This window comes from Schistocerca gregaria, chromosome 2 (assembly GCF_023897955.1).
Source record: "Schistocerca gregaria isolate iqSchGreg1 chromosome 2, iqSchGreg1.2, whole genome shotgun sequence".
NCBI classification, from domain to species: Eukaryota; Metazoa; Arthropoda; class Insecta; order Orthoptera; family Acrididae; genus Schistocerca; species Schistocerca gregaria.
This window is the reverse complement of record NC_064921.1, coordinates 432,988,310-433,265,259: the sequence shown is the minus strand read 5'-3', so window position 1 is coordinate 433,265,259 and position 276,950 is coordinate 432,988,310. Positions and strand designations below refer to the sequence as shown.

Here is a 276,950-nt window from a genome sequence, read left to right as displayed (position 1 = left end):
GCCGGAGCTTTCAGTCTAGATTCGAAGGAATACAGGAAATGAATTTATATTCTGACTTAAGTACAAGACAAGCATATTATAAAGAATTTATTACTGAAGACAAAGAGGAAAAAAGGAAACTGATAGCCATGAAAGTCAGGGAGTCAGAACATTTGACTGAAGCACAACAAAACGAATTGACTCAGCTACTTACAGATTATGAGACTGTGGTTTCGGAAAAACCCGGTGTTATCGAGGGCTACGCCTATAACATCGAAGTGATACCTCACGATACTTTCTGTCACGCAAACTACACCATCCCGTGGTCAAAGAAGGAGGCAGTTACGAATGAAATAAGAAAAATGCTCGATTGGGGGATAATTGAACCATCTCTATCTCCGTACAACAGTCCGCTCGTTGCAGTAGCGAAAGCGGACGGCAGTATACGTCTCGTGCTTGATGCGCGCGATATTAACAAAATAATTGTACCCGTCAGAACGCGACCAGAAAACCTGGATGAACAGATACAGAAGTTTTATGGAGTTAAATATCTGACCTCTGTCGATATGCGTTCGTCGTATTGGCAAATCCCACTAACTGAATCATCAAGAAAGTACACTGCCTTTGTGTGTGCCGGCAGAAGTTACCAATTTAAAGTTTTACCATTTGGATTAAATGTTAGTGCAGGTGTCTTCATTGCAGCGCTCGATACAGTATTAGGACCAGATTTGTTGGACCGAGTAACGTTGTACGTCGATCACTTATTAATAGCTACTCCCGATGGGGAAAGCCACATGGACACGCTGAGATGCGTACTAAAAAGATTTTCTGAGGCAAGCGTAACAGCAAACCTCGCAAAATCCAAATTTGGCAGGGAGAAAATAAAATTTCTTGGTCAGGTAATATCACCTACAGGTATTTTGCCCGATCAGAAGAAAATGGCAATTGAGAACTTCCCTCTCCCTAGAACCAAGAAACAGTTAAAGGCATTTCTGGGTCTAGTGTCATTTTTCAGACGATTCATACCTGACCAGCTTTTAAATCATAATACCATGTTAAACTTGTTGAGAAGGAATACACCCTGGATATGGAATGAACTGTGCCAACAGTCATTTGAGCAAATACGACAAGCCTTTCTAAATGCTAACCTACTGTCACGTCCTGACATGTCAAAAGAATTTTGCCTTGCTACAGACACTTCCACTGTCGGACTAGGCGCTTGTTTATTCCAAATCGATGAGGAAGGTGGAAACAAGAACGTAAGATTAATCGGTTTCGCAAGCCGAGTGTTGTCAAGTTGTGGACGATCATATACAGAACTCGAAACGATAGCAGTAGTATGGGCCATGAAGAAGTTCAGATATTATGTGTACGGAAAAAATGTAAAAATTTTCTGTGATCATCAGGCCTTAAGTTTTTTGCTGACATGCAAGTTAATGCACGACAGGTTGACTAGGTGGGTGCTAGCTCTGCAGGAATACCAATTTCAAATAATGCATATAAAAGGTTGTGACAACGTAGTACCTGATGCTTTGGCCGGCCGCGGTGGTCTCGCGGTTCTAGGCGCGCAGTCCGGAACCGTGCGACTGCTACGGTCGCAGGTTCGAATCCTGCCTCGGGCATGGATGTGTGTGATGTCCTTAGGTTAGTTAGGTTTAAGTAGTTCTAAGTTCTAGGGGACTAATGACCACAGCAGTTGAGTCCCATAGTGCTCAGAGCCATTTTTGAACCTGATGCTTTGTCACGGTTGCCGCAAGGTCTGCGTGTGTTAACAACAATACTAGAAAAGGCAACAGAGTAAAAAAAAAAGTTATGAAAGACCCTACTTGTCGAAAAAACTTCCTGCAGGCGTGCAAGCAACTGCCTAGTTTACAGGACGAAGATCCCGCCTTGGGAAAACTCAAACAAGAACTCCTAGCTTCGGGTGGAAATCAGATAGGTAGCCATTATTCTGTGCAAAATAGGGTATTATATTACCGGAAGGATGTAACAAGGACTTGTGGTGTATCTGTGTACCGGAAATATGTATCAGTGATTTAATCTGGCACGTGCACCTTTCGTGGGGACACGTGGGCATTGAAAAATGTAGAGCACTTCTCGCAAGACAATGTCATTTTAAGAATATGAAAAGAATAATTCAGAATGTTGTAAGGACATATGTAGTTTGTCAAAGGACGAAACCTACAAATCTGCCCACTGTAAGTGAATTGCACCCTGTTGTTCCTAACAAACCATTACGACTAGTTTCTGTTGACATTCTAGGGCCACTACCCACTGGTAGAGGTGGTGTGAAATATATATTTGCTGTATATGATGCCTTTTCCAAATTTCTAAAATTGTATCCTGTAAAAGCTTCAATGGCCACACCCCTCATTCAGAAATTACGGACAGATTATTTTGTTAATGCTGGCAAACCACAGATCATATTATCCGATAATGCCAACTATTTTACTGGTTTCAAATGGAAAACGTTTCTACAAGAGTAAGGTATTAAACACTTTTTTGTAGCTCGATTTCACCCGGAGAGCAGTCTTGTAGAGCGTACCTTTAAAGAGTTGAACAGGTTCATGAGAACTTCCATTCCGAATCGCCACACCAAGTGGGCAGAATACGTTTCCACTTTTGAGGAACTCCACAATAGATTGCCATATTCAGCCACCGGTTAAACTCCACTAGACGTCATGTTTGTTAAGAATGAAACCGACAGCTGGCTGTCACCATTACCAACTGAACCACGACAAGTTGTACCTCCCGAACAAATTATAGCTGAGACTTTAAATAGCATAACGAGGTGCGCGGAGCGCCGAAAGGAGAGGCATGACAAGAAAATAAAGAAGGTAACAATGTATCAACCAGGTGACTTGGTGCTAATAAGGACTCATCCCAAGTCATCTCTGTTAGCGAAAAAGAATTAGAAATGGCAACCGGTGTATGCCGGGCCCTAAAAAATCATAGACATACCACATGGATGTAGCTATTTGTTGGGTGACGTAGAATCGGAAGAGGTTAAAGGACTCTATCCATACAAAGACTTAAACAAGTTCGCTCAGTAGAGCAACGTTTACATCTGTGTGTAGTAGGTTTAGAGTGTATTTTTGTCTGTGTGTGTTCAGATTTTAGTGTAACATTTAAAGACAATGAGGCACACAAGATTAGTGTGATTCAGTTTTGTAGATGTTAAGGAATAACAGCATTTTTAAGTAATTGCATTTAGAAGGAAAAAATGAACTTAGGTTTAAGAATAATTTACAAATTTCATTTTAAAAAAATGCTTTAAAATATTTTTTAAAAACAATTCAACAGCATGTAATGATGAAGGAATTTTTCATTAGTGTGTCATGAATACTTTTGAACTGTAGTAGTAATGAAACTTAAGAAAATTCAATATTATAGTGTACATGTTGTTCCATGTATTTATGTCTATACCGATCTTGAAATATGCTCAATCGTAATTTACTAAACAACATGAGTTCAGGGTGTACAACACCCAAGGTACCTCATGTGTTGTGGACAAGGTACAAAGCAAATCAGTAAACTCGACTACCGCTAAGCACTGTTAAAATATATTGCCATCTGCAAAGGCAAAGATTTGCACGAATTTATCGTGTAAACAAAAGTCACAAATCTAACATTAATCTAGAAACTTGCACGCTAGGCCTAGATTATAAAATGTGTACAATAATGCGAGAGGCAAAGTTTTGTACAGTCGAGAATGGCTCTGGAGGGCAAGCACGCAATGAGTTGGCAGACATGACGTGGGGACTTAACTCAGATGAGACGGAAATACAATTATATATTCAAAAAATCTGTAGAAAGTACGACTCTAAGTGGAAAATGAAAAGAGATAATTAGTGCGAGAGACTGGTAAAATCCAGCACGAGCCAAAATCCAGTTCAGACTGAATGAAATACATTACTGTTTGAGAACTAATCGAAGCAGTTACTTCAAGCAGTGTGAAAAAATGTGAAGGTGGAACTGCGATACGGACAGTGAAGTGCTAGTGTTGAACGTTCAACAGCGGTGAAGAAGCCAACCGCCAATACTAAGCACGAGAAACTGTGAATTTACTTATAAATGTGAACTGTTAACGTGAAGTGAACCCACAGTCAACATTTTTGGGACAGACTGTAATTTCAGTGAGTACAACAATGAGAGATTGGAATGCGAAGCGTGGACTGTTGCAAAACAGCGGCCGCACAAGCTGCGAATGTTTGTGCTAAGCTCGTATTGGGACACGAACCAGTGCCTTCGAGTGTGAGGAAAACATAAATAATTTTCAAACTTAAAGACAGATTAAAACTGTGTGCCCGACCGACACTCGAACACGGGACCTTTGCTTTCGCCGTCAAGTGCTCTACCATCTGAGCTACCGAAGCACGACTCACGCACGGTACTCACAGCTTTACCTTTGCCAGTATCTCGTCTCCTACCTTCCAAGCTTTACGGAAGCTCTCCTGCGAACCTTGCAGAACCAGCACTCCTGAAAGAAAGGATACTACGGAGACATGGCTTAGCCACAGCCTGGGGGAGGTTTCCAGAATGAGAGTTTTCACTCTGCAGCGGATGGTGCGCTGATATGAAACTTCCTAGAAGATTAAAACTGAGTGCCCGACGAAGTCTCGAACTCGGGACCTTTGCCTTTATCAGGCAAGTGCTCTACCAACTGTGCTACCGAAGCACGACACCCGCCCGGTACTCACAGCTTTACCTTTGCCAGTATCTCGTCTCCTACCTTCCAAACTTTGAAGAAACTCTCTTGCGAATCTTGCAGAATCAGCACTCCTGAAAGAAAGGATACTGGGGAGACATGGCTTAGCCACAGTCTGGGTGAGATTTCCTGAATGAGAGTTTTCACTCTGCAGTGGAGTGTGCGCTGATAGGAAACTTCCTGGCAGATTAAAACTGTGTGCCCGAATGAGACTTGAACTCGGGACCATTGCCTTTCGCTGGCAAGTGCTCTGCCATCTGAGCTACCAAAGCACAACTCACACCCGGTATTCACAGTTTTACTTCTGAGAGTATCTCGTCTCCTACCTTCCAAACTTTACAGAAACTCTCCTGCGAACCTTGCAGAACCAGCACTCCTGAAAGATAGGATACTGCGGAGACATTGCTCAGCCACAGCCTGTGGGAGGTTTCCAGAATGAGAGTTTTCACTCTGCAGCGGATGGTGCGCTGATATGAAACATCCTGGCAGATTAAAACTGTGTGCCCGAACGAGACTCGAATTCGGTACCTTCTGCCGTTCACGTGCCAAGTGTTCTGCGATCTGAGCTACCGAAGGACAATTCACACCCGGTATTCACAGCTTTACTTCTGCCAGTATCTCCTCTCCTACCTTCCAAACTTTACAGGAGCTGTCCTGCGAATCTTGTAGAAGCAACACTCCTGAAAGAAAGGATACTGCGGAGACATGGCTTAGCCACACTCTTGGGGGAGGTTTCCAAAATGAGAGTTTTCACTCTACAGTGGTGTGCGCTGATACGAAACTTCCTGGCAGATTAAAACTGTGTGCCAGACGAGACTCGAAGTCAGTACCTATTGCCTTTCAAGTGCAAGTGCTCTGCTATCTGAGCTACCGAAGCACAACTCACGACCGGTACTCACAGCTTTACTTCTGCCAGTACCTCCTCTCCTACCTTCCAAACTTTACAGAAGCTCTCCTGCGAATCTTGCAGAACCAACAATCCTGAAACAAAGGATACTGCGGAGACATGGCTTAGCCACAGTCTGGGGGAGGTTTCCAGAATGAGAGTTTTCACTCTGCAGCGGAGTGTACGCTGATATGAAACTTCCTGGAAGACTAAAATTGTGTGCCCGACCGAGACTCAAAGTCGGTACCGTTTGCCTTTCACGTGCAAGTGCTCTGCCATCAGAGCTACCGAAGCACAACTCACACCCGGTATTCACAGCTTTACTTCTGCAAGTATCTCGTCTCCTACCTTCCAAAATTTACAGAAACTCTCCTGCGAACTTTGCAGAACCAGCACTCCTGAAAGAAAGGATACTGCGGAGACATGGCTTAGCCACAGCCAGGGAGAGGTTAAAAGAATGAGAGTTTTCACTCTCTACCGGAGTGTGCACTGATATGAAATTTCCTGCAGATTAATACTGTGTGCCCGACCGAAACTTGAACTCGGGACTATTGCCTTTCAAGGGTAAGTGCTCTGCCATCTGAGCTACCGAAGCACAACTCACGCCCGGTACTCACAGCCTTACTTCTGCCAGTACCTCCTCTCCTACCTTCCAAACGTTACAGAAACTCTCCTGCGAACTATGCAGAACCAACACTCCTGAAGGAAAGGATACTGAGGAGACATGTCTTAGCCACAACCAGTGCGAGGTTTCCAGAATGAGAGTTTTCACTCTGCAGCGGAGTGTGCGCTGATATGAAACTTCCTGGAAGATTATAACTGTTTGCCCGACCGAGACTTGAACTCATGACTTTGCCTTTCGATAATTAGTGCTCTGACATGTGAGCTACCGAAGCACAACTCACACCCGGTAGTCACAGCTTTACTTCTGCCAGTATCTCGTCTCCTGCCTTCCAAACTTTACAGATACTCTCCTTCGAACGTTGCAGAACCAGCACTCCTGAAAGAAAGGATACTGCGGAGACATGGTTTAGCCACAGCCTGTGGGAGGATTCCAGAATGAGAGTTTCCACTTGAACTGGGGACCCTTGCCTTTCGCTGGCAAGTCCTCTGCCATCTGAGCTACCGAAGCACAACTCACGCCCGGTACTCACAGCCTTACTTCTGCCAGTATCTCGTCGCCCACCTTCCAAACTTCACAGAAACTCTCCTGCGAAGTCTTGAAAGAAAGGATACTGCGGAGACATGTCTTAGCCACAGCCAGTGGGAGGTTTCCACAATGGGTGTTTCCACTCTGTAGCAGAGTGTGCGCTGATATGAAACTTCCTGGAAGATTATAAAAGAGTGAACGACCGAGTCTTGAACTCGGGACCTCTGCCTTCCGCTGTCCAGTGCTCTGAAATCGGAGCTACCGAAGCACGACTTACACCCGGTATTCACATCTTCAATTCTGCCAGTATCTCGTCTCCTACATTCCAGACTTTGCAGGAGCTCTCCTGCAAACCTTCCAGAACCAGCAATCCTGAAAGAAAGGATATTGCGGTGACATGGCTTAGCCACAACCAGTGGGAGGTTTCCAGAATGTGAGTTTTCACTCTGCTCCGGAGTGTGCGCTGATATGAAACTTCCTGCAGATTAAAACTGTGTGCCCGACCGCGACTCGAAGTTGGGACTTTTGCCTTACGCGGGCAAGTGCACTGATATGAGACAGATTAAAACTGAGCTACCGAAGCACGACTCACGCCCAGTACTCACAGCTTTACTTCTGCCAGTACCTCCTCTCCTACCTTCCAAATTTTACAGAAGCTCTCCTCCGAATCTTGCAGAACCAACACTCCTGAAAGAAAGGATACTGCAGAGACATGGCTTAGCCACAGTCTGGGGGAGGTTTCCAGAATGAGAGTTTTCACTCTGCAGCGGAGTGTACGCTGATATGAAAATTCCTGGAAAATTATAACAGTGTGCCCGACCGAGAATTGAACTCGGGACATTTGCCTTTCGCTGGCAATTGCTCTGCCATTAAAGTTACAGAAGCACAACTGACATCCGGTATTCACAGCTTTACTTCTGCCAGTATCTCCTCTAATACCTTCCAATCTTTACAGGAGCTCTCCTGCGAACCTTGTTGAACCAACACTCCTGAAAGAAAGGATACTGCGGAGATACGTCATAGCCACAGCCTGTGGGAGGTTTCCAGAATGAGAGTTTTCACTCTGCAGCGCAGTGTGCGCTGATATGAAACTTCCTGGAAGATTAAAACTGTGTACCCGACCTAGACTCGAAGTTGGTACCTTTTGCCTTTCACATGCAAGTGCTCTGCCATCTGAGATATCGAAGCACAACTCACACCCAGTATTCACAGCTTTACATCTGCCAGTATCTCGTCTCCTTCCTTCCAAACTTTACAGAAGGTCTCCTGCGAATCTTGCAGAACCAACACTCCTGAAAGAAAGGATGCTGCAGAGACATGACTTAACCACAGTCTGGGGGAGGGTTCCAGAATGAGAGTTTACACTCTGCAGCGAAGTTTGCGCTGATATGAAACTTCCTTGAAGTTTATGACAGTGTGCCCGACCGAGACTTGAACTTGGTACGTTTGCCTTTCGCTGGCAAGTGCTATTTCATCTGAGCTACCGAAGAACAACTCACTCCCGGTATTCACAGCTTTACTTCTGCCAGTATCTTGTCTCCTACCTTCCAAACTTTACAGAATCTCTCCTGCGAATCTTGCAGAACCAAACATCCTGAAAGAAAGGATATTGCAGAGACATGGCTTAGCCACAGTCGGGGGGAGGTTTCCAGAATGAGAGATTTCACTCTGCAGCGGAGTGTGCGCTGATATGAAAATTGCTGGAAGATTATAACAGTGTGCCCGACCGAGAGTTGAACTCGGTACCATTGCCTTTCGCTGGCAAGTGCTCTGCCATCTGAATTACCGAAGCACAGCTCACAACCGGTATTCACAGCTATACTTCTGCTACTATCACCTCTCCTACCTTCCAAACTTTACAGTAGCTCTCCTGCGAATCTTGCAGAACCAGCTCTCCTAAAAGAAAGGATACTGCGGAGACATGGGTTAGCCACAGTCTGGGGGAGGTTTCCAGAATGAGAGTTTTCACTCTGCAGCGGAGTGTACGCTGATATGAAAATTCCTGGAAAATTATAACAGTGTGCCCGACCGAGACTCGAACTCGGGACCTTTGCCTTTCGTTGGCAAGTGCTCTGACATCTGAGCTACAGAAGCACAACCCACACCCGGTATTCACAGCTTTACTTCTGTAAGTATTTCGTCTCCTACCTTCTAAACTTTGCACGAGCTCTCCTGCGAATCTTGCAGTACCAGCACTCCTGAAAGAGAGGATATTGATTAGACATGGCTTAGCCACAGACTGGGGGAGGTTTCCAGAATGAGAGTTTACACACTGCAGCGCAGTGTGCGCTGATATATAACTTCCTGGAAGATTATAACAGTGTGCCCGACCGAGAATTGAACTCAGGACATTTGCCTTTCGCTGGCAATTGCTCTGCCATTAAAGTTACCGAAGCACAACTGACATCCGGTATTCACAGCTTTACTTCTGCCAGTATCTCCTCTAATACCTTCCAATCTTTACAGGAGCTCTCCTGCGAACCTTGTTGAACCAACACTCCTGAAAGAAAGGATACTGCGGAGATACGTCATAGCCACAGCCTGTGGGAGGTTTCCAGAATGAGAGTTTTCACTCTGCAGCGCAGTGTGCGCTGATATGAAACTTCCTGGAAGATTAAAACTGTGTACCCGACCTAGACTCGAAGTTGGTACCTTTTGCCTTTCACATGCAAGTGCTCTGCCATCTGAGATATCGAAGCACAACTCACACCCAGTATTCACAGCTTTACATCTGCCAGTATCTCGTCTCCTTCCTTCCAAACTTTACAGAAGGTCTCCTGCGAATCTTGCAGAACCAACACTCCTGAAAGAAAGGATGCTGCAGAGACATGACTTAACCACAGTCTGGGGGAGGATTCCAGAATGAGAGTTTACACTCTGCAGCGAAGTTTGCGCTGATATGAAACTTCCTTGAAGTTTATGACAGTGTGCCCGACCGAGACTTGAACTTGGTACGTTTGCCTTTCGCTGGCAAGTGCTATTTCATCTGAGCTACCGAAGAACAACTCACTCCCGGTATTCACAGCTTTACTTCTGCCAGTGTCTTGTCTCCTACCTTCCAAACTTTACAGAATCTCTCCTGCGAATCTTGCAGAACCAAACATCCTGAAAGAAAGGATATTGCAGAGACATGGCTTAGCCACATTCGGGGGGAGGTTTCCAGAATGAGAGTTTCACTCTGCAGCGGAGTGTACGCTGATATGAAAATTCCTGGAAAATTATAACAGTGTGCCCGACCGAGACTCGAACTCGGGACCTTTGCCTTTCGTTGGCAAGTGCTCTGACATCTGAGCTACAGAAGCACAACCCACACCCGGTATTCACAGCTTTACTTCTGTAAGTACTTCGTCTCCTACCTTCTAAACTTTGCACGAGCTCTCCTGCGTATCTTGCAGTACCAGCACTCCTGAAAGAGAGGATATTGATTAGACATGGGTTAGCCACAGTCTGGGGGAGGTTTCCAGAATGAGAGTTTACACACTGCAGCGCAGTGTGCGCTGATATATAACTTCCTGGAAGATTATATCAGTGTGCCCGACCGAGAATTGAACTCGGGACCTTTGCCTTTCGCTGGCAATTGCTCTGCCATTAAAGTTACCGAAGCACAACTGACATCCGGTATTCACAGCTTTACTTCTGCCAGTATCTCCTCTAATACCTTCCAATCTTTACAGGAGCTCTCCTGCGAACCTTGTTGAACCAACACTCCTGAAAGAAAGGATACTGCGGAGATACGTCTTAGCCACAGCCTGTGGGAGGTTTCCAGAATGAGAGTTTTCACTCTGCAGCGCAGTGTGCGCTGATATGAAACTTCCTGGAAGATTAAAACTGTGTACCCGACCTAGACTCGAAGTTGGTACCTTTTGCCTTTCACATGCAAGTGCTCAGCCATCTGAGATATCGAAGCACAACTCACACCCGTTATTCACAGCTTTACTTCTGCCAGTATCTCGTCTCCTTCCTTCCAAACTTTACAGAAGGTCTCCTGCGAATCTTGCAGAACCAACACTCCTGAAAGAAAGGATGCTGCAGAGACATGGCTTAACCACAGTCTGGGGGAGGGTTCCAGAATGAGAGTTTACACTCTGCAGCGAAGTTTGCGCTGATATGAAACTTCCTTGAAGTTTATGACAGTGTGCCCGACCGAGACTTGAACTTGGTACGTTTGCCTTTCGCTGGCAAGTGCTATTTCATCTGAGCTACCGAAGAACAACTCACTCCCGGTATTCACAGCTTTACTTCTGCCAGTATCTTGTCTCCTACCATCAAAACATTACAGGAGCTGTCCTGCGAATCTTGCAGAAGTATCACTCGTCCATGAAAGGATACGGCGGAGACATGGCGTATCCACAGTCTGGTGGAGGTTTCCAGAATGAGAGTTTCGCTATGCAGCGGAGTGTGCGCTGATATGAAATTTCCTGGAAGATTATAACAGTGTGCCCGACCGAGACTAGAACTCGGGACTTTTGCAGTTCGCCGTCAAGTGCTCTGCCATCTGAGCTACCGAAGCACAACTCACGCCCGGTACTCACAGCTTTACTTCTGCCAGTATCTCGTCTCCTACATTCCACACTTTGCAGGAGCTCTCCTGCAAACCTTCCAGAACCAGCAATCCTGAAAGAAAGGATATTGCGGTGACATGGCTTAGCCACAACCAGTGGGAGGTTTCCAGAATGTGAGTTTTCACTCTGCTCCGGAGTGTGCGCTGATATGAAACTTCCTGCAGATTAAAACTGTGTGCTCGACAGCGACTCAAAGTTGGGACTTTTGCCTTACGCGGGCAAGTGCACTGATATGAGACAGATTAAAACTGAGCTACCGAAGCACGACTCACGCCCAGTACTCACAGCTTTACTTCTGCCAGTACCTCCTCTCCTACCTTCCAAATTTTACAGAAGCTCTCCTCCGAATCTTGCAGAACCAACACTCCTGAAAGAAAGGATACTGCAGAGACATAGCTTAGCCACAGTCTGGGGGAGGTTTCCAGAATGAGAGCTTTCACTCTGCAGCGGAGTGTACGCTGATATGAAAATTCCTGGAAAATTATAACAGTGTACCCGACCGAGAGTCGAACTCGGGACCTTTGCCTTTCGTTGGCAAGTGCTCTGACATCTGAGCTACAGAAGCACAACCCACACCCGGTATTCACAGCTTTACTTCTGTAAGTACTTCGTCTCCTACCTTCTAAACTTTGCAGGAGCTCTCCTGCGAAATCTTGCAGTACCAGCACTCCTGAAAGAAAGGATATTGTGTAGACATGGCTTAGCCACAGCCTGGGGGAGGTTTCCAGAATGAGAGTTTACACACTGCAGCGCAGTGTGAGCTGATATATAACTTCCTGGAAGATTATAACAGTGTGACCGACCGAGAATTGAACTCGGGACCTTTGCCTTTCGCTGGCAATTGCTCTGCCATTAAAGTTACCGAAGCACAACTGACATCCGGTATTCACAGCTTTACTTCTGCCAGTATCTCCTCTAATACCTTCCAATCTTTACAGGAGCTCTCCTGCGAACCTTGTTTAACCAACACTCCTGAAAGAAAGGATACTGCGGAGATACGTCTTAGCCACAGCCTGTGGGAGGTTTCCAGAATGAGAGTTTTCACTCTGCAGCGAAGTTTGCGCTGATATGAAACTTCCTTGATGTTTATGACAGTGTGCCCGACCGAGACTTGAACTTGGTACGTTTGCCTTTCGCTGGCAAGTGCTATTTCATCTGAGCTACCGAAGAACAACTCACTCCCGGTATTCACAGCTTTACTTCTGCCAGTATCTTGTCTCCTACTTTCCAAACTTTACAGAATCTCTCCTGCGAGTCTTGCAGAACCAAACATCCTGAAAGAAAGGATATTGCAGAGACATGGCTTAGCCACAGTTGGGGGGAGGTTTCCAGAATGAGAGATTTCACTCTGCAGCGGAGTGTGCGCTGATATGAAAATTGCTGGAAGATTATAACAGTGTGCCCGACCGAGAGTTGAACTCGGTACCATTGCCTTTCGCTGGCAAGTGCTCTGCCATCTGAATTACCGAAGCACAGCTCACAACCGGTATTCACAGCTATACTTCTGCTACTATCACCTCTCCTACCTTCCAAACTTTACGGTAGCTCTCCTGCGAATCTTGCAGAACCAGCTCTCCTGAAAGAAAGGATACTGCGGAGATACGTCTTAGCCACAGCCTGTGGGAGGTTTCCAGAATGAGAGTTTTCACTCTGCAGCGAAGTTTGCGCTGATATGAAACTTCCTTGAAGTTTATGACAGTGTGCCCGACCGAGACTTGAACTTGGTACGTTTGCCTTTCGCTGGCAAGTGCTATTTCATCTGAGCTACCGAAGAACAACTCACTCCCGGTATTCACAGCTTTACTTCTGCCAGTATCTTGTCTCCTACCTTCCAAACTTTACAGAATCTCTCCTGCGAATCTTGCAGAACCAAACATCCTGAAAGAAAGGATATTGCAGAGACATGGCTTAGCCACAGTCGGGGGGAGGTTTCCAGAATGAGAGATTTCACTCTGCAGCGGAGTGTGCGCTGATATGAAAATTGCTGGAAGATTATAACAGTGTGCCCGACCGAGAGTTGAACTCGGTACCATTGCCTTTCGCTGGCAAGTGCTCTGCCATCTGAATTACCGAAGCACAGCTCACAACCGGTATTCACAGCTATACTTCTGCTACTATCACCTCTCCTACCTTCCAAACTTTACAGTAGCTCTCCTGCGAATCTTGCAGAACCAGCTCTCCTAAAAGAAAGGATACTGCGGAGACATGGGTTAGCCACAGCCTGTGGGAGGTTTCTAGGATGAAAGTTTTCACTCTGCAGCGGAGTGTGCGCTGATATGAAACTTCCTGGAAGATTAGAACTGTATGCCTGACCGAGACTCGAACTTGGGACCTTTGCCTTTCGCTGGCAAGTTCTCTTCCATCGGAGCTACCGAATTACAACACACACTCGGTATTCACAGCTTTTCTTCTGCCAGTATCTCGTCTCCTACCATCAAAACATTACAGGAGCTGTCCTGCGAATCTTGCAGAAGCATCACTCGTCCATGAAAGGATACGGCGGAGACATGGCGTATCCACAGTCTGGTGGAGGTTTCCAGAATGAGAGTTTCGCTATGCAGCGGAGTGTGCGCTGATATGAAATTTCCTGGAAGATTATAACAGTGTGCCCGACCGAGACTAGAACTCGGGACTTTTGCAGTTCGCCGTCAAGTGCTCTGCCATCTGAGCTACCGAAGCACAACTCACGCCCGGTACTCACACCTTTACTTCTGCCAGTATCTCGTCTCCCACATTCCACACTTTGCAGGAGCTCTCCTGCGAATCTTGCGTACCAGCACTCCAGAAAGAAAGGAAATTGCGGAGACATCGCTTAGCTACAGCCTGGGGGAGATTTCCAAAACGAGAGTTTTCACTCTGCAGCGGAGTGTGCGCTGATATGAAACTTCCTAGCAGATTAAAACTGTGTGCCCGACCGAGACTCGAAGTCCGTACCTTATGCCTTTCACGTGGAAGTGCTCTACCATCTGATCTACGGAAACGCGACTAAGGTCCGGCTCTCGCAGTTTTACTTCTGCCAGTATCTCGTCTCCCACCTTCCAAACTTTACAGAAGGTCTCCTGCGAATCTTCCAGAACCATCAATCCTGAAGGAAAGGATTCTGCGGAGACATGGCTTAGCCACAGTCTAGGGGGAGGTTTCCAGAATGAGAATTTTCATTTTGCAACGGGGTGTGCGCTGATATGAAATTACCTGGAAGATTATAACTGTGTGCCCGACCGAGACTCTAACTCGGGACCTTTGTTTCTCGCTGGCAAGTGCTCTGACATCTGAGCTACAGAAGCACAACTTACACCCGGTATTCACAGCTTTTCTTCTGCCAGTATCTCGTCCACTGCCCACAAAACTTTACAGGAGCTCTCCTGCGAAACTTGCAGAAACAACACTCCTGAAATAAAGAATACTGCGGAGACATGGCTTATCCACTGTCTGGGGGAGGTTTCCAGAATGAGAGTTTTCACTGTGCAGCGGAGTGTGCGCTGATATGGAACTTCCTGGCAGATTAAAACTGTGTATCTGGCCGAGACTCGAACTCGGAACTTTTGCCTCTCGCGGGCAAGTGGAATGTCGGAGACGAGATACTGGCAGAAGTAAAGCTGTTAGTGTCGGGGGTGAGTCGTGCTTCGGTAGGTCTGATGGTAGAGCCTTTCCCGCGAAAGGCATAGGTCCCGAGTTCTAGTCTCGGTCGGGCACACAGTTTTAATCTGCCGGGAAGTTTCATATCAGCGCACACTCCCCTGCAGAGTGTAATCTCTCATTCTATAAATAATTTTGTCAAAACGAAAACTGACGTGTAATGGAAACAGTATCGCATGAATACTGCATTCACGGAAGAAGATCCATGTCATATATTCTACAGTGCTAGCTTGACATTCGGAAAGTGGCGAAAACTTAACAACAACTGTAAGGTGTCAGGCAAATCCAACACCTTACATGAAAACCCTGACGTGATAAGCAAATCCAGTAGTATGTCACATAGCTCCGAATAAATTGTGACATTAAATTAACCAAAGTAATACTAGTAACGAGTGAGCAAATGGAATACCACAGACTAACACAAGAATGCCTAAATGCATGTCGTACCTTTCCACCGTGAGGCAGACGCAGTTCCGAGGGGAGAAACGAGGACAGAAGCCGAGAGCAGAACCGTGGGGAGGGGCTGGGCACCCACGCCACGAGCCTACCTGTACAACTATACAACCCGCACGTTTTAGCGTCAGGCTTTTTCGCGTCTCAGGTATGTCAAGGACAACCCCCAGCCCATGTTAAAAGCTAGAGCCCTCCAGAAGAGCAGTATAGATCTCACGATAACGCTAAAAGGACCACACTAGCTGCAGGTTTTAGCGTGAGACTTTTTAGCGTCTCTGTGACGTAGCAAACTTTAAAAACATTGCCCCACCACGAAAAGTATAACGTTTCCCATTGGATAGACAGAATTTTTGTAGGCGGAGCGTAAGGTTAACATTGAGACCCTGATTGGTCAGATGAAAACACAGCCAGATAGCTTTTTTAAACTAACTTCGGTAAATTGTAGTAAGGAGAAGTTCGAGAGTTGGTTCCGAGACGGCGAGCTGGATGGCTGCTGCGCCGGCCGCTGCCGCCCTGACGCTGCCTAAACACCGACAAGGTAATGAACGCACGCGATGCCGCATATTTGAGCGCATAAAGCTTCACTCAGAACTGCAGAAGTCTCATCTGTTACACCCCTTTTTTGCGTAATACTAATGGTGATCGTTAATTAAAACTCATGGTGTTCACATTTGCCACTTGAAGAACAGATCTGAAATGCGATGATTTTTCTTTTATATAGTTATTGAGAAGCCACATCAGCCACTGTAATTTACGACAAGTTAGATAAGTTATTAAAGATAATTGAGAGTCACTGTAGACCATTTTGATAGTTTTCTCTTTTGTGAAACTTAAGTTAAACCTAGATTATAGATGTGATATGGCATAGGTCATCCTTCGATCGCTTGTAGAACTTGGAAACCCATTTAGGGAATATTCGTTCACATTTTTGTTGAACGCAGTTGGTTTTTTACCATCCTGTATTAAAACATTTCCTTTTATCAATAGTGCAATTTATAAACGATGTTTTGTGATTAGAATAAATTTCCAATGGTAAACTTAACTGCTTTTTCGACGTTATTTTACCAGCTAACTAAAAATAGGAAAGCCTTGAACCCTTTCCACTATATTTAGTTAGAATTAAGATTCTTTTACAGGGAGTGCAGTGGAGCTGACGCTGAGATCATTTAGTATTTGGTTATATCATCGCTAGTCTCACTGAACTCTTCTGAATTCTACATGTCATGTGTGGTCTGGCGTCTCCTTACCAGCAACAGGTCCCAGGTTCAAACTAGTTCCCTAAAAAACACGCTCAGAGCGTCGTTGCGCGAAAGTGGTTGGGAGACACGATATAGTACAATCAGACACCACCATGAATGTTTAGACAACTGCCGCAATAATAAATGCTTCTTTCCCACTAGCGCAACCATCTGCAGCGGGAAACAAATATTTCGTGGGTTGTGTGTATGTTTCATGTACTACGTCGGAGATGCGTAGCAGAGCTGACTCATACCAACAAGCGCGGGGGGCGAATATCATCCCACTCCGCCACGCCCGGGCGAGACAGAAGCGCATCGCCAGCCGTGCAGCGTATCAGCTGATTCTGACTTTCTACGACGGCGAGAGACGCGCCGGCGTCGACCGGGCGTTGACCTCTCCGCAGCCGCCGCGAACGCCGAGCACGGAACACACCACCAGGCGCTGTCCCAAGCTAAACGTCGCGGCGTAGACCATCAATTGTTATGATTATCTCATTTTTTCCATAGTGCAACAAAAAATTATTTGTAATGTGTGCACATCCTGTACTCCAATGACATCCCAGAAACATTTAAGTGAAAGTAATCACAGCAGTTAGTCTGTCGCTCCGCCGAGGTTTTCCCCAGGGTTTCCCTACGGACACGCCAAATGGGGAGCGAACAGTTGACACCCTGGGACTTCAAATGTTCCGGACTAACTCGTGATTGTATATCTTTGAACACTGCAAAAGTTGCAACCCTAAAAGATGCACCCAAAATGAAACTAATTGTATTCTATGTCCTTTTGTACATGACTGTATACGTAACCAATTGTATATTATATTGTTATGCAGATAACTTCATCTGTATTACACTTTGTGGGCAACACAGTTCAGTAATTACAACGGTTTAAACATACGATGTGACATATGTAGACTTTGAAAGAAAAATCTGCGTGTGGACATTATGGACATGAAAGAGGAAATATTTATGTCAAAAAACACGAACATTTTTTATGACATAAATATTTCGGGGTGCAATATAGCGTCCCCAGTGCTATATTACGAAAAGACTTAAAAACAGTATTTATAAAGACGAGACATTTAAAAATTGAATAATATATTTTTATCATGTAGCCGTAAAACAATAATTTCTCTGTCTAAGTTTCGAATGCAAAGAAATATAACAAAGTGATCTAAAGGGACGACAAGATACGCTCTTTTGTTAATTTTTTAGTCGTCTTCACTTCCTCTTTTGTCTTGGTTGTGTGTAGACGGACATCTTGCGAGTACTGGCAAATGTAAGCATATTTGTATGAGTTAACCAGATAATATATTGATTTAATCTTATTGTGCACTTTTAATTTGTAAGAGGTGATCAGGATTTCATGTCCGCCTTCCTTGAACTAACCTGCATCCAAGCAATTTACAGTTCAACAATCGCAGCGGCCGATGCAGCCAACGACGCCATTACGTGGCGATATTAACTTATGAAAAATTAGCGGAAGCGAAATACTCGCTCGCTATTAACATAATATTAATTTTTCTCCACAGCCAGAGCCAGGACTACGTGGCAATGGTTAACGGAGGTAAGAAAAAATACTCTCGCCCGTGTGTGGGCCGCAATTGTAATTAATAACTGAAGATCTTTTGCTTTAAAGTGAGCTGACTAACCGAGGAAATTAATATGAAAAGTTTATTACATTGTTCAGCTTATATGCTCATGTTTTAAGATTCAGCGAGTCTCACATCCATTAACGTAACAAATAATTTGAGATTAATATTGTTAAAAAGGAGAACTTCAGGAAAGCATTTAATCGTAAATCAAAATTAAATGAAATATCATTTTTATTAAGGCCCACCACGTAAGTAGGCAACAATCAAAAAATAATAATAACAATAATAATATATTGAATTACGACGGCCGACGGACCCATGACAGTCCACACACTATAACAACTAAAACATCACTGTGGAGTTCTAAAAGTCAGTCCCCTAGCGAAAACACACACTTTCTCTGTCGGTGAAACTTTTATCCTACATTTACATCATAATCAAAACATCTTTCAAAATGCAAGGACAGCAACTAAAAGGGCGGCTTATCGATGTCCTCAACGTCGACACTGCCAGTTGTGGATACTCGATTTTTTTCCTCAGAAAACATAACATTTCCACAATATAGCATTCAGACTAATCCTTCACTAATGCCCTAATTACTCCCTCGAATTCTTTTTCAGTCATTTAATGAACTTTCAATTTGATTGGGTGAAAATATATTCTCAACACACAAGGAATTTTATTAAACACAAGAACCACCTTATTAATTTCTTCCTCATGCAGAAATAGTTGTGTTTTTGTCAGCTGACTCCATAGATCCTTATTACATGCTTGAAGTTGCATACTTGTTTGTAAGACCAGCATTCCTTCTTTCTATCGCCTCTATAGCATTAATCAAAGCAACTTAGTCTATGCCAGAAGAAAGACTGCCAACCATAAACATGCCCTTATTAAGATGTTTCTTATTTGGTGACAGCTTTTCCATAGTCTCAAGAGATCCTTTATGTAGTTCTCGTTTCTTATTCCGTTTGCTTCCGTCTTTGTTGCAGGTGACACATTTAAAATCGCACTGCTACATGGAAAATCGTACAATGGAACTGGGTCTCAGTTGAGTGCTTTTTTTGGGGCAAACTGACCAATTCAGATGGTAAATCCCTCATGAACTGTACTTACGCGATATGGTGAGAGCATAATCGTGTCTTTCCTATAACATTTGGACAGTCATAGTTCTTGTAATGTTTCATTACACGGGAAATAATGATACATTATGCCAGTTCCCTTGGCAGTTCCCTATGCATTCCCATTGTAGGAAAACAGACCTTAACAACATAGCCTGCCAATGTGAAAATTAATTTTCACACTCACTTGTACATTCTACACCAAATAGATAAGATTAGGTTAGATTAATTATTCATTCCATAGACCCACAAAAGAGGGGTCCTCTTGGGTGTGGAACATGTCAGATAAACACATTACAAAAATGTGATTAGAAAAACTTGAGTTTCATTAATTTTAAAGATCCTCGGTGAATAAACAGTAAAATTATGTACATGAATTAAAATTAAACTTCTTATATTTACAGGTTTGATACTTACATCTGCTTTCATTAAATCCATCATTCACACAGTAGCTAGTTACTTGGCTATTACAACCAAGTGTTGTAAAAAATTAAAGTAAATTATTCATATCAGTTATCCTCAGTTAAGAACAGTCACATTATGTACAAGATTTAAAATCAAACTTCCAATGTTTACAGACTTAAGACTTACATCTGCTGTCTACACTTCCATCACTCACACAGTACGTAGTTACTTTACAGGATAAACCACAAAGCTGGCCAAAGCAATGTTGATCCAGCGCTCCATTGTTTTCTAACTATTTAAGTTCCAAAAGAAAACTCTGTGCAATTGCAGCAAAAATCGCAACACTCCCAAACTCGTTTCAGTATTGACTGTGTACTTCCAAGGGAAGAACTAAATCAAAGTATTCCATGGAATAAAGGAGAAACTATTGCACACAACGCGAACTAGTGCTCTGTTTGGCACGGTTACTTCTGCTCTGACATCATACGCACAACCAGAAACATGCGTTACTTTCCTTTCTGCGCATTGCTTACTGCGCCCCTCCCCCTTATGAGATGTGTTCGTGTTCATCTGATATCGTATTCAGAAATGTCGCTTGCTGGCCACTTTGAGTGCTGTTTTTTTCTTGGGGTAATAAAAACGAGACAGAGTGTTACAACTGATATATTAGACTGTGGCTAAACAGGGCAACCTGCAATTCACAAGACTTTATGCACACATGACGTTATTTTGACGTCACTTTATGTATCTAAGGCGCAAAGAACTGTCTATCGACTTTCGTGATCGTTCAGTTCACAAAACTAGAGGAGAACAGGAAGTTCAAAACAATAACATTCATGTCAAATAGAGAGAATTTTTATATTGTAATATACATTAGCCTCAAAGTTAAGTTGTTTATAAATGTGTACTGTCCAGTGGATAAGGAAGAAATTAAAGTGTTGGCAGGAGTTAACTCTGAAACTTAGTGAACAATTTGTACTATTTTTCCTAATACTTCCTCATCAACACTGAAAGTGAGAGTACTTACTGTATTACAAGAAAAAAAGCTGAACCCAGACAGTACCGAATTCAATAATATATATATTCAAGTGTCATGAAGGTGTCTCAACAAAATAAGTTTATTCTTAGAAACTATGGAAACTAGTTTCAGGAATTGGTTTGCAATTTTTTAGAGGTGTGTAGCCTTTCTAGGAGGTGAACTGAAGCAGCAGATCATGTACGCTATGTCCAATGAATATGCTGTGGCCCATGAGAAATTCAGGCACTGTTTATTGCATAGCCTGTTCATACAATGTAATCTGATAGTACATCAATGTGAAGAATCAGTAACAGAACATTATACAAAACAAGGAATGAACAATGCAATCACTGTACAATTTGTGCACTTCTACACCTTGATCCACAGCCACTAAGGTTAAGTGTAATTGCTAGACCAGTGCAAATTTTTGTGCATTAGTAATATCTCCGTCATTATCTTTTCCTTCACAATTTATATGTATTCTTCAGATCTTGTATTTGACTTTTAATGGTTCAAATGCCTTATTTGCACAGGGGTGAATCAGTGAAATCATGTTCTCCACTTACACTTCCAAAACTGTTTCACACACAGAGCTAATTAACAATAAATAAGCATGTCACAAACACACATTTAAACAAACAACTCTACTACATTATTTGATGCACACTTGACAAGAAAAGCAGTTTGCCACTGTTCCAGTGTCTGAAGGTTTCAGTCTACTTCATTATCAGACATTACAAATGCCTGACAACATACAAATGAATTCCGTTACAAATCAATTTGATTCTGCCCACAGCACACTTTTACTTTAATTTGCAGGCATATTGCAGTCCATTTTATTGTAAACTATTAAATATTGGTATGTGTAAAAATCCACTTTAAAAAATAGCACAGGGCACATAATTTGGAAATGCTTCTGAAAATCCATTTCTGGCGCATAATCATTACAACACAAATGTGTTTAAGGTGTTTATGAATCAGACTTCACACATTCTTTGCAATGAATGCAAATATTATGGTGAAATAGAAATTCGTTTGTGGCTTTAGATATTTAGAATTTTGACCTTCACAGTATTCCTGTGTAAATATAAGTGTTCATAATGGGCCTATCATTGATGGTGGTGGTGGTTAGTGTTTAACGTCCCATCGACAACGAGGTCATTAGAGGCGGAGCAGAAGCTCGGGTTAGGGAAGGATTGGGAAGGAAATCGGCCGTGCCCTTTCAAAGGAACCATCCCGGCATTTGCCTGAAACGATTTAGGGAAATCATGGAAAATCTAAATCAGGATGGCCGGAGATGGGATTGAACCGTCTTCCTCCCGAATGCGAGTCCAGTGTGCTAACCATTTGTGCTAATCATTTGAAAATGATTTTCGAACGAAACGTCGTCCTCCACAGATAACTCCGTAATTAGCATTTTGGATTTTCCCAAACAATTCCTAGAAGATGACCATTTCCCAACCCAACATTTGATGGTTCGTTTTTTTTTTGTTTTTTTTTTTTGTCAACATCACTGTATGCTCTTCTGCTAAACGCTGTGCAACTCCCGTGTTTCACTTGCTTCACGTAAGTAAGAAGTAGCGTTTCTACCATCGGCGTGTAGAAACGCTAACATGCATATAAGGAGAGTGGCTGAGGGGGTTGCACATATAAAGGTATCTGCACACGATGCCCCATACCTCGTGCACAATCGCAGATGCACAGGAATAAAATGCATTTCAAAAATTTGTGGAAAGAACGCATGTTCGCTGCCCTATTACACACACTGCTTACTATGGATTCTCCTATTTGATTGAGCTTGTGCAATGTTTATTGCGATGAAAAGGCGGCAGAAAAAGAAAACGCGAAATCAAATGTAAGTAAAGATGTATCTAAATTAGAGTGTTATGAGAAATACTAAGTGACATTTATTTTTTTTTTGTAGATTTCAGAAGGTTACAGCAGGATTTTAGATTTTTTGCTTGGGGAACTACAGTGATAAGGCTGGCAATAACATTCCGTTTGCTAGAAACTGCTGACTTGTTTATCAGTTTGGACTGTTTATTTTCTACTTCAAAACAAAGCATTACAATGCTTATTTCTGAAACTGAGAAATACATAAGGGAGGTTCTTAGTCGTTATATGAAGCTTAATTAACTTTCAATGCATCATCTGCAATTTTATTTTATAAAAAAATTGTTTACACAAATTGAATAATGAAAGATTACATAAAGATTAACATCCTTGGACTCGAGAAATGTGGGAATTTTATTGAAACCAGAATTCATTAGAATGGAGGCTGTGTTTCTCATTTAGTATTTTTTGCATCATGAATGTGATTCATTTTTGTTTCTCATTGTCTGATGGGGGATTACACACACCTGTAACATTTCTTTTCTTCAGACGCCAAAATCTTCTCTTTTTGTCCTATTAGGTTGCCATAGCATGAATATGCATCCACAGCTTTCACATACACCATTCATAAAGTTTGGGCTTACTCTATCCTGTTTTCCTACTTTGAAACTTACTCTATCTTATTTCTTACAATAATATTTATTTAAAACTTGATGCATTTGAGAAACAACTATGAAGCCAAAATCAGAATTGTGTAAGATAAATGAACAATTAACAATGAACAATGGTAATGTCTTTTTAAAAATGCAATTAATTATGTTTGGTGCATGCCCATTTTCCACACAAGTCACAGTAATTTGTTCATTTTCAAAAGCTGGATCTGCCTGTTCATATGACTGCTTCATCTCAGATTTGACAATTAACTGATGAACTTCAGACTTAATTTCCACAAGCTGAGCGTCACTTAAAGATGCAAAACTCTCCAGTTCTGAACTTTTAAATATCACCTGTTCCGATCTTTGGTTAATTAATCTCTTTTAATACTAGAAAACATATAATCTTGTCATCATTGACATCTACAGAACTTAAATCGTCGAGTTCTACACCGTCATCACATGAGTTAAATACATTGTCATCACTAACTGTGTTGGCTATATAAATATTTTGGCAGTAGCTCCATTAATTGGTTCATTCTCAAAGTCGAGATTCACCTGATCACTTCCTTGTTCTACCACTTATTTTTTGATAGCCAAAAGTTCGTGTGTTCCTGAATGAACTTCTGCAAGTTGAATGCTTCTTATACTGGTAGTTTTCATATCGTCTCCTGCCTGAAAAATTTGATTCTTCGTTTCACTATTTAACCCACTTGTTTATTCGTTACTGACAATTTATGGTGCAGTCGATCACATTTTCTATCCCTTTTGTTACTCTTCCCTTTACATTGTTACCCGCTTGTGCCTTAAGCCATTCTATAAATTCTTAAAATAACTTGAGCCCTGATACTGAATAACTTTTCAGTTCAATATTTTGAACAAGGCTGCACTACAGCAACGGCTATAGAACAGCAGGAATAAAAGGCAGCCAACCAATTACAATAAATGGTGGTTTTCAAATAACCTTGACCATGGTTTCAACAGATTAAAACCTGTCTTCTTCAGAAGGACATACAAGCGTCAGACTAGCAATTCATTCAGTAAAAGCTGTCTTCTCCACATGACATCTGTCGGCAATGGTCTGTAAGTCCATAATTAAAAGTTAAGGCTCCTAGATTCCCCTTGATTCTAGGGGCCTTAATTTTTACATATGGACATACAGGCTATTACTGACAAATGTCATGTGGAAACATATAGAGTGAATTGCTAAAGTGAAGTTTGTACATCCTTCTAAAGAAAACAGGTTCAAATCTATTTCCAAATGTCCCCAAAATGGTTCATCACGTGCAATGTGTTTGCATAGTACCCAAAAGAAATAAAGTAGTAGTTTTGTACTCATCTAATTCAAAGTTCCAATTCCATAACTGCTGTTCTTCTTCCCATTCCGCATTTCCATTTTAAATTTGGATAAAGTGGGACTCTGGTTTCCCTTTAAACGAATTTTGATAAAGTGAGCAGGAAACTTCTTTCCTTACAAATTCATTTCCCAATTTCGCATCATGTTCTGTTCTTGTTGACCCTCAGCATTTCAATAGATTCCAGCTCCTCCGCTAAACTCAAAATAGTCAGATTTTGTTGTCAATGTTAATAGATGTGGCGTATCTTTTCACTGCAGTATGCTTCACCTGTAAATTAGCTCCTGGATTTCGGGCTATTTAGATCACAGTTAGTTTTCTTCTATTGAATGAGGGAGCCAAAACATATAAATCTGTTTTATAACAATTATATGGCATGACACTATTACATCACACGCAATTGAGTCTCATAAAATCTATAGTAAAACCAAAAGATTCCACTTATAAAACTGACTGCCACAAAATCATAACGAAAACCTCCTCTCTTCAGCTGTTGTATAGTTTCTAACAGTAGGAATATAGCTATTTACATCACTTTACCCTTTCAAATACATGGGACACATTTGTCCCACATATAAATCACCTTACTAACAGGACTGAAATCACGGTTGATATGCTACAGATGCTCTACTTGACGCAGAGATATTTGTTTTCTTTAATATCATACATCTTTGGTGGCAACAATTACTATAACTACCATTAGTCGTCGGATGTTGTTGGTGGTTCTCACTTCGCGCAGACACACAAATTTATTCACTTATTGTGTGTGTATTGTGTTCTCTGGCTTACTGTCAAAGCTTGAAAGTATATTCAAGTAAGTTTCTCTTTTACTTTAGATCATTCATTTAGAGAATAACTGTGTTTCATCAGTGGAAATCTTTATTTTCATTTTTTGAGACATAGTTGTTCCAATGTACCAGAATGGTAATTTGTGTACTTGTTTCTGAATGTCATGAAATCGTTACTATTATGTAAAAAAACAAGCGGAATGATATTTAAAATTCGTTTGAAAATATATTATCTTTCATTATATGAAATAAGCGGAAAAAATTTGTACTGGTATAATTTCAAATCTGCTTTCAGGTCATGTGCCCCAGAAAAAGAGAATTTTTCGTCACTGATGAAAGTGTTATGCAGATTTTGTAGGCTTGCAGTAGTGATGACGAAGATTATCTATTACTGGATGAAGAAGATATAATTTTTCTTGAAGGAGATATGAAAGATGAAAGAGACCATGTTATTATAGAAAATCCTGAAAAAGATATACATAGCCCACCTAGCAAAAGAAGGCATATCAGAACCAAATGCTGAGGTACCTGATTCCCTTCCAGATTTACCAGAATTTAAATGGTCCAGAACTTACCAAGCAAGACAGTTCAGTGACAACATGAATCATGAATTTGGGAACGTGCTTTTGTTTAGTGCCAGTGAAAATCATGAAATGCCACAGGCATTTAAAATTTTTTCTTCCACTATTGGCCTAAAAGATTTGGTGCATGATATATTAATTCCTGAAAGTATTTGGTATGCAAAACAATCAGGCAACGCATTCAGCACAAATGATGATGAAATCAAGGCATTTTTTGGTATGAACCTGGTAATGGGGTACCATATTTTGCCTACATTTTGAAGCTACTGGGCTACTGAACCCGATTTAGGTGTCCCTTAAATAGCTCAGATTATGCCACTACAACGGTTTGAAGAGAATCGAAAGTACTTACATTTTTCTAAAAATGTAAATCATTCAATAAAGGAAGACCACACATACAAAGTGCGACCTGTAATTACCCATTTGAACAAAACCTTCCAGAAATTTTTTAGTGCTACTAGGGCTCAATATGTAGATGAGCATATGATCAGATTCAAAGGGCATAGTATTATCGACAGTATGTCAAAAATGGCCAGTCAATTGGGGTTTCAAAATGTGGTTCAGATGTGATTCGGAAACTGGCTACCTATTTGAGTGTGTTTTATACACTGGCAAAAAAAAACTCAGGTCCTGAAGCAGGGCTTGGAGAGTCAGTAGTTCTGTAACTGACAAAATCAGTATCCGGACTGGGATGTGAAATTTACATAGATAACTTTTTTAACTCTCCAGCTTTGCAGTATTACCTTGGTTTACAAAATATCAGATCATGTGGAACAGTGCACTCCAATAGTAAAAATATCCCAAAGACATTCCCTCCCGACAAGGAAATGAAAAGAAGTGATCCATACTGTCTCAGTAGCAACGTTCTGACAATCATGAAATGGATGGATAACAAGCCAGTTTTTCTACTGACTAATGTAATTTCTCCAATATAGTGAAGAGGCATCAGTCTGGTTCTTCTGAAAAGATCAATGTTAAGTGTCCTCTTATGATAAGAAAGTACAACAAGTGGATGGGAAGGGTAGACCTTATGGACCAGAAGAAAGTGACTTATGAGATCGACAGGAAGCCAAAGATTAAGTATGCCATGAGAATTATCTTTGATCTGGTATAATTTCAAATCTGCTTTCAGGTCATGTGCCCCAGAAAAAGAGAATTTTTCGTCACTGATGAAAGTGTTATGCAGATTTTGTAGGCTTGCAGTAGTGATGACGAAGATTATCTATTACTGGATGAAGAAGATATAATTTTTCTTGAAGGAGATATGAAAGATGAAAGAGACCATGTTATTATAGAAAATCCTGAAAAAGATATACATAGCCCACCTAGCAAAAGAAGGCATATCAGAACCAAATGCTGAGGTACCTGATTCCCTTCCAGATTTACCAGAATGTAAATGGTCCAGAACTTACCAAGCAAGACAGTTCAGTGACAACATGAATCATGAATTTGGGAACGTGCTTTTGTTTAGTGCCAGTGAAAATCATGAAATGCCACAGGCATTTAAAATTTTTTCTTCCACTATTGGCCTAAAAGATTTGGTGCATGATATATTAATTCCTGAAAGTATTTGGTATGCAAAACAATCAGGCAACGCATTCAGCACAAATGATGATGAAATCAAGGCATTTTTTGGTATGAACCTGGTAATGGGGTACCATATTTTGCCTACATTTTGAAGCTACTGGGCTACTGAACCCGATTTAGGTGTCCCTTAAATAGCTCAGATTATGCCACTACAACGGTTTGAAGAGAATCGAAAGTACTTACATTTTTCTAAAAATGTAAATCATTCAATAAAGGAAGACCACACATACAAAGTGCGACCTGTAATTACCCATTTGAACAAAACCTTCCAGAAATTTTTTAGTGCTACTAGGGCTCAATATGTAGATGAGCATATGATCAGATTCAAAGGGCATAGTATTATCGACAGTATGTCAAAAATGGCCAGTCAATTGGGGTTTCAAAATGTGGTTCAGATGTGATTCGGAAACTGGCTACCTATTTGAGTGTGTTTTATACACTGGCAAAAAAAAACTCAGGTCCTGAAGCAGGGCTTGGAGAGTCAGTAGTTCTGTAACTGACAAAATCAGTATCCGGACTGGGATGTGAAATTTACATAGATAACTTTTTTAACTCTCCAGCTTTGCAGTATTACCTTGGTTTACAAAATATCAGATCATGTGGAACAGTGCACTCCAATAGTAAAAATATCCCAAAGACATTCCCTCCCGACAAGGAAATGAAAAGAAGTGATCCATACTGTCTCAGTAGCAACGTTCTGACAATCATGAAATGGATGGATAACAAGCCAGTTTTTCTACTGACTAATGTAATTTCTCCAATATAGTGAAGAGGCATCAGTCTGGTTCTTCTGAAAAGATCAATGTTAAGTGTCCTCTTATGATAAGAAAGTACAACAAGTGGATGGGAAGGGTAGACCTTATGGACCAGAAGAAAGTGACTTATGAGATCGACAGGAAGCCAAAGATTAAGTATGCCATGAGAATTATCTTTGATCTTCTTGACATTGGTGTAAACAATTCATATGTAATATATTCAGAATTGGCAGAAGATTCAAAATGGTTCAAATGGTTCTGAGCACTATGGGACTTAACATCTTAGGTCATCAGTCCCCTAGAACTTAGAACTACTTAAAACTAACTAACCTAAGGACATCACACACATCCATGCCCGAGGCAGGATTCGAACCTCCGACCGTAGCAGTCCCACGATTCCGGACTGAAGCGCCTAGAACCGCACAGCCACCACGGCCGGCTTTGGCAGAAGAAACAGGATTCAATTCAACACTATCATCCCTAGAGTTCAAATGCGTTGGGAGAAATCTAATTGGAAATTATTCAAGTCGACAAAGGAATTTATCAACAATAGTGAAAACATCAAGAAGTTTGCAGACCAGTTGCAATTCAAAGAGTCCTGAGTACTGAATGATAAAATCAGATGTAAGGAAAAGATGAGTTCATTGTGCTTCAAAGTGTGTTGAAAATCGCACTTGCAATGTTTGTGAACAGTGTATTTATGCTTTACTTCAAGCAGAAACTGTTTTGCAGAATTTCAAGTCAAATAGACAACATATACACAGCCTCTGCAATTTTTCGATAAATTAAATGTGATGTGTTCTGTAACTGTCCTTTAAGGACTACAGGGAGAAATACGTCCCAGCTTTTTTTAGCAGTACAAATAAAACTGTTTGAAATAATAACATATTTTGTTTATAAAACCTGCAGTTACCACAGAGATACAAAACTTTTAATCATTAGCACTTTAGTTTTCTTATGTACATGAAAGGGTTAACATACTGTAATATTTTTGATGGTTTTAATTAAATGTGGTATACTTTTCGAGAGTGAGTTACCGAACTTAGATTAATAATTTATTGCAAACACTCCAGAATAACAAACAGATCGAAATAATATCTTTAACATTGCTTAATTACAGAAATGTACTTTTACAGCAAAATATAATTTACAGAACTAAATAAATCCTTAATTACAGAATTGATTTTAGTACTAACATGGTTCCTGGGTCTTTTCAATTAACTGAAACAAATAGATTTTGCTGCAAGAATTTTATAGCTGTGTGTTTTACTATTGTTCATGTTCATTGAGTATATATTTGAATAAAAAGTATATTCCTTAAAAGTTTCATATAACTCATCATAAACTGTGCTCAGAGTACCATAATTCCGTCAATTTTGTCACTTAATAACGTTACAGCATATGCATATTAAGACACACTATACTGTGTACACATCACAATGTGATATCGTAAAGTTCAGTTACCTGAGAATTGAAGTTTTCGTCAAGACTCAATCTATTCCGCTACTTTACAACATTCTTGCACTCGCACCTGCTTTATACAACAGTCTAACTCATAGGAGTGATAATAAAATGACAAAAACGATAAAACTGTTTTCTGGTCCAAGAGACATGAATTCCTCTGCTGTGTATTAGTAAGTCAAAAGAAATGCAACAGAGAGCAAATCTTTAGATTTGTTGCAAAATTGTCATGTGTCACAGAACGTGCTAGTGATAACAACAGCAAAAAAACTAAGTATGAGCTTCTTATGAATGAAATACTGTGTTCATATTCTGAGTGGTATAAGCTGCAATTGCCAGCAGTTTTGTGTGTATTTTTTCATGAAAACATTGCAGCTTATGTCATTCCATTAAAGATCTTTTATGCTTGATGCTTGCATTTATTTTACGATTATTCAGTCATGTTCTTATTTTACTAACAGCTGTGTCGCAAAAATATAATGACTATTTCATAAAAAAAGTAGTAAAAGCTTTAAAAACAAAAATTAATTAACCTTCTATAGCACAGTCGCAGTTAAGTGAGGTCGCTACTGTGACTTCACATGTCAGAGAAAAAGGAGTCGCTGCTAAGAGTACAACTAGCGTTTACCTGAAATTGGTCTGTTTGGTTGCAATGCTGGGTTTCCAGAGGCATGGGTCTCTTAAGATATGTTCACATGATGCCTCTTTCCTTGTGCACAATCACAGCCAGAAGGAAATTAAAGGGCACACACAAAAATTTGTGGAAAGGTTGCATGTAGACATGGGCGTTATCGTTTCTACACATTGCCTCATTGCACAAGCATTCTGCTATGGATCCCATTCTTTACTTGTCGTCTTGTGCTGCATTTATTGTGTTGAAAAGGCGACAGGAAAGAAAATGCAAAGCGACAGTAGGTAAAGAAGTATCTAAATAACAGAGGTATGAGAAATAGAAAGTGAAGACAACATTTTGTTCTCAAACTGCAGGAAGTCATAACGAGATTTTTTAGCCAACTGAACTACTTATTTCGTTTTTCAAACCAAAACATTTTAGTGACCAATGCTGAAACTGTGAAATACTTTAGGAATATTCTTAGTCGTCATGTGAAGTTTAATTACCTTTGTAGGCATCATTTGCATTTGATTTTATAATAAAGCTATTAACACAACTGTCATCATGTAAAACTATTTGTAGATTAACACCCTTGCAATCTAAAAATTTGGAAATGCCAAAATCCACTAGAGAGAAGGTTGTGTTTCCATATTCATTATTTTTTACTTCATCGATGCCTTTCTTTGCTGTTTCTAGTAGTTTGTTAAGTAGCTACACATATCCCATCATTTCGATTCTTCAGGAGTCCAGCTCCACATTTGTTGTACTATAAGTCACAATGATAAGAATATTTGTTCACACTTTTCATACACATTTTTCTAAAATGTTGGCCTTTTCTTCCCTTTTCTTACTTCAAAACTTAAGGCATTTATTCTTTACATTAATGTGATCAGAGACTTTTCATCTAATACTTGACGTTGAAGCATCACATCTCAAATTTTTATTCAAATGGGATTTGTTTGTAATCATTCATAAATTTTATCACACATCCTTTTTAGTCAAAAGACATTACTGCACATAAATTGCATGACAACAAACCTCAACAAACTGCACAATGAAACACATGGGTCCCAGCTGCCTGTCATCTGCCAAAAACCAGAATCATTCCCACTGAAGGCGGGAAGCAATCATCTTAACGCACGGCCTTCATTTCCAGGAAATTACTCATGCTCAAACATGTACGTATACTCGCACTGTTGCAAATTTATGCATATGTGTAAAGTTGAACAGAAAGAGGCATCGTGTAGTTGCACCTTAAATGTGCATCCCCATTATGCCCCTTTTGTTTTCAACTTGGCTGATGTGCATAAATTTCCTACAGTGCGACTATGCATACACATTTTGCGCCCTTTAGCAGACATCAGACAGCTGCAGTCCATGTCTAGTGTATTGAGGTTATGCTGTGAGGAAATTTATGTGCAGTATTATCTGTTGAGTCTAAAGAAAGCACCCTTGAATTGGTAGATAATTACAGACAAAGAAGAGTCAAATGGGATGCCACTTCTAAAGATCATTTGAATAAAATTTGAAAATTAAATAGTAAATAGTTAAGTAGTGAAATGAAGAATCAAATTTTGCAGGCAGAAAACGATATGAAAACTGCCAATATAATCAGCATTCAACTTGAAAACGGTAATTAAGAAACTCACAAACTATTGGTTAGCAAAAAAAAGTGGTAGAACAAGCAATGTGGAAATAAAGTTCATCAGGTAATTGTCAAATCTGAGTTGAAGCAATCATATGAAATGGCAGATACAGTTTTAGACAATGAACAGATTACTCTGATTTGTGTGGAAAATAGGAATGCATCAGACAGAATGAATGACATTTTTAAAAAAAGAAATTTACACTGATTATCTGATGGGATTCCGAGTCTGGCTTCACAGCTATTCTCAAATGCATGTTGAAATGTTAAAATATGTCTGACCCATCTGCGATAGGCTAGTGCTGAAAAAATATATTCTGATCTTATAGATCAATTGTCATATCCAAGACGTGTAATATGGCTGACATTATGCACAATGGAAAACCATTAATCTTCAGTATGGAGTATTTAACGGGTAATATATTCCTGTGATCTACGTTCACTACTTCTCCTCAGTTGATGATGTCACTGACTTCGGCTGTAGGCGCAAAATTCACTGGTTTTGAGGTATCATGTGGTATAAGTGAAGGAATAATGGTGTTTTGTAAATGCAGAAATGTGTTTCCTTGTACCAAAAGGATATGCAGTCCAGATAAAAAGTAAACAAAAAGAAAAATTAACAGTGAAATGTAGAAGCAGAAGAATGTTCATTATTGCAGGAAAGATTCCAGAAATTGTACTAAGAGATGTGCCAAGGAGAGCGCCTGGTGGATGAAATATAACAGAAGATCATTAATGATGCACAGAAGTGCATTTTTTATCGTGTGTTTCGTTTGGACAGGAGCTCTGGATACTGATAACATTTATATTTGCAACTTATGTTGGACTGATATTACTTGATCACTATTTGATACTCATGACCACATTGCATTAGAAGATACACTGTAGTTTAAGTACTGAGGACTAAGTTGGAAATCTCTCATTTTATTCTTCCAATGATTCTGTGGTACAATTAAGATCATATTCAGAATATTTAGTGTTTTTAGTTCTCTTTGTGCCTCTTGTTCCAAAATGATTTTACTGTTTCCTATCCTTATGATATATACTGGGAGATGTGATTGGTTGTACTTTAATATGGTAACTGCAGTCTAGAATAAGTAATTCTAGGACATATGATGTGGTATACTGAACCTTGTGTTGAGGTACTACTAACTATCATGTGAAATAGCTGGTATAGTAAGTTTTGTCAAAGTTCTACTGGAAGTTTTTGTTGTTGTCAATCTGCTCAGGTTGCAGTTAGGAAAATTGCAAAATCATTTTTAGTCCTTGATTAGCATGTAGTTAGAAGTCAATTAATTTGCATTTTACTGGTACTACTGCACATGATGTTTCTATCTGTTGGCTCTGTGTAAGCACGTAGTCAGTAGTGAGGAGTAAGTTAGGTTCCATTTCATGCTTCCTGTTAAATTCACTATGATTTGGAAGTACAATGTGTGTAATGTTGTACATTATTAGTACCTTTATGCAAACATGACTGTATAGATGTTATTACATGTAGTGATAATGTGCTTTGCCATATGCTGACCATATGCAGGAATTACTAATATTAATGATACTTTGTGGTAACCTGTTTTAAGGTTTTACAAGAACACGTAATTAAGAGAAGTATCTTTCTGAAAGAATGGTCAAGTAGAAATATTAAGATGTGTCAGGGTTACCTAATTCTGTGATTTGTGAGGGAGTGTTGTGGTAGAAGTGACTAGTAGATATATTACTTGTGAGAGAATGTGACTATTAGGAGGATTATAGCTATGTCATGCATTTTGTGAAAATAAAGTACTAGAAATATTTCAGATCTTTTGAGTTGGTTAATGCAAAATTTATACAATATTATGATCTGCAATAATTATTGCTGATTTTGTTTATCATGTGATGAGTCAGTTCTGTCTTGCACTTAATTTTAATTAACATATTTTCTAAGTGTGTACCATTTTATTCACATTTCTCGATTGTATTACTAATTGACCTGCTATAGCTTGCCTGCATTAATTGACTCGAGAAATGAGATTTCATTAAGGTGACTGATGATTAATTAAACTGTCATTAACAGAAAAATGGTAGAATCAATGTAATTAGATAACATGCAATGTCAATTATCCATAATTATTAATTGTAGGACGTAAGAAAATTACACTTGAAGTGAATTTCTGGACATTTTCAAAAATATTTGCATTTTCAGTATTTTTTGCTTTATGGTTGCTTTCTTGTTCTGTTGGATCAGAAACACTGCAGAATAGGGTAACAAGAAGGGAAGCCAATAGTTAACATCAATGTTGCTAAACAGTAAATTAATGAAGTTTTGTACATAGTTGCATTTTTAATTTTTTTGTAGGCTTTAGGTGTTTACATGAGAATGTTACTTACTGTTGCCATACATAGGCTAGTCACTGGCTCAGTTTTACTTTAGCAATGGTAACAATATATGAAAACTTAACTGTGAGTGAATGGTTAATTAATTTTTTTACACTTCCATTTAATTGTGCTTTCTTAATTATCATTACCCCAAGTGAGGAACCTTTTGCATTGTAGAAGATCTTTATATGGATTTATCACGTCATTTTGTCATAAATTTTGGTTACATTTCGATTGTATTGTGATTATCATGAAATGTTTTGCAAAATTCAATTTGTTACAGATAAAACCATGAAGAGAGGGAGATTTAGTTTCATTATTTCTGCTGTCATGGAATGAGAATTAATGAATAATAGGAGAGGACAGAATATATATTGCATTGGAAACAGAGAGGCAAACGAAAATATTTGTTGCCTGTAGCAGCTAAATTTGCTTGTTCTATGTACACTTTTGCCAGTGTTGCTCGTGGTCACATGGTAGCCTTCTCGCTTCTCGAGCACGGGGTCCTGGGTTCGATTCCCGGCGGGGTCAGGAATTTTTTCCTGATACGAGATGACTGGGTGTTGTTGTGTCGTCTTCATCATTATCATTTATCCCCCTTACAGTCGGAGGAAGGCAATGGCAAACCACCTCCATTAGGACCTTGCCTAGTACAGAGGTGCAGATCTCCCGCATCATTCCCCTATGCTCCGTCACGGAGTATGGGACTTCATCATCATCATGTATGTTTTATGATATTTGTTGACTAGTAGAAAAGAATAACTGTGTAAGAAGTCAGACTTTGAAATCCTATGAAAACCTTCTAAGGAAAAGAGTAAGTGTAGTAATATCGCCTCTTGTCCTGAGCTGAATGAAAACAGTATTGACTAAAGGGGTTTAGAATGTTGTTTACATTGCGATGATCAAGTGAGCATTGTTTTGTTGCATTTATAGTACTGAAATTATGTGAGATTTAATTATGTTGTGATAGTGAAGCATTAGAATTTATTATAAGATGATATGAGTATGATTATGTGTTAGGAATTATATGAGTTATTTTATGTTTCCATTAGATTTCTTCAAGGATAATGGTGATTATATGATCGGAAAAATTGACGATAAATAGCTCAACTGGGGTACCTCCCCATAACATATTGTGCCACTTCGATATTTTGTTGTTGAGCACGAGCTGCTTCAGCTGTAGCCTGAGTTATTCGAATAGCCCCCTACCTACTCTGTCGAACTGATTGACTCGTAAAATCAATATCCTTTTGTGTGCGGCTGTTTGGGATTCGATCCTGCAACTACCCCTTTTCCAAACCCTACTCTCCCACTTCGTAGATTTTTTGCCTATCGTCCTACTGGCGAATACTAGGAATGCATTTTTGGTGGAAAATTTTGGGCTGCTTGGGATTTGACCAAGCAACAATGTGCTTTCCAAATTCTGCACTTTCCACTCCTGGATTTTTTCATTGCATCCTATTAGTGGATACTAGGACTGGTATATTTGTTCGGAAACAGGATGTGGTCCCAAAACTTCTGGCTTCCAAACTCTACTACTGCCCTTTCTCGATTTTTTCCTTTCTTCCTATTTGCGGATACTGGCTGAGAGAACTCCAATGTCTTGGGACTGGCACAGGTTGCAATGACCTCCAGCACATGTGGACTTTGTGGGCATGCTGGAGCACCTCTCATCAATTTATGTGATAATGGAGACATCCGACCAGCACCTGACTCGCAGAAGTTTCTAAGGGTGGCGCAAGGACAAAGTCTGGATATGAAGATACCAGTAGCTCCCTGTGCACTACTACTATTCACTTCCACATGTAATTAAACTGCTAGTGGATCAAAGCACCTCAATATTATCATAGAAGAAGTAGCAGACAGTAAAAGGTACGTGGTGATGGGGACCGAAAATGCAACTAAGTGTGTTAACCCTAGAATGACAAGGAAGGGTAGAAAATTACCTCAGTCCATATAATATTTTATCCTATATCTGTCAGGAGGCTTGTCGTATGGCTTGCCAGGGGGAAGACATTGTTTACCTTTCCACTTAGTTTTGTTGTTCACATTGAGGAGGTTATAATCTCTCTGGTTTCATTCTCCATCATCCAGTAATGGGTAAATTGTGAAATTTATCTGTCAGGGTAAAAAATCACCCTACCTTGTTATTTACATCAAATTTTTTGTTTACAAAATAGTTGGCACTTTCTTTTGGAACATAGAAAACGACATCTGCCAAATATTAAGAACCCCAGAAGAAATAATAAGGGAATTTCAGCGTCAAGAGGCTGAAAATGTAAGTGTGTGAACCTAAAGACTGTCATATCACAGATGACAAGGAGGATGACGAATTCGATGTAACACCATTTGAGATTGATTCATCATATGAAGGTGGTAGCTAAGTAAGGTAAATTTTATGTAGCAAAACTGGGTATTGTTGGAACACACACCCCCTTCATGTAAATGCGTCCAGTGTGCCAGTAAAGAATTTAGTGATAAAAGTAATAGGTGCAATAGACGAGGGAACAAACGAAATGTATCCCCCGAAATTATTTGAGCTGTTGTACACAAACCAAAAAATTGCTGATTTAAGGGTAAAATTCATACTGCCGCAATGGTGTATTTGAGATACCAACCAAAACGAAATAAAAGCATCATTTGATATACTTTTTATGAGCGGATCTTTAAAAAAATTCGCATGTCAATTGTGCTGATGCATTGTCTGTAGTATATGGGTCCACATTTTTCCGATGACTTATGCCAACAAACCATATTCGACTTTTTGATCAATAATCTGGGGTTCGATGACCAAAATACAAGATTGGAAACTAGAATGGCAGACAAGTTTGCTGCATTCCGTGATTTATGGGGAATGTTTGTCAAGCATAGTCAAGAACAGTACACTTCCTCTGCTCTTCTAACCACTGATGAGACACTCAGTGTATGAGGCAGATGCCCATACAATATGAATCTGCCAAGCAAGTTGGACAAATATGGATTACAGATAATTTCATTATATGAAGTGAAGACGTATTACTTTTATGAGGGCATCCCATATTTGGGAAAAGAGACTAGGGGTAAATGTGTTTCAGTTCCTACATATTATGTGATGAACCTATGTGAATTTGTATATGGAACCTATCGGAACATTACAATAGAATGTGTTAAGTCTAATATGCCATGCCATGCACAACTGACTCACTGTCTTACAAGTGCGCCTGGACTGCAAATCCATTTGCATTTCATCTTAAATCTGGTGGGTGTATGATAGTATATAAGTTTCACAATCCTTCTGTGACGTTTGGAACCTGGAAGATGGGGTACTGGCAGAATTAATGTTGTAAGGACGGCTCATGAGACATGCTTGGGTAGCTTAGTCGGAACAGCACTTTTCACAAATGGCAAAGGTCTTAAGTCTCAGTCCAGCACACAGGTTTAATCCGCCAAGAAGTTTCGTTTTGGATGCTATTCGAAACAGGATTCTCCAACTCGATTTTGTGGAGTATTGTTAGTGTGATGTGAGCCAGTGACAAGTGACTATCACACTAAGCTGCTATGCAGAATGCAGCACGATAAGTCACAACACACCATAAACCTATATCTCTTTAAAGATGTGGTGACCTGGTGACTATTGCCATCGTTGCTACTGTGATATTAAGTCCGAAGTGGAATCGCAAGGAAACTGAACTTTTAGATCCCTACAGATAAAAGCAGGTGTGAGACCCTAAGGCCAATAATTATCAAAAAAATGAAATAATTATTTACAATGGGTCCTGCCTGATCTTGGCTAAGTAAACTGATGACGATCTGTGATGTATTTTGGATATCATGAATAGGTACTGCAAAACCAAAGCAATCTCCAGTCACTACAGAAGCTTTGGAAGTACTTTTAAGAGATGGATGAGGTATGCATTTTGGGAGAAAAACACACACACAATTTATGCATCTCTGAGACTAGCAATCACGCTTTGCATTCATAATTGAAAATTTTAGAATTATTAAGTAACCAACCCAAAAATTATTTGTGTAAGGAAGTTGTGATTTTTTAAAACAATTTGCTTTCATGACAATCCTGAGTGAACCCTTTCTGTTCTCTCTCCCCTCCCCACATGCAGGTATTTCCTTTTAATCCTCTGGAGGTAATTTTTGTGTTTTTTTTGTTCATTACATGCACATCCTGTGATATGTGGCTGCCTGCGCAATGCCAACGATGTTCACCCCATCCCCCTGCTGCTACCACTGCAATCTATCACAAAGTAATTTAGTTTAAGTATACACTCACTCATCATTTTTATGTTCACTTAGACCAGCTTTTCAAGACTTCTAAAACTGTATTCATCTTCCAAATCTTTCTGTCTGACAACTATAATTTTATTTGCAAATCTCAAAACTTACGGGAACAGTTCCTTACCAATGTTCATTACTTGAACCCATAAAAATAAATGTTATGTACAAAGATTTTTCAGAAAATTTAAAGAGAGTAAACACCGAACATTCACACTTCCATAAGAAAGAAGAGCAGTAACTAATACACAGCATAATTGTACGAATAAGAGACAATATTTGTAATAGTGAACACAAATGTGACATTACCTTACTAGACCCTATTCTTCCAGCTGTTCCAATGTTGTGATTATTTGCACATTTTTATGGGAAGTTCAGGGTCCAAAACCTGTAAGTATTATTATATAATCACCCTACAGCAAAGTGAAGTTTGATTATTGGAAGTGCTACAGCTTCTGCAACCAAAAGAAATTTAAGTACCGTGAGAATCTTAACCACAGTGTCACTCTTCATAGAAGTAACATGTTTAGTCAGTTTCTGAAGCAAGTTCTGTGAATTCAAAGATAAGAACCATAATTGTGGTAGCAGAAAGGATAATGAATCTCTTAATCTTTTGCACTAAGTTAGGAAACAGACAATCAAAAATTATGGTCCAAACAACAAACTGCTATGCGTATCAAAGTTTCACAATTACAAACGAACCTGTATTGCAGACCTCTCAATGAAGCTAGCATCGATGATACTTCACAACCAATCAATTAGGACTGGTCCAAAGATTCATTGATACTTTCAATTTTAACTGAATGCCACAAACCATGTGTTTCACAAGACAGGAAGATTTGGTAGAAACTATTCTGCCAAAGATGCCTGAACAATGGTAGATCTGTTGCACTCCATGTTGCTAACCTCTCTCTGTATTGCTTTACCAACAGTTTGTCTAGTTTTTCTTGAAACTAATGGAAGGTACTACAGACTTTCAACCGATGTACAAGATTAATTTATAATCCATTTCCCTAGGTGCATCTTTCTCAAATGATTATATTTTTTGCCTGAATTTTGGAGAACATATGTTAAACTATTTTCTGAAGCTAAAGAATATCTATACAAAGCATACAAGCCGTATCACTTCAAGAATTCACTAGACTATATACATCTGTAGGTTACATGCAAAAATTGCAGCTCTTCCTCTCCTCCTCTATAAGACAGCACATTGTAACAGGATCTTGCTTTCTATTCTTTCAACCTATTGCATAACTGTTTCATTTTCACTAATGGCCTTAAAACACTTCATCTGTTAATAGAGAATGTTTAATTAAACTGTACTAAACATTTCACATGTAGATTAATAAAGGTTATTTCAAACCACAAAGCCCATGAGAAAAACAGCTTCATAGAGAAATATTTATTTGCATTACAAGATGAGTGTATAATTTGATACAAAAGTCATAAAATAGCTGCAGATTATAAAAAGGTTCTACAGAGATTTTTACAAAAAGCTGGAATGTCAAATTCACCAGCTGCTTTAATTACATCATGTACAGTCAAAAATAGCACAACAATGTCCACCTACTTTTCATCTTCCATCTCTTCCTCTTCTTCAACATCAAATTCAACATCTTCATCTGCAGTAGCTTCCTGTTATTGTTGGTTCTCCGACATATAACATTCTTAGGGGTTAGTTTTACTCATCGTATCTGGCAATCTGTAGCAGCATAACTCCTGGAGACAGTTACTGTTAAAAAGAACTACAAAGTTATTTTTTAAACAATTAGTCCTGTTTTTTGTTTCCACTGAAGATTTATTGTAATCTCAAATTAATTAAAAACATCTTTAGAAATCTGAAATAAGTTGTAAAATACTTACAATAAATTATCACAATAAGCTACATGCTTTCTGTCTAAAATCACACAATGTACTGACTCCCCTATACCAATATGGCAACCCCTATATATATGTTCTAAACCATCCTGAACAATCCTTGGCATTGTTTAAAATGAATATTTGATTAATTAACAATTAAAATTTATACAAAAACTGAAAAGACATGTATAAATGCATGTCTGCTCTGTACAGTAACAACACTATGATATTAGTACATGTCTGTTATTTCTTTCGAGAATAAACTCTCAAATAAGACATTACAGTAGTGAATTTATATTTTTATCAATTATTAGAGACTCTCTTTGTGGGAATTATTCCCTTCATTTACAGAGCTTCTACACTTTGAACAGAAATAGATTAAACAGTTATTATTCAGTTATAAGTTTTTGTAGGCGAGTTACATGTGTGATAGTGAATTAGACTATGAAATGTTCGTTTTAAATGGTGTTAATGGGCTGTTACGTTTCAACACCCACAAAAGGATTTGTGCAACTGAAAGTTGAACAGTTCTTTTCTGACAGATCTACATAACAGTCCTCATTTTACGATAAACTGGAGGAACAAGCATTTTACTTATTATATGAATAATTCCTAGGTTTGATTAAAAAAGAACAAGTTATTTCTTAACTGTAAGAGCTAACATGCTACTTAGACCTTCAAACTAGTACAATATTCCTAAGTGCAAATGTACTAATCTCTGTACTATACATACAAGTAAGTAGTCTTGATGTCTGCAGTTCGCAGACTGCTCCTCACTGAATTTTAAAATATACAGTACGCAGACTGCTTTGTTGAAAGTCTTGAAGTTTGCAGTACGCAGACTGCTGTTTGGGATGAAATGTCTGACCAATGACTAATCTTACTATTTTTCATTTATCAAGACACCTCCAACACCACTTTCCCACCTTTAAAATCATTCAAACATTATATGTAAGAGTTCAGTTATATAATACCGTATGATCAAAAAGTCAGTATAAACTTTAAAAACTTAATAAACCACGGAATAACATAGATAGAGAGATAAAAGTTGACACACATGCTTGGAATGACATGGGGTTTTATTAGAACCAAAAAAGAAAACAACATTCACAAAATGTCCAACAGATGGCGCTGGACAGTTACCATGATGAGTGAGAGGTACACCGATATGTTACAGAATCGCATCATCCCCAGCCTAGCTGATTCACACCTACTGGAATGTACGATGTTTATGCAGGATGGCACTCCACTCCATATTGCTGAAAGACTCTTGCGTGCATCATTTGGTAATGATCGTGTGCTCAACCGCCACTTTCGTCATGCTTGGACTCCCAGGTCCCCAGACCTCAGTCCGTGCGATAATTGGCTTTGGGGTTACCTGAAGTTGCAAGTGTATCATGACTGACCAACATCTCTAAGGAGGCTGAAAGACAACATCCGACGCCAATGCCTCACCATAACTCAGGTCATGCTTTACAGAGCTGTTCACAACATTATTCCTCGACTACAGCTATTCTTGACGAATGATGATGGACATATTGAGCATTTCCTGCAAAGAACATCATCTTTGTTTTGTCTTACTTTGTTCTGATCAGATGAAGCATCATCTGTTGGACATTTTTGAACTTTTGTATTTTTTTGGTTCTAATAAAACCCATGTCATTCCATGCATATGTGTTAATTTGTACCTCCACTATCTACATTATTCCGTAATTTATTCAGTTTTCAAATTTATACTGACTTTTTGATCACCCAGTACATCATATTGGTTGTGTTTTATAAGTAATTAGAACAGCACCGACAACTATGTGGTTGACCCTTATATACAGGTCCATATACACCACTTGTGTGTAAATACACGATACTTGAATCATAAATAATTGGTAAACATATAATATTGAAACCTGTGACATATCTAAGACATTTACATGAAAATTACTAAAGCAGCCTACAGAATTACTGATATCTGTTGCTGCTCAAACATAAATTATTATATAAATATAACAATATAGAAATAAGGTAGCCAAATGCATAGAATACAGCATATCTCATATCAAAAAAAGTAAATAAACTGCCTCACTGGGCAGATCATCCAAGTGTTACAATGTTCACAGTATGTGAAGTACTTTCATATACATCAAACATATTTGGTAACGCCCCTGCAGCGAGGCGACTAGCGCGAGTTTTGGTGTTCTCGTAAAGATAATTCATTTTAGATTATAAAAGATATGGTTTAGTACCGATTACGTGGTAAATAGGTGTATTGGTGTGCCTTTTAAGTGTACCATTAAAGGTTTCATTTTTGTTTACGTAATATAGTAGAAAACGCAAAATGATCATACAGTCGTATTTTCTGCTTACGTTTTGCTGCAGCAAATCTATAGAATTTCGTTTAGTTATTCTTTGCTCTCTCCAGCAATATGACTTAGCGAACCTACAAGATGGCCGCCGAGTGAGATCACAGGTATTTTCTTCGTCCGCTAAAATAACTTATTTAAGAGGAAATAGTGCCAAGTTTAAATATTCTTTGTTTTTATTACTTGCTGTAGTGTCCGTTCTTGTCACACAACTGAATATTAGCGTCCAAGCAGAGCTTGTTCTTGAAAAAACTTGTTCTTTAGCTGTGGTCCCGATAACCGCGACATAACCCGTAATTTTGCGTGACATAAACACAACAAATTCTATTCAAGTTTTCTTGATAGTGCAAAAATCGTTTAAAAAAGACAGCTACTAGTTTCATCAGTGTCTATTGTCGCAATAAAAGTGTAATTAAACATTTCTAAATCGTATTTAACTAACACATTTCGTATTGTTTACTATTTAGATAGACGCGATCTAGGTCTAAATTTTCCGAGTTATAAACGTTTAAAAACCTGACCAAACACGCCTGATAACTTAAATTCTCTAAAAGCAAAGTAATTACAAATTCATTCTTCTGTTTTTGCATCTCTAAATCAGTAGAAAAACAACAACCACCGCACATAAGATCTTTGTGTCGTTTTTTTTTTCCTTGCAGACATACAATCTCGCGACCTTGACAAATTTAAAACATTCTTTAAACTTAACTATTCTTTCGAAACTGACCATGAGTGAGAAATGTGGGAGCTTTTATAGGGTAGTGAGTAGAGGGACTTGTTGCCAATCTTGTAGGAAATATTTTCACTGGGGGGGGGGGGGGGGGGGTGCAGTGGGGAGAATGTTGGGAGAACAGAAGAGGCTCTCTCCTGGAACTGCAGAGTATGCAGTAGGAACATTTTGATTGGGGAGCAGGAAAGGAAAATCTGTGCCCTTCAGGCACAGTTGGAGGAAGCAAGGAAGGAACTGATAAGGATCAAGGGAAATAGCGGGGAGGAGGGTGGTTGGGAACTGGAAGCTGGTAGGAGGATAGGAAGAAAGAGAACGCGATCTGATAGTTTTATCATCAACACCAAAAACAGGTATCTGCCACTGCCAGAGTTAAGTGGAGAAGAGCCTCAGGTAGAACGAGGAGCAGGAAATGTGCAGCACACTTCAACCGAGGCCAAGAAGCCTAGGAATGTACAAAGTGTTAGGAAGAAGAAAGTGCTGCTGCTAGGTAGTAGCCATGGGCGAGGTGTAGGCCCTCAGTTACAGGAAAGTTTAGGGGCAGCGTACCAGGCCACCAGTATCTTCAAACCAAATGCAGGGCTAAGTCATGTGATAGAGGACCTAGGGTCTTTATGTAAGGATTTTACAAAAGAGGACCATGTAGTGATAGTGGGTGGGGCGGGAAACAGTTTGGACAGGGATGGGGCATATGAAATAGGTGGTGACCTGGACAAGATAGCTTCCCTGACTCATGGCACCAATGTACACTTTGTTGAGCTGTTCCGGCGTCATGATCAGCCACGCCTTGATGGAGCTGTGAGGCGAATCAATGTGGGGCTGGGGATGGCTCTGAGGACGGCCAACTTTGCTCATGTTTCTCTGGTGCCCGTCGGGACTATCAACAGATGGGGTTTCACTAGGCATGGCCTACACCTGAACAGGACTGGGAAGGGAAGATTGGTACAGCTGATTCATGAAAGTATAGGGGGTGGATCTCGGGCCACACATAGTCAAATACCTGTTGTCATAGGTAGGAAAAGTAGGTCTTTTTAAGGATAAATCCAGACAACAGGTTCCCCTGCCTAAAGAGTATCTCTAGCAGTTCAAAAAATACTGAAACAATCACTCACAAGACAGATTATAACACTTCAAAAATCACACATACCAGATGTCACAAAGAAAAACAAACCATCGGAAAGAGTAACATGGGGCATTTCACAGACTTAACAATCCTCCATCAAAACATGCAATCAATAAAAAATAAAATACAAGCATTAGAAGTTGAGCTCCAATCTTTGAACTGCACAGTAGTTTGTATTACTGAGCACTGGTGTAGAGACACAGAAATCCAACATGTAGTATTATCATTGTATGAAAGGGCAAACTCTTACTGCAGAACTACTTCAAGGGGTGGAGGATCATGCATTTATATCAGAGAAGGAACACAGTTCAAATCTAGACATGACCTCAGTACAGTAAGTGAAGACAAACACATTGAAATATCAGCTATTGAATTATCAGGGCTCGATATCACCAAGAAATTAATCATTTTGTGTGTGTATAGATCTCCCAGTGGTAGTGTGGACACTTTTTTCAATAAATTAACAGAAGTTCTAGATAAAGTCTCAAGTACAAAGGTCAACATAATTCTGTGTGGGGACATAAACATCAACACTAATATCATAAATGAATCCAGCAGCACCTTCATAAATATCCTTCAAAGTTTTGGCATGTCCCTATTGGTCAATAGTGCAACAAGGGTTACTACAATGACTGCATCAGTAATTGACCATGTGGTCACAAATATAGTAAAATCAGGCATCGAATCATTCCCTAAACTACAAGCCTATAAACGACATCTATCAGAAATCAAAATAAAAGATTTTTCAAAAGAACTAGAAAAACAAAGCTGAGATGAAGTGTATAAGGAAACCAATGTGAATATGAAATTCTCCAAATTCTCCACAGTGTTTAAATTGAACTTTGAAACAGCATTTCCAAAAGTATGCATGACTGTATCAACATCTCACAAAAACAGATGGATAACAGCAGGTATTAAGAAGTCCTCCCAAACACTTAAACACCTCAGTTCCATGAAAAAGATTCACAAGGATCCAGAATTCTTAAATTTCTATCATAGATACAAAAAGATTTATAGGAAGGTGCTGATTGCTGCAAAAAAGTCATTTAATGACAAAATAATACATAATGCAGAGAATAAAAGCAAAGCAGTCTGGGAGAGGCAAACAAACGCAGAATAACATACTGCTAAGGGAGGGGGATAAGGTAATAAATGATCCACAACACTTAGCAAACTATGTAAACAAGCATTTTTCAAGTATTGCAGAGAAGTTACAGCAAAAATTCCCCAAAACAAATATAACACCTGCAAAAATTGTTGCACTAGATACAATGATGTTACTTCCAACCACAGAGAATGAAGTCAATAAAACTGTTCAAAAGCTAAAAAATAAAAAGTCAGAAGGCTTAGATGATGTACCAATGTGTGTACTGAAACAATGCATAGGGATTATACAAGGCCCATTAACAAATATAATAAATGAATCCTTCACATCAGGGACATTTCCAGAGCAGCTAAAACAGGCAAGAGTTGTACCTTTGCTTAAGAAAGGTAATGCAGAAGACATAGAAAATTACCGGCCCATTTCCCTGCTGTCAGCATTCTCAAAAATAATAGAAGCAATTATGAAAGACACATTAATGAATTATCTGAATAAATACAATCTTTCAAGCAAATCACAGTTTGGTTTTCGAAGTGGCAAAAATACGGAGTCAGCCATAGTAGAATTCACAAAAGTTGTACTTAATGCTCTTGATAAAGATGAGTGTGTCACAGGCATATTTTTGGATCTTTCTAAGGCTTTTGATACAGTCGACCACAAGATTCTATTAAATAAATTAGAAGCATTAGGAATAAGAGTGGTAGCTAATGACTGGTTTCGATCATACCTAACAGATAGGGTACAAAGAGTAGAGATAACACATACTTCAAATAGATCTAAACATTTAGTAAAATACTTATTAGAACCAAAACATATTAATATAGGGGTTCCACAAGGTAGCATATTAGGACCAATACTATTCCTGATATACATCAATGACTTTCCCGGTAGTGTTACTCATGGTGAGAAAATTCTCTTCGCTGATGACAGCAATATTATAGTCACTGAGAGAACAAGAGAACTCCTTACCGAGAAAGCAAATGAAACTCTCAAGGAAGTTTACGATTGGTCAATAAGCAACAAATTGACATTAAACATAAAGAAAACTAATGCCATGAACTTCAGTTTGAAGAGGAAAAATGACAATGTTAAATTAAATGTAGATGGCACCTCTATAGACTGTGTAACAAATGCAAAATTTCTAGGAATGAATATTGACTCTCAGCTGAAGTGGTGCGAACACACAAAGGTACTTGCAAACAGAATGTCATCAGCATGTTATGCCCTTAGAATTGTATCATCTGTGTGTAACATGCAGTGTCTTTTAGTTACATATTATTCATATGTACACTCAATTCTTAGCTATGGCATTCTTTTTTGGGGAACAAATCCACAAAATATGAACACAATTTTCAAACTCCAGAAAAGAGCCATAAGAATAATAACCAGAAATAGTAGTCGAGCTCATTGTAAAGATCTGTTCAAAACACTGGGAATTTTAACTGCTCCATGTGAACACATTTACCAGTCAGTTGTACACATCAAAAGTAACATTGGCAATTACTGCAGAAACAGCTCTGTCCATGACCATGCAACAAGAGATAGACTCAACTTACATTTACCAAGAAAAAATAAACATAAAACTCAAAACAGCATTTTCTACCAAGGAATAAAACTGTACAATAAATTACCAAAAGAGGTTAAAGAAATTTCAAAAATACACTTATTTAAGAAGGCAGCTAAAAAGTACCTGTTATGCAATAAATTTTATACATTGAAGGATTACTTAGATAATGCAGAGTAGGGGTTTGATAAAAAAATGTTATACAAACAAATAATAATAATAATGATGATTATAAAACATCCAATATTCCACATAACACCTTCACTTTATTATTTTTCTTCTTTTTTCCTTTCTAGAGACACTCTCCCCTCAAGCTATGCATAGCACAATACTAACACCTCTTCCTCTTTCTGAGCTCAACATCTCACTCATTATGAAGGGATGCTGACTCAGTTTTTCAGGATAGCAAATGGGAACTTGCAGTACAGAAAATGGCCCAAGGATCACCTGTGTGTGTGTGTGTGTGTGTGTGTGTGTGTGTGTGTGTGTGTGTGTGTGTGTGTGTGTGTGTATGTAGTGAGTGAAGTGTTATGAAACAATGTGTGTATAGTGTGTGCAGTGACTAATAGTGAAATATGAGTGAATAGTGTGGCATTACATTATTTAATGAGTTATTTGTAAATAAATTATTGTATACCAGGAGTAAAATCTAATGATTGTCTCTAACTAGAAGTCTGTAAATATATGTGTATACGAATTAGCTTATTGTAAATTGATCTAAGCTAGTAAATACTTTGACATGTCCTATATCCTTGTAAAAAGAGATCTACGGATGAATAAAACTACTACTACTACTACTACTACTACTACCTATTCATTATTTAAGTAGCATTTCCGGAAAGTAGCGTAACGTTTAAGTTGTTGTTTCAGAAACTTTCCACTGTTGTTTTTGTTTACACACAGTTGCATATAGGCCAAATTTGTGGATCCATATTTTCGTTTTTATCTGTAATGTAACTGACTTATTCTTAATAAACTATTACGTTTATCATGAGTGAAAAGTGCTTCACTTGCCGTAGATTGTTAGGTCGGGGCTTTGGTGTGATGGGTGCTGTAGTTTTTTCCATGTGGGTGACTGTAGTGGCGTGGGAATAGGGGGAGTAAATGAGATTGATCAGCGGTTTTGTAGGATTTGTAGTGGAGATAGGAAGATACTAGTACAGCAGGGGAAAATTACCGCCCTTCAGGCTGAGTTAGACAAGACCAGGGGCGATCTTGACAGGTTAAGGAGGGAGAAGGGTAAAGAGAGGTGGGAAGTGGCAACAGGCAATAGGTGGAACAGGCCATAGAACTTTATCTGACAGCTTCATAATGAATGAGGAAAATAGATTTGACCTGCAGCTTCAGTTAGAAGCTGTTGAGCCTCAAGCAGTTGCAGGTGTAGACAGGGCAAAACAAACTTTCATCAGCAAACTGAAAAGTAAGAATGTAGGGAAATCAGTAAAGAGAAAGAAAGTATTGTTGTTAGGCAGTTCCCATGGAAGAGGTGTTGGCCAACTTTTGCAGGATGAACTAGGAGCAGAATACCAGGTGACAATTTTTTTTTAACCTAGTGCTGGTCTGGAGCAGGTGGCAGAGGTTTTCACTTTGCAAAGATTTCACTAAGGAAGACACCCTGGTTATAATGGGTGGGGCAGGTAACAGGATTGACAGAGATCCTGGGTACAGTATAGAGTGTGACCTGGCAAAGATTGCATCATCATCGAAGCATACTAGTGTTGAGTTTGTATCTGTTCTTGGGCACCATGACCGACCTCATTTGAACTCTTCTGTGAAGAGAGTTAATTTGGAGTTGGAACGGCTGCTTAAGTCAGGTGCAGGGTCACACATTGGTGTGGTTCCTGTTGATACTCTCAATAGTAGGGATTATACTAGGCATGGCCTTCACCTCAACAGAAAAGGGAAGGGTAAACTGGCAGAGAAAATAGCAGGAAAGTTAAAGGGGGGAAGAACCAGTGGTTATAGGGTTCAGAAAAGACCTTTTTATGGTAGGGAGGACAGAAAATTTTAAGAGAAGTTAGAACTGAGAAAACTATCAGTTTGAGAAAGAAGCCAAAAAAACATAATTCTAGCTTATTACATGAGCATAAACAGCTATTGGTTAAGAATTTTCAACAGTCAGCAGATATTTTAACCGTACCCAATTTTACCTCTGTCATTGGGAAATGTCAGCTATCTTTATTGCATCAGAATATTCGAGGACTGATAAATAAAATTAACGAAATAACTATCTGTATAGATGAATTAGAGTCTTTAAACACAGCTGACATAATCTTCTTCTCTGAACATCATGTGATCACTGGCATAGGAGTTTTAAATGTTACAGGGTTTAGGTTAGCATCTCACTTTTGTTGATCAGAAATGGAGAAAGGAGGAGTTGCTACATTCATCAGGAACTGTCATAAATTTAAGAACATAGATATTCATTAATTTTGCCTACAACAGAATATGGAAGCATGTGCAACAGAAGTAGAATTTCACAAAAAATCCTACATAATATTAAGTTTATATCGAGCACCTGCTGGTAACTTTAATCTGTTAAAAAAACACCTTGAAGCGGTACTGGCCCATTTAACAACCAAAAACAAAGAAATACTGGTTGCTGGTGATTTCAATGTAGATTTCCTTAAAGACTCTCCCAATAAGAACTTAATTGATTTACCATCTTACTTCCCACTGTAAAGTTCCCCACTAGGGTAGCCAATTGCTCACAAACAGCCATTGATAATATCTTTATAGAAAAGTCCAATGAACAAAATTATATTACAGAACCAATAGTCAATGGCCTCTCAGACCATGACATGCAATTCCTTCTGTTAAATGTTTATACTAAACAGGATATAAAATCTGTTAAATCTGAGCTCAAGAGGGTAATCAAGAAGCCAAAAATTGATTATTTTAGGACAGTCCTCAGAGACATTCACTGGACTGATGTTTACAGTGCTCATGACATGAATGAAAAATATAACACTTCTGATAATAAAGTGCAAACCTTATTCGAACACTGTTTTCCCCCATAAAGTTGCCAAGGTAAGAGCAAAGCCTACAAAGAAGCCATGGTTTACTCAAGGAATAAGGGTATCTTGTAAAACTAAAAGAAAACTGTATCTGGCAATCCGAAACAATTCCGATGTTGATGTTATAGCACATTACAAGAAATACTGCCAAATATTAAAGACTGTAATACGGACATCAAAGCACATATAATACGAGGAAAAGATAGTCGTATCAGATAACAAAATAAAGACAATATGTGCTATAGTGAAGGAGGAGACCGGTAGCACCCGACATGAAGAGGAACAAATAGCATTAAGAGTAAGTGATACATTGGTGACAGATGTGTATAGTGTTGCAGAACTTTTTAACAAACATTTTATAACCGTTACTGAAAAATGGGGCTGTTAGGTTCGGTAGATGCTGCTATGGAATACCTTAGACCAGACATTTCAAGTAACTTCCATAATATGAATTTGACCCTCACTATCCCAGCAGAAATAATGTCCATCATAAAATCTTTAAAATCAAAAACATCTAGTTGGTATGATGAAATATCAACATTGTTAATTAAAGAATGAGATTCTGAGCGAAGTAACATATTAAGCAATCTGTGTAACCAGTCGTTTATCAGTGGAACATTTCCTGAATGGTTGAAATATGCTGAAGTGGAGTCACTGTTTAAGAAGGGAGCTAAAGAAATAGCATCAAATTTCCGTCCAATTTCACTGTTGCCAGCATTCTCAAAAATTTTAGAAAAAATACTTTATAATCGGCTTTATAACCATCTTATCTCAAATAACATACAGTCACAGTCACAGTTGGATTTCTAAAGGGTCCTGATATTGAGAAGGCTATCTACACTTACAGTGAAAACGAGCTTAATTCATTAGACAAAAATTGCAGGCAACTGGTATATTTTGTGATCTGTCAAAGGCATTTGACTGTGTAAATCACAATATCCTTTTAAGTAAATTAGAATATTATAGTGTAACAGGAAATGCTGCAAAATGGTTCAAATCTTATATCTCTGGCAGAATTCAAAGGGTGTTATTAGGAAAGAGACATTTATCAAGCTATCAGACATAATCCAACTGGGAACTAATTACATGTGGGGTCCCACAAGGTTCCATTTTGGGGCCCTTACTGATTCTTGTGTATATCAATGACCTTTCATCAGTAACATTACCAGATGCCAAGTTCGTTTTGTTTGCCAATGATACAAACATTGCAATATATAATAAATCAAGTGTATTCTTAGAAAGATCAGCTAATAAAATATTTGTTGACATTAATCACTGGTTCCTTGCCAATTCGTTGTTACAAAACTTTGAAAAAACACACTACATGCAGTTCAGAACTTGTAAGGGGTGTCCCATGAGTATATACCTAACATACAATGAGAAGCAGATAGGAGAAGTGGACAGTGTTAAATTCTTGGGATTACAGCTTGATAATAAATTCAACTGGGAGGAGCACACCACAGAACTGCTGAAGCGTCTTAACAAATTTCTATTTGCAAAGCGAATTGTGTCAGACATGAGGCATATAAAAATGAAAAAGCTGGCATACTATGCTTACTTTCATTCCATTATGTAATATGGGATAATTCATCAAGTCAAGCTAAAGTTTTCCGGGCACAGAAACGTGCAGTAAGAGTTATATGTGGTGTGAACTCAAGAACATCCTGCAGAAGCCTGTTTAGGGAACTAGGGATACTAACTACTGCTTCCCAATGTATTTATTCCTTAATGAAATTTGTCATTAAGAATATATCACTTTTTCAAACCAATAGCTCAATTCATGGAATCAATACTAAAAATAAGAATAATTTTCACAAGGATTTAAAGTCATTTAGTCTTGTACAAAAATGTGTGCATTATTCAGGAATACACATTTTCAGTAACTTGCCAGCAGCCATAAAAAGCTTAACAACCAATGAAGTTCAGTTTAAGAGAAGCCTGAAGGATTTATTGGTGGTCAACTCTTTCTACTCCACTGACGAATTTCTCAGTAAAACCAACTTATATATTACCTTATAAATAAGTAATAAAACCTTTTATTGTACATTCAGTTCATTAGTATTTGTAAAATGACTCTTTCATATAGTGTTCATTAAAAAATGACGTTCATTCCACTAGGGAGCTGCGGAATGGTTCATTAGCTTATTTGTTTTGGTTGTAAATATTTATCATGTATTGTTATTTTTCTGACATGTTCTACATCCTGGAGGACCTCCTCACTATGGATCAGTTGGAATGAAAGTAAATCTAATGTAATCTAATCTCTAAACATCACAGAGTCAAGTGTGACAATGAGAAAAGAAATTTTTTGTTACAGTTTCCAAATTAAACAAGACGCTGGTCTGGCCACCATGGCTACATGCCACTGTAGAATCAGATGTACATTGGCAAATTAAGTACCAACAAGTTTCTTCCAGAACACATGCCGCTTAACAACTAGTTGACAGATTTCTCGTTGGCCATCACCACATTAGACATGATGTAGCAACATCAGATCAGACAGTAATTAAAATTGGACACAGATAAGGTAAATTCCAACATAGGTTAAGGCGTAGGGTAAAGTAGTAGTGGTTAAATATGAATGGGTTAATATTAGGAGTAAACTAGTTACTTCAGGCACTCTAAAGTTATTATATATATATATATATATATATATATATATATATATATATATATATATATATATATATATATATATATATATATATATATAATTCCAGAATGAGATTTTCACTCTGCAGCGGAGTGTGAGCTGATATGAAACTTCCTGGCAGATTAAAAGTGTGTGCCGCACCAAGACTTGAACTCGGGACCTTTGCGTTTACGGGCAAGTCCTCTACGAACTGAGCTACCCAAACACGACTCACGCCCCGTCCTCACAGCTTCACTTCTTGCCAGTACCTCGTCTCCTACCTTCCAAACTTTACAGAAGGTCCCGAGTTCGAGTCTCAGTCCGGCACACAGTTTTAATCTGCCAGGAAGTTTCATATGTATATATATAATTCCTCATCAGTTACATATTAATGAATCAACTAGTCTTCAATTGAATGCAGATGTCCTTAAGAACCATAACTATATAATGAACACAAATGCTTAATCTTTATCATTTCCTTTTGCTACTCATTACACATGAATTATTAGTGGTCAACAGAGTATGTTCAATAAGACACTGGAGAAAATTAACCAGTTTTCATCAGTTGCTTAGCGTGGTTGTTTAGGTTGAGTAGATTCTACAGTTATTATAGGGAGACTAAATAGTACAATAAACAATAAATTAAACAAATGAAACAAAATGTATCAAATAAAACAACAACAACAACTACAGGTACTACTACTACTACTACTACTACCACTACCACCGCCACTTATTATAATAATATTAATAATGATAATAACAACTAACTTGTTCAAGAAACGATGACGAATTTGTAGAACTCCAGCAGCAACAGAAGAAGCACTTGTATTTTCTTCTACACAAGTGCAAATGTGCTTGTCTTTTCTTTACATGAATAGGTCCATAACTCGGTCTACAAAGATCTGATGATTGGATAGCTCTCCAAGTAGTGTCTTTCCTATTGCTAACGTTCTCAAACACGACAGCCAGGTGTTGGACATTGAATTCCTTAAATAATTCTTTACTCGTTTAAGAGTACTCATGCTTCATTCTATACTTGCTATAATTGTGCGTAGGTTCAAAACCAAGCACAGGATCTTCGTTGTTTCTTCATAAACAGAGTTTAAATCATTGTTGACAATGTACTTTAAGAGGATTCTTGGAGATAAGTGTCTTTTCTCATCAGCGTATATGTTACACAGTTCATTCTCAAGTTGTCTTGTTCGTAAAAAGGGTACTGTTCTAATAACTGAAGCAGTTTCAACTTTGGGAATTCTTTTTGATAGTTTGGGAAACACTTATCGTTCAGAAGTTCAACAAATTGAATTTGGGATGAAGTCTTTAATATCTTCTTTCCATCTGAAAATTTTGCAAATGCATTATCTCGTAAGTTAGTGCCCTGAGAGATGTCGTTTGACTGTCACAGAATGATAAGTTGCCATTCAAACACAAGCTGCATTTAATGCATTCATTAACGAATGTTTCAGTTCTTAATTGTTATAAGTTTCTCAAAACAGTTCTTATTTCGTCGTGGTAAGCAGTTATACCGTCCGATTTTAACTGAAGTACATTAAAGAGATGATTAAAATAAACAAAGCACCCTCGGTATAGACAAACGTAGCATCATCCATTCGTCGGTTCATTCCCACAGGACAGCTCAAAGATTCTGAGCCCCATTGAGAGTCCATATCGTTAATTATGTAATTAAAAACACTATATAACGCTGAGAAACGACTAGATATTGTTGAAACTCCCCTGGAGCGAAAGTTTCAGCGAATGTTGCGTGCATGTGGCAGCTTAATCCTTTCTCAGTTAGTAATACAGTGCGTTTTGATGATTTGCTGAAAAACGAATGGAATGTAGTACGGCCACTTACAAACATGTGTACTTGTCATATGATTTTGGAGGTATGTAATAGTACCAAATGAACAATTAATAAACATCGCATAGAGACAGAACTGCTTCACGAATTGTTGTAGTCCTCTTTCTCTGCCCACCATTACTGAAACGCCATCATATGTTTGACTAACCATTTTCCTTCCAGATTCCATTCTTTAAATACTACACAAATAATGTTTGACAAACCTTCAGCAGTTTTCTCTCCAGAAACATCATAAAATGCAACTAATCTTTCCTCAATTTTGTCTGCAATACAGTACCTTAATATTATAATCATTTGACTCTTGCACGACACGTCTAATGTTTCATCAGCCTGAATCGAAATGAGATTTCAGTTCTGAATTTCAGATTTTATGTTCCCATAAACTGCCAGAGTTACCATTTCTATTACATCATTCTGTGTATTTGAAGAAGTTCCTTTAAAGTTTGCAGATGATGACAGATGGTCTCGGGTTAATTGCTCTCCTTGAGCTAGTAAATCAACAACTCCAGATAGTTACCGTTGTTGCTAGAGGATTCGTCTTCTCGATGGTAGCAAAAGGCTAGTTCTTGTTTGCAAATAAATACAACTGCCTGAATAAGACGATCCAATACTCTCCTGTTGGTTGCGACTTGTTCATTGTATTTTGTTGTTGTTAGACAAGGGGCTTCAGAAAGGGCGCGCTCAATTCTACTTTTGCCAATAACTGAAATGATTCTTCGTTCTGTAGGTGACGTTTTGATATCTGATGCTTTTGTGCTTTGCTGTCAAAGTTCTTTATTGTACAAATGCCCTCATTGCACCTATTCCTTTTCAACACCAAACAGACGACATACATAACATTATAATTTGTTATTAACTGCATTCGTAGTCAGCCAAGTATACTTCCAGGCTGTCTGAAAAGTTCGGCTTCACTTAAAACTAAACTGAGTATAGGAGTAGGTCGTTTGTCCTTCAATTCCCACTTTTTTCGTTCGTTAATGTAGAAAAATGCCGTTTTGAATAAAAATTCTATAAGGTGTTCAGTTGCTGGCTCACCCATGTTGGCGACACAAATATGCACTAAAATCACACAAGAATGACTAAGAACACAAATCGCGCGACTGTTAAAAGCCAGCATAGAAGCGGCAGAGATTACTCTCGATACCTGCTAGCAGGCGCAGCGCACCAGGCTTTGTGTAGAGGGGAGGTAGAGGGGAGCCGAGAAAGCCACTTAAGTGAACTGATATCTTCGTACATTTAGAGCTATTAGTACAAAGTTGTTTATATTTTTGTTATGAAATACTATTGCATCTTTTATAAGCATGCATACAGGGGAGACTAAGACTATAACATATTTTTGAACATCATCTGTACCATATTTAATATCTATACCACACAAGCAGTCAGTCACATCATCTGCTTTTACATTAAAAGTTTCATGTAATAAATCCTGGTTTTCATTAATAATCAGATAATAAGCTAACATTTGTATATATTGAAAAGCATGGACTCAATACAGCAGTATTGAACAGTTCAGATTTGCGTGGACATTGTGACAAAGAACACTTCATATATATACCCAGGAGATAGCATGACTTGTACAGATACCAGACATGTTGTAAACATCATCCATATCTTATAGCATTAAGATGGCAAAAGAATAATTAAATAAGACTACCAACGGTTTGGTCACTGAAGTGGTAGAAAATTACATGAAAATAAAACTGTGTGATTCTAAAATCGTGGGAATCAGAACACTTCTGTTCCAATAACTATTTGCAACATAAAATTCCATTTTCCTTATGCTCCACAGATGAAGTACAGAAGTAATACAAACATAATTAATTTCTTTCCTTTTCCAATTACATATTAGATCTAATACCTGTTAAGGACAAGATCATGAAAAGTATTTTCATACTTCATAGTAAATCAATGTCTATCAAGTTACTTTCACATAATTGGTATAGTAACAGGTCAAACCAAACGAGAACACATATATAAGGCCACAAACATCTAACCTAATTGTAATCACATCTCAGCTGTAAAGTAATAGCACAGCTATCTTAAGTAATCTTCACACTAGTTCTAAACATTTTCTCAACTTTTCACAAAATCAAATGAGGTTATAGCTTTATCAGCATAATGAGAATAACTGTATAGGCATCATGAGAAAATATTACAACAACTCTCCTAAAAATTCATACTCAGGTTATATTATTAAACTACACATTATTAAATCTGCCCAAAGTTTGTGCTTGTATGCAGATAACAAGAAAAAACAGCTTGGCCAGTATAAAATATGTGCACCAGTTCCTTTTGGCATCCAGTCTCTAACTACTCGTCCAAATCAGAAAGTGGAAGAGGATGAGTTTATACAGATAAGTAAGAGAGGATGTGACTTGAAAAGGAAAGAGTTACACCAGCTGTGAGCCTTGGGTTCGCCATCCCCAAATTGCAAAAAGAGCTTGCAACCTCCTGAGGAATTTTTTGTTAGAATGATTTAAGGTTGTCATCAACTGAAATAGTATCTGTTCTTACCGTCCTCACACAATGGTTATGCTTGTCACTGCATGTTTCATCAGAGTTCATAGCTTTAATAGAATCACACGATATTTAATGAGAAAAACAAATATCATTCATATTTTTAAATATTGGTTTCTAAAAAATTGAAAATGGTGTTGTTTTGTTCTTCCACACTCTAATTCAGGTGCCTGGTCAAGTTATAGACTTGTGTCTTACAAATTGCACACTGTATACTTTAGGATAGTAGAAGGATTCTAACTGCTCTTACTAACTAGATAGGACAATAAAAAGGGGAGTGATTCCAGAAAATAAATATGGAGTCACTGGCTGGGGCAAGGCACCATATGCTACATGGTGTGTCTATGAAAGCACCACGGATCCCCTACCTGTTAAATTTCACCACAAAACTACTGAAAAACATGAATCTGAGAGGATGTTCATCCCCATATTTTGCCTTGACTATACAGTGCACAGAATGTATTATCAACTATTTGAACTCCTCAATTCACTATTTAATTAATAATTTATGATGGATATAATAATTTTTTTAAAAAAATTTCAAATGTTGAATGATGGCAACAATAAAATTGTAAATTTCCTCTTATTTGTTATTTCACTTTCACTGGGTTAAGGTACTCACTGTAGAGTTTGCTAAAGTATACAATATGACCTTGACTGTGTAAAGTAAGATGCATATCAAATAAATTTCCAATGATGTGTCAAATATCAAAGAACAAATATCATGATGCTAAACAGGTGATTTAAGGTTATCTGTACAATATCAGCTGTGTCACGTTCCTCCAAATAACAACAAATTCAAATGGTCCTACATAAAATCAAACAAACCCCAATCTATGCCAGGTAAAAGGATACACTAGTGTTCAAATATACCCTTTTCAACTCCGAATCTATGAATAGACAAAATATAGGTAAAATAAGCAAATATTCACACATAAAAGAAATACGAATAAAAAAACTACAGAAAAATATTTTACAGTATTAGGTTCAAATATGTTAAGTTATCTGATTTCTCACTTGTCAGTGTTTACATTTGCAATAAGCAGTGGACATTAATTGAGCTTTTTATTAGTTGTAATTTTCTTTTAATTAGTATCTTTTTTATTATTGGGTCAGAATATTCAGAACGTGTCTTAACAAGATGTACATCATGGGTTTGTCTGTGTGGCATAGAGTACACATTCTTCAACACAAGTTTACTGTTTGCTGGTTTTTTGTGGTACTTTCATTAACTAGGTAATTCTTTTTGCAAAGCTCACTCAAATCTGTCTGCAAGCTACTGATTTCAACACACAAACTCCCTACACTACTTGTACACATTCACTAATTGAGTTACTATTAGATGCCTGTTCCAAATTTCCGAAACATCTTTCCTTTCCTTAATGGACATTTTGACAAATTTCATTTATGGTTTCACACTTTTGGCCACTATTGTTACGTATGTCACCATATTCACAAACTATTTTAACCACTTTATCACAATCACTACATTTTTCTACAATACTAAACATTTACCAATCACACTACCACCAGGAGTCTGTTCCACATTTTTCATGGCAATTTTATCATCTGGGTGCACACTTTGACAAATTTCAGTTAATTCTGTACACTTTTGATCACCATACTGACATTTGCTACCATAGTCATTGACTATATTTAGTACTTCATCACTAATTAGGTCTTCCTTTCCATTTGAACAAACATATTCAGACACATCACTGACTTCAATTGGTAACATTAATCTATCAGGCACTGCTCTACTGGTTTCTAACTCAGTACTCAAACACTCACCAGAAATTTCAGACTCATTCAGCATCAAACCATCAACTTTAACTTCTACATTTACTATCATCTATTCTGTTCTACAACATCCTCATTTTCCTGTTTATTATCTACTGTAAATTCATCTGGAATTACACTGTAATTCTCAGTTCCACTGCCTAACACATGAACATCAGCTTCCAGACATACAGCATCAGTGTTAGCATTTTCACCCATTTCACAGCCACTCAACGTTCTCACTAAACCATACTCATCAGTTGTGTTCTCATCACTATCAACAGCTACTACTGCATTACAACTGTTAAAGAAATTTGTCAAAGTGTTTTCTTCTAATTCGAATTCAGATTTTTTACTTTTTTGTTCATCTTTATTTTCAGATAAAACATTTCACAAAATTCCCTGTCAAACTTCATTCTACTCACTTCAGGTTGTATTCTGGGTACAAAGTTTTGGTGTGTTCTATTTGTTCTGCCCCTTTCCCTTCTAAATTACTCCAATGTGCCTGACTGGAATTCCCTTGTCTATCTGCCCCATTTCACTAGGCTCCAAAAGAGGCAGGTCCTAGTTTAATGGACCATTTCTTCTGTTTTCAAAATTGTTAGTATTGTTTCACTCATTTTGCCCCCACTGCCTATTTCTTGTTTCAAAATTTCTATTCTCAGGTCTCTGCCTATATTAACTCTCTCCATTTCTTCTCTCATCATTACTAAATCTGTTACTGAAATTATCATTGAAAGCTCTGTTATTGTTATTCCTGTTATGATCAGGTCTGTCATTACATCTGTCATTTCTCTCCCATGATAAATCAAATATATCTATATATCTAAGGAATTGTTCAACTGTATCATCAGGTCTGTAGGCAAGACTACACTGAACCCTATTCGGTAACCTATGTTTCAAGGCGTCTATTTGGATCATTTGATCGAGTAGTTTATCAAGATGTATAAAAATTCTTAAGTGTTGTTCACAAAAAGTTTCCATGCGTACACTACCCATTTGAAATTTGGCCCATTCAAAAATTTTGACTTAATTCTACCTTGTTTAGTTTCTGACCAGAATTTGTTCATGAAAGCTCGTTCTACCTCATTAAACGACATTTCAGGTTTGATTGCTTGGTTCGCCCATGACAAATCCTCCCCATCTAAGAACATTTTATAAAACTTAATTTTCAAATTATCATTCATTTTGTCATTCAAATTGTCTTTAATCTGGAACATGAAATCAACTGGCTGTATATTGCCCTCCTCTGAAAATGTTTTGATGTTTACATTACTCCACAATGGACTGTAACTATAGAAAGATTTCACAGCAACAGAATCTTCGATTTCTTGAAATTTAGATTTGAAGTTCGAAATTTCGCCTAAGCAAGTGCCTGCAACATCTTTTAACTCCGCGAAATTATCAATTTTAGTGAAGTTGTGTACATTTTGGGCCATTTCTGAAAATTTATATACGAAATCTTTGTTGAGCTATTTAATTGTAATATTTCAACAATAGCAACTTTTTCGAAATTTTCCATGGAATCAAGCCTATCTTCGAATTTTTTGTTTTCCTGTTTTAAAGTCACTATTTCCCCTTCCATAGTCAACACGTTTTTGGTATTCTCGTCTACCTTTTCCCAACACCTCTCAAAACTCTCTTTTGTCTTGCAAATTTGGGTTCCATGGTTGTATAATTCTTTATCGATTGAATCACGAAAAATTTTCTGGACATCAATTGATCATTTTTGTTCATCCATTGATCTTTTTTGCTCTTCCACAACTGTACAAACCTATCTAAGGCAGATACATTTGATTCAAATCCACGAAAGGGGGTACATATACTACTGTGATCACTATCCTGTCCGATTTCATTGTCACAATTAACTACATTATTAACAGTAATATCTACGCTGTTTTCCAAGCTTCCATTAACCTACCCATTATCATCAAGTTGCCTATTGTTGTTAACCTCTCTATTATCCTCCTTAATGACAAAACAGAGAAAAACAGTTTCCAAAAGTAAAATTCAAATAAATTTTGTACTTACAAACAGTTGGTTTTCACATAAGTATACTTTGTAGTGTTACTCACGTTCTTCTTTGTCCAGTTCTCATAAATATGGAATATTATTTCAACGGGCAGGAAATCTCTGAAACAAAATACAAGATTAGTTTACAGATTTCCACTGTATCCCAGCTCCATACACCAATTATAACATTCCTAGGGGTTAGTTATACTCATCGTATCTGACGATCTGTTGCAGTATAACTCCTGGAGACAGTTACTGTAAAAAAATAACTCCAAAGTTATTTTTTAAATAATTAGTCCTGTTTTTTGTTTCCACTGAAGATTTATTGTAATCTCAAATAAATTAAAAACGTCTTTACAAATCTGAAATAAGTTGTAAAATACTTATAATAAATTATCACAATAAGCTACATGCTTTCTGTCTAAAATCACACAATGTAATGGCTCCCCTATACCAATATGGCTACCCCTATATTTATGTTCTAAACCATCCTGAACAATCCCCGGCATTGTTTAAAATGAATATTTCAGTAATTAACAATTAAAATGTATACAAAAACTGAAAAGTTATGTATAAATGCATGTCTGCTCAGTACAGTAACAACACTATGATATTAGTATATGTCTGTTATTTCTTTCGAGAATAAACTCTTAAATAAGAAATTACAATAATACATTTATATTTTTAATTAATTACTAGAGACTCTCTTTGTGGGAATTATTCCCTTCATTTAAAAAACTTCTACACTTTGAACTGAAATAGATTAAATAGTTATTCTTTACAGTTATAAGTGTTTGTAGGCGAGTTACATATTTTGTTTACATGTGCGAACAATAATTAGACTGGGAAATGTTCGTTTTAAATGGTCTTAATGGGCTGTTACGTTTCAGACACCAAGTAATTCATATTCGACTCTGCCTCAATAAACTTCATTTCATCCATCCCCACTCCAGTGTACCAATGAAGGGAATCTTTATGTGGGAACATAGCAGTAACCTGCTCAGATATACGCTTGAAGAGCTCCTGAATAGCAGTAGAATTTCCAATGACTGCAACAGCCATTTTCAGCCTACGGGGTGGAATGTCACACCTAGCAGTTTTAACATTATTTGGGATCCATTCAACAAAGTAGCTGGTTTTCTTATTTTGAACGTTGAGTATTTGCTCATCCACTTCCGTCATGGACATTTTACCATTGAAGATAGCAGCAAGATTCAAGTATCGACCATGGCGAGGATCACAAGCTACCATCATGTTCTTAGCATCAAACATCTGTTGCGTAAGCTCTGGAACAGTGAGGGCTCTATACTGCTGATTGCCATGAGCCGTCAGTGGGGCAAACCCAGGCTGAAACAATGTACGCGTGGGAAAGGAGCCATATTAACTGCTAATTTGTGCAAGTCTGCAGTCAACTGTCCTGGAAACCTGAGACACGTCGTTACACCATACATCGTTAGGGAGACAAGGTGATTCAGATCGTATCGCCTGCTTTTCACACTACTTTCTGCATTGTGATATCTCTAGTTGGCTTTCGACTATCAAGTTTTGCAAGTGCATGTTAACTGTGTGCACTTCGATTACGTACTTCCTGTGCAGTGCTAGCCGGTTAAATAATAAACAGTGTGGGACAATGTGTGCCTAACTAGTAGATGGTTATAAAATGCTATTTCAGACAATGCTTAGGGGATTTTACTGTTACTAGAGAGGACGTTTTCAGATGCAACCAAAAGTAAGTGAATAATTAAGTTCGTATCAGTACTTTATCTGTTTGCTGCTAGGGCGGTCCTTGTTTCATGGCATTACGTCACTTATGTTGAATAATCAGTGTGTAACTTCAAGTTACCAATCATTCAATTACCTTTGTTTATGCCTATCTGAGATTCATTTTGAACTGATTGTGGCGATTAAATTCGCTAATTTGCAAGAAGTGTGGGCTTAAATTGTTTAATAACTACTGTGGGTTTTAAAGTAACTAATTATCAGTCAAGATGATGGAAGAAGGACTGTTTTATGTCGAAAGAGCGGTGTCAAAGGACAAACATTATCTGGAGAATTTCTCAGTTCCTAGCAGTAGTTTTGAAGATTTCCAGAAATCAAGGTACTTGTGCAAACATTTTTGTGCTATATTCATTCATTATCCTGGGTGGGGATTTGAGAAAGTTGAGGAAGGGTATAGAACCAGCCCATTAATATGCATCGACGAGACTAATGGGTTTGGATTGAACAACAGCTGCACAGCCCATATGAGTGCTGTGGTACATTCACAAGACACCAATATGAATAGTGACGACTAGGCAGGTGAAATTAACCAGTAAGTTCTCACTCTCAAGGAAGCGGGAGGAGAGAAAGATTTGTAAATATATTACAAATATCACCTACAATTGCAGAGACGACACTGCATTAGACGAAGTTCTGGAAATGATGAAGATATGTTCCATGACGCTAGAAAAATCAAATGCTCTAAGTGATGGACTTCCCTTAGTGATAACGTCGCCTGCTAAGTAAGATAATTAGGACAATGTTGAGAGAGAAAGAGAGAGAGAGAGAGAGAGAGAGAGAGAGAGAGAGAGAGAGAGAGAGAGAGAGAGAGAGATTCAATCAGTGGACTGTGTGTGTTTGGAGGGAGGGGAGGAGCGATGTTAAGCTTTATGCACTTATTCTTTGCAAGTTTTGCATGTATTATGGTTGTTGACTTGATTCTTTGCATGTATGTCATTTGCTACATTTAAGTAGAATATGTTTTATCGTATAATAATTCCAATCCCAAAGAAAGCAGGTGTTGACATGTGACAATTACCGAACTATCAGTTTAATAAGTCACGGCTGCAAAATACTGACACGAATTCTTTACAGACGTATGAGAAAACTAGTAGAAGGTGATTTCGGGGAAGATCAGTTTGGATTCCATAGAAATATTGGAACACGTGAGGGAATACTGACCCTACGACTTATTTTAGAAGCTAGATTAAGGAAAGGCAAACCTATGTTTCTAGCATTTGTAGACTTAGAGAAAGCTTTCGACAATGTTAACTAGAATAATCTCTTTCAAATTCTGAAGGTGGCAGTGGTGAAATACAGGAAGCGAAAGGCTATTTACGTTTGTACAGAAACCAGATGGCAGTTATAAGAGTCGAGGGACATGAAAGGGAAGCAGTGGTTTGGAAGGGAGTGAGACAGGGTTGTAGTCTCTCCCCGATGTTATTCAATCTGTATATTGAGCAAGCAGTGAAGGAAACAAAAGAAAATTTCAGAGCAGGTATTAAAATCCATGGAGAAGAAATAAAAACTTTGAGGTTCGCCGATGACATTGTAATTTTGTCAGAGACAGCAAAGGACTTGGAAGAGCAGTTGAAAGGAATGGATAGTGTCTTGAAATGAGGATGTAAGATGAACATCAACAAAAGCAAAACGAGCATAATGGAATGTAGTCGAATTAAGTCAGGTGATGCTGAGGGAATAAGATTAGGAAATGAGATGCTTAAAGTAGTAGAGGAGTTTTGCTATTTGGGGAGCAAATAACTGATGATGGTCGAAGTAGAGAGGATATAAAATGTAGACTGGCAATGGGAAGGAAAGCGTTTCTGAAGAAGAGTAATTTTTTAACATCGAGTATACATTTAAGTGTCAGGAAGTCGTTTCTGAAAGTATGTGTATGGAGTGTAGCCATGTATGGAAGTGAAACATGGACGATAAATAGTTTAGACAAGAAGAGAATTGAAGCTTTCGAAATGTGGTGCTACAAAAGAATGCTGAAGATTAGATGGGTGGATCACATAACTAATGACGAGGTATTGAATAGGATTGGGAGAAGAGAAAATTGTGGCTCAACATGACTGAAAGAAGGGATCGGTTGATAGGACATGTTCTGAGGCGTCAAGGGATCACCAATTTAGTATTGGAGGGCAGCATGGAGGGTAAAAATTGTAGAGGGAGACCAAGAGATGAATACACCAAGGAGATTCAGATGGATGTATGTTGCAATGGGTACTGGAAGAAGATGAAGCTTGCACAGGATAGAGTAGCATGGAGAGCTGCATCAAACTAGTCTCAGGACTGAAGACCACAACAACAAACATGTGTATCATGATCTATGTTCTTCTTGTATTGTGCTTAACTGCTGTTTTAGGCATTTCCTCGTTATTTTGTCCAGGGATAGGTTGAACAATGGTTGGAATACTCTGTGATTAGTGAATGGTCTTTAACAAATCGTTGTCCTGTTTTAGAGAAGTTTATTGGCTACCTTGTTTGGTTCATTGCAAATACTTATCTTCAGTGGACTTCTCTTACTGCAATGAATTTGTTGTGCATTTGGAAATTGCTAGATCTGGGCCTAATTTTTTTAATCACCTTTGTTTTACATGGACAAGTTTTTGTGTGATCATGGTATCAAATTAGCTGTCAGCTGTAAATAACAGTGCATCATCTGGAAGCAAAAATTCTAGTTTGTAATTGTGTTTACAGAGTACATAAGCACTGTGAACCTTGGGAATTGTTAATAATTTATTCTTTTTATCTCGCTGTACATATTTTAAGCTGTTTCGTTGTTGTGCTCCTTGAAATCTTGTTTGTGTCTCGCTTATGCATTTTCCAATTTCTGTGGTGATTCTATAATTTTTCACATGTATATATCTGTCCCATTCCTAGGTCGTTGGAGTCAGATTTCCTTGTTATTATTTTTAATAGTGTAAATAGGATTCTGATTGGACTTTAGTAGTGGTCCATATTAAGATTTCCACCTCTGAAGACTAGAATGAATTTTCTTTTGTAATGGGTGGGAAATTGTTCTAAGGTGTATTTAAATTTCCACCACCCTTTGCACAGGTGATCATGGTTTCTGTTTCCTTAGGGACATTGACATAATCTACAGGTTGTTTTGCTGGTAAAGTTCGATTAGTCACATGTCATTTTTGACTGTAAATTCTTATAGGAAACTTTCTCAACTATTTATAGGACACAGGCAATCACTTTATGTAGATCTTATTTGCAAACATAATCTACAGGTTGTTTTACTGGTAAAGTTTGCTTAGTCACATGTCATTTTTGACTGTAATTCATATAGGAAACTTTCTCAAATATTTATAGGACACACACACTTAATCACTTTATGGAGATCTTATGTTGCAAATGTTTGTTACCACTTCCTTTGAGATTTTCTATGAGTGTAAGCTGTAGTATTTGCTACAAAATCTCCAGTAGTGATGGGAACATCTGAAGCAACAAGAGAAATGGAAAAGAAAGTAACATAATTGCTGTGCATATGAAGTATCCATTAGTAGTAGCAGTGTGAAAATGTAAGTACAAAGCATTATATGCAAACACATTATAAATTTTACAGTGTATATGAAATAATACTTTTGTTCTCCTAATTGGTTAATGATTAAACAATGCTTGCAAGGAATAGCCAGAAATTATGTATCTGCATTCTAATTTTTTTAATTGTTTATGAATCCCCATGAACCATAGACTTTTCCGTTGTTGGGGAGGCTTGGGTGCCTCAGCGACACACACAGCTGTACCGTAGGTGCAATCACAACGGAGAGGTATCTGTTGAGAGGCCAGACAAATGTATGGTTCCCGATGATGGGTAGCAGCCTTTTCAGTAGTTGTAGGGGCAACAGTCTGGATGATTGACTGATCTGGCCTTGTAACATTAACCAAAACAGCCTTGCTGTGCTGGTACTGCGAACGGCTGAAAGCAAAGGGAAACTACGGCCGTAATTTTTCCCGATGGCATGCAGCTTTACTGTAAGGATAAATGATGATGGCGTCCTCTTGGGTAAAATATTCCGGAGGTAAAATAGTCCCCCATTCAGATCTCCGGGAGTGGGACTTCTCAGGAGGACGTCGTTATCAGGAGAAAGAAAACAGGCATTGTACTAATCGGAGCGTGAAATGTCAGATCCCTTTGTATTGCAGGTAGATTAGAAAATTTAAAAAGGGAAATGGATAGGTTAAAGTTAGATATAGTGGGAATTAGTGAAGTTCGGTGGCAGGAGGAACAAGACTTTTGGTCAGGTGAATACAGGGTTATAAATACAAAATCAAATAGGGGTAATGCAGGAGTAGGTTTAATAATGAATAAAAAATAGGAGTTCGAGTAAGCTACTACAAACAACATAGTGAACGCATTATTGTGGCCAAGATAGACACGAAGCCCATGCCTACAACAGTACTAGAAGTTTATATGCCAACTAGCTCTGCAGATGACGAAGAAATTAAACAAATGTATGATGAGATAAAAGAAATTATTCAGATAGTGAAGGGAGACGAAAATTTAATAGTCATGGGTGACTGGAATTCGATAGCAGGAAAAGGAAGAGAAGGAAACGTAGCACGTGAATATGGATTGGGGGTAAATAATGAAAGAGGAAGCCACCTGGTAGAATTTTGCTAAGAGCACAACTTAATCATAGCTAACACTTGGTTCAAGAATCATAAAAGAAGGCTGTATACGTGGAAGAAGCCTGGAGATACTGACAGGTTTCAGATAGATTATATAATGGTAAGACAGAGATTTAGGAACCAGGTTCTAAATTGTAAGACATTTCCAGGAGCAGATGTGGACACTGACCAAAATCTATTGGTTATTAACTGTAGATTAAAACTGAAGAAACTGCAAAAACGTGGGAATTTGAGGAGATGGGACCTAAATAAACTGAAAGAACCAGAGGTTGTACAGAGTTTCAGGAAGAGCATAAAGGAACAATTGACAAGAATGGGGGAAAGAAATACAGTAGAAGAAGAAAGAAAACTGGCGTTCTACGGATCGGAGCGTGGAATGTTAGATCACTTAATCGGGCAGGTAGGTTAGAAATTTTAAAAAGGCAAATGTATAGGTTAAACTTATATATCGTCGGAATCAGTGAAGTTCGGTGGCAGGAGGAACAAGACTTCTGGTCAGGTGACTACAGGGTTATAAACACAAAATCAAATATGGGTAATGCAGGAGTAGGTTTAATAATGAATAGAAAAATAAGAATGCGGGTAAGCTACTACAAACAGCATAGTGAACGCATTGTTGTGGCCAAGATAGATACGAAGCCCACACCTACTACAGTAGTACAAGTTTATATGCCAACTAGCTCTGCAGATGACGAAGAAATTGAAGAAATGTATGATGAAATAAAAGAAATTATTCAGGTAGTGAAGGGTGATGATAATTTAATAGTCATGGGTGACTGGCATTCGGTAGTAGGAAAAGGCAGAGAAGGAAACGTAGTAGGTGAATATGGGTTGGGGAAAAGAAATGAAAGAGGAAGCCACCTGGTAGAATTTTGCACAGAGCACAACATAATCATAGCTAACACTTGGTTCAAGAATCATAAAAGAAGGCTGTATACGTGGAAGAAGCCTGGAGATACTGACAGGTTTCAGATAGATTATATAATGGTAAGACAGAGATTTAGGAACCAGGTTTTAAATTGTAAGACATTTCCAGGAGCAGATGTGGACACTGACCAAAATCTATTGGTTATTAACTGTAGATTAAAACTGAAGAAACTGCAAAAAAGTGGGAATTTAAGGAGATGGGACCTGGATAAACTGAAAGAGCCAGAGTTTGTACAGCATTTCAGGGAGAGCATAAGGGAACAATTGACAGGAATGGGGGAGAGAAATACAGCAGAAGAAGAAGGGGTAGCTTTGAGGGATGAAGTAGTGAGGGCAGCAGAGGATCAAGTAGGTAAAAAGACAAGGGCTAGTAGAAATCCTTGGGTGACAGAAGAAATACTGAATGTAATTGATGAAAGGAGAAAATATAAAAATGCAGTAAATAAAGCAGGCAAAAAGGAATACAAACGTCTCAAAAATTAGATCGACAGGAAGTGCAAAATAGCTGAGCAGGCATGGCTAGAGGACAAATGTAAAGATCTAGAGGCTTACCTCACTATGGGTAAGGTAGATACTGCCTACAGGAATATTACAGAGACCTTTGGAGAAAAGAGAACCACTTGTATGAATATCAAGGGCTCAAATGGAAACACAGTTCTAAGCAAAGAAGGAAAGCAAAAAGGTGGAAGTATATAGATGGTCTATACAAGGGCGATGTTCTTGAGGACAATATTACGGAAATGGAAGAGGATGTAGATGAAGATGAAATGGGAGATATGATACTGTGTGAAGAGTTTGATAGAGCACTGAAAGACCTAAGTCGAAACAAGGCCCAAGTCGAAACAAGGCCCCGGGAGTAGACAACATTCCATTAGAACTACTGACAGCCTTGGGAGAGCCAGTCCTGACAAATCTCTACCATCTGGTGAGCAAAATGTATGAGACAGGCGAAATACCCTCAGACTTCAAGAAGAATATAATAATTCCAATCCCAAGGAAGCAGGCGATGAAAGATTTGAAAATTACCGAACTAATAAGTCACGGCTGCAAAATACTAACACGAATTCTGTACAGACAAATGGAAAAACTGGTAGAAGCCGACCTTGGGGAAGATCAGTTTGGATTCCGTAGAAATATTGGAAAACATGAGGCAATACTGACCCTACGACTTATCTTGGAAGCTAGATTAAGGAAAGGCAAACCTACGTTTCTAGCATTTGTAGTCTTGGAGAAAGCTTTTGACAATGTTTACTGGAATAATCTCTTTCAAATTCTGAAGGTGGCAATGGTAAAATACAGGGAGCGAAGGGCTATTCACAATTTGTACAGAAACCAGATGGCGGTTATAAGAGTCGAGGGACCTGAAAGGGAAGCAGTGGTTGGGAAGGGAGTGAGACAGGGTTGTAGCCTCTCCCTGATGTTATTCAATATTTATATTGAGCAAGCAGTAAAGGAAACAAAAGAAAAACTCATAGTAGGTATTAAAATCCATGTAGAAGGAATAAAAACTTTGAGGTTCACCGATGACACTGTAATTCTGTCAGAGACAGCAAAGGACTTGGAAGAGCAGTTGAACAGAGTGGACAGTGTCTTGAAGGGAGGATATAAGATAATAATCAACAAAAGCAAAACGAGGATAATGGAATGTAGTCTAGTTAAGTCGGGTCGAAGGAGAGAGGATATAAAATGTAGATTGGCAATGGTAAGGAAAGCGTTTCTGAAGAAGAGAAATTTGTTAACATCGAGTAAAGATTTAAATGTCAGGAAGTCGTTTCTGAAAGTATTTGTGTAGAGTGTAGCCATGTATCGAAGTGAGACATGGATGACAAATAGTTTGACAAGAAGAGAATAGAAGCCTTTGAAATGTGGTGCTACAGAAGAAAGCTGGAGATTATATGGGTAGATCACGTAACTAATGAGGAGATTTTGAATAGGATTGGGGAGTAGAGGAGTTTATGGCACAACTTGACAAGAAGAAGGATCGGTTGGTAGGACATGTACTGAGGCATCAAGGGATCACAAATTTAGTATGGAGGGTAAAAATCATAGAGGGAGACCAAGAGATGAATATACTACAGATTCAGAAGGATGTAGGCTGCAGTATGTATTGGGAGATGAAGAAGCTTGCACAGGATAGAATAACATGGAGAGCTGCATCGAACCAGTCTCAGGACTGAAGACCACAACAACAACAACAACAACAACAACATGTAGAGTATTAATCACGAAAACACAAGTCTCAGTTAAATCATTAATCGGAAATGAAATGTGTAACGGGGTCTTTGTATTGAGACAACAGTTTGAGCTAGCAGACGCATAAATATATGTTAAACAACAGTAACTGGTTTTGTGAAATTATTTACTTTGCAGTTTGTAAATTTTGGCAGAAAGAGGAACATTTTGTGCCGAATGGGGACTTAAGACCCGGATATGTTGACAGATGTGCTTCCACTTTGCTACCCAGCTGACTCAGGATTTTCCAAAATGTATTTTACTAAAGCACTGTGCCAAAGAGCTCATTGTATAAAACCTAGCTTGAATTGGGAATTCCTGGAGGTAGCTTAAGAACTTCTGCAGAGTGCAGATGCATTTAGAGAGACACATGAAAATGTTGAACTTATAGGGTAGACTGTGAGTCAACCAGGTAATGTGGTGGAAGTGCACTGGTTGTGAAAACCAGAGTTGTACATCCATACTCCACAGACTAATGTTAAGTGCATGGTAGTGTGTATGTCCCATTGTACCACTTAGTGTTTATTTCCCCATTCCTTTCCTGTGGAGTAAGGGTAGAACATCTGTTTAATTGCCTGTGTGTGTGACTCATTGATATTGTAGTCATATGACATTAAGATTTTTCCATTTTCGGACGTGTGCAACTTGCATATCAGAACATTTAAGAAAAAAATCTTGATGCTTCTTTATAACATTTTTAAGAACTGACTGAATATTTATACTGTTTCTTTCAGACTATATTTCATTCTAGATAACTGCAACATCTGTGATAAGTTTGAGGTTCTATTAATACTGTCTGCAAGATCATTAATATAAAACATAAATAGCAAGTGATCCAACACAGTTTTCTGAAGTACACCAGAAGTTACTTTTCTACTGTCAATGACTCTTTATCCAGGATAACTGGCTGTGTCCTCCCTATCAAGAAATCCTCAACTCGGCCACAATTTTCACTTCATACCCCATACAATTTTAGTTAGTAAGCATAGGTATAGAACTGATACTAAAGCTATTTCGACATTGAGAAATACTGACTATGTTGATATGTTCTGTTCCCGGTTGAGCCTAAAATTGTAACCTCTTTCTAGTGTTCCAAAGTAACAAAGTCTCTGCATGGAAACATTTATGCCTTATAATGACAAACAGGTCTGAACATATTGATAGTGTTGATGTAGAGACAGGGATTCATATGATATCATAGCAAATGTAGTTACTGAAGTTAACAAGTGTGTCAAAAAGGCTAGGAGCAGATAAGCAGTTGTTAACATTTCACTTGCACTATAAAAGGATGTCATTTAGGTCTGGCACTGTGGGCATAGAATTATGAGAAAAGTTCATACGGATTTTAAATCATAGTTTGAAGAAGTACCTGCCGATTAAGTGGGTTAAGTACGGAAAAGACCCACTGCAGTTTAATAACAAAATTTGGAAAATTCTGAGGAAACAAACCTGTTGCAGTGTGGTTCTAAAATAATTTAAATGGTATCCAGCAAAACCTCTGAAGTGGTTCATGTGTTCATAAATTTCCACCATCATACCTTCATGAAAGATCTTGCCAGGCACAAGAGAAAATTCTGGCCCTATGTAAAATTGCAAAGTGGGTCAAAGGCTTATATTCGGTCACTAATAGACCAATCTGGTGTGTCAATAGAATATAGCAAAAGGAAAGCCGAAGTTTTAAATTTTGCATGCAGGAGGATTGTACAAACATAACATAGTTTCACCATCATAGATTCAGTATCTGGGATAGAGTTTGACATGATCCGTCACTGCAGACTGTTCAGAACGGTACGAGCATGTGGTATGGGTTCCCAGATACGTAAGTGACTGGAAGACTTATTAAGTAACAGAATCCAGTATGTTGTCCTTAGAGTGGAATATTTATCAGAGATAATGGCATTGTCTGGAATTCCCCAGGGAAGTGTGATTGGGCGGCTATTCCATACATACATAAATGATATGACAGATATGGTAGACAGCAGTCTGCAGCTGTTTGCTGATTATGCTATGGTATACAGGAAGGTGTCATTGTTGTTTGGCTGTTGGAGATTACAAGACGATTTTTGTCATAATTTGTAGTTGGTGTGATGAGTGGCAGCAAGCTCTAAATGTAGAAACGTAAGTTATTGCAGATGAGCAGGAAAAACTGTTGTGTAACATAAGAGTACAGCATTAGTAAGTGTGCTGTTTGAGGCAGTCACGTCGATTAAGTATCTAAGTATAACAGCACAAAGCAATATGAAATGGAATGATCCTTTAAAGATTGTAGTAGGGAAGGTGAATGGTAGACTTTGATTTATTGGGAGAGTTGTAGGCATATGTGATTTGTCTGCGAAGGAGACTGCATATAAGGCACTACATAGACCCATTTGTGAGTGTATGGGATCCCCACCAGAATGGAAGGAAGATATTGAGGCAATTCAGATCTGAGCTGCTACATTTGTTACTGGTAGGTTTGATTATAATGTGAATGTGACAGCTATGCTTTGTGAACTGAGATGGGAAATGCTGGAGCAAATTCTGTGCTCTTTTCATGGAGCACTATTGAGAAAATTTAGAGAACTGGCGTTTGAAGCTCCGACGTACATTTTATGTAAGAACCACAAATATAAATTAAGGCTTCTACAGAGGCATACAGTAGTTTTTCTCTCGCTCAATTTGTGGGTGCAACAGGAAAGGAAATGGCTAGCAATGGTACAGGGTAACCTCTACCAAGCACTGTATAGTATCGTGCAGAGTATGTTTATAGGTGTAGAACATTTCATGAGGATTTTCTCAGTATGGTTGAAGGTAATTTTCTCCTTATACCTTTATTCTTATGTTGTACTTGGCTATTAACTTATATTAACAAAAATGTGTACAAACAAATTTGGTATTTTGTTCAAAAATATTGTATATGAAAAGCAAGTAAGACGATTTCAGTACAAAACCTGGTGGATCAAGGTGAAATTAAAATCAGTTTCTTAATGTCTAATGCCATTTAATGCTTTCCACATTATGTGGAATCTGGAGATTTGGGAGATCTGATATGTTAATTCAGCCATTATTACAAATGTGAGAATATTAATTATAGAATCCTATACAGAAACTGTGACAAGTAAAGGCTGATAGTACTGCAGTTAATGTTTTCCCATACAGCTGGATTCTTGATTACTAAAGCTTCTGCCAGAGAGCATACTACTTGCCTTCATCAAACCTCTTTCAGTGTGTCGCCTAGCCTAGAATTTAAGTTTTGAAACAGTGTAAATTTTCGAATGTATGCCCAGAAAATAATTTGTGTGCACCCCAGGTTGATATATTTTACACAAGTTCACAGTTTGTGTTAAAATTACCATATTGTAAGAATTTTGTTGCAATCCTATCGCAGTCCATGTATTATGTGAAAGTTCCCTATACATGTATTTTACATCTGCTCAGCATGAAAGGGAAATTGAATAAACGTGAAACATTATCCTAGGTTGCTGTAAGCCATGAAGTGGTTGGTATATATGCAGCTGTGCAGTTGATGTCAAAACAATTTGCCTTTCCTCATAATTTCATTCAACTATTGGAGCATCTGTGATGTCTGTTCCTTAAGGCATGCATGTCTGAAGGAATGGACATTGCAGAAGAAAATAATTAATTGTTTTTCTCTGTGTAAGTGTCACAGCTACGAAAGTTTATCTTCTACAACTGAGCACACACTGTAAATTTTCCCACACTTTACATCTTTTAACATAATTTAATGTCTAACTCGTGAAAGTGATTTTTATCATTTTTCAGGTAACACTGATGTGTATCCAGTAAGTGAAGGGCAGTTTTCAGACTTTTGTTTGTGAAAATTGGACACCACTGCCACCAGCATGTAAAAAGAACCTCTGACCCTGACGAACCTGTAATGTAGAATGAATTTCAATCTGTTCTGATGTTTGAAAATTTGTAGTGTTTCATAGGTTGACTTCGCAATTCCTCTCTGAACAAATGCGCTACTGAAACATTCAGCTAAAGTACAGGAATATCCCAAGAAAAGTGATTCTTCTTGAACCTTCATAATTGTAGTTTATTACTGTAGTTCTGACATTTCCTTTGTTTGTGGTTAACATTTATTGGTCTTATGGATAAAACACTACATCGATTGTTGTGTCTGAAGACTTGTCAGATTTAACATTTATTTCTCATTTGTGTAGACTTTATGTTAACTAAAACAAATGTGATATATAATGAATATTGAAGGTACATTTAATATTTTGTCTTGATCATTGTATGTATGGGAAAACATAGTATAGGGTTTATGGAACAAAATTCCTCTTTAGTCTGTGGTGTTTGGTGGCACTGCTCGAATAGAGCAATAAAATTTTGTGAACATTGCAATAAATGTGATTTTTAAACACCACTGGCCATTAAAATTGCTACACCACGAAGATGACGTGCTACAGACGCGAACCGACAGGAAGAAGATGCTGTGATATGCAAATGATTAGTTTTCAGAGCATTCACACGAGGTTGGCGCCGGTGACGACACCTACAATGTGCTGACATGAGGAAAGTTTCCAACCGATTTCTCATACACAAACAGCAGTTGACGGGCGTTGCCTGGTGAAACGTGGTTGTGATGCTCCGTGTAAGTAGGAGAAATGTGTACCATAACATTACCGACTTTGATAAAGGTCGTATTGTAGCCTATCCCAATTGCGGTTTATCGTATCGCGACATTGCTGCTTACATTGGTCGAGATCCAATGACTGTTAGCAGAATATGGAATCGGTGGGTTCAGGAGGATAATACGGAACGCTGTGCTGGATCCCAACGGCCTCGTATCACTAGAAGTCGAGATGACACGCATCTTACCCGCATGGCTGTAACAGATCATGCAGCCACGTCTCGATCCCTGAGTCAACAGATGGGGATGTTTGCAAGACAACAACCATCTGCACGAACAGTTCGACGACGTCTGCAGCAGCATTGACTATCAGCTCGGAGACCATGGCTGCAGTTACCCTTGACGCTGCATCACAGACAGAAGCGCGTGTGATGGTATACTCAAGAACGAACCTGGGACCTGGGTGCACGAATGGCCCCGGCCAGAGTGGCCGAGCGGTTCTAGGCGCTACAGTCTGGAACTGTGTGAGCGCTACAGTCGCAGGTTCGAATCCTGCCTCGGGTATGGATGTGTGTGATGTCCTTAGGTTAGTTAGGTTTATTAGTTCTCAGTTCTAGGGGACTGATGACCTCAGAAGTTAAGTCCCATAATGCTCAGAGCCATTTGAACCATTTTGCACGAATGGCAAAACGTCAGTTTTTTGGATGAATCCACGTTCTGTTTACAGCATCGTGATGGTCGCATCAGTGTTTGGCAACATCGCGGTGAACGCCCATTGGAAGCATGTATTCGTTATTGCCATACTGGCGTATCACCCAGTGTGATGACAAGGGGTGCCACTTGTTACACGTCTCAGTCACCTCTTGTTCGCATTGACAGAATTTTAAACAGTGGACGTTACATTTCAGATGTGTTCGACCCATGGCTCTGCCCTTCATTCGATCCCTGGGAAACCCTACATTTCAGCAGGACAATGTACGACTGCATGTTGCAGGTCCTGTACAGGCCTTTCTGGATACAAAAAATGTTCGACTGCTGCCCTGGCCAGCACATTCTCCAGATCTCTCACCAATTGAAAAACGTCCTGTCAATGGTGGTCGAGCAACTGGCTCGTCACAATATGCCAGTCACTACTCTTGATGAACTATGGTATCGTGTTGAAGCTGCATAGGCAGCTGTACCTGTACATGCCATCCAAGCTCTGTTTGACTCAATGCCCAGGTGTATAAAGTCTGTTATTATGATCAGAGTTGGTTGTTCTGGTACTGATTTCTCAGGATCTATGCACCCAAATTGCTTGAAAATGTAATCGTATGTCAGTCATAGTATAATATATTTGTCCAATGAATACCCGTTTATCATGTGCATTTCTTCTTGGTGTAGCAACTTTAATGTCCAGTAGTGTATTTGGATGTAAATTTTATTGCCTGAAGTGCTGTTTATGTATATTGGCAACTGTAAGTGTATGCTTTATGGAATTAAAGTAGCTGAATTTTATAAAGTTTCCTCAATACTGTGATGTTTACTGACTGAATCATGTTAGCACAAGAAAATATACCCACTCTTACTAACATATTTACTGGTATGAAAAGAAATCAGATAGTTAAAAATACCCCTATACAAAAGTTCATTACATCTTCCTACTTGATTTCAATTGCATGTAGTTAAAGGACTATGTGGAAACATACCTGTACCAAGCTGGAAATAATTCACAGAAATCTGTATTTGCCTTGTGGGAATAGTTGTGTAGCCAATCTTGGTACATAGGTGGTAATATCAGTTTAATTTTATTTATGGCTTGTGCAATGTGGTGCCATGATTTTGGCAAGGACCAACAAATGCTGGGGATTATTCTCTATTTTGTTTCTTGCAATTACATTTTCTAAATGTTCGCTTTACGAGGATAATTAATTTACTTAGTGGACAAGGACCTGTAAACCATAGATCAGGAACAGCATTAATTATTTGCTTCACAGTTGGTCATTGCCACTTGAATCGTAAGTAAAATTTCACCGTGTTCGCATATCCTGTACCTCAAGGACCCACCACTTACAAATCCCGACTAAATATTCGTGTAATCATCATCTGGGGCGACAGCACAGACTAACCCCCTTATAGAAGTGGTGTCAGCATGGGAATATTTGAGGGCAGTCTACAGTCCTGAAGAGGCGCAGTACAACATGAACTTCGAGCAGCAGCAGCATGAAAACCTTCCGACTACACGGGGCATCCATCCCTGGAATTCTGGTTGGTCTAGTCCAGTTTGGCTAGAAGACGTAAGGCAGTGATGAATTTTTATTTTAAATTTGAGTGACTCATTGGCGTTAAATTAGACGAAATATTGCAATCCAGTCAGAGTAAGGTTGGTGATCTACGAACTGTTATTAATGAACTGCAAGAAGAGTTTCGGCTGTTAAAGGCAGAAACAAGCGAGCTTAACGTTCCGAGAGACTTGTCAAACGACAGTTCATGCAGTACAAGTACAACTACAATAACGAATTTTTCATCATACGTTATTACCATCAGTACCAGTGTTTAGCGGAAGACCCGAAGATGATGTGAGAGTGTTTTTTTGTAAACTTGAAGGTGCCGCCCTGTTAGGATCATGGACAGATTCCGATAAGATAGTGGTTTCCAAATTAAGAATTCATGGAGCAGCACAAGATTTCATTAGCGCGCAGCCTACTTGCATGAAAACAGAAGATTACAATGAGTTTAGAACGATTGTTGTTGAGAGATTTAAGCGTAAAAACGCGATCAGGTTTTACAGAGAGCAGCTTCACAGTTTGCGAATGCGACGAGACGAATCTATCGAGCAGTTTGCAGACAGAATTTGAAACATCAATGCTCAAACGTACGAGTTAGTAGAAAATGAAAATGAAAATCGAATTCAGTTGTTCTAAGCTGACCAGAGAGCCTTGGACACATTGATTCATGGGTTGCACGGAGAGGAAGAAAGCGAAGACTGGCGTGATGTAAAACGTTTCAGGAAGCAGTAGAATCAGCTGTTGGTTTCGTTGAAGCACTAAGACTATCGAATGAGATGCAGAAACAGGAGCGTAGAGTTTTCAACACAACAGTACAATCCTACAGATGCAATAAGCTGGGCCACAAGCATAAGGATTATAAAGAGAATCGAATCCGCTTTCATTACAGGATGCAGTGTCATGTTTCGAGAGAGTGCCGCAACAAGAAGAAAGGTAATGCGAACAACAGACAATCTTCCAGATCTTTAAGGGGGGTAGGACGTCAAAGGGGCCGACTTGGAGCAGGAAAGGCATCTCAGGACATTTAATTTCCAATGTCTATACTTTTACAAATAAATTCATAAAACTTTGTCAGCATCTCCAGGAAGGATTCAGAATTCACACTAATTGCAGTGGTAGTTCGAGAACATAACGAAATAATTGTTTTTTCTGTGTCAAACTTGGTCATACTTTTCACTTGCTAATGGCAGCATTTGTTGCTATAGGTACACTTTTCTTCGTATGTTAGGGAGATTCTTCCATGAATTTTGCACAGCATACATACCATACTTACAGGTGTATGAAACTCTAGAATTTATTTAATTTATGAAAAAACGAATGAGCTGTTATATTTTAAACTTCATGTTTAGAAAAAACACAAATTTTATAGTTAATTACCTCAATTTTTACCACAGTTTTTAATAGATTTTGAAAATCCTACAGTTTCATACACCTGTAAGTATGGTTTGTAGGCTGTGCAAAATTCATCGAAGAATCTCTCTCACTAATGAAGAAAAGTGTACCTATGGCAACAAATGCAGCCATTAGTAAGTGAAAAAATGATGAAATTTCACATGTAAAAAAATTATTTCGTTATGTTTTCGAACTCCACTGCTATGAGTGTGAACTCTAAATCCTTCCTGGTCATGCTGACAAAGTTTTATGAATTTATTTGTAAAAGTATAGACAGTGGAAAATAAAATGTCCTGTGGTGCCTCTCCTGCTCCAAGTCGGCCCGTTTGACGTCCTATCCCACTTAAACGAGTGTGGGTACGTACGGGCCACCACTCCGTCCGCCCCTTACCAGAGACAGTGATTACTGTTAGTTCCAGCGAAAATCAGACCGAAAATGACTTCGTGATAGGTGCTGTGTATCATGGGAAAAACATCAAGCTACTTATTGACAATGGGAGCACAGATTTCATTGATGTGGTGCTGCATAGATAAACGGGATAAATTAAAACCGCCGCCATTAAATGTGCGAGGGTTAATCGGAGGAAAGCTAAATAACTATGGAGACATTGATGCATAATTAATTCTTGGCCAAAGTCAAGATAAAGGTGAAAATAAAGATAAATACACAGCAAGGGTGGAAGTAGTTTCAAATAACGAAACGCGTTCGACAGTGTACTTGGATTTGATTTCTTGTCCGCTAACGAGGCAGAGATATTTGTTGCAGAAAGAAAGTCAGACTAGGCTGTAGTAACTACAACCTAGGAAATCGTTCTTCGGATTGTACTCAAAGGAGCAGCAGTACTGACGTCGTAGGAATGGCCCGCTCAAACGATGCATCAGTTCAAACCGTCAGAGTCGATGTTCAAATTGATCAGCCTCACCAAATTCCCAAGGGAGCAGGAAAGGCAATCTACGTTGAAGTTAAGTCACCCCAATGTAAGGAAGGAACTCTGTTATTAATTGAGCGATCTGAGAAAAGTGGGTTATTGGATACAATGCATTGTTATGTTACTAGAAGTGTAGGTGTCATTACAATGGTGAGACAGAATGTCGCAAAAGTCCCAACTGCAATAACGAATATGAGCATTGAGGATGTTGTTTTGCCACAAGGGACGAAAGTTGCTGAAGTGTCGACTGTAAGTAAAAATGACGTAAGACAGATTCCAGATGTGGTAACACATGCTGCAGTTATAAACACAGATTTTTGTAACAGTACTGCAAAACTGCAACGAGGAGACGATGTTAATAATGAACTGAAGCGCAAGATTTGGGAATAGATGGAACATTTGACAGCAGATGAACAGAAGATTTTAGCGCCTGTTTGTTGTAGACTGCAGATTTATTCCGAGAACGTGCAAATTTACCAGTCACTCATTTAGTTCAGCATCGTATTCATATAGGGAATGATGCCACAATCACAAAGAAACCTTACCAAATATCATTTAATCAAAGGGAGTTGGTAGGAGACATGGTTAAAGAATAATTAGAAGCTGGAATTAAAAAACCAAGAGATCCTTCAGACTCACTGTGATGTTCGCCTGTTGTAATTGTAAAGAAGAAATCAATTTCAGGAGAACCACAGTTCCGTTTTTGTGTTGGTTCCTGATCTTTGAATGCTGTGACCACACCCAACATTTACTCCTTACCAAATTTAATGGAAACCTTGGATTACATGGCAGATGTCGATTTTTTTAAGTATGTGATTTAACAAGTGGTTATCACCAGTTAACAGTGCATGCAGATGATAAATCAAAAACTTCATTTGTAACAGCAACAGGAGTATACAAGTATCTTTGTGTGCCATTTGGACTCCATAATGCTCCAGCTACATTTCAACACCTGATGGATTCAGTTTTACGAGGGCTCATCCCAACACAAGCAATTGTTTACCTTGATGATGTAATAATTTTTGGTGAAAACGTGAAGCAGCATACTGAGAGACTACAAGCTGTTTTCGAGCGTATAAGAAGTGCAAACCTGTCTTTATCAATAGATAAATGTCGTTTTGCACAAAGTTAAGTTAACTACCTTGGTCATGTTATAACCAGTGAAGGTGCTCCACCTCATCCAAAAATACTTGAATATGTAAAGAATTTTCATAAACCACAGAATTTGAAAGAACTACAATCATTCTTGGGATTGTCAAATATCTAAAGACGATTCATAGCCAGTTATGCGAATATAGCATGTCCAATGACACAGCTACTGAAGAAAGGAGCCACACTGAATTGGTCAACAGTGCAAAAAGCCAATGGAAAACTTAAAACTGCTCTAACCGCATTCCCAGTGTTAGCCTGTCTCGATTTCAGTAAACCTTTTATTTTTTCAACCGATGCATCCAGTTTTGCCATAGGTGCAATCTAGTCTCAGGAAGTTGATGGTCATGAACATCCAATCTCATTTGCTTCCAGACAATTAAGCAAAGCAGAATCTAAATATACTACTACTGAGAAGGAGCTTTGTGCTTTGGTTTCTGGTATAACACATAACAGATGTTTCTTAACAGGAAGAGAATTTACAGTTATTACAGATCATGCCGCACTTAAATGGTTATTGGACTTAAAGGATCCAAGTCACAGATTAACAAGACGGCCATTAAGACTGAGTACCAATTTATGGTTATCTACCGACCTGGTAAACAACATGTGAATGCTGATGCAATGAGTCGAAAAGTCAAAGTTTATATTACAATAAGTCGAGAAGAAGAGTTAAAGGCAGCTCAAGAAGAAGATCCACAGTGCAAATTATGGAAAAATGATCAACATTTTGTCGAAATAGATGGATTACTGTACAAAATCACTAGTAAAGGAAACTGCCTAGTTATTCCAGAAAGCATGAAAGAGCAAATCATGCGAGAGCAAGACGATTCTTTATTGTCAGGACATTACAGCAAAAAAGCAACAAACATTAAAATAAATCAAATGTTTTGGTGGCCGAGTTGCAAAGCTTAGATCAGATTAGATTAGTACTTGTTCCATAGATCATGAATACAAAAGTTCGTAATGATGTGGAACGTGTCAGGTTAATAAACGGTGCCTATACAACTTATTACATTAGACAAAATATTTCATGAGACTCAATATGTTTTGTGGGGGTCTGGAAATTACCCACTTACTATCTCCAAAAATTCATCTAATGAGTAGAAAGAGTTACTATTAAGAAATTCTATTAATTTCCTTTTAAATGCTATATGACTATCTGCCAGACTTTTGATGCTATTAGGTAAGTGACCAAAGACTTTTGTGGCAGAATAATTTACCCCATTGTGACCCAAAGTTAGAGTTAAACTTGAGTAGTGAAGATCATCCTTTCTCCTAGTGTTATAGCCATGTACACTGCTATTACCTTTGAATTCGTTTGGATTGTTAATAACAAATTTCATAAGTGAATATATATATATATAACAACGTAGGAAAAAGTAGTGCGCCATTGAAAGAACTGCCAGAAACAAGTGAACCATTTGAACTAGTAGGACTAGATGTCATAGTACCGTTGCCTAAGACTAAAGATGGAGACAAATACATATTGACAATGTTAGATCATTTCTCTAGATACCTTCTAATGATACCAATACCTGATCAGAGAGCTGAGACTATAGTTAAAGTTTTTGTAAAAGAATGGTTTCTCAAGTTCAGATCACCATTAAGAATAATTAGTGATCAAGGAACGAATTTTATGAGTGAATTACTTAGAAAGACTTCTAAGCTCATGCAAATAACTCAGTTAAGGACTACACCAACACACCCTGAAGGAAGTGGAAGAGTCAAGTGAGTCAACAGAACAATTATTAAAATGGTTAGCCATTATGTGAGCAGCAAACACGAAAATTGGGATGTCTGTTTACCGCACTTGGTAAGTTGTTACAATGCCAAAATGCACAGCTCAACTGGCCTAAGTCCATATGAGATCGTCTGTGGAAGAAGAATGCATTCACCCTTGGACTTTGCACGATCGACTGTCGGAATCAGCAATGAACACGTAAGGGATCTAGCACGCAAGCTAAAGGAAGCATGGAGGGGAGAGAAACAGCGGAATCATCAATCCTTTCTTTAGAAAGCAAGACAACTCGACCGCGAAACAGCAATGCCACAGTATTGAGTTGGAGATCTTCTGTATCTGAGCAACGTGGTGTTAAGGAAGAGTCAAGTCAAAAAGTTTAAGAAGTTCTGGAAAGGACCATATCCAGTCTTTGAGGTACTGTCGCCAGTCGCTCTTAAGCTCCAACTGCCGTTTCGTTCGATTGTCGTTCATGTCAATCGTGTAAAGCCATTTCTAGGTAGATTTCCTGTCGTATCGCAAGACGACGAGGACCGACTGAGGGGCAGGCTTGCTGTTCACAAACCCAGGTTGCAGTCCTGACTTCGATGCCGAGGCATCATCACGTTCCAAGCGATCCTGTTCCAGCCACCCCTACAATCTGCATAAACGTGTGTAATGTGTGAGAGAGCAATGTGTGCCATTGTTTCAGTCATGTCCTTATGTGAATATGTTGTGAAAATTTAGGATCGAAGCTATTGCACGAGTGCACAAGTGAAACTAAACCTTTTATTCCACAGGTTATCCCAAGAAACTCATTTATTTTATGTTCATTGTTAACTCTAGCGTTTAGAACTAATTAACCATGTTAATTTTTATTCTAATGCTTGCTATGATAGCATATTCTACTAATGCTGTAGTAATAGTACCATAGAGTACAGGTGTTTTTTTTGAACTTCAATCAGATGTGGTAGTTCCAACAAGTAATACAAAACTTGTCCTCAAGTACAATCTGAGTGAAATCCAGCGACAGTTCAATTCTGTAAAGAAGCAAATTCACTTAATTCGGTCTGTTAAGGGCAATGATACAATTTTGGAAATGGATACATTTTGGTATAATAACTTTATCACATCTAAAATGCAGGTAGAGTCTCCATTTACTGTTTTTTTAAAGCTTTTGCCACATAAAACTTTCATTAGGGATAAACGAGCCTGGTTTGATTTTGGAGGGAGTCTCCTTTGTACGGTATTTGGTACTTTAACTAGTCGAGATCTACTGGAAAATAAAGGCGAAATATTAGCTCTTGAACAACAGTCCAGTACAGATTCAACTACCCTCTCTAATGAAATTATCGTGTTAAAGAATATGAAAAGAACCATTACTAACCATACAGTTCTCATTGAACAGATTGTAAAGCAATTTGTCTCACATTTCCACGTACTTCGTATGAAATGAACACAAATATCCAAGAACTATTCCCAGGATTAAATGCTGTGACTGCACACTTAGATTTAAACATTCTTTTGTGAAGGATTACACATAGTTAAAAAATGCTAGAATTGATGCCCTTAATTTAAGAACAGCCTTAGAAAGTAGTTCAAATGATTGTCTGAGGAGCATACTACTACATCCAGAACAATTTTTACAGATCCTACAATCAATTGAATGAAAGCTAGATGCAAAATATACCATGACTTACCCTTACAATTTACATGCTTACTATAAGTTAACCACCACACACTCCTTAATGATCGAAATGCATTAACTGTTATTGTTTCTATTCCCATTGTTAGATCGAAGAATAATTTTGAAATGTATAAGATTCATACTTACCCTGTGAAATTGAGACAGGCAGGTATAAATGTAAAGTATGAACTGAATGATTATCTACTGATAAGCAAGGATTGAAGGTATATTGTGTCCCTAAATGAAAATGATTTTCATATGTGTAAAGGTAGTCATAAGTTAATTTGAATCTGCAGTGTTCTTAGACAGTAGAGTGTACAGCGGTGAGAAAGAATTATTTATGAATCATCCATTTCTTAAACGATGCTCTGAAGGTATAATTTTCTCATTTAACTCCACTCTTGATGTCACATTTACATGTAAAAACTATGATACACCTTAGCAACAGGCAGATTCCATATTCCCAGATTTCCAAAAAGTGTTTTACATGGTTCCCCACTGCAGACTGTTACTAAAGGTCTGAACATACGGAATGCGTTCCTAGATATGTGAATGGCTCGATGATTTTTCAAATATTACAACCCAGTACATTGTCCTGCTTGGCGAGTGTTTATCAGAGACAAAAGCATCGCCAGGAGTGCCCCAGTGAAGTGTTATAGGACTGCTCTTATTTTCTCTACTCGTTAATGATCTGATGAATGTAGTGAGCACCAATTTTTTACTGTTTACTGCTGACGCAGTAGTACATGGGAAAGTATGGTCGGTGAGTGAATGTAGAAGAACATTAAAAAAATGACACATATTCATTGATAAAGTTATTACCTAGTTTGAAAACTGTTTTTTCTCTTAAATTAATGCAGATTAAATAGTAGTCTGTAACCAGACCATGGAATATTCAAGGATTAAAGCTATCTTGTAGGTCAAAAAAGGAATCTATATGTTTTATGCAGGATCAGCTCCAATGTTGGTGACAAACCATCACACGGAATGCTACAGAATATCAAAGAAAATAACACAGACATTTAAGCAAACACACTAAGAGAAGTAGATAGCAAGATCCTAATCATACTAGACCTGTAACTATATAAATGTCTGTATATGTGAATCACTTTATTTCTGTTGTTCTTAAATTGTAATACCAAGTGTCTTGTTACATTAGTTTTTGATGGTGGTTGTGACCTGAAAGAACAGTAAAAGAAGACTTCTGAGTTCGCTTGGTTTCACCCTTTAAACCAGTGGTCATGAAACTACTGCCTGCAGGTCACATGCAGTCTCAATCAAGTATTCATGTAGCGCACAATCATCAGTCATTCATTTTAATAACACGCATTTAGCAATTAAATGCTGAAACCGAAAACATCAACTAACTTAAAAAGGTTCTTAAGAGTATAGTTTTTCTGCTTCGTAACCAGAAAAAAACAAAAATACTTACAGGAACAATAATATTTTGACAGGTGTTAATTTAAATTGACATTTGTGAATTCGCCAGTGAAATAAGTAAAGCTGATCACTTACTTGAAGGACGGGTGGGTAAGTAGCGTAGTCACTGCGAAATTAGAGGATGTAATAAGGGGAATGTTTCTTAGTTTATCTTCCACTACTGACAACTGATGTGCATGCCCAACTCGAACTGATCAGTTACATTGGTATACATTTCAAATGGAAGTAACATGGATTCATGTATGTGCATTGTTGAGAGGGTCATCCTCAAATGTGTTACAAATTTGTAACAAGGAATATGAAATTAAATTAACACTTTTGTAATTCAAAACAATAAGTAGAAAAAACATGTTATTAAAACCATTTGTGACTGTGTCTCATATTGTATAATGCATTTAAATATAACTACAATTAAGGTGACTCTTTAAGCTTCTCCAGAAGATATGATGTAAATAGACTTTACGAGTTTGCCGCCAGATGATGTTGTGCAAATTCGACAATATAAATCTCAGAACAACAGTTTGACATCTTCAGGAGGTTCAACCTTGCCGGTGGCTAGGTGTGACTGACGGTATCCGCACATCGACGCTGCTGTGTATAGAACACGCGCGCGAAGAATGTGCAAGTGCAGAAATCACACATGCACAGTGATTTACAAATAGATGGCACCATACTAAAGCGCCCTCTGCCAGATATCGCAGAGTGTCCGTCCAGCTCTTGGACTGTACACTATGTCAACTACCAGTGCAGCCAAATGTTAATCACTATAAGATCATACTAGACCAATGTTATGACTAGTCAGTTATCGAAAAATGATTTAATAGCAAATAATGCAGGGTTCCAGGCTGTGCTCAGTTGAAATCCCTGTTGATGAGATTATCAGTTGTACAGATATGTTTTGCTTCCTTAAAGATGCAATCCAAGACTGATAATGCTGTGGATAAAACTTTCCTCTTTTCATAAATGGTGCATTGTCCTGTATTCAGACAATGTTCTGGAACTGTCGACTTCTCTGATTGACATATACGTGTATGATGCTGACTTGCATCACATCTTGTACTGTGTGACATGTGTCGCCCCGCATTAACAAGGAATGACATCGACAATGGAATGTCAGCACAGCATTACAACCCTTAGCATAGCACTGAATGCAGAAGTGAGGTAGTAATATATCGTTTGTGATTAATATAGTTTTAAGATTTTATCAGAGTTTCAGGAACAAGTAATAAAAAGTTTATTAAATGCGAAAGTTAATAGCGCAGAATCCGCTACTATAAACTGTGTGAGCGCAGAAGCAACAGTTTGGCTTTTGGTACTAGCAGACTAGTCAACATTCCCTGACTAGGATCAGTGACAAAACTATCTGTCAGTGAAACTGTGACCTCAGCGTCGTTTTTCGTTGTCGGTCTGCGCGACGCCTGCCATTTGAAATTCGTTGTGACTGTTCCGACGTGTCTTCCGTGACAATCGACTTCCATTAAGCAGGCAAGATTTGTTTCGTTGTTGGTAACACTGCACCACTTTGAACCATGTTGACGGTTGACCTTTATCCCGCGTTCGAAATCTATGTTTGCCAGGTGGTACTGGTGAGATAATACGTTGTGTGATCTTGAGTTGCAAATTATTCAATATGAGGGAAATTGTTCATATACAGGCCGGGCAATGCGGCAACCAAATTGGAGCTAAGGTATCGTATAGTTTCCATGCGAATTAGTTTCCACTGAACAGTTAATTAGTTCGTAGATGATTCTTACAATTAGAAGTTGGAACCAACGTGTGACAAATATCTTTAGTTAATCAAAAATATACATTTGGTCAATGTTAAGAGCGTAATTGATTTTACATGCTTACTTGTTTGTTTAAAACAAGAATTACGAACTAGTGCATCGGTTTCATGCGATAATGTGAACAATTTTTCAGTTCTGGGAGATCATATCGGATGAACATGGCATTGACCCAACGGGTTCATACCATGGGGATTCAGATTTACAACTGGAACGAGCTGATGTATACTACAACCTTGCATCTGGTGGGAAATATGTCCCACGTGCGATTTTGGTTGACTTGGAGCCAGGGACAATGGATTCTGTACGTTCAGGACCCTTTGGCCAGCTTTTTCGACCAGACAACTTTGTTTTCGGACAAAGTGGAGCTGGAAATAACTGGGCGAAAGGCCATTACACAGAAGGTGCCGAACTTGTAGATTCAGTACTTGACGTGGTACGGAAAGAAGCCGAAAGCTGTGACTGTCTGCAAGGCTTTCAGCTTACACATTCCTTGGGTGGTGGCACCGGTTCAGGCATGGGCACACTGCTTATTTCAAAAATTCGTGAAGAATACCCCGATAGAATTATGAATACTTACTCAGTTGTGCCTTCACCGAAGGTGAGTTGATAAAAAATTTGAATTTTTTTGTATTTTAATACTAATTATTAGGTCCTGTTAACAGTGAATAATTGCTAAGATATAGCTGGCGTAATTGCGCTGTTATGTAAGCATTGTATTAATATGCAGGAAACAGGTATGCAAGCAAATTTTTATTAAGTTTCAAATTCTGTAAGTATAAACAATGGCTCTTACCCTTTGTTGTGAAGGGCTATCGCGTGGGTAGAGGAGATTCAAATATGCTAATTACATGTGAAATACAATATTAGTTGACTTGTTTGTAATTGAATAATTTTTTATTTACGAAATGTGAATACTTCTCGTAGTTGTAAATAAGTATCGAATACAATATATGCATTCTGTAGAAATGCGTTTCGGCTGAGGTAATATAGAGTTCTATGTTAGCTTGGGCACCATAGAATGGTTTCTCGCAGCATATTGGGCATTGCAGGTACACTAATACTTTTCGCCTTGAATAGTAATATGTGCTGAGCACTTTTTAAAATAGTCCGTTTATAAATTTACATCTCGTAAAGACATTTAGTATTCAATTATCTTTTTACAGTTTTACTGTATGCTAGTCTTAATGTCCTCATGCTAAATATTTTTGACATTAGGGCTGTGTCCAGCTTTATATCACATTCTGTAATGTTTAAATAAACCATTACTTTGTTACGTGTTGAACCCCCAAGTTAGTGTATTACGAATCACACTTTCAATGAGTGTGGGATGCTGTGAGTGGATGTTTTCAGTAGCACATTGGCTTGAGACATGCCCCACTACATCCTCCCAGTGTAGCAAACTTGAAGCTTATAAACTGAATCAATGTGTACCTGGTACTGCTTTGCAGAAGTGACAGATAATTATTTGCTTCCAGGATCAGGTATCATAGTCCATAACAATTCAGGCAGTCAGGAAAAAATGTTACTGTCCCAGACGTGGATGTTACTAGATTTAGCGTATTTTAAAGTGTACTAAGGAAGTAACATGTATTTTTTTCTCTCCAAAAAAATCTGCTCAGAGATAAAGCCCTGAAAAGTTGACACTGCACATACCATTTGGGAGATGTGAATTTTGGAAAAATTTAAAATGCTGTATCTCCGGGACAATTCTAGATATTATGGTTTTTTAGTTGAAAGATAAATTCTTCTGTGATTACAAAGAGTCAGAGTTCTTTTACTGTCATCTTTCGATTTTTTAATAATTTAGAGAATAATTTTTTCAAAAATGCTAGTCCCGAAAAGTTCGATACTATTTCTGTTGATTAGTATATTGTAGTACCAAATTCAGTTAATGAGCTTCCACTATAAAGTTGAAGAGGTTTTTATGAAAAATTGAAATTTTTGGCATATGTAAAACCCGCTTTATTACTACATTATTACATTAGTCTCATATTAATCATAACCTAGCCATATTTAACATAGTTTTAATTTTGAAAGAAGAGTAAGAGATCCATTTTTTCAAGCATTTTAAATGGTTCCAAAATGGACGTGAAACGTCAAGAGTTAAGGGTTTCCATTTGTACAACTTCTGTGCAATCTGTTGTGTACTGAAATTAGGCAGTCAATATACTAAAAATGTTCCACTGCTCTAGTATCCTCCTTTAATATAGTGATGTCTTTGCTAAACCAACAGGGACTGAAACACTTAGTGTTAAAGACATTGTAAACACGAAGTGAGCTCTGATGGCATTGTTGCTGTCCTTTAGGTAGAAACCTATACCAGCAGTTGGTCCATGTGGTAGCATAAGGTTCATTAAAATTTCATTCAACTCATAACTGGTGTCTATAATTTCTGCAATCCACTTGTCACAGTCATGCACACATGTGGGTGTGTAAGATTTCACAACTCTCGTAAAATCCTTAGCAATATGAATTGCATCTTTATTTGGTCTGCAAAGATTGTTTTCGAGCATGGCACTTCAGCAGGCTGCTTACATCACAAGGCCCATTCCCATGATCAGTAGCATTGTATACCCAGTCAGTTGGCACAAGCAACTTAAACAATTAAAACAGCTGGTAACAGTTTTTAAAATGACTAAGAGCACCATCAGAAATAATGACCTCTGCCTCTGTTTTCAGTTGAATTTTATGCATTGATAACAGCATGTGCTGAGTAATGTCCTGTGTCATCACTTATAACTGCAATTGCAGTTTTGTTTTGAGAATATTTCACTCCTGCAAAAATTGCAAGCTGCTCATAACTCCAATGATACCCATGTACTTGTTGTGGGAGAATTACAGGCTAGTTCTCGGTAAGATAACCTAAACATCATTCTTCAGCCTGTACACACTATTTCGCTTGTGTAATGTGTTGTTGCAATTTCTACAGATGCTGGTATGTTACTTTCACTGAGCAGTTACGAAGTTCATCAATGAAACTGTCAAAGTCAACAGATTTCATAATTATTTTCCTCCCATGCTGCATATAATTTCTGCAGTTATCTGCTATGTATTCCAGGCCAGGTGTCTTTACAGGCAGTGTTCCTTCTCCAGGGCAGTCACCACACCATATATTGAAACAAACAAGTATCTTGCTTTGTTACAGACTACTAATGACTTCACATGCCCAACCAAGATGTGATGTCACATGCTCCAATAAGTTCTTCAGTCACCCCACAAAGTTCAAAATTTGCGCAGTACGCACACACATCTTTAAGGTCGTAGGCATAAAATTTTGATTTTCCAATATGTGAAGTTGTATAATTGCTCTTATAATTTACAAAAAGTTTCTTTAATACCGCATGTCACATGTCTTAACTTACACAACTTTTTGATCTTAAACTGTTATAGTGTCTCTTTTTGTTGGCTCTCTGGTAAAAACAGTCCCATTTATCTTCCAGATAAATTGACTGCACTATTAGAACTTGAGCTGTTTCTACAGGATGACCATAATAGGGATCTGATCTTCCAGACTCCCCTTACAGACCTCACATTTTTAAATTTGTATACCATGCACTTAATCGGGTAATGTGGTTCAAAATACTTTTATTTGAAAATTATCTGGAATAATAATTAAAACTTGCACCTTTTTACTGTATGATGCACAATATTCAACAGCTAAATTGATATTTGTAAAACATTCCTAGCTAGAGGTGCAAAAGTGCTTTGGTTCATTTTCTTCTGAAGATGAAGATGGAATTTCTACTTTAAAAACTGTTGTAACTTTTCATGCGTGTGCATCCATAGTAATTTCTCTGCGCCTTCTTGATGCATAGGGCTTACGACTCGATTTCACTGGCCACGGTTTCTTAACAGGCCTAACACTTAACTCTGTAGTTGACTGATACAGGGTATTTAATTCACCCTTTATTGATGCAAAATCTGCATCATCTGCACCATGGGTGGCTTCACCTTGTTCAGATACTATCATTGTTATTCTGTAAAAACTTTAACAATATAGGAAATATTCAGCACGCTTCACTCTCCTGTGGCCCCAGTCGGAAGACACTTCAGTCGTTTCCACCAAACACACTGCCATTGTCAGCTGGCAAATCCTTATGAAAACACAGAACTCACTGGATTGTCTGATTTCTTAGAAGCCTCTCCAGTAAAAAAAGTTGGCACTAAACAACAATACAGAAACCTGTAGTGAACAACATCAACAAAGAAACTACAGCAAAGTGTGTCCACAGCTCGCAGTTGCGTTTTCTCTTCCCAAGCACAGGATTCTGGGTTGGTTTCCCGGTGGGGTCAGGGATTTTTTACCCGCCTTGAGGTGCCTGAGTGTTTGTGTTGTCCTCATCACTCATGAATGCGACGAGATTGCAATGAGCAAAGGTTGGGAATTTGTTCAGTTGTTGATAACCGTGCAGTTGAGTGTCCCACAAAACAATCATCACAACAAAGTGTAAGAAATAACTGCAAATAATTGTAACACGGAAATTAGTTAGAAACAACTACATTGAAGACATACAGTACCCTTGAAAGTTAGAGAAGACAGATTTTTTAAAATAAAACCTGTCCAACTTAAAAGTGGAAGCTGTCTTTTACAGAGAAAATAGTACTACATGGTACTAATCAACAGAAAGAAAACTTAAGCAGGAAAGAGCATTAAAATTAAAGAATAATAATGTAATTTATATTGTGACTCATGTTACAAATTTGGGACATCCTGTTGCTAATGTTCATTTTAGAGCAAAAGTGTCCTCAAACTATTAAGTCTGGATCTAGTTTTTATCACAGAAAATGCATATTAGGTTGGCACTCAAATTAGTTGCAGATTTTTTAAAATATTTATATGATGTAAAACACTAATATATTGGAAAAAGCATGTGGCTAAACGTTATGACTTGTGTTACTACTTATTGTCAGAAAAGCTTCATGCAAGCAGAGAAATGAAAATGTTATTTACCAAATAAGATAAACTTAACATTTCACTTTTTAACCATTATGAAAAATTATATAAGAGCATGACATCTGGGAAAATAGTGTAAATTTAATGAGAGTGACTGAAAATCACTTGCATTGACATCAGGTGGATGAATTTCCTTTATAATTTCGTCCTGTGTGAATAGATTTTCATCACATTTTGCACTCCATTTCCTATAGGGACCAGCATGCTCCATTTCACTGATTAGTAAGAATTTGCAAAAATTGCATGTACTTCTCCAGCATAGAATTTACCATCATGTTCTATTTTGTACCTGTCTCCAATTTTCATCCTCTAGTTCCTTCAGTATGATGATCTGCAGCAGGGAAATTCTTTGAAGACAGCAGATACGTTTGTAGTACTACTTTCTTGTAGCAAAAGCAGTGAGTGATTGTTTCGTGCTGATGATGCTAAAGAAAATATTTGTGCCAGATTTTCAGCGATTTCTTGAATTTCATCAGTAGACATTCGACAAACCTGCATCTTTGTGGTACTTGCAGCTGCCTGAGCAAAAGTTAATGCATCATCAACTATGAATTTGCACTTTGACGAGAAACTGAATGCCACAGTAACACAGTGAAATTACTAACTTGTGCTTGTGTTCAATATGCACTTGGCACCTCATCTTGATAAACAGAAATGTAATTTTCAGCAGAGTCAAAATGCAGCAATGCAAACTCCTTATAATCTTGGCTCAGAACCATTTCCTTTTGCTGATAATAAGATGAAGACTGAGCTCTTTTGTATAGTGATGAACAAGAAACCGTGGAATTATGCAAATTTTGTATTTCACTATATGAGCTGTAGAGTCTTCTTCTTAGACTTCAACATGTTCAAGTAAGCAGCAAACTATCTCATAATGTATGTTTATGTAAATATCACAAAATAGATTTCCAAATTTGATCTTCAGGGTGTTCCTGTTTGAATACCTCATATTTTTCCTTCATGGACATAAGTGATGAATATGAACTGTCTTCTTTTATTTTCTCTAATCACTATTGTGTCCTTCCTGCTTGGTGATTGGCAACTGACGTCACGACTGTAGAAACTAGTTACCAAGTATTTAGTTTCAGAACTGAGGTCTCAATTTTTTGTACTGCTGCCATGACTGGCTCTTTCAGACTTTCCATCTGATGAATTTCCACACAAGTCCTGAACAGATCAAGAACAACTAAAATTTTACATCGTGACGATGGCAAGCAACGATCAGCTTGAGTCGTGTCTTTACTTACAGCACTACGTGACTTACATGGTGGAAAAATGATCTTTACTATGTTGCTGATTTTGCATCTTACATTACACTGTTTTCTAACTCTCTCCCCAGTTTCAGCTCTTCTTTCTTCTAATATGTCATAGTTTTAAGTTGACTCAATTGCAGAAACTTTTTTAATGCTTCTTTTGTCTTTTTCTAGCTTCTTCCAGATACTCCAACTTTGTTCTTTTATTCCTCTTAATATAAAAACTTAACTTAATGAAAATTCATGCTGTTGTATTACGTCATTTATCCTGACCTGTAAGTTAACTACTTCAATTTTATATATTTATGCAATACATTAGGGTATGTAACAGTAATAATGGTCTGCTAATTCTTACTTGCCAATTAGTTGAAATAAAGGTTCAAAAGCTCCAATAATTCACACTGCCATCACATGAAAAACGTATGGCCATATATAAATGGCTACAAATTATGGAGGGAATGCAATAATGAGCAACAAACATTGTTGCCATACAGGAAAAAGTCCAGCCTTTTCAAACAACATATGAGAAGCATTAAAATTTAAACTTTTTAAATCGTATGTCCTACTTTACATGGCATATCCCTTAACATGAGACTGATGGTAACCCACCCTGCCTGAAGTGATACGGATAATGCCAGGTACAGCCTCGTCAATCACTTCTGTGAATAATGGTATGGTACACAAGACCATAGCATTTTTCCATAGGTTAAATACACACAACAGATACATGTGACAAACTTTGGTCATCAATAGTGTATTCTCCTTCGCTATTTACAGCAGTCTACCAATGCTGGGGTAATGTGTTGATTCAGTGACTAGAAATCACGTAGTTTTGTGGCAAAGAACTTGTCAAAGTATGTCCAGAGAGCATTTTCATTTGGAAAGGAACTAATGTGATTGTTTGATAGTGTGGACAGGGTGAGAATCTGAAGGCACAAGATCAGGTTAATAAGGTGCATGCAGAATGAATTCAGACTTCTCCTGTAGTGTTTTTGTCAGCCTGGCAGGAAGCAGGTAGGCATTGTCATGGAATAGCATAACTTCACACGGTCTTCCTGGCTGTTACTTTTGGATTGTGTGTGAAGGAAGTCTCAGTGGTAAATAATACATGTCAGCAACAATGGTTACACCTCTGGAAAGAAATTCTTAGTAAACAAAACTGTTGCTGTTCCACCAGATGCATAACATGTCTGGGACTAACCATTCCTTTTTTTCTCCCTTCTGTTAGCTTAAGGACCCCATTTCTCATCACCAGTAACAGTACAGGGTAGGAATTGTAGGTGTTAAGCCGATTGATGACAAGCAAGCAGGGATGCCACCTACTGAATTTTGGGATTTCGGATAGATTATGAGAAACCCAATTTTTGAATGCATTGCATGCAACTGTTGTTGCACCCCCTCTGGGCCTGGTGGTTAGAATAGGGTCAGTCTCCCCTTCTTTGTATGCGGATGACTTCTGCATTTCGTACTGCTCCTCCAGTACTGTTGTTCCTGAGTGGCACCTACAAGGAACTATTCACAAGACATTTGTGGGCTCTAGCCCATGGCTTCCAGTTTCCAGCTGCGAGCATTCGGGAGGAAGATGGTTCAATTCTGTTCCGGCCATCCTTATTTAGCTTTTCCGTGATTTCCCTAAATCGCTTCAGCCAAATGCCGGGATGGTTCCTACGAAAGGGCACGGCCGATTTCCTTCCCCATCCTTCCCTCACCAGAGCTTGCGCTCCGTCTCTAATGACCTTGTTGTCGACGGGACGTTAAACACTAATCTCCTCCTCCAGCTGCGAAGTTGTGTCGCATACATCTGTCGGCGTTGTACCGTTCGCCTGGAACCGGAACTTTATCTTAATGATGATCAAGTCACTGTAGTGGAGACTGCTTTTCGACACCCGATTGACGTACCTCAACTTAGTCAGCTTAAGTGGAACTGCTGGCAGTACCTCAATGCCCACCGCTGCCTGAGCAACACCAACTGGGGTGCAGATAGCTCTACGCTGCTGCAGCTCTACAGAGCCCTTGTTCAGTCCCGCATTGACTATGGGAGTCTGGTTTACAGTTCGGCGTTGTTTGCTCTACCGAATGCACCGTGAAGGTAGCCTAGTGACGAGAGCTTGTAGAAAGTCTAGTGACAAGTGTCCTGGTGGATACTGGAGTCCCTCCATTGCAGATAAGACATGCACAACTGCTTGCCAGTTAAATTGAACACATATGTAGTTCAGAGCATCCAAATTACTGTCTTTCCCCACCTGCTGCAGTTCATCTCCTGCATCAGCGGCTCAGGTCAGGGCTCAAGATTGCTGTTCGCTTGCAACCCCTTCTCTCCAAACTGGGGTCTTTCCCTTTATCACCTGTACTTGAGGTCCATTCACGTACACCTCCATGGTGTACACATTGGCCAAAGCTTTGTCTGGACCTTTCGTGTGGCCCTAAGGTCTGCGTTAATCCCGCCGCTCTCGGCTGTCACTTCCTCTCGTGTTCCGGGGCTCTGAAGTTGCTTACACAGACAGTTCGATGGCTGATGGTAATGTTGGCTTCACCTATGTCCACAGAGGCCATATTGAACAGCATTTCTTGCACGCTGGCTGCAGTCTATTCACTGCTGAGCTTGTGACCATATCACGTGCACTTCAGTACATATGTCCCTGTTCTGATGAGTCGTTTCTTCTCTGTTGTGACTGCCTGAGCGGCTTACAAGCTATCGACCAGTGCTACCCTTGCTGCCCGTTTGGTAGTAAACATACAGGAGTCTATTTCTGCCCGGGAATGGTCCTGTCATTCAGTAGTGTTTGTGTGGCCCCTAAGGCACGTTGGAATCCCAGGCAATGAACTGCTGACAGGTTAAGCGGAAACTGCTCCTGGAGATAGGAATCTCTGAAACTGACCTGCCTTCTGTCATATGCTGCAAGGTTTTTGGCTTTGGGAGATGGAGTGGCATAACAGTACGCACAACAAACTTCGTGTCATTAAGGAGACTGCGAATGTGTGGCAGTCTTCCCTCCAGGCTTCTCGCAGGGAATCAGTTGCCCTTTGTCAATTCCACATTAGCCATTCATGGCTCACACATGGTTACCTCCATTGTGAGGACCCACCTTTGTGTCGCTGTGGCTCCCAAATAAGTTGTCCACCTCTTGCTGGACTGCCCACTTTGAGCCACTCTGCAGTGGCCTTTTAACTTTCCCAGCACCCTACCTTCGGTGTTGGGCGGCAATGCCTCAACTACTACTTTAGTTATGTTTTATTCGTGAGGGTTAGTTTTTTATCATTGGATCTGAGTTTTAGCACATGTCCTTTGTCCGTGTGTGTCCTTCACCTTAGGATTTTTAGAGTGGAGGTTTTAATGTGTCGCAGAGTGGCGGGCTGCTCCTTTTTTTGTTCTCATGGTCAGCCAGCCATGATAATCTTTCTTGTTTTTAATCTCTTCTTTCTGTTTCTGTGATTTTCTTTTTCTGTTTTGTCCTTTGTAGTGTTCGTTTGTTGTCTTTGTCGTTCTAGTTTTTCCTTTCTCCTGTTATTGTGCCATACCTCTTAGTTTTCTTCTTTCCATTGGTAATGGTTCTGCTGGGAACAAGGGATCGATGACCTCGCAGTTTGGTCCCTCCCTCCCCTTTCAAATCAACCAATCAACTGTTGCATGGAGGTGGAATGATCAGTTTTTTGCATATGGCAGTTATCAGGTGGACTGATGTGGATCATTGTGGATTAATGCATTTAAGTTATCTACATCAAACCTTGAAGGTCTTCCTGAATTTGGAAGTTACTGATGTCAAAATGGTTCTCCTCAGAATGATAAAACTGTTTCCTTGCTGTGCTGTCCAGTGGCATCCCCATACACAGCACAAATGTTTGTCTGTCCCCATTGCTGTCATCGTTAGATTGTCAAACAGAAGAATCTCTCCCCCCCCCCCCCCCCCCCTTCCAGGGGATCTACAACGTGCGTAGCGAGCACGGGACCCCGAGCTAATGTGGCCTTCCTTCCTTTTCCGCATCCTTCCCCATCTCCCATCTTCACCTCCACCTCTTTCCCTTTCTCCTCCTCTGGGAGTACGTTTTGTGCTTCCTTCCTAAGACGGACAATCGAAAGTGTAATGCTTTCTTCGTTTTGTTTGCTTGCAAGTCTTCGTCCTTCCATTGTCTCTCTTTTCCTTACCTCTTCTCTTTACCATTTTCTCCACTGCGGCGTTTGAGACCTGTTCTTTCCTTTCCCTTTCTTTGTTTTTCCCTTTCTCTTTCTTCCTCCCTGTGCATGTCTGAAGGCTCACCCATGCGTAGCCGGTGACGGGGTAACACGTAATTCCCCGCCCCGGGTAGACAGGTAGGACACGTACGTGCCCCCTGGTAATGGCCAGGCCCAGGAAGAGGTGATTACCCGAGCTGATACCTTCCGAAAGTGTCGATTGTTCCCTCCGTCCGTTTCTCGGGGGGTGTGAACAATCACCTAAGGCGGGAGTGCCTGGCTCACCCTTCATCGGGTTCTGCTAAATCTCGAGCCCAAAAGTCAGGCACCAAGACTTTGAAAAAGGGCATACTTGTGAAGATTTTTTATGTACCCCAACTTCACAACCATCGGTTTCTCCTTCATCTAAACATCATGTTTCCAAGAAACCTAGCTCCTCTCCTTCTCCGCCAAGGCATGTCTCATCTACAGCACCACCTGGCGGTAACCACCCTCGGGCGTCTTCTGTGTCGCCGAGGCGCACTGCTGGCGGCCGATCAACCGGCCAATCGCTGGTGGCAGGAGCTGCTCCTGCCCAACCTATGGATCAGGATCTTCTGCCTTCAGCTGAATGCCGTTCCATGCTGTCGGTCGCAAGCTCTGAGCAGTAGTAGAGTTAACGGCAACCTTGGTCACATTCTTCCATTTTCTGTTCACCCTATGTCCATTGGGATATCCACGGCATTCGAGCCAATCAGGATGAATTGTCGATCCTCTTACGATCCTACTTGCCACTCATCTTTTGTCTTCAGGAAACAAAGCTGCATCCCCAAGACCACTTTGTTTTCCCCCATTTTCAGCCTGTCCGATTTGATCTCCCCCTCTGTTGAAGCCACTCCAGCACATGGAGGACTTAAGATTCTTCTCCATGATACTCTCCATTATCACCCAAACCCTATTAAACACTTCCTTCCAAGCAGTCGCGATATGTCTTTCCCTTTCTGTATACACCTTCTCTCTTTGTACTGTATACGTTCCATCGTCCACACCAATGGCACGAGCTGATCTCCTTCATCTTCTTGGTCAGCTTCCACCCACATATTTGCTGGTTGGGGACTTCAATGCCCACCACCCTCGTTGGGATCTCCACATCCTTGTCCGCGTGGCTCGCTATTGCTAGAAGTCTTTCACCAAGCGGATCTTGTTCGCCTCAACACTGGGACCATACATTTTTGTCTGCCTCCATGACAAATTTATCTCATTTGAACCTTTTGGTCGGTACTGTTTAGCTAGCTCGGTGCTTCGAATGGTTCGCCCTTGATGATACACACTCAAGTGACCACTTTCCATGTGTCCTTAGACTGCAGCCTCAACTGCCATATATGCGCCCCCGACGCTGGAAGTTTGCCCAAGCCGATATGACACTCTTCGTCTCTAGCGACATTCGATGACTTGCTTTCCTAGCGTCGACGATGAGATCACACATATTACAGATGTTACAGCTGCGGAACGTTCAATACCATGCACCTCCAAATTGCCCCGGCGCCCCCCAGTTCCTTGGTGGAACGAGGCATGCCGTGACGCAATACGTGAGCAGCGATGTGCTCTTCGTGTTTTCCGCCGCCATCCTACTTTGACCAACTGTATTCACTATAAGCAGTTCCGTGCGTGATGCTGTCGCGGCATCTGCGATAGCAAGAAGGCAAGCTGGAACTTCTTTACTAGCTCATTTAACACCTTCACTCCCTCCTCGGAAGTTTGGAGTCGGATTTGACGGTTATCTGGTGTGCCTAGTTTCTACCCAGTCTCTGGGCTCACTGTTGCCCATGATACGTTAGTGGACCCCGTCGCAATTTCTAACTCATTGGGTCAACACTTAGCTGAGATTTCGAGCTTTTCAAATTACCTGCCAGCGTTTCTCCTGAAGAAACATGCAGCGGAAGTGCAGCCTCTTGCTTTCACCTCTCAAAATCGCGAAAGCTATAATACTGTTTTTTCCATGCGGGAACTCCTACATGCACTCTCTTCTCGCTCCTCCGCCTCAGGACCGGATGATATAAACATCCAAATGTTGCTGCATTTATCATACCATAGTCTGCGTTACCTCCTTCACCTTTATAATTGAATTTGGACAGACAGTACTTATCCCAGATGATGGTGGGAAGCTATAGTCGTTCCTGTTCCAAAACCTGGAAAGGACAAACATCTCCCCTCTAGCTACCGCCCCATTTCCCTCAAGAGTAGTGTATGTAAGGTTTTAGACTGTATGGTGAATTGCCATTTAGCTTGGTGGCTGGAGTCCAGCAGTCTTTTTAACACCTGACCAATGCGGTTTCTGAAAGCATCGTTCTGCAGTTGACCATCTTGTTGCTCTCTCCACTTGTATCATGAACAATTTTCCCTGGAAACGCCAAACAGTAGCAATATTTTTTGATCTAAGAGATCATACGATACCTGTTGGAGTTCAGGCATCCTCTGCACACTGTTCTCTTGGGGCTTTCGCGGTCAGCTGCCCCCCTTTTTTTTTTGCGAGTTTATGGCAGAGTGCACATTTAGTGTGGGTGAACCCTACTCTCTCCCGTACTTTCTCCCAAGAAAACAGGGTACCCCAGGGCTCTGTGCTGAGTGTTGTACTGTTTGCCATTGCCATAAATCCAATTAAGGACTGTCTCCTTCCCGATGTCTCGGGCTCCCTCTTTGTGAACGATTTTGCGATCTACTACAGCTCTCGACGGACCAGCCTTCTTGAGCGACGTCTTAAAGGATGTCTCGATCGCCTTCATTCTTGGAGCATAGAAACCTGCTTCCACTTTTCTCCCAGTAAGACAGTTTGTGTTAATTTTTGACGTCGTAAGGAGTTTCTTCCATCTTCCTTACATCTAGGACCTGTCAACCTTCCATTTTTGGATGTCGCTAAATTCTTGGGTCTTATGTTCGACAGAAAACTGTGCTGGTCCTCCCACGTTTCCTATCTTTCAGCTCGCTGTCTGTGATCCCTCAACACCCTCTGTGTCCTGAATGGTACCTCGTGGTGAGCGGACCGAGTGGTCCTTCTCCGCCCCTATCGCGCCTTAGTGCGCTCGAAATTGGACTATGGAAGCATAGTTTACTACTCTGCTCGGCCGTGTGTTCTTCGGCGTCTCGACTCTATCCACCACCGTGGATTACGTTTAGTGTCTGGAGCTTTTTGCACCAGCCTTGTGGAAAACCTTTATGCTGAGACTGCTGAACCTCCACTGTCCAATAGGCAAGCAGTCCTTCTGAGTTGTTATGCTACCCATCTGTCTTCCATGCCTGCTAATCTGGCCCATGACGTTTTTTTGACGCATCCTTGGATTTAGGGTATGCAGGCTGCCCATCCTCCCTACTACTGCCCCATTCTCTTTCCTTCCGCTTTCTTAAAACCTTCTTGACAACTTGGGTTACAGCCTGCCTTGGCTCTGTCCCTGGACCTGCCTGCTCCATGACCTGGGTCAATTTCCCAAGGATGGTACCCCTTCACTTGTTTATCGTCGGGCATTTGCTGCTCTATGTGCACGAATGAAGGAAGCCACATTTATTTACACTGATGGCTTGAAAACATCGTTAGTTGTAGGGAGTGCCTATATTGTTGGCGACACCCCAAAGCGATTTCGGCTTCCCAACCAGTGTTCGGTTTATATGGCGGAGCTTTATGCTGTTCTCCAGGCTGTCCAATACATCCGTCACTATCAGTGGATACAGTATGTTATCTGTTCAGATTCTCTCAGCTCTCTCCTCAGTCTCAAAGCTCTGTACCCTGTCCACCCTCTGGTCCACTGGATTCAGGACTGCCTCAATGTGCTCCACTTGGGGGGGGGGGGGTGTCTCTGTGGCATTTCTCTGGATCCCAGGACACGTTGGTATCTGTGGAAATGAGGCGGCCAATATAGCGGCCATGGCTGCAGTCTCTCAGCCAGCTGTTTGCACGATTCCCTTTGCCGATCTACGGAGTGTTTTATGTCGTCTTGTTACTCTTTTATGGCACGCACATTCATCTATACTTCCCAATAATAAATTGCAGGACGTGAAAGCTCTTCTCTGTGCTTGGACCTCTTCCTCCTGAACGCGTCGTTGGGAGAAGATAATTTTAACTAGACTCCGAATAGGGCACTGTCTTTTTAGCCATCATCGTCTTTTAAGTGGTAATCCTCCCCTACGCTGTCCCCACTGCTCTCAGCTGTGGATGGTAAGACATCTTTTACTTGAGTGCCCCTATTTTACTCCGTTCTGCGTCTGTCTACAGCTGTCACCTGAGATATCTTCCATTTTAGGAGATGACACGCGCTCAGCTGATCGCATTCTCGAGTTTATTAGTGCCAGTGCAATGACGTCAGTTATTTGAAGCTCTTTTTGGGGACAACTACCCTCTTCTATACTTGTTTTTTAAGCTTTCCGTCTATTTTTAGTTTCTCCAATTTTTTGTTTCGTTCCCATTTCTGCCTTTTCCTAAGTCACATATTGGGCGCTAATGACCGTAGCAGTTTTGCAGCCTAAAACACACAGAAGAATGTTGGAGATGTTCAGATTTCTCCATTTGGCATGCCATTTTCTAGGGTTCATAGCTCCAACACGTATCTCCAAATGGCAATATGTGAACTCAAAGAGCAAAGGTAACTACAAATAAAAAATGATAATGGATAAATAAACTGATAGCAACAGATGTACAAACTTACAAGGCAAAAATATTAAACTTGTGCACAACCTTATTACATTAAATCACTACACACACCACCACATGTGGATCAACAATACATTCACAGAAGCTGCTTATTGTTATGGTGCACAATACTAATGTAGCTACTTCTAGTAAGGTTAGTTGTGCCTAATGTTCCGGAGCAGCACAGTCGGCTGACGCAGATGATCATAGGGACCAAGTAAAAATGCACTGTCAGTACTTTTTGCATAATGACTTTGGTTTTGTTGTTGCATAAGTTTAAATTCATTATTATACATTGTGGTTTGTAAATCCCATTATGAAGAAAATTGATATCCAAACTGTTGCACACAAATGAGTCTTTGAAGTTAATTCTCCTCTGATTAGTTAATATATGAATTTAATATTTTACCATCTACAGCTGAGTTTCTTTGTGTCTTCACTGTTTCTGAGTAGTTGCATTTTTAGTCTTGTTATGTGCATAAATGCCGACCTAAGATTGTGTAGCAACTTCTTGCCCCGACTCCTCCATCCCCATCCCTTTACACCAGAGATCCATATTAATCACCATTGATGCCACTTCTCTATACACAAACATCCCTCATGCCCTTAGCCTTGCTAGCAGCAATCATTCTCTTCCTACAACCTTTGGACCCTAAACCCATAATCTCATTGCATCTGCATGGCAACTTTGGGCATCTAGAGAAAACGACCCTAGCCTCCCCAAACCCCTTGTCTGATTAAGACTACTGGATGTCTTCATAATCTGGACTTAAGAGCTGAGACAGTCTATCCTTATCTCTCCACAGCCTCAGGACCTCCCTTGTTTGATTGTGCCACTTTCCTGGACATTGACCTCCACCTCTGAGGGTTACATCCTCACTCCTGTCCATATTGTACCCACGTACCACCAACAATACCTGGATGCCCAGTATGCTCAACAGGGCCTTGAGACAGGCACTACTACCCAAACCTAGTCTGCAAACAATTTCCTTTGTGGTATCTTCACACACATTATCCTCCCACCACTCCCAAGAATTGACTACAAAGGAGTGCCTGCACATCCCTCAAAATCACTCTAAATTGGAATTATTGAAAAATATCCTTTGCCTGGGTTTTGATTATGTCATACTTCAGAATGACATACATTCTATCCATGATCCTTCACACAATTTCTAAAGTGGTATTCAGTTGCAACCTAGGGTACACATCATTCGGGCCCATCCCTACACCTCTCTAAAGCCGTCAGCACACGGACCGTGCTGTCGAGTGTAGTGTGTGCCAAGTTCAACGTGCTGCCTAACGCTCAAAAACGATAATTGTGCATATGGTATGTGGACCCCAACGTGGTATACGCGATAGCAACACACTCCAGCAACAGTTCAGGGATGTTTCTAGTTAATAAATCACACTGTTTACTCAACAGGCACGTGTAAAATTCCTACGTTAGCTCGATTAAAACGCACATTTCTTCCATCATCCACGAAAAGGTAAGTACCATGTCCAATCGGTAAGGACACAGGCTTAGAAAAGTTCCATTACAAACAGTGCGGTACAAATTTGGAATACTTCTTCGCATAAGATAAACATTATTTCATCATTCCCACATTTTAGTAAAACCCCAGTGTCAGTCCTACTTTACCACTGTTCCTACCCAGTAGCAGAATCTTTGCAACATGTGAATTACAAAGTGTTAAATGAGCAAAATATCTTTATACAAGTAGCACAAGCTGTCCTTTAGATTAAGCCAATCGAACAGTCACACCTCAACAAAAGGTGAACTTGTATTTACATAACATCAAATATTATAGTCTATACTTATGTTAAACTAATAATAAAATATGAGAACATAATAAAAATGCGAATTTTAGGGGGGAAAATTGGCTGTCAGGACGCGAACCACTGCCTCAACAAAAATACTTATTGGATAGTGATGCTATTCATTGTGCTAAACCAACATCACACCTTTCGTAACTAATTATGGTATCTTAATGCTTGCTAAAAACTTAATTGTGGATGTTACTAACTGAAATTTAATTATAACAAATTGTACCAAGAACAATGCGTTTTGGGTGGATCTTCAGTATGTCGCTGCCTTCAAATAGCCTACTCTCATTATACGCAAGTTACAGTAATTCTTTTGCCACAAATGTTTCTCATTATTGTATTGAAACGAATCACACAGTTAACGGGTTTTGCAGTGATTCTCAATTTGCTGGTGCTTGGAGCGGCATATATACATACAGGCTTGAAATAAATGCCAATATGGCGCCTCACAACTCTGTACTGAAAGAAGACGGCGTGCTTGTGACGTAGGTGGTGTTGTGCCATTTCATTGGTAAACACTCAGACGCACGCTCAGAATATGACATGCCAGATATTGCTCTGCATGTTCGGAAAGACTCCTGAGCGTGCTGTTCCACAGTATGACCTCAGAAACTCTGCACACTCAACATTCGGATGCACGGTCCATGTGCGGACGGCTTAAGCCTCTTGTCAGAGGGAACATGTCCATGTGGAAGATGCAGATGCATGACCTGCCTGGTTCACACAGTTAGCATTACTTCAGTCTTGTCACAGACTTATCCTAGCCCATTAGACACAGTGCCACCTGTGCAAATGGCTGGGTCATTTATTGACTTTTCTGAAATCACTGCACAGCTATTGTTAGTATAACAGCCAATCACCTGTCAACCAGAATGAATGACAACTGCCAAACTGTGGCTAATAAGAGTCGACCAACCAGTGGCATAAGTTGCAGCAGAGCATAACAGGCTTGACTTCAGTGGCTGCTCCATAACCTGGCGTATCTGTATCCCCTCCACCACCGCCTGTGAACTAAACAGTGGGGAGTTACCCTCCTGGTCTCAATCTTGCTTAAACCACTGTTCTCCCATACCCTTCACACAATAATTTTCCTTTCTTTTGCCCTATCAGAACCTCTTGGTCCACATTCATGTCACCACTGTGCTCCTTACACCAATGGCTGTAGTACCTGTCACATGCCTTAGCCTGTGCAGCCTTCTGTCCCCACACTCTTAGCTAGCAAATCTGCTGCCGCCCTTTGAACTGTTTCCCCCAGCCCCCCCCTCCCTCTCTCCAGCCCCCCCCCCTTCCCTCTCTCCAGCCTCCCCCCCTTCCCTCTCTCCAGCCTCCCCCCCTTCCCTCTCTCCAGCCCCCCCCCCTTCCCTCTCTCCAGCCCCCCCCCCCTTCCCTCTCTCCAGCCCCCCCCCCCTCGCCAACCTAGCTCATCAGCTGTATTAATGTAATACAATTTTCTTTACTCCTGAATTGTTTACTTCTACCACAACTTTCCTACAACATTTATACCTCCGTTCCTGGTTCAGTTGCACGGTTGCCACAAGTTCTGGAAATCAGGGAATATTAAAGGGAGTTAGTGGATTTTTTCACATTTTGAGATTTTTCTCTCATATTATAATTTGGTATTTTCTGAATAAAATGATATATATCTCACACATGAAGTATTTTATTTTTAAAAATATACTTCACACCGGTTGAAAATGTTAAAATTTACTGCAAGATTTAATAAAATTGGTAATTTTTTATACAAAGGCTGTGCATAGCTGTTATCAAGATCTTGTCCATAATAAGATAGGCACCATGTTGAAGTTGACACAAAGTTTGAGAGACAAATTTTCTTGTGGTGTAACCATAAGAGGCAGGCTGACAGGAAAAATGATTGATGAACTGCAGCAGTTTTATGGGATGACCATTAGAAATAATACTGAGCATTTGTTGAAAATGAAGCAAGCAGTATGGGCTACCTTCTTCCACATGCTGTCAAGTGATGAAAAACCAGTACATCACCTTCGCCCTGCTGGACCTGTTTCGTGGTGCAATTACCACAATGCCCAGTACTCACAGTTCATACAGCCATAAACATTCCATCCCAGCAGCAGTCATGGATATCACAAAGCTATTTGCAAAGAGCTGGCAAAGTGTGTGCATGGTCAGACTAAAAATTCCAGTGAGTTGTTCAATAATCTTTGGTGGACTCGCTTACCAAAAAATCTTTTTGTTTGGAAGAAGACACTAAAGTGGGGGTCAGTGATGCTGTTATTGCTTTCATTGATAGCAACACTGGTTGGGTGAAAGTGCTGCAGCATATGGGAATTAATCCTGGAGCAAACTTCAGAATAGATGGACAAGGTTTGCATTGATAAAGCTGAGTATGCAGCACAGTTGGCCACTAAGAAGTCCATAAAGAAGAAACTTGTGAAAAGATAGAGGATGACATACAGTATGGTGCAGGGTGCTTCTGAGTGAACAAAAATTAAAAAAAAAAATTAAGCATCTATTGAGTGAGTTAAATCTTTTGAAACTTTAGAAGCCATTCCTAAAAATTTATATTTTGTTAAATTTTTCCCTAAATCTCAGAAATCCCTTTTGAGTATTCACATTTTCAGGGAGTAATAACATACATATCCTGAGTCTACTGAACTTAAAGAACCTAATGTTATGTATAATTAAAATTTAGGATAATGTACAAAAAGTACACAAAATATAACTGTGTAGTTAAAAAATTGTATTTCCAAAAGCAGTGGCTACAATGCAATTATTGTAGTTCAGTGGACTCAGAACATACAATTTAATATCCTGTAAAAGTTTCATGTCGATGGCTGCAGTGGTTTCTGAAATACTGGGAAGCCAAATCACTAAATTTGACATTGTTGGGATAGGGCTTTTAAACTCCCGTAAATGTACCGAGGTAATTTGAAGAAAAAACACTGGAAAAATCTCGTTTTTTGTCTCAAAAGCATGAAATTGTTTTATTGAGATGTCCAGCTTTGTTGCTGGCTGGGTGCAGCAGAGTATGTGCACCAGTTCCCTACTCACTCATTCTTACTGCTTCCCCCTTTTCCACCCCTCCCTTTCAGCATGCAGGCAGTGCTGCCACCAGTACTTACTGTTAGCCTAGCAGCTGCCAATGAGAGGCAGGGAGTTGTGAAGAGTGATTTCTTTAGATCTGATTCTCGGAGCTTGTTGAGGCAGCTGCCAGACAATGGCAAAGTGTGCATGATTGAGTAATTGTGTGAATTTGTGCGTGCTCTAGTTTTCTTACAAAGGCCATGGCCAAGGATTTAGTTAAGTGTGATTGTCTGTGGCTCAGCGATCATCTTTATGGTGAGTTGTTACCTGTCCTTATTGATTCTTCGAATACTTGCACAAGTTATCTGTTGCATGGGTGATCACTGCAGTCTCATTTCAACATGGTGTCTGTGACATGAGTGGACTTCCATGACAGGCCAAAAGTGCAGGCCGTTTCTGTGGGTGTGTCGAATGGATTGAGCCTGCCTGTCTGAAGGCTGTAGTTTTCCACTAATGTGCAGGCCAGTTCTGTTGGATCTAGTGTCAGTGACCTGCCTGCAGGCCGGGTCTCTGTGTGGTGTAATTTGGCAAATTTTCATGGTTTATCCATGGGCCCAGGACTGCAGTGCTTCTCGGCAAGCCAGAGGCCACGGGTGATGAATTTAAGGAATTGTGACTGTCTCATCACAATTATATTGTACAGTGCAGCATTTTATGTATCGTGGGATTTTTGGCACTTCGAAAGTAGTTTATGTATTACCAAGTATCAACACTGAGATCACGCATTATTTTCAACAAATGACTTAATAAATTGTCCAGCATGGGAATTTTGCTTGCAAGCAACCACTATTTTTAACTTTTTATATAAAAATGTACCAGACAGTGTGTTTCTGATTTTCCAGCTAAGTTTTTTCTCTCATATCAAAGAACATGAAAATTGGTCTTCATGTAAAGAGTGAACCTCGGTAGGTGGCCACACATGACTGCAGTTTCTGGCTGCTGCTGAGGCCACATGTAAATAGATTTGATATAGATTGGTCCAATCCTAAAAATCCACTGAAAGTGGTACAAGCAAGCCAAGAAGTCATCACATGTGATACTAAAAAGTAACCTTCATATCCATTTTTAGTAACTTCAGCATTGTGGACATCAACCAGTGCGAATTTTTGGGACAATGAAAAGTGTTAAAGCATGAATCCCAATTTTTACAGTTAACTGTATCTTTCTACTACTTTGCAAGTGTGGTTTTGATTTGATGGCTTGCTTCAACATATCGGTCACCAGTAGATGAGTGGTGATGAAAAATCATCATTTCAAGATACTGTGTAAGTCATTTATACTAATCACGTGGTGATGTTAAAGGCCTTAATCAGTAATTGTGACCTTTTAACCCTCCTATTTGCAGGACTTTTTTCTTGCTGAGTACCACTGGGTTACATTAAACTACAATATACCTATATACATTATGTTCATTCATTAAAACGCAGCTGGTATATCTGGTGTAAATTACTTGATGTCTGTAGGCAGATACACTAGCTGCATTTTAATGAACGTACATAAAAGGCAGGCAGACACCCATAAATTACACTAGATGTGTTGTTGTTGTCTTCAGTCCTGAGACTGGTTTGATGCAGCTCTCCATGCTACTCTATCCTGTGCAAGCTGCTTCATCTCCCAGTACCTACTGCAACCTACATCCTTCTGAATCTGCTTAGTGTACTCATCTCTCGGTCTCCCTCTACGATTTTTACCCTCCACGCTGCCCTCCAATGCTAAATTTGTGATCCCTTGATGCCTCAAAACATGTCCTACCAACCGATCCCTTCTTCTAGTCAAGTTGTGCCACAAACTTCTCTTCTCCCCAATCCTATTCAATACCTCCTCATTAGTTACGTGATCTATCCACCTTATCTTCAGTATTCTTCTGTAGCACCACATTTCGAAAGCTTCTATTCTCTTCTTGTCCAAACTAGTTATTGTCCATGTTTCACTTCCATACATGGCTACACTCCAAACAAATACTTTCAGAAACGACTTCCTGATACATAAATCTATATTCGATGTTAACAAATTTCTCTTCTTCAGAAACGCTTTCCTTGCCATTGCCAGTCTACATTTTATATCCTCTCTACTTCGACCATCATCAGTTATTTTACTTCCTAAATAGCAAAACTCCTTTACTACTTTAAGTGTCTCATTTCCTAGTCTAATTCCCTCAGCATCACCCGATTTAATTTGACTACATTCCATTATCCTCGTTTTGCTTTTGTTGTATGAATTGCATATTAATGAAGTAACATAAAACATACATTGTAGTTCAATGTAACAATGATAATTTTATTTCCATAAGTATTACCTTCAACAAGCAAATAAATGTAAGTTGGGGTCATTGGCCCCAGTGGTACATAGTACAAAATATCATGAATAAATTTTAATGTGTTGTAAATATGAAATTGTAATAACACTGGATACATATTTTGAAGAAAAATTGCCTTTGAAACAAGGTAGGCACTCTTTCATTGTACTTACAGGGTCACATTGAACCCAGTGGTAATACGAGGGTTAAGAACTGTGCTTCATTGGGTGACAAGACACATAGTTGTACTTTCTACTTCTAGCATGTTGTGAACTTTTTTGTGTAGACATACCTTTTGCCTTACACAGTTTTGCATTGATGTAGATGTATTAATTGGCATTTAATGTAGTTATATCTATTCTTGGTAAATGTTTCAGGTTTCTGATACAGTTGTGGAACCATACAATGCCACGTTGTCGGTACATCAGTTAGTGGAAAATACTGATGAAACATACTGTATTGACAATGAAGCCCTGTATGACATCTGCTTTCGAACACTGAAGCTGGCAGAACCAACTTATGGTGATCTGAATCACCTTGTCTCCTTAACAATGTCTGGTGTTACGACGTGTCTCAGGTTTCCAGGACAGTTAAATGCCGACTTGCGCAAATTAGCAGTTAATATGGTTCCTTTCCCACGCCTGCATTTTTTCATGCCTGGGTTTGCCCCACTGACGGCTCGTGGCAGTCAGCAGTATAGAGCCCTCACTGTTCCAGAGCTTACGCAACAGATGTTCGATGCTAAGAACATGATGGCAGCTTGTGATCCTCGCCATGGTCGATACTTGACTGTTGCAGCTATCTTCAGAGGTAGAATGTCCATGAAGGAAGTGGATGAGCAGATGCTCAACATTCAAAATAAGAACACCGGTTACTTTGTAGAATGGATCCCAAATAATGTTAAAACTGCAGTGTGTGACATTCCACCCCGTGGACTGAAAATGTCTGCTACATTCATTGGAAATTCTACTGCTATTCAGGAGCTCTTCAAGCGCATATCTGAGCAGTTTACTGCTATGTTCCGCCGTAAAGCTTTCCTTCATTGGTACACTGGAGAGGGGATGGATGAAATGGAGTTTACTGAAGCAGAGTCGAATATGAATGACTTGGTGTCGGAGTATCAACAATATCAGGAAGCTGCTGCAGATGATGATGTTGAATTTGATGATGAACAAGAGGAAGAAATGGAAGATGAAAAGTAGTGGGACGTCGTTCTATTTTTGGCTGTACATAATGTAATTAAAGCAGCTGGTGAATTTGAAATTACAGCTTTTTGTAAAAATCTCTACAGAACCTTTTTATAATCTGTAGTTATTTTATGATTTTTGTATCAATTTATACACTCATCTTGTAATACAAATAAATATTTCTGTAAGAAGCTATCTTTTTCATGGGCCTTGTTGTTTGAAATATCCTTTATAAATCTACCTGTGAAATGTTTAATACAGTTAAATTAAATGTTCTCGGTTAACAGGTGAAGTGTTTTAAGGCCATTCGTGGAAATGAAACAATTATGCAGTAGGTTGAAAGAATAGAAAGTAAGTTCCTGTTCCAATGTGCTGTATGATAGAGGATGAGACGAAGAGCTGCAATTTTAGCATGTGATCTACAGATGTATATAGTCCAGTGAATTGTTGAAGTGATACAGCTTACATGTTTTGTATAGATACTCTGTAACTTCAGAAAATAATTTAACATATGTTCTTCAAAGTTCAGCCAAAAAATATTATTATTTGGGAAAGATGGACCTAGGGAAATAGATATATGCATAGCAGTTTGTTGTTTGGACCTCGATTTTTGTCTGTCTGTTTCCTGACTTTATGCAAAAGATTAAGAGATACATTATCCTTCCTGCTATTGCAGTATGGTTTGAATTCATAGAACTTGCTTCAGAAACATGACTGAACATTATTGTTCTTTCTTAAGGAAGTGTGAAAGTTCGGTGTTTACTCTTTAAATTTTCTGAAAAAGCTTCATACATAACATTTTTTATGGGTAAAAGTAATGTTTTTAAGGAACTGTTCCCATAAGTTTTGAGATTTGCAAATGAAATTGAGTGATGAGTGTATACTTGTACTAAATTGCTCTGTGATAGATTGCAGTGGCAGCAGCAGGGGGATGGGGTGAACGTTGTTGCCATTGTGCAGGTAGCCATGTATCACAAGAAGTGCATGTAACAAACAAAACACAGCAATTACCTCTAGAGGTGTAAAAGGAAATATCTGTGAGTGGGGAGGGGGGAGAGAAGAGAAAGGGTTCAATCAGGATTGTCGTGAAAGCAAATTGTTTTAAAAAGTCAACTTCCTTACACTAATAATTTTTGGGAGGTTAAGTAATAATTGTAAAATTTTCAACTATGGACTTTCATGTATGAAGTGAAGTGGCAGCGACACAGTGAGTGTGTTAACATTATTATATGAAATTTGCCTGCAGTCAGCAATGGCAACTAGCTGCAGCCAGGCGCTTGTGTTGTGGGGTGCGTCATTGACTCAGCTACTCTTTGTTCTGCCTTTGGTAGCCTGCAGTTACTTTGCCAACCAAGTCGACAGACATAGGAAGTGAATACATTGTTGCTGCCTAAGATTTCACTGGCTTGTCAACTTACTCAGGATTGAGACAAGAAACATAGCAGGTGAATGAAATTTTGGTTTTGAAGTGCCAACTATTGGGTAAGATGTCACTAACAGCCCAGCCTTTCATTTAGTATTGCACAAGTGGAATTGATAAAGTCTAAGTGGGTAAGATTATTTTTTCTACTGAACAGTAATCATGAAACAGTCACAATTTACACTGTAAAGATAGAACTGTATTCAGCATGTGCTTACTGGCTTTTTCACTGCAGAATAAGTTGGACACAAAGGTCTAAGTTTTCAAATAGGGCCATAATTGTAGTTGTAGTCTTGAGAGGTAGTGGTGGTACAATGAAGAAAAGCCTGTAAAAATCTGAGCTTTTGTACAGTATGGTCATTAACATAAAGAGAAAAGATATTGAGAATCATCACAGTGCAGTGACTTGACTTTGCTTGCAATTGAATGTACAACAAATATAAATCTTGTCATGGATCAAAAGGTGGTGCACTTTTGCGTCAAATAGCACTGCCATCTCTTTTATCATGGTAAAAGGTCTCGTCAAGTTACCTCCTGGACACACCTGATGTAGATGTATAGCTTGTGACAGCACTTCTCTTGTAAAGCTTAACATGCACTACTCACATTCATATTTATTGCCACAATTCTTTGTAGTAAACACTTTTGCCCTGCCATGCAAAGAATGCATGCATGCATAGAGAGTTGATTCAAGAAAAGGAGAAAACTGGAAGTTTAATTATCTGCTTTGCTATTTAAGAGGTTCTTTGTGAATGAAATGATTCCACATCATTTGCTAAAGTAGCTAGAAAAAGTTTAACTTGCTCCTTAAATAATTAACTCATATTTTGTATTCTCACAACTTTTTGCTAAGCAGAGCTCTTCGATAATTGCTGAGAATCCATTTGGTGAGCAATATTAATACTTTTCCGTTCTGTCGTCACATCTCAGCTTGTCAATGAATTGGCATTCTTTTTGTTCACTTTTATTATGATATTAAAAAATTCAGTAACACTGCCTGTTTGAGGAGTTTGCTGTGAATTATGAATGCAAAGTGTGATTGCTAATCTTAGAGATGCACAAATTGAGTGTGTGTGTGTGTGTGTGTGTGTGTGTGTGTGTGTGTGTGTGTGTGTGTGTGTCCCCGAAAATGCATACCTCATCTATCTCTTAAAAGTACTTCCAAAGCTTCTGTAGTAATTCTCAAGGAGTTCCTGACTCCTTTTCCACCATCAGTTTTTAAAGATGTAAAGGTGATGACATTCGTGTCTGTTTCTTTAAGCAGCTCATGAATCGATCAATGTATATTAGCTGCTACTTTTCAGTTGGTGCACTATACATTATACGTTGCTGCGTATGAAATGTAACTAACATATCGAAATTGCTTTTTATGATCATATAGGAACTATATTTCTCACACCAGAGGTGGTAAATTTGCCAGCCTTACATATAATTTCAAAGGATGCAAACAAATAACAGAATATGTTAAGGTGCAGCCATGGTGCACCAAGCACATTACTCCCATTATTGGAGCTTCAGAAGTAGTGGGGTGTTTTTGTGCTCCCAGTTTTGTCACTGCCGCACCTCTGAGAGGTGCAAAGGTCTGTGAATCATGTCAAGATTGTAAGTGCCACATTTATTATGCTTTAGTCATTTAAAAAAGCTGTTGTCAGTGGGTAACACCAGTGTTAAAAATAGAATGTACAGCAGAAATATTTTCATAGGACTGTTTGGTGGCAAGAATGGACAGTTTGAAAATATGTATTGAATGTCGTTTGAAGACTACAGCTGTTGAATCTTAACTATCCACAATGGACATAAAGTGCACAGCTGCAATAACATTGCACTTCGTGACACTGGAGATTGCTTTGATTTTTCAGTACCTATTCAGGATATCCAAAATACAGCACAGATTGTCATTAGTTTACTAAGCCAAAATCAGGCAGGTTCCTTTGTCAATAATTATTTGTTTTTGTGATAATTATTGGCTTTAGGGTCTCACACCTGCTTTTATCTGTAGAGGTCTAAAAGTTTGGTTTCCTTGCAGTTCCACTTCGGACTTCACATCACACTAGCAATGGCGGCAACTCACTTGGATCTTTGAAGAGATAGCTGTTTATGGGATGTTGTGATTTATCATGCTGCATTCTGCATAGCAGCTTAGTGTGATAGTCACTGGCTCACATCACACTAGCAATACTCCACAACATCCAGTCGGAGAATCCTGCTGGATGTAAATGCAATACTGATATCCTTTCTCTTGCCAGGTAGTACTTAGTGAAAAGTCAACATCTGTGTTAAACTTATGATGAACATGACTTTCAGATTATTGCCATGTGCAATTAGACAGCAGCACATAAATCTGTATAACAGTATAATGATGCTTGACACCAACAATGAAAATGCACATTCACACATGAAATAAAACGGCATTTAATTGTACTTCTATCAGTAAACTGTATTCTTGAACCTGAGAAATGAGAAGTAAATGCCAGTTTTAAGAACTTTTCAGGCAATGAAATTCAACCCAAAGGAGAAATTTTGGACTGTGTGATGGAAACACTCAAAGTAAATTTCTCTACCACAGAACTAGTAAATTTTAGAGAAAGGTTGGTGATAAGTACCCTCTATTATCAGAAAAAGCCATAAGAATAAAGATTCCCTTTCTCAAAATGACAGGTGTACAAGTGGATTTGGAACTATGGTGGAAATGAAAACAAAAGCAGGGAACTGACCGAATCTGGAACCCGATGCGCATTTGTTGATACCAAACCCAATATAATTAAGATTGTTAGAAATAAGCAGTACCAATCATCTCATTGGCCTTCACAATTTCTTAATTGAGTATAACACCTGCAGAAATGAGTTCTATTAAATGTTAATGGTACATTGTGTATTGTCTTCTAATTTAAAAATTAGATTGTTCAATCCCCCCCCTCTAAACTTCAGTTCGTTACTAGACTCTGTTGTGGATACTGGTTGCTATGATTGTGGTCAGGGTAATTGGCTCAGAAGGTTGAGAACCACTGATAGAGGATAAATCTGATAAATAATTCCCCACTCTTCCAAACTGAGTTATGTAATCTTTAATGTGTTCTCTACACTGTATAAATATTACATTTCAATAGAGGGATTGTACATTGACATGACAAGTCATGGGATACCTCTTTTTTATCCAGTGTAATGCAGCAATTCAACATGGCATGGACTCAGTAAGTCATTTGAAGTCGCCTGCAGAAGTATTGAGCCATGCTACCTCTATACCCATTCATAATTGTGAAAGTGTTGCTGGTGCAGGAACTGGGCTCTCTATTATGTCCCATAAATGTTAGTTTGTGTTGGGTGGCCAAATCATTCAAGAACTCTTTCAAATCAATCGTGAAAAACTGTAGTCCAGTGACATTGCAAATTGTCATCCATAAAAGTCCCATCGTTTGGGAACAAGAAGCCCATGGAAGGGTGCAAATGGTCTCTCAAGTAGCTGTACATAAAGATTTCCAGTGATGATTGGTTCAGTTGGACCAGAGGACCATTTCCATTCCATGTAAATACAGCCATCAGCAGCTTGCACTCTGCCTTGTACAACGGGGATAAATGGCAAGCCCTACTATCAGCTCTTACTTATTGAAATCGGGACTCACCTGACTAGGACATGATTTTCCATTCATCTGGGGTGAAGCTTATAGGGTCAAGAGCACAGAAGTGCTGCAGGCGACATGCTGTTAGCAAAGGCACTTGTCGGTTGTCTGTAGTGATAGACTGTTAACACCAAATTTTGTTGCACTGTCCTAACATATATGTTTGTTTGTAGGTCCCACATTGATTTCTGCGGTTATAGCTTGTCTGTTAACACTGACAGTTCTAAGCAAATAATGCTGCATTGTCTGTGGTGAGAGCTAATGCCTGAAATTTTGTATTTTTTGGCACCCTCCTGACACTGCAGGCCTTGGAATATTGAATTCCCCAAAGATTTCCAAAATGGAATGCCTCTTGCATGTAGGTCCAACTATCATTCCAAATTCAAGGTTCTTAATTCCCATTGTGCGACCATAATTGTCAGAAACCTTTCACATGAATAACCTGAGTGCAAATGATAGCTCAGGCAATGCAGTGCCCATTTATACCTTGTGTACACGACACTACCACTGTCTGTATATGTGGATATCATTATCCCATTACTTTTGTCACCTCAGTGTATTTAAACTATGCTGGTGACTGGATAGCCTACATTGATTATACAGCTATTAAGTTAGAGAATGTGACAGGGTGATAGCTGTTTTCCTTCAAATATTTCCAGGTTTACAAGTGCCAGTTATTGAGTTTTGTTTACTGATAATTGGATATTCAAATTCTGTCATAAGCAGACAAAGGTAATAATCCAGAGGGTAGGCATAGGAAAAGAATTCTCTTAACTTGATGACTGCTTGAACATCCAGTTTAAATTAATCAAATCCGCAAAGGACATCCGTTCTGAGGACATTAGAGAGGTGAGGGAGGTCATTCTACTAATTGCTATTCAATCTGCTCAAGATGTTCATTACAAAAAAATAAGCCAGAGCAATTTGATTAACCTTTCCTGTCAAATTGTTCACTATCCTTGGGGCATGTGCGGAGTAAAACAGGCACAGTATCGTATTCAAGTCAACCAACCTCATTTGACAATGGTTATAGGGTTTTGCAGGCTTCTAATTTGATAAGTTCCACTATGTGGATTGGTTGTGTTAATGTCATTTGAACACTTTTTAACACTATACATTAACTGCCATGTTTTCATTTCATTGCTAGCATCCACTTACAAAATAAAAGTTTGATATTTTCAGCAGCTGTTGCAAAGAACTCCCATTATTACCCAGTATCACCTTGGACTGGTACTGCTTAACCCATCCTCCTTGAGGGCACTATGTGCATGTTACCATGCACATAAATGAAAAACATCTTTGCAACTTCTCACATAGTTGTAATCATCTGCCTACCTAAGGTTTGAGAGAGTCCGTGTCTCACCCTCACCAACTCTCTATGTGCTGTGGAAGAATCAAGGGCGGGATCTGTCCTATGTAGCCACCCAGCAAATTCTATTAGATCTCTCCCTCTCCGTCTCTCTGTGCTGTGCCTCCTGCAGTCATCATATGGTGTGCTCACTTAAACCAAATTCCTCTCTCTCTCTCTCTCTCTCTCTCTCTCTCTCTCTCTCACACACACACACACACACACACACACACACACACACACACACACACACACACACACACACAATAACAGACCCCAGAATGCCTCACTGAAGTAGTTATGGCCAGTCAGTGTGTTTATTACATAATTCTCACTTACCAGTACTAGGTGTGCACATACTGCACCTTCTATTCATACCATAGTCATTCTGCATTATAACCTATCCAATGTACAACAGTCTCACTTTGATGAACAATACCAGTGGCACTTTTATATTTTAGTTAACCAGCAGTCTTTGTTTATTGTCAGTCCTTTTATCCTCAACACATCATTGCACTATTAAATTATTGCTGTTCAGACTGACATGGGTTCCACATTTGAAATCTCAGATTAGACTGACTTCCAAAATGGCCCAGTGCTTTTATAGCTTTGTAAAAAGGCTACCGAGTGAGATGGTGCAGTGCTTTTTAACACACTGGACTCTCATTTGGCCGGATGATGGTTCAAACCCACAACTGTCCATCCAGATATAGATGGTCTGTGGTTTCCACAAATCGCCCCAGGCACATGCTGGGATGGTTTCTTTGAAATGGTATGGCTGATCTCCTTTCCCATCCTTAACACAATCTGAGCTTGTGCAATAAGGGTTTTGACTGTAATAAGTGTTCTTGATGATGGAAAACTGGAAAAAAGTTAAAACAGTACCATACATAAGTGTTAGTTACCCAGAAAGTGAATATGTTCCTACCATGTTTTGTAAACTTAAAGAATTTCTATGGGTTATTTTCCTAACTATAGTAAATACATCTTTTTACATGTCAACAGTATGACTGGAATGGGAAATAATTACTGTTAGTCGAACTGAGCTTTAGCAAAACCAGTTACTTGAAATGGTTCAGATTACTTAAGAAATTATTCTGTTTAATGTCATTTAGCAAAGGGAATCGGTCCCAGCTTGCTTTTTTAGAAACTGATTAAACAATGTCTCTGTAAAACTCTCCAACACATATAGTGAAAATGTGATAGGATAATTTTTTGTTAGGCAGAGAAATGACAAGTGCAGCAATAGATAAACTGAAGTATTTCATCATGTTTTGGTTTCTTTAGACAGATGACTGCTAAACATCGTGTGTGTTGCTGCTATTTTTAAAATCTCACAAGGACTGTAAACCGAATGGGGACTTGTCTCAAAAATTGGGAATGCTCACAAAAATTGTTTTTCAGAAGTCAAGGAATTCAGAATGCCTGTAGGTGGAATTGAGCTGAGTATTTATGAAATGAAATGTTTGAAGATTTTATTCAAATCACTGATTTTGCTTCAGAAGCAATTAGCTGCACAGTTGTGTAATGAAAGATGAAGAAGGGCGTTGTATTGTTATATTATTTTGTTGCTTAATGGTGGCTCCCTGTGGCATGTTTGCTGACCTTGCGAAGTCGTTATCTGTGAATAGTGTGATTTAGAGTTTGAAGTGTAATGTGTCCATGAGAAATTATCACCTAGCTGAGAATTCATTACTTGAACAAAAAAAGATGTGAGGTTTTCAGTTATATACTAGTAAGAGATATAGATATGGATCAGTATTGAAAACTTATTTTGCAGCTGAACATTAAAATTCAGGCTTTGGTTTTTTAATCATTTCAGTACTCTGTCGAGTGCAGAGTCATGTCAGTGCCATGCCTAAAATTAATAATGACCAGTGGTTGGTTTGAAACGTGATGCATCATTGTGCCAAGTTCCACCATTATTAAATGGGAGTGACAACAGTTTGAAGCATGTTCTTAAGAGAATGTTTCGTATACTGGGCTATTCTGAAAGAAGGAACAGATTTCAATCATTCATTGCTTCCAAATTACGAAAGATAGAAACACAGTTCCAACATTCCTGGAAAGAGAAAAGTTCAAATTTTTATGCATTCAGTGCGAGCAGAATGTGTTACACGTCAAATGTAAAACAAAGGTTCATTTCCTACCTCACACAAAGCAACTGGTCTCTTGTTACTGAATTCACAGCTTCAACAGTGAGATGTTGCTGACTTCCAAGAGTGTCAGGCATGGTGGGGGTAAAAACGTAGTTTTTTTTACATAACCCACAGATCAAAAGTCACAGGGTGTGAGGTCAGGAGACATGGGAGATTACTGGTTATGTTCATCTTGCAGATGACTTTCTTTTGTTGCTCCACAGTGTAGGTTTATGGCTTCGGCACCAAGTTTACCTGTTATGGGCACTTGCATTAGTGATGAGTAGTTCTGGAATCCTACCTGGCTCTGCAATTCCCTCTTATGGAGCCCCCTTCGTATTTTCATGCTGACAGAGTTAGTGAGAGTAACATTCAGCTCTACAGTAACTTTTGCAGCTGTCATCCTCCTATTTTTCATCACTCTCTTAAATGACCTTCCATCAACATCACCTACCAGATGGTTTTGTCTGCATTGTCACTTAGTGGGTGATGTTTTTCCCAAATGTGGTTTAATTTTCAATACATTGCCACTGGAATCACTGACCACTTCCATTACCTAGGTGATGGAAGCACCCACTATACAAATGCCAACAATTTGCCTGCTTCTGAATTCGCCTTCTGTCATAATGCACTCACAACTATACAGAACAGTGCTCTGTTCACGACTGGCCTTGCCATGTTCCAAAGACCTTGAGCAGGTGCCGTTCAGTCAAATGCAACAGCAGAACTTGCAGACTTGGGTAACATGTATATGTATGTTGAAATGTGCATTACTCGCAGTGTCCAAACAGTACATCAACAGCCTCTTTGGATATATTTTGTATTCTTCGATGCTGCATCTGATAAGTTAGGCTGGAGTCCGATTTAGTGATAGAGTACGTATGGAATCCTAGGGTACAACGTACAGAAGCTTCTATGCATTATCCAGTGTCATCATGCCATAGTTATTTGTTGTGCAACAATGAGAGATCAGGAACTATTTACATACTACTTAGATGGTGACAACGACGGAACTTCATTCCACCTTCCGTATATACAGCCATTCAACCTTTTCACGCATTATGTCTACAATAAAGTGATAATGACTTGTATCTATCTAGGTGCAGCCGTTAAATTTGTCTCTCTTCCCAACTGTCTGTTGACCATAGCAAATTTGTAGAGACATATTTTGATTTTTAAAATTCCTGTAGTGATATTCGAAACAGCTGCCTCGCTACTAACTGGATTGACAATTTCAACAGACAATACAATACTGAAGATATGTCTGTGAACAATAATTTGTAAATGTTACCAAAAATTTTGTATTCATTACAGATATTGATTTTTATGTACAATTTCCTACTTTTCTTTGTCCATTTCAACATTAATATCATCATCATCGTTGTCGTCGTATAGTTCGTTTCCTGGGCACTGTTAAGGGACCTCTTTCCCATCCTTCTGCCCAAGTGTAATCAGCCACAGTGAACATCATTCACTGTCCTTCCTCTGGAAGTAAAGTCGTCCTTTATCATGTCCCTCCAATGGGTTCTGAGTCTTCCTACAGGACATATTCCTTCCACATGTTTTCTGGCTGTTCTTGTATTCTCCAACCTTATTAAGTGCATGTACCACTGTTATTGGGAAGTGCTGATTCAGTCTAAGAGGGATGTCTTGATTCTGGCTTTCTGCCTCACTATATTCCTTAATTTATCCACCTTGGTACTCCGGATAATGCATCCAAGGAATTTCATTTCTGATTACTGGAGTCTCCATGATCCTCCTCCTTTGTGAGGATGCATGCTTCGATACCATTTCAGCAATGGTGTGAAGTGGCAGTTGAACATCTCTGATTCGCTTTTTTATGAACTCACGTGATCGCATAAAAAGGTACTCGTGTTGTTAGAAATCAGAATCCTTTTGCACACTATTGGTAATCTCCTTTTTAATCAAACTGTCCCTGGAGACTATACTTCTGAGGTATAGAAAACTGCCCACACACTCTGGCTTGTGGTCTCCTAGTTTCACACTTGGGGTCGCATATCTCTGTTCACTGTTATCACCACTGTTTTGGCTTGATGACGTTGAGATTGTATTTCTGGAATTACTATTGTTTTGTACCAGATCATGGCGTCATCAGCAAAGACAACTGCATTAAGTTCACCAAAGCTTTTCCTGGTGTTTTATATTAATCATCCACATGTAGGTGTTCAAGGCAGTCATCATTATCATCCAACATGATCATCTCCAATATTCAGAGCATTGTTATGGAAAAATTTTTGTAAAGGAAGTTTTGGAAAATGTGAGTGAACATTTCAGAGGAAAAGTGGTCAGTTCTGAAGAAATGGGTGGATCTTGCATTAAGACACACAATACTTTATTAGTGAAGCATTTTTTTGGCTGTTAAAAATGGTATGGCCAATCAAGATTATAGAAAACATTTTTGCAACAATAATCTGAAGAATTGATTAGATGTTACACTTACAATTGAAGTGCATTTGACCTGCTAGCAAGAAATATGCCTGTCTTTTGAATCCAGGTTTAGAAATAAGTTACCACTGGACAGTTGCGTTCTACCAGAACTATTGTTCATTGGTTTTCGTATAGTACATAAAAGACAAAATAAATGGAAAGATTAACGGTAGTATTGGTAGGGGAAGAAACATAAATAAATGCATGACAGAAACTGGGAACAGCCAACTACTTCTCTTTGTTTTTTAATTTGTTTGTTTTTGCTGGCATAGTCCATATCTGGCTAGAGGACAAATGTAAGGATGTAGAGGCTTATCTCACTTGGGGTAAGATAGATACTGCCTACAGGAAAATTAAAGAGATCTTTGGAGAAAAGAGAGCCAATTGTATGAATATCAAGAGCTCAGATGGAAACCCAGTTCTAAGTAAAGAAGGGATAGCAGAAAGGTGGAAGGAGTACATAGAGGGTCTATACAAGGGTGATGTTCTTGTGGACAATATTATGAAAATGGATGATGATGTAGATGAATATGAAATGGGAGATATGATACTGCGTGAAGAATTTGACAGAGCACTGGAAGACCTGAGTCGCAACAAAGCTCCGGGAGTAGACAACATACCATTAGAACTACTGACAGCATTGGGAGAGCCAGTCCTGACAAAACTCTACCATCTGGTGAGCAAGATGTATGAGACAGGCGAAATACCCTCAGACTTCAATAAGAATATAATAATTCCAAAGAAAGTGGGTGTTGACAGATGTGAGAATTACTGAACTATCAATTTAACAAGTCACAGATGCAAAATACTTACGTGAATTCTTTACAGACGAATGGAAAAACTGATAGAAGCCGACCTCTGGGAGGATCAGTTTGGATTCCGTAGAAATGTTGGAACATGTGAGGCAATACTGACCCTACGACTTACCTTAGAAGCTAGATTAAGGAAAGGCAAACCTACGTTCCTAGCATTTGTAGACTTAGAGAAAGCTATTGACAATGTTGACTGGAATACTCTCTTTCAAATTCAGAAGGTGGCAGGGGTAAAATATAGGGAGCGAAAAGCTATTTACAATTTGTACAGAAACCAGATGGCAGTTATAAGAGTCGAGGGGTATGAAAGGGAAGCAGTGGTTGGGGAGTGAGATAGGGTTGCAGCCTCTCCCCGATGTTGTTCAGTCTGTATATTGAGCAAGCAGTAAAGGAAACAAAAGAAAAATTCAGAGTAGGTATTAAAATCCATGGAGAAGAAATAAAAACCTTAAGGTTCACCGATGATATTGTAATTCTGTCAGACACAGCAAAGGACTTGGAAGAGCAGTTGAACGGAATGGATAGTGTCTTGAAACGAGGATATAAGATGATCATCATCAAAAGCAAAACGAGGTTAATGGAATGTAGTCAAATTAAATCGGGTGATGCTGAGGGAATTAGATTAGGAAATGAGACACTTAAAGTAGTAAAGGAGTTTTGCTATTTGGGGAGCAAAATAACTGATGATGGTCGAAGTAGAGAGGATATAAAATGTAGACTGGCAATGGCAAGGAAAGCGTTTCTGAAGAAGAGAAATTTGTTAACATGGAGTATAGATTTATGTATCAGGAAGTCGTTTCTGAAAGTATTTGTATGGAGTGTAGCCATGTATGGAAGTGAAACATGGACAATAAATAGTTTGGACAAGAAGAGAATAGAAGCTTTCGAAATGTGGTGCTACAGAAGAATGCTGAAGATTAGATGGATAGATCACATAACTAATAAGGAAGTATTGAATAGGATTGGGGAGAAGAGAAGTTTGTGGCACAACTTGACTAGAACAAGGGATCGGTTTATAGGATATGTTCTGAGGCATCGAGAGATCACCAGTTTAGTATTGGAGGGTAAAAATGTAGAGGGAGACCGAGAGATGAATACACTAAGCAGATTCAGAAGGATGTAGGTTGCAGTAGGTACTGGGAGATGAAGAAGTTTGCACAGGATAGAGTAGCATGGAGAACTGCATCAAAACTGTCTCAGGACTGAAGACCACCACAACAACAGTCCATGTCAATACAGGCAGGCTAGGAAAAATCTTGCCTTCATAGTCTCCGGTGTTAATAACTTTAACATATGTTAAAGTGAAGGACTAAGTATGGAACACACATTTGTTTTGTTTCCTTCAAAAAAAATTTCTGCTCAGAGACACAGCTCTCCAAAGATAAAACTGCACATACCATTTTCAAGATGCGAACTTTGGAAAAAATTTTAAAATGCTGTGTCTCTGGAACAGTTCTAGATATTTTGTTGTTTTTTAACTTGAAAGATAATTGCTCTATGTATACAAAGAAATCCTCCATCTGGACTGACAAAATTCTTTTACTGTTGATTTTTGAATTTTTTTATAATTTAGTGATTTTTTTTCATAAATGCCAATCCAGAAAAGTTAGATATTTTGTTGTTGTTGTTGGTTAGTACTTTGTAGTACTAAATTCTCTGTTAGGGAGAGCTTCCACTTTTAAGTTGGACAGATTCTATGAAAAATTGGAATTTTTGCCATGCACCAAGGGTGGATTCACCTTGTTCACATACTGTTGTTGTTATTGTCATAACATTTAGAACACAAAAAATCGTCACTGGAAACATCTTTCTTTCTTCAAATGAGAACATTTATTCCCAAACTGCACAAAGTGTTTTTTGTTTGTCTTATATATAACTTTTTTATGGGTAAGGAAATAGTCAGCACCTCTCACTCTCATGTAGCCCCAGTCAGAAGACATTTCCAACAGTCCTTTTCACAAAACACACTGCAAATGTGTCAACTGACAAATTCCTCACGAAAACACAGAAATCACTGGATGGTCTCATATTTCTTAGAAATCTCTTCAGTAAACAAATTAACACTGAACGACTACAATACAGAAACTTTACAATGAACAACCATGACAAAGAAACTGACAAACTACAACGAAGTGTAAGAAATATCTGTAATAATAAAAGTGAAAAGAAGTAACTGCAACAAAGACAACAGAAATAAACATTGTAATAAAAAGTTGGTAAGAAACTACTACAGTGAAGACATATGTTAGCCTTGAAAGTTATAAAAAATGATTAAAAAAAACTGTTCAACTTAAAAGTGGAAGGTACTAATCAACAGAAAAAAGTGTAACTTTTCTAGATTGGCATTTAAAGATGCTCTAGCTTACCAAACGAAAGCGTTGGTATGTTGGTTTCACAATACAAATCAATGATTTTAAATAAAAACTGAATTAAACACTGACAGTTTCAATTTTGGTATAAATACTGTTTGTTTTTAAGTAACAGACGAGGGGATAACTATGTAGGACCAAAATGTTCCGTAGGTTACGCAGCTCTTCATATATCCTCTCTGTTTTTAGGGAAATCTATTGCAATACCAACTGCAGTGCAAACAAAGTGATCGGAATGAGGTAATGCCGGGGGTTTTCTCGAACGCCTGGTATCCTTACCCAATCTGTAACCCCCGGAAACCATCCTTGTAACGGTTGATGCTACTTCCTTATACACAAATATTCCGCACGTCCAGGGTCTCGCTGCGATGGAGCATTTCCTTCACACTGATCACCTGCCACCCTACCTAAATCCTCTTTCCTCATTACCTTAGCCAGCTTCATCCTGACTCTCAACTTCTTCACTTTCGAAGGCCAGACATACCAACAATTAAAGGGAACAGCCATGGGTACCAGGATGGCCCCCTCATATGCCAACCTATTTATGGATCGCTTAGAGGAAGCCTTCTTGGTTACCCAGGCCTGCCAACCCGAAGTTTGGTACATATTTATTGATGACATCATCATGATCTGGACTTACAGTGAAGAAGAACTCCAGAATTTCCTCTCCAAGCTCAACTCCTTTGGTTCCATCAGATTCACCTGGCCCTACTCCAAATCCCATGCCACTTTCCTTGACGTTGACCTCCATCTCTCCAATGGCCAGCTTCACACATCCATTCACATCAAACCCACCAACAAGCAACAGTACCTCCATTATGACAGCTGCCACCCATTCCGTATCAAACGGTCCCTTCCCTACAGCCTAGGTCTTCGTGACAAATGAATCTGCTTCAGTCCGGAATCCCTGAACCATTACACCAACAACCTGAAAACAGCTTTCGCATCCTGAAACTATGTTCCTGACCTGGTACAGAAGCAAATAACCAGAGCCACTTCCTCATCCCCTCAAACCCAGAACCTCCCACAGAAGAACCCCAAAAGGGCCCCACTTGTGACAGGATACTTTCCAGGACTGGATCAGACTATGAATGTGGCTCTCCTCAAATACTGCCCTGAAATGAGATCCATTATTCACGAAATCCTCCCCTCTCCACCAAGAGTGTCTTTCCGCCGTCCACCTAACCTGCATAACCTCTTGGTTCATCCCTATGAAATCCGCAAACCACCTTCCCTACCCTCTGGCTCCTACCCTTGTAACCGTCCCTGGTGTAAAACCTGTCCCACATCTTGGCACAGTGTTACACCGTCCGGGTTATCTGGATACTTCCCACTAACACCAACCTGTCAGAACTCTGGAGATGGGAACTTGCCCTTCAGTATATCCTCTCTTCCTGTCACCCACCAGGCCTCAACCTCCGCTAATGTCAAGTTGCCACCGCTCATACCTCACCTGTCATTCAACAACATATTTGCCCCTGTACTTCCACCTCGACTGACATCTCTGCCCAAGCTCTTTGCCTTTACAAATGTCTGCTTGTGTCTATATATGTGCGGATGGATGCGTGCGTGCGTGCGTGCGCGCGCAACAACATGGAACATAAAAAATTTACTCACCGAGCAGTGGCAGGACAACAAACACACAAACAAAAGGGTTTAACTTTTACTAAGTTAAACCCATGTGTGTGTGTGTGTGTGTGTGTGTGTGTGTGTGTGTGTGTGTGTGTGTGTGTGTGTGTGTTTTTTTGTCCTACTGCCACAGAATTGTTCCATCAACTTACCATGTATTGTTACATTGTTGTTGCCCTTCATATGCAGAAAACAGATCCCAATCATACGGCACTTAAAGAGCTGTGAAATTGAGTCTCTCCTACAGTGAGTTATCTGATCTCTCGAACAATGCCATTCAGATTCTTTTGTCCACTGTGAGTCACACTTTGTCTGCTTCCTCTGCCAAGTCTGTCTCATTTGGAAGACCCTTGAATAATTATGGTAAGTGACTGACAAAATGAGAACTCCAATTTTTTGGTCCCATAGACTGGCTTGTTTTTGTTGAGCAAAAACAAACCAAAGTTTTCAGATTTGTATTCATTTTCATTTTGTGTCTGCTGCTCATTACTGTAAGAATTCATACAGTTTCACTGAATTCTTCACTTGTCACACAATACAGAACATTACATTGAAATATGTGCTAATCTTCAAAAAAACTTAAAATACATTGTATTTGCAATAGCAACCACAAAGCATTGCACTAACAGATGTTCAATTAACTTTAAAATGATTATGTAAACCTGGGAGCGTAATTTTTGGAAACATCTTCTAATAAAAATGTTGAAATTATGGATGCAGCTATCTTTTTGGACTCGCTGAAAAACGGACAAATGCCACCAGGGAATGTCGCCACAGTTGGTGTTCCGCATGCCTCCACTCAGGCTTGGTAAGCCGTCTGTCTCAGTCATCATGATTTACAAGTCTGGCTCCTCATCTCTTAACTTCTAAAGAGGCCCCCGTCAACATTGTCAGCACAATGAAAGCACCATTGATGCTTCTGAGCTCACAAACTGACAAAATCTGTAGTTGGCTACACATATTTCCCACCCAACAGCCTCCCAGGAGTCTGGGTTACACATGTGTAGTGGCATGGTGCCTTTGACTAGTATAGTGGAAGATGCAAGGTGAAGTTGTCTGTGGATTAGAATTGAGTACCAGCCAATGTCAGATTTCATTTTGATGTATTGCTTATATGTGAAAACAAGTTTTGATCAGAATAGAACATGGTATGTGAAATTTTTTCCCAGTGATGTGCAGATACAAATGAATGTATATGTACATATTTCTGCATGTCTCTGGAAGGAACAGAGCAATTTCAGTCAGTGTTGTTTTACAAACCACTTACTTAGTGGATAAAAATGATGTGAAGATAAGACTTTCCTATCACGTTTGTGAGTGAGCGTATCAGTAGGAAGACAGTTAAATGTATTGCAAATGGCCGAGATTATTGTCAAATCCAGTTTTTGGATTCACTAGGTCACTCGTAACATGTCTGCACTCTCATTTCTAATCTAGCAGCATTTCAGTCTTGTTCTTCATCTGTATTTATATCTATACTGCGCAAGCCACTGCATCGTGTGTTGCGGAGAATACTTTGTGTACCAGTGTCATTTCCACTTTTCATGTTCCAGTCACATTTGGATCACAGGAGGAAAGATTTCTGGTAAGACTCCATGTGGGCTTAAATCTCTCTAATTTTATCTTCATGGTCTTTTCTTGAGATATATGTACGAGAAAGCAGTATATTGCTTGACTCTTCTAGGAACGTACACTCTCGCAACTTTAACAGCAGACCATATTGTGGTGCAGAACGCCTCTCTTGCATTGTCTACCACTAGAGTTGGCTGAGCATCCCTATGAAACTTTCGTGCTTTCTAAATGAACGTATAACATGCTGTTCTTCTTTGGCGCTTCTCTATTTCTTCTATTAATCCTATCTGGTATGGATCCCATACTAGTGAGCAAAATGCAAGTAATGATCAAACGAGTGTCTTATACAACTACTTTCTTTGTTGATTGACTACATTTCCTGAGAATTCTTCCAATTAATCCATCTGGCATCTGCCGTACTCACGATTAATTTTATGTGGTCGTTCCACATCAAATGAGTTTGCACACATACTCCTGGATGTTTTATGGAAGTAACTGCTTCCAAAGAATGTTCGTTGGTTGATTGATTCGGGATAGGGGACCAGACAGCGAGGCCATCATTCTCTCCAAAGATTGTTCTGCAGTTATGTAATGATATAATAAAGAGTCTTTATGTATTTGCAATATAACATATGCATCCTATAACACTCACCAGTTCAGTCAGACGGAAGGTCTTATGTTCCTTACGCTTATACTTTGTTCATTAGGCGGCAGTGCAAAGCCGTGTTGAACGTCTTGGGGGAAAGTCAAGGAACACAGCGTCTACCCTGTTTTCTGGGTCTCGTGGACGAACAGAGCGAACTGGGTTTCACGCGATTGGTGTTTTCAGAACCTATGTTGGTTCCTACAAAGGAGATTTTACCATTTTTAGCATCTGCAAGGTATTACTATTTGCAATTTCCGTTCTCAGGTGTGTATCGGGTTCCTTTTGGTTACAGAGAACAGACTTCTCGATTCTTGGATACACTTGCTCTTGCCCACCTCTGACAACAGTACTCTGCCCTCACTGGGTATTTCCCCAGCGAAAGAGTTTCAATGATGCGTTGGTCCACTAAGTGAAACGTCATTCCAACTGAGTTGCATCGTGTTTCTAAATTCATTTCACTTTCAAGTACAACGTCATCTGTAAGTTTTATGTTGCATTGTTTTATGTTGTATCGTTAAGTTGCAGTTCAATATGATGGAATCACAAATCATCTCTTTTTCGGAAATATGTGTGTTTGAAACGACGTTTTTACTTCTCATTTTGTAAAATATTTTATTCTTTCCATATTTTAATAACTTTTTTGCTGTCTGAATCAGTGAAACTCGAATATAAATAAATATAATTTTTGAAGTATCATACATACTGGATGTATAGCATATTCTCCGTGTAAGGCGAAAATTGTAGTCCGGTCTTCGTTGACAAACATTATAAACAAATATTCTCCACAAATAAATGTATCAGTAAAAAAAAAAGTACATTTTACGCCTGTGAAGTCGATACTATAGGGAACTTTTACATAAATGTCGCTGGCAATCAATACATCTTTATACGTGTATCTTAGTTGGTTGCACTGCGTTTACTTTGCGCTGCGCTGTACGGAGCGCTGGCGGAAAGTGTGTTGCTGTGTCGGCACCGAATCGATTGCAGTCTGCGAGAGTACGAGTGAGAGCGAGTACGTGTGCGGCAAGCAGTCCAGCCGTCGCAATATGAGAGAAATAGTTCATATACAGGCTGGTCAATGCGGTAACCAGATCGGCGCAAAGGTATGAATGTTGAACATATTTCGTCATCATATTTATTCATCATTATAAACGTGCTGTACGCAAATGTTAATTTCACTGTCAACCACATCTCCGCCCCCCTTGGTGTAGGCAGTGCACTCTACTGCGGAGCACTTTTCATAGTGTTTAACTAGTTTCAATACTTTCATGTACCTGCTTGTAACTGTTAGAAATATAATAGTCACAGATTTATCTCATAAAGAGTCTGACCTGTTCAAAATGTGAAAAAAATGAACCAAAAAATCTTTGATCACGTGTCATTTGCTGATAAATTGAGTTTGACACTGTAGCCTAGTAAGGTATTTGTTGAAGTTGTTTTGCGCTCTGGGTAGAATTAAATTCTTAACTTACCGAACATTCGTCTTCTGAAATTTGCGTATATCTTTAGATATAAAATGAATAAAGATATTTGTTGCATGATATAAGGTAATTTTTTCTTTCAGTTCTGGGAAATTATATCGGACGAGCATGGGATTGATCCAACTGGTGCCTACCACGGAGACTCCGATTTGCAACTGGAACGCATTGAAGTCTACTACAACCAGGCATCAGGGGGCAAATATGTGCCTCGTGCTATCTTGGTGGATCTCGAACCTGGTACGATGGATTCTGTTCGGTCGGGGCCTTTTGGACAGATATTCAGGCCAGATAATTTCGTTTTTGGTCAGAGTGGAGCCGGCAACAACTGGGCAAAAGGCCACTACACGGAGGGAGCCGAACTGGTAGATTCCGTGCTGGACGTTGTACGCAAGGAGGCAGAAGGCTGCGATTGCTTACAGGGATTTCAGCTTACCCACTCCCTGGGTGGTGGCACAGGTTCTGGCATGGGCACCTTGCTTATTTCAAAGATTCGTGAAGAATATCCCGACAGAATTATGAATACTTATTCCGTTGTGCCCTCGCCCAAGGTAAGCCAAAGAGAGATCACATTCTTGTAACTGAATTAAGTAATTTCCTTTGTCCAGCTAATGTTGCGCTATCGGGCGTTTTGTATCGATTAAGTTGTTCATACCAGTACCTCATCGTAAACTTTAAATTACAAGAGAAAGATTTTTATTACATTAAAAAGCGCTTTTTGCGGTAGGATAATAAAATATAAAATTACTGTTGTCGTTCATATCGATAACAAGAATTACAGCACTAGTAAAAGTGTGCTACTATTTTGCGCAAGTACAAAGGTAGAGTATGAATGTAAGGTTACAACTAGAATGTGAAAGTGAAGTGGTAGCAATTGATTTGAACGCAAATTTCGACTTGTAGAACTTTGTCTGGAGACCTTTCAAAATGTGGAAAGAGCCAGCGCAGTGAAGAGCTGCTTGAAGAGCGGGCCGGTAAGCGTGGGGTTGAGAAGGTTGTTTGTAACGCTGACGCGATCAGGATATTTAAAGCGATGAGTAGAAATGCGCTTGTATTGATGAGAGCGCTGGAGACGACAGCGGATTTTTCCAAGTGCTCGTTACGGAAACGGGAGTATATCGATCATATTTGGCATTAATGAGATATGGAAGCGTTTACGTATTCAGGAATCTAGTGTATGCGCATTTTTTGCTTGCAGCATGTTACAGAGAAATGCATGCCCAGTCTGGTTACCGTCAGAACGGCTTAGCATACCAGAAGCGCAGATTCTCGCTAGTAAAGGAAGCATAGAGCGTTATTGGCGTGAAAACAATAAATACCGTATATTTTAATGAACTTTACGTCATTATTTCATTCATTTAGCGGAGAACATTATCGTTTTACTATGGCAATGTGAAACGACTTGTGTACAGATGTTCCAAATGTTTGTTCATTGCAGTGTGCTAACTTTGTGTGTTCAATAATTTGATACGGATTCATATGCTGTGCCATTTGCCATAAGGGGCTAGTTATAATAATTTTCATATAGCTGGTCTTATGCCAGCACGACTTCTTGTGGAACTCTATTCGTCTACATACTATCATTCAAACTTTTTAATTTAGTAAGTGTGTGGCAGAGAGTACTTCTGTGATACCATAGCGGAAGGTGGGGAATTGTCACCCTCTGCAAGACATAATATTTATTTGAACTACTTTCCTTACAGAAAAACAGCTCATGCCATTTTTCTGTCCATGAAATGTGACTGTTCTTTAAAAACATCTGCAAGTTCCCAGCTTTGTCTATCTTTTGTTAGAATATGCTGTCTAAAATTCTTGCTATACTTGACATAAGTGCCACTCAAACCATCAAGAGAAGAGAACTGTTTGACAGTTGCTGTGTCATCTACCATCCCTGTTGCAACCACTATACTGTTTGCTATGTGAGCATAGCAACCAATCACGTGTACTCCTCAATGAATGCCCTTCACAAAGAAGCTCATCCATACTGAATAGAGCTGTAGAGATGCATTAAGACTGTTTTGAAAAGTGAAACAGGTCACCCATTCAGAGAATGCTGGTCATAACAATATACGTGACTTTCTATTTCAAGTCCTGTACAAATTCCAAATACCTTTGAACAGAACAGACAGGAACTGTTGCTCCAACAAACTTTATGGTCCTTCAGTATTTCGAGTCTGACCATCCTTGAGGCATAGGCAGAAGTGTGACAGGTTTAATTTATCTGATTCTTCTCAAGGTGTTCGTCATGCCGCTTATTGGAACATACTGTGTTCAATAGCAAAGCTCTCAGTGATACACAACACTTCTCTTGCAGCATCTGCAAGGGGAGTTCGGTAATTCTCTCACACCTATTAAATCATCCAATGTCACACCATGCTGGATTCTTCAAGTAAATCACAGCCTGACATCTACTTCTCCTACAGTTAGTTTTATGTGGTCATTTCATTCTGTTGTTCTGGATTGCACCTAAATATTTTACAGCCAATATTTATTGTGATTTATCACTAACAGCATAATCACACATTAATGGACCTGTTTGCATATTTGTGTAATATGCTTCATTTATTTACGTGTAATGTCAACTTCCATACCCTATACCAAATCACTGATGCTCCATAGATCTTCATGCAGTTAACTAGGCAACAACATTGTTTAGAAACAACCTCAAGGAGCTATTTACATCTATATTCTGCAAACTGCCATGAAGTGCATTGCAGAGGGTACATCTGATTGTACCAGCTAATATGGTTTCTTTCCATTTCATTCATGTATGGAGTGTAGGAAGAATGATTGATTGAATGCCTCTGCACATGCTGTAATTACTCTAACCTTATTTTCACGACCCCCATGTGAGCGATACATAGGGGTTGTTGTATATTCCTGGAGTCATAATTTAAAGCTGGTTCTTGAAAATTTGTTAATAGACTTTCTCAGGATGGTTTACATCTGTATTAAAGAGTCTGCGAGTTCAGGTTCCTCAGTATCTGACACACTCCCACGGATCACAGAAACCTGTGACCATTTTTGCTGCCCTTCTCTGTATACATTCAATATCCCCTGCTAGTCCTATTGGACACATGCCCTACACTCTTGAGCAATTATCTAGAATGAGTCATACGAGTGATTGATTACAAATCCTCTTTGTGGATTGATTGCACTTCCCTACTGTTCTACCAATAAACTGAAGTCTATCACCTGCTTTACCCACAACTGAGTATATGTGATCATTCCATTTCATATCCCTACAAAGTGTTAGACCGAGGTATTTGTATGAGTTGGCAGATTCCTGCAGTGTCCCACTGATGTTATAGTTTTAGGATATTACATTTTTTGTTTTGTGACATGCTCTATTTTACATTTTTGAACATTTAAGGCAAGTTGCCAATCTTTACACCACTCTGAAATCTTATCAATATCTGACTTATGCAGCTTCTTTCAGACAGTACTTTATTACAAATGACTGCTTTATCTGCAAAAAGTCTGAGGTTACTATTAATATTGTCTGCAAGGATATTAATGTACATGAACATCAAGAGTCCAAACAAATGCCCTTGGCACACACATGAAGTTAGCTCTGATGGTGACTCTCCATCCAAGATAACATGCAGCGCCCTCATGACTTTATCCACTAGATCATTTACATATATTGTAAATGGTAATGGTCCTGTAATACTCTCTTGGAATACTGCCAAAATTACCTTTACATATGTCAATTTCTCCAGTTAAGATCAATATATCCATTTTCATTTTCAAGGAAATTTTGAATCCAGTCACAAATCTTGTCCAATACTTAGTAAATTCATATTTTGTTCTCTAACAGATAGTATGGAACTGTTTCTAATGCCTTCTGGTTGGAGACAAGAGGTGCATCACTGATCCAGTCACTTTTGTGTACAGCTAGGGATATTGTGGATTCCATGCTGATTTTTATAGAGCAGATTTTTGTTTTCCATAAATATCATAATGTGTGAGCATAAAATACATCCTGTAATTCAAGAGAGTGTCAGAAATATGTCTTACTAATGACCATTCTTGTGAAGTTGGTAACCTGTACTTTTCCATTTGCTAGAGATCCTTTACTGCTCTAGTGACCTAAAATAAAACAGTGCTAGAAAGGGAACAAGCTATTTAGCTTAATCTTGGTAGTATCTGAGAGATTTTAGTTGATTTTCTGTTCTGTGATAACGTTTCTCAATATCCACTATTTCAAAGTTTGTACAATAACTGAAAGAAAGAACAATATTGTGAACTTCTGTGGTGATAAATTTTTGGAAGACTGAAATAGGTATTTCAGGCTTCTCCCTCTCATTTTCTGTGCCAATATGGTGACTAGTTATTCCAGGCTGCTTAGTAACATTACATGAGACGAAAATACTCTCAGAATATGGCAGAATTTTACTTTAGAATTCACTGAATGTTTCTCACATTGCTCACCATACACGTATTTTATCTTTTTTCAGCTTAGGGTGTCAACAAAGCTTTTGCTTTGATTCAATCTGTGATGAAGGTCTCTTTGCTTATATAGCAAATTTCTGATATGCCTACTGAACCACACTGAGTCATTCCTATCCATTGAAACCTTGTTTGGCACATACATATACTGCATAATGCTTCTTAAATTTATACATCTGTGTTCCACTTCTTTGTGCCCAGTGCTGAATATTTGGTGTTGAATGCTCTCATACTCTGTAATTTATTTCCTGATATTCTTGCAAAGCAAAAATATTTTCCTTCCTTTCTTACCCTCCTTTAAGTTGACATATTCAAAAAGTGTGTCTCTGTTAGGTATGTGGAGGTCTAAGAAACTGCTCTCAACACCTAGTTGTGTGTCTGCTGGAGGTAATTTTCAGTAAAACATTAAGAAAAATCTTGCAATAATGCTGAACTCTGGCACTAATTTTAATAACGTAACTCTCCCTTTCTTTGGTCATTGCTATGACCAAGAAACAGTTAAAAGATTCTCAAAGTTTTCTTTGAAGCACTTTGCCAGTATGGCTCTTGATGGAGGATCTCTAAAAAAGCATGTTTGACCCATCTTTGATGTTTTCCTTTGCCCAAATTCTTTTTATAATTTCATTGGATTTTTGGGTTCTTTAGGGAAATAAATATGTCATTATTTGTGTCCATATCCTAGTGATAAATTATCTTGTTGCTCTCTTCACTTTTACAGATCTTCATTTCTTATTTTCTTTTATGTTAATTTACTCTCCTTAGTTCTTTTCCTTCAAGCCCCCTGCCCCCCCCCCCTCCCTCCCCCTCCTCACTCTCCCCACTGCTTGGTTATGAAAAACAAAGGTGCATAGTTATCAGAAGCCCTGTCATCATAATCTCTCTTTTGTTATTACCCCATCCTGTTTAATGGGTGGAACAAGTCTTCTGCCTTAGGAGTCACCGTGTTCGTATCCCTCCTGCCGATAATCGTCCCATCCTTTGTCCCTTTCCTAATTTCCATGTGACAAAACACACTTGCCCCTTATGTGTACAAGTAGGTTTTTATTTATTTATTTTATTTTAGGCCCTCTCCTATAAACTACATTAAGTCATGGGATGACCAGTCCCAAATATTCTTGTGGCTGATTTAATCCAGGTTTTCTGTATTTCCTCTAATCATTCTGGTGCTGCAGTGGTTGATTAAACAAGGCCATGGTCATATTACTTTCCTGTCTTTTACTAATTCAGGATTCTGCTCTGCTTTTTGCTTGCCCATAACCTCATTTCCTTACTTGGTGGCAGTTCGTGGAAAGATGTTTACTTGTCGTGAACTGTTCAAAAATCTTTGTATAAATGTAAATCTTAGATCTGCCATTCTACAACTGATGTTATGTCTTTATTCCATTTCATATCACTTTTGCCAGTGATGCTGTAATCTGATGCTACTGCATTATTTTGCTGTTTATTATTGGCATTATGTCACATTTATCTGCATTTGAGGAGAGCTGTCACCCACTGCCTTAAGATGGAAACATCTGTCATTCTGCATTTCCTTGCAGTCACACAGGGCCCCTACTTTTTTTAATACAGCACAAGAAAATATTCTAAGAATGCTACTGATCCAATCTATATAAAGAATTTGTTAATTTGTTTAGTTTGAGTTGTAGAGGTCCTGTTGTGCTTCAGTGGGTTGCACCTAATGTGTTGACTGTTTTGAAAAAGCTTCAGTAATTCTTTGAGACTGGGAGTGATTATTTAAATATAACCTATATTTTAGTTTGTTGTGGTCAGACTGTGGTATTATAGTGGGATCGTTAAAGATGGTGCATTTTATGTTTGAGCTTTTGTTTAGTTATTGTTTATTTTGATAACATAAAGATCCATGAGAAACTGAAAGTAGGTACCATAATTTTGTAGATATTTTGCGTAGGTCTTGATTGTGGAGATGGTTATGATTTTTTCATAGCCCTTATTATAAATTGAGAAATTGCAACATAGCTTACTCATCAGATACCTTATGTTCTTGCTCAGACAGGTATAACACACTATGTGGTCTACATATTTCCTGAATTGTAACAATGAAACAAAATGATTCTTGCTTCATACATATTGATCTAGAGAGATTTGCAATATGCCAAAGCTCTGACAAAACCTCTTCTTCATTTGCCACATTAGATCTAAATATTGTCAGTCATATTTCAGGTAGGATTTCAGTGATAGTCTGCATTACCAAGCACAAATGCTCTTACAACATTCATGATAGACGTTCTGCCTTTGGTGAGTGCTGGCTAGATTAAAAGGAAAATACTTAAATGTAAATTGTCAACAATATTGCGTAGAATTTTCTGGTTTATATTTTTTATCTAGGAAGAATAGTTGACAATTTACAAGGAGACTTTTGGCATGTTGTGTGAAGTTATATTGTACCTTTTTTTGTTGAACTCAGATTATTAGGAATTATTGTTTGTTTTTGTGTCCTAAGATGGCCATTCCCATAAACATATTTAGATTGTTATTTTTATGACCTACTTCCAATAATTGATAGGCATGTAATAAGATGCAGAAAATCAGTGTGCAAGAATTTCAGTTTTATAAGTGAGTCTTTTTTTTTTAATTAGGATAAATTTTACAGTAGAGGACAGTATACTGTGTGCTCTGTTCACCAAAAACAGACTATAAAACTTCTTTGTTTAGTACAAATTGTTAAAGTTGCCTCATGTTTGTTATACATGCATAATTGTTTATTATTTTGTTTTAGGTTTCTGACACAGTTGTGGAGCCATACAATGCCACACTATCGGTACACCAACTAGTAGAAAATACTGATGAAACTTATTGTATTGACAATGAAGCCCTGTACGACATTTGTTTTCGTACACTGAAACTTGCAATGCCAACATATGGAGATCTGAACCATTTGGTTTCCTTAACAATGTCTGGTGTAACAACATGTCTAAGGTTTCCAGGACAGTTAAATGCTGACTTGCGCAAATTAGCAGTTAACATGGTTCCTTTCCCACGCCTACATTTCTTCATGCCTGGGTTTGCCCCACTGACAGCTCGTGGCAGTCAACAGTATAGAGCCCTTACTGTTCCAGAGCTTACACAACAGATGTTTGATGCTAAGAACATGATGGCAGCTTGTGATCCTCGTCATGGTCGATACTTGACTGTTGCAGCTATCTTCAGAGGTAGAATGTCCATGAAAGAAGTGGATGAGCAGATGCTAAACATCCAAAACAAAAACAGCAGCTACTTTGTAGAATGGATCCCAAATAATGTTAAAACTGCAGTGTGTGACATTCCACCCCGTGGGCTCAAAATGTCTGCTACATTCATTGGAAATTCTACTGCTATTCAGGAGCTCTTCAAGCGCATATCTGAGCAGTTTACTGCTATGTTCCGCCGTAAAGCTTTCCTTCATTGGTATACTGGAGAGGGGATGGATGAAATGGAGTTTACTGAGGCGGAGTCAAACATGAATGACCTGGTGTCAGAGTATCAGCAGTACCAGGAAGCTACTGCAGATGAAGATGCAGAGTTTGAAGAAGAACAGGAGGGGGAAGTCGAGGAAAATTGAGATATGCCCTTTAATGTATTCTAGAGAGTATAATTTCTGTTCCATTTGCCGTGAATTTTTAGGACAACACAATTAATGCGTACTTCGGTTAGTATGTTTAATATGTAGGCTATTGTATGTTGTAGATATGACAGCAACAAGATCATGAACTCCTCATTTCAAATATCAGCAGAGAACTTGTTAGCAATCTCAGTTTTTAAATTTTATATCAGTTTCCTAATTTTTATATTATAAATTTTATTATTTATACTATAAATAAAATGTCATTCTTGTCTGAATTTTCATTTAATTTTTTTTCTGATGACATTCTATGAAACTGGATGTACACACTACATACAACATGCATTACATATTAAAGGAAATTATAGCAATAGTGAAATGAAACTACTGATCTATCATTTTCAGATATCAGAATATCTTACATGATGAACTTTATAAAGCTATGTGTAGTAACTGATGCAATAGCTGTTTAATGTTTCGTAAATTGTTTCAGATTAGAATAATCACTGTTTTCAGCCATTTAAACCACATGTAATTTTGTTTGGTCTAGTAAAGCTTCATAGTTTTTAAGAGAGAATGCAGTTTTCGCATAATATAGACTTGCAGGCAAGCACGAGTGGTAACTTTACCTTTTACAAACTAACACTTTTGTATAGCCACAGATTTCGTTCTCATTTTCTTCATTTCCATTAAGTGAAGTCAATACTCAATTTTCAAATCCATACAAATTTTTTAGCAGCAGTTCAGAGCACATTTTATGTTGGCACCTTTTGTTTGCATTTTATATTCTGCTAGTCTGTGGGAAATATTGGTGCTGCCCCAAAGGACTAATGACATCTGTAAAAATGTGCATGGATGACATGGTACAAGAAGGGCTTCATTAAACAGAGAAACTGCTGTTCTAACAACCACATAATTGAGACACCACTGAGTTGTCCTTTACAATAGCAGTTTAATAGCTACTGACACTATACTTTTTTTTAAACAGAGAAACTATTGTAAAGAATAAGCACCCCGGAAGCAAGACACTACTGGCAGTAGTTTACTACTACCTTGAATTCCAGTCTCATCCCTTATTTGCATGATCACTCAACTAATGGTTTTGTCCAGTGTACTAATCCAGTTCAACATTGTTATATTCTTATGCTATATGTGCTAACATCTAAGTGCCACAGTAAGACTCATTTTCAAATTTTAGAGTATCAAATTTTATTGTGATTCATTGTTAACCATCAGTTACTACCACGCCATTTGTATGTCATAGATGGCATCAGTGCAGTTAAGCAGAAGAGGAGTATCAACCCATTGCTTTTGTATTTTGCTGAGGGATGTGCCCAAGAAGATGGTGTGTCATTCAGAGATTAGTGTCATTATTCTTGTAAAAACGTAATTGAAACCATTATTGCCTTAATCATGGCAGTGATACACAAAAATTGGTAGCTTCTGGTTCAAATGGAGTGCAGCACAAAATAGAGATTAATTAGCTGTAAAGAGCTTCATGCATTCACAACTCTCTTTGGTATGAACAAGGTAATAATCCAATTCCATCTGGCCCATGGATCTTTCCTTGAAGCATTAGAAAAAAAGGACTATCTGTTGACAATGCCACCTCTGATCTTAAATTTCTGATCTTGCATTGAACAAAATGATGTGGAAAAATTGTTGTGGTTTTATATTATGTGTACATAAGTCCTTAGGCATTATTGTTTATTGGTAATTGAACAGCCACATTAGCTACTGTAACAATAAATGTTGGTCAGAGGCCTTCCAGACAGTTTGAATAGTTGAATGGTGGGTGTAGAAAAGTTTCAAGTAGTAGATACACAGTTGTGCTTCCACCCCTCCCTCCCCCCTTTCATTTTTCCAAACTCAGTGTATCTTATATGTGCATGATATACACCTAAATATTGAAGATTAGTCTACATTTTATAATGAATTTTTACTGAAAAGTGCACTAATATGGAGTGAATGTTGTCTGTGGACTACACCGCAGATAAGTTTGTCACCACAACCAGGATTTAAATGGGGACAATATTACACTATAAAAAGATTATGTATAAATTAATCTACCTGTGACATTCTACTTAACCTCATTGGTGTTGGGAGTTCAGATCATGACTCTGAACATGGTAGTGCAGGAAATGCAATTAACTAGCTTGGAGCTACATCATTCTTAGGACACAAGCATTACCAATGGTACATAGATCAATTTGCAAAATGTACCATTGTCTTCTATGGGAAGCATATTTCCATGAATAATTGCTTTATTTACTATCTCATCTTCCTGTAAAGTCTTCCTCCAGATCAGTGATGGCAATAACTGGGTTGCTCTAACTGCAGTCATTATTGTGTTCTGTGGCTCCTTTCCAAAAGCACAACCATGTAAAGCAAGGCCTATTGTTTTTCAAGTCATTGGCCTCTGTATCTGAGTAACAACACAAGTGCTCTGCAATGGACGTCTAGTGTCTGGTAATTATAATACGCTTCAACTTTAAGGCTTTCCTATCAGTTAATTTTATAGGCATACTTAAGTGCATGTACTAAAGAAAAGTCAACCTGAAGGTTGGTTTGAAAACCACTATGCATTACTAGGTATGGACTTATTGGAGGTGGTACCCTCTTGCCTTCCTCCAGCCAGTTATCATGGGCCTACAGTTTATAATGGACACTAAACCGTGGTGTAACTGAGCTTTTTCCACATTAGCAAACATTGGCAGAAGTGAAAGAAGTACCAACATAAAAATCCCAGGACTGAGTGGGACTGAACTGCTGACCTTTGTATTTACTGTATGGCTTTTAGCCTCTGCACTAACACAAGTTCAGTAGAATATCTTGAAGAACAGATGGTGATACAGTGAAAAGCACCATTTTTGTAGACTAGTAAGATGCCCTCTGTAGGAGCATACCAAGCAGTAGCATGAATTGCAATAATGGAATTGAAAGTAAACAATTGTAGAGCAGTACAAGAAATTAAAGTCCATAATGAGGGTGTGATAAACTGATGAAGTGAGAAGGTAATTACATTCATGGCAACAATGGAACTGTTTAGAGGCTGTAGAAATGACCCCATTATTTGCAGATGGCAGCCAGTGGGGTCACCAGTAACGCAAGAAGGACCACCGCTGAAGAGGGCTTCAGTGGTAATGTCTCAACCACCCTGTGGGCAGCTTGCCAAGGAGGATCAAAGCATGTTGCAATGCACAAGATGGAGCAACATGGGTTTAAAGCTGCCAAATAGCAGATCACTGATGTGCACTTTTGCTCAGATTGCTACTAATTTTGGTCATGTTTTTATTTCACTGTAAAGTCAATAATTCAAGAACAGTCTTAATCACATTTATTATTATTATACCACCAACCGGTTTCAACCCGATGTAAGGGTCATCTTCTGGGCATTTACACCATTACACCATTAGTTTCCTGCCGTTATGTAGACAGGAGTGACACCACCAGCAACCAATGGTGTAAACGCCCAGAAGATGACCCCTACATTGGCTTGAAACTGGTTGGCGGTATAATAATAATAATAATAATAAATGTGATTAAGACTGTTCTTGAATTATTGATTAATCATACTAATCACTGGCTCTCTCCACAACCATGTTGTCCAAAAATCACTGTAAAGTGCTTTTTTTTTTTAAGTTTGAGTCTTGTTCTTTTATTACCTTTTTCACTTCAATCTAATTCCACACACATTTTCAGATGTGCAGGTGGTGCATAACCTTCTTTTAGCAGTAAATATATAAAATGTATATATTTAAACCTCCCATTGTTGGACAATATCATAGATATCCAGTTGTGTAATTTGAGAGTAAGAACAAATTTGCCTCAAATTACAAATAAATGATAATTTTTTTGCTGTAATTTGATCAGGAAGTAAATCAATAACATCACGTATGCACTGGAATATAATTCTTCAATGTGAACATACATGCAGTGGTTATACAAAAATATAGAAATGCAGTGAGAAATACATGCTTGAACATAAATGCAGATGCTAGCTAAGCCATCAGGTTGCACTGTTACATTTTGCCACAAATGCACTTGTGCAATGTCCTCCATACGTTGCAAGTACGTCATGGTTAGAACAGTGTTGTATGCAGTTGAACGTATTGTCAGAGCTCAGTGAAGATGAATGTTGGCAAACTGTTGGTTCTTGTATGGTGTGTGCTTCTGCAGCCAAGGTGGCCAAAGTGTTTGGTGTTTTTAAGGGGCACCATGTGAAAGAGTTACACTGCATACAGGGAAAGTCACAACACAAGCAAAAGTGTAGGCTGAGTGAGTATGATGGATGATCATTCAAGAGGGTTGTGATGAAAAATAAGAGGAAGACAGCGGCAAAAGTTGCTGCAGAATGGAACGTGCAAATCTTATCAGTACCAAAACAATGAGAGGGAGTTCCGTAAGCAGGGAATTGCAGGCCAAGATGGAATTCTAAAATCACTTATCAGTGATGCAAACTGTAGCACAAAGAAGTGGTGCTGAAGTCATAAAAGCTGTACTATAGAGCAATGGAAGAATATCACTTTGTCAGATGAGTCTTGTTTCACACTGTTCCCAACTTCTGGCTGAGTTTACATTCCAAGAGTGAAACATGGTGACAATTGGGTGATTTGGGCAGCCTATCAGTGTATTCCATGGGCCTCATGGTCACTGTGCAAGGTCACATTACTGCTAAGGATTATGTGACCATTTTAGCTGGTAAGTCCATCCCATGGTATAAGGATTGTTTCTAACGATGATGATGTGTTAAAAAATGGCAGAGTCCCAGTTCACACTGCTTTCATTGTCCAGAACTTGCTTCGTGAGCATGAGGATGAATTGTCATATCTTCCCTGACCTCCAGTCACCAGATCTCGATATTATTTAGCCTTTGTGCCCTACTTCAGAGAGAGAGTACATGATCACTGTTGACCTCCATCATCATTTGAACATTCCATTATTTTGTAGGATGGATGGTATAAGATTTCCTTGAAAATAATACAAGATGTATTTATCCATTCTGAGACAACTGGAAACTGTTTTGAATGCCAATGGTTTTCCTGCACTATATTAGACATGGTAATTTGTTGTGGTTTTGGTGTTCCCATATTTTTGTCCACCCCCTGCAACTGAAGATAGGTTAACAACCTTGAAATTGATTGTCTCCATTGGTGTCTGCAAGGGATGGGGTGGGGAGGGGTGGGGGGATGACAAGAGAGAGGACTTGACACGCCCCTGATGTCTAAGGTGTGTGAGAAAAGTAATGAGACTGACAATATTGCATGCATTCTTCTACTTGTGTAGACCAGTGTGTTCATCCCTTTGATGCTCAATCTGAGTTTCAGCTCCATACAGCCATCATGTGATTTTTGAGAGTGCTGTCAATGAAGTTGTGTTTTTGTTGTGTGTTATGAAAATGTAACAGCGGAATTTAGAGCAACATAATGCCATTAAGTTCTGTGATAAACTTGGGGAATCTGCAAGTGTGACCTTTTAGAATTTTAAATAGTCCTTTGGGGAACATCCCTTATCAAGAGCACTAGTATTTTGCTGACACAAATAATTTTTTGCAAGGCTGAGAACACACTGAAGATGAATCTCGCTCAGGAGACCTCAAACTTCAGAAAGTGGCAGAAAAGTAGAATGCATGCATGCTCTTGTGAGACCAGAACGACATTTAACAGTAAGGAAAAACTGTCACTATATTTCCAGAATGAAATTTTCACTCTGCAGTAGACTATGCACTAATATGAAACTTTCTGGTGGATTAAAACTGTGTGCCAGACTGAGACTTGAACTTAAAACCTCTGCCTTTTACTGGCAATTGCCATATCGAATGAACTACCAAACACAACTTTTGACGTGTCCTCACAGGTTTATTTCCGCCACTATCTTGTCTCCTACATTCTAAACTTCACAGAAGTTCTCCTGCAAAACTTGAAATCTAGTACACCTAGAAAAAAGTATACTGCGGAGATAAACCACAGGGTGGTGGTTGTTTCCAGAGTGAAATTTCCATCCCGCAGCAGTGTGTGCTGGTATGAAACTTCCTGGGGGATTAAAACTGTGTGCCAGACTTATTCGAACTTAAGACCTTTGCCTTTTGTGGGCAACTGCTCTACTGACTGAGCTACCCAAGCATGACTCATGACCCAGCCTCACAACAGTCTGAGTCTTGGTCCGGCACACTGTTTTAATTTGCCAGGAAGTGGCATGTCAACCAGCAGTTTTACAAAGATGTTCTTGAAAGGCCCAGGAAAAAGTGACTCAAATGAGACTGGGCATTGCAGACAAATGGTTCAAATGGCTCTGAGCACTATGGGACTTAACTTCTGAGGTCATCAGTCCCCTAGAACTTAGAACTATTTAAACCTAACTAACCTAAGGACATCACACACATCCATGCCCAAGGCAGGATTCGAACCTATGACCGTAGAGGTCGTGCTGTTCCAGACTGTAGCACCTAGAATCACTTGGCCACTCCGGCCGGCCATTGCAGGCAAGTGGATGCTGTATCATTCCAACACCCCATATCACACGGCCACTTCCATCATGGAATTTTTAACCTCAGAAGGCATTCTTGTTGTTCCACAGCCCTGCTATTCACCTGATCTTAGTCCTAGTGACTTCTCGATTCCTGAAATTGAAAAATGTCTTAAAAAGGATATCATTTTGGGGCTTTGGAGAGCATTCAAAAGAATGTGACTGACATGTTAAAGGCCCTCCAAGTTAAGGCCTTTGAGTGCAACTACCAAGGCTGGGAACAATGACTGCCCATGTATGGCTGCAGAAGGTAACTGCTTTTTACTGGACAATATTGTTGTTTGAAAAATTAGAAACTTTGGTAGGAAAAAAATCAGTATCATTACATTTCTCACACACCTGAGGTACAGATTCTGTCATCATTACACCATTCTTACAAATTTCTGGCAGTGACTGTGACTCTAATAAGCTGCAGATTTAGAATTGCTAAGTAAGACTGGAAATATTGTGACTTTAGGAATCACTGTATTATACATTGTTTTAAGAGCAGCATGCGTGTCCATTAACCATCTACAGCTGCAAAAGGGTAGCCTTCTTCCCTTGCAGAACAACTGAGTCAGTAGTTTACTATTTGTGTGTGGACACGGAAGACCCTTGTTGGCATGATTATACATTGTTCTACATGACATAACTATTGTAGTGGCCTCTGAACACAGCCATACTATAGTGTAAGTGTCTGCAACTATAACCCTCACAGCTCACGGCAGTAGACAGGTGCACAAGAAGTGCAGAGGCTATACCAGTTACATACGTAGCAGCTGAGAGTAGCAAAGATGTTCATTGCACATTGGATAGCACTTTTCGGATGCCCCTGCATATTAAGAAAGACCAGGGCCAACAGTTTGAAACTAACCCGTTCAATGAACTGTCTAGACTGTGTAGGTTCCAGCGCCATCACATAACCAGTTATTAATCAGCGAGCAAAGGAAAGCTGTCACAGAATGCTGAAGGCAGCCCTCATGTGTCATCAAGAGAGTTTGATGAAGGCATTACTATTAATGCTTCTAGGCTTATGGACTGCATGTAAGGCGCATAGGTAGCAGAGATGATTTACAGTGAGCCATTGCGAATTGTGGCAGACTACATTATCACTACCGGCACAAACAGAGCTGCCACTGCCGGTGCAGCGTGTTCTTGACCATCTGGGAAGGGCGAGATGGCCACTGTGTCCCACCATAGTGAAGATCCAGTTTTGGTGCACGCCATGTTGCACACACATGCTGTCTGGGCTCCTCCACAGCCCCCTTACACTGAGTCTTACGAAGTACTACTAGACATCTTGCAAACTGGAAAAAGCATCTGGGTGTCCATTGAAAGAGTGAAGCCAACATGGATCATACCATCACCAACACTCAACAGCACTCCTTCGGTTGAGGTGGCGGAGGCTCAAATGAGTCTAGAAACAGTTGGACTAGAGAGTCAATGCCAAAAGACCATGGAACAGCTGGTCACACAGGTGCTTGCACTGACACAACTGGTCATCTTATAAGGGCCAGATGACAAATCAAATCCAAGTATCCCTACGTTCCTGGTGCTCCACACTTTTAGGGGGGAAGGGTGAGAAAACTACCAGTGAAGTGCATTGTTTATTCCTTGCAAGCATATCGGATTTTGAAGAAAGACATTTATTCTTTGCTGATTAAGAACTGTTCCGATTGTGATCGAGCAAAAGATATGTTGTGGCCTATAGAGCAGATACATCAGACCAAAAGAAAGAGTATCGTTTTAATGTGCTAGAATAAAAGGGAAAAAGTGTGAAGTTTCTAGGGCGAAAAGATGTCCACTCTATAAACTGGGACATTGCCAAGCACTATGGGGTGGAACAAAGCGAGACAGATATTACGGGTGTGCAAAAATGTGGAAAACTGAAGATGCGTGGACTCCCCAGTTTGAGGGTAATTGTGGGACATTTTCCTGCGTTCATCTACTCAGAACTTCGACATAATGTATATGTGACTTGGCCAAATAGTATCAAGATAACAGCACCGCAAACCACTGTCACACAGTGAGAAGAGGTTCCAAAAACGTCCATCGTATTATACCAAATGTACGCAAGCACGTAACTCGTGTACAATTCGTATGTGTGTTATCACGGCTGTCATATCAAGTGCTCAAATTGTTGACATTGAGCATTGCTACAAACTATAAAGTGTTTCTGGAGAAACAATACCACATGTTGAATTTGACCTGGAATTAACGGCTGCAAACTGTCGTGTTATAAGGCATTTCATGCTTTCTGGAGTCGCAAGATCTGGGTACTCATCAGTATAAAACACCGCTGCTGCTCTTCATAGTTTGGTGACATTCATCATAAACGACATTCACTTTTTTTTGTGACTGTGAACGTCTCAGTAGCTTTACGATCAAATTATTGCTACAGTTGCAGACTGATTGGCTTCAAGCACTCAAGTAAACACAAGAACCATACCTCAGTTACCTGTTTGCTTAAATTTGGTATAACAGGGCAGACGTTTAAGAAATCACTTCTGAGAGCGGGACGGTAGTTTCCAGCGCTGTTGTCTTCATGCTGTTTGGCCGAGTCCCTCTTGATACTATTTGATCAACTCCTGTACATGTTATGTCGTTGAAGTTCTGTTAGGAGGTTCTTTCAAATTCACAGATAAAAGTATATAGTTGCATTAGAAAAACGGTGTCGTTACTGGGCGACTATGAACGATAAAAATTACTTGCAGCCGTCAGGAATTTCGCCATATTGTCTGCTATAACGTAGCGAAAACCGCACCTCTATATACAGTGAGTCCAGACTAGAGGTATTACACAAAGAAATGTTTATAACGAAAGAACTCGACATCTTACGTTGTTTGGTAAATACGCAATCGATAAAGGGATTGCCGGCTGCGGTGGTCTCGCGGTTCTAGGCGCGCAGTCCGGAACCGTGCGACTGCTACGGTCGCAGGTTCGAACCCTGCCTCGGGCATGGATGTGTGTGATGTCCTTAGGTTAGTTAGGTTTAAGTAGTTCTAAGTTCTAGGGGACTGATGACCACAGCAGTTGAGTCCCATAGTGCTCAGAGCCATTTGAACCATTTTTGATAAAGGGATTTTCCAAGATGTGATCCTCAACATGTCATGACAGGGTTGAGCCGTACAACGCATACGCACAAATATTCACTGTTTGCAGCTGTCAGACTTACTCCTGACAGTCACAATCTGGACGCCACACCTAAAGGTGTAGTGTGCGCTGTAGTTAGCACAGTTAAAATATGTAATACGTGTTCAGAGGCGTGCAAGAACAGAATGGAACTTGAGTCCTCCAATACGTAAATCCATTTCTCAATGGGGCGGAACTCTTCCATCAGACAAGTTAGTAAGGAACTAGCTGTCCCCCGTTCGACAGTGTGCGACATTGTGCACACATGTCTTTAGTTGCGTGCCTACAAACTCCAACTTTTGCATCACATTGAGCCTGAAGATCACCGCAGACGATGTGATTTTGCTGCTGAAATGTTACATCGTATAGATGAAACGAGGACTACCTCAATGTAGTGCTATTCAGTGATGAAACTACTACCTTCCAAATCTGTGGTAAAGTTAACTGACATAACTGTCGGATATGGGTGAGACTCCAGGAGAAGCAACTGAGTACGAAAGGGATATACCAAAAGTTAGTGTGTGGTTGGGATTAGGTAAACATGGTGTGATGCGCCCATTTTGCTTACGGAGTCTAATGGCAGGGTACACCTCTCTCGTCATACTGTCGAACTACGCAGCTCCACAGATGCCTCCCGTCGTTATTTTCCAGCAGGATGTTCCCCGCACCACTATCGTGGGGAAGTTACCACATTTCTCCATGAGACATTTCCAGAGCGCTGGATCAGAATTTGCCTGGCCCCGTTCTGTCTTCCGATCTGACTCCTCTGGATTTCAGTTTTTTTTTTTTTTTTTTTTTATCAAGGCGATTATTTGCAGAACAGAGATAACGGATCTATGCTGCAGTAGAGCCCTAATACCTGTTATGCTTATGAACATGCGGTGAGAAGTGCAGTAACGTTTCTATATCTGTTTAGCTACAAACGGTGTCCACATTGAACAATACCAACATGCATAAAAATGATATAAGAACGTAGGGGCAGGAAATCTACCAATGCATAAAAATGTTTGAGCTCCTGTGTACAATGTTGGACAAATAAAATTATAAACCTTAATAGGCACTGAAATATAAGCATAACTCATTCTGGATATATTGGGGGCGGTCTCTCTTCACTGCCTCACCCTGTATATAATGTTGGGTTTCTCAGCAGAGTAGAGTCTACTGCAGTGCCAAGTTTGAGAGAGTGCATAGTGCATGAGAGGTACAGCGCTACAATTACACATGCAGCAGGCAGGCCTTGGCGTAGGGTGTCGAGGTGTAATGCCAACTTTCAACGTCAATAATTATGTTTTCACCCTGAAATACATAAACTTCTTTTCTTTCTGTAAATAAACCCCGCCGGTTTGATTTGTTTCATTGTTATTCTAAGTGAAAGTTGTTACGTATCCCTCTTTCTCAAATAAAACACAATACATGAGTCTAAATTGTTTGCTCATAGAAGAAAGGTGACTGTTAAACGTGAAGAGCACGATATGCTTCTTTTAATTCTATTATTGATAACATTTTTTGTAATATGGAATCAAAATTTTGTAAACAAAATAGAAAATATAATTGTGTCATCAACCTGAAGATTGACTTGAACACTACAGTGCTTTACTAGGCATGGTCCTATTGGAGATGATATATCGTTGCCATCTTGCGACCTTTGAACTGACTTGTCCAACCATTTATTGGCGGACTTAAAGTTTAATGTGGATTCCATGCCACGGCGCAACTCGGCATTTCTTGCGTTAACGAACGTTTCCTGAGATAAAGGGAGTGAAAAGTGAAAGATAAAAATACCAACTGGGGATCGAACCCAGTACCTTTGATTGCGTAGTTTGAGACGTTAGAGGTCTCGTAAAATAACTTGGTCCATGCGCAAAAACGCATTTGTTCTGAAGAGGCTGCCGCCTGCCGACCTGCATACTTCGAGCATTCTTGTTGCTATCTCTTTACTACATAGTGTTGCACCATAGTCTTTGCGCATCATATACGCAGGGAAGTATCATAATCAAGCTTGTGTAATTATTTGAGATCACTACACATTCTAATCGCATAATAAAGAGAATAAAGGAGGAGGGGGTAGAACACAGGTACAAGCAATTACCATGGTTTCACTACTTTAGAAAAGAACTGGAAGAAGATGCAGAAAAAAATGGCTCTGAGCACTATGGCACTTAACTTCTGAGGTCATCAGTCCCCTATAACTTAGAACTACTTAAACATAACTAACCTAAGGACATCACACACATCCATGTCCGAGGTAGGATTCGAACCTGCGACTGTGGCGGTCGCGCGGTTCCAGACTGTAGTGCCTAGAAACGCTCGGCCACCCTGGCCGGCGAAGATGCAGAAAATTCTATAGTTGGACTGAGGATGTACAAAGTGGACTGGAAAAGATAGACCATTTTGTCAGCTGGTATGGCGATGGCTACCGCTTTTAGTGATTCTCAAGAAATAATCCTCATAGATTACTTGGAAAAAGGCAGTACCATAACCGGGTCCTATCATGCCTCATCGTTGGATCGTTTGAAACTTGCTCTGGCTGAAGAAAGACCAAGGTTGGCATGCAAAAAATTGCTCTTTCACCAGGATAATGCAATATCCCACACATCAGCCGTAAGAATGGCGAAATGCATGAACCCCGCATTAAATCGGTTCGACATCCACCCTACTCGCCAGACTTAGCACCAAGCGACTTCTTCCTGTTCCCTAACGTGAAACTGGTTGGCTGAGAAGAAATTTTTATCACATGAGGAAGTGATAGTTGCAGTATTTTGCGAAATTTGACAGAACGTATTTTTCCGATTGAATGAAGTAGCTGGAGCGTCGCTCAGAGGAGACTTTTGTCAAGAAGTAAGGTGAGTTGTTTATGAAACAAACATGTTTTTCTTGCATTTTTACCGGGCTTATCAAACCACTGTCGTATTTGTCAAATTGTTAGTTGTACTGACATAAATATTTAATGCGGTCGTTTGCAGGCTTGCTAGCTCTAGCTTTCAGGTTACTCGTTTCTGAGAAAGTTTCTGCCGTGGAAGTGCACCCCCGCTACTGCGCGGTGGTTCACACCACGGCACCCTTACCAGTACCGTTGCCGCCTTCTCTACCACGCCACCTGCGCACGTATGGACAAGTCATTTTATGTGGACTCTACCACTAAACCAGCAAGGAACATAAAGAAAAACTACAAAGGAAGGCATTGGAGGAAGAATCTGCCACTCGCAGCAGCCAGGGTATTAGGTCTTCTGATTGGCTAACGTTTTTCGCGTTTCAAGAAAGGCAGCTTGGTAGTTTAGCACGAACCAATATATGCGTCGGAAATCTTTACAGTATGCTCACGCTAATGACTCCCTTTGTAGCGGTGATATTCAAAATGGATTTTGTAGCGAAGTGCTGACAGAGTTCTTCAAGTTTCCAAACATGTTTGTCGCATAAATTAAACGAATCCAGCAAACTTTTCGCTGCCACGAGAGCATCATTCGTCACATATCCGTGAAGCATTTGATTTGAAGCGCCTTATTTATCAGTGCTCGCCAAACGGAACGGGTGTGAAATAATTGATGCGGTCAGTTTGTGGAGCAAATTATATATCAAAAGCACTCAATGTCGGTGGCAGTAGCATGGGGTAACTTTGGAGACTGAAATTTTGAGATCAGATAGTGCAACCTTCCATAAAATGAAAGAGCCCAATTGAAAATGAAACTGCCTGAGTTTTGTAAAGTGGTATACTCCAAGTATAATTAAAGAGCGCGCCTGAAAAGAGGAGTGCTTGCAAAGTAATCGTGTGTGTCATTTTCTAAAATTTCTCATGCACGTGGGACCACACCAAACAGCAGTAACAGGGGTACTAACCTAACCTTAGAGCTGGCTTTTCCAATGGACATCATGCTCCGGTGCAACTCTGCATATTTCACATTAGTAAATCGTTGCTAGAAGTGAAAAAAAAAACCATGAAGGAAAAAAATAATAAAAACTATAGCACTCAAATGGGATTTAATCCTATTCTTTCTGAAAAGTAGCAGACAGGTAGTAGATTATTTTTGACGACGACCACCTACAGTCTGACTGCAATAGTTGAGACATATGTTCAGAGATAATAGTTATAGCAAGGGAGGCATTAAAAACGATTTCAGGAGTCACCAAAGAAGAACACCTTGTGAACCGGCAGAAGAGGCGAAGCCGGCTGCTTTTCTGCCGTACTGTGGGGCAAGAAGCTGGAAGTTAGGACGTTTTCTGCAGATAGATGGACTGAGGTATGCTCCGCCTTGTTAGAGACGACATAGCCTGGTTTGTATGATGTCCCTTGCGAATGCGGCAGCATCTATGTAAGTCAAACTATTCGCACTGTGGCAGAGCGTTGTACCGAGCACAAGCGACGTATTAAACAAAGGGGAGCATTGCCTGAAAAACGGACGCAAAATGCAGTTAGAATGAACGAGTCTTGGCTTATGCTTCAATATATTGGCATTCCGTTATAAAAGAGGCACTTGAGATTAGAATAAACGGCAACAATTTTAACAGGGACCAATGGTACATACATTGTAGACCGTAGGGGCAAACATTGGATATCAAAAGGAAGCAAAGACGAATGCTTGACGCTTGTAGGGAGGCATAAACATTCTGTTTATCTTCTTATTCTTTAAAACTCTCAGAATCAATTTTTCGGGTGTTTTTATAGATGTATTAGTACAATATGGTACTATACGCTTTTCCTAACTAATTATCCGAAACGTAAAATCCAAAACACGAGCCGGCCGCGGTGGTCTAGAAGTTCTGGGCGCTCAGTCCGGAACCGCGCGACTGCTACGGTCGCAGGTTCGAATCCTGTCTTGGGCATGGATGTGTGTGATGTCCTTAGGTTAGTTAGGTTTAAGCAGTTCTAAGTTCTAGGGGACTGATGACCTAAGATGTTAAGTCCCATAGTGCTCAGAGCCATTTGAACCAGTTTTGAACCAAAACACGATGTCGGTGTGAATGAGAATAAGATGACACAATGCTGCATTTACGACACTCTGCAGAATACAGTCAAATACGCTATCGTTATTATGCTTGCACGGAAACATGTGGTCAAAGGAACTGTAAAAATTCTTATGCATTTCAGCGGAGAATCATGGAAATGGATATACTGCGCCTGATACTGTTAAGGAGGAGCAAGGGCGATGAAGGCGGGCACGTCAGCTCGATGGAATGCGGCGTCATGTGTTGTGGCAACGTAAACGCAATTTCCTATACTCGGAAGAATAGCGCGCCTGTGTCGTCTGCTTTGTGTTAATGTCGCTGTGCGCGGTGCAGTGCGCATGCACGGATCTGTGGCCGCTTGCTTCTGATAGGCTCGCGCGACACGAACCGACAACAGCGCTTCGGTTCTTTAGACCCGAACGATATCGCTACCGAAATGCATATTGAATAATCCAGGGACTCTAATTCGAGTACTAGACCGTTCGGTGCTCTTTAGTACCGAAACGATCGGCACAATGGAGGAAAGATACAGAATAGGCCCCCTGGCGTCACTTGGTCCGACGGCGCGCCGTTGCTGCTATGAGCTGTCCATTTCGCCTTCCGCCCACGCGTTGTTTTGCCCCTCACTGATTGATACCAGAGGCTGCAATCGTGCCTCTATAAGCGGAAAACCTTACCAACCCTCGTTGTCAGCGGTTTTTACTCCTGATGATGATGGCGGAGATAGCCATCTAAATCTTGAGTAGTTTATTCGAACTGATGTTGCTTGAAAGAACGAGGAGATTATATTTATATATGCTGACACGAAAGACTCCGGGAACACAGTAGTAGAGCAATTTGTGAATGAGCTACCATATTTGCTAAGGAGAATTATACAGGTTGTTACAAAAAGCTATGGCCAAACTTTCAGGAAACATTCCTCACGCACAAAAAAAGAAAATATGTTATATGGATATGTGTCCGGAAATGCTTAATTTCCATGTTAGAGCTATTTTAGTTTCTTCCACCTACCCTCAATGGAGCATGTTATCATGATTTCATACGGGATACTCTACCTGTGGTGCTAGAACAGGTGCCTTTACGAGTAGGACACAACATGTGGTTCATGCACGATAGAGCTCCTGCACATTTCAGTCTAAGTGTTTGTACGCTTCTCAACAACAGATTCGGTGACCAATGGATTGGTAGAGGCAGAGCAATTCCATGGCCTCCACGCTCTCCTGACCTCAACCCTCTTGACTTTCATTTATGGGGGCATTTGAAAGCTCTTGTCTATGCAAACCCGGTAGCAAATGTAGAGACTCTTCGTGCTCGTATTGTGGACGGCTGTGATACAATACGCCATTTTCCAGGGCTGCATCAGTGCATCAGGGATTCCATGTGATGGAGGGTGGATGCATGTATCCTCGCTAACGGAGGACATTTTGAACATTTCCTGTAGCAAAGTGTTTGAAGTCAAGCTGGTACGTTCTGTTGCTGTGTGTTTCCATTCCATGATTAATATGATTTGAAGAGAAGTAATAAAATGAGCTCTAACATGGAAAGTAAGCGTTTCCTGACACATGTCCACATAACAGATTTTCTTTCTTGTGTGTGAGGAATGTTTCCTGGAAGTTTGGCCGTACCTTTTTGTAACACCCTGTATGCACATACTTACACAGTCAGCCTTGTACAGTGGAGAGGGTGAGTATGGACCTAAGAAATTCCAAATGAAGGAGGCATGACCTCGGCTACGATGTAAGAAAAGCCAGCAACAGTTTCGAAAAGTGCAGTGAAAGTTCCACCTGAAGATATCGCGAGTTGCTGCAGGATTACGATAACCTGACCGCAGAGACATCTATCAGTTCGTGCACGCCTGAGCCGCCTTTCTTACGACGTCAGGAACGCCACGCTGGCTGTCTCGAGCTTCACCTAGGGAGAAGGGGGGTGACCCGGGACGCCGCCGGTCTGGAGAGGCGGGTGTGCCGCAGGCAGCGGTCAGTAGCCGGCCAGGGTGGTGGTGGAGGGGTAGCCGGCGCGCAGTGCGCGGCAGCGGCGGTCCAGGGCGAGCGCGCGCTCCTTGCAGGCGAGCTCGTGCTCCAGGGCGGCCCGGCGCGCCACCAGCGCCGCCAGCGCCGCCTGCGCCCGGCGCAGCTCCACCTGCTGCGCCCCCACGTTCTCCTGCACCTGCCGCGCCTCCTCCAGCAGCCTGCACATACACGACACGACCGCAACCACTCAGCGTGTCACTCCACTCCTCCCAGAAACGCGCACACCTGTAGCGTACGGGATACAGAGCCTGCGACAACTGACAGCCTGCGTCACGACACGAGTGAGTGCCGAGCCGCCGGGGCAATTCCGTAGGCTTCCACTGCGCGATTCGCGCGTTCGGTAAGCCTTAGGCGACAATGTGAGGATCGTCGCCTCTATTTGAGCTTCACTGGAGTTGAATTTGTGCGAGGTTTGCCTGTCTTCGTATTGGGGAACATTTCTCAAACTGACGAGGATACTGGCTAAGTACACTACTCTCCATTAAAATTGCTACACCACGAAGATGACGTGGTACAGACGCGAAATTTAGCCGACAGGAAGAAGATGCTGTGGTATGCAAATGATTAGCTTTTCAGAGCATTCGCACAAGGTTGACGCCAGTGGCGACACCTACAACGTGCTAACATGAGGAAAGTTTCCAACCGGTTTCTCAAACACAAACAGCAGTTGACCGGCGTTGCTTGTTGAAACGTTGTTGTGATGGTTCGTGTAAGGAGGAGAAATGCGTACCATCATGTTTCCGACTTTGAAAAAGGTCGGATTGTAGCCTATCGCGATTGCGGTTTATCGTATAGCGAGATTGCTGCTCGCGTTGGTCGAGATCCAATGACTGTTAGCAGAATATGGACTCGGTGAGTTCAGGAGGTTAATACGGAACGCCGTGCTGGATCCCAACGGCCTCGTATCACTAGCAGTCGAGATGACAGGCATCTTATCCGCACGGCTGTAACGGATCGTGCAGCCACGTCTCGATCCCTGAGTCAACAGACCAGGACGTTTGCAAGACAACAAGCATCTTCACGAACATTTCGACGACGTTTGCAGCAGCATGGACTATCAGCTCGGAGACCGTGGCTGCGGTTACCCTTGACGCTGCATCACAGACAGGAGCGCCTGCGATGGTGTACTCGACGACGAACCTGGGTGCACGAATGGCAAAACGTCATTTTTTTCGGATGAATCCAGGTTCTGTTTACAGCATGACGATGGTCGCATCCGTTTGGCGACATCGCGGTGAACGCATATTGGAAGCATGTATTCGTCATCGCCATACTGGCGTATCACCCGGCGGAATGGCATGGGGTGCCATCGGTTACACGTCTCGGTCACCTCTTGTTCGCACTGACGGCACTTTGAATAGTGGACGTTACATTTCGGATGTGTTACGACCCGTGGCTCTACCCTTCATCCGATCCCTGCGAAACCCTGCATTTCAGCAGGATAATGCACGACCGCATGTTGCAGGTCCTGTACGGGCCATTCTTTCACCAGGATAATGCACGACCGCATGTTGCAGGTCCTGTACGGGCCATTCTGGATACAGAAAATGTTTGACTGCTGCCCTGGCCAGCACATTCTCCTGATCTCTCACCGACTGAAAACGTCTGGTTAATGGTTGCCGAGCAACTGGCTCGTCACAATACGCCAATCACTACTCTTGATGAACTGTGGTATCGTGTTGAAGCTTCATGGGCAGCTGTACCTGTGCACGCCATTCAAGTTCTGTTTGACTCAATGCCCAGGCGTATCAAGGCCGTTACTACGGCCAGAGGTGGTTGTTCCGGGTACTGATTTCTCAGGGTCTATGCACCCAAATTGCGTGAAAATGTAATCACATGTAAGTTCTAGTATAAAATATTTGTCCAATGAATTCCCGTTTATCATCTGCATTTCGTCTTGGTGTAGCAAATTGCCAGTAGTGTAATTTGTACTTTCCAAGAATTATAACTATATTGCCTTCTCGTATGTCTTTTACAAAAGCCACGGTTTTGATGATTGCAAGACAAAATGTAGATAGACAGGTAAGTAAAGAGAAGGAAAGGGAACGCACGCGGCCTGCGGCGCGTCGCGGCAGTTCTCGGCGCCGGGCCTGGCAAGGCGCGCGTGCAGGCGCGTCTGCACCTTCCGCAGCGCCACCTCGTGGTTGCGCAGCGCCTGCTTCACGTCCGCGATCTGCTGCTCCGTGGCCGCCGTCCGCTCCAGCACCTGGACACACCAGAAAGGACAAGATGAGAGCGACGCATCGGTCTTACGGGGACTTTCTAATGGAACTGCTCAGTGGCACACATTTATTTTTAGTTTCCAGTATAGCAACTACTCGATCCAGTAACCTTTTTTGACGAAACACAAAATTTTCATTTCTGTTTACGGCTAAACAGATAGTTAAGTATAAATTATTCAGATTCAAATATGAAACTTTGTAAGAAAAGTTTTTTAGAATGTAGACTGAAATACTAAAAACGTGTTAACCACATTTTACAATTTGGAAACATTCGTCAGTATTATTTCTACAATTTTTATGATCATTTATAGCATCTATAATGTCAATCCAGCCATGTATTAATTACATACACATTTCTGTTTGATTGTATAGATCAGTGTTAAACATAATGGATTGTAGTCGAATTAAGTCGGGTGCTGCTGAGGGAATTAGATTAGGAAATGAGACACTTAAAGTAGTAAAGGAGTTTTGCTGTTTGGGGAGCAAAATAACTGATGATGGTCGAAGTAGAGAGGATATAAAATGGAGACTAGCAATGGCAAGGAAAGCGTTTCTGAAGAAGAGAAATTTGTTACTTTATTACTAGATCTATGTCATTTACCAGACATGACTGGACATACTGTGTCAAGATTAATCACATATATACATTAAAAAAATATTCACAAAATTTAGACATGTATACTTAATAGAAACAATATTTGTTTGTCCATTCACTTCGGTCACTATTGAAGAATTCACCAATGGAGTACAATGGGTGTTCTTTCAGGTCCTGTGCTACTCTCCTTCTGAATGTTCCTAGGGCAGGGATTGCACTTCATGAGGCAGTGAGTTGAACATCTTTAGGGCAACCACTGGAAAGCTGTCTTGCGTTCCTGTCAGTCGACACCTGGGTATTTCAATGCTCCTTTTGTTACGGGTATTGTGATTCTGAATATCGTGCCTCATTCTGAAGACTCCTTGGTTTTATTTCACGCTGATGAGACAGAAAAACACATACTGCCTGAAAACTGTCATAATTCCTAACTGCTTGAATATAGGCCTGCAGTGCTCCTGTCTTTTGCTTGATGTGACTATTCTGAGAGCATTTTTCTGTAGAATTAGCACATCCTTACAACCAGCAGAATGTCGCCATAACACTAGGCCATAATTAATGTGGCCATGGAATAGGGCGTAATATACTGTTATGAGATATTGGTCACTCAATACACCTTTTAACCTCCTCAGAAGCTACACTCCTGGAAATTGAAATAAGAACACCGCGAATTCATTGTCCCAGGAAGGGGAAACTTTATTGACACATTCCTGGGGTCAGATACATCACATGATCACACTGACAGAACCACAGGCACATAGACACAGGCAACAGAGCATGCACAATGTCGGCACTAGTACAGTGTATATCCACCTTTCTCAGCAATGCGGACTGCTATTCTCCCATCGAGACGATCGTAGAGATGCAGGATGTAGTCCTGTGGAACGGCTTGCCATGCCATTTCCACCTGGCGCCTCAGTTGGACCAGCGTTCGTGCTGGACGTGCAGACCGCGTGAGACGACGCTTCATCCAGTCCCAAACATGCTCAATGGGGGACAGATCCGGAGATCTTACTGGCCAGGGTAGTTGACTTACACCTTCTAGAGCACGTTGGGTGGCACGGGATACTTGCGGACGTGCATTGTCCTGTTGGAACAGCAAGTTCCCTTGCCGGTCTAGGAATGGTAGAACGATGGGTTCGATGACGGTTTGGATGTACCGTGCACTATTCAATGTCCCCTCGACGATCACCAGAGGTGTATGGCCAGTGTAGGAGATCGCTCCCCACACCATGATGCCGGGTGTTGGCCCTGTGTGCCTCGGTCGTATGCAGTCCTGATTGTGGCGCTCACCTGCACGGCGCCAAACACTCATACGACCATCATTGGCACCAAGGCAGAAGCGAATCTCATCGCTGAAGACGACACGTCTCCATTCGTCCCTCCATTCACGCCTATCGCGACACCACTGGAGGCGGGCTGCACGATGTTGGGGCGTGAGCGGAAGACGGCCTAACGGTGTGCGGGACCGTAGCCCAGCTTAATGGAGACGGTTGCGAATGGTCCTCGCCGATACCCCAGGAGCAACAGTGTCCCTAATTTGCTGGGAAGTGGCAGTGCGGTCCCCTACGGCACTGCGTAGGATCCTACGGTCTTGGCGTGCATCCGTGCGTCGCTGCGGTCCGGTCCCAGGTCGACGGGCACGTGCACCTTCCGCCGACCACTGGTGACAACATCGATGTACTGTGGAGACCTCACGCCCCACGTGTTGAGCGATTTGGCGGTACGTCCACCCGGCCTCCCGCATGCCCACTATACGCCCTCGCTCAAAGTCTGTCAACTGCACATACAGTTCACGTCCACGCTGTCGCGGCATGCTGACAGTGTTAAAGACTGCGATGGAGCTCCGTATGCCAAGGCAAACTGGCTGACACTGACGGCGGCGGTGCACAAATGCTGCGCAGCTAGCGCCATTCGACGGCCAACACCGCGGTTCCTGGTGTGTCCTCTGTGCCGTGCGTGTGATCATTGCTTGTACAGCCCTCTCGCAGTGTCCGGAGCAAGTATGGTGGGTCTGACACACCGGTGTCAATGTGTTCTTTTTTCCATTTCCAGGAGTGTATATTACACGCGAGAACTTGAAGCACATGTACACTGTGTGTTCGTTCATTGTTAGTTTCCTGTCTATCCTGAAGCCGAACAGTTTGACACCCTCCATATTATCATGGCATCCGATGTTGTTAAGGGTGCATATCAGATGATGTGTTTTTTCTTCATTCATTTTCATTTCATTTTTGATGAACCATTCTTTAATGTTTTGGAAGAGTACATCTGTTTCTTGGAGTGATTCTGCAGCGGTTCTTCCTTTGGCAAAAAGGGTGGTGTCATCAGCAAACTGTAACATATTGTTGTTATAACCCATATCATTGACATAAATAAGGAACAGTAGAGGCCCTATGATGGACCCTTGGGGTACTCCATATTCCAGATTTTGTTCTTGTGATGTTGCTCCGTGAATTGATATCACTTGTCTCCGGTTTTCCAGATAAGAGTGAAAAGTTGCCAGAACAACACCTCCGACACCGTAATGCTTCAATTTATTGTGCAGTATCTTGTGGGAAATGCACTGAAATGCCTTGCTAAGATCACGAAGTGTCAGTGCTACACTTTCTCTGTCTTAGAATCCTTGCCTTATTTTTCTGGTTACGTCCAGTGCTGCCGTAAACGTTGACTTTCCCTTGCGAAAACCATGCTGCGTGTCCTGGAAGAGCTTATTTACTTCAAAGTAATTCTGTAACTGGAGTTTCATAACAGACTTCATAACTTTAGCTAGAATAGGAATGATAGAAATTGGTCTGTAGTTGGACAGTTCACACAGGTCACCTTTTTTGTAGCTTGGTACTGTCCGTGCTAGTTTAAGAAATTTTGGGAACACACCAGAGGATAAGCATTCGTTATTGCTATAGATAATGGTTGAGCAAGCTCTATAATAATTTTATATATATATATATATATATATATATATATATATATATATATATATATATATATATATAATGCATTGTGCAAGACATACCATAGATACCTGTGCTCTCTGAGTTCTTGTATGACTTAACTATTTTTACGATATCCTTAGGGTGCACTTCCTTCCAGATTTCAAAAGTGCTACTAAATACAGAGGAATAGCCTTGGAAAACAACCCTTTTAAGGTATTCATAAAACTAATCACAGGAAGAATAAGACACACTTTGGAAGACCACCTCCCAGAATCTCAATTCGGGTTCAGGGAAAAAGGATCCACTATCAAAGCAGTGGAGCTGCTTTTAAAAACATATGGGAAACCATCGATAAGAAGCAAAAACATTATGCTGTATTCGTAGACTTCACAAAGGCCTTCGACCTCCTCGATCGACCATTAGTAAAAAGGATGCTCGACGAAACCCTGGGAAGAGACGGCGTCTGGACGAGGATTATAAACTCCATAAATGAATGGAATGAGATAAGGATCTCGGACAACCTCGACCTGTCTGAACCAATAAGGCAAACAAACGGAGTACTCCAAGGAGACCCACTAAGCCCGCTCCTGTTCATTCTGGCAGCAAAGGACATTATGGAAATCGCTCATGACAAAGATGTCGAAGCATATGCCTACGCGGACGACATTGTGGTAGGCTCAAAAAAACTTAAAGAAACTACAGGAGACTATGGAAGACGTGAAAAAATGGTGCACAAAACACAAGTTTGTAATCAACACCGACAAGACGGCAATGGTGGTATTCGGACCAGGCGGCAAATCCCAAAAACGACAAGAATTCCACTACAAGGAAAGCAAATATCTATCAAAAAGATTACAAATATCTAGGGATAACACTCCAGACGCCCGCAAAGTGCTTCACTAAACACACAACAGAGAAAGCGACACAGGCCATCAGAGCGATAAACGAAATAAGTTCCATCAGAACACTAAATCTAGACACAGCTATGGCACTCTTCAAATAAAAAATAATACCGATACTGGCTTATGGGATAGAAATCATATGGATATACCTAAATGAAAAGAACTTAGAAACATTGGAAAGAGTAAAAGCAACCTATATCAAAAGAGCATTGGGGGTAGCAAAAACCACAAGATCGAGATTAGTCTACCTTCTCGCCCGAGAATCTCTCCTCATCGAGGAGCTAAGGATAAGGTTCTTACTTCCCAACACATCAGCATCAGAGAACCTACTAAGATCACTACTCAAGAAAAGAGAGGAAGTACCAACGGAATTCTATGAATCCGGATCCATGATCGACCGCACTTGGACAGCAGCAAATTTTGAGATGAGACACGAACTTACAAGACTCGCAGTACACGGATTCCACCATGAAATTTGTGCAAATACAATATACCACGAACCGTCAAACCTTTGCAAGTGTACACTATGTGGTCAGTCTTGTGAGAGACACCATATAGAAATATGCAACAAGAGGACCAGATCAATTAGAGACTATGCAATAAATGGCTTAAATGATGATCTGTTATAATACCTGCACTGAATGTAACCTACTAAGAATTAAGCAGACACTCAATATATCCTTGTAATTCACTCTCAAATGATTGTAATCTAATGTGTAACTATAATGGCTATTTTGCTGCAATAAATCGTTTAAAAGTGGTACTGGTTATGTTTCTCATGTGACTTGTGGGGACTAAGCCTGAGTCAGGTATTTCATTAACAGTATCTTTCACTATTCTCACAAAGTACTGATTGAAGGCGTCAGGGCTACCGAACTTTAGGGCTGAGGTAGGCTTTTATCTGTACTCGTTTACCGGATTCCAAGCTGCTTGGCATGAATTGTGAGCCTCTTTAATGAACCTGTCATTGTATCTCTTTTTCGCCTCTTCCACTTGCTTTTTGTAAATTCGTTTGGCTCTAGATGGGAGATTTCTAGCTGCTTTCATACGGTCCCTGAAAATTAGCACAATGGATTTTAATTTGTTTAGCTCAGGGGTATACCACATCTTCCCTGTAGTAGGTTTGTCCCTTCCTTTATCTTTGCCTGTAGGATACGTCTTGTGGATTTCTGGAAATAAATCATCAAATTTAGCTTATAATGATTGGAACAGACATTCAAACGAGGCACTGGCCCCTTTCCTGCAATTTTTTGCTGCCAGTTTACACTTGTCAGGGCTATTTTAAGTTAATTCAGTCTTTCTTCTTTTATGAGTCTTTTACTAAATGTGGAAATGGAGTGCCATGAGCTTGGTTGCAGTTGACTCGAGCATTTCATACTTATTTCTATTACTAATGCACTATGGTCGGCAATCATTGTTTCAACTACACTGATATTATAGTCCCAGATATTGAGGTTAGTGATAACTGTGTCTAGGTAGGCATCACCTCTCGCTGGCAGTCGGTTTGCAACAAACAGCCCATAGCTATTTATAAAAGTCATGAAGACTCTCTCTTTATTGCTTCCATCACCTATATGTGTGTTGAAATCTCCACACAGTGCAATTTTAGATTTAAGACGTGTTAGGTAGGACAAACAGGTTTCCATTTGTGCAATAAAGTTTTCAAAATAACCATCTGGTGAGTAGTACAGAGAGACAATAATAAGGTCAATATCTATTAGCACTAGTGAAGCTAATTCTAGATTTAGGTCTGTGGAAAAGTTTTTGAAGTCTATTTCCTTTACACTAAGAGTCTTGCTTGCATATACAGATACACTATCATGAATTGTAGTAGTTCGATACCATGAATTTACCGTGTCCAAATATTCAAAGGCTCTGTAATAGTCACCTTCTGCTTCATCTAACCAGTGTTCACAGATAAATAAAACATCTGGTTTGACTTCGTCTACATCGAGTGTAGATTTAAGTGTCAGGAAGTCGTTTCTGAAAGTATTTGTATGGAGTGTAGCCATGTATGGAAGTGAACCATGGACGATAAATATTTTGGACAAGAAGAGAATAGAAGCTTTCGAAATGGGGTGTTACAGAAGAATGCTGAAGATTAGATGGGTAGACCACATACATAATGAGGAAGTATTGAATAGGATTGGGGAGAAGAGAAGTTTGTGGCACAACTTGACTAGAAGAAGAGATCGGTTGGTAGGACATGTTCTGAGGCGTCAAGGGATCACCAATTTAGTATTGGAGGGCAGCGTGGAGGGTAAAAATCGTAGAGGGAGACCAAGAGATGAATACGCTAAGCAGATTCAGAAGGATGTAGGTTGCAGTAGGTACTGGGAGATGAAGAAGCTTGCACAGGATTGAGTTGCATGGAGAGCTGCCTCAAACCAGTCTCAGAACTGAAGACCACAACAACAAGAACAAACAATACCTTCACATAGCGGTATACACCGCTGCGCTCTTTGTCTTTTTGGTGCGTTTTAAGTATTTCCTGCTGAGAAGGCTGTCGTGCTCGTTGCCAATGTGTGTCAAGGCGCGCATATTTACAGAACAGTTTTGTAATTCCACACCTCAAGAGAAAAAGCATGTAACACCCTCTGCTTCAGCACGACAATGCCAGAACACACTAGAGCTGCGACAGCTTCAGCAATCTAACACTTTGTTTTCCCTTGTCATCGATCATCCTCCATTCCTTCCCGAACTGGCCCCATCTGATTTTCATCCTTCGACGATTTCACCTGCCTCAGAGAGCAGGAGATTTTCAGCGGTTTTATCAGTAAAAACTCTGATTAAAGGTAGTGAACTGATCGGAAACTCTCGTACCGCGGTGGAACGTAAATGAACAAGTGTGACGAATTTCCCATTAGTGAGAAGTGGGATAATAACTTCTGGAGAATTAAAGTTATCTCTGTTTGGAATCATCGCTTCTTTAGATTAAGTTCTGTTTATCTGTCTGAGGTGTATCTACGTGTGCCGGCCGGAGTGGCCGAGCGGTTCTAGGCGCTACAGTCTGGAACCGCTCGACCGCTACGGACGCAGGTTCGAATCCTGCCTCGGGCATGGATGTGTGTGATTTCCTTAGGTTAGGTGGGTTTAATTAGTTCTAAGTTCTAGTGGACTGATGACCTCAGAAGTTAAGTCCCATAGTGCTCAGAGCCATTTGGACCATTTGCATCTACATGTGGCGCCGAATTCAGTCGAGCTACACCTGACGTCACCGCAAGTGCAGCAAAGAGACCTCAGAGCCGTACGCTGCTCCAAGAAATACAGACGACACGAGCATCCGCGGACAGTAACGTCAACGGTATTGGTGTTTTTGTTATGATATTCATTTCGCTTACTAAAATGTTACACTAAGTACAAGTCAGTCAGCGGTGTGATAAGAGAAGACAAAATTCTGCATTTATTTTCAGTTTATTTGTTTTGTAAACAAAAACCGTCTTTTCTTCCTTCGCTGCATCTTATTTCTGACAGGCGCGTTTCGCCTTTTACACTGTAAGATATCATCAGTGGGATCTAGAATTGTACAGTTTTGTTTTGACATGTGTTATTAGTAGATGTTAAAACGGCTCATGTAAGTTTTTGCACGTGAATAAAGAAGTAATCGCTTATTTACACAAAAAACGAGTCGTGAATTGTATTTAGATCTACAAACAACACATATCAAAACAAAACTCTATCTTTCTAGATCCCACTGATGATGTCTTACAACGAAAAAAGGCGAAACGCGGCTGGTACAAATGAAATACAGTGCAGCAAGAAAAGGCGATTTTTATTTAGAAAACAAATGTTTCTCAGCTTGCTGCGGAAGAAGTCCACGCAGACTAACTCCTTTTATCTTTAATTTGTTGTAGTACTCCTTTAGTATTGTTGCTAACTTATGAATAACTAAGAAGTATCTAATGGCAGTCTGTCGACTTTTACTGAATGCAGAAGTGTTTGACAGTCGCGGACTCTCACACGATGAGTTAAGGTTGTGGCTCCATCAACAAAGCAACAGTTATGGTATCAGAAATTAGTCTCTCAATGGGAGAAATGTGTTCGTCGTCAGGGTGGTTATTTTGAGAAATAAATATGTAAACCCGAAAAATAAAGATGTAGTATTTAACACCGTTTGTTTTGTTTAAAAAGCATTCAGAGTCTTCACTTAAAAATTCGGAGGCATTACTTTTCAGCAAGCCCTCCTAATTTCGAATTTCAGCAAAAGGTGTGTCAAATGTTTCTCTAATCTGTTTTATTTCTTTCGTTTAGATAAATAATTCAACAAAATATTGACCATTCTTACTTCAATTTTTTTTGTTTCGTCCAGAAACCATGAAATATACAGGGTGTAAACGGTATAAGACGCCAAAATTATACAGATAGCACATCTCGCAATGCTTGACAATAAAGTCTAGTAACATGTTTGCGTATTTCCTACGGTTGTCCCAGAAAAAAACAGTTCGTCTCAGGATAATAGTTTTGGAAAAGTAGATACTTGGCCTTGCACGTACGTAAGCGATCGGTTCCTGTTATTGCCCGCTGCGCGTGTTGACATCGCGAGCGTAAATCGTAAACACATAGGCAACTGCGGCCTGAATGGCTGCGTCATTGTAATACACCGAGCGACGACAGTAGGCGAGTAACCTGTGCAGATGTTATTGCAGCTCTGTGACTGTTAGGATGGAAAGGATATTTACCATAGCTGAACTATGAGATATGCATTTAATTTATGGCTAGGCAAAAGCTGTTGCGAGGACAGCTGTACGAATTTATCGAGAACGCTTCCCACAACGACGACTTCCTGCACGAAAGACATTTGCTGCTGTGCTCCAAAGGTTTGGGTCATTGTAATGCTCTACTTGTATGCGATTATTATGCATTTACATCTTAATAAAGCACAGTAGTTATCTGCATCTTTGTAAATTTTCGTCCGTATGCGAAACGTATCTTCTGTTCTGATATGCTTTCCGTTTTTGTTACATCATGACAGAATGCAACTGACGAGTACGTATTTAATTTCCTTAGATTGAGAGATACTGGCTCTTTACTGCTCCGCGCAGAAGGCAGAGGCTCACAACGCGCCGATCGTACGTTGGAAGTTGAGGAAAGAATTATGGACCGCATCCAGGAGGATCCTTTTCAGAGTACTAGAAGCATCGCCCGCCACGTGGGTATATCGCACACTGTCGTTCATCGCACTTTGCAAGAGGAGCGCCTGCGCCCTTACCACATTCAACGCGTACTAGCATCGGAAGAACAAGATTTCCCTCCACGACGTGAATTCTCAGAGTGGTTTTTGTTACACAGTGCGCAGCCTGATTTTGTCAACAAAATACTCGTCACATATGAAGCGTGTTTCACTCGCGACGGAATGACTAATTTCCATAACATGCACACGTGGAGTGTACACAATCCTCGCCGTGGCAACACATTTTCAGCGACGATTTTCCGTAAATGTGCGGGCGGGTATGCTCGATAATTACATTATTGGGTCCTATGTTTTACCTGCACGTTTGAATGGAAACTATTACCGAACGTTTCTAGAGGAAACATTGTTACCAACGTTGTTAGAAGACATTCCGTTAGGCGTACGTCATAACATGTGGTTCCTCCACGATGGTGCTCCACCCCACATCGATACTTCAGTTTCATAACTAAGTTAGTGATAGGTGTTTGTGAGACACTGCAATCCCCTGTGTATACGTCTGCTTGATAGATGTGATGTTTACAGAGTTATTGGAGGCGTGACTTGTAATTTCACATGTCAAACGCCGCTGCTATGCGTTTATCTGTTTCCTTTTAAGAGGTATTCTCCATTATAATCAATCGTTTTCTATAGGAGTGGTGCTAGTATAGTATAATTTCTGAACCATGATCGGATCTGAACAGTGGATGCTATACATCTCTGGAAAGCTATATTGTGCATGTATCACACAGAATTGATGTTTTAAGAAAGTAGTTTTTTTCATTTTACAGTTTGTGTATCGATTTTACACTTAAGATGCGACATGGGAATGGAGTACAATGCATAAATCTTCGTTCGTTTAGAGGAATGTGTGTCGTTTCATCACACATGAGATGGAAGTCCTCTGATCACCGTGAGATTTACTGTTACAATCAGAAGTAGACACTGCTCTAAGACCCACACAGAACAAGCGGTTGTATACGAGTCGAACATAGGCTATGTCACGCGACTGATGCATCCTGATGGAACATTAGGAAAAAAATCGTCAAATGACTTGTAGCAACTTCTCCCTCCCTCTCTCCCTAAAACGCATCATCAGTCTACCAGTAAATCATAAATCATCATGTTGGAAAAAATAAATGTATGTCAGTGCACAAAGAGTGTTGCAGCAGAAAAAAAATAATGCTTCAAACAATGACACAGGGTCAGAGGGAGCCTGCCTTCCAACTGATGGTCTGTGGGATACGGTCTGCCTCCTCCTGCAGTAGGGGCACTGACACTTTACACAGGTCTGTGCAGTGGATCAATACCCGTATATTTAATAAGATCGCCGCATAAGCTCGTTGCTGGTAGACATACGGTATTTGTTTCCGATGCATTGGCAGAGACTGAGACGTGATAAAAGTCTTATCGAGTTCTCTATCAGATGAAGTTAGCGGAGATTTTATAGTTCATAACTTTTCACTGTTGATTAGTACAGAATAACGAAGACAGAATGTTGGGGTGGTAGACGTAAATGGGCCCTGAGGGACGTGGATTTGCTTTGGACTGCAGTACCTGTATGATTTCGAGTCTTCCCAATTTTCCCAATAAGAAACACCACCGTAACTGTTCATACTGTCTTTTATACTGCCTCGTGTTGCAGGAGCGGGCTTTGTTTGGGGCTGACCTTCTACATCATACACCATTGGTAAAGCCACGACAACATATTTCTATTTCCACTGAGTGGTCAAAACATGATCCTGTCGCACTAGCTCAGCTTAGCCCATTCCTACACAGGTTCCAGAAAGTGATAGATACAACTCTCTCTGACTACCGCTCTGTTCCGACTTAAATTGGAACGATTGCATGCGCAAAGTTTCTGGGATAGCAGGATATAGTCTGAGGAGCAGTTTCAAGATGCGTAGGTACTATTTAAAACAATGTTGGAATTATACTGTAGCAAATAGGTTAGAAAAGGTGGTTATTTTCGACATATGAGAATGCCAGATACATGATTCACTAGTGGCAGTAATCATTAAAAGACTTCTCCATAGGATTCAAGGCAGGTATGTGGTTGAATGGAAAGACCTGATTCCAAATCGCAGAGCGCATTTCCACCAGTGGATAAATGGCAGAACCTCTGATGTGGTATTGAGACAGAATGCATTACAAATACTGGAGAAATATCTAGTGGTGGCATGAGGAAGTTGCAAATACCGGCTTCATACCACGTTTCATAGCCGAATCACCTCCTAAATTCGATGATTTCATTCATGAGCTTACACTGCCGGCGGCGTGTAATGGCACTTTTGGTCTGTTAATAACACTCCGGCGATCACCGTATATATTCAGTGTCGCGGTATTTGTATGAAAAAACCACATCATCCGGAGGTAATGTCATAACTCGATGTAAAAGGCTCGTATAGTTTATAAGATGTATATCTTTAGTGATACTTGTGAGCACCTGTGGGACCTAGACCAATTGTGGCAGGTTAGTGGTGATAGCGCAAGTGACCTTTTTCCTGGCAAAATTTTCCCGCCATTTTCTTGGGGCTCAAGGTAGAAGGTGAGAAAATTAAAAATCTGATGGCGTGTCTTGCTGTCTACATCCAAGAAAGAACTGATGCAGATAAGTAACACCGTGCAGGAGAGAGCAAGACTGGTCTCCTTGTGAATGAATCGAAGGCCGAATGTCTTATGATGAGCACAACTCATGCCTATTCAAGAGGCCCGACGCAACCACTGGCAATTAGAACCCAGTTGTAGAAAAGACTTTATAATTTTAAATATCTGGGTGTGATGCTTACTGACGACGCGTCATATAGACACAAATAAAGTGAGAATCGAAGCCACAAGCCGATCATACTTCAGTCGCAGTTAGAGTTTTAAGTAACTGCAAACTCTAGCTGTACAAAACACTGATCCAAACCGTAGATCAGTATGTTTTTGAAACTTGAAGTGCCCAGAAAATAAGATTTCAGTAATGTTCTCATTTTCGAGCGGAAGAAGATATATGGTCCAGTTCAAGATCAGATGACTCAAAAATGGAGGATCCACCATTAATGTAAGCTGGACGAGATGTACAACACATTAGATATTGCATGCCTGATGAGAACCAAACGGCTTGTATGGGCAGGCCATGTCACACAGATGGATAAACATCGATGGCCTTTGAATCCATGGATATTACTCGCTGTTGAAGAAGACCGCTGAGTAGACCAAAGAAAAGATGGGGAGACGGAATGCATGAGAACTTACTGCATTCGGCACAGAGGATGGCTGGCGGCAGAAAACAGGAAACAGAACCCAGTAGAAGAAGAACCTTGTAGCTGCGTGTAGTTTTCTGGGCCCGATCGCGTAAAGTACAGTAAGTAAGTAGAGAGTTAAGGACGTCAATAAGTCTCTCTTTCACTGCATAGATAGCGTCGTACAACTCAGCCCAACGCATTAGGTTTAATGCGATTATCGTTACCTTGTAAGAACAATGAATTTTTAAATACTTCCACTGTACCATGCTGAGCCCAAAAGATGTTCTCGACTATTTCGAAATACAAGGCTCTTTCTTTATTAGCCTCTACAGCATGTTTAAGTATTAAATTTAAACTATGGTTTTATTCTTGTTCGCACGCCAGTGTATATGCCGCTCATGACGCATGGTCATGGCCTTAGCCGCAATATTTTCCCATGTCTAGTCCATTTTCATTCTATCGATTCAATTAATTTTTGTTTGAGTCAATGTAGATTGGTCCTTGACTTGGAAGGATTTCCAGAGCCATCTCTGATTACTTTAATATAGCAAAACTCATCACTTAACTGATCAATTTTACTAATTTCTCCACTTTCTCTTTCTATTTTTAGTTTTCGTTATTATTTTTTCCTTTCTTTCCTTAGGGCGCCAGAGCCCCCTGTTCTCGGGAGCCCTCGGGCATTACCCCATTGCCACAGGTTAGCTGCACCCCTGATTTCTATACCAAAAACAAGAGTGATGGCATTTAGAGGACATCAACCAGCTAGGACCAAAATAATCATTAATAATGAACAACAGAGCATGCTAACAGCTTCCTTTATCTTGGGAGTGGTATTACTTACATATCAAAGGACGTTATCAGTGGAAAGCCATGTAAATCCCCGTTAACATTTGGCACAATCGAACATCTAAAAAGTAGCATAAGAAATACATTGCTCAAAGTATATAAAGTAATGACAGTACCAACGTTGACACATGGGTGTGAGTGCTGGATACGTCCTAAGTGGCAAATAAAAAAGTGCTGAGATGAAATTTATGAGAATGGTAGTTACCTATATAACTTGCTAAGAAGTGAAATGAATATATTAGGAAAGAATTAAACATAATTAATCTGACTGAAGAAATAGTGGAGCACAGGAAGAAAGGAAGTAGCATGTAACAAGACTACAACAAAGCGGAACGGTAAAGTCACTGGCGAACACACGTCGAAATGTCGTTGTATCGGTACCTCAATACTTGGCTGGAAACCCAAGAGCTTTTCAACAGCAGTACATGCCGAGAAAGTCAACATTCACACAATCCACAGTTATTTTGATCTTTGTTATTGTTGTTGTTGATGATGATTATGATGATGACGAAATGAAATAATTGTAAGTAATGAAAAGGAAACTGATGAGAGGTTTTAATTTCTCATAGTATATTCATTACATTGCTTTACTGTTTATTGTGATATTGTATGCACACTGTACAACTTCCTTAACACTGAGCTTTGCTTTTTCCGGTTTAACATGAATTCATGTGTACTATGGTACTAATAAAAGCAGATTATCTGACACATTCATACAATTTCAGTTAACATTATTACCATCATTTTACTAAAATTAAATTCTCTACAACTTCTGTTGAAAACTTTGTGCAATTGTCTGGAATTTAAAAAACAAATTGGGCCTAGTGGTTTAATGAATTAAAAATTTTACGAAATTACCTACTTCGTTGCTTCTCTGGATGTTCTGGAAAACTACTGCAGATACACGTCTGGGGCATGTTTTATTAGATTCACCAGGCCAATAACAACAAAATAAATGGAAATCGTGCTTTACTTTAACCTAGTACACGTTTGCGATGGCTTCATATTAGCGAAGTTGCTAAATATCAGGCAAAATCTTTTATTAGCCTTAATTCCGTAACTAAACATTTGTGGACCCACGTTTATATGAACTTTTTTCTTTAGTTTTACTTGTAGAATAACATATTACAATATTTGCATTTCTTCGTGAATCACCCTGTATAACTAACAGCTCTACGTGGCAGACCCATAGTGTCTCAATAGTTTTGATGTGAGCGCATTGCAGTCTCTTGAAGCGGTTTGACGTAATACCACAAACACTTCAATTAGACTTAAGTATCAGGGTTGGATCTTCAAACGACTTGAAGCGACTCTCACACAGGCTGCAGTATTGACTGTGTCGAAAAATGTGCTTTGGTAACTTTAGCCACGGTTGCCAGTCACAGAAAACGTCCGTCGCAGGCCCTTATAAGTTCGTCGGTGAGAAACTACTCCATAACAGGTTCGACATCTCACGTAATAACTTCACGACGAAATGCATCAACATCTGCGATACGATTTTCTGCTGAGCTTAGAGAGGCGTACGAAATAGGAGTTATATGACAAACTGTGAATGGCAAGTTCAGTCAGTGCAGCTGATCTGTATGAAAGTTCTACACTGAAGCGCCAAAGAAACTGGCATAGGAATGCGTATTCAAATATAGAGATACGTAAACAGGCAGAATACGGCGCTGCATTCGTCAGCGCCTATGTAAGACAACAAGTGCCTGGGGCAGTTGTTAAATCGGTTACTGCTGCTACAATGGCAGGTTATCAAGATTTAAGTGAGTTTGAACGTCGGCACATGAGCGATGGGACACAGCATCTCCGAGGTAGCGATGAAGTGAGGATTTTCCTGTACGACCATTTCAAAAGTGTACCGTGGATATCAAGTATCGGGTAAAATATCAAGTCTCCGATGTCGCTGCGGCCGGAAAAAGATCCTGCAAGAACGGGACCAACGACGACTGAAGAGAATCGTGCAACGTGACAGAAGTGTTAGCCTTCCGCAAATGCTGGGCCATCAACAAGTGTCAGCGTGCGAACCATTCAACTAAACATCATCGCTATGGGCTTTCTCGTATACCCTTGATGACTGCACGACACAAAGCTTCACACCTCTCCTGGGCCCGTCAACACTGCCATTGGACTGTTGATGACTGGAAACATGTTCCCTGGTCGGAAGGGTCTCGTTTCATATTGTATCGAGCGGATGGACGTGTAGGGGTATGGAGACAACCTCATGAATCCACGGACCCTGCATGTCAGCAGGGGAGTGTTCAAGTTGGAGGTTCTGTAATGGTGTGGGGCATGTATAGTTGGAGTGATATGAGACCCCAGATACGTCTAGATACGACTGTGACAGGTGACACGTGAGTAATTATCCTGTCTGATCACGTGCAACAATTTATGTCCATTATGTATTCCGACGGACTTGGGAAATTCCAGCAGGACAATGCAACAACCCACACGTCTAGAATTGCTACAGAGTAGTTCCAGGGACACTCTTCTGAATTTAAACTCTTGTGCTGGTCACCAAACTCCTCAGACATGAACATTATTGAGCATATCTGGGATGACTTGCAAAGTACTGTTCAGAAGAGATCTCCACCCCCCTCGTACTCTTACGGATATATGGAGAGCCCTGCACGATTCATGCTGTCAATTCCCTCCCGCACTACTTCAGGCATTAGTCGAGTCCATGCCACGTGGTGTTGCAGCACTTGTACGCCTTCGCGGGGCCCTACATGATAGTACGCAGGTGTACCAGTTTCTTTGGCTCTTTAGTGTATAACGTCTGAGTGTCAGACATCACTCAGTTTGAGTCCCATTCACTGCATTGCAAATGTTGATACGTTTATTCTATAGTGCGATGTATTCTTTGTTGCATCAGACCTCGTTTTAGCATGATAGCCATAAACATATGCCCATAAATCCTTTGACAAGGCAGCTAGCAATAATCATCGGACAATGTTCCTTCGTCGAAACTTTCTGAATCCCACCATCTTCTCGATCTAAGTCGAGTCCTAAACATCTAAATCTACGATGTTATTCATCAGGTTACAACCACTTTTAATGTGAGGGTATAACAAGACACACGCTTTCAACAATTTTTTCTTAAAATTTTCGTCCACTGATTGTCGTTCCTGGAGCTAAGGACAGTCAGCTGCATTCCTAGTATTTTCACAGCAGCTTTTTGTGTGACAGATACCAGGAGATCAGACTCCTATGGAGTGCAACTGAAGTTCACCGTTCCGTAAATGACAGCGGATGCAGACTGCGCTCACAATATGAGAAAATATACGGTTCCTGAGAACCAATAGAAAACGCCTAGAGAGGTTTGTTTTAGATACAAGAGATACTTAACGTACCTGTTGCGGCTAAAGAAGTTCGTGGGTATACTGAAGGAAGTAAGAAGTTTGAACGAGCAATCACACCTTCCACCATTAGCAGAAAAAACATATTACTTCTCATATATGAAAGACAGGAAAACTTTTGTCCCCAGAGGTATAAAAGAGGGGAGATCGAGCAGCTGAAAGGGGCTGCAAACCCAAAAAGTTAAATTATGATCTGTCTGATGTCGCTTGTGGTCGATCTGCACAGCTTTGTGACCCACTCATCAGCATTCACCGACTGACTTATTGTCATGTTCCGCTGACATGTAACTTAGATGAGACGCCAGTGGTTAACGGCCTTAACGGATTTGTGTTGATTGTCGCTGGCAACATGGACAGTGAAGCACACCTACCGGCACCCCAAGGGACAAACTCTTGCTTTTCACCAAGAACGAGACTGTTCTCAGCTCCCCAACTATCATCTGATATGTATTACACAAACGAATTCGTCGGGCCAGACAACACAAACACACTGAAATGAAATAGCCAATTTTTTCATTCGATCTCTCTAAACAAAACAAAAAAAAACACCTAAGGACGTCACACACATCCATGCCCGAGGCAGGATTCGAACCTGCAACCGGAGCGGTGGCGCGGTTCCAGACTGTAGCATCTAGAGCCGCTCGGCCACCACGGCCGGCTTCGATTTCTCATTCGTACTAAATTCCTGAAGGTTTGTTCTTCAGCACCCAATATAATTCATACATAGCTCGTTACATAAAATTGTATATACAGCTGTATTACTCGAAGTTAAATGGGAGTTTTCCGAGTGCCAAGCCAGCCGTGGTGACCGAGCGGTTCTAGGTGCTTCAGTCCGGAACCGCGCGACTGATACGGTCGCAGGTTCGAATCCTGCCTCTGGCATGGATGTGTGTGATCTCCTTAGGTTAGGTCCTTAGGTTAGTTAGGTTTAAGTAGTTCTAAGTTCTAGGGGACTGATTACCTCAGATGTTAAGTCTCATAGTGCTCAGGGCCATTTGAACCATTTGAACCGAGCGCCAAAACGATTACTTTCAAACAGAACTTCTTTGCTCTCTATGTTAATTAATCTATGTTATGAAACAACTTTCCCTGATTCTGTGAATTGTGGATATTCTGGTAAATTTCTTCTGTGGATGCGTCGAAATACTGAAAGCATTTCAGTCAACAAACTTTGCTTCTTACCTCAGCCGCTGTCGTCCAGTAACCGCACATTCCATAACGACGTCTTTCCCCGTGAAAACTAATCAGTTGCACAACTTCGTCCTGAGTTTACTTTCTGACAGCTTTCTTCATCACTTGTTTTGCCGACACATCGCTGGAATGCACTCACAGTGCGTATCCACCGCGACCGTAGCCACAACTGTCCCGAAATGGCCGGTAGAAGTTGACAGAGCGCATTGTCACTGTGTTACAGGGGCTCAGTGGGTAGTGCGCTAATTTTGTCACTTTTATATTCCTATAAACGTGGTATCGAGTCTCTTCAGAGACAAATTTTTTATTTTCGTTTGCTAATTCTACATAATATGTCTACGATGTTTTTATTACTTATTTGCTTCGTAGCACTGTTTAGTCTAGAACCTTCGAAACAGGCTAACTGCTCCTGCTGTTCGTTTACCAGGCGAAACGTGTAATTTCTTTGCTCAGAAACATGCCACAACCACATATTAAGGCTCAAAACACGAAGTTAGTTAATGTGTGAAGAAGTACGGCAAAACATATTACCAAGGTGTATTAGGGTGCTAGAGGCCTCGCCGCACTGCTAACATCGGTTCCCGTCAGATCACCGAAGTTACGCGCTGCCGGGCTGGGCTAGCAATTGAATGGGTGACCATCTGGTCCGCGGAGCGCTATTGGCAAGCGGTGTGCACTCAGTCCTTGTGAGGTAAACTGACAAGTAGCGGCTCCGGTACCGTAAATTGACGGCCGGGAGAGCGGTGTGCTGACTAAATGCCTCTCCGTAACCGCATCCAGTGACGCCTGTGGGTGAGGACGACACGGCGACCGGTCGGTACCGTTGGGCCTTAATTACCTATTCGGACGGAGCTTAGTTTAGTATTAGTGTATAAACTGAGAAATATGTCACAAATTTGGGGAGCAATATGACCGCTCAGCACTCTCGGAGTACTATCAGTTCTTTCGACAACGCCGGCGATCAGCTGTCGAGAGATGGAGGTTGCCGTCTAAACTCGCAGAGCACGACTATCTGAGATTTTGCCCCACTCTCGTACATTGTGATATCTTAATAAATTGGTGCCGAATCCTAAACCTTGTTTAAACTGAAATTTCTGTCGCTTTTTACTAAGTTTTCCAACATCTTCATTTCGATATTCTTAATTTCGCTGTTCCAGAAACTTGACGTTTGCACCACGATACTGGTCTCATCGTATTCCATTCTATGTTTATTTTCAAGTCAGTGCTTGATTATTTTTGTCGAATGTTTCGCTGATGTTCTTTTTACACCTGCTAGACTATTCTACAATCTGCCACACATAAGACAGCCCAATTTCCCAGGATATGAGGTACATATTCGACTTTCGGCGACGTGGATCATCTTGCACATTACAAATAAGACTTTTTTCACAAGCTGCGACGTTGTCGCGAATAAAGCAGTGACCCGTATATACAATAAGTTTCCTTTAATTTACGTCTATGGCCACAATCTTTTTGTTAACAGCTTAGCGGTTTCGGTCTGTAATGACCATAATCAGATCTGTTTTATAAAACAAAGTCCTAATGTACTGCAGCCATAGTGGCATCGTCAAATGTTAAATGCAAAATCAGCACCAGCATTGTCAAATATATATAAATAACATCACATGCACGAGTCATGTTGTCAGCAGCACTAATGAGTAGTTTTTGTTGACGGGGGCAGAATACATGTAATCGTGAAAAGAAATGCGATGAGACCAGAATCGCGGACCAGGTGTCAAGTTTCTGGGGCAGTATTTAAGGAGTTAATCTAAATAATGATGTTGGAATACGTAGTAAACAGGGATGGAAGTGTCAGTTTAAACAAGGCTTGAGGGCCAGCACTCAGTTACGAGTATTAAGATCTCACCGGCCATCGCGTCCGCCACAGTTGGGAAAACGCTGAGAGAATGTGGGTTTCGCGGAATATCAGCGCGGGCTCTGAGAAACGAAAGAGCATCAAAAGGCCCAGGGCATTGGGAGTCGAACTCAGCTATAAATAGATGCGCGAGGCCTACAATAGTTCACAGTCTGGTTCGAGTCCAGGCAGCGAGTACACGTAGCAGTACAACTCGCAACACCTGAAGAAAACAACTGAGTCAGTCTTCGAAATACTGGGCATAAAGTAGAAACAACGCGGCTGAACATCTGGAAATACACTATCGATTGTTTCATTTTAGAGTGCCCTTGAAAACTTAAACCAATAATGCTTTAATTAATTTTTGCGTGTATGGTTCTGTATTAGCGGTTTTTCTTTCGTGTAATCATGTTCCCATTCTACACACATCAAAAAAAGTTTTGCATCAACCTGGGTCCCAGAAATCCTGAAGATAGACGTTGACTGTGGATATTGTATCGCAGACACTGTCCCTCTGACTGTTCAGAGATGTCAGTAAACCTGCCCAAAGATGTAAACAACCATGCATGACCAACGCCTATTAAATGGAGGGGGTCCGACATCCGATCAGTTGCAGTCATTCCACCAGGAAGGAGGTACACGGCTCGCGATGTCTACAGATCAACCATGCCTAGACAGTCAGTACCGTGCTTCGATTGTGTCCGCATTGTTACTTTGTGCCAGGAAGGGCTCTCAATAAGGAGTGTCCAGGCATCTCGGAGTGAACCAAAGTGATATTGTTCGGACATGGAGGAGATACAGAGAGACAGGAACTGTCGATGACATGCCTCGCTCAGGCCACCCAAGGGCAACTACTGCAGTGGATGGCCGCTGCCTGCGGATTATGGCTCGGAGAAGCTCTGAGAGCAACGCCACCATGTTGAATAATGAAACTTCTTGGCAGATTAAAACTGTGTGCCCGACCGAGACTCGAACTCGGGACCTTTGCCTTTCGCGGTCAAGTGCTCTACCATCTGATCTACGCAAGCACGACTCACGCCCTGTCCTCACAGCCTTACTTCTGCCAGTACCTCGTCTCCTACCTTCCAAACTTTACAGAAGCTCTCCTACGAGCCATGCAGAACTAGCACTCCTGAAAGAAAGGATAGTGCGGAGACATGGCTTAGCCACAGCCTCGAGGATGTTTCCAGAATGAAATTTTCACTCTGCAGCGGAATGTGCGCTAATATGAAACTTCTTGGCAGATTAAAATTGTGTGCCGGACCGAGACTCGAACTCGGGACCTTTGCCTTTCGCGGGCAAGTGCTCTACCATCTGAGCTACCTAAGCCGTAAAGATTGGAAGGTAGGAGACGAGGTACTGGCAGAAGTAAGGCTGTGAGGACGGGGAGTGAGTCGTGCTTGGGTAGCTCAGATGGTAGAGCACTTGCCCGCGAAAGGCAAAGGTCCCGAGTTCGAGTCTCGGTCCGACACAAAGTTTTAATCTGCCAAGAAGTTTCATATCAGCGCAAGCTCCGCTGCAGAGTGAAAATTTCATTCTGGATATTGAATAATGCTTTTCGTTAAGCCACATGACATCGTGTTACGGCTCAAACTGTGCGCAATTGGCTGCATGACGCCCAACTTCTCTCCCGACGTCCATGGCGAGGTCCATCTTTGCAATCACGACACCATGCAATGCAGTACAGATGGGTTCAACAACATGCCGAATGGACCGCAAACGACTGGCATCACGTTCTCTTCATCGATGAGTGTGGCATATGCTTGCAACCAGACAATCGTCGGGATGTATTTGGAGGCAACACGGCCAGGCTGAACGACTTAGACACACTGTCCAGCGAGTGCAGCAAGGTGGAGGTTCCCTGCTATTTTGGGGTGGCATTATGTGGGGCCGACGTACACCGCTGGTGGTCATGGAAGGCACCGTAACGGCTGTACGATACGTGAATGCCATCCTCCGACCGATAGTGCAACCATATCGGCAGCATATTGGCGAGGCATTCGTCTTCGTGGACGACAATTTGCGGCCCCATCGTGCACATCTTGTGAATGACTTCCTTCAGGATAACGACATCGCTCGACTAGAGCGGCCAGCATGTTCTCCAGACATGAACCTTATTGAACATTCCTGGGATAGATTGAAAAGGGCTGTTTATGGACGACGTGACACACCAACCACTCTGAAAGATCTACGCTGAATCACCGTTGAGGAGTGGGACAATATGGACCAACAATGTCTCGATGAATTTGTGGATAGTATGCAACGACGAATACTGGCACGTATCAGTGCAAGAGGACGTGCTACTGGATATTAGAGGTACCGGTGTGTACAGCAGTCTGGACCACCACCTCTGAAGGTCTCGCTGTATGGTGGTACAACATACAATGTGTGATTTTCATGAGCAATAAAAAGGCCAGCAAAGAAAACTACTGCAACAGTCAGTTAAACTGAAATTGGACCATGAATGAATATAGGAGTGAGTTCTTCACCGGTGGCTCCCGTCTTACTTTGCACAGTGATTATTGTGTTGGATGGATGTGTAGAGCTTCACAACTGTGTTAATAGACGGATGTGTACTGTTAACGCCCATAACAATAGAGATGGGGTAACGCAAGCACATGTGATGCTTTGAATCGTACAGTTGATGTAAACTCCTGTTTGGCGGACGACAATGTCCTTCTGCATCGACCTGCTATGGAGGATGAATTGCTCGCAGGTGAAGGTATCAACCATGTGGATGTGAGTTCTGTGAGGCATGTGTGGTATGCACTAGCTGGAAGAAATGTACTTTACTTTCATGAGAGTAGGATCGATTACCAAGAAGGCTCTGACGCCTAAGGAGAACAAACCATATTGCCGCTAAGCATGTATGATAGCAGAAGGTAATCACAGCCCCCAGTGCCCGTTTTACGGTTACGATAAACTTCAATTTACAAATTTTTTCTCATTAGGGTATTGTCCACTCAATTATGGCGGAAGTATTTTCATTATTATTTGACTTTGTGGAATCGGGAGATATTCGATCCGTTATGTTAAAAAATGTGGAAAAGAAATCCTAGGCCAAGATCGCTAAAGCCCCTTTATTTGGTAGCTAGTTCGGCTCACTGACGAGCCATCTTCAGATCAATAATGGCAAATGATACACATGGCTAGTGCTAGGCTGTATGTAAACAAGAAGATAAGAGCGATTTAGCTGAACAGATTATGACGATGTGTAATGCCTGGTGGCTGCTACACACGGAAACAAATAATAAAATTTTTATTGTTCTGAAGATGGCTCGTCAATGAGCCGATACTAGTTATCAAATAAAGGATGTCTAGCTATATTGACATAGGATTTTTTTATCCAAAAATTTTAGAAGTGTTGTCATTATTAAGCTTTGCTTTGTTATGCAGCACTTTCGGCGTTCGCTTTAGGAAATTTTCGCCACTAGTGTACCTCTTACTACACTCCTGGAAATGGAAAAAAGAACACATTGACGCCGGTGTGTCAGACCCACCATACTTGCTCCGGACACTGCGAGAGGGCTGTACAAGCAATGATCACACGCACGGCAACAGCGGACACACCAGGAACCGCGGTGTTGGCCGTCGAATGGCGCTAGCTGCGCAGCGTTTGTGCACCGCCGCCGTCAGTGTCAGCCAGTTTGCCGTGGCATACGGAGCTCCATCGCAGTCTTTAACACTGGTAGCATGCCGCGACAGCGTGGACGTGAACCGTATGTGCAGTTGACGGACTTTGAGCGAGGGCATATAGTGGGCATACGGGAGGCCGGGTGGACGTACCGCCGAATTGCTCAACACGTGGGGCGTGAGGTCTCCACAGTACATCGATGTTGTCGCCAGTGGTCGGCGGAAGGTGCAGGTGCCCGTCGACCTGGGGCCGGACCGCAGCGACGCACGGATGCACGCCAAGACCGTAGGATCCTACGCAGTGCCGTAGGGGACCGCACCGCCACTTCCCAGCAAATTAGGGACACTGTTGCTCCTGGGGTATCGGCGAGGACCATTCGCAACCGTCTCCATGAAGCTGGGCTACGGTCCCGCACACCGTTAGGCCGTCTTCCACTCACGCCCCAACATCGTGCAGCCCGCCTCCAGTGGTATCGCGACAGGCGTGAATGGGGGGACGAATGGAGACGTGTCGTCTTCAGCGATGAGAGTCGCTTCTACCTTGGTGCCAATGATGGTCGTATGCGTGTTTGGTGCCGTGCAGGTGAGCGCCACAATCAGGACTGCATACGACCGAGGCACACAGGATCAACACCCGGCATCATGGTGTGGGGAGCGATCTCCTACACTGGCCGTACACCTCTGGTGATCGTCGAGGGGCACTGAATAGTGCACGGTACATCCAAACCGTCATCGAACCCATCGTTCTACCATTCCTAGACCGGCAAGGGAACTTGCTGTTCCAACAGGACAATGCACGTCCGCATGTATCCCGTGCCACCCAACGTGCTCTAGAAGGTGTAAGTCAACTACCCTGGCCAGCAAGATCTCCGGATCTGTCCCCCATTGAGCATGTTTGGGACTGGATGAAGCGTCGTCTCACGCGGTCTGCACGTCCAGCACGAACGCTGGTCCAACTGAGGCGCCAGGTGGAAATGGCATGGCAAGCCGTTCCACAGGACTACATCCAGCATCTCTACGATCGTCTCCATGGGAGAATAGCAGCCTGCATTGCTGCGAAAGGTGGATATACACTGTACTAGTGCCGACATTGTGCATGCTCTGTTGCCTGTGTCTATGTGCCTGTGGCTCTGTCAGTGTGATCATGTGATGTATCTGACCCCAGGAATGTGTCAATAAAGTTTCCCCTTCCTGGGACAATGAATTCACGGTGTTCTTATTTCAATTTCCAGGAGTGTATAAACACAAAGTGGAACCTTCCGTCTGAAACAGAATGACGTTGTTACAACTACATTCTTCTTTCCGGAAAATGTGATATGTAGAAGACAATGCTTCATAAATAATAATGTTCTTTTATAATTTTTATTCATGCGTAGTTTACTTAATAAACTGCTACATCTTTAACTGCTACATCTTTAACTGCTACATCTTTAACTGCTACAGGTTCTCGACGTACTATACTGAAATACTATTGTATATAGTCATATCACCAAGTAATTTAAACTTCATAGATATTTCACGACTCCTAATACATACTGATACAATTTCATCCTTAGAAACCTTACACATGTGACAAATGCGTACACAAATAGGTTTGTCAATAAAGAAATTCCCTGAAATATCAATTCTTGTCGCAACTTCAGGTTGGGTAAGCATAAAGACTCGGTATATAATCAAATGAGAACGCTGAAAGGTTTCCAGACTTGTAAACAAAGCTGTGTGTCTTACGGAACGGCACCACTCTGATATTAATGTGAATTAAACTGGTCTCACTAATAACTGAATCAGTCAAGAAGTCATAATTAGGACGTTGTGCCCGGTATAGCTTAGAGAACAATCATTTAGTATTACTTCATGAATGGACAAAAGATTTTCAATCGTGTATACACTATGTGCTCAGAAGTATCCGGACACCTGGCTAAAATGACTTACAAGTTCGTGGCGCCCTCCATGCTTGAATTCAATATGGTGTTGGCCCAACCTTAGCCTTGATAACAGCTTCCACTCTCGTAGGTATACATTCAATCAGGTGCTGGAAGGTTTCTTGGGGAATGGCAGTCCACTACTGACGGAGTGCTGCACTGAGGAGAGGTCTCGATGTCGGTCGGTGAGGCCTGACAAGGAGTCGGCGTTCCAAAACATCGCAAAGGTGTTCTGTAGGATTCAGGTCAGGACTCTGTGTAGGTCAGTTCATTACAGGGATGTTATAGTCGTGTAACCACTCCGTCACAGGCCGTGCATTATGAACAGGTACTCGATCGTGTTGAAAGATGCAATCGCCATCCGCGAATTGCTCTTCAACAGTGGGAAGCAAGAAGGTGCTTAAAACATCAATGTAGGCCTGTGCTGTGATAATGCCACGCAAAACAAGGGGTGCAAGCCCCCTCCATGAAAAACTCGACCACATCATTACACCACCGGCTCCGAATTTTACTGTTGGGACTACACATGCTGGCAGACGACGTTCACTGGGCATTCGCCATACACACGCCCTGCCATCGGATAGCCATTCTGTGTACCGTGATTCGTCGCTCCACATAACTTTTTTTCACTGTTCAATCGTCTACTGTTTACGCTCCTTACACCAAGCGAGGCGTCGTTTGGCATTTACCGGCATGGTGTGTGGCTTATGAGAAGCCGCTCGACCATGAAATCCAAGTTTTCTCACCTTCCGCCTAACTGTCATAGTACTTGCAGTGGATTCTGATGCAGTTTGGAATTCACGTGTGATGGTCTGGATAGATGTCTGCCTATTAGACGTTACGACCCTCTTCATCTGTCGGCGGTCTCTGCCAGTCAACAGATGAAGTCGACCTGTACGCTTTTGTGCTGTACGTGTCCCTTCACGTTTCCACTTCACTATCACATCGGAAACAATGGACCTAGGGATGTTTAGGGGTGTAGAAATCTCGCGTACAGACGTATGACACAAGTGACACCCAATCACCTGACCACGTTCGAAGTCCGTGAGCTCCGCGGAGCGCCCCATTTTGCTCTCTCACGATGTCAAATGACTACTGAGGCCGCTCATATGGAGTACCTGGCAGTAGGTGGCAGCACAATGCACTTAATATGGAAAACGTATGTTTTTGGGTGTGTCCGGATACTTTTGATCACATAGTGTACCTGGGACTGGCGAAGTGAGTGAAACGAATGCACTATGTGAAATAGCCAGCACGGTGAACTGTGGTCATAGTTTCAGAAAACAATGAAGTATCATCAAGGACGATGGTGTCAACATAAAACTGAGGGCAGAGATAATACATCACTGATTTCTTCACATAATTAGCAATTTATTTGCAATATGACATCTGTAGAACAACAACGTCCGAATTTTTCATATCTGGGTGAAGCGGTAAATGACAAAGATAGAGATCGACTTCAGCTGATTCAGTAAAGGTGAAAAGTGGCCATCGACTGTTAACAAGAAATGGAAAAGTATCACAGAAAGTCTGTCTGGCTCTTCACGCTATAATTAAAACAGCTACACAATCGGCTACTACAGGGAACCTTACAACAAAACAATCACAAACAAATTCCACGCTATAATTTAACTGAGCGACTGATTCCACACTCAAATTGACTATTCTGATGACGATATTGGCATGCTACAGGATCTAGACCAGTGCGGTTGCTCCGTGATAACGGTCAGTCCCGTAGTTTTACTAGTCCTTGCACTCGAGCGTGAACTGCCTCAGTATAAATCCACCATCAGCCTTACCACCCGTCCAGACTGCATGGGGTTTTCCCATGGCAGGCCATAACACTTTTTTCCTCTGTTCTATACCGATACACTTCGTAAATGTCGATGCGCTATGTACCAAAAGGTGCGATATTAATGAGTTATCGCACTTCAGTAACCCAGTGGTTTAGCTAATAACTGATCGCATTGTAGTGACCTGCTGTTTTAGCTGTTGTTCAAAATGTTCAAATGTGTGTGAAATCTTATGGGACTTAACTGCTAAGGTTATCAGTCTCTAAGCTTACACGCTACTTCACCTAAATTATCCTAAGAACAAGCACACACACCCATGCCCGAGGGAGGACTCGAACCTCCGCCGGGACCAGCCACACATTCCGTGACTGCAGCGCCGCAGACCGTTCGGCTAATCCCGCACGGCTTAGCTGTTGTGAATCATTACTTTACGCTGCGCCTTAAAAAGAATTAAGGTTGGGCAGAAACGTTCTGAAGGGTGGTCTTTCAGTTAAGTCTTCAAAATGAGAAATCTCACTGAAATAGTTGCTTCCAGTATGTGAATTAATTAGAGGAAGTTGTGGGGTGAAAAGGCTTCTACAGACCTTGGTCATCACATTTTATTAAAGTAAGCAATTTGCATAGACATATAGCTCTTGTACCGTCATACTAACTATAGTAAACGAGGGTTGGAACTTAAATAGTGGCAACTATTGTATTTATTCACAACCGATACATACGAGTTACATGTTTGTACCAGTTACTGTCCTTCAAAGTAGTCACCAGCGTTGTGTAGAACCCGTTGCCAGCGATGTGGAAGTCGTCGTATACCGTTAGCAGAGCCCGTTCGTTGACGGTGCGAATGGAGCGGTCTACTGCCTGTCGAATTTCTGGAACAGTTCTGAAGCGAATGTCACGAAGTGGTTCCTTCATCTTTGAAATGAAATCAAAGTCACAAGGACTTACGTCCGGGGTGTATGGTGGATGGCGTCTACAGAACAGCCACTGCTTCCGCTGTATGCGCCCGCGGAAAGTGTCACCGCTTCTTTCGCTAAGCTGGTCGCAGGTGATGCTCCAAAAACGAACAGTAATACTGTGCACTGACGGTCTGCCGTGGACGAACGTAATGCGTTAGGATAACACCATCACAGTCGTACACGAGAATCACCACATCTTTCACCATACAGGGGCCCTGACGCACTTTCGACTTTCGCGGCGACCCATAATGACGCCATTCGTTGGATTGGCGTTTCAGTTTTGGCTCGTATGATGTGTCCCATGTCTCATCCAGTGTTACGATACGGCGTAAGAGAGCCCCTCATTCGCGCTCATAGCGCTCCAAGTGCGTCTGAGCAGCGCCGTTACGTATCCATTTCTGCATTCCTGTCAAGTCAAGTGGAACCCATCGTGATGCAATTTTTCGCATGCCTAGGCGTTCCTTCACGATGCGAAGCACAGTCGTTTCATGGGCGACCTCACGAATCGTATGGGGTCGATCACTGTCCACTAACGCGGCAACAGCATGCACGTGTTCTTCAGAGACGCTAGGACGACCTGATGCATGTCTGCTACAGTATAGCGCCCTTCATTGAAGGCTTTTACCCAACGTGCCACTGTTCTGTAGGGCAATGCCGATTCCCTGCACGCCTCTTGAAGACCTTGATGACACTGTCGTGCTGTACGACCTCTGGCACATTCAATCTTGATCCAACTCCGTTGTTCCTGTTTCGAAAACAAGGTGACACCGTTATGTTAGACTTCTCGCTCACAAGTGGCTGTGCGTCCCTCGATTGCGGGCGCGCCAGTGACGTGGGATGGGCGAGTCCAGTTTCTCGTAGGTAAGGTAGGTATGTCAACAATGTGTGCTATCAGCGACAATAGCAGATTCCATTGCATAGCGTCTCCACAGCAGTGTTGCCACTATTTAAGTTCCAACCTAGTATATCTACTAAATCTTCAGAAGAGGTGTAATCTCTTTTCCTTGGATTATATCCTTCACTACTCAGAGCAGTCAAACTTTATTGCTGAAGTATAAGTAGAGGATTACTGTGGGTTCTGGGCAGAGTAATCATAGGGCGATGAACCACTTTCGCTGATGCCAGCATCAGTTTAACAGCCAGTTGTGCCTGTTATATTTCGCTGACATCAGCGGCAGCATTTCCGGAATCGCCGCCATCAGCATCCAGTGCTCAGACAATTGTGCTTGGGTCAACAGCATCAGCATTCCTGGAGTTCGCCACCTGCCACGATCTCTGCGTTGTTACCCCCTTGCCATCCATGTGCCATTTGCCCATGCGCTTCCCACCCCCCGCACCACGTGTCGAGGAAGTAATTAGTATGTGCTGTTGTTTAACTCACACTTATGAACTCTTTATTTATTGTAAAGGTAAATGTGGTTGGAAGTACGTGAACGCTCTGATGGCTTCATGCAACTGTTACACATGTGTCACACTTGCTTCTTCAGACATTTGTAGTGTCGGCATGTCACACACCACGTCAGTGCCCATAAATAATGATACGCTCACCATTTGGTACTTGTTCTTCATGTTGACAATAGCATGCTCGGAAATATCCTAATAATCTGCACTTTTGTTCTCCAAGTTATTAACATAAGACAGTTTGAAATTAGAGTGTTTGTATGGCATATTCTGCGCTGTGCTCCAAAGTTAATTCATACTTAACTGGAAGAATGCAGAAAGCTGAAATAAGTGATTCATGTAACGTTAAAACAACAGCTGATTCCTCAAACTGGGGGGCTATCAAGTACGGGGTACCACAGGGTTCGGTCTTAGGTCCTTTACTGTTCTTGATATACATTAATGACTTACCATTCCACATTGATGAAGATGCAAAGTTAGTTCTTTTTGCTGATGATACAAGTATAGTAATAACATCCAAAAATCAAGAACTAAGTGATGTAATGGTAAGTGATGTTTTTCACAAAATTATTAAGTGGTTCTCAGCAAACGGACTCTCTTTAAATTTTGATAAAACACAGTATATACAGTTCCGTACAGTAAATGGCACAACTCCAGTAATAAATATAGACTTTGAACAGAAGTCTGTAGCTAAGGTAGAGTTTTCAAAATTTTTAGGTGTGTCCATTGATGAGAGGTTAAACTGGAAGCAACACATTGATGGTCTGCTGAAACGTCTGAATTCGGCTACGTATGCTATTAGGGTTATTGCAAATTTTGGTGATAAGAATCTCAGTAAATTAGCTTACTATGCCTACTTTCATTCACTGCTTTCGTATGGTATCATATTCTGGGGTAATTCATTGTTGAGTAGAAAAGTATTCATTGCTCAAAAACGTGTAACCAGAATAATTGCTGGAGCCCGCCCACGGCCATCCTGCAGACATCTATTTAAGGATCTAGGGATCCTCACAGTAACCTCACAGTACATATATTCACTTATGAAATTTGTTGTTAATAATCCTACCCAGTTCAAAAGTAATAGCAGTGTGCATAGCTATAACACCAGAAGAAAGGACGATCTTCACTATGCAGGGTTAAATCTGACTTTGGCACAGAAGGGGGTAAATTATGCTGCCACAAAAGTCTTTGGTCACCTACCAAACAGCATCAAAAGCCTGACAGATAGTCAAACAACATTTAAAAATGAATTTAAAAAATTTCTAGATGACAACTCCTTCTACTCACTGGATGAATTTTTAGATATAAATTAAGGGAGGAGAAGGAAAAAAAAACTAGCTTAAACATTAGTGTCATGCAATATTTTGTGTAATGTAATATCTTGTACATACATCTTTTATTAACCTGACACATTCCACATCATTACGAAGTGTCGTATTCATGATCTATGGAACAAGTATTAATCTAATCTAGTCTAACCTCTAAGTATTCAGACGACATGTACACCAAAGTGTCATTAGTATAATTCGACTGCATGAGCATCATCACGCTCTTGGGCAGTTGTTGGGGTACTCCACTGCTTTTGGACAGTTTGCAGTAACAAAGTAATTATATTATTATTCAAATTACATGATGTCACATTAACATCATGATGTTTTACACCCCGCTGACCTCCAACTATTAACGTAAGTCACTTTGACATTAGAGAGTGTGTGTGATATATTCTGTGCTGTGCTAAAAAAATATCCAAACTTTGTAAAAAAAAAAAAAATACACCACCTCTCTGTCCACTCGTTCATACATAGCTCAACTGATTCTGACTAATTCGATTTCCATTCTAGGCTTGTACTCTGTCGTGAGAGGATCAGGATGCGGGTATTTGTTGCCAAATTTGTTTTAAAAATATTCCAATAATGCATCAAGCTCTGTACGCTGTAGAGAGAAGACCATTATCGGCAGACTTAAAGAATGATGGTAAATATTAACGTAAGACATGTTGATATTAGAGTGCGTTGGCGTATTCTGTAAATGGTGGGAAATATTAATGTAAGGTACGAGGGCGAGCTGAAAGTAACGCCTTCGAATTTTTAATATGAAAATTCTTAAAGGTTTTAAATAAAAACAAACATTATTAACATTCTACATCATACATGAATGAGAAAGTGCAGACGGTACACTTCACTCCTCAAGCCTGCAAACGTTACAGACAACAACACATAGGTGCCATTAGCCCATATATCACATAACAGAAGGAATAGCCAAGACGAACAAAAAAAGAAACACTGTCATAGCCTATATGTGATCACGATATTAATATGAGATCAGTCAGCAGAAAGCACCTCAATTAACATGAAAATATATATTTACTGAGTGAACCGGAAAGCTACCTCTTGAAGAAAAAATAAATAAAAAATAAAAAGGAAGACAGTTCCACACCTTTGAATTCACTTAGGTCCAGGATAATGCGACGTATTATCAACAAAATACAACTGTGCAACACATCCGAAATACGGTTAGTGGTACATTAAACTTCTAGGGAGTTTGTAGTTTTTGTTGTTGTTGTCTTCAGTCCTGAGACTGATTTGATGCAGCTCTCCATGCTACTTTATCCTGTGCAAGCTACTTCATCTCCCAGTACTTACTGCAACCTACATCCTTCTGAATCTGCTTGGTGTATTCATCTCTTGGTCTCCCTCTACGATTTTTACCCTCCACGCTGCTCTCCAACGCTAAATTTGTGATCTCTCAGAACATGTCCTACCAACCGGTCCCTTCTTCTTGTCAAGTGTGCCACAAACTCCTCTTCTCTCCAATTCTTTTCAACACCTCCTCATTAGTTATGTGATCTACCAATCTAATCTTCAGCATTCTTCTGTAGCACCACATTTCGAAAGCTTCTATTCTCTTCTTGTCCAAATTATTTATAGTCCATGTTTCACTTCCATACATGGCTACACTTCATACAAATACCTTCAGAAACGACTATCTGACACTTAAATCTATACTCGATGTTAACAAATTTCTCTTCTTCAGAAACGCTTTCCTTGCCATTGCCAGTCTACATTTTATATCCTCTCCACTACGACCATCATCAGTTACTTTGCTCCCCAAAAAGCAAAACTCCTTTATTACTTTAAGTGTCTCATTTCCTAATCTAATTCCCTCAGCATCACTCGACTTATTTTGACTACGTTCCATTATCCTCGTTTTGCTTTTGTTGATGTTCATCTTATATCCTCCTTTAAAGACACTGTCCATTCCGTTCAACTGCTCTTCCAAGTCCTTTGCTGTCTCTGACAGAATTACAATGTCATCGGCGAAACTCAACGTTTTTATTTCTTCTCCATGGACTTTAATACCTACTCGGAATCTTTCTTTTGTTTCCTTTACTGCTTGCTCAATATGCAGATTGAATAACATTGGGGACAGGCTACATCCCTGTCTCATTCCCTTCCCAACCACTGCTTCGCTTTCAGGCCCCTCAACTCTTACAACTGTCATCTGGTTTCTGTACAAATTGGAAATAGCCTTTCGCTCCCTATATTTTACCCCTGCCACTTTCAGAATTTGAAAGAGAGTATTCCAGTCAACATTGTCAAAAGCTTCCTCTAAGTCTACAAACGCTAGAAATGTAGGTTTGCCTTTCCTTAATCTATTTTCTAAGATAAGTCGTAAGGTCAGTATTGCCTCACGTGTTCCAACATTTCTGCGAAATCCAAACTGATCTTCGCCGAGATCGGCTTCAATCAGTCTGTAAAGGATTCGCGTTAGTATTTTGTAGCTGTGACTTATAAAACTGATAGTTCGGTAATTTTCACATCTGTCAACACCTGCTCTCTTGGGGATTGGAATGATTATATTCTTCTTGATGTCTGAGGGTATTTCGCCTGTCTCATACATCTTGCTCACCAGATGGTAGAGTTTTGTCAGGACTGGCTCTCCCAAGGCCGTCAGTAGTTCCAATGGAATGTTGTCTACTCCCGGGGCCTTGTTTCGATTCAGGTCTTTCAGTGCTCTGTCAAACTCTTCACGCAGAATCGTATCTCCCATTTCATCTTCATCTACATCCTCTTCCATTTCATAATATCTTCAAGTACATCGCCCTTGTAATCGGTACTTTTCACATCTGTCAACACCTGCTCTCTTGGGGATTGGAATTATTATATTCTTCTTGATGTCTGAGGGTATTTCGCCTGTCTCATACATCTTGCTCACCAGATGGTAGAGTTTTGTCAGGACTGGCTCTCCCAAGGCCGTCAGTAGTTCCAATGGAATGTTGTCTACTCCCGGGGCCTTGTTTCGATTCAGGTCTGTATACTCCTTCCACTTTTCTGCTTTTCCTTCTTTGCTTAGAACTGGGTTTCCATCTGAGCTCTTGATATTCATACAAGTGGCTCTCTCTTCTCCAAAGGTCTCTTTAATTTTCCTGTAGGCAGTATCTATCTTACCCCTTGTGCGATAAGCCTCTACCTCCTTACATTTGTCCTCTAGCCATCCCTGCTTAGTCATTTTGCACTTCCTGTCGATCTCATTTTTGAGACGTTTGTATTCCTTTTTGCCTGTTTCATTTACTGCATTTTTATATTTTCTCCTTTCATCAATTAAATTCAATTACCCAAGGATTCTACTAGCCCTCGCCTTTTTACCTACTTGATCCTCTGCTGCTTGCACTACTTCATCCCTCAGGGCTACCCATTTTTCTTCTATTGTATTTCTTTCCCCCATTCCTGTCAATTGTTCCCTTATGCTCTCCCTGAAACTCTTTACAACCTCTGGTTTAGTCAGTTTATCCAGGTCCCATCTCCTTAAATTCTCACCTTTTTGCAGTTTCTTCAGTTTTAATTAACAGTTCATAACCAATAGATTGTGGTCAGAATCCATATCTGCCCCTGGAAATGTCTTACAATTTAAAACCTGATTCCTAAATCTCTGTCTTACCATTACATAATCTATCTGATACCTTCTAGTATCTCCAGGCTTCTTCCATGTATACAACCTTCTTTTATGATTCTTGTACCAAGTGTTAGCTATGATTAAGTTATGCTCTGTGCAGAATTCTACCAGACGGCTTCCTCTTTCATTTCTTAGCCCCAATCCATATTCACCTACTATGTTTCCTTCTCTCCCTTTTCCTACTCTTGAATTCCAGTCACCCATGACTATTAAATTTTCGTCTCCCTTCACTACCTGAATAATTTCTTTTATCTCACCATACATTTCATCAATTTCTTCATCATCTGCAGAGGTAGTTGGCATATAAGCTTGTAATACTGTAGTAGGCCTGGGCTTCGTGTCTATCTTTGCCACAATAATGCGTTCACTATGCTGTTGGTAGTAGCTTACCCGCACTCCTATTTTTTTTATTCATTATTAAACATACTCCTGCATTACCCCTATTTCATTTTGTATTTATAACCCTGTATTCACCTGACCAAAAGTCTTGTTCCTCCTGCCACCGAACTTCACTAATTCCCACTATATCTAACTTTAACCTATCCATTTCCCTTTTTAAATTTTATAACCTACCTGCCCGATTAAGGGATCTGACATTCCACGCTCCGATCCGTAGAACGCCAGTTTTCTTTCTCCTGATAACGACGTCCTCTTGAGTAGTCCCCACTCGGAGATCCGAATGGGGGACTATTTTACCTCCGGAATATTTTACCCAAGAGGACGCCATCATCATTTAACCATACAGTAAAGCTGCATGCCCTCGGGAAAAATTACGGCCGTAGTTTCCCCTTGCTTTCAGCCGTTCGCAGTACCAGCACAGCAAGGCCGTTTTGGTTAGTGTTGCAAGGCCAGATCAGTCAATCATCCAGGTTGTTGCCCCTGCAACTACTGAAAAGGCTGCTGCCCCTCTTCAGGAACCACACGTTTGTCTGGCCTCTCAACAGATACCCCTCCGTTGTGGTTGCACCTACGGTACGGCCATCTGTATCGCTGAGGCACGTAAGCCTCCCCACCAACGGCAAGGTCCATGGTTCTTGGGTGGGGGTGGGGGGGGGGGGGGTGGGGGGTGCAGCTAAGACATTATAAGTAGGATTGACAGTCTATGGAAATTCGAAGTAGGACACAGGGAGACTGAGTAATAGGAGAGCTGTAGCTGCCAGCTGCAGTGGCCACCAAGCACACACATGGCATGGTTGTTCACGCCTTCCAGGTATGCCATAAGACTGTCGATTGAAGAAAGAGCACACCCATCGCCCAGTGTAATCAGTTTTTATCATGGGTTTGTAATACCCCTAAGAAGCAGGAGAGACAATTGTTGCAACACGTCTGGATCCAATAATAATATAAATAACTTTATATAAGATACAGAACTGCTATTATACATCACATCTTCTCTCGGCTTTGGATGTAACACGCATAATGTAGTGACGACCTCTCCATGCGGCTGAATGGTGCTGCACTCAGCGCTTGGTCTTCCTGCTTCAGCTCGTTACACACACACACACACACACACACACACACACACACACACACTCACACACACATGAGACGAGTGCCCTATCAGCCGAAATGTTGGCCGTCGGTAGTCAGTCAGCCAGCTCCAGCAAAATGCAGTCACAACGTCCTGAGACATGCCAAGGCATTTTTTAAATTTTTTTCTGCAGTACGGATCGTTGTGGGGAAAGTAGCCAGACATCAGAATTCATGTTACCAAAGCGAGAACGTGCTGTTTTTGGAATTGCTTTGATATGTGCTGCTTTTTCTCGAAAAATAATCACGCACGTACAGTTTGTGGAAGGGACAGAGCTGCCACATTTTTCACGGTAATGCAGAATCCAGCTGCCAACAGCCATCAAGCACAAACATGTCATGTCCGCTCACACCTGCCATGTACACCAGAGATACAGTTTATTAAATTAGCAACGCACTCACCACCCTTTGTAGTGTCAGTCTAACACAATACTAACTTCCAAAGCCAAACTTATCACATAACGTTAATATGTGGTTTAATTGTAGCATTGAAAAATGGTGTTTTTGCTAAGCATAGTTGTAAGTGCATAACTGCTAATAATAATAATAATAATACACACAGTCTTGATTATATGGCAGCATCCAAGGTGACGAATCGAATTTCACTCCTTCTACCCTTTAATAAATGCTCCAGTAAAAAATATTTCAAATACTTCGCTTGGTGATTTCTAATTCACAGATAGGGGACCATCTATTTCAGTACCACTGTTTGATAGTTTACGTAACAATTATCAGTCTTATGAGATAGGGGACCATCTATTTCTGGATAACGATTTGATAGTTTACGTAACAGTTAACAGTCTTAATTTCCTGGAAAGTGCTGGTTTCAGTCCCACATCAATCTGTTTTGGTACTTGTATAACTGAAAGTCTCAACTATGTTATCTCGTTGCCTAGTAAGCAAAACGTAATCTATTTGCAGCATTTTTGATGACTGTGGCCTTCAATTACAGGTTGGTAAGCATGTGTGTCCAACACTTGGTGTAAGAATAATAAAAGAAGGTTGTATACGTGGAAGAGACCTGGAGACGCCAGAAGGTTTCAGATTGATTAAATAATGGGAAGACAGAGATTTAGGAACCACTTTTTAAATTGTAAGACATTTACAGGGGCAGATGTTGACTGTAAACACAATTTATTGGTTATAAACTGTAGATTAAAACTGAAGTAACTCCAAGAAGGTGGGAATTTAAGGATATAGAACCTGGATAAACTGCTAGAAGCAGAGGTTGTAGAGAGTTTCAGAGCGAGTATTAGAGAACGATTGACAAGAACAAGGGAAAGGAATACAGTAGAAGAAGAATGGGCAAATTTGAGAGATGAAAAAGTGAAGGAAGCAGAGGATAAAGAAGATAAGAAGACGAGGGCTATTAGAAATCCTTGGGTGACAAGAGATACTGAATTTAATTGATGAAAGGAGAAAATATAAAAAAGCAGTAAATGAAGCAGGCGCAAAGGAACACAAACCTCTCAAAAATGAGATCGACACCAAGTGCAAAATGGATGAGCAGGAATGGCTAGAGGACAAATGTAAGAATGTAGAAGCATATGTCACTAGGGGTAAGATAGAAGGCGCTTCAGGAAATTTAAAAGAAAGCTTTGAAGAAAAGAGAACCATCTGTATGAATATCAAGAGCTCAGATGGAAAACCAGTCCTAAAAAAAGAAGGAAAAGCAGAAAGGGGGAAGGAGTATGCAGAGGGTCTAGACAACATTCCGTTAGAACTAACTTTGGAGAGCCAGTCCTGACAAAACTCTTCCAGCTGGCGGGCAGGATGTATGACACAGGCGAAATACCCTCAGAGTTCAAGGAGAATATAATAATTTCAATTCCAAAAAAGCAGGTGCTGGTATGTGTGAAAATTTCCGAACTATCAGTTTAATAAGTCACGGCTGCAAAATACTAAGATGAATTCTTTACAGACGATGGAAAAACTGGCAGAATCCGACCTCGGGAAAGATCAGTTTGTATTTCTGAGAAATGTAGGAGCACGCGAGACAATACTGACCTTACGACTTATCTTAGAAGAAAGATTAAGGAAGGGCAAACCTACGTTTCTAGCATTTGTAGACTTAGAGAAAGCTTTTGACATTGTTGGCTGGAATACTCTCTTTCAAATTCTGAAGGTGACAGGGATAAAGTACAGGGAGCAAAAGTCTATTTACAATTTCTACAGAAGCCAGACGGCAGTTACGAGATGAGGAGCACGAAACGGAAGCAGTGGTTGAGAAGGGAGTGAGACAGCGTTGTAGCCTATCCCTGATGTTATTCAATCTGCATATTGAGCAGGCAGCAAAGGAAAGTAAACAAAAATTAAGAATAGGAATTAAAATCCAGGGAAAAGAAATAAAAACGTTGTGGTTCGCCGATGACATTATAATTCTGTCAGAGGCGGCGCAGGGCTTTGGACAGCAGCTGAAAGGAATGGACAGCGTCTTGAATGGAGGAAATAAGATGAACATAAAAAAAGCAAAACAAGGATAATTGAATGTAGTCGAATTAAACGAGGTGATACTGAGGGAATTAGATTAGGAAATGAGACACTTAAAGTAGTAGATGAGTTTTGCTATTTGCGCAGGAAAACAACTGATGATGGTCGAAGTAGAGAGGTTATAAAATGTAGACTGGCGATGCAAGGTAAGATTTTCAGGAAGTCTTTTGTAAAAGTATTTGTGTGGAGTGCAGCCATGTATGGAAGTGAAACATGAATGATAAACATTTTAGACCAGAAGAGAATAGAGGCTTTCGAAATGTGATGCTACAGACGAGTGCTGAAGATTAAATGGGTAGATCAGGTAACTAACGAGGAGGTATTGAACAGTAATGGGCAGAAGAGGAATTTGTGGTACACTTTGACTAAAACAATAGATAGATTGAAGGAAACTTGCGGAGGCATCAAGGGACACGAATTTATTATTGGAGGAAAGCGTGGAGTGAAAAATCGTAGAGGGAGACCAAGTGATGAATATATTAAGCAGATCCAGAAGTATGTAGAATGGAGTAGTTATTCGGAGATGAGGAGGGTTGCACAGGATAGAGTAGTATGGGAAGCTGCATTGAACCAGTCTTTGGACTGAAGACCGCAACAACAATATGTGTCTAACATATGTTTGTATGCGCACTGCTGTTCTATGACACTAAACGTTTATACAGGGAGGCAATTTAGCTGGATGCTTGACCTCAGGTAATTGGTTCTTCCTGTGAGTTAATCTGACATGGAGTCTTCCTCCATATACCGCCCCTGAAGACTGACCACAAAATCTGTTATCGATGGCTCATATGACTGCTGCATGCCGACTAAGAACCACAGAGAGCTTGTCAGACCTGTTAATATACATTTATTAAATAGTATTGTGAGACAACATTGTATGCGAATCCCACGTTTGGTGGGATTCAAGTGGAACCAATAAGACGCTGACAGAAGTTTGTTTTTGTACGTGCACAGCTGCTCTATATCACTAAATATCTACTTAGGAAGCAGAGTTGGGAGTAATTGTACACTGATCAGCTAGAACATAATGACTACCAATCTAATAGCCGATATGTCCACCTTCGGCACAAATATCAGCGGCCACACGCCGTGGTACGGAAGCAAAGAAGTCTTGGTAGGTTGCTGGAGGGAATTGGCACCACATCTGCACACACACGTCACCTTATTCCCGTAAATTCCCGGGAGGAGGGTGATGAACCCCGACGCTACGATCAATCACATCCCATATGTGTTTGGCTGGGTTCAGATCTGGCGAGTTGGGGACCAGTACATCAATTGGAACTCGCCACTGTGTTTCTTGAACCATCCCGTCACACGCCTGGTCTTGTGACACGGCGTATTATCTTGTTGAAAAATGCCACTGCCGTCGGGAAACATGATCGTCATGAAGGGATGTACATGGTCTGCAACCAGTGTATGGTACTCCTTGGCGGTCATGGTGCTCACATCCCATATGTGTTTGGCTGGGTTCAGATCTGGCGAGTTGGGGACCAGTACATCAATTGGAACTCGCCACTGTGTTTCTTGAACCATCCCGTCACACGCCTGGTCTTGTGACACGGCGTATTATCTTGTTGAAAAATGCCACTGCCGTCGGGAAACATGATCGTCATGAAGGGATGTACATGGTCTGCAACCAGTGTATGGTACTCCTTGGCGGTCATGGTGCTCACATCCCATATGTGTTTGGCTGGGTTCAGATCTGGCGAGTTGGGGACCAGTACATCAATTGGAACTCGCCACTGTGTTTCTTGAACCATCCCGTCACACGCCTGGTCTTGTGACACGGCGTATTATCTTGTTGAAAAATGCCACTGCCGTCGGGAAACATGATCGTCATGAAGGGATGTACATGGTCTGCAACCAGTGTATGGTACTCCTTGGCGGTCATGGTGCTCACATCCCATATGTGTTTGGCTGGGTTCAGATCTGGCGAGTTGGGGACCAGTACATCAATTGGAACTCGCCACTGTGTTTCTTGAACCATCCCGTCACACGCCTGGTCTTGTGACACGGCGTATTATCTTGTTGAAAAATGCCACTGCCGTCGGGAAACATGATCGTCATGAAGGGATGTACATGGTCTGCAACCAGTGTATGGAACTCCTTGGCGGTCATGGTGCCTTGCGTGAGCACCACTCCACCAATGGATGCCCATGTGAATGTTCCCCAGAGTGGATTTATGTCGATAGTAGGACAGTGGTGATAATGTTCTGGCTGATCGATGTCTGCCCCAAGAGTCATCAGGCGCATTTTCTCTGGTGTTTCGACAGATATTTGAAGTTCCGTTTTTGCAGTGAGTAGCTGGAGTGAGCCTAGCACTCCATCTTTCATGCAATGCCCTGTGTCGACGGAAAGTGTCAGTCTATTTCCCATTACGAGCAAAATGATTTTGAAGTGATATTTTACGTACCCTTTCGATAGAGCGTTCGCGTATTACTTTGGCACAGATTTCGCTTTTATATGTATTAGCAGGAACAATAAAACTGGAAGACTAGCCGGTACTCCAAAAGCGAATGAGCAGCACTGCTGTATGACAGTAGTGGTCAGAGCAGGCCAGGGTGGCGTATATAGTAATATGCTGATACTGATGAGAGCAAAATATAACAAGCACAAGTGCCTGAGTAGTGGGCGATCAGGTCACTGGTTCCTGGAACACTTATACAGAGAACAGCGAAAGTGGTCCACTGCCAGATGTTTAATCTGGCCAGAATCCACAGCGATCCTCCACTAGTGTATACCATAGAGATACATAGTAGAACTGTTTCTGTTCTATCTGCATTAAACTCTAACAGGGACATCGTTCTAGGAACAGGGGTTGATTGCCACTTCGTTCTGAATACGACACAGTTATTCTCAATGACTGGAAGTTAAAATCGCTAACTTCAGTCTTCTGGAGATGGCTAACTACTACTGAAAGGCATTCAAGTTTCAAACACGGTATTGGAGACTTTGTATTTATCCTATGTCTTTAGCTTTAGTTCCCATCACTTCTAACGAATTCAGTATCAGCTCGTCTTCTTTCGGTGGCGACGCTGGTACACAGAGGGTTCCCTTAAGCCACTCAAAGCTGTCTCCCTCGCTCGCGTGATAATGGTTTCTTTTATAGATGATTTGGGTGCAGTTTTCAGTGGTTCTGAGCAGTATTCTTGAGTTCCGTGTGATACTCGTGTCTGGCAACAGTCTAATGTTTGTGGCGGCAATACCTTCAACTAATTACGCCAGTATCTACTGTGGTACTGAGTGACAAACCTCGTGCCACTAGCGTCAGAGAAATTTCCTACTTGGAGGGCAGTGAATTCTGGCTTTACTTAGGACGCTCTTGTCTGGTGTTTAAGTTCACATGGTGTTCCTAGTGCTTCCTGATTTTCTTGTCAACTCCAGTTTCATGTAGCTCTTCTGACCAATAAAGCTGGGATGAGTGCTTGTAAACTGATCGAAAAATAATCTTTTGGCTCTTAACGCTCATTACAGGTATCAGACGTACACTGTTCAGACAGAACATTATGACCACAGATCTACTATCTATATAAACCCATCCAGGCGATAGCAGCGTCACCTGGTGAGGAATGACTGCTAGTCAGACACATGCACGGTGCACATAGTATCAGTGAGCGAGCTGTCTGTATTTAGAATGGGGAAGGTGCGCGACCTGTATTTGACCGAGGGCAGATTGCAATGGCCCGGAGGCTTGGCACGAGCATTTCGGAAACTACACCACTGCCGGGTGTTCGAGGACTGCTGTGGTGAGTCTCTTCAGCACAAGGTGAAACCATGCCCAAACGTCGTGGGGTTGGGCAGCCATCCCTCATGACAGATGTCAGACGTTGTACGCTGGACGTACGGGTAAAACACGACAGGCGCCGAACTGTGGCGGAACTAACATCAGACTTTAATGCTGGGCAGAGTACAAATGTGCCGTGTCTGAACACACAGTGCACCGATCACTCATAAAGATGTGCCTCCACAGCGGACGACCTGTGCATATGCCGATGTTAATACCACGAGATCACCAATTATGACTGAAATGGGCATGTGACATTTGGCAGTGGACGTTGGCGCAATGGCAGAACACTGCTTGGACTGATGGATCCCAATACCTTCTTCATCATGGCGATGGGAGGGCGCGAATTCGCCGTCTTCCACGGTAACAGCTCCTCGACACACGTACTGCGGGATGGAGACAAGCTGGGGGCGGCTCCATTATTCTCTGGGGAACATTCACGAGGGCATCCACGAATCCAATGGAGCTCTTGCAAAGCAAGGAATATCCTTCACTGGTTGCAGACCACGTACACGCCTTCAAGAAAATCATACTTCCTGATGACAGAGGCATTTTTCTAGAAGATAATGGGCCATGTGACAAGGCCAGGAGTATGATGGAGTAGTTTGAGGAACACAGTAGTTCGAGGAAGACAGTGATGTGCTCGCCCCCCAATCGGCCAGATGTGAACACATCTGTGACGTGATTGAACTTGGCGTCAGGGCTCATCGCCTCATCCCCGGAATTTATGGGAATTTGGCGACTTGCGTGTGCAGTTGTTGTGCCATCTCCCTCCAGCGACCTACCGAGGCCTCATTGCTTCCATTCGACGACACGTCATCTCTGTTATCAATGCCAAAGGTGGGCAGACGGTCATAATGTTCTGGGTGATCAGTGTATATGGATAACAGAGAGGTTATAGTAGAAGGGAAAAGAAGTAAGGGATAAGAATATTGGAGCAGAGTGGTGGCGAGAAGACTGGAGAAAATGATGGACACGCTCGTGTTGCCGGCAGACTCTCCCGGCGGCCGCACAAGACGACGCTGGCGCCGGTACCTGCAGCAGGTCGGCGTGCATGTCCCTGGCGCACTGGTCGGTGTGCGCGGCGCGCTCGGCCAGCGCGGCGTCGGCGGCGTCGGCCTGCGATCGCAGCGCGCGGCTGACGGCGGCCAGCGTCGCGTCGACGCGCCCCCGCAGCTCCTCGGAGCGGCGCACCCCGGCTGCCGCCACCGACACGTTCTCCCGCGTCATCGCCGCCCACGAAGCCTCGTCCGTCTGCCTGCCGGCAAAGGACGCACCGTCTCACTCACTCGACCGGCGCTGCACAATGCCTGGACATCTGACACCAACGAAAGTAATCTCACCGGACAAAATACTGCCGCCAGCTGTGCAGCATTCCTTGTGGAGTAGCGGTTAGAGTCGCTTGCTGTCGGCCTGAGGATCGTCAGTTTAAACACCATCACCAGAAAATATGTATTACGTAGCATTTACCATTTGTGGGAGGTCCCAGTAATTTATGTTCATAATGTTCGTATATTCTTGAACAAACACGTCCCAAAACGCTGGCTGTAAAACGGGATTTTTCTGGGGCTCGTACCTCGGGTTCTGTTAGTGATAGAAAGATAGGGTCAAGATCAAATAATGGAAAATCCAGGATGGAAAGTAACAACCCCTGTTAACTTTCCAGAATTTCTTAACTACAAACCTTGTCTCACCATCATTCCCTAAATCCCTCAACATGCAAGCTAACCTTACATCCACAGAAAGAACTGCAGTCCACCATCTAAAAACTGATCCTGACCTTATAATCCTACCAATAGACAATGGCTCCACCACTTTTGTTTTCAACCGCAAGCGTTGAGAGATTGCAGGGCACTCTCAGTTCTGATTCGGTGTAGGGAATATGATCTACGGCTATTTGACTCCATACATTGTGATGAAACGGTGGGCAGCAGTTTATGGTCTTGTTTGCGTGCTCTAGGGAAAGAAATACGGAAAGCTTTTCCTACGTTCAAAGGTTCAAAAAATGGCTTTGAGCACTATGGGACTTAACAGCTGTGGTCATCAGTCCCCTAGAACTTAGAACTAATTAAACCTAACCAACCTAAGGACAGCACATACATCCATGCCCGAGGCAGGATTCGAACCTGCGACCGTAGCAGTCGCACGGCTCCGGACTGCGCGCCTAGAACCGCGAGACCACCGCGGCCGGCTGCGTTCAAAGGAACAGGGTGCCAACTTAAAGGACTGCAGTAAAAGCACGGCGTTGGTGGCTGCGACCGAGCGCATTCTTTTCTCGAGAACGGTCGGGAGACATTTCCAGACGGCCCGTATTGGCGCCGCGCCACGGACAGGGGCAGACGTCCAGGTATACGGCCTAGCGCGGAAAAGTCGGCGACAGCGCATTGTAGGCCTTGTTAGCGAGCAAGCCTCCAAATGAAATGTGAACGTTCTGCAAATGTCCGTGGGAACGGAAAACTGGCACCCAGACGTGCAGACTCTGTTTCAAAACAAGTTTTGACAATGCAAGTTTATGGCCGTTCTTTGCTAACTTTGAAATGGACGTAACAGGGGAGATAACAAGCTGTTTATGGAGGGCTGTGCTTCCACCATGCACTGTGTTAGCAAAAGACACGGAAAACGTGTAGGAAAGAGGCCACAAAGCTGAATTTTTTTTTCCATTTTCTGCAAATTAACTTTAAGTCTCTGATTGGTCAAATCAGTTTGCAGTGCAAAGATCATTCACCAAGCTTAGAATGCCGGGCTCCAGCTGTTGATTGGCTTGTGCGAAATTGGGGTAAGTCAAAAAAGAGAAATGTGCTTTTGGAACCGAGCTGACGAGGCAACACAGAGAAAGGGAGATAGGCACTCTTGTACAAGTCTCTTGTACTGACACTTCACTATTAAAGAACTGCTGGTCTCTACCTAAAAGGTGAGACTTGTGTCTTTTGCTAGGTCGCGACTTAGAGCCTGTGCCAGTCACCTTCTAAACCGTCAGAGGTACGGCTTATATCATCACGGACACAACGAGGACGCGTGGGTGTACTTATTTGTCTTGAGTTGGCCGTCTAAACATTTGATGTATTCTGAAAGGCACAGTCGTGGCATGGAGTCAAATTGGTTTGGCAGACCAGCAAACAGGTCCAGCTGCACACTGGAATCCGTCGGGGTTTCAGAGGCTCTTAGGCAAGTACCTATGTTCTGGATTAACTACACGTGAGACCGCGTACTTACATTTTTCGGGAACGCGCGTATGATAACTGATTTATGCTGTCCATGACTTCAGTCGCCGAACGCACCAAAGTGTGCCGCCTTGACCAGTAGGATGGTAAAGTATTCGCTGCTGCAACATAGGGCTATAATATCTATTTCTTAGCACCCTGTTGTTTCGAATCATATTTTTCCTTTTTTTGTGTGGTAGAATATACATGCTTTGTGGTGGCGTAGTTTGATGCCATAACCTGGATTCACATGTAGGAAACGAGATAGAGCGAGTAGTGTTCTGGTTAATGTCGTGTGTCGATCCCCAGCAGATCACTGTCTCCACCATAGATCCTATTTTAGTAAGGCTTTTGTTAAATAAATATTTTTTGTATGATGTTTCTTTAATAATTTTGTTGTCTTGTCTTGTTTAAGATCAATAAATCGATTGTGAATTAGACTACAACTTCTCCCTGAGTTCTGATTAATAGTTCCTTCGCATTTTTATGGCAGTCTGGATAAGAAACATAAGGAGTAGCTTTTTCACTTGGTGTCCACTGCGTGGAACTTTTACTTCATTAACAATAATCGTCCTTTAGGGTTACCTGGCATAAGGACTCCGACAGCTGTCAAATAAATCCACCTACAAACCTTGTCCCAGAGACCCCATTCTAGAAATCCAGCAGGATCTCCAATCTCTCTTCAAAACCTTAGGCCCATCCCAGAACGTCTCCCAGGAGTCCATCTCTCTGCTCACCACTACCACTTACAGCACTCCTACCTTCTCTATACTTCATTAAATCCATAAACCAAACCACCCAGGATGCCCCATCATAGCCAGTTACTATTCCCCCACTGAGAGAACCTCTGCTCTCATAGACCAACACCTTCAGCCTTTCACCAAGCACCTACCCTCCTATAAAAAAAGATACAAACCATTTCCTCCATCGACTCTCCACAGTTCCTGTCTCTTTACCACCACACACACATACCATCTCCCTTTATACTAACATTCCTAATGCCCATAGCCTTACTACTATGGAACACTACCTTTCCCAAGGCCCAATAGATTCCAAACCAACAACCTCCTTCCTTGTTGCCATGACCAACTATATCCTCACCCACAATAACTTCTCCTTTGAAGGCATTACCTACAAACAAATCCAGGATACAGCTATCGCCATCGGCATGACACCATCCTTTGCCAACCTATTCATGGGTCATCTAGAGGAATACTTCCTAAACACCCAGAATCCTGGTTCCGATTCACTGATGACTATTTCTGATATGGATTGAGGGTGGGGACACCCTATCCACATTCCTCCTTCACCTGGTCCTACTCAACCCAACAATTCACCTCCTAGATGTTGATCTCCACCTCAAAGAAGGCTACATGAGTGCCTCCATCCATATAAAACCTACTAACCACCAGCAATACCTCCACTTCGACAGATGCCACCTGTTCCATACCAAGAAGTCCCTTCCATACAGCCTAGCAATTAAGGTCATCGCATCTGCAGTGACATGTGGTCCCTCTCAAGATATACTGAGGGCTTCACTGAGGCCTTCACAGACTGTAATTATCCTCTCAACCTTGCACAAACACAAATCTCCCATACCTTATCTTTTCAGTCTCCCACCATCTCCCAATGTCTCACCATCCAGCCACAGTGGGGCATTCCCCTCGTAACCCACTACCACCTAGGACTGGAGAAACTATGTGATCAAAAGTATCCGGACACCCCCAACATCATAAGTTTTTCATATTAGGTGCATTGTGCTGCCATCTACCGCCAGGTACTCCATATCAGCAACCTCAGTAGTCATTAGACATCGAGAGAGAGCAGAACAGGGTGCTCCGCAGAACTCACAGAGTTCTAACATAGTCAGGTGATTGGGTGTCACTTGTGTCATACGTCTGTATACGAGATTTCCACACTGTTTCTGATGTGATAGTGAAGTGGAAAAGTGAACAGACACATACGGCACAAAAGCGTACAGGCCAACCTAGTCAGTTGACTAACAGAGACTGCCAACAGCTGAAGAGGGTCATAATATGAAACAGGCAGACACCAAACCAGACCATCATACAGGAAGTCTAAACTGCATCAGGATCCATTGCAAGTACTATGACAGTTAGGCAGGAGGTGAGGAAACTTGAGATTCATCATTGAGTGGCTGCTCATAAGCGACATGTCACGCCAATAAATGCCAAACGACTCCCCACTTGGTGTAAGGAGCTTAAAAATTGGACAATTGAACAGTGGAAAAACGTTTTGTGGAATGACGAATCACGGTACACAACGTGGCGATCCGATGGCAGGGTGTGGGTATGGCGAATGCTCAGTGAACATCATCTACCAGCGTGTGTAGTGGCAACAGTAAAATTCGGAGGTGGTAGTGTTATGGTGTGGCCGTGTTTTTCATAGAGGGTGGCTTGCACTATTTGTTGTTTTGCGTGGTACTATCACAGCCCAGGCCTACACTGATGTTTTAAGAACCTTCTCCCTTCCCACTATTGAAGAGCAATTCGGTGACGGCAATTGCATCTTTCAACATGATTGAACACTTGTTCATAATGCACGGCCTATGACGGAGTGGTTACGCGACAATAACATCCCTGTAATGGACTAGCCTGCACAGAGTCGTGACCTGAATCCTATAAAACACCTTTGGGAAGTTTTGGAACGCCGACTTCGTGCCAGGCTTCAGCGACCGACATCGATACCTCTCCTCTGTGCAGCACTCCATGAATGATGGGCTACCATTCAAGAAACCTTTCAGCACCTAATTGAACGTATGCCTACGATAGTGGAAGCTGTCATCAAGGCTAAGGGTGGACCAACACCATACAGAATTCCAGAATTACCGATGGAGGGCGACACAAACTTGTAAGTCATTTTCAGCCTGGTGTCCAGATACTTTTGATCACATAGTGTACATTCTCCACCAGGGTTTCGACTATCTCTCATTGTGCCCTGAAATGAGAAATGTCCTGCCTGCTATCGTTCCCATCCCTCCCACAGCAGTGTTTCGCCATCGACCGAACCTACACAATATACTCGTCCATACCTACACAACCGATGTTCCCCAACCCTTAATTCATGGCTCAAAGCCCTGTAATAGACCTAGATGCAAAAACTGTCCCATACATCCTCCCACCACCAACTACTCCAGTCCAGTCACCAACATCACCCAACCCATCAAAGGCAGGGCTATCTGTGAAATGGGTCATGTGATTTACAAGCTAAGCTGTGACAACTGTGCTGCATTCAAAGTGGGCATGGCAATGAACAAGGTGTCTGTATACATGAAAAACTGTGGCCAAGAAACAAATTGACCATTCTGTTGCAGAGCACGCTGTGTAACAAAACATTCTTCATTTCAATGATTGCTTCACAGCCTGTGCCATATGGATCCTTCCCACCTACACCAGATTTTCTGAACTGCAGAGGCGGGATCTCTCCTTGCAATATATCCTACATTCCTGTAACCCTCCTGGCCTCAACCTTCATTAGTGATTGTCCTCACCCATCCAGCCCCTTCCCTGTTCTCATTCAGGCACTACACAGCCCTCTATTCCACCAATGCACCCAGTCTTCTTAGTTCTCTCCTTTTCTGCTAGCCCATCCCTCCCACGTGTCCTCTGCCCTCTATCTAACCTCCCGAATGCACCTGGCTGCCCTACCATGTCTCCACCTTGTCCTTGCGCACTCCCTAGCAGCACTTCATCATCCCCCACTCCTACCATATTATCCCTCCCCCTCGCCGCCCCTGCCTCCTCCTGTCCCCACCCAGTTGCCTCTCCCATCATGCACTGCTACTGCTGCTCGCAGTGTGAAGCCTTGTTGGAGGAAAGCTTATTCTGTGACAGTGTCTTTGTTGTGCCTATCTGCGACACAGCATTTCCACTATGTGGTGAGTAGCAACTATCCGTTTCGTAACATTATAAAGAGAGGTTCAAGTGTTTTTCGACAGCCCTTGGGCTATCGAGCGTTTGTGTACCCAACAGAAGGAACGTCTTACTGTAACTGTACTCCAGTTCAGGGTCAAAGTGCGAATATTACGCACTTCTTCCAGCTTACACAGATAATATTACATACTTTCTCTAGCTAACGGAGAAGGAGCAAATCGGATCATTCTTTTTGAATTGTATGTGGCTTATGGTGGTACCATTTAGTTCAGGCTGTTCCAAACGCCCTATGGAGGATGGATGCCTGTGGGAGCGCACGGGCTCGCCCGGCAAGCAGGCGCTAAGGGATAGCCGCAGGCAACAGTGCATTTCACCGCGCATAAGCACTGCTGCATTACGTGAATGTCGCTTAGTTAGTTCTTGTGCCTCGTAGTGGCGGCAATGAATTATAGAAGCAGCCCCTTGCAATTTTTGCCAAGCTGGGATTAACAGTTTTTGTTTTTTGAGAAAAATGGATTGACTCAGTGTCTTGTGTGCCGAAAGTTCTGAACACAACAAAGAAGTATAATATACAGCGTCACTACGCGTCTCTTCACGCGACGCAGTACGATGAGCTGGACAGTAATGCAAAAATGGTTTAAATGGCTCTGAGTACTATGGGACTTAACATCTGAGGTCATCACTCCCCTAGAACATAGAACTACTTAAACCTAACTAACCTAAGGACATCACACACATCCATGCCCGAGGCACGATTCGAACCTGCGACCGTACGGTCGCGCGGTTCCAGACTGAAGGGCCTAGAAACGCTCGGCCACACGGGCCGGCCTATTGATTTCATTTATGACATGTGTTATGCAACTACTGTAGACTGCTCACGCCGACGAAGTTTCAAAGTGATGCGGCGCTTCGGTCAAGCTTCGAGATTCACACTTGATTGCAACAATTGGAACTCCGTTCTCAATGGACCCTTGGTGAAAGCGTGCCTGCTCACCGGCGTCGAGTTCCTAGCGCCAGCAGACACTACGCAATTTGAAGAAGTTTGCCTCTACAAGCTGACGGTACCTCGTCGGATCCGTGCTGTGGGCACGGATTTGAAAAATCAACTGAAGCAGAAGTGTCAGACATTTATAGCTTTCTCCTTAGCCGTTGACGAAACCACAGATAGCTTAGCTCCCATTAGCTGTTAGGGGCGTTAATCGAAACTTAAAGTCTTCTAGGAGCTGCTAGATGTTATACCGATGGAGTACACAACCACAGGTCACGATATATTTCAGGTTACCTGTGAGTGTGTAGAAAACATGTGATTGCAATGGGGCAGGCCTTTTTTGTGGCAACAGATGGTGCACTGCAAAGGAAAATATTATGGCGGAATTTCGGAAAGAAATGTCAAGCATACACTGGTTTGCACACCAGGAAGCTCTCTGTGCTGATAGTGTGAAATGCGCCGACATCGTGAAGATCGTGGTGAAGTGTGTAAATTTTGTAAGGCGTCACGGGGTCAACGACCGCCAGTTCGAGGGCTTTTTGCACGACCTGGAATTACCCTGTGGTGATATTCCTTATCACTGCACAGTACAGTGGCTCTGCACAGACAAAGTTCTTGGTGCATTTTTCGCAATTATGAAAGAAATTGCATTGTTTATGGAACTTCACCATCACTAAGCGACGAGAAGCGGGTACCGGGCCTGGCCTTCCCAACTTATATTACGACATTTAAACAGCTTAAATACCCCACTGGCCATTAAAATGGCTACACCACGAAGATGATGTGCTACAGACGCGAAATTTGACCGACAGGAAGAAGATGCTGTGGTATGCAAATGATTAGCTTTTCAGAGCATTCACACAAGGTTGGCGCCGGTGGCGACACCTACAACGTGCTGACATGAGGAAAGTTTTCAATCGATTTCTCATACACAAACAGCAGTTGACCGGCGTTGCCTGGTGAAACGTTGTTGTGATGCCTCGTGTAAGGAGGAGAAGTGCGCACCATCACATTTACAACTTTGATAAAGGTCGGATTGTAGACTATCGCGATTGCCGTTTATCGTATCGCGACATTACTGCCCGCGTTGGTCGAGATCCAATGACTGTTGGCAGAATATGGAATCGGTGAGTTCAGGAGGGTAATACGGAACGCCGTGCTGGATCCCGACGGCCTGGTATCACTAGTGTCGAGATGACAGGCATCTTATCCACGTGACTGTAACGGATCGTGCAGCCACGTCTCGATCCCAGAGTCAACAGATGGGGAAGTTTGCAGGACAACATACATCTGCACGAACGTTTGCAGCAGCATGGACTATCAGCTCGGACACCGTGGCTGCGGTTACCCTTGACGCTGCATCACAGACAGGAGCGCCTGCGATGGTGTACTCAACGACGAACCTGGGTGCACGAATAGCAAAACGTCATTTTTTCGGATGAATCCATGTACTGCTTACAGCACCATGATGGTCGCATCCGTGTTTGGCGACATCGCGGTGAACGCACATTGGAAGCGTGTATTCGTCATCGCCATACTGGCGTATCACCCGGTGTGATGGTATGGGTGCCATTGGTTACACGTCTCGGTCACCTCTTGTTCGCACTGACGGCACTTTGAACAGTGGACGTTACATTTCAGATGTTACGATCCCTGCGAAACCCTACATTTCAACAGGATAATGAAGGGCTGCATGTTGCAGATCCTGTAAGGGACTGCTGCCCTGGCCAGCACATTCTCTAGATCTTTCACCAATTGAAAACGTCTGGTGAATGGTGGCCGAGCAACTGGCTCGTCACAATACGCCAATCACTACTCTTCATGAACTGTGGTATCGTGTTGAAGCTGCATGGGCAGCTGTACCTGTACACGCCATCCAAGCTCTATTTGACTCAATGCCCAGGCGTATCAAGGCCGTTATTACGGCCAGAGGTGGTTGTTCTGGGTACTGATTTCTCTGGGTCTATGCACCCAAATTGCGTGAAAATGTAATCACATGTCAGGTCTAGTATAATGTATTTGTCTAATGAATACCCGTTTATCATCTGCATTTCTTCTTGGCGTAGCAATTTTAATGGCCAGCAGTGTACGTGACTTCCAGGAAAGGATCTGTTAACTGCTGATATGTGCGATAAAATTAAAGCATTCGGGGACAAGCTTCATCTATATAAAGGTAACTTCTTAGTGGATACAACTTTTTTCGAGTAGTTTTCACCCGTTCAATTGCCTGAAGAAATGACTTTTGGTGATTACCAAAAATTATCGTACAACTTTAACAAAGTTTTGAGGCGAGATTTCAGTACACGACATGCCCACAAAACGTGGTAAAACTGTTTAGCACTCCGTTTTCAGTTGTACTAGGTTTTGTTCCTTCAGAAAGGCAACTAGAACTAATAGATATGCAAAACAGTACACTGCTCAATGACAGATATTACAACACGACGAATTTAGCAAGATGGTATCGCGATCTTGATGCAGAAGACTTTCCCATAATGACAGAGCAAAGCACCTGACATCATACGTATGTCCGGCTCAGCATATGGTTATGAACAACAGTTTTCTATAATGAAATGACTGAAGACTGCAGAAAGGTCCCATCTGCACGACCCAACACTTTAGAGTATTCTTCGTCTTGCGGCAGCTCGAGGACTGACGCCCAATGTTTCATTAATCGTGAATAAACAGAAATGGGTTTAATAACTTCGCTTTGAGGGTGTTGTCATCGGTAATATTACCATTCGTATCATACAGTGAAGGAATTGAGTGTGTCTTGCCACAGGTGTACTTTACATGCGACCAGAATATCTTTGGATTTTCTGCCAGGTTTCGAGACCAAGTTTCGTTTGCTTGGAAACAGATTGAGATGGACGTGCACACACTGACAGCGGCAGTTCCCGTCGGGTTTGAAACAGATTTGTCATTGACGAGATGTGACGCTCGTCTCTGAACCTTGTCATTTAGACCCTTTTTATAACCACTGTTGTTATGGCCTGTTACATAGCTGCGAGTGATACACAATTCCTGACTGACACGTTGTACAGTCGGCGTTGATACGCCAACATATAGGACAACTTCATTCACGGAGTGGTCATGTTCAAGTCCGAATTGCAGATGGGTCGTTCGCGAACTAACGGGTCCAAAAGAACGGTTCACCAAGATGAACGAAACGAGCGAGGAACGAATTCTAAGGAACGGTCTTGATAGTTCACTTCGGTCGCGGCTTTCTACTTATAGTTCCCGGGAACGGGGAACAGTTGGTCTCGTTCGCGAACGGCAAATCGGCTGGTCTCATTCCAGCCTCGGTCCCGTTCCCGTCTGTCTCGGTATCGGTCTCGCTTTGCCGGACTCTTCCTTCTTCGTGTGGCACTCGTCGCAGTTCCACTGCCGACTGCTCATAGTTAGTTCAGTATCGAGTTGTTGTTCGTTTTGTTGGCTTCGCACGCCCATTCTAGATCTGTTTCAAACCTTTTTTTAACTGTGAAGTTCTGGTTCTCTTCGTACTGTATTCAGCGTCCACGGCCGGTAATTAAAATTTATTATATAATTACGTAAACTACATAAAAATTATGTGGTATGTAATACATACATATTTTCAAGTAACAAAACAGCGTACCACCTTATTCGATAAACAGCAGAAGAAATATTTGTAAAAAGGCAAGATTTTTTGTTATTACACATCCAAAGGACTTCGGCATTGCACAAACGAGTGCCCATTTTCCGTCTTTTCTTGATCCAAGGTAAAAGAGTATGTTCGTTGTTATGGAAGGCAGACCGACTTACAACCGAATGAAGCCTGCGCTTTGTAATCGAGTGTATGGTGTCACATTTTGTAAAGAGAATATGACAACTCCTACAATATTATTTCAGTGGCACAGGGTGGCGCACGAAAAATCGGCCCCGAGTACTAGACTGCTCATTGTCGCTTACCAATCCTCATGTATTGTTTCGAAGTTGTTTGCATTAGCTTGTTTGTTATTTCTTCACTGCCTAATTATTACATGTCTATCTATTCCGCTCGTAGCGGTCAACAAATCGCGCGTAACTGGCGAGCAGTCTGTACTCGGGGCCTGTTTTCCGTGCGCCACCTTATATTATTTCACTGTGATCAGCCACATAACACTACGAGATATTTTGCAGAATCACGAAAATTACATGTGTGTGAGAATTCTGTTATGAATAAAAACTCTGTACTCCAGGGGGGAGGCAAGTCCCCCTCTTGGCGCCTTCAACTTTCAGTCACCTATGCTACTAATTTTCAATTTTTCAGAAGAACCATGTACCAAGCACAATGAACAGTGAACGAGTAAAAATGAACGGTTCCCAAAAAAAAGCGATCACCAGTGAACTAGTTCCCAAGGATGAACGACTTTGCCCATCTTTAGCCCGAACTCGATAGTTCCTCTCTGCACTGATTCCATGCAACCGACTAGCGCGTCCGCTTCACTATACTGTCACGCCCTACGTCAGCAATGAAGCCTCGCAAGACTGCGTGGTATCAGTTCTGCACCCAGCATCAGCGCTACATACCGACGTGTGTGCTGTTTTAACGGATGGCTAATGCTGTCACGTGGTAACCACAACGAAGTTCATGTCCGAAAAGTGGTCGTCAATGAAGTACAACACTTAGCACTCAAAACACGTTTATTGGGGACACCAACATAGAACCAGAACAAAACACATCTGGACTAGTACTGCTTCTATTTATATAAACACAGAATGTTCCAGAATATGCCAACGTCGCGAACATAAGAAGTCTGAGGTTTTCAGTACTTTCCAGAAATAATGAATATTAAATAACAAACAACTGCTGGTAATGGGATTTGAGCTGACGACCCGCAGCACACCAGCACTGACCGCTACTGCACAAGGCTTACAGCACAGCTCTCTGCGTTGCTCCATGTCCTATAGAAACAGCAACCTGCTATTTCAGGGGTCCCGTCGGACCAAACTACAGCATCTTGGATTTGTATCTTGTCAGGGGTCGTCTGTATGGCGCCGCTGGATGATCCTAGCGTCCTGATCGCGTTGTTCACTTACGTGAGCATCGATGGTAGCCCCTTCATTCATAGATTCACAGTCATCGATCGGGTCTTCAGTTTTCTCGAACGAGAAGCGTTACCTCGAACGAGAAGCCCCAGTCATCGATCTGCACCACAGTAGTGGTTATGGACGACATCTGCGCTTTTGTCTTCTTGTCGAAGAGTCACAATCCTCGACTTCGTATGTGACATCCGACAAACAGGCCAATATTGTTCCCACACGACATGCCTGTCATCGTAAAAATTACAACCATTCGACATTTGCTTTGCATAGCCGTCTTGAAATCCTCGGCTGCGTATGGTTTCGCTGATAACGGCGAAAACATAGTAACAAGACCAGTTTGTGGAGTTATCCGAGGAACCTCCCATGAACTATTGCCTCCATAAGTCCCATCAAACCCATCGTAGAACCACGTCAACTGCAAACAGAAACAACTGATTTGTTGCCTGAACTGGGGGAAGTGTGTAATATTCATACTTTGACCCCGTACTATAGAGCAGTGACACTAAGACTTTCCTTCTGTTGGGTATACAAATGATATCTAGCCCAAGGGCTATCCAAAAAACCTGACCCTATCATTAAGTCACCAATAGCACCCGAGGTATGAGCACTGGAAAATCTTGTTTTTATGCGCGGCGCTTTGGAACTCATTAGGAACGGATGCTGTCGCATGCATACCGATAAATTGCTGGTCATCGTACAAGTGGTGGTTGGTGACAGTGACGGCGTTTATTTTGTTTATTTATTTATCGTGAAAAATGGGACCATGCACGCCAGAACTATTTGATCACGGAACGAGGCCGTACACAGTTAGAGTATACTACATAGAAAATTTACAAACAAAAGAATTAATGTAACACACAAAATTGTAACAGAAGTTTGAATAAATAACACATTACAGAGAAGAGTTCTCAACTACTCCTGTACAGAATAGGAGGAGTGTGCCACAAGGAAATATTTTAAATTGGCTTTAAATACTTCTGGTTTATCACTTGACATTTTTTCAGATCTGCTGGAGACCTAGTAAAATTTAAACCTACTGAACAGTGTAGCTTTCTGTATCTCGCTGCAGGATATATTACTCAAGTGCATTTAATTTTTCAGTCCAATGTTCACTCACGGCTGACAAAATGTTGCAACTTGATCTTATTGAGTCAGAACTGTGAAAAACAAATCTCATGGCGGAATATATGTAAAAAGATGGCAGAGCGACAATTTCGAGACACTTGAAAAACGATCTATATGAAGTTCGCGAACAGATCAATCTGATGACACGCAGATTGGTGTAGCCCTTATAACCGGCATCTATTTCGTGTCGTTTTGGCTATCTCAACAGTAGTGTGGCGCCTTTTTGTACCGTTGAAGTTACGCTTGTTTTACGTTACATATTTCTTTGAACGAAATAGTTTGTGGTGGCCAGACATACATGACAGCTGCAGTGATAGAATTTATGCAGGCCTGGAAAAGTCTCATCTTTCGCTTGAATGTTGAATGTGCTAACATCTATCTGGCCGGACTGCCTCTCACGATGGCGGACGACGAGACTGCAATGTGTGGACGAATGTCCTTACAACTCCGCGTCACCGACGCTTCTGGACGGCCTAGATGTGGTGATGCAATGGCTTGGAAGCCGAGGTACACTTGCAGTACAGGCGCTTGAAGACGAAGAGAGCGGGCGTTTGTGTAGCGTAAAGAGAGAAATTACGTCCTGAGCCCGAGTCGCAATAGTTTCCTTTGGTCAATCTGCAGGCAACAAACGCGTAGTGTGAACAGGTCTGTCGCTCTCTGCACGTTTTCATTCTTCCGACATTTAAAACATTCCCGCAGTACAGACTACTAGGCTAATCCGGAAGTAAGGTTACAAGAATTTATGAAGTACAAAAAGTGAATTTATTTCAATAAAATTTACGTGCATTCTATTATAGGTATTGCAACATTTTTGTGCATAATCACCATTTATCTCAGTACATTTTGTGATCCGTGGGACGAACTTCCTGATTCCTGGGTAGCAGACGTATCCCGCCGCCTTTTTCAGTCAGTTCTTCTCTTCGATTTGCATCTCGTCGTCGTCGGAAAAGTGTTTTGCACGAAGGTGGTCCTTCAATTGAATGAACAGATGATAGTCACCTGGAGCAAGATCCTGGCTGTGAGAGGGGTGGCTTAAAGGATTCCAACCAACCGAAATCAACAACTCTGTGTTGCACGGGAGTGTGCGGATGCACGTTCTCGTGAAGCAAACATACTCCCGCTGTTAGCATCCCGCGACGTTTGTTTTGTATGGCTCTGCGAAGTTTCTTCATGGCCTTAAGGTCTTGCAGCGTTTATTGTTTCACCTCTTTCCAAAAAATCAACGAGCAGAACTCCTTTTCAGTCTAAAAACGTTGACACTGTGATTTTCTTCGCTGATTGCTGGATTTTGAATTTTTTGGCTGAAGGAGAGTGAGTGTGGTGCCACTACATTGATGGTCGTTTACTCTTTGGAGTATGCTGATAAGCACAAGTTTCAACTCCTGTCACTACAGATTTGACGAAAGTCTCGCCTTCAGTCTCAAAACGGTCAAGAAATTGGCGATTGGCACTGACTCTGCCCATTTCGTGTGCTTCAGTAAGTATCTTGAACACAGCTTGCGATAATTTAATCGATCAGTTATGATTTCATGGACAATAGTTCGTGAAATGTTTGCACAAATTGCTTGCAGGTCGTCAATTGTCGAACGGCGATTAGAGAGCAAATATGCTTCAATTTTCTGCACCACATCATCAGTCACAACGGACGGCCTTCAGCCTCTGTCCTCATGGGTGAATTTGTCCTTCCAGAATTAAAATTGCTGAGTCATTTCGTTACGTGCTGTCTTGACATTACGTCCTCTCCATAAACTGAAACAATTTCGTGATGAATCGCAGTGGGCGTTCATGCCGTTAGCATTTAGGTAGTGAATTATAGCGCGCATTTCGCACTTGGCGATAGCCGGAAAGAGGACGCTCATTTCTAACAGTCAACACAACACTAATCGACGAGCTACTGATTGTTGGGAATGCTCGTTCCTTCCGCTGGCTACCCGCTATAGGTCAGTGGAACCAACTTCCCCCACGGACATTCCATGCTAAAGCTGCATACCATGCAACCTTAGTTTCCGGATAAACCTCGTATTTCGTGAAATCTCTGGAGCACAGTGGGACTTGCTGCTTCGAAAGAGTAGCTCACTGTACAGGGTGTCCGTAAAGTAAGTATCCACTTTCATTTTCGAGATGTCTTGCAACAAAATAAACGTTATATTTAGAGAGAGTAACTAATACTGTTCAACATGTCCACCTTCAATGGCAAAACACTCTTCCCATCGACTTGTGCTTTCGTGGAAAACGCGCTTTAACATTTCGGTAGTTATTAGCAACCATGCCTCTCTTATTCGTCGTTTCAGTTCATTCAAATGTGGCATCCTGATAACATAAACTCGGCTTTTGGTGAAACCCCACGCAAAAAGATCCAGGGAAGTGAGGTCGGGGGAGCGAGCAGACCACATACGACCTCCAGCTCTTCCTATCCACCTGTTAGGAAAGGACTCGGACCATGTTCGCATAGTGGGGTGATGTCCCATCTTGTTGATACATGACAGGGGCAAGGATACCACCCTGTTGCAACTGTGGCTCGAAGAACAACTGCAGCGTGTCCAGATAGGTTGCTCCGGCAACTGTCTTTTCATGAAACATAAACGGCCCGTAGATTCTATCTTACATGAGGCCAAGCCAAAGGGAGAGTCCTTTTGCAATTCAGTGCATTCAGGGGGTTGCTCCTCTGCCCAGATCCGGAAACTGTGTGAGTTGACGACGCCGCAGACATGAAATGTCGCCTCGTCGCTAAACATAACATGATTCATCAGGTCCTCCTCGGCTACAGCCTCAGCAGATCATGACAGATGGCTGCTCGTGCCGCATTGTCTTCACCATCTAACTGGTGAAGCACCTGGATATGATATGTCTTCTTTTTGAGGGTGTAGTGAAGCACTTTCCACACTGTGGATTTCGGCATGGATAGTTCACGACTCAGCCGGCGGGTAGATGCCGTTGGACTTCTTTCGATAGCCTCCCTCACATGCTGTACAGATTGTGCGCAGACCGGTGATTGCCCAGCGCCTCTCTCATGAGCTACAGGTACTGTACGCCGAAATTTTTTACCGAGCTTCCGAATGGCAAGTCCTGTAGGGGCATCCTTCCGATACTTTCTCTCAAACAGCTTCTGGACCTCAGCAAAGATTTTGCCACGTAAACGAAGTTCCAGAATTGTGATTCTTTCGGCAATTGTTAACATTGTGATGTCTCTTCACGGTACCTGTAACAGAAGTAATCGAAGTGTACGTTTTCCGCAAAACAGATACTCACTTTATTGGCACCCTGTATTTGCCAGTATACACCTGAAGTTGACAGCAGACTGTGCAGTATCCGTGCAGAAAGTTACCGACATCCTGCAGTTTTCCCGAAATTTCGTGGAAGATCTCCATAGTTCCTCGTTTATGGCAATGGCGTAAACATATGCTTTACAAACTAGATAAAAGTCGACATTTTTTGTTTTGAAAGAAGAAAAAGAATGGTACATGTGAGACCTAATGAATCGAACTAAGCTTCAACGCATTAGAAATAACAGCCAACCAGTTGAAAAATACGAGTATATTGAGACTTGACCATGGTTTCTACGGTTTTAAAACTGTCTTCTTCAGAAGACGTAGGACGTAAAATCACATTATCTACAGTCAAAGTGGGAGCCATTGACTCTGTCTAGTACATGTCACCCACTTAATCATCATATAAACACACTGTGTAAAATTAGTAGCCATCTGCTGGGGCTTTGTCTTAGAACTTTTTTAAATTAAAAAAAAAATACAATCTTTCAAGTGGCATACTGTATATTGTTGCATCCTGCCTCATATATCTATCTGTGCAACTGTTAAGAATCCTTTTTCTCAGGAACGGGTAGACGCAGTGCTTTTTTCCAAAAAAAAGTTTGAGGGTACTCCGACACTGGATATAATGCACCGAAAATTACTTATAACTGAAGCATGGGATACCACCCGTCTGCTTTTAGCCATGACGTCATCAACATCATCATGGTAGCGGGCCCGTAGAGACATCTTTCGGTAACTCGGCATTTGAGCGTATGCATATCCATTTAGCACTACCATCGCCCACTATTAGCGGGCGAGGGCACTACACGTTTATCGAACTGGCTGCCAGCGATTCAGTTGTCGATAACGATTGCTGCAGCTTCGAAATGCTTGAAACAGTCAATGACATCGCTTTTCCCACCAAAAACTGCACTGGGATTGTTCGTATTGCAATTAGCAACACGAAAAAATGAAATAAAAAAAATTACGCCCGTGAAATAAATCTTTGGCACTCTTCCAAGTTCTCAACGTCGTAAAAAAATTACTTTGTCGACGAAAAAGTTTAAAGGGTACTCATCCCCCAGCGTTCCCCAAGAAAAACAGCACTGGGTAGACGTATCAAGTTCAAGTTTATGTCACATATTAAGGTCTATAGTCCCTTGGAGGTGTAAGAGTTTTGAACTTCTAAGTTACTTCAATCAAAAGATGGGGCCATTTATGTTAGGTATTCTGAAACACGAAAAATTACTCATCAAAAGCTGTAGAGTGTTTCCGATTACTCCGAATCATGAAATATCACACGAAGCAAGGTTTCACTTTACAAGTAAGGGTAAAAATCGGAAAATTGTTAATTTGTAATTATATCACTGGCAAGATATATTTTTTTTCATTTTTTTATCCGTCTGTCTGTCTGTTCGTCAAATAAGACCCTTCTTCTCCGGAAGAGTTTGGTATATCAAGTTCAAATTTATGCGACATACTAAGGTCTGTGGTTCTTTGGCGGCGTAAAAATTGTAAGCTTCTAAGTCAAAAGCAAGCAAAAGGTTTGGTCATTTATGTCACGTATTTTGATACTTGCAAACTCACTCACCAAAACCTTCACCTGGAACCATGAAATTCGGCAAGAAGTAAGGTTTCACAGCACAAGTAAAGAGAAAATCTGAAACTTATTGAATTGTAATTATAACACGTAAAAATCTCTTTTGTCGTTTGAACATACAGTGCATTCATCACACGTTAAAAGCATAATAGACGTACAATAATTCATGCAAACATAAATGTAAGTTGTAGTCACGTTTTAGTAAGTAAATAAAAATGTTTTAGTAACTCTTCTGTCTCTACATACATAAACCGAAGCCCTCTGCTCGCTTCTTTGTTTATGTCAGCACTAGTCCAAGGAATTATTATAGAGATTTTGACACAGTCTTGAAATTCCCGGGACCAATATCTTGCCACTATCGATATCAATAACATGTAAAAATTGTTGGGATTCTCGAGTCCCAGGATGGATGAACTATTTATACGTGTTACATAATTAAGTTTGTGTGGAATCATCAGTGTACGAACCCCTCTCGCACTTGGCCAGTCTTTTTTGTCTTGGTTGACTTTCAGCATCTTTGCATTTTTTTCTTGTTAATAGCTTATATTATGATGAAAGTGCTTGTCCTTGCAATATACATTACAGCAAAGTCCCCCTTTCCTGGATACTTCTCACTTATAATGTCCTTTGACCTTACAAAACTTCTGGGTAACGATCATTGCAACAGAAATTCTCTTTCCATTTTTAAAGCGAATTTCATAAAACATTCAGTTGGCTTTATTAAAGATCTCTTCCAGATGTTTGAAGCCAGCTCTTTCCTGACACATTTACATGATCAGTTAGTTTAGCATACAAAGGCGCTAATTCGGTGAGTTTGCGTTTACTCTAAAAGCAACATAACGTGCAATCATTTCTAACAGCTCAATATTTGTCTTCAAATCTGGAATGTTTTCCCCTTCGTATTCGGTGCAATGGTCAACAATTTCTCCCACCTCTGAAACAATCTCTTCAAATTTCTCGTTATCGCAGTCACGTTGCTGTAGACAATTGCTGCTTAGAAGATGACGGTTGTACACTGGTATCTCGGGTTTCCGTCAATATATTACCACTTGAAGTATAAAATTCTTTCTCCGTTTTCGTTCGCATTAGGTACAAATGGCTCTAAGCACTATGGGACCTAACATCTGAGGTCATCAGTCCCCTAGACTTATAACTACTTAAACCTAGCTAACCTAAGGACATCACACACAACCACGCCCGAGGCAGGATTCGAACCTGCGACCGTAGCAGCAGCGCGGTTCCGGAGTGAAGCGCCTAGAACCGCGCGGCCACAGCGGCCGGCCGATCGCATTAGGCTCAAAATCAAAGACGTAATTCCTTGGGAGACGGTGGTGGGCAAAGGGTAGCCATAGAATCTCCCCAGCCGTCTTACTTTGGAGAAGTAGCTCTCAAGAATATCGTAATTGCATTTTGAAGACATGACTTACTTGTAGCTTTCCAGAGTTAATTCCTTAAACAATGAACGCAGACTGCCTACAGACATCAAAAAACCTTTCTGACAAGGAAGCAAATCATCAGTAGGTTCTTTTATTTTATTTTTTGGGTTTGCTCCTGTCTGCTTCCTCATTTCCTTTTGGTATAAGAGAAATTCGCTGATCAATTTTTTCTTGCCCTTTTTTCTCTCCCTCTTTTCTTTCTATTACTCGCATTGTGATAATGGTCTCATGCACTTTTTAATTTGTATCCACATAGATGAGTTCTCGAACTCAGTACGTCAGGTCCGTTGTTTATGACTTTTACAGCCTCATCAATATAACTGAACGACAAAGGTTGTGACAAATGGCGTGCCCTACAGCAAGAGAAGCCAACGGCCATGCCGCAGTCGTAACACCGGTTCCCGTCAGATCGCAGAAGTTAAGCGCTGGCGAGCTGGGCTAGCACTTGGATGGGCGACCATCCAGTCTGCCGAGAGCTATTAGCAAGCGGGTGCACTCAGCCCTTGTGAGGCAAACTGAGGAGCTACTTGATTGAGAAGTAGCGGCTCCGGTCTCGTAAACTGACATACGGCCGAGAGAGCCGTGTGTTGCCCACATGCCTCTCCATATCCGCATCCATTGACGCCTGTGGTCTGAGAACGACACGGCGGCCGGGTGGCGCTGTTGGGCCTTCCAAGGCCTGTTCGAACGGAATTTACAGCGAGAGAAAAAAAGATCAGTTGCTTCCCTTAAAGTTTGCCTTTCCGGACCAGCAGCAAGCAAATGGTTGATGGTTACTTTATGGTCGTATTGTAAATCTACGGCAATGTTTTGAAGTTCATCTAACTTAATTAACGGTCCTTTCGTGAGCAAACTACTAGGCTTTGGACGATAACCATCGTCAGGCAGATGACTCCGTAACAATTTTATGCATGAGGCGCGTCTCAAAAAAAAAAAAAAAAAAAAAAAAAAAAAAAAAAAAAAAAAAAAAAAAAAAAAAAAAACACTTTCCTATTTTGATTTTGTGGGTTTTCGAATCGCGAGTTATCAGAGGTAACCCTCAGATTCCCTACAAGTTTTCTATTTGATGGCCGCATATCATACACAAATGCTTTCACTTTCAATTCAACGTTTTCAGCTAAGTTGAATCGTTTCCAGCAACAAGTCCCTAGAAACTGCTGTGTGAAAGTTATAATGAACAAGCTGCATCCATTTTCCTAACGAACGTCTGATGACCACAACTTGAGCATTGTTGTGTGGTCGTCTTATAATCTCCTCTGCTTGGTCTAAACATAAATTACTCTTTACTTTCATTTCATTAAAGCTACGAACTACGTCTTTTTCAGATTTTGTTAACAGCTCTGACTGAGTTTTCATATCACTATAGTTTAAATCAGTGACACCTGGTTCAACGCTAAATTGATTCAAATGGTTCAAATGGCTCTGAGCACTATGAGACTTAACATCTGAGGTCATCAGTCCCCTAGAACTTAGAACTACTTAAACCTAACTAACCTAAGGACATCACACACATCCATGCCAGAGGCAGGATTCGAACCTACAACCCTAGCGGTCGCGCGGTTCCACACTGAAGCGCCTAGAGCCGCTCGGCCACTCTGGCCGGCGAACGCTAAATTGCCTGGGTGTTCTTTTTATAGAGACTTCACTAGTTGGAGAATATTTCAACATGTGCCTGACAAAAGATAACTATTTTTAAGATAGGCAACGTGAAGTCGTAGCCTTTACAATATATTTAGATGACACCGCCGTTTATAACCGCCTGTTGTTGACAGAAAAAGAACCCTGAATCACTTTTTGAACATGTTTTAATTTGAGTATCTCTGCGTTACATCGAGAGAGACGATCCTGTAAATCTGTATTATTTTGCCTCAGGTCTTTTATTTGTGAAAGAACGAATTGACGCATTCACAGCAGTGTTTGTCTTCACAGTTAATGTCTTGTCTATTAGTAATTTCTTCCTTGGTTGGTAATGTATTTACCTGTAAAATATCTTCTACATATTTAAGGTAACTTCGTTTTTGTGCCCAGTATTTCTCTCATTATTAGGCTAATTATTACCCGCTAAATCAGGACACGAGAATGGTAGATGCAGAGATGGAACAGCATGAATCTTCAGATTGCGTTTCGAAGGAATATTTAATTTTTCGCTTTTCAAATCCCTTGCATAACCTGAATCAGCAAAATGTACTGTGCAGACACGCGCCTTTTTAACTGAAAACGAATCTGCACGTTTGAAAGCATTTATCCATCCTCGTTTCGTCTAATTGTTTTATTGTTTTTAGGAAATACATGAAACTTGTTTCTAACTTACTTACTTGTCTGCTGTGATTAGTATAACTGGTGACTGCGCAGTAAACCATTATTTTTCACTCAAAAATTTACTCTAAAAAATCCTTCAATACACTGATAATTACGGCATTATTCTGTACTCATTCTCCAGTCGCTAATAAAAATTCACACTGCAATAAACAACCTTGTTTTCGATCGTAAACGTAAGTACAACACAAGTACGTTATGGTAATTGCTGGTTACTGAGCGCTGGTTGGGTTCACTCTGCCGTCATCGGCGCGGCTTATTGCTGCGTATACACCTCGTGGTTCCCGTATCACGTATTTTATTATCTAAGATTCGTATTTCCGCCCTGGCATTTTTATGGCAAGTATGAGATATGGGAAATTTCATACTCCCGCCAACGGTCGATAACGATAGTGGCTCAGAGGCCGTACAGGTTCGGAGCTGGCGATCGCCAGAGGGGGGTGCCAGGCACGTGACTTGGGCCGAGCCTCCAGTGGCAGTGGGGTCAGCCGGGGAGCCGTGCATCAGTGTAATAGCCACAGTTCGTTGCAATCAATCACGTCGTTCTGTTTATTGGATTTCGACCCTCCGCTGCGCCTGGACTTCCCTGTCCTCATTATTGGCTTTCATTCGGTGCTCTGCTCTCAACGAACTTGGCTTTGTTTACAGATTCCGTGTTCGTATCGGGAGCAGGCAAAAAAGAAAGTTCCATCGCCTGCTTACGACGCCTGTAGAAAAGACAGAATCACTATTCTTTGTGTAGCGTATTTCACGTTGTCCCGGCATTGTGCGGAAGCCTGTAAGTGCAAAATGGCTAAGCAGGGATGGCTAGAGGACAAATGTAAGTATGTAGAGGCTTATCTCACTAGGGGTAAGATAGATACTGCCTACAGGAAAATTAAAGAGACCTTTGGAGAAAAGAGAACCACTTGTATGAATATCAAGAACTCAGATGGAAACCCAGTTCTAAGCAAAGAAGGGAAAGCAAAAAGGTGGAAGGTGGATATAGAGGGTCTATACAAGAGCGATGTACTTCAGGACAATATTATGGAAATGCAAGAGGATGTAGATGAAGATGAAATGGGAGATACGATACTGCGTGAAGAGTTTGACAGAGCACTGAAAGACCTGAGTCGAAACAAGGCCCCCGGAGTAGACAACATTCCATTGGAACTACTGACGGCCTTGGGAGAGCCAGTCCTGACAAAACTGTACCATCTGGTGAGCAAGACGTATGAGGCAGGCGAAATATCCTCACACTTCAAGAAGAATATAATAATTCCAATCCCAAAGAAAGCAACTGTTGACAGATGTGAAAATTACCGAACAATAAGTTTAATAAGCCACAGCTGCAAAATACTAACTCGAATTCTTTACAGACGAATGGAAAAACTAGTAGAAGCCGACCTCGGGGAAGATCAGTTGGGATTCCGTAGAAATACTGGAACACGTGAGGCAATACTGACCTTACGACTTATCTTAGAAGAAAGATTGAGGAAAGGCAAACCTACGTTTCTAGCATTTGTAGACTTAGAGAAAGCTTTTGACAATGTTGACTGGAATACTCTCTTTCAAATTCTAAAGGGGTAAAATACAGGGAGCGAAAGGCTATTTCCAATTTGTACAGAAACCAGATGGCAATTATAAGAGTCGAGGGACATGAAAGGGAAGCAGTGGTTGGGAAGGGAGTAAGACAGGGTTGCAGCCTCTCCCCGATGTTATTCAATCTGTATATTGAGCAAGCAGTAAAGGAAACAAAAGAAAAGGTGGGGGTAGGTATTAAAATCCATGGAGAAGAAATAAAAACTTTGAGGTTCGCCGATGACATTGTAATTCTGTCAGAGACAGCAAAGGACTTGGAAGAGCAATTGAACGGAATGGAGAGTGTCTTGAAAGGAGGATATAAGATGAACATCAACAAAAGCAAAACGAAAATAATGGAATGTAGTCGAATTAAGTCGGGTGATGCTGAGGGAATTAGATTAGGAATTGAGACACTTAAAGTAGTAAAGGAGTTTTGCTATTTGGGGAGCAAAATAACTGATGATGGTCGTAGTGGAGAGGATATAAAATGTAGACTGGCAATGGCAAAGAAAGCGTTTCTGAAGAAGAGAAGTTTGTTAACATCGAGTATAGATTTAAGTGTCAGGAAGTCATTTCTGAAAGTATTTGTATGGAGTGTAGCCATGTATGGAAGTGAAACATGGACGATAAATAGTTTGGACAAGAAGAGAATAGAAGCTTTCGAAATGTGGTGCTACAGAAGAATGCTGAAGATTAGATGGGTACATCACATAACGAATGAGGAAGTATTGAATAGGATTGGGGAGAAGAGAAGTTTGTGCACAACTTGACCAGAAGAAGGGATCGGTTGGTAGGACATGTTCTGAGGCATCAAGGGATCACCAATTTAGTATTGGAGGGCAGCGTGGAGGGTAAAAACCGTAGAGGGAGACCGAGAGATGAATACACTAAGCAGATTCAGAAGGATGTAGGTTGCAGTAGGTAATGGGAGATGAAGAAGCTTGCACAGGATAGAGTAGCATGGAGAGCTGCATCAAACCAGTCTCAGGACTGAAGGCCACAACAACAACAACAACAACCTGTACTACTGTGGACAGGCCGCGATCACAATACGATCTACAGTGCGTCAGGTGGAGTATTGATTATAGCCTGGAATAACCTGGACGAGCTAAGAACGGCCTTGGAAAGAAGTTCGAGAAAATCGTTGCAGCATTTAGCGTTTCAGGTCGCGTGTCAGGAGCGTCTGCTCACAGAGCTGTACTGAAACTGAAGCTTAAACTTTATCAAGTCTCCGTAGTTCATCGTCATTCAGATACTGCTGCCCAACGCCAGTTGTGCATCTGGCTATTACAGCCTGTACATGACGGACAGGCCGATCCTGAAAGGCTCTTTTTTCTGCTGAAGCATGGCTGCGTTTATCGGGTACGTGAACGCCCAGAACACTCGATATTCGAGTTTTGTAAATTCTCATCAATTCCATCAAGAGCCTCTGCACAATGTGAAAGCAGGAGTGTGGCGTACAGTAAATTCAACTCGAATTACTGGACCGATCTTTTCCCACCTAACCATAACTTCTGATGGGTATGTGTATAATATAACGCAATCTTCTTTCAGAGAACCAACACGAAAAGAGATATTATCAACGGACAATGGAAGAGCACACACCACCAGTGTGTGTCTATGAAAGTATGACGAGGTCTTTTTGAAATTAAGATTTTCAGGACTCAGACGGCGATTGTTCTGCGAGTTCAAGTACCCTGAAAAATGCAGTCATACCTCAAAAAAAATGTTGCATACGCTCATCGTCCCGGTTCCAGATGCCAGCTGCCTACACATTCACGCCTGGACAACTGCATGGGATGAGCAACTGCAGTGCCAATTTGGACCAATGTCGGATCCAGAGCAAAAACTAGAACCATTTTCTTTTTTTATTGATGCTTTGTTTCGGTATGCGCTGACCCGTAATCCAGGGGCTAAAGTACGCCGTATGCGGCACTCACAGTTATTCTATTTACATAAAAACACGCGGGTGTTGAAGAACACAGAAAACACAACAACAAACTACACTCAAGCCTTAAAAGAACCACCAATCTAGTTTGCCGCCTAAATAGTAAAACTCATCTGCTTTCAGCTTCTCCTTTGTAAGCTTATTTGTCCGTGGCAGACACAGAAGACTGCAAACCCGCTTTCCTTCCCGTCTGGGCAAGCTGTGCAGTGACTAGACTACATGTAAAGGTTACTGGGACAGGGTAAATGCTAGCTACAGTCGATAATTCGATCGTAATATTGGCATTTTAATTTGATATTCCCCACAACTGACAAAATTCACAAAAGACTGTGAATCTCTTTGTTTACCCACACACTCCTGAGAATGGCACATTAACAATTTGCAATTACGCGCCCCTATTACCGGCAGCTGCGTTGATAAATACTCGGCACCTCGCAAGGATAACTTCTAGATCGAGAATATTAGGTAAGTTGTTGGAAGGCTTAGGCGTTAGTGAAAATCTCGCTTCTGAGCACACAAAGAGCTCTAACCGCAGAACTCTGCACGTTGGTGCAATGCTGCGATACAGACCGTATATCTTCTCCCTTCGAAGACGATGGCCAAGACGCCGTCTCCAAGTCCGCACCGCTCGATGGTTGAAGGCGAAGTCCACTCTCTCCACCATTCTCCCATCTCCCACGCGTACGAAAACGCGGCGAAAGAATACTCAGTTTCGGCCAATGTCGAGCGCTCTATCATCGCCGAAATCCCTCCAACGACATTCCTGGGATCTACCCAATAAACGAGTAGGTCATAACGCCCCTAGGAAAACGAAATTCCCGTCTTCGCCACGTGTTGCCCAGCACAGGTGGCTCCGGATGCCGGGCTACCCCCAAAACCGCTGTACTGTCCCGCGTTTCCGGTGACCGCTACCTGCTGCCCACGGCGGTCCGGCGAGCTACGGCCATCTGCAGATTTTACATTCCACAATTCTCAGCTTCTGACGCTTTTCACCAACGCTTTAAATTAGTGGCTCTATCCTGCAGACATGCAGGGAGTACTGCTCGAGAGTGCCTCATATTTATCATACTTCAATAGAGTCATGATCTGATGCCCTTGCCAGTCCCTTTATTATTAATACTAATGTTGGTAGGCTAACGTGTAAGTGCCCATGGTCTGCCTCCTTACACCTTTCCTAATCTAACTGCCTCAGCAGCACCTACGGTGATTTGAATACATTTCATTATCCTTGTTTCACTTCACTTCTCGTATAATCTCTTTCCTCGGCACCATCCAGCCCATTCAACTGCTCTTCCAAGTCCTTTGCCTCCTACAGATTTACAGTATAGTCAGCAAGCCACAGTGTCTTTATTCCTTCCTCCTGAAGTCAGTTTTCCTAATTTTTCCTTGGTCTTATTTAATAGACGGTCATGTACAGATTGAACAACAGGGGGGATAAGCTACAACTCTTTCTCATTTTCATCTCAATTATTACTGGTCTTTCATGCGCTTCAACTCACATAAATGCAGCCTAAGTTCTGCACGTATTGTAGATAGCGTTTCGCTCCCTGTATTTTATCCCTGACACGATCAGAATTTCAAAGAGTCTGTCCCAGTCAATATTGTCTTGCAGTATAATGTAAACCTCTGCTGAATTTCGCAATTTCTTTTTCTTTTATTGGTCTTACATCCTCCTGTCACGGGACTGGACTAACTGCCCCTATATCACTCTTCAGCCTAAATTAATTTGTACCGTACACTAATTTTTAAATCTTTCAGGATTCTTTTAAAATGATGAATAAGTATAAAATGAAATAAATAAAATCTGTTAATGAATCAAGTTCGATGGTTGTTCACTGCAGGTGAATGATTAGCTGTTCCTGAAAAATGGGCGGAAGAGTGGGTACATAGACAATCAAGTAACAAGGGTAGTAGGAACTTGCTGCGAGTATAACGGAAAGGAATCTGCCCATGTGTGTTATATATGGAGAGGAGATGGATATGTGAAGTGGCAGCTGGAGGGGAACAGCAGGACCTTCATTTATGGAGTGAGAGGAAAGGGAGAACCGTAGCTGCTAGGATGGATAGGTTTCTGTGCGGATTTGTGGATCAGGAAGCAGGACTTGGCTGAAGCCGTGATAGGGATTCAGGTTGAGTAAGGAGCACGATGAGATAGTGCGAAAGTTTTGCAATAATTCGAGGAAGTGGGAAGTTAAGTAGCAAGCAATGAAAGCTTGCAAGAGAGAGTAAGCGGATGTGGAATTCGCGATGGAAAGCACGAAATTCAACGATTTGTATTCAATGATGAAATTTAGGAGGAACAGTAATCCAAGCAACGTTTGCAAAGGTCAGAACGAATAGGCTAATTCTTTTGTGGGTACTAATGATGGAGGGACGGTGTAATTGCCATGTTCGGCTAGAACTCTCACGCTATAGTAGGCCTTAGGTTCGGCACTTGGTAAGAGGGTTTCCCAGGATAGCTTGCTGTCGAAAGTTAGTCACACTGTGTCACTACAACGCAGTATGTAACACTATTAACAAAAATGCTATTGGATTATTTAATTGCTTTCCTTCTCACTATTGGCATTGTTTAAAACTTCTCTTTATATGTGATTAGTTTGAATATTGTATAAATGTAATATACTAACAATTAGAAGTGAATTTGTCGTAAATGGAATATTCCCTGAAACTATTATAAACAATTCTATAATATCTGTTCAGTATTGGCAATCAGATGGCTTTTTATTACAATAAAACGCTGAAAATGTCTCAGTCATTAAGAGAAACGGTCTGACAACAGCAGTGCGCCGTTAAGAAAAAGAGGGTGAGGAAGGACGCGAGTGTGAGTGGCTGTGACGTATCAAATGTGTGTACAGCAATTTCTTGTGGTTTGCGAGAGCCATTGAAAGTTCCAAGGGTCACAGTCATTGGTGACTTATAACGACGCTTCGAGAGGAATAAGGAAAAGTAATGCTCGGCTACACCAAGTATAATCAATATTAGCAATTGGTAATGAGAGATATTAATATTGTAATTGTTGCCTGCAGAGTCTAAAAGTGTAAGACAGAACCACTTCAGACATTAAGCTTTGTGAAAGGCTAGTGAGTGTTTTGTCTGACTGGACGAAATAAACTTTGTGTGGACTTTAATTATAACTTCGTAGTCGTCATTCTACCAAGTCATTAGCACCTGGAGTAGCATCCGTGTCGTACGTTCCGAGTGTCACGTTATGAATGAAAAATGTCATAAATATCAAGGACAATAGTTTTGCCAGAAAGTAAAACTAAAGTTTTCCTTGAGATGAAAGATAGTCGTTGCTAAATAATTAAAATTGTGGAAGGTGATGTTTGTCTGATTTTTTTCTTAGTGGGTCAGATTTTCTTTCCCTTTTTGTCTCGGCTTACTCAACTTACTGTAGTCTGCCTGTTCTATCTGTGGAGGCAGCAAGTCGGTCCGGCTGACAGGACGCAGGTCCATCCACATGGGCAAGAAATTTAAAGGTAGCTTCTAATTCAATAGAAATCCCTACCTTTTTCGAGACTCATAGTTTTTAAGCTACTGTAGCCTAGAAGTTAACTACGGAATTAGGAATTCATATACACTATATGACAAAAACGCGAAGCACCCACAAGACACGATCAGATGTGAGTGTGACTTCATACACATCGGCGTGTACAGGGTGTTCCCGTAAGAGCGTGCAAAAATTTAACAGGACATGGAGGATGCTCCACTGAACAGTGTGAGGAAGGGAACCTGGTGTCGGGGAACCCAGCTTACCTACAAATACATCTACATGTATACTCTGCAATTCACACTTAAGTGCCTGGCAGAGGGTTAATCGAACCATTTTCATACTACCTCTCTGCCATTCCACTCTCAAATGGCGCGTGGGGAAAAAAAAAACCACCTAAATCTTTCTATTCGAGCTCTGATTTCTCTTATTTTATTATGGTGATCATTTCTCCCTACGTAGGTGGGTTTCAACAAAATATTTTCGCCTTCGTAAGAGAAAGTTGGTGATTGAAATTTCGCAAATAGATCTTGCCGCAAAGAAAACTGCCTTTGTATCAGTGACTGCCACCCCAACTCTCGTATCATATCAGTGTCACTCACCCCTATTGCGCGGTAACACGAAGCGAGCTCCCTTTCTTTGCACTTTTTCGATGGCCTCCGTCAATCCTACCTGGTAAGGATCCCATACCGCGCAGCAATATTCCAGCAGAGGACGGACAAATGTAATGTAGTCTGTCTCTTTAGTGGGTTTGTCGCGGCTTCTAAGGGTTCTGCCAACAAAGCGCAGTCTTTGTTTCGCCTTCCGCACAATATTATCTATGTCGTCTTTCCAATTTAAGTTGATCGTAATTGTAATTCCTAGGTATTTAGTCGAATTGACAGCCCTTAGATTTGTGCGATTTATCGTATACCCAAAATTTATCGCCGGCCGGGGTGGCCGAGCGGTTCTAGGCGCTAAAGTCTGGAACCGCGTGACCGCTACGGTCGCAGGTTCGAATCCTGCCTCGGGCATCGATGTGTGTGATGTCCTTAGGTTAGTTAGGTTTAAGTAGTTCTAAGTTTTAGGGGACTGATGACCATAGATGTTAAGTCCCATAGTGTTCAGAGCCATTTGAACCATTTTGAACCAAAATTTATCGAATTTCTTTTAGTATCCATGTGGATGACCTCGCACTTTTCTTTGTTTAGTGCCAATTGTCACTTTTCGCATCATACAGAAATTCTCTCTCGATCATTTTGTAATTGGAATTGATCGTCTGATGATTTTACTAGACGGCAAATTACAGCGGCATCTGCAAACAATCTGAGGGGACTGCTTAGATTATCACCGAGATCATTTATGTATATTAGGAACAACAGAGGGCCTATGACATTACCTTGCGGATCGCCAGATATCACTTCTGTTCTACTCGATGATTTACCGTCTATCACTACGAACTGTGACCTCTCTGAGAGGAAATCATGAATCCGGTCACACAAATGAGACGATACTCCATATGCACGCAATTTGATTAATAGTCACTTGTGAGGAACAGTATCAAAAGCCTTCTGGAAATCTAGGAACATGGAATCGATCTGAGATCCCTTGTCGACAGCACTCACTACTTCATGGGAATAAAGAGCTAGCTGTGTTGCACAATAACGATATTTTCTGAATCTGTGTTGGTTATGTATCAATAAGTCATTTTCTTCTAGATGATTCGTAATGTTCGAGTACAGTATATGTTCCAAAATTCTAGTGCAATTTGAGGTAAGTGATATGGGTCTATTTCCTTTCTTGGATATTGGTGTGACCTGTGCTACTTTCCAGTCTTTAGTAACAGACCTTTCGTCAGGTGAGCGGTTGTACTTGATTGCTAAGAAAGGTGCTATTGTGTCTGCATACTCTGAAAGGAACCTGATTGGTATACCATCTGGACCGGAAGACTTGCCTTTCTTAAGTGACTTGAGTTGTTTCACAACACCTAAGATATCTACTTTTTATGCCACTCATGCTAACACCTGTTCTGATTTCGAATTCTGGAATATTTACTTCGCCTTCTTTCGTGAAGGAGTTACCGAAAACTTTATTTAGTGACACCATCATCGGTAATATTTCCATCGTTATCGCGTAATGACGGTATTGACTGCTTTTGCCACTGGTGTACTTTACATACGAACAGAATCTCTTTCGGTTTTCTACCATATTTTGAGACAATATTTCATTGTGGAAAGTATTAAGAGCATCTCGCATTGACGTCCGCACTAAATTTCGAGCTTTCGTGAAACTTAGCCAGTCTTAGAGATTTTACGTTCTTCTGCATTTGGCATACTTTTTTCGTTGCTTCTGCAACAGTGTTCTGACGTGCTTTGTGTACCATGGTGGATCAGTCTCGTCTCTTATTACGCGGTATGAATCTGTCTATAGCTGTCGATACTGTATCCTTGAATTTGAGCCATATCTGGTCGACACTTACATAATTAGCTTGGAGATAATTGGCTTATGGAGATAATAGGAATACAGTAATCAAATTGCGGTATACTTTCTTATTTACATTAGTCAGAGTTAACCGCAAATACTATCATTGACACAATGAACGTGCCATTTGTACCGTATCTTACAAAATATGCTGAAACTGAGGGCCATCAACCTCAATGCAAGCATGATCGGCGAACAAGATCTGATGCATCCTGGTGTGTTTTGAATCGCATTACAGGCAGCTACAATTCTGGCAACTAATTCCATGTCCGTATCCACTGGGGTCTCATACACATGTGACTTTAGATATCTCCATAGGAAATAACCAAGGGTATTCAGGTCAGATGAACTCGCAGGCCATGGAATAGGACTTCCCTTTCCAATCCAGCAACCACGAAATACAGCATTGAGATGGTTGCGGACAGCCACACAGAATTCAGGCCGTTCGTCGTCATGTTGTATCCACATTTTCTCACGAACAGCCAAGGGTACGTTCTCCGACAACTCTTTGAACAAATCTCAAAGTACAGGCGGCCATTCAGACGTCTAGGTAGAAGATATGGCCCAATATCATTGTCGCCTTGCACTAAATACAGAATGTACATGTAAATAAACAGCACAGTACGTGTAAACTTGTACGCATGTCAGGTTGTAACATTACAGGACATATTGGGACATATTGAAGTATTCGATACTGTAGACTTTTAGGGGATGTCGATACAGATATGCAAAATGTAAAGGGAAACTTTGGTGATGTTTAAATATTGTACTGTGTCAATATTAGGACATTTTGCACAGAAAGAACAAAAATAGAATTAATGTAAATATATATTAGTGTTAGTAACATATTTTCATTCAATTTTGTAATTATATTTCATTTTGTAAAAGAAAGACTCACTGTTTGCTGTAGCTCTGGTTAATTGTATAAATTATCAGTTTTGAGCCAAATTATTTCGTATAATATGGACAAGATACTTTTAAAAACTCACCAGCTAAAGAGAAAGTCTGTGAATGATCGTTTAATGCACACTTCTGGAACTTTCTATGGAGAAATTCTATATTATGATCGCAAAAATACGAAAACTTGTGAAAACTGTTTCATGATCTGATTTCGAAGGACGATTTGTATCGGGAAATATTGCTGAAAAGATTTGTTTGCGTTTTGAAACACGATTTAAATCATTTTACATATAGATAGTTGTTCTAAATCACTCAAGAAATATCCAGAATCAAATGTCAAGATATTTCTGGAAATATCGGTACAAATCTGGTGAAGGTTATCCAGAAGCTGGTAGAAAAATGTTATAAAATCTATTTGGAAATTATGCTTGTAAGAATTTATATGTACTGATCCTTTTACTTACTTTAATCTGTACTAAAATTCTGTAATGTCTAATTTAGTTTTAAGTCGTGAATTGCTATCGTATTGTAAACAAAACATTGTCAAAGACTCTCATTGTTTGGAAAGATATTAATACACCTAGGAGTTGTCAGTTGCCAGTTCAGTTCGGATATGCAGTGCGGTTAGCTCGGAGAGTCAGTTGTTGAGTCTGTGAAGTCTGTCAGTTCTGTTTGTAAATAAACGTCTGTAATGAAGAATTACTTGTTGTCGTCAATATGAACTCAAGACCTTTTGCACGAAGCAGACACCTCCTAATGCAACGTTTTAATTTGGTGTTGAGGAGCTGAAATGTTATAATTTGGTTGAGGAAGCTGGGAAGTTATAATTTGGTGGAGGAAGCAGAGGATATGTCGACCACCCAGTGATTCTTCAAAATAAAATACGTCTCTTCTGGGATCTCAAGAAGAAAATACGTCTGTTTTGGGACCACAAGAAGAGGATATACGACGGACCAGTCATTCTTCAGAAGTAAATACGTCGATTCTGGGGTCACAAGAAGAGGAGTGAATCAACCGAGCGAAACCATCCTGGAATTGAAGAAATTTCGCAAAACACGGACACCAACGACCGCCGACGGACACTAAGATAAGTACCTGCTTCCTAAAATAATGGAAAAAGACGCAGATTTCAGTATTGACAGCGGTGTAGCGAGTACACCTATTATGGAAAGTGCTTCTGACAGTGTAGGAATGTTGGAAATGTTAAAACAAATGTTTTCAGAGTTAAACTCGAAGATGGACGATTCTCGTGCCGAATTACGTCAACAAATTGAACAGACACAACAACAGATGGACAGGTCGATTTCGAAGGCTGTGTGTGATTTAAAATCAGAAATAAATTCAAATACAGAACAGATTGCTCACACTAATCAGGTTCTCGAAGAATGGCGAATTACTTTTGAGTCAAACCAAAAAGAACTTAGTTGTCGTGTGGACACGGTTGAGAGCAAAATTTCTGTCCTTGAAACTGATTTAAGTAACGAAATTTCAAATAACCAGTCAAAACTTGTTGATTTTGTAAATGAGGAAAATTCTCAATTGAGAAATGAATTTGACCAGACAAAACGATTTTTTGAAAGCGAAATTGAAACTTTCAAATCTGATTCTGACAAAAAGGTCACAGAAATTTGTAGTAGAGTAGGTAATGTCGAAAAAACTGTAGACAGAAAATTTGTAGAAATACAAGAAACTATGTTGCAAAAAGGTTTTAGTAATAGTTGTAATGGGGTATGGGGAAATTTTCCCATTAAAACTTATCCCAGTGACAAGAATATACACCCAAAAGACTTCATGCAATTCTGCAAGGAGAAGTTCACGTCCACAATGACAGATAGTGTTAAGATAAAATTTGTAAAGAAATTGCTTGATGGTGAGGCGCTTTCGTGGGCCAATCAGAATTGTTCCGCAGAAATGTCCTTTGAAGATTTCGAAAAATGTTTTCTAACCAAATTTTGGTCTGAAACTGAGCAAGCTCGAATCAAAAGTGAATTCTTGAATGGTCCTAGTTACAGAGAATCTGATGGGTCAATGAAAGCCTATTGTGAGAAACAGTTGCAAAAATTAGAGCATCTGGATAAGCCATTTGATGAGCTAACTCAAATTGATGCACTAAAACGGAGACTTCCGAAAAGAGTACAATGGGGTTTAGTATATGGTCCAGATGAGTCCATAGAACAATTCTTGAAATATGTGGACAAACTTGATAGAGCCTTTGAACAAAACAACAGTTTTAACGACTTTGTAGGTTCATCACACAGAGGGTGGGAACCGAACCGTGGAAATAATAACAATAATAGTGAACGAAGAAACTTTAACAACAACAGGGATAATTATAATAGCAATGACAGAAGAAATTTTGGTAGGAATGATCAGCACTTTAATTCAAACAGAGAATGGGAAAATCGAAACAGGTCCTGGGGTAATGACATGAGAGAAGGTAACCCGAGGCAGGGAAACGACAGACATAGGCCTTTAAACGACTAAATGCTCCACTGGGAGTCTGTCAGTTTGGGGCAAGGAATTTTCAAAATCAGGCTAATTTCACCCAGAACAGACAGCACTATAATCAGAGACCTAACCAGTATAGACAGTATGCTTATGATCGATCTGTAGATAGAGGTAATGAAAAAATTAAATTTGACAGGAAATTTTGGAATGTCATCAGAGAAAATACTAGAAACAACTGTAATAGGAACCAGGCTACCTTTGATGAAGTAGGCTTAGAAGATGATAGAATTGCAAATTTATATAATCAAGAAGAAGCACCTAATGCTGAAATGAAAGGTAAGGATAACTTTGATAATTTTGGATTGTATAAACTTATGTGTAATGATGTTTTAGATGTAAGTTGTCATAATGATGTTCGTACTGAAGTTTCTGGAAAGTCTGATATTCATGTGGATGTGGTTGGTGAAGATGGTGTTGTGAGTAATGTTGGTGATACTAGTAGTGTTTTTAGTGTAAGCTCAGGCAATGATGATGATAATGTTGATGTTAAGGCTAATGGTGATTATGTACTAGAAGATTTTGATGGTGAATTGGATGGAATAGTTTATGTTGAAGTTAAAGAGGATGTTATAAGCAATAGTGTTGAGAATAGTTGTGCCAGGAACTCTAACTACATTCCACATGAGAATCAGATTGTGCCAGTTCAGCTTAGTAATACATCAGGAGACAGGGGGGTTGATTGTGCTGATGCATCTGAGATTATTTTGAAATCTGTTTGGGACAAATTTAAAGATTACAGTGATGACAATGATGTTAAGATCAAATTAAGGGAAATTTGTGAACCAGTTTCTGCTTTTAAGCCTAATTAAATCATCAAACGGGGTACTAGTCAGGATGTGTGTGAGGTAAATAGTAATCCAGACATTCCAGTAAATTCCAGTAGACCTAGAAGTTTGAAGAAAGTATTGCCTAATAAAGAAAACCTAAATATGGAACAGAGGTATGATGAGATAGCAGAAGATCTTTTGTATGAAGAACAGGAAGAAAGGGAAAACACCACTATTGGTAGTCCATACATAAAAATTAAAGCTGCAGGTTGGGAAGGGTATTGTTTGATTGACACAGGGAGTCCAATTAGTGCCATTTCAAGCAAATTAAGAGATATAATTAAGTATGATCCTGACTTTGTTGAATTACCAGTTGTTGGAATAAAAATTAGAGGCATTACCGGCAAACTGAGCAAAATTGTTAATAGACAGGTGTTGTTGTCCTTCAGTATAAATGATGTACAGTTTACTCAAGGATGTCTTGTAATAAGTGACCTAAATGAGAATGTACTGTTGGGTATGGACTGGATATTAAAAGCTAATGCAGCATTTGATTGGGAAAAGAGTTTGTTTACCTTTATTGATCCTAAGACGAGAGTATGTTCCAGTACTGACATGTCGGTTCAAAACTGTGCTGATAAGGGAATTGAAATTAGGGACGTTACATTTTCTAAAGACAGTGGTTATTGTGTAGAGGAAATTACTGAGGATTATGATGATGGAGAATATGGGGATATAGTTCAAGAAAAATTACGGGAATCAGATAATTTGAACCAAGAACAGAAGGTAGAGTTAGAAAGATTATTGTGGAATTACTGTGATGTTTTTGATGATAGACCTGGCAGAGTAAAGAATTATCAATGTAAACTCAGATTAAAACCACATGAGCCATTCTTTATAAAACCTTATAGTGTAACCATTGCAAAGAGAAAAGATGTAGAAAAGGAACTTCAAAAGATGGAAGAGTGGGGCATCATTGAGAGAAGTAAGAGCCAATACAATAATCCTTTGGTAGTGGTTGCAAAACGTGATGGCAGTGTCAGGCTTGTACTAGATTCAAGACACCTAAATAAGTATCTGGAAAGAGAGACCGAACATCCCGAGAATATAGACGAATTACTTCATAAATTTGAAAGAATGAAATACATGACCAGTTTAGATCTCACATCAGGATTTCACCAAGTAGAATTAGAAAATGATTCCAGAAAGTATACTGCCTTTTCGTATGGGGGAAGATGTTAGCAGTATTGTGTGGTACCATTTGGGCTGAATGTCTCAGTAGCCAAATTCATTAGAGCACTTGACTTTGTTTTGGGAAAAGATCTTTTATCAAAATTAACTGTGTATGTAGATGACATTTTGATCACTGGAGAAACTTGGGAAGAACATGTTAATACGTTGAGGGAGGTTTGCAATAGATTAAGGAAAGGGAGAATGTCACTTAAATTATCTAAATGTAAGTTTGGTATGAAAAAATTGAAGTTTCTGGGGCACAGTATTTCTGAGGAAGGTATTTTGCCAGATCCTGAAAAACTCGAGGCAATTGCAAAATTCCCAATTCCAAAAACCAAGAAACAACTAAAGTCATTTTTCGGGATGTGCGGTTACTACAGAAAGTTCATTAGTACCCAAGCTCTAAATGCTCCAAGTCTTAACAGATTGCTGAAGAAAAACGCAATGTGGGTTTGGGATCAGGAATGTGAAGCTGCTTTTGAAGAAATAAAAACACAGTTATGTAACAGTCAAATTTTGTACCGTCCTGATTTAAGTTTACCTTTTTGCAATATGGCAGATAGTAGTGATTATGGCCTAGGTGCACACCTTTTCCAAGAAGTAAATATAAATGGGAAAATAGAACACAGATCTATTGCTTTTGCTAGTCGAACCTTGAAAAAACATGCGAGGCAATATACTGTTACCGAGAAAGAGCTTTTGGCCATTTACTGGGCATTTTCTAAATTCAGAAATTATTTATTGGGAAACCAGGTAGTTGTCTACACAGACCATAAGGCATTAATTTATATTCAAGAATGTAGGTTGCATCATGGAAGGATTACCAGGTGGGCACTCTTGTTACAACAATTTAATTACTCAATAAAATATCTTAGAGGACCCGATAATGTAGTTGCTGATGCTTTATCTAGACTACCTGTGGGGGGTGACTTTGAAGATGACAGTGGGGAATGTGAAAAAGAATTCAAAATTATGTATTTAAGAGGGGTGGACAATGAACAAGAAATCAGAGACATTTGTAATGACATCCGACGGAATCAGAACTACGATGAGAACTGTAAACTGGTCAAAAGTTATTTAGGGAAAAAGGGACATGAAAAAGTGGGAGATTATTACAAAATCTACAAGGGGATTCTATTCAAGAGAAACAGTGTAGACAGCGATGTATGGAAATTATGTTGGCCTGAACAGTACATCAATGTACTCTTCAAGTACATTCATGAAAGTTTTGGTCATTGTGGGATTCAAAAGTTTATCCAGAAAATCCAAGAAAATGTGTACTTTAACAACATAGCCAGGAGGGTTAGAAAAATTTTGACGGGTTGTGACAGGTGCCAAAGAGTAAAAGTATCCAACCAAACTTGTTGAGGATTGATGCAAAACATCTTACCAAAAGAACAACACGAGTTAATCGCTGTCGACTTATATGGACCATTACCAAAGACCAGAGGAGGCTATTGCTACATTTTTGTTATGGTTGATGTTTTTTTCAAAATTCATTAAGTTATACCCTCTTCGCAAGGCAAACACTAAGAGCATTGTTTCAAAAATCAGAGGAGATTATTTTGGCAGGGTTGGAAAACCTCAGAAAATCTTATCAGACAATGGGACTCAATTTACTTCTGGAGTATGAAAAGCTTTTGTTGAAGATGAAAATATAAGTCACATTCTTATTTCAGCTTATCATCCGTCAGGAAACCCTTCGGAGAGATACATGAGGGAAATTGGGCGATTCTTTAGAACCTACTGCAATACTGATCATGCTAGTTGGATTGACTATGTTGAGAAATTCGAAGATGTTGTGAACAGCCTACAGCATTCCTCAACAGGGTTTTCGCCTTATGAAATACAGTATAATAGCAAACCACCACATCCAATTAGTGATTTCATTGATTTTCCAGTCTGCAAACCATTAAGTACTCAAGAGAGAGAGGAAATAGTGAGAAAGACCATGAAATCTCAAGGTGATAAGAGGAAATGTAGACATGACAAAAGATTGAAGCCTACTCAATTTAAAATTGAAGACTTGGTCCTTGTTAAAACATAAGAGAAGTCTAAAGCCATCAGTGGTGAATTAAAGAAGTTTTTTGGCATATACATTGGACCTTTCAAGATTCAGGACAATCCTCATCCGAATGCTTACCGTCTAGTCTACCCAAATTCTGGCAGACTGTTTGGCCTACGAAACGTGACCGAACAGAAATTGTATAAAAAAATGTAAAAAAAAAGTATTTTAGATAATAGATGTTTATAGACTTTTATATGTAATCTTACCAGGATATTTTTGTACACTTTGTTATGTTGTATTTATCTGATTCCTCAGGGGAGCATACATTCTTTGTGTGCTAAGTGTTTGGCGAGCACTAGGTCCCCTAGCTATGCAATTGTCATATTTCATTTTCGTATTCTGGCATTGCATCTTACACTTATTCTGTGATCCTGTATAATCAATTTTCTCCATCTGTCAGTCTATCCTCTCTTAGCTTTAAGAAATTATTTAGAGTAAATTTTCTTGAGTAATTAGACTTTAGAGAATTCAAATTTCTGTGTCCTTAAAAAACCGGTCCACCGACTACTAAATGCTTTTGCTAATGTTTAACTGGGTTTGACCACTGTATGCTGTATATTCATAGCGGACTGTGCTATTGCAGCCTGTGATAGCCTGCAGTGTATATGGAAACGATACAGACTGTGAAGATGAGACTGAAATACAGTGTGTGGCATTGAGGTATACCGACCTTTAAGGAAGAAGATCACCGACCTTCAAGAAAGAAAATCACCGGTCTTCAAGAAAGAAGACACCAAAGATATGTGTAAAACTTTTCTGTTTTGTAATGTAAGGACATCAACCCTTCCGTGTTTCACGTGGAAGCGCTGATGGGGGGGTTGCGTAACATTACAGGACATATTGGGACATATTGAAGTATTCGATACTGTAGACTTTTAGGGGATGTCGATACAGATACGCAAAATGTAAAGGGAAACTTTGGTGATGTTTAAATATTGTACTGTGTCAATATTAGGACATTTTGCACAGAAAGAACAAAAATAGAATTAATGTAAATATATATTAGTGTTAGTAACATATTTTCATTTAATTTTGTAATTATATTTCATTTTGTAAAAGAAAGACTCACTGTTTGCTGTAGCTCTGGTTAATTGTATAAATTATCAGTTTTGAGCCAAATTATTTCGTATAATATGGACAAGATACTTTTAAAAACTCACCAGCTAAAGAGAAAGTCTGTGAATGATCGTTTAATGCACACTTCTGGAACTTTCTATGGAGAAATTCTATATTATGATCGCAAAAATACGAAAACTTGTGAAAACTGTTTCATGATCTGATTTCGAAGGACGATTTGTATCGGGAAATATTGCTGAAAAGATTTGTTTGCGTTTTGAAACACGATTTAAATCATTTTACATATAGATAGTTGTTCTAAATCACTCAAGAAATATCCAGAATCAAATGTCAAGATATTTCTGGAAATATCGGTACAAATCTGGTGAAGGTTATCCAGAAGCTGGTAGAAAAATGTTATAAAATCTATTTGGAAATTATGCTTGTAAGAATTTATATGTACTGATCCTTTTACTTACTTTAATCTGTACTAAAATTCTGTAATGTCTAATTTAGTTTTAAGTCGTGAATTGCTATCGTATTGTAAACAAAACATTGTCAAAGACTCTCATTGTTTGGAAAGATATTAATACACCTAGGAGTTGTCAGTTGCCAGTTCAGTTCGGATATGCAGTGCGGTTAGCTCGGAGAGTCAGTTGTTGAGTCTGTGAAGTCTGTCAGTTCTGTTTGTAAATAAACGTCTGTAATGAAGAATTACTTGTTGTCGTCAATATGAACTCAAGACCTTTTGCACGAAGCAGACACCTCCTAATGCAACGTTTTAATTTGGTGTTGAGGAGCTGAAATGTTATAATTTGGTTGAGGAAGCTGGGATGTTATAAGGTGTAATGAGCTGGAAACCAATAATGCTAGACAAAGCGGTAGTCAAGTTTACCCTACCTCAAATTGTTCAGTGGACCATTCGCTATGCCTTGTTACATATTTGCAGCCTCTTGCGGAGACACCCTGTATGTGAGTGATGACAGGCTGACTGGTCAGAAGAGTGCATTAGTGTTGTCAGTATTAAGTGTTGCTACCGGAACTGACAGAGTGTGTTAGGAGTGTGACGAACGTCAGATTTTGAGTGGCCACTTTGAAGGAGACTTTGTGCGAGACAGCATTATCAACACCAGGTACTGTTTGAAAGGAGCCTCACTATAGTTCTCCACTTGGTTAGCTGGTCGCATGATGTAAAACCCACCATTTTGACGCATTCGGATGTGGCACTGCCCGATGTTGGACTGCACAGGAAGGTGAGAGCAGTCATACTCGTAAGCAAGGTCCCAGTCAACCACGACTGACCACCAGTGCAGTATTGTTCACCAATCATATCGTAGCCCCTTCATATCTGCGCCTGGCATCCGCGAACAAGTGTGGACTCCTTGGAACATTCCGTGTCACCTGCGCCATTAATCGGAGACTGGTAGCAGCCGGACTAGAGAATTACCGTCCCACGAGTAGGCTTCCGTCAACGATACCACACAAACGGCTGCATCTGGAGTGCTGCCATGGCAAGGAAGCATAACTCGCTGATGAGTATAATCGCTTTGTGTTCAACAACGAATTATAATTCTGCACTACCCAAGATGACGATCGTCGGCGAGTATAATGGCGATCTGGGGAGAGGTCTCATTCTTCCAATGGTTTGGACAGGCACAACAGTGTTACTCCCACGTCATCAGCTACTACTTCAGATCCCAGCTGGTAGCGACTGAGGGAACTCTGTCGAGACAACGCTTCATCACGGACAATCTGCGTCCTTATGTGTTACCTCTCACGCAGCAGTATCACGATTCCATTTCTCAACAGTAGGACGCTCGTCCACACTTGGCACATATCTCAATGAACTGTCTGCGTGACGTGGCCAGCGAGATCCCCAACAGGACATGTGAGGTACCAGCCCGGACGTCAGCTCCATGTCAGTGCCAGGAATCGGTGGATGTATCGAGCGTCTACTGACAAGTGGCTCCTACTGACAAGTTCTGTATAAATCTGACTCGCGCCGCGCCAGCGCACTGACCCCATAGGCTCCCGCACGGCGCCCGGCCGCCAGCAGAGGTCCCGCGAGGCGTTGCGCAGCGCCACGTTGGCCGCCTCGATGTGGTGCGCCTGCCGCTTGTCGCTCCAGTCCGCTTCCAGGCGCGCCTTGGCCGCCATCACGGACGCCTTCTGGCTCTCCAGCTGCTCCAGCAGGCGCTGCTCCTCGGCTGCTGCCTCCGACAGCATCGCCTGCTCCTGCCGAAGCACACCAGACGAGTATTAATGTTTGCAAACCCTCTTCACATCGTGTCTCTGGTCTCTCCTAGGAGGGGCGCAATGCACCCATTTTTTTCTCGACCAATTTCGGTTGAAAAAATGGGAAAGTTGTTGTGGGACATCGTGGAATATTCCTGCTTTAGCCCCTATAGTTTCATGAAGTTCCAATAGGTGGGACGCTAAGTTAGCCTTCAGAATGGCGTCTGTAACGGGGGTGCATTCCAAGCAGAGAGGTCTTATTGAGTTCTTTTTGGCGAAAACTAGGGCATCGCAAATATTCGTAGACGCTTGCAGAACTTCTACGGATGCCTGGCAGTGAACAAAAGCTCTGTGAGTCGGGGGAGGCGTCTGTCATTATGGCAACAAGGTCGCTCAAAAACCTGTTCGGTCACCCGCGTACCGGTAGCCGCACAGTTGTGCTACCCTCAGTAAATTGAAGGAGCGACTTCAGCGTGCTCGTCGTCACAGAAATGTAAACAAACTTCTCCTTTTCGTTGACAACGCAAGATCTCACACAGGTGTCCGCACCCGAGAGGAGCTCACAAAACTTCGCTGGACTGTTCTTCCTCATCCCCCTAGAGTCTGGATCTCGCACCTTCCGATTTATATCGTTCTATCAATGATGAGTGCAGTTCGCTGGAACCACTACGTAGATGATGGGGAGGTTACTGACGCAGCCAGACGTTGATTTCGACGTCGATTAGTCGAGTAGTACCGCACGGACATACGAGGAGTCCCACTAAGGTGGCATTAATCCGTCGTTTTGAACGGACATTACGTCGAAAAATAGGGTTTTGTAGCCAGAAGGACCACGAAGATGTAATACGAGAAATCAGGGCTCATACGGGAAGATTTGGAAAGTTCTTATGGGACCAAACTGCTGAGGTCATCGGTCCCTAACCATAGACACAACTTAATCTAATTTAAACTAGCTTACGCTAAGGACAAGACAAACACACTCATGTCCGATGGAGGACTCGAAACTCTGCCGGGGGGAGCCGCGAGAACCATTTTAAGGCGCCATAGACCGCGCGGCTCATATGGAGGCATACAGACAGTCAATTTCTTCCTCACCATATTTCCGAGTGGAAAAGGAAAGCGAATCACTAGTAGTGAGCGGGAAAGGAAAGGAAGAGACTAGTAGTGGTACAGGGTACCCTCCTCCAGGCACCGCACAGAGTCTTGCGGAGTATCTATGTAAATGTAGTGCAGAGTACTTTAGCACAATTATCATTTCACTGCATCCTGTTCTATTCGCAGACGGTCCGCGGAAACAACTCCCGTCAAATCTCCGTTATTGTTGCTGAGGTCTTCAGTCTGAAGACTGGTTCGCTGTGGCTCTCCGCGCTGGTATATCCTGTGCAAGCCTCTTCAGCTCTGCGTAAATACTGCATGCTACATCCACTTGAAACTGCTTACTTTAACGAGGCATTGGTCTCCATCTACCCCCAACACTTCTCTCCATTACTAAACTGACAATTACTTGAACTCTCGGGATGGGTCCTATGACCTGCTCCCCTTCTGTTAGTCAAGTTGTACCATCAGTTTCTTTTTTTTTTTTTTTCAATTCATTTCCGTATCTCTTCATTTGTTATTCTATCTGCCCATATAATCTTCAAAATCTTTCTGTAGCAAAAAGTTTCACCACAAGGTTCTTTCTATTCTCTTCTTCTCTGTACTGTTATAATCTACGTTTCACTTTCCTCCAACTCTGCGCTCCAGACAAAAATCTCCATAAAAAAGTTATATACCAACAAAATCTTCTTTTTCATAAATGGATGTCTTGCTATTGCCAGTCTATATTCTATATGATCTCTACTTCAGCCACTGGCAATTACTTTGCTGCCCAAAAAGCAAAACTTGGTGCCTCATTTTCTGATCTAATTCCCTCACTGCCAGCTGATTTACTTCGACTAAATTGAATTACTTTTGTTTATTTTCTTGTTAACGTCTTCTGCGTAGGTGTCTGCCAATTCCGCTGCTCTAGGCTTTAAGTCCTCCACTTCCATTTACGACTTAGGACGCCATTCGTCCATTCTTACATACTCTACATTTAGCTATGATTAGATACGTTTATGTACGTATATCTTAAAACAAAAACTATTCGATACTTTGCGTTGTCAAATCTCCCTTGTACAGAAACATAATGCAGACTCGCGGACTGCACAGACTCGAACAACCTTAAACAAAAATCAAACAAAACCTTGTGACCTAAGTATTTGTTTGTATTTTGTCTTTCTCTTTCGGGCGCGTAGGATCCATTTCGATCACTTGAACTTGTCAAAAAGAATAGTACAGTATTTGATAGTGTTTAAATTAGGGAAATTAATAATATTATATAGAAGTAGAATAATAGTTTGGAGTGGAATGGAACACTTAACTAAGAAGATAAGTTTAGCGTTAAGTACTGTAGATACACTCTAAAATGGTGTGGGTGCCGTTGCAGGAGTGAAAAGTATCGGTCAGACATACAGATGCTGGCCAAGGGTTTGGAGAGTCAGAGTAGATCTTTGTAGATGGCCCGGTGGAATGCTTTCCAAGGTGAGGACAGCGTACGTTAACAGTAGAGTTATACCACTTCCCTTTAGGGCCAGAGACCAATACTCACTCAGAAGTGACGTCAGAGTGACATGTCACTTGATGCAGCAGACGCCGTGTTGATTTAGGTGTATTTGCCTATTTTGTGCGAGAGAAGATCGGAAAGTAACGTACAATAATTTTATTACCAAAAAACTTAATAGGTAACAAAACAGAAAGATCACAAATGAACTTACATCTTTTACCTACTTTCTTACATGGTCAACAACAACCACAACATATTTCCCCTGTCATGGTATCAGTTTCAATATGCCATGTACGTAAAAGTCCCTTTTCTTGGAGTAGAGCCACCTGTAGATTGCTGAGTTCACTACCGCTTGTAGCTAAGTGTTGCCTGGCCAAGAATTTCTTCATGGGACCTAACGGATGAAAGTCCGATGGTGCAAGGTCCGGGCTGTCTGGTGGATGCCGGAGCATCTCCCACTCCCATCACCCCGCCACCCCCCCTAACTTCCTCACGAACAGGGGCAGCAAGATGGGAATGAGGATTGTCTTGAAGAAGTTTGACACCGTCATCATTATTGGTGTGGCGTTTGTCACAAAGGGAGTTTTAATGCAAGCTGCAACATTCGCAGGGGTCTTGTGCCGAGAAAAATCCACCAATAACACACCATGCATATCCTAGAACACTATCACAAGCGCTTTCCTAGCACACTGCGTCACTTTCATTCTTTTTCGTGCTTGGGAAACAGCATGTTTCCAATCGATAAAGGCCTTCCTGGTTTAGAGCATGTAGTGGTACGCTCACGACTCATCATCAGTGACAATTTCTTTCAGAAAGTCATGCCATTCTGCGGCGTAACGCGTTAAGTGATCGAAGCTTGTCATCATTCGCCGACACTTGTGGTTGTCTGGCAGGTCCAGAGGCACCCAGCGAGCACTAATTTTACGAAATTCGAACGTGTCATGAACAGTATTGTACACTGTACCACAGGAAACATTGAACTGCTGCGACAAGTTTCGCAGTCGCACACGCCGGTCGTTCAGAGTTTCTGCCTCAATGGCTCCGACATTCTGCAGGGTTGCAGCTGTTACCAGCCGCCCGCAGCGTGGCGAATCACTAAGGTTCACACGGTCCTCCTGGAAGAATGCACACCCACCGTCTGGAGACATTGCTACGGTCCATACAGTCGTCCCTACATACGCCAGGTACGTCCCTGTTGATTTCGCTCGGTTTATGCCGTTTGGCTCACAAATATCGAACTACACTTCACGGCTCTCCACAAGTTGGCGACAGTAACCTTCACGGCATGTTTGTTTCTTAGTTCAGGCTTCTCTCGTTAGAGCTGCACATGGAAACAAAATACCCTCTGTAGCACAAATTTCAGACTATATCGTCGTGAAATTTCAACATTCCAGTTGCTGCACCAGGGGAGAAAAAAGTGTTGTGTCTTACTATCCGATGCCCCTCATATTATAACTTGCTGTACGCTGTTTCAAGGCAACGAAGCATTGAGCATCTGTCAGAAACACGTCAGCCTTGTGCCAGACGCATCAACAATGTAAGTATTCAAGAAACACCACGATAACCGACACAAAAGACGAAAATGGCATGTCTTCGGAACAGCGCAGTCGGTTAGGATGTGGATTACAAAGTCAAAGGAACTAGGTCTGCGTCGTGCTATACGCTAATTTTCTTTTTCATCTTAGCGTTTTTAACACATACTCCGACTTTTGTAATGTTCCATGCTTTCTTTACATATAAACGCGCATTTGAGGAATGAGTTTCTTTGAGCTTGTGACTGCTGTCTGATAAGAGTACGAGGACGAAACAAATATTTGGCCGTTTATTTCCGAATATATGGCGATTTCGAGTGTGTGGTTAGGCAGGAACCTAAGAGCATAGCTTAAACTGCTACGAGTGCCACGAGCAATGCTTAGCGTGGGCAAAGAGACAGATGCCTGCTTTACATGTTACAAAAAATTACAGGCACTTACGGCTGGTGTAATCCTGCCGCTAACGACATGTGGGGTAGGACATTCATAGGCTGACGCCAGGCAAAACTGTTGTTCATCCTGAGGTAGGAGTAGAGTTGTAAAACTACCACAGGCTTCTGTGGAGTACCATAAGCAAGTGTAGCTTTGGTCAGTTAACGCCGTACCTGAGTTACCTGACTGTTGGGTGTGTTGCATACCTTTTAGGCGTTACCTCACAACAAACGCTTTCCTTACGCGATCAGTGTCTTACTAGAATCCTCTAAAAACCAGAAGTGGTGAACCGTCTAAAATCTGAGTGAAGATATATAAAGGCCTGGGTAACCCACGGAACATTTTTGACGTAGTATCTTTCTGTCTGATATATTTAAGAAAAAACAGTATTGATAGCGAAACTGAAACTGTCAGTATTTAATTCAGGTTTTATTCGAAAATTGTTGATTTGTAACGTGGAAGAGAAGTATGTTGTGGTAAAAATAAAGAAGGCAATGTAGATTTATCACATAGCGCTAGAAAACACAATTTCCTTGACAAAGAAATAAAATAAAGAAAAACGCAAAACAAGAAAATATCAAACATAGATTCAATACTTTGTCTAACGTACATAAAACATTTTCCTGTTATTTATTAACAGCTTTTGCATTTGTCAGTTATAGCAGGAAATTCTTGCCTTTGATGACGATGGAGAACGACCTATTGAATCCACAATAAAAACAATAAATATTAATTTTTTATGTATTTGCGCATGGAAACAGTACTTTCATCGTAAGTAATTGCTTTTGTTACATAAAAACGCAGAAGTTGCGTGATCAATTAATTTTTATCTCTTAAAAAACGCAATATATATTCTGTAAGGATATAAAATACGCAAGGGACTACCACTGAAAGATGTGCGGTTTCAATTATGTGCAAAACAAACAAAAAACTAAGGGAAGTTGTCGGCTTCCATTTTCTCTCTTATACACTCTTGAACCGTATTATTGGTACAGCACAAGCCTAGGTACGAGCCAATGGTCCAGCCTACGTTGCATGCCTAAAAAAAAAACAGTGTCCGACAAAAACTGAGCAAGCCAACCACGGCTCTGCTGAGAGGGTACGTCTGAAACAAGTCGCCTGGAAAGATTAATAAGTTCTTTTTTTAAGTTGCAGAAATTATCAAATAAGTTTAACCAAAATTAGGTTGGACGCTGGGATCGGTTCCTGTTTGGCTGGCACAAACGTTTACTGAGCGAACTATACAGGAGAAGAGACCACTCACACAAGACGCTTTTCCCAATTAAGGAACAATTCGCAACCTAGTCGTTTCGTAGTAAATAATAGCATATTAAGACAGTAGTGCTGCAACAAAGTTCACTGAGGACATCTGTTTTAGATTATTCGCGACAGCTTTAATAGAAAGTTTGACAAAACTTCGTTTGTTCCGGATTGGAACCCACTGGCGCTCTTTGCCCTTAATTCCTGCTGATGTTTCACACAGTGTGTTGTGTGCCAGAGCACAGAGATCAAGGCGTGTGGGCAGATTCCTGTCAGATTTTGTGCAGAACTTCCATTTTAACAAAAATTCACTGCACATCCCCTGAAGAAAGACCCGTTCCCAGAGACTGGAAGACAGCACAGGTCAAACCTGGCAACAAGAGGGGCATAACAGAAGTAATCTACAAAACTAACGCCCAGTCTCATTGAAATCCATCTATAGTAGAATCTTAAGAGTATATTCTGAGATCAACATAATCATGTATCTGGACAGAATGTCCTCATCTAGGATGAATTCCGATGATATCGATCATGAGAAAACCAACTTGTGCTTTTCTCACATGATATTCCGAAAGTCATGCATGAAGCCTATGACGCGAAGGCAGTGATTTTTGCCTTCCGAACAGAATTTGACACAGAGCTATACCAAAGCTTAATAACGAAAGCATATTTACGTGATAAAACGTGTATGAATAACTGACATGTAGTCAATTACTGCGTACTGTGCGCGCAAGTGATTGTATTATGCTAGGAGCTGCTAAATCAAGAAACCTGTATTGAGAAAATCTGCAAGATTCTGTGCGAGCACTTCCGCCCTCTCTGTGGTTACACTAAATATTAAAACTAAGTAACTTATGTTGTCTTCTTCTCTTGATTAAAATAGCCCTTTGTTATTTTTCTTTTTCATTTACCGAACCAACGAAGTGTGATGGTTAAACTAGTGCGTCTATCTGGTTCAGTAAGCAACGGATATGTATGGGTTTATAAATAATGTCTAGATAAACAAGACATTCGACTCATTACCAAAGCTTGAGGGATCTATTTTTAATTGTTTCAGAACTTCTAAAGTAGAAAATTTAATGACTTTACAAAAATGAGCACCAGATAGAACTTCACAGCAAAACCCTACTATAGTTTACTTCACTCATTTAGTCTGTAAGATTATTCAACAATGAAGGAATGCTATTTACCTTAAGCTACTGATACTTCCACGGATCTTAGATTAAAGTTTTTTTTTTTATAAATTATTTACGAAAGATCTAAAGACAACACATTTATTTCACAGGAGCACAATATCATACCTTCAGGCATAAATCGTGACGTCCACTAGAAATCGGAATTGACTACGCAATGTCGAGGTTTCGAAAAGAGAAGATGACGCTACAAGCTACTTTGTTTTAATATTTCCTGTAGCCAGCTAGTGCGTAGAAGTGAACCGCACGGAAACTTGCACATTCGCTCAGTGTAGTTTCATTGACTTAGCAGCTCTCAGCATAATACAATCGCTGGCGTGCATACTACCCGGTAATATCGAGTAATGACATTTAAGTTATTTACACACTTTCTGTTACAATTAAAAGGGGTATCGAACAAAATTTGTGGTTGGGTTGCCGATCTCTTGATCGAGAGGACGCAGTATGTTACCTTGGACGAAAGTATCATGCCCGATTGAAATGTGTTAGGACTCTTGTTGTTCATGTTTCATATTAGCGTAAAGATTTGCAATTTGCTTTAAATGAGTACAGTCCAGTCCAATTGTCGGAAAGAAGCCTGTATCTTGCAAAAGGCGGAATAGAAGATTTTTTTTAACTCGTTCTTACAGTTGGAAGGATTGGAAAACCGAGTTTGGCCAATGAAATTTATCTTGGCTAAATTTTCTGCAGTCAAAAAACTGAAAATTTCTGACTTTCAGTTTTTCCAAAAAATTTCATTTTTTTGTGCTCCTGCCTTTTCTTCTGAAAAGAGCACATAATTCTTTACAAATTTTATTATTACAACTTTTTTCTGCATTTCAGTACCAAGGGCGCTAGAGTTCGCCAAAAAGTATCAATTTTTCAAATTTTGTGCAAAATAACAAAAATACCTAGTTTTTGAGCACTTTTATTTCAATTTCTGTTTATATAGTCGTAGTAGTAATATATTATATGTTATGTTATACTTTGGAAATGAAATTCTCACTCTGCAGCGTGGGCAGCATATATAGCATCGTTGATTTTAAATTTAGTAGCTAGAAACACTGTCAGGTAAGATTGCATGAAGGTTTTTTTTTTTTACGGCGTACAAGACTAATAGTTGCTTAGAAATGCCGCTCATGTTTTATCATTGAATCATCACTTACAAGAAAAAGTTTATAGGAATCGTTATTTACAGGATAACATTGCATTTTATGATTGCAAGATCTCCCATTGCAGGAATCGATGATTATGGAAGTTCCTTCATAGTGGGAGAATAAGTTAATCTCCTCGTGCTTATAACTGATTTAGGCCGATGCATCAAAACTTATTTTTTATAAAGACAGCAAGAGGAAGTGCAGAAGAGAGGTGATTTTGCAGTGGACCAAATGGTTCAAATGGCTCTGAGCACTATGGGACTTAACTTCCGAGGTCATCAGTCCCCTAGAACTTAGAACTACTTAAACCTAACTAACCTAAGGACATCACATATATCCATGCCCGAGGCAGGATCGAACCTGCGACCGTAGCGGTCGCGCGGTTCCAAACTGTAGCGCCAGAACCGCTCGGCCACACCGGCCGGCGATTTTGCAGTGCATCCTAAAAGTTCGACAAGGAACATACTCTGTTCACTCACGCTTCCGCTTTTTTCGATCAAAGAAAAATGAAGTTTTGCGACATAATTAAGAAACGTGAACACCTACACTCAACACTTTGTACGTTCAAGATGCTACCCGTGAAGAAATAATAACTGCTGGAGAACAGTTTATTATCGTTACAATGTGAAGGTGTCAGAAGTTCCCAGACGAACTGCGGTGCCAAATATTCGCCAAGTCTGCCATGAAAACCAAACTGAATCTTGCAAGTTTGTCACCTACTAAAGACGCTGCGCAACATCATTCGTTACGGAATTACCAGTACGTCAGAGTTGGATGGGAACTTCCTGAGGATGCACTGGACTCACAGTAAATAAGGTCCAAGGCCTCTTGCACTAAAACAAAATCCAGCACCTGAGTTAGTTCACCACGTCGTTTCGTGCTCATGTAATCTGAGCTGTGGCGGAACGTGCTCCTGCAGCAAAGCAAGTTTGAAATGTTCTTCCATTTGCAAGAACTGCAGTGGAGTCAACTTTGAAAACGGACCAGAATTTCTGTATGAAGAAAGTGAAGCTGAAACAGATTTTATGGAAATTATTGAGAATACAGACGATGAAATCAGGGAACTGGAAGAGGCTGTCTCAGTGTTGGAAGAACAGGTCCATCTGGGACCCACGCGATCTACTTACAGCCGGCCGAGGTGGCCGAGCGGTTCTAGGCGCTTCAGTTCGGAACCGCGCTGCTGCCACCGTCGCAGGTTCGAATCCTGCCTCGGGCATGGATGTGTGTGGTGTCCTTAGGTTAGTTAGGTTTAGTTAGTTCTACGTTCTAGGGGACTGATGACCTCAGATGTTAAGTCCCGTAGTGCTCAGAGCCATTTGAACCATTTGATCTACTTACCCTGATTCTACTACTCAAGGTATTTCAGGTGACACGGAGAACTTGTCCCAACAGAATGTTGGAAGTGACTCACATATCCACATCAGTGAGCCAAAGGATGAAGTCCACTGTCAGAAGTATTACGCATCCAGAAATGTTGATAATAAGTCTTAGTAAATATTATTGTCTTTTTAATTGGAATAAAGCTGCTGATGTTTCATTGCGTTGGATGATTTCTTTTATATAGTATAATTAGCTACCTGCTTTAGTTGGCCTATTTCAGCTAATAATAGTTCAGTTTTCTGGCGCTGGTTATTTAATACAATGAACAAGGCGAATCCGCTACTCCTACCAATCCGTTTTATGTAACCCACAGTGTGGCTGTATCAGGAATGGTATCCAGACAAGTAACAGCCACGCAATCGATATAATTTCCCTCTCAGAGCTTTGGGTGACTATTAGCAAACACAAGGGATGACTGGCCAAGAATTACAGGGTATTTTTGGGCCAAGATATACCTTACTCCTGCCATAATTATCCAAGCGTCTCCAATCTTTCTTTGTGTAGTTATCGGTGTAGTCAACTGGTTTTTGGATGTCTCTCTAAGTTTATTTCGTTGAGTTATCAAAATGGGAAGCTTGGAAGTAGCAACCTTTCGGGATATAGCCCAACGAAAAGATTAATATATGACTCGACGGATTAATGTGCTAAAACAGTTTCGTAACAAAATTTGTACAATAGGTCTAAGAAGACTTCTAATACTTGTTACACCACAAAGTTATTACTTCCACACTGGGTATTTTGACATCTCCTGTTAATTTCATTGTTTCCGGTGGTTAAACACAGTTTCTGAACCATTTACGAAAGATTAAGTACTCTAAACGAAATAAACTTACATGGACATTTAAAACCTATATGCTACATCACTAAATGCACGAAAGAAGATTGGAGACACTTGGATACTATTGGCAGATGTAAGTCATATCTTTGTAGAAAAATACTGTGTAACTCATGAACAATCCTCATTTGTATTTTTTACTGTCCGATTCCGTTTGCTAACAGTCGCTCGAAGTTCTGAGAGAGAGCCTACATCGATTACATGGATGTCACCTGTCTGGGTACCGTTTCTGATACAGACATAATGCAGGATATGTGCACAAGCCGGGGCTGGAATGCCCTGGAGCGCCGGCCGCGGTGGTCTCGCGGTTCTAGGCGCGCAGTCCGGAACCGTGCGACTGCTACGGTCGCAGGTTCGAATCCTGCCTCGGGCATGGATGTGTGTGATGTCCTTAGGTTAGTTAGGTTTAAGTAGTTCTAAGTTCTAGGGGACTAATGACCACAGCAGTTGAGTCCCATAGTGCTCAGAGCCATTTGAACCATTTGCCCTGGAGCTTAACTTCGACTAGTAATGTATGAATCACAACAGATGGACGTCCAAAAATCAACCAATTGCGCATGGAGTAATTGAATGCCGAAAAGTGAGATGTGTAATTCCAATATATAACATAATATATATTTCTTCTACATAAACAGAAAATGAACGACCTCAGAAACTAGGTATTTTCCCATTTTGCACAAAATTTGAGAAACTGATATTTTTTGATGAACTTGGTATTGAGGTGCAGAAAAAACCTAAGAAAGTCGACATTAAAGTGCCAGGAGCATGAGAAACTGAGATTTTTTGAAAAAACTGAAAATGTCCGAAATTTACAGTTTTTTGACTACAGAAAGTTGGAAATATGCCTTCAGAAATTAACGTTGCTACTACTCCAACGCCTGAGGTTCCGTCAACCCTTCTGATACCCAATGAGTGGGATTTGCCTAGTTTCAAGCGCTAAAGCCAGTATGAATTGGTACTGAAGTTTCGACACGTGCATTTGTAACAAGCTCAACAAAAATGCGTGTGTGGCACCGAGGGTACTGCGGAACTGGTGAGTCTTAGAAGAAACCTTAGCTGTTTTATTCACGCACATGCAAATGTTGCACTCCCACGTAATCGTACTACAGGAGGTCGGAAAACAAGAGGGCTGAAAAAGCAAAAGTACCCTTTGGTGTTCCAGATCATAGTTCAAATTTCGTCGAATGCTTTTGAACAGTCCTTACCTGTACACGAGAGCAAAAATTGCAGTCGCGCTGCATTCCCAAGAGATGCGATCATATTCAATGGGGATGCAGCCGCACGATATCCATAGAGAAGGGTTGAAGCGCCCGAGGATGTCAGCAGTATCAAAGATTGTCAAGAATATCTTCATATTACTCATTGCGCTGCAATCACGAAATGTGTGGGAATCAACGCCCCAGGGAAAGGCTTTCTCTGAGCGGCGGTGTGTTTTCCCCCACTCGTAAGAATACCGCGTGGTTTCAACGCCGAGTGTCGTGGTCCTGACCTCCATCGCAAAGACGTCAAAAGAAAGAGTGAAATGTGGGTAGGAGAGATTGTAACGACGTTCTCATCGTGTGACATGTCCACGTGGGCGTTGGGCAGAATTGAGATGAAATTTCGTGACCTCATTAACCCACCTTTCAGCTTGCATGAACTTCTTAGCTGTGGCCTTTTTTTCGCATATGTCGACACCTTCGTGTTTGAAGCTTCGCGGAACCCGAGGGTGAAGTCGCACGGTGCCACACTTTAGCTCCATTACAGAGGAAGGCTGTACGTGCTTTTGAGTCAAACTTCAAACTTAAGCGTCACAATGGGAGACATTTACAGGGTTTTCGAAAAAGTGATCCTTTAATGATGCTGCACAGTGTAGAAAGAAAACAAGATACAAACAATGATGTAAAATCATTAACGCCTTCTAAATATTGGTGGATGTATTTGAAGGTATGTACTTTATCGAGCAGCTGAACGGAGTTATTTTGGAATGTTTAGACGACACTTTTTCTATTCTTTTAGTTCTGAGGAGTGTGGAGAATTTACTGTACAACTTTTTGTCAAGGCCAACCATACTGAATCTTGCTTTTGTCATTAATAAATCCTACAGAGGGGTCCAAAAAATGTATCCACTGTTTAAAAGTCCTTAACTGGCAAACTAATTGACGGAGTTGTCTAATCTTTGGTAGTGTAATAGTTTGTAGTTCCGGCAATCGCCACACAAGCGTTGTATTGCGTTGTTTTGTTTTGTCAGATGACAATCGCCAGATAGTCAATGTTTTCTTCTTAGTTGCACTAGTTACTCGAGTAAACATGGCTGAAGCAAGGCTTACATTCGATGAAAAGAAAGTGTTTTGAAGTGGTATTATAAGTAGGAAAACATTAACGAGGTTCAACGGCAATGGTGAAATGAGTATCAAACAGAGCCACCGACACGTTAACGATTCGTCGCATTCGAGACAAATTTGAAGCCGAAGGCTGTGTTAAAGGTGTACACAAACAACGATCTGGACGACCTGTAACAGTAACAAGTCCAGCTAACTCCCGTCGTGTGTTACAACAATTCGCTCGCTCAACACGGAAGTCTGTGAGACAGCGTGCCCGTGAAACTGGAGTGAGTCGCTCAAGTGTTCGACGAATTTTGAAGACAGCAAAGTGAAAGTGCTACATCCCACGATTGCTACACGCAATGAACGAGGACGACCCAGATCGTAGAATGGAGTACTGCAAGTGGTTTACTAACATGGTGCGCAACGATGAAGAGTTTGCAGAGATGATTGTGTGGTCTGAAGAGGCACAGTTCAAATTCAATGCTACAGTAAATCGCCACAATTGCATCTACTGGGCCGCCGAAAATCCGAACGTCCATGTAGACAAAGCCGTGAATTTGCCAGCAGTAAATGTGTGGTGTGGGTTGTCTTACCGTGGCTTGATTGGACCATTCTTCTTTGATGGCACAGTTACCGTGAGGTGTACCTTCAGAAGCTTCAGACATCTATTTTACCTGCCATCCGAGACATGTATGGAGACGGAAGAGTTTACTTTCAACAAGATGGTGCCCCTGCCCACTACCAAAATAGTGTCAGGGCGTATCTCGACGAAAATCTACCAGGAAGATGGATAGGCCGTAGAGGTGCTGTGGAATATCCAGCACGTTCCCCAGAACGAACTCCTCTGGACTTTTACCTGTGGGAAACACTGAAGGACATCGTTTATCGACAAAAGCCACGCACATTGGATGAACTTCGAGAGTCCATCGTACATTCATGTGCAAATATCCAACTGAACACGTTGCAGTCAGTATTTCGTGCTGCAGTTCGGCGACATGTTTGTGTGTGGGTGTTAATGGTGCCCATTTCGAATACATACAGTGATATCTTTAAGTTGGACTTTAGGCTACATTTTTCATCAAAAATGAGACAGCTCCGTCAATTAGTCTGCAAGTTATGGACTTTTAAACAGTGGATGCAGTTTTTTGGACCCCTCTCTATCGCTTCTTCCTACATTCTTGTAATATATTTAGACGTTTTCATGAAGAGATTGGTTTCTCAGAATCTCACTTTCGTCGTTCGGGCGTGAAACTGCACAGCAGACAGCTCTCACAAAACATGTAGTTTTGGTGCTGTCTTGTAAACAAAAACGATCACCTGGAACAGTCAAGAATTAGTACAAAAACAAAACAAAAGGGCGGCGCAGTACACTCACTTGGCACGAGTTGTGGTATCATACACTCCTGGAAATTGAAATAAGAACACCGTGAATTCATTGTCCCAGGAAGGGGAAACTTTATTGACACATTGTTGGGGTCAGATACATCACATGATCACACTGACAGAACCACAGGCACATAGACACAGGCAACAGAGCATGCACAATGTCGGCACTAGTACAGTGTATATCCACCTTTCGCAGCAATGCAGGCTTCTATTCTCCCATGGAGACGATCGTAGAGATGCTGGATGTAGTCCTGTGGAACGGCTTGCCATGCCATTTCCACCTGGCGCCTCAGTTGGACCAGCGTTCGTGCTGGACGTGCAAACCGCGTGAGACGACGCTTCATCCAGTCCCAAACATGCTCAATGGCGGACAGATCCGGAGATCTTGCTGGCCAGGGTAGTTGACTTACACCTTCTAGAGCACGTTGGGTGGCACGGGATACATGCGGACGTGCATTGTCCTGTTGGAACAGCAAGTTCCCTTGCCGGTCTAGGAATAGTAGAACGATGGGTTCGATGACGGTTTGGATGTACCGTGCACTATTCAGTGTCCCCTCGACGATCACCAGAGGTGTACGGCCAGTGTAGGAGATCGCTCCCCACACCATGATGCCGGGTGTTGAACCTGTGTGCCTCGGTCGTATGCAGTCCTGATTGTGGCGCTCACCTGCACGCCGCCAAACACGCATACGACCATCATTGGCACCAAGGCAGAAGCGACTCTCATCGCTGAAGACGACATCTCCATTTGTCCCTCCATTCACTCCTGTCGCGACACCACTGGAGGCGGGCTGCACGATGTTGGGGCGTGAGCGGAAGACGGCCTAACAGTGTGCGGGACCTTAGCCCAGCTTCATGGAGACGGTTGCGAATGGTCCTCGCCGATACCCCAGGAGCAACAGTGTCCCTAATTTGCTGGGAAGTGGCAGTGCGGTCCCCTACGGCACCGCGTAGGATCCTACGGTCTTGGCGTGCATCCGTGCGTCGCTGCGGTCCGGTCCCAGGTCGACGGGCACGTGCACCTTCCGCCGACCACTGGCGACAACATCGATGTACTGTGGAGACCTCACGCCCCAAGTGTTGAGCAATTCGGCGGTACGCGTACCCGGCCTCCCGCATGCCCACTATACGCCCTCGCTCAAAGTACATCAACTGCACATACGGTTCACGTCCACGCTGTCGCGGCATGCTACCAGTGTTAAAGACTGCGATGGAGCTCCGTATGCCACGGCAAACTGGCTGACACTGATGGCGGTGGTGCACAAATGCTGCGCAGCTAGCGCCATTCGACGGCCAACACCGCGGTTCCTGGTGTGTTCGCTGTGCCGTGCGTGTGATCATTGCTTGTACAGCCCTCTCGCAGTGTCCGGAGCAAGTATGGTGGGTCTGACACACCGGTGTCAATGTGTTCTTTTTTCCATTTCCAGGAGTGTATATCGATTGGTGCCCTACTGGTGTCTTTAGTTTTCTGTGAGATGCCAGCAGCGCCGCAGTAGACGGCCGACAGCAGTCACTCAGCTCCACTTGCCCTTGGAACTTCTTCACCATGACACTGTCGTTCGGCCTTTAGTACAGAGAGCCTCGTCCCTGTCGACACTGAGAGCTGCATTTTTTGTAATGAGCCTTCATACACTTAGCGGAAGACAATTTAAGTTAACTTGTGTTAACTTGTTCACTAATCATTCCTGCTCCTATCCAGCTTTCCTACGACAGCTGCGGCATCACTCCGTAGCCCACCTCTCCTTACAATTGTGTACCAAGTCGTACACAACAGGAGTAGCCAACTGGGACGAGAAAGTGGCTCGCGTATAGCTGCTGAAGGAAACAGTGGTCGATGCATAGTGACGAGTTTTCGTCCAAAGCGCCACCCAAGTCCATTCATTTGTTTGGAAGGGGAGGCCGATAAGTGTTTTCCATCTTTTGGCCGGTCAGCAATGACAGAATCGAGGTGCGCGCCCTGCAGTTTTTCTCAAACTATTTTACACACACTATTTGGTAAAAAAAAATTCATCTTTGCTTTACTCATAGCTTTGTATGTCAGGTTCAAGAAGATATTCCCAACACTTCATTAATGGTCATAGTTATTGTGGTATTTAGGCGAAAGTAAGTCAATGGGCGAAATTCGGAAAAGTGTGCAATGAAAAATAAAGGTAGGTATGATTTTGCGTTTGGTGCATATTACATAATATGTTGTTGCGTACGAACTTTAGCTAACATACTGAATTTTTCTTTAGACTTCGACAGCAATATCTATTTCTCACCAATTTTGAGAAAATTGATCTGACATAACGCACTCATTTGTGATCGCACTGCGCCAGCGATAAAGCCAGAGTGAAATATCCACAACATTCCTCTTATTTCATAAACGTTTTGAGATATCGAAATGAGATTTTGAAAAATGATTCCACACATTTACTGTATGGTCATTACGCAAAACTTCATTATTTGACGTGTTATTCCACTAATACAGACTTTCCCTGTGTAAGAACGTAATTTTTAAGGGCTATCAATAGCTGGTGAAACGAGAAATGCTATGAGTTTTTGAACAACCTAAGTCAAGTCATTACACGTTTATTTTTGTACTGACCTTACTTTTTCTCAGTATCTCACTTGGCAAATCATTGTTTCAGTATTCTCTGGGAATTGTGTCTGCACACCATGTTAGTGAGATGAGACAGTGTAAACTCCTCTATGTTTTGGCAAAAGAAGCAAATTTTGACATAGTAATCAGAGAAATGTGTAGGCTTCACTCAAAATTCGCCCCTCATGGCGCTTCTCTGAAAGTTACAAGTGGATAACAAGCCAGGCGAAAATAAATCGCTGCATTTTCGGCGGAATTCTTTTTTGATAATAACGAAAGCAGAGGTGATAGTATATCTTTCTGAATGGCCACCATACAGGTGTGGGCATGGTGGCAGCCCACGTAAGAACGGCACTTCCCCTCCAGTGCTCGGCATTTCCCCTACAGTGCTCTGAGCCCCCCCCCCCTCCCACCCCCCTCCAATGACACTCTCGCGATTATTCTCCGGCCAACTGCTCACATCAATTATTTGTAGTTGGAGTCACAAACGATGGCGGTCGAGTTTAGGCATGTTCTGCGCACCTACATCACATACCTGTATACTCCGACAGCCAATGAGCGTTCAGTAGTGTTCTGAGCGCTCTGCTCAGTAAGCCACAAATAATGCGCGCATTAAACGTGATCGTAGCAAGTTCTTCAGTGAATTTCTGTTTGATTTGTCGAGAGCTGTCATCGGTGGTTGTGGTGGCAACAGACAAACCTGCATAAACAAGTGAGAAACATAATTTGCAGGATATACGCTTCTTTCAAGCGGAAAGCACGCGCATGCGCATGGCGCAACTGGCGCTTGGAATGGTCAACAATGTCAAATGCCATCCGTGCCTCGACATCCGCAAACCACCATCACTCGTGGATTGCACTGAAGCGAAGGCATTTTGCGTGTGCTATAGGAAGCAACGGCAAGGAAAGCGCTTCTGAAGAAGAGAAATTTGTTAACATCAAGTATAGATTTAAGTGTCAGGAAGTCGTTTCTCAAAGTATTTGTATGGAGTGTAGCCATGTATGGAAGTGAAACGTGAACGATAAATAGTTTGGACAAGAATACAGTAGAATCTTTCGAAATGTGGTGCTACAGAAGAATGCTGAAGAGTAGATGGGTATTGTATTGTATGTTAACGGGGTACCTAGAAACGAAGGAGAGGCTCCGTCCCCACCACAGCCACAGTGGTCCACAACCCCACGACGACTACCGCGGCCCACTTCAGCCCTCTGCCGCCCCACACTGAACGCAGGGTTGTTGTGCAGTTTGGTCTCCGGTGGACCCCCCAGGGAACATGACACACCAGACGAGTCTAACCCCTATTTTTGCATGGCAGCGTAATGGTGGTGTACGCGTACGTGGCTCTGAGCACTATGGGACTTAACTTCTGAGGTCATGAGTCCCCTAGAACTTATAAGAACTTAAACCTAACGATATCACACACATCCATGCCCAAGGCAGGATTCGAACGTGTGACGGCGCGCAGTTCCAGACTGTAGCATCTAGAACCGCTCGGCCACTTCGGTCGGCACGCGTACGTGGAGAACTTATTTGCGCAGCAACCGCCGACGTACTGTAACTGATGCGGAATAAGGGGAACCAGTCCGCATTCACCAAGACAGATGAAAAGCCGCCTAAAAACCGTCCACAGACTGGCCGGTGCACCGGACCTCGACACAAATCCGCCGGGCGGATTTGTGCCGGGTAGCAGGTTCTCCTTCCCGCCCGGAAAGCAGTGCATTAGACCGCACGGCCAACCGGGCAGGCTTAGATGGGTAGATCACATAACTAATGAGGAGGGGGAGAAGAGAAATTTGTGGCACAACTTGACCAGAAGAAGGGATCGGTCGATAGGACATGTTCTGAGGCATCAAGGAATCACCAAGTTAGTATCGGAGGGCAGCGTGGAGGGTAAAAATCGTAGAGGGAGACCGAGAGATGAATAAACTAAGCATATTCAGAAGCATGCAGGTTGCAGTAGGTACTGGGAGATGAAGCTTGCACAGGACAGAGCTGCATCAAACTAGTCTCTGGACAACAACAGTGGGAAGTGCTGTAAGACCTTGCGCAGCTCGCGGTCGGCGCAATCGGCGACGAGCTCGGCGCCGGGCCGGTCTCTGCGGCGGTCGAGGCACTCGGCGACGATGCAGGCGGGCAGCCGCAGGGCGTCGAGCGCGGCGCGCAGGCGGCGGCGCGTCGCCAGCAGCTGCGACAGCTCGCCGGCCGCCGCCTCGGCTGCGCGCGACAGCTCGCCCAGCGCGCAGTGCAGCGAGTGCGCGCGCGCCCGCAGCTGCTCCGTGGACGCCCGCTGCGAGGAGTCCGTCGTCGCCGCCGACCGCTCCATGCACTGGCGCGTCGCCGTGTCCGACCTGCCGGACAGTCACCGCCGACGAGCGTACAGCAACTGACATCGCTATACTGTCTGTAAGATTACGCGTCTGACACGCCGACGGGACTGTAACTAGAGTGTAGGGCCGTACGGCCCCGCCGAGGCTGCAGACGTACAAGCGGCACAGTTACAGGGAGATGAAGCGGAGAGGGAAGCAAGAAATGTAGATAGTTTAAGTGGCAACTGACCCTTAACATAGACAAATGTAATGTATTGCGAATACATAGAAAGAAGGACACTTTATTGTATGATTATATGATAGCGGAACAAACACTGGTAGCAGTTACTTCTGTAAAATATCTGGGAGTATGCGTACGGAACGATGTGAAGTGGAATCGTCATATAAAATTAGTTGTTGGTAAGCCGGGTGCCAGGTTGAGATTCATTGGGAGAGTCCTTAGAAAATGTAGTCCATCAACAAAGGAGGTGGCTTACAAAACACTCGTTCGAACTATACTTGAGTATTGCTCATCACTGTGGGATCCGTACCAGGTCGGGTTGACAGAGGAAATAGAGAAGATCCAAAGAAGAGCAGCGCGTTTAGTCACAGGGTTATTTGGTAAGCGTGATAGCGTTACGATGATGTTTAGCAAACTCAAGTGGCAGACTCAGCAAGAGAGGCGCTCTGCATCGCGGTGTAGCTTGCTGTCCAGGTTTCGAGAGGGTGCGTTTCTGGATGAGGTATCGAATATATTGCAGCCCCTTCCTTATACCTCCCGAGGACATTACGAATGTAGAATTAGAGAGATTCGAGCGCGCACGGAGGCTTTCCGGCAGTCGTTCTTCCCGCGAACCATACGCGACTGGAACAGGAAAGGGAGGTAATGACAGTGGCACGTAAGGTGCTCTCCGCCACACACCGTTGCGTGGCTTCCGAAGTATAAATGTAGATGTAGATGTAGATGTAGATGCAGTTCTCCTATGCCTGGTCTTCCTACACTGTCCAGTCACATTAATGTGACCACCTCTAAAAAAAGCCTGAATAACCAACTTTAGCAGCCCGGACCGCTACGACTCCATAGGTTTTTGGAAGGTACCGACAGGGATGTGGAGCCATGACAACCCTAGCGCCATGGTTAGCTGCACTGGCTTCCTCGGTTCGAGATCCAAACCGCGAACAGCCCAGTCCAGGCGGTCCCACAAATTCTCGACTGGGTTTAAATCCGCAGAGTCTGGTGGCCAGGGGAGAGCAGTAAAATCATCTCGGTGGTCTTCGAACCTTGCACGTACACTGTGAGGTGTCACACGTTGCATTATCCTGCTGATAGATTCCATTTGTAGACTTAAAGAAAGCTTTTGACAATGTGACTGGAATATTCTCTTTCAAATTCTGAAAGTGGTAGGGGTAAAATACAGGGAGCGAAATGCTATTTACAATTTGTACAGAAACCAGATGGCAGTTACAAGAGTCGAGGTACATGAAAGGGAAGCAGTGGTTGGGAAGGGAGTGAGACAGGGCTGTAGCCTATCCCCGATGTTATCCAATCTGTATATTGAGCAAGCAGTAAAGGAAACAAAAGAAAAATTCGGAGTTGGAATTAAATTCCTTGGAGAAGAAATAAAAACTTTGAAGTTCGCCGATGACATTGTAATTCTATCAGAGACAGCAAAGGACCTGGAAGAGGAGCTGAACGGAATGGACAGTGTCTTCAAAGGAGGATATAAGATGAACATCAATAAAAACAAAACGAGGATAATGGACGGTAGTCGAATTAAATCGGGTGATGCTGAGGCAATAAGATTAAGAAATGAGACGCTTAGAGTAGTAAAAGAGTTTTGCTATTTGGGGAGCAAAATAACTGATGATGGTCGAAGTAGAGAGGATATAAAATGTAAACTGGTAATGGCAAGGAAAGCGTTTCTGAAGAAGAGAAATTTGTTAACATCGAGTATAGATTTAAGTGTCAGGAACTCTTTCCTGAAAGTATTTGTATGGAGTGTAGTCATGTATGGAAGTGAGACGTGGACTATAAGTAGTTTGGACAAGAAGAGAAAGGAAGCTTTCGAAATGTGGTGATACAGAAGAATGTAGAAGATTAGATGGGTACATAACATAACTAATGAGGAGGTATTGAATAGAACCGGGGAGAAGAGAAATTTGTGGCACAACTTGGCAAGAAGAAGGGATCGGTTGGTAGGACATGTTCTGAGGCATCAAGGGATCGCCAATGTAGTATTGGAGGCACCGTGGAAGGTAAAAATAGTAGAGGGAGACCAAGAGATGAATACACTAAGCAGATTCAGAAGGATGTAGGTTGTAGTAGGTACGGGGAGATGAAGAAGCTTTCACAGGATAGGGTAGCATGGAGAGCTGCATCAAACCAGTCTCAGGACTGAAGACCACAACAACAACAACAACAAATGCCATTGTGTCGATGAAAAACAAACTGCATGTAAGGGTCGATATTGTCCTCAAGGATAAACGCATATGTGTTAGCTCCATTGCGCCTTCCGGAATGACGAGAATACTCTCTGGCCTGGATCTTTCCGACAGTTGTTGCAGGGCGTCTGCGTTCAGATGTTTCACCCATGCACGCCAATAGCCATCTGTCCAATGGAGCATAAAACGTGATTCACCTCAAAAGGCCACCTGTCCGCAGTCGGTGGACGTTCAATTGTGATATTGGCGTGCAAATTCCATGAACGGCAGTTAACGTGGGTACATAACATCTCCACCTACATGGGTACTCTGCAAATTACACCTAAGTGCCTCGCAGAGGGCTCATCACACTACTTTCACAATAATTTTCTGTTATTCCGATCTACAACTGCGCGCGGAAAAAACGAACGCCTATACCTTCCCCGTGCTAGCTCTGATTTCCCTTATTTTATTACGGTGATCGTTTCTCCCTACGTAGGTTGGCGCCAACAAAATATTTTCACATTCGGAGGAGAAGGTTCGTGATTCAAATTTCGCCAGAATATCCCGCCGCGACGATAAACGCCTGTTTTAATGATGTCCACCCCAAATCCTGTGTCATGTCAGTCACAGTCTCTCCCCTCTTCCGCGATAGTACAAAATGTGCTGCTCTTCTTTCAATTTTCTCGATGTACTTCGTTAATCCTAACTGGTAAGTATCAAAGACCGCACAGCAGTATTCCAAAAGAGGGCGGACAAGTGTAGTGTTCGCAGTCTCTTTAGTAGATCAGTTACATTCTCTAAGTGTCCTGCCAAGTCTTTGGTTAGCCATCCCCACAACATTTTCTTTGTGTTCCTTCCAGTTTAAGCTGTTCGTAATTGCAATTCCTAGGTATTTGCTTGAATTTACGGCCTTTACATTTGACGTACTTATCCTGTAACCAAAGTTTAAGGGATTCCTTTTAGCACTCATGTGGATGACCTTTTCATTATGTAGGGTCAATTGCCAATTTTCGCAGCATACCGATATCTTTTCTAAATCGTCTTGGAATCTCTTTTGATCTTCTGATGACTTTACTAGTCGATAAACGACAGCGTCATCTGCAAAAAACCTAAGACGGCTCCTCAGATTGTGTCCCAAATCGTTTATATAGATAAGGGACAGCAAAGGTCCTATAACACTAGCTTGGGAAATGCCAGAAATCACTTCTGTTTTACTCTATGACTATCTGTCAATTGCTACGAACTGTGATCTCTCTAGCAGGAAATCACAAATCGAGTCACATAAATGAGACAAAATTCCATAATCACGCAATTTCACTACAAACCGCTTATGTGGTACAGTGTCAAAAGCCTTGTGGAAATCTAGAAATACGGAATGAATTTGAAGTACCTTGCCAATAGAACTCAACACGTCGTGTGAGTAAAGAACTAGTTGCGTTCCACAAGAACGAAGTTTTCTAAATCCGTATCGACTGTGTGCCAATAGATCGTTTTTTTTCCGAGATAATTCGTAACGTTCGAACACTATGTGTTCCAAAATGCTGCTGCATATCGACGTTAATGACATGGGCTTGTAATTTAGGGGATTATTCCTGTTACCTTTCTTAAATATTGATGTGACCTGTGCAACTTTCCAGTCTTTAGGCACGGATCTTTCGTCGAGCGAACGGTTGTGTATGATTGTTAAGCATGGAGCTGGTGCATCAGCATACTCTTAAGGGAAGGTAACTCGTATACAGTCTGGACTGGAAGACTTGGTATTATTAAGCGATTTAAGTTACTTCACTACTCCGAAGGTATCTACTTCTAAGTTACTCATGTTGGCAGCTGTTCTTCATTCGAATTTTGGAATTTTTACTTCGTATTCTTTCGTGAAGGATTTTCTGAAGGCTGCTTTGGCAGCACTGTTGTCGATAGCATTTCCATCGCTATCGCGCAGAGAAGGCATCTGTGCAGAGGCCCATATGCAGCATCATTTGCTGAACAGTGGTTGAGCAGACACTGTTGGTAACAGCTTGGTTCATCTGGATGGTTAGTTGCTCAATTGCTGCACGTGTGTTCACCTGTACACATCGCCACAGCCGTCGTTCATCCCTGACATCGTTAGCCCGTTGTGCACCACACGGCGCTGGTTTTGGATGGCGCCATTCTGCCATGTTCAGCATATTATAAGAACAGTAACATGCAAACAGTTTAAAAACTTAACCGTTTCGGAAGTGCTTCCACCCTAGGTACGGAAGACAGTGATCATACCCTTTTGGATATCAGATAAATCTCTCAGTTTCCACATTACGATCACTTCTGCACTGTTTTCCGTGTCCCGCGACTCACTTTATGTACCCTTCACTGCTAGCGCTGCCACCGGCTGCCTGTGAGTGATTATTGCTCGTTGACATCGAACACAGGTGGTGGTCACATTGATGTGACTGGACCTGTATATTCTGCCTATTAGGATTGGCCTTTCCTTTGACCTGCAACTGTAAATGCATGCTGTTTTTTGCAATATTATTTCGTTTATGTAGCATAGTAAAGGAACCACTATTGCTGAACAAACGTTTATTAATAACGTGGTTTATGTAGAAACGATACACTTAGCTCTGTAGTGCCGCTACCATATTATGGGCATATCTGTAGAAATGTGTGCTGCTGTGCAGCAGCTGCAGGTAACTGGTGAGCGCAATGCATTGTCATTTTGGTTATAACAACAGAGCTGTTGAATTACTGTGTGACAGGGTAGCCTCGCTTGGTGACCCTGCCATCAGCTCTGTAATGCACTGTTCTTGCAGTACAGGCAAGGGGATTTCTCCAACAACAAGCCCCAGTGGTGCCACTGAGAACGTGACCAGAAGCAGCACATTGGCGTAACAGGTTTGTATAACTTTGTATAAGTAGCTGCATTTTGGCAGCAATATCATTTGCAGCCCAGCAGTTCTACCAGGATGTGGGGGTTACATCATAAGCGGAGATCAACATGGAGCAGCCAGCAGCAGCATAGGTTGTTTCTTGTCATGGTACCTCCTTCCTATACAGTCCATTCCCAGACTTAGTGCCGTGGTGCAGCAGGCCATCCCCACAAAGCATACTCCAGCCCAGGGGACAGTGGGTGATATACCGTGCACAGCAGTCTTCTTCCACCATCACTGCTATAGGGCGAACCCATTCATTGCAGAGCTACAGTAGCATTAAGTACTGCCAATGTAAGGTGCTTGTGGTGTGACTCACACAACGGGGTCACGGGTCTCGTTCCGAGCGCAGGCGTAAGTGAAGCTGGGCACGTGTGTTGTAGCCAGCTGGTGGACACTGGCTGTCATCTAGTAGGTCACACAGCCTTCTCCATGTGCAGTGGGGGTTGAGGTATCACCCTGCTGTGAAAAAACATGATGTATTAGTAAAAAAAAAAAGCGTTAATTTTGACAGCCGAGTCTCTCTGGGCCATCACCAGCCTGCGATCCCGCACCAGCACTTCATTCTCCACCATCCTGAACTGGAACTGCCCACCACCCCTTGGGTTAGCTACATTTCATGCCTGACATAGGAGGACCAGTTTCAGTGGGCAGCAGATGGTTCATCATTCATGCAGATTGATATGCAGACAATGGCCTCCAGTGTCAACACAGTGATGTGGGTGAAAGAATTGTTGGATAGTTTTGGTATGTGTGACAGATGTGGGGTCTAGTTGAGAGTGTCACCATAACTTAAAGGTTAGTTTGTTAAGGGCAGAGAAACTGGCTAATCGTTTGAATGTCAGGGTAACCGCAAGGAGCAGTATTCGGTGCCTCTTACATGCGCACAGTGTAGCCTCATGGGGCGTCCTGCACTGTGCACAGAGTCAGTGTCAATTACTTGTTTGATGTGCCACTGTTATGGTCACATTATGAAGCAATGCAGGGAGTCTAGATGGTTAATAAGGTGTAAAGTGTAATTTATTAGTAATTTTCAGTCTGAATTGTTGCGTATTTTTTATGTGTGTACTGTGGGTAACTGAGGGCAAAAGGTGTCACAGTAGCATAGTCAAGAGATGGGGGGCAGTATGCCTGTTTATGGAAAATGTAACACAGATAACATGAAGTTATGGGTGCAAAATGCAGCTCAAGATGACAAACAGTGTCGCTCCAGTCAAAAGACTGAGGTAGATCCAGCTGCCGCTAGCCTAATCGTTCGCTTTTCCAGAAGCTTGTCTGTGGATGTGGTATCATTGGTGGAGAACCTGATGACATCAGCTGTTATTACAGATGGAAAAATTAAGTTTATTTGAAGAGGTGAAAACCTCTGTAAGATGAAGAGAGGCACTGAGGAATGCAATAACACATGAACAAGTGAAGAGGGACCTTCTGTAGGGGTATAAGAAACAAAACTGTGCTATGTTCCCTTGGAGTGATTGATTACTACTGCAAAGAGGCATTAGGAAACATTAAAGGATTTTGCTGATAGGATAAGGGAAGTGGATGTTGGTACACATGAGCTGGGGAAGAATAATGAATGAAATAAACTTTTGCTGCAGAAAGCCGAACAAAGAGCAATCAACACTTTCCTAAGGGGCTTATCACTTGATACGTCAAGAAGGGTACACCCAGGTGCTCCAAATGGTTCAATTCTGCTAGGGTATCAATGGAATGTCATGAGATTGCTATGTCAACAGGTGTATGTGATGGGCGTGACATGTTCTCCACAAATGTAAGAAGTTACAAATGTGAATGGGCAATGCATGTGCACAGGCAGTGAGGCTAGTCTCAGTGAGAGAGAGTTCATATGTGTCAGCAATGGAATTTTGATAACTGTGACAGATGTGGACAGGGAAGAATTAACGCAAGGGGGAACCCAAAACCTGCCAAAAGATATTCACATTAGACTTACAAGTAACCCCTTCAGTGCAATGTAGCAAAAGGCCAACAATGTTTACAGCATTCAATGCCACACTATTGTCCACAATGCAACCAAAATATTGGCTGCTAATGGCAACAGGGGTCAGGACTGGAGGTATCCAATGGTGAGCACAGTGTGGGGCTACAGAGCATAGTTGAACTGCTTAGTTGACAAGTGTCTTACAACAGTGCTACAGTGCTAGTTGTGGTGTTGATACAAAGCAGAGCAATGGCAATGATGAACAAAGCAAACATTGCATTATATCTACAACAATAGTTGTTTCACCAGAAAGGAGCCCAACTTGCTTTTTCTTGATTCCTGGTCTGCTTATAAAAATTATACACCTTTAGAGCTAACTATCCCTCCTGAAATGTGTGTGACACTGTAGTTCACACCACCTGGAACAACTAGACAATTCAGCCTCTGGATGTTGAGTTTTTCCATGCCTATGAAACACTTGTTATTGCACTACCTGCAGCTATACCTTGAGGGATAGCCAGTTTCTTGATAAGCTCCGCAACAGACTGTTTCACATTTGGATGCATGCCATTACGTTCCATCAGTTCTCATCAACCCATTACCCCAGTATGATTCTATATGCATTCTATAAAAGTGGATACCTAGCTGAATATCCTACACAGTTTACAGCTTCCGAGAAGTTCATCTCCGACCTTGGTGTTGCGAAACTTTTTGAACACTGTGGCTCACCAGTCTTCATTCAGTGCTCATGTTGCTTGTTAATGGTTTGTTTTGAATATTTCTTGAATGTCAATTATGTCCATATTGTGAAGTGTAATACATACATCCCACAGAAAGTTGATCTCCCACACACGCAATTTCTGTCGCCCTCCTGATGAACATGGTGAGTCATTAGCAGCTAATATTTTTCCTTTTGTAATTGTTAACACAATACTTTCAAATGAGCCTTCCTAAAGGCTGAAGTTGCGACCTAGCACTCAAGGGGTTCCTTGTTAGAAGCAATGAGTATGTATGAAGAGGTGGAAAGTGCAATAATAGATGTTATAAGGGACAGGAAGTATAAGTTTTTGTAGGATGTAGGGGCGCGTGTACCTATCCCTGTACACAGTGAGTGGGTCAGAGGTGATAGAAACCATCACACTATAGGTTTCATGGGGTAGGAGATAATGATGCAAGGCCATTGGGGTCACTGGAGAGTAGGTATTCAGTTGGAGTCAGTGCATTTTAAGCAGTATGTGTAAATAGTGCCTCATGTAAGTGAGGGTTACAGCATGATCCTAGGGTTAGACTTTTTGTGTCAACATAATGACAAAATTGACCTTTGGCAATGTGTGGCAGAACTTAATGAAAAAACATTTTAGTTAAGGGAAGGCTGTTGCCAGTGTAGAGCTGCTGTTAAGCGGGTCTATCGTACTGGGCAATCTGATAAAATTGTGTACAAATACACTGAGGTTTGATTCACATGATTTCGTGCTAGAGAGATGGCAGGAAGATACAAATCTGCATAATTTTGGTGCCAAAGAAGTGAAGTTGATGAAGAGGTTGTTAGTAGCAAGTTTAGATGTTCTGGAGGAGAAGGATTGGTGTACGGAGGCTGTACACCGTGAGCACCCACTGGATGCTGCTAAGACAGCATTATGTAAGAAGGTGGAGCATCTACATGGGGTAGAGAGAGTGCAAGCAGGGGAATTATAGTTGGAGTTTGAAGACTTGTTTTTTCCTTGGGGTCCATTGCCAGCAATGTCCATAGCGCAGCACCTAATTCCCACAAATAAAACACCAGTGTACTGAAAACCCTATCAGATACCTTGATATCTACAACTGGTTATCTAGTTTATTAACCAGTAGTTGGCTGATGGAATAATAGAAGAGGGCAATAGTCCTTGGAGAAGCAAATATGGTGACCATGCCTATAGACATTTCTAAGAACAGCAGATTCTGCTGTGATTACCACTGTCTACTACCTGGATAATATAACTGTATAAAATAACTGAATTACTTTGCATGTGCTATCCTCCTGTAGCATTGTCACTGCTAGCAGCCAGGATGCCAGAAGCCTATACCTGTCCTCTCTATTCATGTTGGCAGGTCACTTGGTTATTTCTGTCACCTCTCTAATCTTCCTCCACAATGTAAATGGCTGTGTCTCTAGTACCCGGGCTTCACAGAATACTATCTCTTTATTGCACTCACCCTGGGACCTGATGCATTGTCCCAGACAGATATATCTTCGATCGTCTGCAATTAGTGAGCTGATTAGCCATCCTGTCTTGCCTACATACTCCAGTCCACATTCACAACCGATGTCATCACCAGTGTTTAGCTTGTCAACCACATTTTTCGTTGATCCTAGAACATCTTTTATTTTGTTATTGTTCCATTTTGCAGTTACCTGATTTCTGTATTCACTTCAACCTGACTTTTGTTAGAAAATATTGAGAAATCTTGCATTTTGACAAAGGTGTTTAGTAGAACTGTACTTTATGATTTTTTTCTAAACATGATTTTTCTATTATTATTTGGCAGAAATGACCTGAAAGTCTAAAATCTGTTACAGCTGCATCACACTTTTTCCATCCATATTTATTTAGAAGTGTGTGTCACAATGAACCACTTACATGGCATGACCTAGATTATAGAATGAAGCAATGAATATAAATTATCACTTTATCTGGTATTTATATAGTTTGAAATTTTTCTGATTCAGTTTCAACAAAATCTGTATTCACAGCCTGCAACAACAAGACATTAGTATGATGGAGAATACTTATGTCAGCATCACAGTTTTTGTTACATTTCATTGGGATAGTGGAAAAGTCAGAATGGAAAGAGGAATCATTCAAGGAGCTTGCATATCACAAAAGCTATTCTTGGCAGCTCTAAAGTAAATCTTCACAACCCTAATCTGGAAGAAAAAGAATGAATATATAATAATGGAACATACCTAAACCACATCTGTATTGCTGAATACTCTGTACTGTTCACTGAAATGCCAAGGTTGGAATATAGACAATTATAAAAAAGGTGGATTGCTACTTACCATAAAGATGGCATGTTGAGTTGCTGACAGGGACAACAAAAAGATTGTTACACATTAAGCTTTTGACCAAATCCTCCTTCAGAAAAGAAATAAAAACACACGCACAGTTACACCTTATGCACCCATGACCACTATCTCTGGCTGCTCTGGCCAGAGCGGCTGGAAACAGCAGTGTTGCCTTGGAAGCCACCAAGAGATGGCTATTAACAACAGTGTTGCCAGACACTGAAATCATCAATGAGGCGATTATTGTTCTAGGAACTTGTGAAACAATCAGAAAGGTATCTCAAATCAGTAATGTTGTAGGGCATTGTTGGGTGACAACATGGGGCTTACCTATGGAGGACAAATGTCAAAATACATAAATGACAAATATCACTTCTTCCTTTGTCGCTTTAAATTGTGATTGCGTACCTTAGACAACACAAAATTTGAATTTTTGGTCCTAGTGGAAGCAGCCTACTGTTACTTTGACAGCACAATTGCTGTTATGGTGGAACACTCACATGTTGGCAGTGTGCACGGCAGCAGCAGCAGCTGACATGACCCGTGAGTTGTGTGCACGCCATTCAGGCTCTGAGCGCCATGCAGTGGCTGGTACCAGCTGTGGTTCTGGCAGGTCCTCTGGCTGTGGCAGGTAAGGTGGTGGCACAGGCAGTGCCAAAGGTACACTATCCTCAGCCAGTTGCTGACCCACACCCCCAGCTGGCATAGGGCCACCATCTGAGAACACAGACATGAAACAGTATCCTGTAGCCTCAAGGTCCACTGATGTTCTGTACACAGTATTAAAAAGTATACTTGCCCTATGTTGACTTAACAATACAGTGGTGTAATAGGCATGGTCCTATTAATGATAGTATGCCCTTCCTTTCTGTGTACTGACTTTCCCAGTGGTTTATACGGGAACCTATGGTTTAACTTGGGCTCTAAGTCACACTGAAACTTCACATTTTTCAGATGCACAAATCATGTCTATAGATGAAAGAAGCAATAATGAACAGAAATAGGTCCTAAGAACATGGGAGACTGAACTTTGACCCTTTGGATTTATAGTTTGACACTTACCCATAAAACTGCACCTACATCTGCATCTGTACTCTATGCCTCGAGGCCTCGAAATACATCAACAAATTACTCCACCAGGGATATGACTTTCTCAAGTCAAGTCCTGGAATGAGATCATCCCTTGACAATATTCTCCCCACATCACCCAGAGTTGCCTTGTGTTGCCCCCCTAACCTCCGTAACATCCTTGCCAAAACCCTACAATATTCCGAGACCACCTTCTCTACCCAGCGGTTCCTACCCCTGTAACTGACCCTGCTGCAAAACCTGCCCCATGCATCCCCCCACAACCACCTACTCCAGCCTTGCTACTGGTAAAACATACACAATTCAAGGCAGAGCCACATGTGAAACAACACATGTCATTTATCAGCTGACATGCCTGCACTGCACAGCCTTTTACATTGGTATGACGATGACTAAACTGGCTGAGCGCATGAACAGGCATAGATGAACTTTCCACCTAGGAGATGTCCAATACCCAGTAGCAGAGCATGCCCTCCAGCATAATTGTAGGGACCTAGGAACCTGCTACACCGTACGTGCCATTTGACTTCTCCCACCAGTCCCTCGGAACTGCAGAGATGGGAACTTGCACTCCAACGCATCCTTTCAACCCACCATCCCCCTAGACTGAACCTACATTAACCAATCTCACTCCCATTTACTTTTCAGTCTCTTCCTCTTTCCCTTTCCTCTTTAGCCATTCATGCATCTTTTTATCCTACAAGTTGTGTATATCTTTATACTATATACCTCTTTACTTCTGTATGCATCCTCTTTGGTTTGAAGCTGGCACAGTACTTACAGTAGAATATCTTTGGCTTCCCTCTGAGACCCATGCCTCCATCTTTGCTACCCTCCAGTCCGCCCCCGGTAGCTGAGTGGTCAGCGTGACAGACTGTCAATCCTAAGGGCCCGGGTTCGATTCCCGGCTGGGTCAGAGATTTTCTCAGGGACTAGGTATTGTGTTGTCCTAATCATCATCATTTCATCCCCATCAACGCACAGGTTGCTGAAGTGGAGTCAAATCGAAAGACCTGCACCAGGCGAACGGTCCACCCGACGGGAGGCCCTAGCAATACGACATTTCATTTGCTACCCTCCCTGTTTACCTTTCCCCTGTTGCTTCATAACCTTGGTTGTGAGTAACTGAATCCACTTTCCCTTCTTCCCCTTTTTTCCCCTCTCTGCTCCCTGACGAAGGAACAAAGTTCTGAAAGCTAGGATGAAAATTTTCTGTTCTGTTTTGTGTATCTATCGGTTGTACTGGCCAGCCCCTCTATCTCTTTGTTAGTATTTGTTTCACATCTTTATATGAGATTTTCCATTAATCATTTGGTCATAGTTTGTTTAGTAAGAGGATTACTACTGTGTTTTCTGCATTGCCTTCCTAAGTCACATTCCCTTGATGTCCTTCCATCAACTGTGGCTGTACAAAGCCTGATGCTGGACACCTGGTTCATCGACCCTGTATCAACACCTGGAATACTGCATGCAGTCTGGTGTAAGAAGTGCAGTGTGAACCAGGAGCACAAGGCAGGTTTATTATCATACCATCCCTGACCATTTTGGCACCCCTTTACTGTCAAGCATGCCACTGAACCAAGTTTTCCTGGCCACCAGATAACACTGAACAAAGGCTGTAAGCTATTCCAATCTGCCCTGTTCAAAGACTCTGCCATGAACAAGGGCCCACCTAAGTTAAGAAACAGTAACTCTTTAAACACCAGATTCAGTGTACTACAGTTCCCATTTCTCCTAATATGTTTTTGGGTGTTGATGCTGTTCAATGGTCCACTTGAACTGTTGAGATTGTTTAAATGTTGAGCAATTGGTTCATTTTTTGCCATCCAAAGAGCTATGAAAACACCAAGTCTACTAAGGCTCTATGTATCTAGATATGTGAATGCAACTAAGGGAATTCCCTAGAAGTTGTCCAGTGATGACTGTTCTACTTAAAAAGCCATCCACCTAGTTAGCACACAGCATTCATTGAGGTTCTTTTCTACAGAGAATTTTGCCATTCTCAAAACATAGGTGGTGAAGTCATGCCAAACAATGAGTCATTCCTAGAGATTACAGCTACAGATGAATGGTAGTTTTGAAAAGCTTGCAATTGGGGAAGTTTAGGTTTGCCAAACATAAACTCCATCACTGTTCATTAAACTGCATGAGATGGTTTCAGTTTGGTATGACTCACAAGCCACATGTAACTTATTAAGAGAAGTGAGAATTAGCCTGCATGCTTCTGTCATCAAATGATTTTTATGCCATCCCTTGCATCTAAAATGTTTTCATTTACAATTTTACCTATATTGTCATTGGAATGAAATTACAACTAAATATAACAGAAAAATATATACTTTCCAAACAGCAGCAGAGATAGAAAGATAATGATAAAAACAGAATTATTAGCTTTCTTAGGAATACAGAATAAATATCACAGCTAAACATCTCTCACCTGGAGGCAAGCGGTATGATCTTGGAACAGCAGGCTGTGAGGGATATGGATCATCTTGGGACAGCACATAGCCCGGAGCCTCAACAGGCTGCAACATAGACAATGTGTTAGTAAGGAAGTCTCTCCACCCTGAGACCCTTTCCCCCTTCTGTGCCACATACACTGTCACTCTCTCTTTCACATTCTCTCTCTCTCTCTCACACACACACACTCAGTGTATACACCACAAATCTTTTCAAAATGATGCGGTAAATTTTACGAATACACACAAGTTATCATGATATTAGGTATATGGAAAAAATTTGTTGTGCCATCTTAATTATAAACAAAAATAAGCAAACTGTATGCTTTTAGATTATCTCTGTGAAAGTACCCTACCAGTATACTGGAAAGATGTTAAAATTGAGAGTGTTCCAACTCTTTCTGTTTTGTGTATAATGTAATACAATAATTAAAATAAAATAGCAACAGTATTATTGTCCCTCAACACCTCTCTTGATTTCACATTCACACACTTTCTGCCTTTGGTTATGAGATTTGTGAAGATCTCAACAATGCCATCTGTGATGCAAGCTCTCTGAGGATGGCCTTAATAAATACGACTACGTTACATTTATAAATAATTACGGCAAGTGACCATTTCTCTAAGCATTTATTGAGGACTGTGCATAGATACACATGAGAAAAAGAGGGGGAGAATGGTGAGAGAGAGAGAGAGAGAGAGAGAGAGAGAGAGAGAGAGAGAGAGAGAGATATTGAGCACTTTTAAATGCAAGTATCAAATCTTTCTGTGTACTTGTGTACCACCCATGATTCATCTGTTGGTGAGTGGCAGCCTGTTTTTAATTTTATTAGCTGCTCCCATCTGTGGTGATGCCAACAGTCAAACATTAAGAACAAGACAGAAAGTATAGAAAATATTTGCCTTATTATCGACTGATAAGTTCTTTGGTGTGGTTCCTCTTGCTAGCAGAACAAGTTAGGGCATTACTGCATGACTTCAGTGCCCTCCATTTGTAATTCTAGCAGCCCCGAGCCTGCCAAACAATACACCAATCACTGTGACATCAGCAAGCACCCCAGAAAGTGTTGCCACCATTCCAACATTGGACAACTGACTATAAAATGCACCCCTCCAGGC

General features: G+C 41.1%; 4 protein-coding genes across 4 annotated transcripts; 2 read left to right on the top strand and 2 right to left on the bottom strand.

The window, feature by feature from the left end:
- Positions 1-40,200: 40,200 nt before the first annotated feature.
- On the bottom strand, positions 40,201-80,668 carry LOC126335820 (tubulin beta chain-like). The gene is given in 5 exon segments (XM_049999285.1): positions 40,201-40,269; positions 41,745-41,763; positions 62,076-62,547; positions 62,550-62,696; positions 80,560-80,668. Coding segments are annotated over 5 exon segments (816 nt in total).
- A 6,580-nt stretch (positions 80,669-87,248) lies between these two features.
- On the top strand, positions 87,249-111,303 carry LOC126324735 (tubulin beta-1 chain-like). Its single transcript, XM_049995087.1, has 3 exons — positions 87,249-87,603; positions 87,837-88,301; positions 110,299-111,303. The coding sequence occupies exons 1-3, from the start codon at positions 87,547-87,549 to the stop codon at positions 111,121-111,123; spliced, it is 1,347 nt and encodes a 448-aa protein (XP_049851044.1). The 5' UTR covers positions 87,249-87,546; the 3' UTR covers positions 111,124-111,303.
- Positions 111,304-130,024: 18,721 nt separating this feature from the next.
- Positions 130,025-138,874, top strand: LOC126324746 (tubulin beta-1 chain-like). Its single transcript, XM_049995096.1, has 3 exons — positions 130,025-130,210; positions 130,672-131,136; positions 137,775-138,874. The coding sequence occupies exons 1-3, from the start codon at positions 130,154-130,156 to the stop codon at positions 138,594-138,596; spliced, it is 1,344 nt and encodes a 447-aa protein (XP_049851053.1). The 5' UTR covers positions 130,025-130,153; the 3' UTR covers positions 138,597-138,874.
- Positions 138,875-155,150: 16,276 nt separating this feature from the next.
- Positions 155,151-275,906, bottom strand: LOC126335819 (tektin-1). The gene is made up of 7 exons (XM_049999284.1): positions 275,810-275,906; positions 272,784-273,000; positions 261,707-262,013; positions 242,825-243,039; positions 200,998-201,220; positions 157,255-157,409; positions 155,151-155,361 (listed from the first exon to the last, which is right to left on the bottom strand). Exons 1-7 carry the CDS (start codon positions 275,904-275,906, stop codon positions 155,151-155,153), a joined length of 1,425 nt encoding a protein of 474 aa, XP_049855241.1.
- Between the last annotated feature and the right edge of the window lie 1,044 nt (positions 275,907-276,950).

Excerpts from the sequence above, each read along its gene's own strand:
- LOC126324746 (XM_049995096.1), top strand. The coding sequence starts at position 130,154 with ATGAGAGAAATAGTTCATATACAGGCTGGTCAATGCGGTAACCAGATC. Across the intron at positions 130,211-130,671 it reads GTAACCAGATCGGCGCAAAG|TTCTGGGAAATTATATCGGA; the intron begins GTATGAATGTTG and ends TTTTTCTTTCAG. Across the intron at positions 131,137-137,774 it reads CCGTTGTGCCCTCGCCCAAG|GTTTCTGACACAGTTGTGGA; the intron begins GTAAGCCAAAGA and ends ATTTTGTTTTAG.
- LOC126335819 (XM_049999284.1), bottom strand. The coding sequence starts at position 275,906 with ATGTTGCAGCCTGTTGAGGCTCCGGGCTATGTGCTGTCCCAAGATGAT. Across the intron at positions 201,221-242,824 it reads GCCGTGCGGGAGCCTATGGG|GCAGACGGACGAGGCTTCGT; the intron begins GTCAGTGCGCTG and ends CTTTGCCGGCAG. Across the intron at positions 155,362-157,254 it reads CGCGACGCGCCGCAGGCCGC|GCTGCTGGAGGAGGCGCGGC; the intron begins GTGCGTTCCCTT and ends GTGTATGTGCAG.
- LOC126324735 (XM_049995087.1), top strand. The coding sequence starts at position 87,547 with ATGAGGGAAATTGTTCATATACAGGCCGGGCAATGCGGCAACCAAATT. Across the intron at positions 87,604-87,836 it reads GCAACCAAATTGGAGCTAAG|TTCTGGGAGATCATATCGGA; the intron begins GTATCGTATAGT and ends ACAATTTTTCAG. Across the intron at positions 88,302-110,298 it reads CAGTTGTGCCTTCACCGAAG|GTTTCTGATACAGTTGTGGA; the intron begins GTGAGTTGATAA and ends TAAATGTTTCAG.